The sequence below is a fragment of the Molothrus aeneus genome, chromosome Z, assembly GCF_037042795.1.
Source record: "Molothrus aeneus isolate 106 chromosome Z, BPBGC_Maene_1.0, whole genome shotgun sequence".
Taxonomy (NCBI): Eukaryota; Metazoa; Chordata; class Aves; order Passeriformes; family Icteridae; genus Molothrus; species Molothrus aeneus.
This window is the reverse complement of record NC_089680.1, coordinates 51142451-51430808: the sequence shown is the minus strand read 5'-3', so window position 1 is coordinate 51430808 and position 288358 is coordinate 51142451. Positions and strand designations below refer to the sequence as shown.

Sequence of the window (288358 nt, the reverse complement as noted above, 5' to 3'; positions counted from 1 at the left end):
TGTTATTTATAACCTTCCATCATCCTGAGTAGTCATTTTTCATGTGAGACCATTCCCTCTCCAGTCAAACCCAGGCATCTATTTATTTAAGCTGCTTTCATGGGGATTGCATGCAGCAGCTGGAAAAGTCTTTGCTGAAGGCTTTCATTGTTTCAGAGAGCTTCTTTCTGCCTAAGCTGGGTGTTGAAATTAGAAGAGAGAACCTTTCTTAAACAGCAAATAATTTTAAACACACTCAGCAAAGTGTGCTCCTCACTAGAAACTGATGCCTTTCTGGTCTGTAATTTCCTTTCCCAGCAGTACTGGGAAATATGGAATTTTTCAGTGGAATTATATGCTTATTAGTTATTGCATGAGTTTGCATATCTGGAAGCAACTTAAAAATGTTCCAGCAGCTGAGCAAATTTGAAAGTGGACCTTTTAATGTTTTGCAGATGGAACACCACAATTTATCAAGAACATAGCAAATAGACAAGTACAAGAAGCCCCAAAGATGTGGTTATTACTCACCGCCCAGATCAAAAGTTACAGAAATTGTCCATTTATTGTTACTTTTCATATTCCATTGTCAGTAACAATAGGTCATAATGACAGCAAAAGAAAGTGCTGATTAGAGAAACATTGTTCATTTATTTGTTTAAAGTACAGCCCAACACATGATTTAGACAATCCCTATATTATCTCCTCCCCATAAGAAAATGTCAAGTTAAACCTAAGTTTTTTATTATTCCCCAAATACAAATTTGATCACCCTCACAATCCTAACCCAAACCAATTCTTTGTCAATTCTCCTGGAATAAAGGTCCTGGAATAAAAGTCCAGAATTGTGCAAAGTGCATTCAAGAATTTAAATTGAATGAAGTAATGCCTGCAGTGAGGCACAGAACTTTGCTATCAGTGCTACAGTCCACAAATCTCTGCTTTTTCTACTCTGGATAAAAGAAGTCAAGAATCTGAGAATGCATATACTTGGGGCTGATCTCCCCCTGAATCTTTGCTGGACACCCTCTCTAAAGATTTCCACCCTTGACAAAACAGTCCTCTATCACCTGAGCAAGCAGAGCTGAGGAAACTTCTAGAAAGTCAGTGATATATATAAAGAGGTACAGAGGTAAGTAGCTGTACAACAGAGACTTCAAAGCAATTGCTCAAATATCGAATATGTTGTTTTATAGCTTCAGTTGGTGAAATAAATCCCCACCTCTTTTGTCTTACAATAGTATTTGTAGGTACTACTTTCCTGCTATGACTAATACATATAGTGAAATACAGTTTGAAGACTATAACTAGTACAGATCAGCCTAATTTTTTTACCTTAACCCCATTGCTGAATTTGATAATATATTTTTGACTTATTTACACTGTTGTTTTTTCTTTTTTCCTTTTCTCTTTGTGGAGCTTCAGAGTTTTTTGCAATTATTTACTTCTTTTGGAGTATAAGATGTCCCAATAATTTGTTGTCCTAAAACTATGTATTCCAAAAGAATTTATATGAAAATAAAGTATTAAATGATCATATTGATAATATGTCATTGTACCATAGGTTTAATTGCTCATGGTTTCTGGGTTTGAATTTTTTTTAATACTGATTATACTCCTGGCTTAAATAAGGAGGTAGATTGTAGTTGCAGACATCCCTAATGTAATGTAAGGTGTTTGGAAAGGTTTCCTGATATTGTCAAGATTTATTTCCTTTGTCTATTTCTGTAGTTGCTAGTCAGACATGTTCTTACCTATCTATGCTTATTGCTTATATAATAATTCCAATCTTGCCTTTCATTTCCTATAAAATCCCATTCTCTTCTCTTTACCATAGGATTATCAAAAATATCATAGCCTTGGCATTGGACTCACATAACTTCAATCAGCTCAACTGATTAAGGAAGAGAAGGCCTACCAGGTTTTAATAGTTTAAAAAATCCCCTGTAAATCTTTAAACTTGAATTCTGATAAAGATTTAGAGTTTACCAGACTCATTAAAGGCTGAAACATGCACCATTCCTTTTATAATTTACAAGGACCTGAAAATATGTTTGTAAATGTCCAGATAAATGAAATATAGTTTTTGTAATGAAAATAAATAAACAAGGGAAAGGAGGATATGGGTTGAAATTGGTTTGTTTGGAGATCCATGGTCAAACTGTTAAAGCTGTACTAAGACCTCTTAAGAATGGAAGAGTGATTTTATCTGCTCAATAAGAATTATGGTGTTTATCTTAGCTGCCAATATAATAAAAATCTGCTGATTTTCTTTAGTACTATATGATAATTCTGTATGTAAGTCAATATTTAAATGAAACAGTACTTTTGAACAATTTTCCAATCATTTTAGATTTTGACAAGTTTTTTCTTTTGCTTCTTTCAAAATCACCGGCAGTTACTTAAATTCTTGCTGTTTAACATCACTCAGTCATCCTCTTCTCTTCTCTCTTCAGCTTGATTGTGTTGAAAGCTTCCAATTCATTACCTTTTCATGAAGTTTGCTTTCTAAAATAATTTCAAATGCATCAATTGCCTGTAAAATGGCTTTGTAAACACTAGAAAATCAATAATCTATAGAAGCTGGAAAATGTTATGTCATCCTAGATTGGTTCAGGGAAGCTAGAAATGAGCAGTGTTGCTGTACCATGTTACATTCCCTCTTAGTGGCAAATCATCTACCTTACGTATATCTGCTACGCTGCTGCTCGTGGAGTACATAAGATAGACTACCCAGTACACATCCCACTCAGAAATTTAGATGCTCATGGGATGTGCCTATATTGTCTTCTCCAGCCAGCACTCACAGCCCTGTGATTGAAGTATCTGCAAGCCAAATTTTATTCTGAAATTAGTACATAACCAAATTTCACAAGAGTGTGGCTCAAGATGAAATGTTCAACATTAACATTACCAAACAATTTTTATGTCCAGATATTGCTAAAAAGTGGTGCAGAGAAAAATGTGTTTCTGACTATTTTCTTCAACTAATAAAAACTTATAGTTCTTACATCTCCTTTTAAACCCCATATAGAGATTGATGCCTTAATTTTTTATTAAAAGGATTAACAAAATTATAAAAGACTTACTTCCATGTGCACAATTGTAAAATATATTAGTAACACTGTTTCTCACTACACTTTTTCCAAAATAATTCTTTCAAGTGCTATGTATTTCTTTTGAAATATTGCAGTGCAGAATATTTTGCCTGAATGCAAGTTAATCTGAAAGATAATAAACCTTTTCAGAATGCCAAAGTGGTTCCTTAAGTATGAAATCCCATAATAAACTAATATAAGAAAAGGAAGACATATTTTGTTCTATTTATCAGGCAAAAATTTTGTGAGGAATGTCTGATACCTTGCTAGATGTTCTGCTGGTTATTTCTGACAGCAATTACTGCAAAGCAATCACAGCAGAGCAGATGTGTAGTCAACAAAAATCACTGTTCATTGGTGATTTGCTGTTTGGGCTAAATTCATCAGATACAGTGCTTCACTAGAGTACTGAAAGAGCCAAAGATACTAGGCTCTAGACTAGGAGCTCAAAAGCAGAAAGAAAGGCAACAAGATACATTAAGTGCACGTCAAAGTTCAAAACACATGGCTATGGTCATAGTTCAAAAAGTAAGATACAGAAGGAGTTTCAGCTTTTGAAAGAACATGTTGCTGTTTTGACTGTGTACACCAACACTTGAAGAATATTGGGAAGGGATAAACAACAGACGTGAGATTATCTTGCAAAAACAGGTTAAATGAATTTGAAGATTTCAGTAAGAAAGACCCCCAGGGAGTTCAGACTTGAGCACATGATACTGCAAGAAAGTTATTGGTGGTGTTATCCTAAAAAATAATCAATATTGTACTTTTCTATGTTACAGTTCTGGTGAAAGTCTGACATCTGTACTCTTGAATAGTGGAAAATGGAGGGAGGTGGTCTGTAGTTACAGAGGTGAAGAGCTTTGTTTGATTGCTTTCTTTTTTGCTTTTGCACACAAGAAGACAAGATTAGCCAAAACGAACATCTATCTTCAATGCTAAGCAACACCAAAATAATGTTCCCAAATCCAAAAATAAGGTGGGTAAAAATATCAGAATTACAAACTGTTAACACTTCAAGGAAATTTTTATTGTATTTGATAAACTCTTAAGGAAAGAGGAGAAAGTTCCTGAATTTTCACAAGAACAAGCAGAAGAGTACATAGGCAAAAAGCCTGTGAATCATCAAGGGATATCAGGGATATTGCTAAAGATTAGCCTTATTAAAAGTCACTGGAATTCAGTATGTGACAAACAGCATATGCCCACATTCTACAATCAGTTAAGAGTGGGTGCTCTCAACCATGAGGACATCCTGAAAGATGTTAGCATGGCAATTCCTCAGCTTGACATGTAAGGAACATTTTCTAATGCACATGAAAATAATCTGTGGTCCAAAAAGTTAATAACTAATTTTTTTCCCTAGGTTCAAATGAATAGAGGCACTGCAAAATGCATACAGTCAAAAATAAGCCAGGCAAGTAAAAGAGATTATATTACCAACACTGTTAAAAATAGCCCTTGAAAGAGGAAGCAGTTTATTGTTGCCAGAAAAAAAAATCTTTTAACTCTCTGAGAGAGTCTTACCAAAGAGAAGTAAATAGGAGATTATGTTATCCAGTGTTTCATTTTTAGATGGAGTACCTGTTATGAAATTACCTTGAAGACATATTTCACAAGAAAATACAGGTGAAATCCTACTTCCCATTATTGCCATGCAAAATGTGTTAGTGGAAAATAGCAGGAAAATAATAAAATACCTCCTACCAAAATGATGAAGACAGGCTTTGATGCTTATTCAGTTATGTTAAAAAGCAGAATAGCACTGGTGAAATACAGTTTAGCAACACTGACTTTTTAAGACCTGCATTAGAAATTAACATCAGGATATATACTAACCTGCTGGTGTGTATTGACAAAGAAAGCAAAAACAATATAGTCAAAATATGAAGTTCCAGGAATTACTAATATTTTTTGAAAACCAGATTGTATCCACCTCTGCCTCTGGCACCACTAACAGCAGAGGCAGGCAGTAGTCAGACATAAATGGGCACCTACAGCACCTAAGTGGTGTCTGCAGATCCCAGCAGACAGAGAGTTTAGCTGTTGAGGTGTTTGCTCAAGAAATCCTCATGGACACAATTGTTACATTAGGCTGTAGTAAAGAAGTTCCAGAGCATACCACAGCTAAAAGTGATAGATTAAACAAAGCTGAACAATCTGCTGAGATCCAGAGCACTTCATATAAAAGCACTTCAGGCTTGCTTACTGGCTATTTATCAAATTTATTATACAGCATTGATGTTTATTAGCTGTTCGTTACATTTGGCTGGGAAGAAGGTGACAAACAACAGTAGTTTTTAAGAGCATGCAGCCCAAGCCATACTGATTAGCAAACCCTCTTGATCAGCAAGATAACTAGTGATCCAAGTGTGTTTTGAATTCCCAGATTTAGAATGGCTTTTCATGCTGAGACAACCTTAACACTGTAAAGAGATGACTTTCCCAAACTGATTTTTTTCTTCCAGAAAAGTGCACAAATATTAGTGGGTTTGGTACCACTACTGGGAAATCAGAAGGTCTGTATCTTCTCAACTTCTCTGCTTTCCAAGTTTAATAAACTGTTGAAGAGATGGAGGAGAAGAACGCAATAAAGTGGGGAAAGGTGTATCTCACTGTCTTGAGTCCAATGCCAGTGCATGTTCATCAAAAGGCGCCTACCAGAAGATTCCTTGGTTGTACTCATAACCTACTTTACAAATTACATATAGGTTTCATGCCATTTATGCCATATTTATATTTTAACACTAGGCTTCAGCCAGAGTCCTCTGAGAATAGGAATATTTTATTATCAGCCCACAACATAATTGTGTGAGTTTCATGGCTTTTCTTTAACACAGTAATACAAGACTCATCAGATTTGGTGAAGGATTGGACCAACAGTTCCCATAACTCTGCTCTGTGTTCATGGAGTAAGATTATTCTCTGGTTTTGCGTTTTTCCCTGCCAGAGCCCTTCATTACTCTGGCAGCAACTTGCCTGTGCCAGAATAAGTGGAGACAACTGACACCAAAGTTAATTATCACAACAGATTCCTCACAATGCTGTTTTCTACTGCACTTCACAAGCTCCACTATGGACAAAGTAACAAGGGCAATAAAGGCAGGACCTAGAATGCCACAGCATTCAGGGTTTTCTGTGGTGAAACTAATTGCTAATATATTTCCCATTGCCAAAAGAAAATAGAAAAAAGAAAGAAAAATGAAAAAGAAAAAAGAAAAAAGAAAAAAGAAAAAAGAAAAAAGAAAAAAGAAAAAAGAAAAAAGAAAAAAAGAAAAAAGAAAAGGATTGTGACCTATGAGCTTTCCATGTATCTGCAGTAGCATTTCATACACCATGATACAGTATACTTCTTCTTTCATTATTGGAAGTTTAATAAAGCCATAGAGCATCTGAAGGGCTCTCACAAAAGTTTTTGCACTGCACACTCACCTTCCTGTCTTGTCTTTTACATGGTATTCTGATTCCCTGTCATGTTAGAAATATTGTTGTACAAAGGTGTGATAATTGATTTAAGATGATTGATTATTAGATTGGATATGAGGGAAAAATACCAAACATCAGAATAGCCAGTCTGACAAGTGATCTAGATGAGTCACCATCCCTGGGGGCATTTAAAAGACCTGTAGATATGGTGCTTAAGGATGCCATAATGATGGATTCAAGTCCATTAGTGATGGACTTGAAACTGCTCCATGCTGGTAAGCTCTTGACCTTTCAGAGCACAACCACATTGAATTCATCTTCTACTGACCTTTTTTTTTGACTGGAAAAACTTCCTTTTAAATCACTTCTGCAGAATAATCTGGTAGAGGATCATGCATTTTTTATTTAGAATTCTAAGATCGTTGTGAGATATGGCAAGGAAGAAAAAATTCTGTTGTAGAATAATAATTTGAAGTATCATATTGACAAAAAGCTCCTCACGCTCCTGCACCATCTCTTTTCAAGGACTTCAAGGACTAAATCTGATGTCATCCTCTTGCTTTGCTTTTAGGCTTACGGACTCAACTGCATATTTGAGGAAGAAAAGAAGAAAATCTCCCTCTCCATCTTCTTGAGAACATATTTTAGCTACAAATGCTGTAGAAGTTGTTTTCTTCCTTTTCTTCCTTTCTTCCTTTCTTCCTTTCTTCCTTTCTTTCTTTCTTTCTTTCTTTCTTTCTTTCTTTCTTTCTTTCTTTCTTTCTTTCTTTCTTTCTTTCTTTCTTTCTTTCTTTCTTTCTTTCTTTCTTTCTTTCTTTCTTTCTTTCTTTCTTTCTTTCTTTCTTTCTTTCTTTCTTTCTTTCTTTCTTTCTTTCTTTCTTTCTTTCTTTCTTTCTTTTCTTCTCCACTCCCACTGTAATGGGCTTCCTGTATAGTGAGGGCTGACAAAAGGAGCATATTCTTTCTGAAGGGAAAGAAGAACAGACCAAGCAGAAGTAAGGCACTGCAGATCGTGCCAACCTCCTCAATCCAGGTTTTCCCTTTCCTTAGATGATCTGCACCATGTTGTGCGTATCTCACTTTGAAACTTCTCACAGTCCTACCCTTGAAACAGCTCAGTTTTCCAATGAAACAAACTCAGCTGTTTTCTGTATGTCTCATTGAAAAATCTGTGGCCAGAGAGATTACTAAGGCACATAAAAATAAAAGGATTGAAGCAGCAAAGCTATCTGAGTAGTTGTCCATGGAACAGACAGTAAGTAGTCCAGTAGTAAGTGTTGTCCCACTAAAATCAAAATCCACTCTGGAAGCACTTAAAAATCCAATTCACATGCCACCCAGCAACAGACCTTAATGGTGCTGACCAGCCCCCACTTTGGGACCTCCACCCCACCCCAGTGTATGACCATTATAAGCTCAAACTGTTTTTTTCTGGGTGGATGTTGAATCTATGCTGTGGGATGCTGATCCTCAAACCTATCTCTTGGTGGACTTCTCAGACCCCCATCTCAGGCCCAACTTCTCTTTTGCCATTGCCTAACAAAACTGTGAATGCCCCAGCTCTGACCCCTGCTAAGACCCATAAGGGTAGACATGACCTGTGTGGGGCAGCTGAAGTCTCACCCCCTTATGGGGGCTCTCGATGCTCCCTAATGCTGACTTTCCATGCCAGGATTCCTGGCATTAATACCAGGGATTCAGTTATAAGGATGGCTTGGGATTCATAGAAACATTTTAAATTTTTAGCCAGTACTACAAATTTGGAATTATCATATGTCCAACAGCAATAATTAAACTACCTTTTTGTAAAGGCATAATTAATGTTAGCCTCTAGGTGGTTCTTCATTGCCTCAAGCCTTTTATGCTTCCCTAACTCTACAGTAGTTCCAAAAACCTTTCCTAGTTGATGATAATGTGATTATTATGAACATTGTAATACTTCTTTAAAATATCTTTTTAACTAAAAAATATCTTAGCACTGATATATTTCTTTACATCCTCACAGATATGAAAGGTTCCCTTTAATAATTTTGCTTGTCTCAAAAATTGAGAGAATCTTTAGTAATAACCTTTAGTACTTTGATTGCTCAACAAGAGATATATTTAGATCTAGTGAGCACTGTACATAGCCAACCCAGTTAGAAAAAAAGTGTTGGCAATATGAAATGGTTATTTCCTCCCTGTGGGTGCAAAAGTAATAAACATACAGCTGTAATCAATATCAACACTGAGACTTCATTGACAAGGGCAAAAACTCAGGAAAAGAAATTACAATGAGCCAATATATTTATATTGAAAACTGTGATATCCCAAACCTGTATTCAGGAAATCCATAATGAAATCATTAAATTCAAATAAATGTATTTATGGCAAAGAAATTTATGCTTAAATGATTGCATGACTTTTCAGTCTCATCTAAGATTTCTAATGATATGTGAGAAAGCCATTTTATGTTGACACCTCTTTTGTACAAAGACTAGATTATGCTCTTCGAGTTAATTTTAAGTTGACCCACCAATAGACGAAAAAAGCCTACACAGAACTCCTGAGTTCCCAGCTGTAGTCTGCCTTTAGGTAAGCTGCTCCTGGCACATGTGATCTAGATGTCAAATCAGAGGTCGACAAGATGCCCGAGAAATCATTGGGCTATCTTTTGAGATAGGGAAAGATCTTTCATTGTGTCAGTAGAGAGAAGTGTCAGAGGAGGCCACTATAAATAGTTGATTTGAATTTACTGGCTTCATAGACTCATTCTTTTAAAATTTCTGCTTGACATTTTCAGGCAGTTTATGTTTCTGCTTTCTTCCTATGGTTATACTTACTTTTGCACCATTTACAAGTATTTCTGCTCCACAAATCTCTGTGTCTGCATAGGTTCTCACTTACTACAGACAGTTCACCTATCTGAGATACTGACATGTGTAAACACATTGGTTTTCTGCACAATTTAATTGTTTAAATTATACATTCTGACACATAGTAATTTTATGCAACAAAGTCCCAAAGAGAATAATTAATATTAAAACATGAAAATAATGTATTTTCAACAAAACATTCCCATTTGACTTTACAATGCATATCCAACACTGCTTTCTAGTAAGGGAAAAATGTTTCCTTATGAACTATGCAAATCTTAGTCTGTCTTTCTTTCAAGAAGAAGAGTACAGCTTTCTATTTCTATGACTAAATCATCTTTTTCTGTTTTGTGATTAAGGTTATTGCTCATATGAATGGCTATGATAGAAAAGCATCACTACAGTACATTTTTCTGAATAGGTACAGTGTAAGTGTTTGTTATCACATTTTTGTACCCATGTTTCTCAGACAGAATGATATTGTAGGACATTGAGTCCTTATGAGACAGTAAGTAAGTAGTGGCAATAGAAAATAGCTATTAGGTAAGTTATATGCTATTAAAAATATCTGTAGTTAAGCTGGAGTTCTGCTTGTTGGCAAGTACCCAATGCCAATCTTCTGATCCTCTACCTTAATCCTCTATTCCACTGTAGGGTGACAGCAGGGGGACCCTTGTCTGCAGAGATAACCATGCTGACTTCTGGCAAGCTGGCATGACCAGCTGGAAAAAAGGCTGTGCAGAGCCAAACAGCCTGGAGACTCCACCTTTACCTCTACAACTGGATCCTGGTCCAGTTTGGCCTGAGCCCAGCACCAGCAGCTACTGCAATGCCAACACCAGCCTAGACCACCACCCCTACGCAAACGCCATGTATGAGACCAACCCAACCCTGTCCATTTCCATCTGAGAAGTTGATGCAATTCTTTAGTCTGCTGCAAGAGCTCTTGCAGTTCCTAAGGGGAAAAATGTCTTGAGCAGCACGATGGATCGGCTCTGGTTCAAGCTGCAGTGTGGACTACAACTCTCTCCTTCTGGGACAATACATGTTGATCCAAAAGTAGCCTCAGTGCCAAAACCTGCTCTCTCCTGCCTACGTCCCTCTTTGCATCCATGTAAATGCTGATATTGAATTAGTTGTTGAAACAAAGTTGCCTGTTTTCTCAGCTAACCATGTTTGCAATCCTACTCAGTCTCCTGACAGTGTCTAAGAGTCATGTTGCATTGTAAATCTGCATGTAACCATGCATTATATATTTTAGCAAATAATTCCTTTGAAAAGATATGAGTTTTCATGTTTCACATGAGATAGATCATGAATGGATGGGAGAAAAAACAAAAACCTTTTTAGCTTTACCATTACAACATGTCTGTATATGAATTATTCAACATGCTTTTAAGAAAATAATAACATTCTTCTTTTTCTGCACTACACCACCATCTTTATTATTTCATGGTCAGCACTACAATAACTTTTTGAGAAACTGAGAAGTAAAATCATAGGCCATAAAGCTGCTTTTGGATAGGATAGCCTGAAAAACAAACCGTTCCAGATATTACTGTCAGAGTTTATCACTGGGAGACATATATCCATGTATTCATCATGCAGCAGTGGTGACAGCTGATATTCTTCTAAGACAAGAAATTCTTCAGAGTGTGTCTCCACTCCCTGACAGTACACAGAGGTTTTTGTAAACAGGACATACCGCAGAATCCCTCCTCCACACTACACAGACAAATTGTACTATTCATCCAAGCCAAACAGGACAAATGTTTTTTTTTTTTTCCATGAATAGAGTCCGTATTCAAAAATCTTTCTGGATAAATTCACCTAGTTTTGAAAATTCACCTAGTTATTGCAGTCTAGCAAACACCTCTTTCATAAAGTCTCTTTATAAGTCTTGGCTAAAATTATGTAATAATGAGTTTAGGTCCAGCAGCTAAAAGGACTAACTTTAACAATGAGGTCAGTAAGAGGGAGAAAATGATGACGTATGGTTTGGTGGCTCAAATCCAGTCCAAATAGTCAGTAAAGCAAAGTAAATAGTTGTAGTCTGGCTTTGGTCTGCTCTTCCTTTGGTCTGCACCTGTTGAAAGACTTATTGATGTACAGTATATGAAATTATTACATCCTGTGTGCATTATTAAAATGCTCAGCACTCACAAGAAGTCACAAGATTGCAACATTTTAATCTGTTTATTAAGAAACTAACCACCTATTCTTGTCACAGGAGATATTTAGGATTTGTTTTGACTGTGCAGGTTGCGCAACAATACTGTCTTAAATAATAAAAAGCAAGAAGTATATCTCTAAATATTATGACAGAATAATACAGAAAAAAACCCCAAAATTTACATGTATTGAACTATAGCCCTATTGTACTTCAAGTTCCTAAAGAGAGAAAGAGAGGTTATGGAAAGAGAACTAATGCTCCTATTGAGTTTTGCTGAATTTCATATCTCTTAACTGCTATAGCCAAATCATTCAGTTCAAAGTCCTTAAGAAAACTTATGGAAGCTGCTATTTTGAAGCAGTCTTTCCTGAAAATATAATAAATAATCTGAACAAATATACAGTTGGTATTAAAACTTCAAGTCTCATTTTTTAAGTACTTAGAGCATTGCCGTTTCCATTGAGTAGTTAAGAACTACTCTATTCAGTAACTAGTCCATTCAGTAATTCAGAACTTTCCTTTCCTAAACACAATGATGCTCACTGGCAGGTAACATCATCAGGGCACCATGGAAGAAAAAGGAATTAATTTCAAGTAGGGCTAAAATTCCAGATAGGTAGCCATAGTCAGAGATTAATTTGCATCCTAAAAATAAATTAGAAGAGTTGATTTCCTTCTGAAATATCTCTTGGAACACTCCAATAAAGCTGTGGATACACCTTTGGCTATACCTAAATACGCTCTATCATGCAGTGAAATAAAGATACGCCAGAAGTACTGCTCTTGCAGTAGTCTGTACTGAAAGAGCATTATCGTTTCCTGCACAGCTCTTCTTCCGCTAACATCATAATTTGGGTGTATCTCTCTGATTATGCAAAGTGATTGCAAGGCTTCAGACATAGAGAAGAATGTAGGTATTTCTCCAAGTCTATTGAAAAGTCCAATTTTACAAAGAAATGCTGAAAGGTCACTATCTTTGTCTTCTCCGTGTGTTCTGATTGATGCCTGCCATGACAGGACTACTAACTTCACATCACCAGACATTCATTTTTAAGTGAGAAAGTGTGGAGAGTACACTTTGAAATGTTTCATAAACAGTGAAAAAAGTGATTTTTAACGAAAACAACAAGTTTAAGGTTCTATTTGAAGTTATTGCCTACATTTAAAGACTGTGGTCCTTCCCACTAAATTCAGTGCTGGGAGCTAGTTGCTGCCTGTGTGTTCCTGTGATTAATGTCTCATAACTAATAAAATGGGCCTTGAGGGGCCCCCTTGAGGGGCCCCCTTGAGGAGCCCCCTTGAGGGGCCACTGAAATTTTCAGCAACTAAGATGACCTGGATACTGAAGAAATGTCAAGATATTTGCAATGCAATTCCCTGTATCGATAACTGTATTACACATAAGGTTAGGCAGGAACTATTCTCCTTAAGAGTCTGTTATAAAAGAGAAAAACTCTTCAATATCTCTCAGTAAATCATTCCCTGTAGGCTACAACTGTAACTTTAATGTATAGCAGAGTTGCTGGGCTGTTTCCCTTCGCATTACAATTGACTGAACACTGCATAATTCCTGCGTAAAAGGTGACCCATCTCTTGCCTTCCATGCTGTACCAAAGAGATGGCTAAGTTATATTTAGGTATTATGAAGCAGGGACCACAGATGCAGTACCAGCTCACTACTTAGTTTGACATTTATTAACAAGAAAATGCACTTCATGTCTTCAATCTCTAGCTACAGACATGTTTATCTTGAATACAATTTCATAAGACATTGTTGTGAATTATCAGTGTTTTTCAAGACTACTGTATTCCTTAAGGGAGTTGCTTTTTTACTCACTAAACAATTTTTTCCTTGTCAGTATTAAATGCAAAAGTAACTGAAGATTTCAGTTGTTCCAAAATGCATGAAATGGAGCCATTACATGATTCTCTACCTGACCAGACAAGAGAGAACAAGGAGAAAACACAGTTATTGGTAGTTTATATTTAATCTTAAAATCTTTAGGTTCAGCTCTTTCTATTCACAGTTTGCTACACTACCTGGCACCACAGACATGGTTGAAACAAAGATTTCTAGGTATAGTGAATTTTAGTATTGAGTAGGTCCTTTTTCCAAGTATGGTTTGCCTCCAATACCTCACTGAATAGGAAGTTTTCAGAGGTAGCAATACAAAAAAAACCCAAAAAACTTTTGTCCAAGTTTTGTTGAGATTCGTAATAAATTACAAAATAAGTCATGTCTAAGTGGAACCGGTCCTTACATTACATTCTGTGGGTCATCCCTATGTCACCTAAATAGCTTTTCAGGATCCAGAAAATTCTTGGTTGCAAAACTTTGCATGTTGTGAAATAAAGCCCACTATTGGGACAATTCCAATAGAAAGATAAGAATGAAATTGGCTACACAGTATTTAACCTCTAAGTGAGACTGATCATCACAAAGAGTTTTGAATCAGTGTTGATTCTGACAAACAATATATGACCCCAGCAAAAAAAATTCCTGTGATAGAAGAGCAGAACAAGCCCATTCAGACACTTCATGACCAAAGTAAATCAATCAAAAGTTGAACAACTGAAAAATTCAGAAGCTACAAATGGATCTGCAGCCATGCAGCAGTCGCAAAAGTATCAGTCCTCCTGATACAAAGGAATTATATTTACTCCTGATACAAAGGAATTATATTTACATCTAATTCTTACAACCAAACACTCTATCAGCATCCAGAGACAAACATTACCACTGAGGTGATATGGGTCTTGGAAGATCATTTTTGATTCATAAAGCCATCACTCTCTGAGTACAAAGATCTCCAAAATGAACTGTCACTGCACTAAATCTCATTAGTTCACTACATGAGAATGGAAAACAGACCCCTCTGAACAACTCACAGAGTAAGTCTTATAAATTTAAAGCTATCTGATCTGGCAAGATATCTTACACTAGCTTTTTAGCTTTGAATCTCTTTCATTTGCACTGGTGGGCTGAAAATGACTAGGAAGAATGCGTGGATGAGGCCTCACACAGATGTGGCCCACAGGCCCTGAGGGACTTCAGCTATCCTAATGCATACTAAAAAGAAAATACAAGCAGTACTTAAGCAATCCACATGGTCCATGAAGGACATTAATGTCCAATTCCTGAGCCATCTGTAAAGAAACAATCCATGACTGGTGCAGGACTGGATCTCATATTCAGAATCAGGGAGGATCTCATTGGGAATGGGGAGGCTGAAGGCAGCCTTGGCTGCAGAGACCTTGACATGGTGGGGTTCGGAACCAGGAGACGAGAGAAGGAACTATACAAAAAGTAAATCACAGCCCTGAACTGCAGAAGAGCAGAATTTGACCTCTTAAAAAATATCCTTGGAAGGGTGAAACAGGGTGGCACCATGGAGGCAATAGAAGTCCAGGAAATCTGGTCAATATTCAAGGATCATAATGTCCAAGCTCAAGAGTAAGCTCTCCCAAAGAGGAAGTGTCCAGGCAGAAATGTCAGAAACTCTATGTGATATGCTCCAGACAGAAGTGTCAGAAACCCTGTATGATATTCTCCAGGTCCATGAAGAAAGAGAAGGTGATAAGGAGTAGTCAGCATGGATTTACCAAGGAGGAATCTTGCTTGACCAACCTATAAACCTTCTATGATCCCTCCATCTTATGAGGAAGGCCTGGAGCAGCCAGGGCTTGGGGAAGTCTTTTATCAATGTGTTTATACACCCAGACAGGATACAAAGAGGATGGGCTCTAGCCGGTGGCGCCCCAAGACAGGACAAAGGCGATGGGCACAAACTGAAAGACAAGTTCTGTAGAACAATTGAGAAACCCATTTCTACTGAGAGGTGACTGAGCACTGAGACAGGTTGCCTGGGGACACGATGGAGAGTTCTTCCTTCTTGGAGAGTTTCAAAAGTCATCTGGTCATGATCCTGAGTGAGCAATTCTAGGTCCATCTGAGTCAACAGTCCTGCTCAGCTCAAGCAAGTTGGACCAGATGAGCTCCAAAATTGTCCTTTAATCTTAGCCCTTCTAAGTTTATGCACATATGTGAGTCTAAGAAAGGGGCTTCTGCAGATGTTACAATAAAGATAATAGGTAGGAATATATTGGATTCTGATGAAATTACTTTATTTTTTTGCAGGTTGGGTGTTCCAATTGAGGGTGTGCAGATGTCCATTGATACTTTTCCTAAGTACATTACTATCTTCATGCTCTTGTGTTCTTGCATATTAATCCTCTACATGGCTTTTGCTGGCTAACTCCGTGCTCAAGGGTAAATATGTAGCGAGATGGGGTGAACACAAATTAGGTGTGTAGAACATGTGAGCATCAGGACACTCTTCTACTGTAAGCACAAAAAAGCAATGACACTTCCACAAGTAAAGAATATTTGAAAATTATTGTATCCCTACAAGGTAATTTTAAAATTGGTTTCTGTTTACAGTGGATAAATGCATCACCCATAAAGCAAAGAAGCAGACAATTTAAAACAGGATGCAAAAAAAATCTTTTAAAGTTTTATGTGACTGGAAGTAAAATTTAAAACCTTTCAGGTGACAACTCTCAGCTGGAGAAAAGCACACATCTCTTCTGTTTTCAAGATCATATATATTTATAAGCAAAACAGAAGAAGTATTATTAGACTGTCTGATGATGTAGGAGATTGACCATCATGGAGGCAGCAGAGCATTCTTTTGGTGACTTTTTGCTGTGCTAGTGAAAAATACCTTTGCCTAAGGCTGGAAATTAAGCCACCCAAACACAGAAAAGGGGTAGAAAAGGGGAGAGGGACCTTTTGTCCTTTGTGTGATACAGATTCTCTTACCTCACTTCCTATGAATACTGGAAGTGCTGGTTCAGAATGGCACCTCTTTCCTTTATCATTCTCATATTTATAAGTAGCTTTTGGAACTCCTTTGCTGTAGCTTTCAATGCTATTAAACAAAATTTTTATTGTTATTTTCTTATAATAGTCTGTCTGGAAAAGTGACTTGCATTTCAGTTTTTTGGGTATCGATTATGTTATAGGATATTCTGTTCAAATTATAGTGGGCAACACAAGACATCTAGATCCTTCTTTAAAATAACCTCAATTAATAATCATTTCACTATTTTTTCATCAGCTTCACATCCAGCCCAGCTAAACCAGTGACTTGAATATGGAATAACAAGTACCTAGAAGAAACTTTATTGAGAAATTAATTTGCAAATAATAATTTGCAAATTAAGATCCATCTATAAAAATTTTCTTCAGGAAATAGTTCTAATAATGACATGTATTATAAAAGTTATAAACAATCCCTGGGAAATAAGAAATAGAGGCTGAATGTCACAGTAGAAGTTATTTTCTGGAAATATGTGATACTCAGTAAGTACAGTACAACTGCAGGAATAATATTAAAATCAAATATATGTTCATCAGCCCTCACTAATATTTAATGTGCAGACATATTCACCTAATCCAGAACCACACAGTGCTAGTGTTAAAATGACAGGCAAAATCTCTTTTCTTCCATTTCTTTTGAACTATAGGACTTCACTGGTAAATGTTTGGGTGAGCAATTTGTGGAGTTTACAGTGTGAGTCCTTATAATTAAAATGATTTTGTGATACTGCTGACAGCATCATATCTGTTCTTTGTCAAAGAGATTCCCTTAATTTCTGAAATAAATAGATTAATAAAGTTGTTAGATTCAAGTGCATGTCAGAGAAGTTATTTATCTGTCCTGAAATGCATGACTATATATTCTAGTAATTTAATTCCACAGCCGCATTAATTTTATTGCAGCCAATTATATATTGTACCTCATGGAGGTGGGTTCCTTCAGATAACCCTTTATGACCATAATGGACTAACTCTTCCCTGAGAGTTAATTTCCAAAATTAAGTTGATGCAGAAAAAGAGTCCTCTCTGCTATAATGGGGGGAAAGTAGTCAAATCATGCAGGCTGAAGCCTAAATTATGTAGGGAAAGAAGAATTAAAGCTGTTTTGCTTGGGGTTTTTTTCAGATTTTTTAAAATGTTCTATATTTCTGAATTACTGACTAATGTAAACCAGCAAGTGATTTAGCAATCTACAATGATTGATGATTTTTTAACAGATCTTCTTGATAACAGACAGAAATAATTTTTAATAGGTTACAGATTATTAAGAATGGAGCTTAAAAATATTGACATCAATTTTATTGTTAAAGTTCTGAAGAACTATACACCTACATAAAAAAATATTCATCCACATTTCTTTTCCATTCATCTGGTATAATTTAGTACTAAAAAAAATCTCAGGAAAATGTATTAAATTATTTCCTGCGCATGTACAACAACAAGAATTTATGAATCCTTCAACTCAGGTCATACCTATTATTTTCAATGTAAGACTGCAGAAGTAATTAGCATTTATTATGATCAATTCAGATGAATTCTTTTGAAACTTTTAAGATAATTCATCCACATTTCAGTATATATGTAAATAAAAGTCAGATGAATCAACAAATCAAATGAGTAAGCTATGAGTGACAGCAATTCTGGCAAATTTCAATCAGTTCTTGATTTCAGTCAAGAGCTGATTGAAATCAAGTAATCTCTCTGCCTCTGTCGCCATCATGTTCATTACAGTATTTAGTTATTTGGATTTTTTTCTGCTACGCTTTATAATATAGCATTTAAATATTTTCTGTGACACAGAGTCATCACATTTTCTTTGGGAGATTTTATTCTACTCTTAATTGAATTTAAGTAGGTGTATTTGAGATAAGCAATGGTACTTTTGGAGAGCTGCAGATGTGGTGGCTTGGATCCAGCATCCTTTGAAGTCAATGGAAACACTTCAACTCTGATTTAATGGGTCTTGGATTTAATCCAAAGTGCACTTTAACTTAATTGGACTATTCCTGGGAGTAAGTGCAGTGTCTGCTTGAGAACTCATATACAATAAAAGTTTGTGAGATCTAATCCTTAGAAGTGAGCATCTGAGAGGCAAGAAGAGTCACTGTCATGGTAAAAATTGTTAAAAACCAAAAGAAATAAGAACTGTGAAAATTTTGCAAAAGTGAAAATAACTTTGTATAAATGTAGCAGAACAACACAGAAAGAATGCGCTTTTTCACAAGCTAGTACAAGCTGAACTCCCAAGGGATTGAGAAAATAGATGAAGAACTTGGTTGTATGACATTGTAGGTAATGACAGTAATTGATCTTATCATCAGGGTACATGAAATACTGAAAACATGCCTTCATATAATCTCAATCATAGTATGTTAGATACTATTAACCTGAAGGTGTCTCTACAAAACTATGGCACGATGCTTTTCCCATTTCCCTAGCCACTGCAAATGAAATACCCTCAAAGGGATTCATTATGAGCCATCTCCATTAAGTCTTGAAACAAAAGACTTTTAGATAGTTTGGCAATCCCTGTACTAATTTCATCTCTCATCTATCTATCTATCTATCTATCTGTCTATCTATCTATCTATCTATCTATCTATCTATCTATCTATCTATCTATCATCTATCTATGTATGTATATTCATTTTTTTAGTTTTGAAACAAGGGTTTTCTGCCCTCAAATCTTGATTTCACAAAAAACACCCCGAACCAAAGCAAAAAACAACAGCAAATCAAAACAACCAACCAAACAGACCAAGAAAACCCCCAAAAAACCAACCCCCAAAAAAAACCCACCACCAAAAATCCCCCCAAAATTACAAAACCACAAAAATAACCAAAAAACACCAAAGCAACCAACCAAAATCCCCCAAAAAGACTCTAAGGTGTTGATAATTAGTAAGATAATCAGAGTGTACTATTTTCTCCTTCAGGGTATCACATGTATGAATCAGTGTTTCTAAACAAGGAAGTTCAGTTTCCATCTTCAGTTGTTGAGAGCTAGTACTGAAGACAGTGCACACTTCATTGCAACAAGAGCTTGGCCTGGCTGAGAGCTGGTGCCAGATAGCTCTGTTCCCTGGTGTGACCCTCATGTGCAGTGGTGTGCTGTCCAGCTGTTCTGCCCAAGTGACTCAGTCACTTCTGCTCAACTCTGTGCTGCTGCTGGCTCACCATGAGAGGGGTTGCTGTCACACACCAGCCATACAGATGTGGAAATTGCAGCCAATCATGAACCTTCAAAAACTACTGCATAACAAAACCTTGATGTATTGGGTTTGCATGGCAAGGTTTTGGTGGCAGGGGGGCTTACAGTGCTGCTTCTGTGAGAAGCTGGTAGGAACTTCCCCCATGTCTGACACAGCCAATCCCTGTCACCTCCAAGACTGACCCGATACCATCCAAGGCTGAGGTCACAGTGGTAGCACCTCCAGAATAACATATTCAAGAAGGAAAACAGGTACTACACAGAAGTATTTGCAGCCAGGGAACAGAGGAGTGAGAATATGTGAAAGTAGGAGCCCTGCAAACACCAAGAGCAGTGAAGAACAGGCAGGAGGTCCTCCAGGTGCTGGACCAGATGTTCCCCTGCAGACTATGTTGAAGATCATGGCATCATCTAGGCAGCTGTGCACTTGCAGCCTATGGTGGTGCAAAGTGGAGGAGAGATCCATCTGCAGCCCTCAGATGACCCCATCTGCTGGAGAAGGTGTACATCTGAAGGAGGTTTTGAGCCTGCAGGCAGTTTATGGGGAAGCAGGCTTCTGTCAGGATCTGTGAAACTGTGGAGAGGAGCTTGCACTGGTGCAGGTTTAGTGGCAGGACTTGTGACTTCACAGGGTCAAATGCTAGAACAGTCTGTTTCTGAAGGACTGCGTCTAATGGGAGGGACCCACACTGGAGCAGTTCATGAAGCACTGCAGCAGCCCAAGGGAACAACGAAAAGTTTGGAAAAGTTCATGTAGGACTGCACTCTCTCTTACAGCATGGGCAGGACTCCATGCTGGAACAGAGTAGGGGTTGAAGACTACCGCCTCTGAGGAGGAAGAAGCAGAGACCATGTGTTATAGAGTGATAGCAGTCTCCATTCCCTATGTCCCCTCCTGTCCTAATCTCAGCTCTGGAGCCTTTCATTATATTTTTTCTCCCCTGCACAGTCAAAGAGATGAGTAGCTTTGGTGGCCACTTGGCTTTCGAACAGGGTCAACTCACCAAATTTGTACAACCCAGAGGTCTCTAGAAAGCCACCATTTAAAAGCCACCCTCTTCTGTGATGAACTTATAACACGACTGTACCAGGTTGGTATGTAAAAATCCGCTGCATGAGACACAGAGATGTCTTGGCTCCAGATATATTCAGCCAACGTCCCAGTAACTTACATGTAAACACATGAATTGCAACAAAACAGCAGAATTAGCAATGCAAATGTGTGTGTTTGAGTGAAATGTGAGGTGGGCTGGGCTGGGGGGGAGGTTTCAGAAAGAGAAATTTCATCTGCTTGAATTGTAAAGAAAGAAATTCAGTTCAGAGCAAAATTACTCCTAACACAAGGTTTAAATTTTTTTCTATTTTTCTTCTTTTCCCCTGCCCAATTCCTTCTTCTATATAGTCTTTCTTTCCTTCAGTCTTTTAATGTTTCCAAATTTGAGAGGATCTCCCTATTCTCTTTACTAATGCTACTTTATATAAGTATTTTTCACAGTCTGTTTGTGGCTTTCATTTATTTTACCTTGTCTATTCACCAGTTTGGACTTTGGAAGAATTATGATAAAATAAATCACTGAAGAGGCATGTTAAGTTGTTGTTATCAAGTAACTGAGCTCTGTGCAGCTTTGAACCAAAGTAGTTAGGAGAAATCTGCATGTGTTACCTACACAGCCAATCATTCCTGCAGCAGCCCCTGGCTCCAAATCTGATATACAAGCTGATAGTATTTGGTATGTTATGGGTACATTTCCTCCCATGTATGCAAATTCAGAAGGAAAACTTTTCTGACCAAAATGGAATTTACAGTATAACCTAACAATGTTTTTCCATCCCTTTTCAAGACATGCTGTTTTCTACAAGTCATGTAATTAAAAATTAATTTGTGTCTAGCCATCCTCTGCCAAAGATACCATTTATGTGTATTTCCAAGCAGTTACTATTTAGACATCTTAGCAAACAAAGGAATTAATGCTTATTGTCTCCACAGTTCTCTTATTCTTACAATTAAATAATTCCCTCTCTTAATAATTAGTGCATATGCCCAGTCTTTCAGTTGATGGGTTTGTTGAGTCAGTGGTTGAGAGTCCATGGTCATGATCTCCCCTTGACAGAATTAACTTTTACCTTGTTGGAGCTGATTTCAGCACACTTGCTGAGGTGGCTTCCCTTGTGGTGTGTAAGTTCTGCATTCTTTTGCATCTATTATCAGTGATCCATTCTTCCCTCCAAGCTTTGTTAATCTCCCCCTAAGTCTGGGATAACACCTGGACAATAGTGCCACCTTTATCTTATCTCAAATTCCAGGTGTGGTGGCTTATTTTACAGTCCAAGTTCCAGGAAGCATGGTACATGGAAGCATATTTGGGGGGAGGGGGCGAGGGCTGCTTTTCTGGTCATTGGTGGTCACAAAGGGCATCTGCCCCATAAGTTGGGGTGATCTATGTTTGACCAGTGGTAGGTCTGTATGTGAGCAGCTGCTTCTTTACACAGTTTACAAAGTGGGAATTTTTGTCTAGATGAATTACCCAGGAGGTACTGACCAGATCTTGCCTCCACCAGGCCTGGAGATAGCATCATCCTGACACTCCCTCTGTGCTTACCGCATGGCAAAGTCCTTCTGTGGCCTTAACAGTGTTTGAGAGAAGCAGCTGTACTCTTTACATCCTTACAAGGCCCTGATACACAAAATAGGAGGTAATATGACAAGGGTTAAATGTAGGACAAAATCGCTGAGCTCCTTAATACATATCTTTTAATGCAATACAATTATATGCATAACAGGCTGAGTGCTAGTACTGTTATCTCTATAGTTCTTTATGTGGCTAAAGAGTAGAATATTCTGTTAGATGGTTGCATAGCAACAACCAGCCATTTCAGTTCTCTACCCATAATTTACATGTTGACCTCACGCACATTAAGAATGTTGCTATTAAAAATATCCCTTGGACAAGATTGTTTAATGCCTCTGGAAACATTGCTTCCACTCTTATTATTCTTGCTATAGAAAGAGACGTATGAAATTGATGAAATTTTAACTTTGGGAATGTATAACATCCACATTCTCTTCTTTGCTTTAAAAGTATCACACGAAAAGTGAATACTATAGCTGTGGCCATAAAGCATACAGACAAAAAGTCTGATGAGGTCACCAGGCTCAAGCTCCTGGATATATCAGGCCAATAAACCCATCCAGACAGAGTACTTCAGTTATGGTACAGCACTGTGCTGTAGCATAGCAAGTGGTATATGCACATATATGCATGTACATATCTCAAGTGATTTGGTGACTTAAAAATGCAAGTTGGAAGGAGATAACAGGCAATATCAAGTGTCACAAATGCACGGCTGTGAGGGAGCCTATTGACAATGTCTGTCCCTACATAACCAGCAGCTAAGCTTCACTCAGAGTTGTAAAGGGAGCAAAACTCCTTAAGAGCTGTCACACTACACAGAAAGAAAGTCATTCCACAACTAGAGTACCTCCACTCAAACAAGGCACACAGCCATGTAGCTATAAAAGCAAGGTGCCTGCAGTGTCATGAACTTCTTCTTTTAGTTCTGTAGCAGACATATGTCATTAATTTGCTATATGCAAATCTTCAAGTAGGCAGCCTACAGAATTTATTTAAGTATGAAAATTTAGTAAGAAAAGCACATGCAGGTTCTGCTTCTCTGGAGCAAGATTACTGTTTCTTTTTGGACCCTGATAAATATATTGCAGGGCCCATGCATAATCTAGAAAAAGAGAGATCTGGAGCATAGCCAGGTTCACCACAAAGGCACAAAAGAACACAGGTTTAATTCCACCACTTCCCCAGGGGCCATGATTTCTCTGTGGACATAGAGTAAACTAGCTCTTAAAATGCTAAATTGAGTGACTCAAAGGAATTCAATTATCAATTGAATTAAAATACAATTCAAGTATCTTGTCTTCTAATTAAACTTGTCTAATTTCTCTGTTTAATTTGACTAAGCTCTAGAATTCTGAGTTGTCACATGAAAGAGGACAGAAATAGCCCTCACAAGTATTTTCTGGACCCAAGCATATTTGGCTGTAATAAACATTTGTACCAGTTTGTAATAAAATACTGTAATTTGATACAGTATGTCCATATATCATCAGCATCTAGTAATTCCTGATACTTAAGCTCTGATTTGCAAATAGTTATGTCTATTAAGATAGTGCTGTAAATTTAGAAACACCAAGCTTATTTAATTAAATTATACTATCCACATGACTGATTACAGAATTGGCATGTAAGCAACAGAAAGCCAATACAGGAAAACTGCACTAAGGAAAATGCATAATCCCTAAGTCTCTGTTAGAACAATCTGTCTTTAACAAACAAGATCTTCCTTTTATATTCCTTGGAGTTTACATGGGCAACTTTAAGTAGATGATCACCTTATCTTCTGAAGTACTATGTTGGCAGTGATATTTTTTCACACATATTTTTGTGATGAAAATGCAATCTTGAGTGTGTTATAAGAACAGTTAACTAAGTTAGCTTGCAAAGATATACAGCATTTTCCTTGTAAAGTTGTAAAATACTAATTTATGAGAAAAACATTTTCTATTCCAACAGTTGGACAGTCTGATTAAAGGCTCACTTGTACTTTGTTCTTGATATGAAAAAAGTGCAATCATTTTTTTATTTTTAAGTACTGGAAAAAGGTAAATAAATTCTTTCATGCAAGATGATTAATCACTAAAAACACTAGGGAAAAAGTATCATTATCAGATAAGACTGGATAGTCCACTATTAAGAAAATAGTACTTAGAAAAATTAATTAAAGCAATCCAAAGACAATGTAGTCCATTAAACTTGCATTCTGGGCTACATCAACAAGGTGTGGACCCCGTAGGTTTAGGGAACTGATTCTCCTCCTCTAGTCTGCCCTCATGGATTCCACCTGGAGTATTCCTCACAGCTCTGGAGTCTTGGCACGAGAAAAGCTTGCACCTACCTGGGTGAGTCCAAAAGAGGCCATGAAGGCAATCCAAGGGCTGGAGCTCCTCTGCTGTGATGGCAGGCTGAGACATTTTGGGTTCTTCAGCCTGGGGAATGAAGGCTCAAGGGAGACCTTAGCACAGCCCTGTGTCTGAGCAAAGCTTACAGAAAAGATCAAGAGCAAATTTTTTCAAGGAAACTCATAAGCTTGAGGAGAACATTTTAAACTAAAAGAGGAGAGATTTAGAATAGATCTTAGGACGAAATTCTTTCCTCGAGGCATGGTGACGCACTGGAACAGGTTGCCAGAGAAGCTGTGGATCCCTCATCCCTGGAAGTGTTCAAGGCCAGGTTGGATGGGTGCTCTAAGCAACCTGGTCTACTGAGAGGTGTCCCTGCCATGAAGAGGGTGATCTTTAAAGCCCCTTCTAACTCAAAGCTGAATATTCAAGAAAGAAGCAATATCAACATCTTAAAACATGCACATTCTGAGAATCAAATTAGTCTGAGCTAATAAAATCTGAAGTCAACACTGAACTCTGGTTTGGGTTTTTTTTTTCCTGTTTGTTTCTTTTTTTTCCCCTTAGGTGGCAATTTGTATTTTCTACAAAAAGCTTTGTAAGAGCTTCTCACTGTTAATAGTTTCTGCACTTGTCAAGAGATTTGCTGAAATGAAAGCAGAACATGGTGTTCTGCTTTCATTTCAGCTATTTCTTTATTATTTGTATCTGTCCCGCTCTATTTGATAACAACAACAGTCTTATGGTTCTCCTGTGGTTAAAGACACAGCATTCACACTAAATCTCTTAACTATTTTGAGAAAGAGCATTTTATTTGGCAATTTACACATTAATTTTTCCCTAACTTATGAAGGCAGTCCACAATCTTACAGTTTACTAGATGCAGTAAGATATGGCTTAAGTTTGTATGAATAAAGTGGTCGCTGCTACATATAGAGGTCAAACGTGCACTTAATCTTTTTTAGCCTTTTTACAATAGAAGGCTTGTCTTAGCATTTTATTCTTGAGTTAAGAATACTTAAATGACTGAAACATGAGAAAGGCTAATTTAATGCAATTTCTTAAGTGGAGTTCTAACCTTGATAATATATTTCATTCTTTGTGCTTCAAATCCTTAGAGGTGAATTATGTCAAACTTACTGGAATAGCTTGTTTTACCCTGCCATTCAGCTGCTGTCACTTTCAACAATGGACTTGAAATTTATCAAGTCCTATAAAGGCTGCAAAGATTCAACATTCATTTAAAGACAAACAACCAACCAAGAATCCCCTCCAAAACCCACTAAAGCACACAACAAAAAACCTCAAACCCAACTGCACCTTTGTTCCTTACCACAGGCAGTAGTTGAATTTATTTCTGCAACCCTTTTGCATTTACCACACTTCAGCAATTACTTCTACTAAGTTTCTTTTTTTTTTTTTTTTCTGGCAGGAAGCCATGATGTCACTACTTTATATTTCTAGTCAATGTTAACTCGACTGTAAAATAAATTATGTGACCTATTTTAGAAACACTGAAGTGGCAAAATGTTACAGCAGAAAATGTAGTAAAATATCCCCTTTTTAATCATCCAGATCAGCCTTGCCAGAAAATGTAGCTGGAGTAAAATTACTGCTGCATATAGAAGCCTTTTTCAGGAACAGAAGACACAATATTTGCATTCGGAAGTGCTAAATAAGCTATAAAACTTTATTACTCTTTATTTAAACTTTTTATTCTCTCTAAGCAAATGTACTTGCTCTCTGAAAGAACAGAAAGACCTCCAAGAGGAACAAGTTTCTGTAAGAGAAGCAATTACAGTTCACCAAAACTTTTCAGAACACTAAAGGTAATGTTCCTTTTTCTGCTCTCCCCCCCTACTCTGTGTTTCCAGGACAGAAAAATACTGCCTCTGAAATAAACCAAGGAACTTCCCTATAATAGATTTCAACTCTCAAACCTCCATTTTGCAATCAAGTAACATACAGCCTAGAATAATGGAAAAATTGTTTTCTTTCTGGAGTTTCCAATCCATTTACAGCATGCAGCAAGCCCTGTAAAAAGACAGTAAGATAGAAAAGAGCTTTATTGCCATTGCCATGGTGAATTCAAAGCTATTACTTTCCAGCCATCTGAACCACATATCACAGATAAAGTGAAATAGAAAAAAACAACAAAAGTCATTAATTCATTCATTGTCCCTATGTGTGTTAATTTTAAAGTTATATATGAGCAGAATTCACTCTGTAAGCATAAAGCTCAGCACAGACAATGACAATTTCAAGTATAACTCTAAAGTACTAAATTCAAAGTAGTCATGTAAATCACCTTACTTATGTTCTGTGGAAAATTGACAGAATAAGAAAGCCTTTCTCCCCAGATGATGGAAATTTTTATAGTGGCCAAGAAAATAAAAAATTTCAGATATCCCATTCCATTTTAATAATAAGTGAGAATTTCACAGCTTAAAAAATATCTAGTCGTGTATCCTCAGATTTGTTACCTGTTGAAACATTCCTTTTGTTCTGAAAAGAGTCTAATTGAACCTACACCAAACAAGCATTTTAACAATTCTCTTTAAAATTTGGTATTATATTTCATAAGTTAATGATTTTGCTCCATCTTTATCAGAGGGTGAAGACATTTAAGAAAAGAACACTGAAAAACAAAGGAGCAGATTGTTCATTTGACACAAAGGAATGCTTTGATAGCTGATTTATCATCTAGCAGTGTGCATTAAGTATCACACTGCACCACTGTTTACAAGAGATCAAGGCAAGTAGACATCTCCTGCTTTTCTATCAGCTAAAAAAAAAAAAGGGCAGAGAAAGTAAAGCACACTTTGATTTTATGCCTGGTAACAGAACAACAATAGATACCTAACACTCCTTTTCCTAGGGAAAATTCTTTCATTTCTACTAGTTGCCAGCAAGAAACATATCACAGGTGCCTGCTCTCTTTACATATGCTGTTATCTCTGGTTGTTTGCATATTCACTAGGATGAATGGCCCACCTGAACATCCTCATGAGCACATTCAGAGAGTTAGTGCCATCAGCCTGCAGAAGTCATAGATCTGGCTAGAAAAGAAACGTACAAAATCCATTGCACTGATTGGATATCCTATGCTTCTATTCATGGTACGCTCATCTGTGTGCTGAGCAATTTATGTTTTTATAACTGGTGTGACATTACAGCTGACTCAAAAATCTGAACTTATTACTTCACTAGGTTACCAAGCTTCAAGAACCAATAAATTTGAAACAATTTTCATTTATTTAGCTATTCCATAAAGGACAGTACTGCAGGTTAAAAACTTATTTTCTAGGGAAAGCAGATAGAAACATACCACTATTTTGAGTCCAAGTGCCTCAAGGTAATTTAGAAAACACATTGCAACATTATGTTGAAGAAGCATAAAAATTCCACAGGGAGGCATTGTATAGTTTAAAACCCTTTTCAGTCTAAGACAAAATATTATGCAGGAACAACAGATTTGCAGGTCTATGTAACTAGAAACAAAATAATCTAGAAACTGAAACAAAATTATTTTTGTTTTTAAGTCTTGTGAAAGGAAACAACTAAGGTCATGTTCTTCATACAGAAGCTTTTGTTATTTGTAGCTTTGAATAAGGGGTGAAGCACAGCTCTGCCTTTCCTTGGTTTGATCTTTGTTTTGCAATGAGGATTACAATTTTAATGTTGTAGTAGTAATCTGCTGGAATGGAGAGGAAGAAATTCTCTTTAACATGGAGTAACCTAATTCCTAGGGTACGTTTTTTAAAACATACTGAAGGAACAACTTAAACTACCTTGGGGAGACTGCATCCACTCACAGAAGCACAACAGAACACAAGAAAAACTCTGAGATTAAATTTCTGGTAAAGAACCTCTGGTGTTTTAAATGGAAAATAAAATCTCAAACCTAAATGAGGAACTTGATTGGCCTGTCATGCTGCAGACCTGTTTACAGGTTTCCAGCTCTGCCAGAACATTTGAGTGAGCTGTATTACTCGTTCAGACATAAGCAGTGTAGGCTGCTTTGTAACACTTCTATCCCACATTGGGAAGCTCTTGGGAACCAAGCCTACAATGCAGTTGATCAACAGTCTAGTTCTTTCAAAATGAGAAGTGTCTGATAGTCCAGCTTCAGATGGAGTAAAGTCTTATCCCACAGCCATCTTTGCAGAACTAAAATTCTGGATTCTAGATTATTTACCTCTATGAAGTAGAACATAATCTCAGGATTTGCCAGCAGCCCCTCCTGACTTTGACTTAAATTTAGCTGCAACAATATTTGCACATTTCAGGATTAGCTTTGCTATTCTTTCCAAACCATATCTTATATTTATTTACTCACATTTATTGACTGATTGTCAATAAATACCACAAGATGCTTCAATCATCATTATAGAGGGTACACATAGAGAATGCAGATTCTGTCCAGAGGCATTTCTACAAACTGCTTAATCTAAAGCCAGTATCGTCTGTTGATCTGAACCCTAACTCCATCATAAATTTTACTATTAATTGCAAACAGATGGCCTAGTGTCATGGTTTGACACTGGCACAATGCCAGTACCCCCATGAAGATACATTTTCCCTGGTAGCTGCTGTGAGATGTGACCAGGAATAAGCAAAGCAGGCTCCTACTTAGGAAAGAAAAGAAAACAGAACTTTATTAGCTACTCTACAACTACAAATAAAAAGGAACACACACACAGAAGGAAAATGAAAACCTCACAAATGCATTTCCTCCTCCCCCCACCAAATTTCCAACCCAATATATTTATTCCTCAAATCACCAACTCTCGGTCCAGCAGCACCTTTTAGACAATCAATCCTCAGTTCATCAAGAGGAGAGGAGTCCTTCTTGTACCATGGGCTTCCCCTGGAAACACAGTCGAAGCCTCGTGTGTTTCTGTGAGAGGAGACTGCATTCTGTCTCTCAGGGGGGGCTGCCCAATGGCTCCCGGTGTCTCTCCCTCTCTCTCTTCCACCCTTCCACCCCCGGGCTCAGCCCTACCTCTCCCGGCCACATGGCTTTTCCCCTCCCCCTGCCCAGCCAGCAGCTGGGCCGGGGGAGAGACCCGAACTCTTTCCCGCCGGAAACCCAAAAGGGCCCTCCCAGGGGAGAGCTCTGCTTTTAACCCCGTGTTCTCAGAGGCGTATCCATGTCCCAATGGCCAGGTTAAATGCCAATATTAAAGTCTGAATATCCATTGGCCAAAAACACAGCATCCCAAAAAACACATTTCCTGTCAAACCACCACACCTAGATATATTACAAGGCTTGTGTTGAAGCTTTACTTGAACTAGCAGCTCCTTCAGAATACGGCTGTCCTATAACTAATAGAAGATCCTAAACCAAAGCCATCACCTCAGCATCAGGCCAGGCATCTCTATGGTACTAGTGAGATATTTATATTTCAAAGACATGTAAATAAGATTATCTTATAAATAAGATAATCTTTGTAGCATTATCTGTAAAAACAAGCCTTACTTACGTTTAGTTAGAGCTTAACCTAGAGCCAGATTTAACCTGTCTCACTGACTCCTTTCTGGACTATAGACAGTCATTTACACCTGTGCCTCCTTTTTTAAATTTGGTATCAATAGAAATATGCTGTTGTAGATGAGGTGTAGATCCAGCTTGTTAACTATGCAACTCATTTGCTGTAAGCATTGTGGAATAAAAAGAAGCTTTAAAGAAAATATGGGAAAATAATTCCTTTTATTATAGGATGCCTGGGTCTGTTGCATTTGTTGTTGTGATGCAGTGCCTAGAAGAAAGGAACATGAACTGAAATAGTCTTAAATAAAACTAGAGGGGGTGCTTCCTGTAAAACTTTCTCTTTTTGACTGCATATGTGTAGTTCTCTCCTTGGGATGCTAGCTACCCTACTAAGGACTCAACTGCCCCAGTTGTTTAATACCAGAAGCTTATCTATAGTACATAAGGATTTGGATATGACCACATTAGATGTCACACCCTTTTGCTTTTTCACATGGTAAGATTTTAATTCCTTTATGCCCAGAACTTAAAGATGAGCTGTGTTTTGCATAATGACAAACTATACCATGTACGGCTGATATGTCTGTAAGAGACTATGATCAAATATTCTAATGGTTGTGGAGGACTGTGGTGGGTTGACCTTGGCTGGATTTCAGGTGCCCACCAAGCCTCTTTATCACTTTCCTGTCTCAGCTGGACAGGACTGAAAAAATAAGATAGAAAACAAGGCATAAGTTGAGATATTGCAATTTACAAAAGCAAAAGGTTACATGTGCACAAGGAAAGGCAAAATAAACTGTTCTCGACTTCTCACAATCATGCAATGTCCAGCCACTTCCTGAAGAGCAGGGCTTCAACATGGGTAGTTGCTCCAAAATGAATGCCACTCCTTCTTTCTTCTTTTCTTAGCCTTTATATCCAAGCCAACACCATCTGTTATGGAGCACCCCATTGTCAGTTTGGGTCAGCTGTCCTGGTTGCTTCCCCCCCCAAGATCTTGGTGAACTCCAAACTATTTATTGAGGTAGAATGTTTGAGAGACAGCACTTAAGCTGTGCCAGCAGTTTTCAGCCATGGTGAAAGCACTGGTGCATTATCAATACCCTTCTAGCTACCAGTGCAAAGCGCAGCACTGTGAGGATGCCCATGAGAAAAATTAACACGATCCCAGCTAGGCTCGGTACAATGACTACAGAAATATTTCCCTGGACTGAACGTATAAAAGGATATTTGTGCAGTGAAATGTGTTTATTGAATTTGCTGGATTTCTGAGACAATTCAGAAAGTGAAAATTGGAATGCAGTATCTCAGCAGCTGTTGCAGTGGAGACATTATGAAGTGATAAATGCAGTATTGCTTCAGGTCTTTTATTATCTGTCACTTGCATAAGCATCTCATTTTGGTCCTCTGTTCATTAGTGCCATAGTGCTCATCCTGTCAGGCTCAGCTTCCTACTCTCCATAGAAAACCAGGGGAAGGAAAGGCCTTATTCTGAGCAATGAATTAGCACATCGTGACATTTGGCTTCTCCACTGCTGCCCTTGAAGTACAGTTTCTCAGAGAGCCAGCAAGAAAATAATAGCATTTGGGCATATGAAATAAGATAAGAACTATGCTTTAATTAGGTGAGATGTAATGAATTTAACTCTTTCATGAATGACTCACTGCAGTTTATTCAATGTGGCTCTGATTCTTTAGTTATTTCTCTCAGGCAAAGGATTTTCATAGCCGCAAACCTTATCAGAACTGGCTCTGATAGTTCTTGGGAAGCTCACCCTCTGTATGGATGATGCCCATGCAGGGGCAGTACAAGTCACTTGCAGTACCAGGCACATGGAACCCTTGTTTTCCAAAAGTGAGGAAAGCATCTATTTCTTAAAAAATGCTTCCTTTTGTACTTTTAACTAGTTTTTAGAGAGACTGGATCACCACTGCTTGTGGCAATATTGCCAGAACCAGAACATCACATTCCTTCTGCTTACTTGTGGATGTGGCTGGAAAATTCTTCCCACACAGCATTTCTGTCTCTGAAAAGAAAACTTCCTTTTCAGCCCCTAGGATACATCATTCCCTCTATTGCATCTTAGGGAGGGAAGATAAATAATTTCATCTAGATGTGGAAGAGAGCACAGTTTAGAAACACACCTTGACTGCCCTTTCTACCACACACAGGATGCTGGAGACTAGGGGTGGCCACAGGCATGTTCATACTAAGGTAAACCACTAAAGAGGTCAATAGCTGTGCTCTTGACAGTGTAAAAACACTGTCTCATCTTATTACCAAGGACTCAGTGATCATATTGTAATGAAAACCAAAAAGGAATGGTGCATGAAAAGCATGGGCTTTTTTCTCATACCTAGTGGTATGGCTCAGAAAAATGCAGATAAACAGAAAAGCCACCACAAACATTCCTTACAGATTTCATTCACCTCACCTATACACACATAGGTGGCCCTTTTTTCTGACCTAATTTACCATATGCCACTGACTACTTTTTTTTCTGAATTTGTGAGTCCTGTGCTTTTGTGTTTTTCTCTCCTGAATATTGTCAGGTCAGGATAATTGAAGAATCACAAATCTCAGCCATCCACAGTGTTAGACTGCTCTCTAACAAAGAAAAGCAGAAATTAGTAAGTTATGCCAACTCCCATACAGATATGGAGATCTATTATAGCAAACCCCACCTAGTGTGGTACTACACAGTTAGAGGCTGGTATACTCTTTTAAAAATGCTTCTTATTAGGCACTGCTGATACTTTCAGGCCCATCAAATTCCAGTAAAAGCTTACTTGCGCACTATAGGAACCTGGATGACACATTGTCCTTAGCTTGAGAAGAATAACAGGTTCAAGAACAATACATCCCCATGAGAAAGAAAACAGGCAAAGGGAGCAAGAGACCTGCATGGATGAAAAAAACCCTATCAATATGCTAGCATCAGCATAATCGTCTCTTGTATATCTACACAAGAGATGAAAGCAGGGCCAGGCCACTTGGAATGGGTATGGAGAGGTTTTCAGACTAAGTAGAAATGAGGCAAGGAAGGCCAAGGCCCATCTTGAATTAAATCTGTCCAAGGATGTCAAGGACAAAGATAAAAGCTTCTTCAAATACATCAATAACAAAAGGAAAATAAAAGATAATATGAAACCATTACTAAATGGAGGGGGAACCCTGGTAACAGGATTCAGAGAAGGCAAAGTTACTGAATGTCTTCTTGTTCAACAAGGACAAGAGGAAGAACCCAGGGAGATACCAGCCATTCAGCCTTACCTCAATCCCTGGAAAGGATAGAGAGCCTCTGTCTATTGATAGAGGTCATCCACATGGATGACAAGAAGGTGACCAGGAGCAGTCAGCATGGATTCATCAAAAGTAAATTTTGCTTCACCAGCGTGGTTGGCTTCTAAATGGAACAACTTCCTGGGGGAACAAGGGGAGAGAAGTGGATATTGTCTACCTTGACTTCAGCAAGGCTTTCAACACTGTTTTACCAAACATCCTCACAGGCAAACTTGGGAAGTTTGGACTGAATGAGTGGACAGTGAGGTGAATGAAGACCTGGCTGAACAGCTGCTCCCAGAGGGTCATAGTCAGTAGCACAGAGTCAAGCTGAAGGCCTGTCACTAGTGGTGTACCCTAGGGTTCCACACTGGGCCCAGTGTGGAATAGACAGATGCCTCCTCAACAAGTGTCAGCAGTGCCCATGTGGCCAAGAGAGCCAAAGGTTTCCTGGGGTGCATTAGGAAGAGCTTTGCCAACAGGTCAAGGGAGGTGGTCCTGCCCTTCTACTCAGCCCTTGTGAGGCCACATCGGGAGTACTTTGTCCACTTCTATACTCCTCAGTGCAAGAAAGACATGGAGCTCTGGAGCAGGTCTAGTGGGGAGCAACAAAGATGATGAGGGGACTTATGAGTTAACATTGAGGGAGCTGGGCTTGTTCAGCTTTGAGAAGGGATAACTGAGAGAGGGCCTCGCCAATGTCTGTCAGTATCTGAAGGGAGGGTTTCAGATGATAAGAGCCAGGCTCTTCTCGGTGGTGCCCAGTCACAGGACAAGAGGCAATGGGCAGGAACAGATCCACAGGAAGTTCCACTTCAACATGCAGAAGTTCTTTACTGTGTGGGTTACCAAACACTGGAACAGATTGCCCAGAGATTGTGTGTAGTCTCCCTCACTGGAGATATTAAAGAGCTATCCAGACAAAATCCTGCACTGCATACTCTAGGATGGCCCTGCTTGAGTAGAGATGTTGGACCAGATGATGCACTGTGGTGCCTTAGAGCCTGATCTGTTCTGTGATTCTGTGCAAATGTGGCTTGGAGATAGCTAGAACGATGCCCTTGCTCCAGCTCCCAGAGTACCAATCATTGTAACATCTAAGTACTAGTATTAAAAAGGCACAAAGAGATAAATCTCTTATTTATCTGACATATGTAATTTGTTACTCTGATAGAACAATAACTATATAGAAATTTATTGTAGCTTTTTTAAAAATCTTAACTCACCTGCCAATCAGGTTTGCACTTTGACTGTTGTTTGTTTTATTAAAATAAAGTTGGGTTGCTATGATTCAGTTTTTGCAGTACTTAAAAGACAGTTCCTAGGAAACAGTGAAAACGAAATGCTGCATGTGCTAGAAAAAAAATACAGCAATTGTATCTGACAAAACTCTGTCTAGATAAGAAAGTAAATGTAGTGTAAATGGGACTGAAGACTTTGTTACTTAGTTACAATTATCTCACCAAAACCTACATGGCTTTAATTTATAAAAGGAATTTTCTGCCAAGTTCAGAAGGAGAATAGTGAACATTTGGATGTTTCAAACTACAACCACTACACTCTTGGATATATTATTGAGTGCTATATAGTTGTATAGGGCTCAACAATATACCCAAGAGTTAATTGGTTCCTCTCCTACAAAATATTTGTAATACTAATGCATTTAATGAATACACAGATGCTTGAACCATTTTTACAATGCCAAGAATAATTGATTTTGGACATATTTATAAATAGAGCATTCCAATGTTAACTTCCTTCCTGATTTCATTTACCCAGTTCTACAGTACAGACTTCTAACTTGGAGCATCCATTAACATCTGCAAATTTCTTCTGAACTCTAGCTATGGGTTTGCTTGTTATTCTATTAATACTGCTCTCCTTAAAAAGTCACTTCATTAATTAAATATATTGCAACATTTTTAGCTGCAGAGATGTCAGGATAGTGACAGTCTGATTTTCTTAAGCAACACTGATGTGGTGATTCATTCAGTGACAGGAATAAATGAACAAGGTGAACAAATGTCACACAAAAGTTAGGAGGAACATTCCTGTATGCAAAACCAGAAATTTCAGTTTATAATTATGCTGTTTTATTTTATCAATTACTGGCATTTTCAAGCTCATCTCTTTTAATGTGGTCTCCTTTTTTGAAGGGTTTTTGAAGGGCACTGCAGTAGACATGACATTTGATTTAAAATTCATTTTCTGTATGTGACTCAAAAACTGCAGGGGTTTCAGATGAATCTGCGAACAAAGATTGTTGCTGGATTTTATCATAATGATAATGACACTGACAGGAGGTAAATATTTGCTAGGTAATGAAAAAATTGAGCTTATAAGAATTTATAGCTTGCCTCCTGAGGAAGAATGCACATTGCCTCTGAACAGATTCATATCTGTTCATGGCTACTCTGGAAAAAGGACCACAGAAAAGACCTTTAGCCTATGAAAAGAGTAAAGGCCTACTATTAGAACAAGAAATGGAAAAAATAATTGGAAAGACACCAAAGCAACATCAGAGAAAAAGAGCCTGGAAAAGGGATGGAAATATAAATATAGACACACCACAAATAGTGATGCAGCTTTGGGAAGAGGACATTGACACAGTGGGAAGTGAGCAGATGCGAAAGCAAGGATTAAAATCAGGGTATGTAAGGAAATAAAGAATGATGATGAAGAATATAAAGAGAACAATAGACAAAGTGAGGAAAATACGCCCAGTAGTAAACAATTCTATCTTAGAAGCATACCAGTTAGGCCATGGCAAGTAGTTAACAATTTTCTAGGGTTATTTTACTTACCTATTGAAAGAGTGTGAAGTACAGGCAGGCAAAGGAAAAAAGACTTGAAAGAACCAACTTAATATCAAAGTTAAATTGATTATTGTCTCACATAAAATGCAAACCTGAAACTCAATGCAAGTACATCTTCTTGGAAACTTGAATCAGAAAGAACATCTTTCTACTTGCTAATAAAATACTATTTTTTATTGCTATGTAAGAATTGCATCAGTTTACACCCCAGAATCTTCCTAGAATATTTAGATTCCATAGAGTTCCTCTGAGTGGAGGTGGTCTGTGCTTCATAAATTTTTGAATTATCAGACCTAGGAACGGAATGGAGACATACTTGAACTTCTATTTCTTCCATTTCCAAGGGAAGAAAGGGATAAGGCAGTTATCAATACTTAAAAAATTTAGGCAAACTACCAACATCCAACAGATTAAGTTTAAAAAACCACAGCCTGGAACCCAGCTTTTTTCCTAGAATAAAACTAAATGCCATATTCATAAGATGATGCTTGTAGCCTTCCAGCATATAGGTAGAAACTGGCCAGTAGTTTTCTATTGTAGCAGCAGGTCCCACCAGGGTAATAATGAGCATTTACTCCATGATTACAGAAGGCTGATCAAATGCTTTATTGTTACTATACTATGCTATACTACACTGTACTATTTGAAAAACCCTTTGCCCTTGCCAGATAGTCCGACACACACACGTGGATCCAATTGGTCAATGAATCAAAACACTATTATCAGTGTCCAATCAAGAAACTACCTCTTGGTAAGCAATCTCCATAATACATTCCACATGTGCAAAGCAACAGGTGCAGAGATTAAGATAAGAATTGTTTTTCTCTGAGCTTTCTCACAGCTTCCCAGGAAAATCATGGGAGGGAATTAAGTCTCTCTGTTCAGACGATATGTGGTTACCACAGTTTCCCTGCAAGACATTGGCTGAATTACTCCAACTGGATTTATTTTTTCATTCATTCCTTCATTTATTCAGTAAGTCAGTTATTAGTTAGAGCTCCTATTTTCTGGTGATTACTTCTCTACTATCTGTCTGTGTTTCCTAAACATTTCTTTATTAAGACAGGAAAAGAGGCATTCATTCCTTTTGAGTGCACTGCCCTGCCATAAGACTATAAAAAGTGTATGAAAAAAGCCATAGCAAATGCAATGCTTTTGTGCGTGGCTCAAAATGGATTCTATTAATCTCAAAAACAAGCAGTTGCCTAAAGAAGGTCAGAAGCTAATTTTTTACCTGATTGTACATTGAAGAAATTAGAAGAGCCAAAGGAAAAATAATACTACATAATCACTTTCATAATCCATAATAAGATCACAAGAGGATAATAAAGGACTTAAAACTGTTGGTCATATTTGTAGGAATTTTATATAGTCTTCTAAGGGAATAAAAAAAGGCTCTTAATGATAAACACAGAAATTATTTGAAGTAACCAAACTCCTACTAAATAAATTTTCAAAATCACCAATAAACCACCTAAATTTCAATTGTCACAGATTATTTTTGGAAGTGAGCTCTGCTCCAGGGTGCCTCAAAATTTTGGGCACCAAAAATCAGACATTCAAAACATTTTTTTCCTTTAAATATGGACGTCAACCACACTTCTTATGTAAGAGATAGAACTTTTAAAATCATTAATCTTCTTTGAAAATTATGGTTTATACAAAATTAATATTGGATATGTCTAAGAATGATTTAAATGTACCCCCATACAATAAATTTGTAATAACATAGAAGGCAGCTTTCTGTGTTGAAAAAGTGTGAAGGAAACCATAAAAGTAAATGGTTATTCCTAAACTAAGACTTGTGACTTCCGGAAATTATGAATTTGGATAATAATGTAAAAGGGTTTTAATATGTTGCACAACAAAGAGCGAAGTGAAGAAGGCTCTCACTTCTTTTTCAAAGTAGTTCTATATCATCACATAAATCTACAGATAAAAAACCCAAGATGACCATATGATCTAAAAGATTCAGTTTGCTTCTTTGAAAAAACAATTGGTTTCTCTATAATTTCTATTTTTCTGATCCTGTTTATAAAAAGACTGCAAGTGAACAGCTCATTCTAGAAGGGAAGGAGGGGAAAACCTTATTTAGCTACTTATTATAAGTAGCTAAAACCTTTGAAAGACAATCAATCACACACAATCATTATACCTGGGCGCAATTTGATTGACTAACCACTGAATCAGTTACGTAGACTCAGCAATGAAATAAATTCTTATCAATGAAACATGCCTGTATTCACAGTCTGAAAAGCAGGAAGTCTAATAATCATTCTAACTGGACCCAATCTTGATGCACAGTGTGACTCATTGCTGTGATAGGGGAGCTCCGGCTGTGCAGCAGAGCTGCAAAACCTGATAACAGAAAGCCAACATATACCTTTGTTCTCCAAAATATCTCTAACATTCATTGATTGAGGAGATCTCAACAGAAAATTTTATAGTACATGTGTCTCTGTGTTCACATGTATGAATAATTATTAAATATTTTATGAAGCAAAAATAGCTTAGGCTGTTCATTTTTAAGATAGCGAGGTGAGAAATATTAGTTGTCATATGTAGGCAAGTAAACACTTCCTTTGCCTTACAAAGATCTTTGGAGATGTCTTGTCTACATATTTTGTCATGTCAGCCCCTACTGTTATGTATCCAGAGACCTGAGCATGGGAATAGCCAGCAATTCCCAGGTAGAGGGCTATTATGCAGGGACAAAATAACCCTGGAGACAATAATATTAACATGAATGCTACTTAGAAAAATTACCAATGAACACCTGTCTACTTCCATATGGAGGCCCTCACCTAAAATATTGTAATTTCATCAGAATTCACTTCATAATATATTACTATCTATTATCTTTGTCTTAATATCTACAGAACATCTTATCTACATCTTATCAGTCAAAGATTGGACTCATTCATCTTGGAGGTCTTTTCCAACATAAATGACTCTGTGATTCTGTGAACCTAATACTTAAATTCACACATTTGCATAAACTCAGAAGGGCTAAGATTAAAGGACAATTTTGGAGCTCATCTGGTCCAACTTGCTTGAGCTGAGCAGGACTGTTGACCCAGATGGACCTAGAATTGCTCACTCAGGATCATGACCAGAAGGCTTTTGAAACTCTCCAAGAAGGAAGAACTCTCCGTCGTGTCCCCAGGCAACCTGTCTCAGTGCTCAGTCACCTCTCAGTAGAAATGGGTTTCTCAATTGTTCTACAGAACTTCTTGTCTTTCAGTTTGTGCCCATCGCCTTTGTCCTGTCTTGGGGCGCCACCGGCTAGAGCCCATCCTCTTTGTATCCTGTCTGGGTGTATAAACACATTGATAAAAGACTTCCCCAAGCCCTGGCTGCTCCAGGCCTTCCTCATAAGATGGAGGGGTCATAGAAGGTTTATAGGTTGGTCAAGCAAGATTCCTCCTTGGTAAATCCATGCTGACAACTCCTTATCACCTTCTCTTTCTTCATGGATCTGGAAACAGGCACTCTTCCAAGGACTGAAAAGTCCTTTTTCTGAAAAGGTCAAATTCTGCTCTTCTGCAGTTCAGGGCTGTGATCTTACTTTTTGTACCATTCCTTCTCTTGTCTCCTGGTTCTGAACCCCACCATGTCAAGGTCTCTGCAGCCAAGGCTGCCTTCAGCCTCCACATTCCCAATGAGACCCTCCTAGTTTCTGAGTATGAAATCCAGCCCTGCACCTGTCATGGATTGTTTCTCTCCAGGCAGAAATTGTCATGAAAGCCTTCCATTGCAATCCTCTTTGTTTGTTTTTGTCCACCTAGTTTTTCTTTCTTGTAGATATAAAGGTATTTGAAGGATCCTCCTCCAATTAGTATCAGATCCTGAGAACATGACTCTTTTCTGACTGCACAGGCTTCTTTTTCTTCCTCAGCAGATGGCCTACAGCAGAGACACTCTACAATGTCACTCTTATGTGCCTTGTCTTTAACCTTCATCCATAAATTCTGCTGGCTCTCTGTTGAGCTTCAGGGAGTGTCCAATCACCCCAGATGTTTTCTCACATAAAGGGTAACTTCCTCTCCTTTTCCTGCTGGTCTGTCTTTCCTGTTGGTCTGTCTTTCCTGTAAAGCATGTAGCCCTCCAATGAAACATTTCACTCAAGGAAGTCATCCCATCTCTGTCATCCCAGCAAGATCAAAGCCCTGCAAATGTCCACAGGTCTACAGCTCATTTGTTTATTACCATTGCTCCATGCTTGAGTATACAGGTACTTCAGGGATGCACCCCAGCATACTGATTTACAAGAAATTTTTAAGATTTCTCCATAATGGTATGTTGTAGGCTTACTTGCTTTTTTTCCTTGCTTACTAGCAAAGTGGTGGAGGCGACTCTGCTTAACTCCCATTTCATTGATTTTGTGATCCTTTCCTATCACATCACTCTGCGATCCTTACCCATTAAGCCTGTCCATTATTCCTTCTCAGGGTTGTAAGTAACTCTTTTGTATCACTATCATTCATAGCTTTAAGCCCTCCTTGCCAGCTCAGACATTATGCTGGCAAAGATAATTCTGATCTTAGTGAAATGAAGTCCACTTCTCTCAAAAAAAGTGATGGTCTGCATAAAGTGCCCAGTGCTTGTAGGACCTAAATCCCAGTCACTAGCAACAGATCCACAGTCAGTTATCAAATTTAGTTATCAATACCCTTCTTCTCACTATTTTACCTTCACTGTCAGGGTTGAGAACAACACCTCTTGGGCCCCATGCCCTTAACCACCACCTCCTGAATTCTGAAATAACTTTTCATACTGTCCAGGTTCTTCCTACCAGCATCAATGGTACTCACATTGAAGAAATCAGGGGATAATATTTTGAGGGTCAGGAAATATTGGTCAGTCCCTCCAGAACATCTCAGATCTGGGCTCCCAGCAGGGACCAAACCTGTAGATGATAGGCTGGTTTGTCAGATTGGTGGCTTTGTCCCCTGCAGCATGAAATCTGCCATTTCAATGACTTGCTACTTTTTCTTGATGGACACGAATGGTTTAGTGTCAGGAAGTTCCGTTCACGAGCATATTTGGATCCTCTTCAACTCCAAAGTCAGTGAACCTATTCTGTAGTTGTAAGCCCTTAGGTAGGGCAGGAGGCTTCCTATTTGTGCTTGAAGTCACCAGCTTCATCCTTCACCTTCTCCCAAAGTTTGCACTTATGCTAGAGATGGACATTGCCTGTACCTCAACAGCAGTTAGGGCCTAGTTATTCTTGTAAAAGATCCTTGTCTATCTCCCTTTCACCTTCTGTGATGCTGTGCAGACTGCTCACTGTCCCCTACATCTTCTCCAGTTGGATGCACAGTTCCTTCAAGATGGCACATTTCCCACAGGACAAGAGCCATCTTTTCTGGTGTCAGAGAGAGGCTCCAGGTATCCCATGGGTCATGAGGCTTGAAGGAATGCTTCTACCATATGAAGATCTGCCTGCACCTAAGCCTCTGCCCTGACAGGGTCAGCTTCTCCAACAGTTGCAGGGAAACTGCCCTGTACCATGTAAACTCAGTACCTGACAGCTTACACAGGTACAAATTGAAATGCTTGGATACTCATAAATCTATGGGACCAGACGGAATCCACCCCAGGGTGATGAGAGAGCTGGCAAATGAGCTTGCAAAGCCACTCTCCATCATTTACCATCAGTCCTGGCTCACTGGCGAGGTTCCGGATGACTGGAAGCTGGCCAATGTGATACCCATTCACAAAAAGGGTGCAAAGGAAGATCCTGGTAATTATAGACCAGTCAGTCTGACCTCAGTACCTGGTAAAATAATGGAACAGTTTATATTAAGTGCCATCACGCAAAATTTACAGGATGGCCAGGGTATCAGACCCAGCCAGCATGGGTTTAGGAGGGGTAGGTCATGTTTAACCAACCTGGTCACCTTTTATGACCTGGTAACCCGCCTAGTCGATGCAGGTAAGGCTGTAGATGTTGTTTACTTGGATTTCAGCAAGGCCTTTGACACTGTCTCCCACAGCATACTCCTAGACAAGCTGGCAGCCCGTGGCTTGGACAGGAGCGCTCTGTGCTGGGTCAGGAACTGGCTGCATGGCCGGGCCCAGAGAGTGTTGGTGAATGGTGCTGCATCCAGCTGGCAGCCAGTCACCAGTGGTGTTCCTCAGGGTTCTGTGCTGGGGCCAGTTCTGTTTAATGTTTTTATTGATGACATGGATGAGGGTTTAGAGTCCTTTATTAGCAAATTTGCAGACGACACTAAGCTGGGAGCGTGTGTGGATCTGTTAGAAGGACGTAGGGCTTTGCAGAGGGACTTGGAACGGTTGGATGGATGGGCAGAATCCAATGGGATGAAGTTCAATAAGTCCAAGTGCCGAGTCCTGCACTTTGGCCACAATAACCCCCTGCAACGATATAAGCTGGGGACAGTGTGGCTGGACAGTGCTCAGGAGGAAAGGGACCTGGGGGTGCTGGTTGACAGTCGGCTGAACATGAGCCAGCAGTGTGCCCAGGTGGCCAAGAAGGCCAATGGCATCCTGGCCAGTATCATGAACGGTGTGGCCAGCAGGAGCAGGGAGGTCATTCTTCCCCTGTACTCAGCACTGGTGAGGCCACACCTTGAATATTGCGTCCAATTCTGGGCCCCTCACTTTAGGAGGGACGTTGAGATGCTTGAGCGTGTCCAAAGGAGAGCAACGAGGCTGGTGAGGGGCTTAGAACACAAGCCATATGAAGAGCGACTGAGGGAGCTGGGGTTGTTCAGCCTGGAGAAAAGGAGACTCAGGGGTGACCTTATCACCCTCTTCAACTTCCTGAAGGGTAGCTGTGGTGAGCTGGGGGTCGGTCTCTTTCTCCGGGCAACAACCGACAGAACAAGAGGACACAGTCTCAAGCTGCGCCAAGGGAGATGCAAGCTAGAAATAAGGAGGAAGTATTTTACAGAAAGAGTAGTCAAATACTGGAATCATCTACCCAGGGAGGTCGTGGAGTCACCATCCCTCGAAGAGTTTAAAAAAAGACTGGATGTGGCACTTGGTGCCATGATCTAGTTGAGGTATTAGAACATGGGTTGGACTCGATGATCTTAAAGGTCTCTTCCAACCTAGAATTTCTGTGATTCTGTGATTCTGTGAAATTCAGCTGAGGTTCCCTTCTTTATGCCTCTCTGCACAAACTACTGTATCAGTTGGCTGTCTTCATCTTCCATGCTCTAGGCATGATTCCAATATAGGCTTCTCCTCAGCTTTGGCTAAAAGTTTTTTGACCTTCCCTGATCAGGGTCACAAGTAGCAAAAGCTTTAGGGAGCCTGGCTCAAAGGCAGCTGACTGCACTCAGTAAAATCTGCTAGATCTGCTTCAGTCCCCCACTTAACTATTTGATGTGATTTTGGGGGACAAAATTACGGGCCTGATGAAGAGTGAGATTCCCATTAACTTCCCAGAGATCAAAAACTTAAATCTTGGTAACATTCTTCATAGGGTCATGGGAAAGCGAGTATTGTATAACTTCTCTTTTATGGGAACTGGTGCTCCTGCGGCACCTTGGTTTGAAGCAATAAATAGGGACATAAATACTTGAGGAATGGCAAGACAATCCATGCTGTCCCTTTGCTAAGAATTCTCAGCACATTTATCAGATTTCCTAGCAAGGATTACAAAAGTAAAAGAACACACTGAACTAGCCACAGCTATATATTTTAAATGGTAATTTTTTGGTCCAATTACCTAAGAAATCAAGAGCATTTGAGTCAGTGGCAGAGATTGTGACAGGAAGAAGTACACGGGAGATGCGGAAAAGTGATGTACATCCAGATGAGTGATTTCTAAATTTTCCAGTAGCAGAGCAAACCCAGACCCAGATGAAGACATACCAGTCACGGTTGCCTGGAGTTAATGGCAAATACAGTAAAAATATGTCTAACTGTAGATCCTTAGGTCTATGAACCATACATAAATAAAATAACTCCTGCTTGCAGAGGAGAAAATTTAATGGTAGGGAGAAACCTCTAAATATATGTTTGAAGAAATATCTTATCTCCATTCTGTAGAACTCTCTATTTAGCTGGTTCTGTATTTATTTATAACATCCAAACGTAGGCAGTCCCAGTGGAAGGGCGGAATAAAAGTCTCTTTATAGAAAAGCAGACACTTTTCCATTTATAGGGCAGCTGCAGAAATTCGTCACACTAGTTTTTCTATATAAAATGGAGTGAAAATATTGAAGGAAAAGTCTGTACCATGAGGAGCATTAATAAAGCTAGAACATCCATGATAATTTTAGGCAGACTAAGGAATACTTATATCCCATGAAGATCATTGATTTCCATTTTTGCTGTGCATTATTTTAGTTATAGATTCATCAGCTTCAAGCTGATGTAAAATAAAAGAAAACATTCTTTAAGAAATCAAAAAATCTGTAGGATGTGAGGTATTTTAAGAATAGGATACACAAGACATTGGAGTATATAAATTTGAATGATAAAATCATGCAGAATTATATGCTGTGCTAACAGCCTTTAAATGGTGCAAATTATCTTGTTACTATACAGAAAAAAATTTGATTAGCTTACAGAGTATTCACTAATTTGGCCTGATTAGGAGGCTTTGCACTCTGCTGAATGCAAGGCAATTAGTAAAAACATTCCATATACTGCTTGTTTTCTGCAACCAACAAGGAAATAGATGTTATTAATCCTTTCAAATATAGCTATATTTATTATAAACAAATTCTAGCTTTTAAAGGAATCTACTACATTTTCATGCATAGTCATCATATATCTTGCATACTACAATCTATAGGACATACCTAGATATTTTTGACAGCTAATGTTTTTTTGAATTGGAGTTCTGTAATGTATTGCATGTCTTCATAGAGAAATTCTTAACAGGTATCAAATACTGCCTTCAGTTCAGAAAAAAAAGCAGAAGTTCATCTTTTATGCTTGCTTTATTTCTTGTGCTCAAGTGCAAGAAACAAAACACCGGAGTAAAATACAGCAAAAACATCTGTATATTTTAAGGAATATCTCCTTACAAAGGATGTCCACCTCAAAAGGATTAGTTAAGATATCTCACTACATTATAGAACAAGTTCATTGGAAGGATTATTTTGGCTGGTGTTTAATCTAAGATTGACCGTGAATGCTAGCATCAACACTGTCTTGTGCTATGCTAATTTAAAGTTTCATCAGCTTTAAAACAAGATGCACATTTTGGTTTTTAAGCTTGATATTTAATATTAATTCATACAATCCAAAATTTTTCTATGGCACGTATTATGTAGGTTTTAGAATTAAGCAGTTTTGTTAAATATGCTAGAATTCTTGGAAAATATAGTTTTGATTCCCACATGCAGTACAGGAGAATGTAGATCAGCAGTAAAGCAATGAGGTAAGCAGTGAAACTCTGATGTGTTATAAAATATGTGTAAATAACTGGAAACTAAGAGGTAAATAAGAGGTAAATAGCTGAGACTAAGCTAAGTGCTCATTTTAGACTTGCTATTTGAACCCCAGATTACACAGGTAATCCTTCCTTCCCCACAGGATTCTCTTCTTTTAAGCCCTCCCTCCTGGGAAACATTGCAATTACAACAAAGTTTTTGCTGTCTGCATTTCATTCCAGATTTTCTTTCTGAGAGATGTAAAAAATATATTTAATTTAATGAGATCAAATTATCAAATCATGCAAATTGGTGCAATTCCTATCTTTAACAATAGAGAAAGTAGGGGAATTTACACAACTCAAGAATCTTTTCTTTCCACTGAGCTGTAAGACTATCTCAAGTGCTTTAATTCACCATATCTCTAAAGCATATTTCAGGCATACACAATATATATTCCCAAACCCCAGATTTGCTAGTCTGCTAAATTAAATTCAAAAGCCTGGATAAAATGTTTCACTGAATAATAAAAAAAAAGCAAATTAAGCAAATTTTTGGATTGTCAATGAAGCTTTTATTAATATTACTGAAGAAACTTTCATGTAAGAAGTAGAAACATAGCTTGAAGTCATACTCAGATGTTCAAAATTGCTACCTACTATTCAAGGAAAAAGTTAATTATGGACTGTGTCTCCAAGTAGAGACTCCGGTTTAACACTGAATTTTTTATTCAGTTGTGGTGTTAAATTTTAATTGTGTTTACCTTACTCTTATTGCTGCCCACTTGCTAAAACTTCACCACAAAATAATAACAAAATGTGGTCAGTTTATCTACAATATTTTCCCATTTCTTAGTCTTTCATTTTAGCTCTAACAAGGTTAGATTGTCTCCCCCAGCTAGATAGTTGATACCTACAGTCATCAGGAAACTTCATTGAATCAATCTTCCCCCTCCAAGACAGCACCATTTCATCTCCCATAGGTGAATTTCCTCCCAGTCTTGTGAACTGAGAAGGTTTCTAAAAGGTTGGTGAGAGGAAAACATTATTAAGTGGAAGATGGGAGTTTACAATTCTATAATCTCAGTAGAATGATTTAGTAAAATCTATTGACCTAATCTCTGGAAGGAAGAACAGCTTCTTTGAAAGAGAACTATAAACACACACACATATATATTTATTGGGAAGTCTATCTACCACCTTGCATTTTGACAAATAACAGAATTGCCCACTGACAGGGAAATATCTGCTTGTTTCATGTACATTTTGAAAATTATTTTGCTGCATGAAACATTATTTCAACATTATATACCACCTTTCTTTTAAGCACAAACTTATCTTTCATTTCTTCAATATGAGAAGGCTCTTTAAGATAAGGAAGTTTGGGGATTTCAGTATTAGACATTCTTAAAATGACAGATATGGATTTCTGCACTTGTAGTCCAGTATATTAGAGAAATTGTCTCAAACATTTTTTATGACAGGAAAGCACACCTATATCATCAATGTTATTTCTTGATCTTCTTTTGGTCAATATATGTTGCAATATCAGATAATCATTCATGTTGATCCGTACTTGCAGAAGTAATTAGGTAGTGTGAAATTTTATTTTCATATGGTTAGCAGTATAACCTAATAATGCATCTGAAATAGAACACATTGGAAAATAGGGTGCAAACATTCAAGGTAATTTGCTGAAGGTATTGTGAAGTTTCTAGATACTTCCATTGCTTTTATAATCTTTTTTTCATTAGCATCCCTTTCAAAAAAAAAGCTATTCCAACCATAAATATGTAACAATTGCTTCTAAACTATCTATTATTACTCTATGAATCAAAAAATATCTGGACCTAGAGGACTCTGAAAATATCTACTTATTTCATTAGCCAAAGACAAATGGCAAGAACTGTAAGGAAAAGACCAGAGAGCAAATTAATTATAATACTGCACACTTTCCCCTTACACTTATGTTTAAAATTCTGCATGGAGATCTGACTATTTGGTGTCAAAAGGATACAAATACAATAAAATGAAAAGTACAAAGAATTATAAGAGTCGTAGAAAAATTTCCACATAACTGAACAGACAAAGGTTTCTTATCATAAGAAGCAGCAGCTGGGGAAGATTTTGACAGACATGTACAAATTTCTGAAGGTGAGAAAAAAGAATGATTGAAGTGCTTCTTCAGAAACTGCATATTGTAATCTTGTGAACTCACTGTTGCAAGATGCTTAAAATACCAAAATAGAAGAAGGCTAATCATCAATTAGATGAGTGAATGGTAGAAAAACACAGAGATATTGAATTATTTGAGCATTGCTGCAACTCCCAGTTCACAGAGAGCTAAAAAACTGCTGGGAACTAGAATTTATTTCTAGAAATACAGTAATGCCTCTCATTTTGCAGGTTTTTTGTCTGTGACCAGTGAGAAGCTAGCTTTCAGGTACTGATGCTCCTTAGGATTGACCTCACATATTCTTAGTTTGGATTTTTTACTGACAAACAACAAAACTCCTTTGATAAACCTGCTCCTCACAGTATATAATCTGGACTGCTATGCCATGTGTTTATAATAAAAATATAGGATCATCTTATGTTAGAGGGTAGTTTTGTTCAGCAGTGCTTCAATCACTTTATTAGTATTCTAAGCCTTGCTTCTTAATTTTTTTCATAGTGAAACCAAAGTAAAAAAGAAAATAAATTACTGGAGTTGATCAGTCTGCATGAGGCCAAATCACAGAAACAGTCTTGGGTCCCAAATAGAAAAATATTATCTGTTCTGGTCAGCAATTTAGAAAATTACCTAGAAAATAAATATTGTCAGTTTATGCTAGTTGCTCAAAATTCAAGGAAAAAAAAAGAATTAAATTTGTAGATAAGGTACTAATATCTTCATGAGTAATCAAAACCTGTTACAGGGTCCAATGGAAATCTCAAGTGCTACTTGAGTAAGAATGATATGCATCATGATACAGCATCATGTAAGACTCAGAATCTTGTTTTTCAGGTCACCCATATAACTGCCAGTCTCATAATGACAAGAAGTTACAAAATTATGTATCATAGAACAGAATCATAGTGTATCCTGAGCTGGAAGGCACCCACTATGATCATCAAGTCCAATTTTTGGCCCTCCACAGGACAAACCCAAGAATCACACCATGTGCGTGAGAGAATTGACCAAACTCTTCTTGAACTCTGTCTGGCTGGTGCTGTGATCCCTTCCATGGGGAACCTGGTCCCATGCCCAGCTACTCTCTGGGTGAAGAACTTTTTTCTAATATCCAGCCTAAATCTCCCTTCACTCAGCTTCATGCAGTTTCCTTGAATCTTCCTCCAGATGAAAGAGACCAAGTAACCTCAGCCATTCTTAATAAAATTTCCCCTTCCAGACCTTGTAGGCTTCCTTTGGACACTTACTAAGAACCTATCATCTATTTTATGTTGTGGTGCTCAAAAATGCACACATTACTCAAGTTGAGGCCCCACCAGGGCAAAGCAGAGCAGAGCAGGACAATCCCTTCCTTTGATCATTTGGTGATGCTATGAAATCATTATCTAGGAAACTGCAGATTTTTATTTTACCTCCTTGTTGAAACCAGCACTTAGAATTGAATTTTTTCTTATGTATTCATAGCTGTCCAAAAGTATAGAGAGAAGAAAACAGGAAGACTCTTGAATTTTTTTTTCCTCTGTAGGACAAATGACAATGTTCTTCAGTGACAAATGACATGTCAGATGAGATTGGTAGAAATATCATTTTTGCAGTGATTGCTTCAATCCTCTGAGAGTCCAAAGTTCTTATTAACAAACTGACTACATCCTGGAAATTAATAAGAGGTTGCAAAGCAGTGAGATAATTATAGCTATTTTAGCTCTCTGACTCACAGAAAGATCAAGTAACAAACTGGCACTTCTTACATTATGCCTTTACATAAGGGGAGGTAGACTGGATAATAAGTAACAGGCAGGAACTGTAGAGTTGTCCCTTTTTTTCATGTCATTTGAAAATCAGAATGAAAAGTATGACTTTAGAGAAGCTGTTTCTGTTCCACAAAAGTGAAAATAAAATTTTAAAAGACTGGCCAGCAGAAACAAAACAAAACCCAAATAGAAGGAAAAAAATACTCAAAAGAAAGAAACAGTAAGGCAGGCCTGTATGCCCATGTGCCCTGTTTTTACTGATGGAAAACTTTTGTAACTTGTTCTGCTTGGTTCCATACCCCCAGCCTCTGCAGTTTTCTTATGTTCTTTCAGATTCATCTTGACCATCACTCCTTTGTGTATTATTTGAAATCAAATCAAGATCTACAATCTCTAGCTCCAAAGCCACTAAGTGTCTCTGCAAAACTCCTGCTACACTTTGGCACTCTATAAAACACTACTTTTCCTAGCCAAAAAAAAAATAAAATCCAAAGCCAAAAATGCTTAGATCAGAGTAACAACTGTATTTATTGCAATGATCACAAATATCAAGCAACTGCAGAAATTTTGATCTCTTTTAGTTGACTGGAAAGAAAGGCAGTTACTCTGCAATATGAGAAACCTCATAGACTTCAGCAATGTCTGTGACTAAGTGACAATGAGTTATTTAAGAGTATTTTTTAGAACTACAGTTCTGAACTATTTTAGCAACTAGGAACTGGACCTATAAATCTCATATTCTTCTGTTACTTTTTTTTTGGTTGCTACTAAAGATACAGCAAAAAGTCATTAAAAACTGGAGAAGCAAGTAATGGAATGATTTAACAACAAACTGATTGTTACTGTGCTGCATTTGGAAGCTGTCAATAAGAGGCTGATTTCTTTTGAAAACCATACCTTTTATTGCAGCATTACAGCTTTGAGGATTTTTGAAGATTATGCTTGTCAGTCCCCTTTCCACACATGAAGAATTGTACATCAAAACAGATTATTTTTGTATCAGAAGTGACTTTTGCAGCACAGTTTTATACTCTGTGTTAGTTCTCTTTCTCATGCCGAAGAAGAAGAAGCACAATTCCTAGAGGTCTTGAGTTTTGAGAGAGTTTGACCATTTACGCAGGGATAATGAAATAATCCTTACTGTAATTCACATGAAGGGGAGGAATCATGATGTCTCTGGTGCAACAGAAAAATGTCTCTTGTATCTTTCTTTAGAAATGTTGCTGTTTTAGAAGGAAGAGAAGGAAAAAACTTTGCTGGTGACTTAAGGGTGTTTTTAGGTGATAATTTTAAAGCCATGTTAATGGCTCTCTGACTTCTTCAGCAGTGTGCTTTCTAAAGGTGCTCGACCAAGAAAACTATTTGATTGCTATGTTTTCCTAATCTTGAAAATCCTCTCAAGAGCTTATGGAAAGTTTTTATGAATTATTCTAGCCTTTTCTTTGAAGCCTCTGTGTCCTCCCTACAAAAGCTGTGCAAACTGTTAACCAAACTTCTGAACATGAAAACACTGAACAACTCCCTGTGTCAGTAAGTCTCTCCTCTTCAAGGCTTGCTCTTTCCTGGAAAGGAGAGGCCAACCAGCCTGTTTACAGTACTCTTAGCAGAAAAAAGGCTTATTCCTTATCACAGCAAATACCTTTTAGAGAAAGTGCACACACAATTCACCATCCACTCCAAACATACTGGTATTATGCATCATTTGGGCATAACTAATTCATTTCTGTGCTGTGCCTCTCTGCCTGGATTACTTTTAATCTCCCAAGCATTTATAATTTGTTTGATTTCACACTTTAAAAAAAATGAAATCCTGTGACAGTTTAGATCTTATGATTTGAGATAAATGTCTTAATGTTCTTACATCCAGAGAAGTTGGACAGGATTTTGCTGGCAAAGCCCAGCAGAAAAATTCACATACTCATAGTATTGGCATCTGGTAGGTAAAACATTTATGTATCAGCTCTCCTGCTCTAACCTGCCTAGGTCAGAGACAGTTTGCCACACTCACTTGAAAAATAAAGTGTTTCAGTATTTGATAACACCCCACTTGCTAAATCTTTCCTGGTTTCCAAAGCAATCTGTGTTTTTAGCCTTCAGATATACAAAACACTTTGTATGACAAGAAAACAATGGTAAGGCTGAAGGGGCCTTCCAACAACTTAGTGCTGTCAGATTCATTAAGGATTTTGAATGAGAATCTTGATTCTCTAATTTTCTGTTATGTAGACATCATGGCAGTTGAAGACTTAAATAACAAGTAACAGCGAAGAAGTAATTTACTGTTCCATATTCAATGAATTATTAGATAAAACACCCTAAGATTTTATCTTTTCTAAAATTTTTCTGAACATCTTAAGGAAATCCACTTTGTCCTGTGGTTTATCTAAGAAGTGTTATCTTTTGGTATTCCTATTTTGTCTGAACATGTGAAATAATACATACAGGATGCAGTCTCACAGCCCCTTCTTTGGGACTATACTGGATTGATAGTTAATAGGTGAAGATACAAAGCATGTGAGTTGACTAAATTTTCTGAATATATTTCCACTTTTTCATCCTTTAAATTTTGTTTGAGGCTAAAAATGGGCAATAGCTGTTTCAAATGAATACCTTGATGGGAAGCTGAGATGAAAATAGAAAGTCCATTAGTGTCAGTTGTTTCATTTTTCCTCAAATATGATCAGACAAGGACTTAGAAATCCAAGATGCAGATGTATTTTCTTTCTTTGTAAAGAAAAGAGCAAGAATGTAATGTCCAAGATGACCGTTTAAGTGAAGCAAATGGAAGACTTTCAGAGGTTATTTCAGTTTCTGATCTTTAACCAGATATTGACATTTCACGTGATCTGAGCATTCATTCGAAATTGAGAGTAATTTAAGTTTGGTTTTAGTTTTCTTTAATTTCTGGTTTGCTCTATTTGTTTGCTGGGTTTTCTGGTGGAAAGCAATTTTTACTTACCTTTGCAGAGCAAAGGTCAACCTTGCAACCAAGGTTGCAATCACTTCCAATAGACTTGGACTTCTACAAGAATATTGAGAAAGATATGTTCTTTCAAGCCCTAGATCTGCCTTCTCCTGCTGCTCAAATTCCACACAAAAGGAGAAGTTTAAAAAAAATTTTTTTTTCTATCTGGAATGTGAATTCACTTCTGTATGTATCACCAATAACATTCTGTGTAAGCCTCTACATTCTGTTTCAGCTCATTAAAATATGAGAGGCTCAGAATAACTTTTTTTAATTTGATCTTTTACTTTCAATTTTTCAATGTACTTCAATTTTTAAATTTCAATTTCATTATATTCACATTGCAGATGAAGAAATGATAGTAATCTCTGCAACTTGAGCTTTGCAGCGTTTACTATTTTTTCTTGTATACGTATTTATTTTGTTACTGACAGTTTGCTTATGTTAGTCTTGATTCTGTTTGAGCATTTCTTTATCATAATTTTTAAATTCAATTTAAGAAAAAATGCTTCTTAAATGTACATAAGAGATGAAAGCATTTTTTGAAAGTATTACACTTAGCTTTAAAAAGACATCAAAAATATTTTAATATCTAGGTTACATAACCCAATGCAGGGGAAATTTTTATTCTGATCCCAAACAAACCTAACTGCTGACAAGCTCAGAGGAAGCATTACTTTCATATATACATTAATGAAAGTAAAAGTAATTTATGAACTGCTCACTGTTTCATTAATATTCCATTCTGCATCTTATCTATTGCAATTGTTTTACACATACAAATAGATGGATGGAAAGATTGCTATTGAAACATAAGATCTTTAAATAAGCTCAGAAAGAGTTAAAAGTACATCTATTTTAGGAATAAATTCAATAGTTAGATCAAGCAACACCAAATTTAATTACTTTTAGTAAAATTGTTGGAAAAACATAACAAATCAAAAACTAACAAACCATAGCTATTATAATTATCTCCAAGTGAATTGCAATCATTTGGAGATTAGATGTTTTTATGATTCATATCATTTGCACTGCCTGTTTTTCCAAGTACTTTGTCTGTAAAAATGACCACAGCAATGACCTCTCCCAGTAATTTAATGAGGAAAAGGAGGTTCTCATGCAAATTACTACCGCATATATAAAATTATGAAGTCTCCTGTCTTGAGACATATGGTTGTCTGCCTATCTAAAACAATAATAACAATCATCTGTTTATAACAAGCAGCATCTGTTGCTACTTATATAGCATTGAGTGGTAATCAAAATTATCCTACTGCTCTATCAATGTTAACTAATTAAATGCCAGGCTCCCTTCTGAGGAAGTACTGCTTGATATACTGTGGTAGCAGGCCTGCTGAGAAAACAGTTTAAAGGTACTAAACAAATACAACTTCTGGTACGTGCAAAAAAAAACCCTCAGGTACATCCTGATTAGGCTTCAGCCTTTAGCTGGGATAGCAGATAAACCATTAGGACTTGATGAACCTCACAAAAATGGCTAAAACGTCCGAATATTAAACAGATCATTATAGTTATTTTGGTGAGTGTAGGTTATCCCTTCTTATCTAGAAACCGTGATTATTCAAAGGAAGGGTGAAAACTTCCCTAGCATACTAGGAGAACAAGAGCTTTGAGAAGAAAACCAAAAGAATCTGTAAGGACCAGAATCTCTAGGGTGAAGAACCTATTTCTTTTAAGAGGCTCAGGGATCAGATCCCCTGCATCACTCCTTCCTGCTGTTTCAAATAAGATAGCAAAAAAATATATATTCAACTATATATATTTATTACTGTAATGTTAATTGTTGACTTTATGATGTTTGTAGAGGAAACTGTAAAATGTTTCTTTGACATCATATTCAAGTAGCACTGTCCCACAGAAATGCAGGTTAATTAGCTGTATGGAACTCTCACCTAAGCATCTGAAGGAGAAATCAATTTTGCATAAATATGAAAGAGGTGGGTTAAATCAGAAACCTTTAAACAGGTATTACTAAAACCAAATTTAGGACTCTGAGAACAATTCCCCCCCTTTGCATGCAATAGCAGTTCAGCAATGCAGAATGAAAATGCAGAGGAGTACATATCACAAAGAGATCAATCCAACAAAAAGTGGTTATGTTTTTATATCTGATTTTCCAGGGTTTAGTTGAAATACCAATAAATAGTTAAGTGTTGAGAATTTCCAAGCGTATTCATGCAGGTAAATTATTAAAGCTAAAATAAAACTAAATGTTAATTCCAACTGGGCCATTAGGCTGCTTTGCTGAAGATTAAACTTCATTAAACATACTGAAAATTAATTACTTTCATGTATCAGTTACTGTCTTTAACATATCATACAAATTTGGGGATAAAGCACTGAAAAAGCTGACCCCAACACAGGACCCACAACCAGGACATGGTTGTGGCCACAAGTTTCTCTGTGCTCAAGAAACATTTGTACATGGACTTAGGTGAGAAGTCTAACTTGTAGATTGCCTTGTGTAGAGTCAAGAGCTGGACTCAATGATCCTCACAAGTCTGTTCCATTTCAGGATATTCTGTCATTCTAAGTGGAAATTTTCTGCTTTTCAGCATAGAACACAACTGTTTATAATCAAGTTTTATTTCATATTAAAATGTAAATAACACTTTTTTCACTCTCTGTGACTCCTAAATTTTATTAATCACAATAGATGATACTTGAATGTATCCTTTAAAGTGCTTTGTGAACTTGTGCTTAATGTCTTGAGATAAATTTAAAAAATAAAGATGATCATAAATAAAATACTGTGATATTTAAGAGCAAACTATCCTAGAAGACAGACTTGCCCAGTAATTCTCTGCACTTATTTCCCAGAAGTATTTCATATCAAAGTAGATACACAATGCCTCCTTTGGTACTTTTTAATATATATCATAAGAAAACAACTAAGCTTTCACTTTAAAAGCTGTAGTAAATTGATGTTTATAGAAACAGAGAAGTTATACCTTGGGAATACAGTTTTCTTGAATTTCTTCTGACCTCAATAACAACTAATTGGTATTTTATATTATTTCTCTAGTCATCAGCAAGCGCCTGACAAGTGCTAGCAAATCAGATGCTGACAACAAAAGAAGCAGTAGGAATGGATCTCTTCTTTTATTGGATTATTCATATCTCAGTTAAGCTTCCTGTAATTAAACAGTAAAGCATTCATCTAGAGGATAAATCATTCCTGCAAAATAGCAAGAGGAGAACAGAAGGAGAGAAAGAAGGGGGAGAAAGCTAGATAAATAGTTTGAATTTTTTTTATTATGCATTAGGTGTTAAAAAGGATTATGGAAATGAGATGGAATAGAGATGAATGCTCTCTTCCTGTGTTGATGACTTTCAGGACAGGAATTTCAGCAGTTAATGGAGCTGTTTATCACATTGGAAGGTCACATGAAACATGGCTTTCAGAAGACTTCAGAATAAAGTCTTATATCCTCTATATCCACTCTATATCCTAAAAATAAAAATGAACCCTCAGTTTCATTTATGTTTTTTTAAATTCTAATATTGTCATTTAATGTCAAAGGAGAAATAATCATCATGATCATGGCAGCACTACTGAAATCAGAAAGTCATTCAATATCTGCTAGATTTCTCTACAACCTAATGAGATTTTTATATAAAATAGTCTTGGGGTAAAAATTAGATCAAGTGATTTTTGGGAGGGAGAAGAACATATGTCAAAATAACAGTATATTTCAAATAAGTTTTAAAGATTACTTTTACCCCGTGACAATTAATATCAGTATTATTCCAAAGCATTCACCATAACACTTGTACACACACAAAGATGGACTACTGGGTAACATGTGAGACAGATCCAAGTGGAATTCCGCTGCTGTTGCCATGAGCAGGCACCACACACCTTTGGTAGCGTCTCTATACTGCACAACTACAATTTCCCTGCTGAGAGAAATCTAAAGGTTAGATCTTGTGCCTATTCTGATTTCAGTACTGAAGCTTCCAACAGGGACAGCCCTGAAGCAGGCAGGCTCTTATTGATAGGGTCACCTGGTCAGGAGTAACAGAAAAAAACCCCATTTCACGCATCACCAAAAGTAACTTTGTGCTGTGAGAATCACCCTATGTCAATACAACAGAGCTCCTAGAAACTTCATGGAGTGCTCAAGAGAGATAATAGGGTCTTGCACCAAGTGTACTGAGCTGATTGCCAGCTCCCAAGGTGGAAGACTGTCAATAAAGGAAGTATACCCTTTTATGTTCTCAGCATTTTCTTAATGCTCTGCCAATGCCAATGTCATGGCAAATACCTTGCAGGCAGGACATGCCGATTAAAAACAAGAAATAATTGCCTTAGGGTTTTGCCTTTCCTTCATCTTACTGATTTATAACTGCAGTGTCTGCAGGGAAATTAAGATTTTCTGCAGTTTTCTCTGGGACTAACAATACCGAGAGAAACTTAGAGTGGGATTTATTGGAAAGAAAATATTTTGACAAACATCCCAGGCTGAACAGTTTCTCTTGGGAAGAAAAAATGTTGCCAGTGAATATCAAACTGTGAGTGCTTGTTCTCTTTCACCGAATCATTCAGTCAGTCTTCTGTCAGAGAATCAAAACTATCCTTTTTTTTACTTACTTTTACAGGCATAAACAGTTTTGTTGACAACAAATAGTGCATTTCTAAAATAAGGTTTTTTTGCAGTTAAGGTGGTTTTATTTCTAACAAAATCAACTCAGTTTTGACATGCATTTAAACCTAAGACTTCTTTCCTAAGAATATTTCAATTTGTACTTAAAAAACACCAAAAAATAACTGATTGCTTTGATCTTTTCCTAGAGTGCTTTCTGCTGAATGTACATGAAATTCTGCAGCTCTGTATTTGAAGACCGAAACTTGTGGAACTAAAGGATGATAACATTCTGTTGTACCTGAACTAATCCTTTTAACAGGAAGTTACATTTCACGAGTTTGTCCTTGGAGTCTATCCCCTAGGGAATGCTTTTTTAAGTATGTTAAGTAGCACTTGAGATTATCTTCATTTTTGTAACATAACAATGTTTAGCTACCTTCTCCATTCTGCAGGGGTTTTTCAAATAGCAGGCAATATCATGGGCTGAGGAGTCAGCACACTGTTTGACGAGTGTTCATGAATTTAGGGACAATATTTGCCCCAGTGTTACCCTGGCATCAAGCTAGCAAACTACAAATCAGAATCACATGATTCTGGTTGTGTCCACAAGCCTCAGCAAATAACCCTTTTGCCTGCTATAGACAAGTACTGTCATGTTTCAAATGCAGTTCCCTGTTAAAGACCTGATTAACAAAAAAAAAAAAAAAAAAGAAAAAAAAGAAAGAAAAAAAAAGAGAAGCAGGCAAAAAGAGAACCATTAATCCCCTGAGCCTTTACTAACTTTTTCACCTCATTTTTTTAGCTGAAATTTTATCACTTTCTGAGTCCTTTAATGATGGGCACTTCTGATGCTGCCTGTGATACTGCTCCACCACTGCCTTGGTGAAAGGTTAAGAGAATGAGACACAGTTAGTCCCACAGGTCAAGAGAGAAGACTTTCACCTTCAAAGCCAGCACACAACATTTACCACTTCCTTTTTGGGCTGATCAGCAATAAAATTTAGTTCTGTTGTCCAGCTGCAAGCTCAAATATATTTTCATAAAGTGTCTTTTCAAAGAAAGATATTTTAATCTTTTTGCTGTAAACAGTCACCGGTCCTCTTTCTGTGTATTCAGCTGTCTTAGTAACGCTCAAGATGGCCTCCATCACATATAATTTCTTTTAATTAATGTTTCTTTATAATATAGCCAACACTTTAAATCTAGCCAACACAGGGAAAAGTAACTTCTCTTGGTTGAAGACATTAGTTTTAGTATTATATTTAAAAGATCATAGAACATCCCAGGAAGTTAGTGGTTTTAACTATTTTTATGTGCTGATTAGAAGTAAAAATTCATCTGCTCTGAAAGCAATCCATTCCTATTTTAATAACATCAGCTTTGTGTGTATCTGCCACATTTTGAAGTAAATATTTTCTAGGGAATTCTGCAATATTTCTAAGTGTAAGATAACAAGTGCAAATCATGTTACACTGCCAGAGAGCTCAGGTGAGTTATTTCAAGACTACATTCCCACCTATGAAAACTGGCCTTTGAACACCAGACTGCTCTGCTGGGGCTATGTCAGTATTGTTGAGACACTTAAATTTTAGCAAAGAAAACACTAGGTAGATGTTACTATGCCTCCTTTGAGGCATAGTAACATCTATCTCCTTTTCCAAAAGGCCCTGTGCCCATGCAAAAAACCAGATACAACATGTGGAATTTTCACAGTGAAAGGACATGAGACATCCACATTTTCACAGGATTTCCTGTTTTGAGAAGGCTCTATCCCAGAGGAACACCTTCGGAAATTCCATACAAAGTATAGGGGACATGAAGTATCATCTAACATTGAATGACTTGAACACTGTCAAGAAAACATATTAATATATTTCATAATGAAATTCATAAAATTATATAATGATTTGTGTTGAAAGGGGTCCTAAAAATCATCTAGCTCAAATACTCCTGTGATGGGCAGGGATGTGACCCATTAGATCGTGTTGCTCATAGCCCCATCCAGCTTGGCCGTGAACAGTTCCAGGAAGAGGGCACCCACAGCTCCTCTGGGAAACTTCTTCGCATGTCTCACCACCTCACACTAAAGAATTGCCTCCAAAGATCTAATCTAAATCTCTGCTCTTTCAGTTTAAAACCTTCACTCTGCTGTTGTATCACTCCTTTTTTTTTAAAAAAAAAATCCTTTTTGGTACTGGAAAGCCTCAGTGAGGTCTCCCTAGAGCCCTCTTTTCTTCAGGCTGAACAATCCCAAATGTCTCAACCTGTTTTTATAGGAGAGGTGCTCCAACCCTTGGATTATCTTTGTGGCCTTCCTCTGAACTCCTTCCAACAGATACATATCCTTCTTGTGTTTGGGATCCCAAAGATGGACATATTACTAGAGAGGCAGAAATTACTCTCTTACCCTGCTGGTCACATTGCTTTTGATGCAGCTCAGGATATGGTTGGTTTTCAGGGGTGTGAGTACAGACTGCTACTGAATTCCCACTGCTTTTAAGAAAACAATATTTCTTTCCTATCAGTTCTATCTCCCTGCTTATATTTTGCACAATAAAACTTTATTTCCTTTTTCATTTTTGATTGGTACTACTTTATGAAGAATTTAAAGGGGAATTCTTTTTCCTTTATTGCACAAGAATGGGTTTCTATGGTGTTACTATATTCTATTGATTGAGCAATTATGTCTTAATCACAGAAAAATTAGGGGAAATCAAAACCAGTGGATTAAATCATACAAGAAATTATAGATATGGCAATGTTTTAGGGCCAAGTACTGTGCTCCGACTCAACACCTCTGGAAGCCTTCCCAGTCCTTGTTGACCTCAGTTTGATTCACAGCATAACCGTCTCAGGGTGCATGTCTGACAGCTTTGTGTCTGACACTGAGCCAGATACAAGAACCCTCAGTGCTACAAGAACCCTCAGTGCCTCACAAGAACCCAGAGGTTTTGGGTTCTGATCCTGCGAAAATGCCTTCAGCATTTCCTCTCCATAGTGAAAAATCCAGGGCAGCTGCAGTGACCCGATTCTGCAACCTCTGACTGAAATGAAAGCATAATATGCTGAACTAGACAGGGAGCAATCAGTATTCAGAGGCTTTGTTGTGCCTGAACTGCTGCTGCATCAGGGCCATGACAGATTGGCTTTGCTAACAATGTTTCTTCTCTGTAAATACGTAAAATTTATAAGTCTATTCCACCTCAACAGAGCCCAATTTCTGTCAGAATTATGAGTGTCTCATGAAAACCTAGCACCTTCAGGCTATAATAGCTGGCTGGAAATGACATGATCTGTAGTAGTGTCCACATTTCTCACAGAGAGGCTGAGCAGGGCCAGACTTCCATCTGAAACTCCATTATGTGCACAGTTTAATTTAACAAGTAGCAGTATTTCTGCTGCATGTTTTCTGACCCTCACTGCTATGTTTCCAGGCTGAATTTTTGTTTGTTTCCAAGCTGAATTATTTTATTGATTTTATGTCATTTTGTCTAATGAATTTTCTTTTAAACCCCACTGAATATGATTTATGATCCTTATTCCTCTGCCATAAATTCAGTTGCAAGATGCTTACTCTACCAGTAGATCAATTATTTTAAACATCAGGTGAAGGGGTATTCTAAACAAATTTCTTCATCACACCTTAGAAGTGTCCTCTGCCTTTTCTCCCTCCTGTTGCTGTCTATTCAATACCATTATGTCTTGTTGCACACACACTCCCCTTTGGATCATACTTTTTAGAAATGGATTTTGAGGATAAGATATCTGGGGGACTCCACTAGGCTACTTCTTTTAGCATTTATGCATAGTTGACATAATTTGCTTATATATAGCCCTGATGGTTATAAAAGCCATCTGTGGATGGTTCAAGGCATTAAACTTCAGAAAGAGTTGTCAATCTGGTTTGATTTACCATCAACACACCTAGAAACAAAGGAACAATCAAAACCCTGGCAAAGATATGGTTAGAACTCTCATCTCCCTCATAAACCCATTAAATTCAGGCTACAATGCAGTTTAAATTGTTTCTCTCATCTTAAACTACTGAGACTTTAAATTGTCTTAAAATCAGCGATCAAGTAATTCATCCTTTCATCTTCTCTTCACAATTTTTAGAGCTAAAATGTCAAAACAGTAATCTGTATTGAAGGCAAAAATATTTTTGTGACTTTAGTCCAGGGAAGCTCTCATTTGTGACTTACGTGTTAAAAGCTACAGCTACGAAAATAATCCTGATGTTTCCTGGTGATGACATATGACAACATAAAACAACAAACCTTATGACACACTTAAATTTTATGACACACTAAAACCTTATGACACACTAAGAATCATTTTTCCTCCCCTTTTTATATTATCAATCCCTAAAAGAAAATATAACAAAAGGCAGAAAAAACTGATACTTTTTCCTTTAGTTTGATCACCAAGTCTAGGCTGATTTTTTGTTCTAAAACCTCTGCTAAGAATAAAATTTTGCATTTAAGTCAGATTACACAATAGAATTAAATAGGTATTTTTGTTATTCAACTTCAATGAGTGTGCATTAAAAGCTTACAGTCAGTAAAAACATTAACCACAAGATTTAATCAATACTTACTTATTTTAATAGTTTAAGTCATAGTGGAGGTAAAAGAGATTTTCAGAATGTATCAGAGCAAAGACAGGTAAATTTTGTTTCCCATTAGTTTGATGAAGCAGCGATGTTTAAGGAATATTAGATTAAAAAAGTATGATATTAAATACTTTGCCTGACTTGACAAGACTTGCCTGCAAGATGCTGTCATTATGACTGTCCATTTTCTGTAAATCTTTAACACTGACAATTGCCTCAGTTTATCACTGTTTATACCTGACAACCAAATAAAGATGATGGACTTAGAAGCATGTAAGCAGTAATTTCCATATAACTGCATCCAGCTGGCACAATTTCTGGTTACAAAATTTATATTGTCAATCAGTTTTATATGCTGCATGGCATATGTTCCTGAAGCAGATGCAGATACAGTCATGAATTTGTTTTATTTCTTCAGCTTGTATGTGGATGGATTTCTTGTCCTCTGTTCAATAGCTTTGTTCCAAGTGGTGGTGCAGAGCACAGTGGCTGGAATGTGCCCGTGCACTGGGTACTTGGGTATCTTTCTTTCTGTAACAGGAACAACATAATGCTGCCCTGGGACTCCACAGGAAGGACAACATGATAGGCAACACCAAGGAGCCCACTGGACCCCAGCTTGATATGTCATTTATAAATAATTGAAAACTTTGCTTCCACTTAGCTCTAGAAGAATAAAATATTTTGCATCTGGGTGTAAGTGGTTACTTAGTTCAGATACCTATTTTAGCTGGGTTTTCTGCTTTATGTTGACACACTCTGACAAGCTGAAGAACACACATACCATAGAACACACATACCATATGGTTCATTTTCACAGAAACAGTTTTGCTATTCCTCATATTTTTTCAGGTCTTAACTCTAAAAAAGTTATTTGATTTTGTTTTACTCTATCTGCTGATAGATAACCTCACACTGTTCCCACAAGAAAAAAAAAAAGGAAAAAAAAGAACAAAGAGAAAATTCTGGTGTTTAACTCCAGCATACCTTATAAAGTGAATGATCCATTCACAAGAAGTACCAGTTGTTCACCACCTCCTATGTGCAGTCATGTGTATAGGATAGCTTCACAGCCATCTTGTCAAAAGAAAATTTTCGCTGATACAAAATGATTTCATGGGAGAAGAGATGAAGAAGAAATAAAAATAATTTAAAAAGTACATTCAAGATCCTCCATTCATTGCATTTAGGCAAAATAGCAGGTGGTTCTGATCAGTACATGATCTAATCCTCGTCTCAACATTGTTATATCAAACCATAGTCTACAGAGAAAGGAATAAGCTTCACAGACTGTCAATGTAATCTGTGTTTGCTGTGTCCTTAAGGAAAAGAGGGCTTAATGCTAATGTATAACTCAATTAACCCTAGTAGGTGTTAGTAAAACTTTATCTGTGTAATTTTACTGAATTATTTTAGATCTCAAATCCAATAGATTGGATAAACTTCTCATAATCTCCCTGAACTAATTGAAGAGTCTTATGTCTCATTCAAAATCTAGGTACAGAGGACTTGGATTTTGCTCATATCATGTTCCTTTCTGCAATCCACAAAGATAATAGTTAAAAAAATACAATAGCATTGGTTTCATTACATGAGTAATATCTCTAGATGATTAATTATTCTTGAATAATTTATCCATCATTTGCGTCAAATAAAGACATGTCTTCAAAAGTAGGGAAGCAAAGGTCTTTCCCCACATATACCCTTGCCTGCTTTGCATACTTTTTCTTTCTCTGTGCATGGCAGACAGAGGAGTGTGTTTGGTTCTTTTGAAGAACTGATGCACCATTTTTTAAGACAGCTTCCCCTAGAAGCTGTCCAGCCACATTTCACAGAGTAGACAAGAGTGTCTGTCTACTGGGGTGTCTCTTACTCCTACCTCCCCTCACAATTTATATCAGGCTTTACCAAAAGATTTTACCAAAAGATTATACAGAGAAATTTGACTGGGGAGATGCTTGCATGTAACAGCAGAAGTCACTAAAGCTGTGTCCCCAGGAGAGCAAGTCCTACAGACACCACCACTATAGACATCTGTAAAAGATGTACCCTGAAAAGTGCATTAGCCTATCCCTAATTCTGGCCACACACCTGTACCGCCAGGCTCACAAAATGGCTCCAGGAGGATGCCATTCAGCCATGCAACCCTCTCCACAGGCAGATGTCACATTTCTGGCAGGCTGCAGCCTGAGAATCCCAGAAACTCCAACACTAAAATTTGGTATCTCATTTGCACAGAGATGCAAGAGCCATTAGAAAGTTATCCATCAATACCTGATATATCAAGAAGAAGTATGAATTGAGTAATCTTACTACATGAGGTAGATCTTCAGCATGATAGGAGGCTGATAGAAGAAGCAAATGCAAAAAAAGAAGCCTGTTATGAGGGCCAAGTATTTTATTTCCAAAATGATAGGGCTGTGAAATCTCTGAGCATTAACAACTACTAAGAGGAAATCCTTTCTCTTCAGAGACGATGTCTTTCTAACCCACAGTAACACAAAAATAAATAAACACTACTCAGCTGATATTTTATAACAGAAGAATTATCACCTCACCTGCAACTACGATTCCCTATAGTATTCCAGTACAATCGTTATTACAGATTTGCTACGTGATACATCAGTTTTAAACATTAGTCTGAAAATACCCTTGAAGCAGCCCAATTATATATATCTCTGCTGAGTATAGTATGACCAGATCTGGAGAGACAGCATGCATCATTGCAACACTACGAGCACTTTTAATTCTGTCATGCTGACTTTCCAGCAATGTGTTTAAAAACAGCTGAAAAATTAACTTTTCAGTGACTAAATTGATTGAAATAGAAATTTAATTGTCCCTGGTATTTGTGTGACTAAGAACCTAACCTTGTCAATGGGCTGGTTTTGGTAGCACCAACAAACAAAATACTTTTTCAGCTTTGACAGTTACACCTGAGAGAAAGTATTGAAAACAAACTAGTTAAAAGAACCAAATATATTAGCTTCTGTTTTGAAAAAAGGAAGTATTTGACATTTCTTACACATATGTATTTTCCAGGATGTGCAGTTTATTTGTTTCCAATACTTTTAGGATATTGAAAATACAGTAACTAATTCAGGAATCAAACTAGCATTAAATTTGAATTAAACACACCTGTGCCAACCCCCTGTTGCCTTGTTCCCCACAAAACAATAACTGTTGGTGAACAGCTTTCTGCCCTGACACACATTGCTTAGTTCTGCAGTCCAAGACATATTGGCACTTCAAAAATCTGATTAAGTTAAATTATCAAATTATTAATTCAATTAATTCCATGAAAAAAATTGAAGTCAGTAACAGACTCTTTAAGAATAAAGCTGGAAATGCAACCGGGAGCATCTGTAAAAAGTACTTCAGGAAGATGAACTACACATGTTATGTTCTTTTGCTTTTTCATATTAAAGCAAAAATTCTGTCTTAAAATGTGCTTAATAGTTCATTTAAATTTCAGTTAATAACTTAAGGCCAAGATTATAAAATATAACTTCATTTCTTCCTGACAACAACATGGAGGAAAAGAGGAGTAGGAAGTTTTAGAAAACTTAATAAAATGAGTTAAAGGCATGGCATTTTATGATCATTGTGTCACACATGACCTGCACAAAGAACAAATGCCAAGCTAGAGACTGTCAATTTAATAAGATTCAAGTATGGTCAATCTCTCTTGTGATTTATAAAATGTTGGAACAGGCCTGAAAGTATTGAAAATACTTCCACAGCAGAAAGTATCTTTAAGCTAGAAGTAACTTGCTGACTAATGCTCACAGAAAATGAAGCTGAACTCCTAAAGCCCATGGAAGCAGGGCCCTAAAAGAGGGCCTACGTCCTGCTAGATTCACTTCGTCTAGCAGAAAAATGAGTAGAATTTTAATTGAAGGAGATGTGAGGGAGAAGATATTCTTTCCACAGAAGGAATTTAAGAAGACTGGTTTTCATCACAATTTCTGTTCCCACACCCTCCTAGACTGTTTGTGTCCTATTCCAGCTAAATGAGGAATCTCACTGTTAAGGATATCATTGCTTGTTTTTAAAATGAGACAGTTTCAAAATTTATAAGCAAGATTTTAAGGGGTTTTTTTTGTGGGTTTTTTTTTTTTGTTTGGTTTGGTTTGGTTTTTTTTTTTTGTTTGGTTGGTTTTTTTTTTATTGCTAGACTAGGCACACAGCAACAATTAACTTGTTTGGACCTCAGAAAAATATAATAAGTATTGCTGTGATTCTTCATAGTGTTGCAGATAATCCCTTTGTCCCTACATGCAAAAGCAATTTTGAGAAGTCTGGAAAGCTGAGTTTGTTTCCTACTACTGCAGGTCAGTTTGGAGATTAGTAGAAATGCAATAAATAACGGATACAACAGGAAAACACCTGAACTTATGTGTCCTTATCACACAAATATCCTGAATTAATAGTTATTTACTGACTTCTATCTAATTTCAATGGAAGAGACTACCTATAATTTAAAAAGAAGACAAATCTCACTGATTGATTTCTTATACTGCCACTCCTTAAGCAAACTGAGAAAGAAAGCAATCCATATTTTCACAAAATCCAACTAACATCTCCAAAACTATCAGTGAAGTATAGACGAATGCACTATTGAAGTTAAACCATATATCCTTTCTAACATATATATCTAAAGCTGAGAGGAAAATGCGAGAGCTAGAAAGGCAGTCTTGACTTACCTTTAGGAATCTACCAGAAGAAGCTCCAAACAGGCAGAAGGCTTATACAGAATGAAAGAGAAATTAAAACCAGTAAAGACCCGATAAGGAATGTTTTGAGTTTCACCAGCATTCTGGTGAAAGCATTCCTGTGAAACATCCCTCTTTCTGTTCCCAGCCTTGGTAGATGATTTTATAGAGGTATCAAAGTGCTGGTGCCTGAACAACTTGAAAGTATCTTTAAGAATTGAATTCACTGGTTTTTTGGGGTTTTTTTCCCTTAAAAATAAAAAAGAAGGTCAAGTTATACTGCTGCCATCACAGTTGTCACGTGAGGTTCAGATCTTGTAACAAGAGCTCTTGACCTCTGTAGTTTTTTGGCTCCCCATCAATTACAACATGGTGCAAAATGGAGAGTGAAGACAGGACCCCAGAGAGAATGGTTTTCTCTTCTTTCATTAAGGTCCTAAAAATAGTCTGTGGAGACTTTGCTTTATGCCCCTCAGGTGTCTGTTAAGTAGACTCAAAGTTCCCTGGAGTAATAAACTTTCTAAGACATCATCTCATTTATGTAATAGAAACTTTTAACCTACATTTTCAGCAGTGCTTGTCTAATGGAGAAAAGCACCCAGAGCCATTGCTATTTTAGGTGACATCACCTGAATAAGCTAAGTTAGAAATCCCCAACTCTAGCAGAAAAACAGCAGAGAGTAACAGGAAAACTTTTTAAATCACTGACAGACACACACATGAATTATTTTCAGACAAACACATGAATTATTTTCCCAATGTAAGAAGTGTCTCTACAAAATTTTGCATTCATAATTGCATTTCCTTAGGAGGATAGCTTTAGCCTGGAAAAAAAATTACCTTCTGATCTATAGTATTGATCTAGTATTAAGGATCATGGGACAACATAAACTAAAGCAATGTGAAATGGGGATTATGCATATATACAAAGATGTTTATAGTTTCACTGAGATAAAAAATAAATTAATCAGTGTCTAAAATATATTTATATTTTTGCCAGAGTTATACCATATTTGACACTTAAATTATAAAATCATAACAATTTATTTTTAAAAACTCAAACATGAAACAAAGACCTTAAGTCACAAAACTGCTAATGCTTTATGTCTTTTCATATTCCAAACTTAATCCAAACCTTCCAATGTTATTATTATATAAACCAATCTGCAGAGGGGCTTACTTATCTAGTAAACCCATGAGTGTGGAGTATAAGATAACAATTGATAAAAGGTCAGAATAGCAGTTTGTCCATCCTTCTCCATATAAGAACACTGACTCAAGATCACATGTTATTAGTAAAAATTCCAGATTTGGGCCCCAGTTAGTAGTTCTATTTGTAAAGTAATTGCCATTATTTTGCAGTCAGTCACCAAAACCTGTGTTTGTACTATGTTTGGGCAGGCAGTGTCCACCTCCACCAGCAGCACAGCAGCTGCCATGCTGCAAGCACTCCCAGAGGCCAGGTTCCATCACCCAAGGACCTCTATCCACCTCAAATCACAAAATATGCATGCTGGGCTATCGTGATTGGCTTTCCATGCATTGAAAGCTACCTCTTGCTGCCCCTTGGCATTTCAGCCATGCCTCTGACAGATTGCCAATAGTTTTCATGAGAGCACACAGTCATCCAGATCAGTAAAGAGATTACTAATCCTTAAAAGAAAGGAAAAAAACCCAACATGTGGCTTTTCATATTATCAGTTTTCTCTATTTTAATTGAACCATCTCCTCATACACATTTCTAACTATAAATGGAGGTAAGACAAAACCAAAAAAATTCCTTGTAATGGCTCCTGAGTCTCAGTTGGATCTTAATTTTCAACACACTGCTTTTATACAATCACAAAACAACACATGTAACAATAGTATGAATTCTAATTAAACCAAATACCCTTTATGCTGTAATGCATGAAGTGAGATTGTTTGGGATTAAAGCAACTTTACTTATAGAATATTAGAACTTAATTGTGTAGGTTTAAGTTTAATTGAAAACTTAGCCTTGGCTTAAAGCTTGGCACAGGTAAACTTCAAATGAACTTTGTCAATATGAATGGCTGGCCAGGGGAGTAAAACAGAGGTTTACATTTCAGATAAGGCTTGAGACCCTGGAGGGCCCAAAGCCTGTCCCAAACTGAAAGATAAGAACAATTAATGGCCTGCCCATGTGAACATGGAGGAGTTAGAGAGGTGAAAACAGCAAGGGGTTAGAAAAACCCTGACCCTTAATCTGTCCCATTGGACCAAGAGGCGTGTGCAGGGTGTGTGTGGAGCACGTGAGAACCAACTGCAGAGACTGCAGGGGTGGAAAGGCCCAGGGATTTCCTTGTTCAGGGTCCTTCTCAGGAGTGACCCACATCAAGCTGAAATAAAGTTGTCTCAGCCTCAAAATTTAGGGCCTGGAACCTTCTTTAACAAATTGCAGTAATTAAGAACAATTGTCCCTATTTGGAATACACAGACAATCCTTTAATACACGGAGAATCATTTGTCAGCATATCTTATATTTGAAAAACCAAAAGAACTAAAGAATACCATTAAAAATTATGAGAAATTTTTAATTTTTCCTAAATGCAAAACTAATTCTGTCTAAAATCAGAAATATATACAAAACAATGAGTATCTATAATGATGTATCTTTTACTGCATATTGTGCCAAGAAAATTATAACATAGACAGAATCAGAGGAATAATCCTCACACATTTTCCACATATAAACATTGACATGCAGATGTACAATGAACTTTTAAAGTGCTTACTTAAGAAAACAAACTGAAGAAGATGAAGACAAATTCCTCCCTTTGCTCTACTGCTCTGAATGTGGACAGAAATTTTGCTGTCAGTGTAGGTGTGTCAGGTCTCTGATCTACAGTGCATTATATTCCACTTTGTTTTAAGGAAAATATCTCTTTTCCACTTCCATAAGAAAATGTTAAATCAATTTATCTTATTTTCATTATATTTTGTATAGTTGGCCCAAATCAGAATTTTTTTCTTGCTGATGTTTACTTTTTATCAAATTGTATTTGTTTTTCATCAAAATAGCCAAAGGATAATTTTAAATCTGTTACCTAGGGACCCCAGATAAAATAGATTGAGTGGTAAAAAAATGATGTTTTGCATAAAATTAATCATCTTTAAATTAAAACTAAGCTGTGCCCTATTTATTATCTATGAGGACAGTTCAGGGACACCATTAAAATAACTTTTATATCTAGGACTATGATCATTTAACTATCTGTTCTCTTATTTTTCATATCTAATAAATGCATAGAGTTGGTAGTAAAGAAGTTAGAAAAACATCCCTGCTTTTCTTTCATATATATATAAAAACATATGCACATCAATATCAGCTGGCAGAAAAATTTACATCTCTTAATCTCCAAATTCATCTTGGTTTAAATATGATTACTGTTGAAGGCAGTAGAAGACAAAAGAAAGAAAAAGACAAAGATAAGAAGAAAAAGACAAAGAAAAGACGAAACCCAAACAAAAGATACCAAAGCAAAATCCATGAAAAAAGTTATGATCATGTCTGTCATAATTGACAGTGTTATTTGGGGGAATTTTGCCTTATTGTGACTATTTCCTACTCACCTCCATATGCAGATATGTACAACAACACCCATTATGTAAATTAAATAATACTTGATGCTGAATTTTATTTCTTACTGAGAATATAAAAGAATTTTTATCTCCATACAGTCATCAGCTTGATCTAAATTTACATATTGTTTTCATTTCAAATGGCTTTTCTTTTCTTTTCTTTTCTTTTCTTTTCTTTTCTTTTCTTTTCTTTTCTTTTCTTTTCTTTTCTTTTCTTTTCTTTTCTTTTCTTTTCTTTTCTTTTCTTTTCTTTTCTTTTCTTTTCTTTTCTTTTCTTTTCTTTTCTTTTCTTTTCTTTTCTTTTCTTTTTTCTCTCCTCTCCTCTCCCTTTATTTTTGTCCTGGTTTCTTTTTCAGTTTCAAGAGGTGTGGTCTACTCTTATGTACAAATATATTGGGTGAGTTTGCAAAATTTGGATGCACATAGTTTTTAACTTTAGAGCTTGGTCCTTGCTGCTGTTACTCACCTCAGAAATGAGGATTTTCATAATTAATTTTGTTAGGCCAAAGATTCTTGTCTCACTTTCTCACAAGCAGCCACAAGTGCAAAAAACCCACACACTATGTTTTGTGGTTGTACATTTTGTGTGATGCAGGAGAAAATGAAACTTGTTCCTTGCTGCTCTCCCATATCACTGCAACAGAGTGGTCAGATTTTGCCCATGCTGTGCAGAAAACACCCACAATATAATTTATTATATCATCTAGATGTCTGGAGCTAGCCATGTGAAGATTTGGTATAATTCTCACACCTAATACCCTGTTTTTCAAAGAGTAACAGATGTACAGGTGTAAAAACAAGAATATCATTGCTTATTCTATTTGAGAGTTTCTTTATTCCAAATGAGGCCTTCTGACTATTTTCTGGCCTTCTGTTCTCTTGCTATTTCATTGGAAAAAGAACTGTTTTCACTGTAAAAATACACATTATTGAAATTGGAAAAATACAAAGGATTGGTAATACTCTAATTTTCCTTAAAATCCAAGGTGTCTTAACACACAGGATATTTTGTTGCTACTAAGCTGTTAGATTTAGGTCAATGTGCTATTCCTTTTGAGATTATATAATCATTCTGACCTGGATTTTGATAATACAGGGATTTTCTAGAGCAGTTCCTGTAGCTTGCAAGCTGCAATGTGTTAGCATGAACACGTCTCAAAGCTTTGCTTTTAGGTATTAGATGGAGAGCCTGGGGAAGTTATGAGGAAATTATTCGCGACATACTTTCAAACATTATACTGTCATCCTCAACATACATAGCAGTTTAGCCTAGCTGCTTCCAGTAGGACTGGGAAGACAAAATGTCTCCAGCAATTACCTATTTGAGTATCTTTTACTATATGCATATACAAATAAGAAGAAACTTAATATAGTAGTAAGGAGAAAATAAGTGTTGTATTATTTTAGATTAGATGCTTAACTGGTGAGGACACCAGTACTATAATACACAGCAGCTATTCTTTTATTTCATAGAGACCTCAAACTGTGTGAAAGTTCCTTCTTAAATAGAACAAATGGTCTTGGGTTTTGACTAGCTCCAATGAGCCAGGAGAGAATCTGCTTTCCTATATTATGGTGTGGAAGTTATAATACACAAAGATTTATGAGCCAAAAAATGAGAATAAGAAGGAAAGGACAAAGTTATAAAGGTTATTTGCTAGATAAGGAAGACTGCATCTGTTTATGCGCCTATGTTTACCAAATGTGAGCTGAATATTAGAGTAAGATCTTGCTCTAATAACATGTTTTTAACAGAACATTGAACACACAACTTAGGAAGAAGGAGAAAAAAAATGGTGCAACATCATGCACTAAGGAAGACAAGAAAAGAAAAACCCCCTTCACATATGTTCACTTTTCTCATTTCACCAGGAGTGGGAAAATGTCACTGAAAATTGATGTTTGATACAGAAAAATATCTGACCCAGCATTAGAAGGCAGGAATGTCAAACCCAGTATTAGAAGGCAGGATTGTCAAACCCAGAATTTCACATATATTTGTGGTTCTTTTTGTTAGCTGCAAACCTAAGCTCTTATTAATTCATTGACAAGACTCTTGTCTTCATGAATCCACGAATGGCAGCTGAAAGAAGAAAACCCATCAAATGCCATGAAACTCACAATGAATTTTCCCAGGCTAGCATTACCCTAGGAAGTTCAAAAAAATAGCTGGAAGATTTTACATACTTCAAAGGCTGAAGACTTCCACTAGGATGCCAGGCAAGGGCTAAACGCTGCATTTGTATATATTTCACATACATTTGGTGAAATTATAAAAAGGCACAGCTATTGTTCCTAAGTAGCTGTTGTTCCTAAGTAGCTACTGTTCCTAAGTATTTATGAAACTGTACATAACCAATCTGTGCAATTTTGTTGTCTAAATCAATGTTAAAATTAGATCTCAAGAATCTGTTCCATTTTTAAAACTAAAGACTTTTTCCACTGTAAAGATGGCATCTGCCTAAAACTTCTTCATAGCTAAATTTTCTTTATTCATATTTAACACTAACCACAGCACTTCAGCACTTATTTCCAGTTTGAGAGATGCCAGTATCCCTGCTATCAGACTGTTAGCACAGACAAGTCTAACTGCAGGTATGGAAAATGACCTGATTTCATGCACAGAAAGCAATCTCTATTTTAACAGTGTGAAATTGTCCTTCTTACATTAGATGCTAAGATTCTTAAAGTGAGTGCAGTGTCTGCTGGGGTATGTTAATGTCCTGTTGCAAAACCCCAGTGACAGCAGGGAGAAAACTGCTTGTTTCAGAGCATTATTGCCAAATGGGCACCAAGCTGTTATATATGGGAGGCAGCTCATAACAGGACAGGACATAGGATATAAGCTGGATTTCTAAAGGGTTAGAGGCTCAAAAATGTGTATTAAATGTACCCTCAACATATCTTTTTTTTACTTGGCACTGCCTTTAAAATGCTCAGGGTGTACTCATGTTGAATCTCCTGGTGCAGATGCCCCAAATACTTGGACAATGTAAAGGAGTAATATATATGTTAACTTAATGCGACGTTCCTTTGCAGAGAAGAATGACAGTTGCCTGGGGACACAATTTTACTCTAAGTGGTATCCATATGCAGTGCATGACTTTGGAGTAAAAAGAGTAGCAGTGAAACAGAAATTGGGTATTTTGTCAAAGAAATACTTTTTAAAATAATTCAGAATATAAAGGGTTTCGATAGCAGTGTTTGGAGGTTTTATCAAATTTTTTTGGAGTTATGGCAAAGGCTATTTATTATAAATTTGTTTGTCATTTTCTTGGACTGTTTGTTGCAAAATAGGAATGAAATACCAAAAAGTCAGGGTATCCCACAGACATAGAGAAGAGCGATCCTTTTATTTATTTTCAATATACTCTTGCTCTAGTTATATCCTTCTGAATATAATACAATCAGTCTTACAGTTTAAAGAGTTCTAAAAAATCATTCCCCCTATAACTGCTGCATTTGAAAAGCCATTTCACCATTTCCTTTGCAGAACAAACACTTAGGCAGTGTATTAAGGACTCTAATGTGGTTACAAAGCTTTTTTTTTTTTTTTTTTCCCCAGGGGATCAGGTCAGAAAAATTGTCCTTTAATCAGAGTTTTAAAATCTGCACTGCAGTGGATCATGTCTTCATTTGCTGTATGGCACTCAATTTTAATTCAAATCCATATTGCAGAATATTGCAGGCATGGAATTATATTCAAAACACCGATAACTTCCATAGACATCATTAGCAGTCAAACATGCTTAGAAAGGTTCCTTTTTTTTATTCAATTCCATGGTTTTACTCTGTGACTAATAAAATTATGCAAAATCACAGTACATCAAAAGATGCAATTACCTTAAATGCAGTATTCTACCATAATACAGAAAAAAACCAACCAGACAATGTTTCACATCAAAGCCACTTAGAAATAAATGTGACATTTTAGGAAAGGAATTTGTAAACTAACAGCTTGGAAGTCACAGAGGAAAATAGCCTTCCCAAATAAAAATCTTTGAAATCTCATATTTTTGGCATCCTAAGAACCTACTACAGCGATAAAAGACATTCTCCTCATACACTTTCCATTTTATATATATATTTTATAGGCTGGTTCATGTGTTGCTGTACTTTCTACATTTACTGCTTTTGCTTTTTCTTTTGCAGAAAAAATGAGGTATTCACAGGTATAATTCTAGTCTCTCACCTCATTTTTGACAAAATAAAGAGGGCAAGTAGGGCTCTCCCTGTAGACCTTTATTCTCGACAGAAGGGAAAATTTGAGCTGATGATATGGCACCTTTTCTTCTCTTGATTGAGTAGATAATACTCAATCTCTCATTTCAGTATGTGATGTAAAATAGTTGTGGAGATACTGTGAATAGAAATACATGAAATGTTTTGTGGGCCTGTGCTGCTGACAACCATGACTTTAAGAAAAAAGCCTAAAAGAATATGGTTTAATGGGGATTAACATCTCTAACATCTAGAAAATTACAGATACACCCAGACACTTGATGTTTATCATAGCTGTCTTCATTACTTTGCCTAAGTGCTATTCCAAACACTCCTGTACTCTCTCTCCACAGCCTGATGATTAAAGATTTTGCCCTAGGCTTACAGGACCCATAGGTATGTACACACTGAATTATTCTTCACTTAATTTTTCTCTTCTTCTTTCCCAGGGAAGCTCTTCACTCTCTTTGTCCTTTTAACCAACTCTGCAACTGGTCCTAAGAGAACAGTTTTTAATGGACCCATGTTCTTTTTTTTTTCTTAAAGGTAACAAGTAACTAAAATACCTTATGAAGTGAAGATAATGTTAGTTTTTCTTGAGTGCATTTCTTTGCATTTATGGATCCTGAATGAAATTTGTCCTCTCATTTGCTGTCATGCAGCATAAACCAAATTTTCTTTAGCTCTTCCTGGGAGCCTTAAATGCAGTTATTTAGATAATTTTGTACTATGTCCAAAGAACTGGTGCAGAAGGTGTCTAGTTGTGTTTCCATAATCTCAGGTTTCTCTACACAGGCAAAAACCTAGGCCCTGTAAGATATTGAATTTGATTGAGAAACCACATTATCTTATAAGGGCATGAAAGACCTGAAAATGATATCTCTTAGGAATCTGTAAATCTATGTCTATTCTGTTCTTACTTAACTGAAATTGTGGTGGTTTTGTCTCTTAATTCACATTTTCATTTCAAAGGCATATCTTGTGCCTTTTGTATCATACAACTTATTCTTATATTTTAAATTTTCTTTAAAGTGTTATTCATAGTAAATTCCAGTTAGATACATAAAAATTTATAACCATTTGTTAAAAAATATGTTTTGTATTTGTGAGTTGTTACCTTTAGCTTCCAATTGTCTGGATAAAAAGAATTTATAGATGAAGGATTTTCATAAATCTCAAGGAACTTCTATGGAAGTCACTGAAAAATCACTCTTTGTTTCAATTTTACTGCCCAGGCTTTTTCATGTCTTTATTATTCTTCAGCAAATCATGGTATATTTTCCCTTTCTGCAACAAGGAAGAACATTACTCACAAAAAATCAGAGACACAAGCCAAATAAATCAGCAGTCTGGCTGATGTTTCAGGTAAATCACTTCACATGAAGATACTGTTCCTGTTTCTATTAATGTCTTAATAATTTTTCTCCCTAATGTTGCTAGCAGCTTTTCTGTAGAATAAGAATTTTAGTCATAATATCTTCAAGTGTTTTCATACCCAGCTACTTTTCTTCTCCAATTTAGGTGCATTATCGATGCAGTTTTGTCAGAAGCTAGAAGATACATAAACGCTTCAATGCAGCTCTCAGTTCCCATGATTAGGGGGAGGATTGGAGCAAATGATGTCCAGAGATTCCTTCCAACCTCAAACACTCTGTGATTCAAACACATGCATGCGTGTTTTAAGGGGGAAACAAAAAAAACATAGATATAAACCACTTAAGTTTTATTTAATATCTTCTACACAGACATGAAAAAGATTAACTAATTTACATGAAGCAACTTACAGAACTTTCAAAGCATCCTTCGGAATAATGTCAATAAGTGAAATCCAAGAGAGTTGTCCTAGACAAAATGAAAAACAAACCCATTTTTAATTTTTTTTTCACTACTTTTTCAGTAATTAGGGAGCATTTTGTGGGAAGCTCTAACAATTTATCTGAGAAATGATCCTGGCCTCTCTGCAGTGCCTGCATGTTAATGCAGGCAGAATGAGGAACAGCAGAGGCAATTGGAGATCTGTGTCCCACAGCAGGGCTACAGTCTTGATTGGATCACAGAAACTCTGTGGGAAAACTCACACGGCTGGAGTGCTGTGATGGATTCACACAGGCCCTCTGCAAAGGACAGGCTGGCACTGAGAGAAGGAACTCCCTTGAATGGGAAAGAGCAGCAGGAACACACAGAGCTCTGCCTAGGACGGGTGGTCAGCTGTCTGGGAGTTTAGGGGTCAGAATTGGAGGGCAAACTAGTGTGGGCAGCATTGTGGTGAATGTCTGCTACAAACCCTCTTATCAGCAAGAAGTAGATAAGGCTTCTTCAGCCAGCTGAAGAAGGCTCACATTTGGAGGCCCTGGTGCTCATGGGGGGCTGGCAACACCCAGATGATCTGGTGCAGGAACAACACAGCAGAACACAAGCAGTCATAGAGATATCTGAAGTTAATGGACTTCCTAAGACAGGTGACTGAGGAGTGGAGGATGAGGTAAGGTGCTCTGTTGGATCTGGTTCTTACAAACAAGGACAATGGGGACATAAGGACGGTATGGACTGGAGCAGCCAAGACAGCCTGGAGTTCAGGACACCTCAGAGGAGGAAACATTGCAAATATCAAGATCACTACAAAAGAACAATTTTGGACCTGTTCAGGGACTGGCTTGGAAGAATCCCATGGGAGCTGGTCATAGAAAACAGAGGAGTCAGAAGAACTAGTTGACTTTCAAGGACATTATCCAGGCTCAAGAAATCAGTCAAGAGTGACAAAATGGATGAATTTCTGACTGGAATCAAACAAAACAGGGAAGAATATTGGGGCTAGAAGCAGGGACAGGTGACTCAGAAGATTTATCTAGACATTCTCTAAGAGTATAGGGATAGTGCCAGAAAAAACAGAACTAAAGCCACTTGCACTGATTCTACTTAAAGCAGAGAGTTAGACTAAATGATCTCCAAAGATTCCCTCCGACTTCAACCACACTGTTACTTCAATGATGGCTGTTTTCAAGCAGTCACCTTTAAATCGTCATTTTCACTTCATTTGAGTATTTTGAATAAGAGCAATGTCAAGAGCTATTCCTCAAGTACAGCATATAATGCAAGAAATTTTAATAAAGAGAAAGACAATACACAAAGCAGCCCCTTGACAGAAGAAGAAAACACATATGTCAGAACGCATTATAGTCTTATAACAAAGACTGAACAACAGAACATAACTTTATGCAATATTAAACATAAACTGAAAAGAAACAGGTCATTAGAGACAGTTTTCTATATTTTAAGTAAATCACAATGCATGTCTTCAGTCCTGGGGGTCTGATGCTGTTCCAGTTTTTGCTTGTTATAGGTGTAAACACCACTGTGACATCATGATTAAGACCATAATTACATTGGTCCTGTTCATCTTTTACACTATGTATGATTCTGTGACAGTAGCAGTTATTGCTCTTTGTTACACTGTAAAATGCATTGACATAAGGCCAATACCCTGCTGAAGAGTAGCTCTTCTAAAAATAAATGAAAAATATGCATTTATTGTTCTTTTGGGCAGATCATTATATTGCACTAAAGAGATCACAGCAACCAAGACTTGAGTTATAATTTCATTCTAGTTCTGCGTTTTCATTTATTTTCTCGTGTCTAAATGCCTTCATGAATACTTGTCTTTGGTACCAACATTTCCTATACTTCCATGTCTGTTTAAAACATGAATGTTCTTCTACAGTATGAGCAAACATAGTTGCTTTCTAAGTATATAACAGTGAAAATATTTCTCTCCTGTATATTCCAAACAGAAATGCCATGTTCAGACAAACCCATAACTCAGAATCTAAAAAACACCACGAAAATGAAAGTTACTTATTTCACAGAGACAACTCACTAAGGATATAGTACTTTCAGAGCAATAATTGTTTAAATTACCTACTTCACCATTGACAAAATTTTTTCTTCTGTGATTCAAGCCATTTTCAGGTCCAATGCTTAGTGTTTGGGGAAGCAGGATGTGATCAGCCTCATGGAGCAAAGCAAACCTAGCAAAATACATGTGAAAATCTATAGTTTTATTGGAAGTGGAAAGACGTAAGTCTACCAAGGCCTGGGAGTCTCTAGCTTTTATAAATTCTTCCAGTAGAACTATGAAATCAACAAGCCATCGGCAAACAGGAGGATTATTGAAAAAAAGCCCCACAAATTAATTTCAAAAAGGGCCATAGCAAAATAACTTTCTCACAAATTGTTTTTATCCCTCTCTGCTTAATTTTAAAACCCTCAGAAATGCAGAGCCAAAGAGAAAGGATTCAAACATTGCTAGTCTGCAGCAATGCAAATCAGTAGCTTCCACTACAGTTTTCAGGAAAGTTGTTTTGGACAAGTAGAGTGATGAGGTAGGTAAAACAAATTAATTACTATGAGGTCAGGTATTGGCTTCCAAAGCATTGTAGGGAAAGAAAATCCTCCACAGCCCCAATGCAAAACAATGGAATAATATCCAGGGAAGGAACAGTAAGACCAGTAATTTGTAGCTGTCTTCTATAGCCTCAGAACTAAGCTGGGTGAGCTACAGAGGAGGGACATTTGTAGATATCATTTTCTGAGCAGGTGTAATCCAAAAGTTTGAAATTGTTTTAAGTTCTAAAAGGAAAGAGAGAGGTGGGTATTTTCTTCCTCTCTTGAGCTAGATGTGTTCAGCCAAGACTTTCATATGCAGTAGGACTCTTCCCTTATATAGTGTCTGGTGAATGTACAAGACTGTTCTGAAGAAATGTCAAAATGGGATTTATGATTTTTAATGATTCAACTTCCTTGCTTGGCCTTCCTTGCTGATTTTTAGTTTATTTTTAATAGTTCAGTTCATACCTCCCAGGTACATGAGATGTTCTCAGATATGCTTTCTGACACACATATGGGAAACCTGTGTAATTATCTGTCATGCAGAATTAGCAACCACAATCTGAAAGGTTAGGTTTGTTTCTTAAGAGTTTGTTTATAGCAAAATACCAATGTGACATCAAGGGAAGGAAATTACTGGCTACAAAGAAAAACAAGGCCAAACAATTGATTATCCAACTCACTGGGTTTTAGGGGAGTCTGTGGAATTTCTGAAAATATTTTGTTAGTAAAGAAAAAGAAATTAAATGCCTTTTTTAAACATTTTGGAAGTGATTTTGATTAAGAGTACACCACATAATGCTTGGCTCTTTGCACTAACAGTTTTTCAGCCAGCCTCTCTTGTTTGATGAAGGACTTCAAAATCTGGCTGAGAGCAATTCAAAGGAATAATTATCTAACTTCATCAGTTAAATCTCACCACTGCTATTCTCAGCAAATTTGACAAGCAGAGAAAGCAAGGGGTGCTGCACCGAATTTCCAGTGAAAGCCTATGTTTACTTTTGGAGCAGATATTTTCAGCACATTTGGTTTAACTCATTGTCCCAGACCCAAAACACAGGCGGACAACAATAAGTGGACTAAAAGCTAACAAAAAGAAATACCAAGATGATGTAAGACATTTTTCAAAGCAAACATAAGTATTCAATCATTATGCAGGGTTCAGTTTTGTATTTTAAGCCTTCTGCCATATATGAGGTTGTAAAACCAAAACTCGTTCAGATTCTAATTTACATATTTCAGAATATTTTAAGGCAATAATCCAAGGAGAGTCATGCTGAACTCAAATATGTCAGTGTGCAAACCTTAAGGCAAATTTCATATCTACAGCTGAGTCACTAAGGCAGTTCAGCCACTCAGTGAAGCTAAATATAATAACTTACAGGTACATGTAATTGGCTGTCTGTATTTATCACTCTTTTGCTTGTCACTGCATTTGAATATGCTCAGGGTTGATTTAATAAAATCTCCTTTGGCAGAATTTCACTTGTCTCTTTGTTTTGCTTTCCTGTAAAAAGGATCTTCGTAAACATGAAAAACTCAGATTACAACTAGTATTAAATGAAGTATAGACACAAAATGGTTGTTTGGGGATTTTCAAGTCTCTGCACTATTTGTTTGCTTTATTCTACAGGGGTCTCAGAGGATAAGAAACTGATCATTATGACCTGAACTGAGTTTCTGTATGCCTTCTCATACATTTGAAGCACTAACTTTCTAGTTTGTTTTTTTACTGCCTTGGTAGAAGTTGGCAATGAAAACAAATATGTACCATTTAAGGCTGTCTTTCCCATAAATAGACAGTTTTGATGTCAATAACCTGCTAAAATCTGCCATCAGTGCCATAATTACAATGGCATTAAAAGTGCTGCTCTTCAATGTACTCCTGTCTGACACATCTGTTACCAGTACTACCAGTGCTCCCTTCCACTGCCCAGTTATCTCCTAAGTGGCAAGGTAAATCTTGCCATATTAACTGGTTGTTGATGCAGAGCCCAGGAAAAAGAGGTACTCTTTTTCACCATTAGAATGTTCACAAGTGTGGAGATTTAGTGCAACTACAGCCAGCCTGCCATCACAGGAATGGCTATGCTGCATTGCTCCACTCCATCCTCTCTTTCTCAGCCAACAGCCATTCAGAAGCAAACTCAGATACAAATTAAAGTCTTCCAAATGACCAATTCCAGAGATGTCCCCCATCACTTGTGCTGTTCTGGCAGTGCTCTGTTGGTTTGAAAAATGGGGCAGACAAAGGAATGGCAATGAAATATTGGTCTACTATGACAGGTTTACTGCAGGGAGGAAAGCTTCCTTTAGAATTTGGGTTTGCAAGGAGCTGTTTTGAATTGCCATGGACACCAAATATCAGACCTGTATGCAGTCAAGTGGTCTGAAGGTGAACTCCTTCCCAGCAGGTCAGCTACTTCCTCAGTTGTAAGAGATGGCGAAGGGAAAGTAATGAGGCCCTAAGAGCACTTCACGTCATGATGAGCATGTCTCAGAAAGCAGACACAGCTGTAACACGGTGGTGTAAATACAAAAAAACCCCCAAACCTCCCAGCAAAAATGAAATAAATAATCAAAAATGAATTCCCTCCCACTCCTTTTTTTGTACCTGCATTCTCCTAGGCTTCAGGTTGTTCTGTGGCAACTTCCAAAGAAACTCAAAACACAAGGACTAAAAAAGTGGTTTGTTTACTCCTATGCTGTATAGCAGGGAGGTGGATGCTTCAGTTCCTCGATGAAAAAGCATTTGTTAAACCCAAGAAAAAATAATGCAGTGATATATCCAAAAAATCACATGAGTCTGTCAACTGCAACATGGCCTGAGGGGGAGTATATCCTGGACTTCATCAGTCAGCTTTATAAGGGCAAGGCAGGACATCAAAACTTTCACTACATGGAAGTTAAGGGACAACAGCACCATATCCTCATCTCTGCACATCCTTGGTTGTGAACAAGAAATACAGAGTCTTTTCTTTCTCACCAGTTTTTAGTAGGAAGGCTAAAATACATTTGTTGTTCCATTTTACCCTGCTGGATGCCCCAAAAGGCATAACCTCCCTGCTGCAAAGCTCACGACTTTATATGGCCAGCTGTGAATACAAAATCTACCATCCTCCTTCTTGCTAATGTTGCTCAGCACTGCAGTAGTTCTTTCCATTTCAAGGAGAAGAGAAGACTTTACCTCATTAACATTGGGCTAATTACTCCAAACAACCTTAGCAGTCTTCACAAAGAAAGGAAGCTCTTGCCATTTATAAAATAGATAGATTGAACTGATACCAAAGTGAATCAATCAACACATGAAAAGCATGCAGAAGTAAAAGGCACACATCTAACAGATTTAAAAGCCCCTTTATAAACAAGAAGGACCTTAATTATCTTCAGCTTACTGGAATACCAATTGTTACTAAAACCACATTTTTTCTGAAAGATTCATATTATTTCTCCAGTATGTGGAGAAGTAGCTATTTGAAAAGCAATTAACTAATATAATTTTTTAAAATATGCAATTCAAAGCAATTAAGACCCTATCTTCTTTTATATCAGGTGGGGAAAACAGGATAAGTACTTTTGCTGCCTATTCAAACTGAACTGCAGATGTGTCAAAAATTTCTGAGAACGATGGTACATTGCAGCAGAGCTGAAACTTCTTACAAAAAACCAGGAAAATGAAAAATTTTAAAGGAAATAATATAATTTTATATGTCAGAAAAGTGTTACTAGGTTATTCTTTACCCCACAGTCCAGCAACATCTTTAAAGTGGTAACTTAACATAGATTGGCCTAACGTGCTCTCTAACTCAGCTGGTACTGAGTGCCTAAAGCAGCTGGTGCAAGAGGTTAAGTGCTGAGGCTTTCACTGAAAGTTATCTCAGCCTAACAGCACTGGATTTGCCCATGGGAAAATAAGGGAAACACAGCACAGAACCTTCTAAGAATCAGGGTGCCCACCCATCCAAGTACTGGAGTTGTAAACCTGGAGTAATCAGTTTTCTTTTCAGAACAGATGAACCCACCAAAGGGGGGAAACAGGTTTCTAGGACAGCAATAGGTGGCTCACTCCAACACTTGCATTCCAGCTTGCTAAATATTTTGCTTATATTTATTGTATAAATTTTTCGAATTTTTGCCTTTTTCTATTTTTGCACATGCAGATTTCTCCTATCATCTACTGCTTTTTTAAGTGGAAAAGGTGAAAGGATATGCTGTAAGAATTACTGAAAATGCATGGAGAAATGTAGTGGAAAAGGTCACGTAACAATGGCAGAAAGATAGCATTTCAAAGTGTCATGGTTTGATGCTGGCGCAGTGCCAGTGCCCCCATGAGAATACATTCTCCATGGTGTCTGCTGTGAGATGTGGCCAGGAATAGAGCAAAGCAGGGTCCCACTTGGAAATAAAGAAGAGAAAACTTTATTAACCTACAACTACATGTAAAAAGAAACACACAGAAAGAATGAAAACCTTCCAAAAACATTTCCTCCTCCCCCCACCAAATTTCCAATACATCCATCCCTCAGATCACCAACTCTCAGTCCATCACCACTGTTTAGATAATCAATTCTCAGTTCGTCAAGGAGTGAGGAGTCCCTCTTGTGCCATAGGCTTCCCCTGGAAACACAGTTGAGACCTCATGTGTTTCCATGTCACACGTGGCACCGCTCAGAAATCATTTGCTTTCGTGACATCTTCCTTCCATGCTCAGTGCTCTCACCACTGTGCATGGACCAGAGCTGTTTCTAGGGTTTTCCTTTTAAGGGTGCTTTTTCCAGTTCCAAAAAGAGCACAGTCTCTCACTTTCGGGACACCGGTCCCCTCCAAATTCACCCCCTGGGGCTGAGGGGTCTCAGGAACAGAGATCTCCTCCACTGAAGATCGAGGGCACCAACCACCCTCTGCACCCAGCCATCTCTGTTCACACACTCCTTCACATAACATCACTGCACTCTCTTGGCTCCAAGCCATTGCCTCCCCCTAAATGCAGTCTCTGTGTCACAGGAAAAATGGTTCTGTGGCTATAAACCATGGCTATACAAGAAAAGCCCAGCAAAAGGCCACTCCATCACCTCCGCCCATCTAAGATTCTTCTCCACTTCTCCCGCAGCCCATTTCCTCTTATCTCTATCTCTCTTCTCATTCAGCTCCAGGAGGATCAGCATTTGTAAGGTTCCGTCATCCAAGAAAAGGGTTAAAAGTCTCAAGCTCTGCCTGTCCAGAACTCTCACGGCTGCTCTGCTGGGCACCTTCTCGCCGCACTCCCACCCAGCCACCAGCAGCTGGGCAGGGGAGGTCTGAAACTTTCTCTGAACAGAACCAAGAGAAAGTTTTCCTGGGAGGTCTCTGCTTTTAACCCCCTGTGTTCTCAGCGGCGTATCCATGTCCTCAGTGGCCACACCAGGTGCCAATATTCAAATCTGAGCACCTACTGGTTTGACCACAGCATCCCAAAAAGCTCACTTCCTCTCAAACCACAACACTAAGTAAGGCAGAATTGCTGAATCAATTGTGTTGCCAGCTTCAATTCTCATGGTTCATAATTTCCAAGAGATTGATTTAGCAGCCTTTCCAGTATTTGGAAATATAATGACTCAATGTTACATTTCTTATGTTGCCCTTAGGCCACTGAACAGCATGCAAAATGCTCCCTGGGTACTCCTGGCTGACCATCAGATTGAGGTCCTGCACAAATGTGTCCTGATGTGTTTCTCTTGGAAGGATAACCATGTAGCTTCAGGCACCAGAGCTGCCAGAGAGACTGAGACCTTGAATTATCAGTGACTTTCCTCTCTCTCTTTCCCCTCCTCGGTTGTCCATTCTTCAGGAGCTGCTCAGCTGACCTGACAAGGTATTTCCCTTAATTCCTAGGGAAAGAGGATCTGTTTTATTTTCGTATGAATCTGCCAGTCTCAATTCATCTGCTTAGTATAGCGCAAGTAAACTGGTGCACTTGCTTCAAAGAAAGACATTAAGCTCCCTTAAGTAACACATTTCTCCAGAAGGGGACAAAAGTGAAGTAGAGAAAAAGCCCTCTACCCTGTCCTTCTCTGGCAGAAGGCTTGGCTGGAGACATGGAGGGATCATGTTAGGTTTGAGGCAGGGGCTAGATCTGCATAAACACTTTTCTGATTCATTTGATCCTGAGCTGGGCCAAAGCACTCAAGTCTCCTCTTCACATGGGACTACACCTAGACCTGAAGAGGATGGTTCCAGATCTACTGGCAGATAAAAGTTATCTCAACACATCAAAGGTATTGAAAAGTTACTGAAAAGAACCACTTCTCATAAACCAGATGTTATGACCTGTAAACATATTAAAGAAATTTTTTTGAAGTTTTCTACCTTCTTCACTGCCTCATTCAGGGCCAACATGCAATAAATATTGTCCGTATGGATTCCAGACTTGTATGTCAGACATTAAAAACTTGTATTTCAGATGTGGAATTTACATATATAATACATAATATTATATGTAATATAATACATAAATAGAATATATTTATTCTTACTTTCAAATATGTGGGGAGGGTATAGAAGGAAAATGTAGAAAATGGTGGGGAACACAGATTTGGAGAAAGATAGATTGCAATGGGGATTATTTTAGGGAAAATCTTATACTAGAAAACCTTTATTTCAGTTGATGCGTATACTATGAACCATACAATCAGTAATTTTGAGGAAAATTACTCTGGCAAAAATAGCCATCATGCCTTTGAAACATGAAGAGTTTTGGATAAGCTGACATCTGCTGTAATTAAAAATAAAAAAGTGAGGTTAGCTGACAGGGATGGAAGAGAATGAGTATTTGGAATGAGCAAAGAGAAATACTTTTTTTCCTTTTTTTTTTTTTTTTAATACAAACACTCTCAGTATTTACCTACTGTAAATAGTTATTCCTTATTTCAGGAGATTATGATATCACCACTCTTTCAGAATAATTTACCAAATGTTCTTACTAAAAAAGTCAAAAAGCCATGGAAATTGCTTTTTAGAATATCCAAAGACACTAAAACAACATATGAAAAATAACATTTTGTCAATTGGTGGTGAGGACTGACCTGTTAACATGAATAATAAGGGATAATTCTGACACATATGTTGTAACCCCACTTTTGTTCCACAGTCTCCATAAGTATTCTCATCAGGTTTGGTTTTTCATATGGACACAGTTTTTTTTGAAACGCCACCAGACTTTCAGATGTTGCTATTTAAGGATCTTTTTCTCCAAGTTCAAAAATGGTCCATCACATCAAATAGGAAATTAAGCAAAGGTGGCAAGAGGTCTACATGGATGAGTGAAGAGCTTGTGATTGAACTTGGACATAAAAATATTGTACAATAGGTGGAAGCACCAACAGGAGGAGTATAGAGCTGCTGTCATGTCTGGTAGAGATGAGGGTAGGGAAGTCAAGGTCAAGATGAAAGAAGCATAGGATGCAAAGGGAAAGAAAATGTTATTCACAAGTACATAAACAGCAAAAGGAAGACTAGGGAAAACATGGACCTGCTGCTGAATGGGGCAGGGGAGCTGGTGATGAAGAACACAAAATAGGCCAGCATATTCATCTTCTCTCACTTGGTCTTTATCAGTAAGAAAAACCTTCAGTAATTCCAGGCCCCTCAGATCACAGGCAAAGTCTGAAGCAAGGAAAACTTATCCTTTGCAAAAGAAGACTAAATTGGAGAGAGCTTAAAAAACACTGGGCATATGTATGTCCATGGGGCCTGAGGAAGCTTTCTGATTTCAGTGCAAGACCATTCTTGATAGTATTTAAATAATCATGGTGACTGATTTTAAGCAGGTGGTTGGGGTGCAGCTGCAATGGGAGATGCAGGTTAAACTCTGGGTGGGAGCCTGAGGCAAAAGGTCAGAAACTGTTGACCCTTGGCACAGCAAAGGGCACAAGGACTGGACACAGGCACTGCAGGAGCCCAGGAATCCCAGACATTCATATTTTCAGACTATAAGGATATAAAAGCTCAGGATTTCTTTGTTCAGGATCCCTCCTCAGAGGGCAGCTCAAGCTGCTATTCTGTTATTTAGTTACTGCACCAATTTAATTTTTTTAAGAACTGGGACATCAGAGATTCTGCCGTGGGAAACATGGGGTCAAGCCAGTAAGGAAACCCGATCTGTGTGAGTGTGGGGTGTGTGCAAAGAGGCTTCAGCATAGCTCAGGTGGTGCAAGTATGGAAGTGGCTCCTGGCTGGTTGAACAGGGAAGTTTCCTTAACACTGGTATTGGTCATCAAGGCTGGATGAAGCAAATGTCACATTAATCTTAAAAAATATTACATTTTATCTCCATTCAATAATATTAACTATCAACATCACTTGTACCAACCAAACAAAATAAATTTGAGATCTTAAATCATTAATAAAGGAAGCTCCAGTTTATTTATTCTTCAATTATAACAAAAAATTGAAATAAACTGTGATAAAAGATATATCAAATTAAGTCAGGAATATATTTTTCTCCATAAAATGAATATGAGTTTGGGTTTTTATTTCAACACCAAACATATGTGTATAGTCATAGTGAATAATGTCAAACTGCAAGAATCTTCATGGAAGATTTCATGTATTTTCATTTTCATGGAAAATAAAAATGTGCTTCTTCAAGATAGGCTGGCATCCTTTCTGTGAATTTGATTTATTGCCTTTATAAAATTGAAGTGCTAATCTGCTTGGGGGTTGTTGCAATTTTCTGTTTGTTTGTTTAGTTTATATATAAATGCTTTAGCAGCGGTAGCTCTAATTGTAGCAGTTAGCAAGGTCATATTTTTCCTCTTTAAAGAAAATTCCATCTGAAAGTAAAGAAATGTTTAAAAAATTAAATTAAGGTGCTGAAGACTTCCCATCATAGTATATTCCATTTACGTTCTCACTGAATAAGAGAGACCAGGATGACATTCATTTTTGAGCTTAGCCTGCAATTTTGAGAAAAAAATACCATGGCCACATGAAGGAACCATACAGATCACAAAGTATTTTTTCTTGCCCTGGAGGTCACTTGATGTATACCAGAACCTTGGTTTTCCATTTCATAGTTGCCTTTATCCTGATATGCTGCTTACCCAGAAGCAGGTGAGTAACAGCAAAAGCTTAAAGTTTAGGCAACTAAATGACTTCCCAACACCTGTGCTACATTTTGCATCCTTTCTGTTCTTGTGCCCTTACTCAAGATTGGTAAAGTAACTGGGGAAAGAAATAAAAAGTAATATATATTTTAAAAAGGTGTCCTGAAATTTTTCTAGGAATATGTTACATGCCCAGCCTGTCCCAGTTTTGCAAGGTAAATTACATCATCAACTGCTTCATCCTCTGAGGAGGCAGGTAATGACAGAGGAAGTCTATGAATCCTTCTCTTGAACCATCCTCCACCTCTATAAAACAATCACTAGCAGTGACCTGTAAGGCCAGCCTGGATGGTGACACTCCACCTCCTCTACCTCAGTGAAATGCCATGGAGAGACAGTATATCACTTCCACAAGAACATCATTGTTCAGAGGCAGAGCATAGTGGCCATGGACATTACCATGTTTCTTGCAAACCCAGTTCAAAATATTCCTGACCAATTACAGGAGCATTTTCCACTGATTCTAGGCATGCAACTGAAACTAAGTCATGCCAGCTGTATCAACTAAATTAAAGAGGAATATATTTTTAAAGAAAGGATAAAGACCCTAGGCATCTGGGTGGCCTTTAGAGGAATTGATACGGTAGTCCTAATACCATTCAAAGGCTCAGGATCAGATTTATTAATATTTTAACCAGCTGCATATTTAACCTCTTCCGCTAGCCATACAAGCTACAACCTCTCTGGTCTCTGGTCTAAGTGCAATTTCTTCTTTTCAGCCATGTAACATATTTAATAGTCTATCATACATCATGAGGTAGACTAAAGTTACATACAGCATTATTTGTGAAATCCTGATTTGCAGCTCAGTATTGCTTTCTTGCACATCACATGTTAACACAAGACAGCTGTTGACTGCATGTCTTTTGAGAAGAATATTGCCAAAAGACAGAAGTATGTAACTACTTGAGTTTACTGCCTTAGAATGTAGAGAGTTTCACTACATTTCTTTTTCCCTTTATGTTTCAGCAAGAGGGACACAAAAAGTGAAATTAATTCTGAGTAGCTTTTTAAGTACTTGTGGCAACACTTTGCAGAAGGAAAGAAAGGAATAGTGAAGAAATTAAGCCTCACTGTTACAAGTAGATAGAAATATTTTCTTTGCAATAAAACAGAAAGTCAGTGGCTGAAGGCCAAATCATTGTCTGGAGAAAAGGAGGAAGGAAAGATGCAGGGAAAACAATAAGAAATAGGACATTGGTATATAGTTGACAGAATTGTTGATCAGGGAAAAGAACTAATAAAATATGTATCTTTAAAAGAAAAACATGAATGAAAATAAGAAAAGTTTGAATATGTATCTGCTGGATATCACCTTTGAGGGTTTTATGTTTTGCTCCCCCTAGTATCATTGAGCTTTCACATGAGAATGCAAATTAATGGATGTGGACTAGTGGATGTAAATTAAATCCAGTGATAAACTAGAACCTAGAAAAACTTCTGCTGAAATTGAGTTTTGGCTGTGAAATGCATACAGGATCATGATGTGATTCAGTTAGCAGAATTTTTTCTTTACCATCTGTTCCATGCCTTGGATTAATATTAGAGTCTTCCCCGGAGATGGCTTTGGATTCTTACATGTTTCTGCTTCAAGGAAACAGCCAGTTAGGATTGTCCCTGATAAACATCAGTGATGTCCAAAAACCTTTACTACAGGGAGAAGCAGTAGAAGGCCCCAAGAATATGCCTCTTCTCCAAAGACAGTGCAGATCAGGTTGTGTAGATGCCAGGCTTGTAAAGAGAAGTAAAAAAGGTTATCATTGCCTTCTGATACCACAGCAAATATAAACAAAGGAGCAGGGGAGCAGGGATGGATAGAGAAACACATTCATTTTAATGGCATTTTCTAGTAAAGAAGTTGTTACTATTATTGTTATAGAAAAAATTCAGCTGGATGACAAAATGTAATCTATTCTTTGCAACTTTTTATTTTAGGATCTTTCCAAAGAGAATAATTTTCATCAGGATAACTTGGCTCGGAGTCTCCTTCTGGAGACATTCAAAATCCGCCTGGTCACAAACCCTGATCACCCTCCTCTATGCAAACCTTGTTTATCAGAGGGTTTGGATTAGATGATCTCCACAGGCCCCTTCCAATCCCAATTATCCTGTGATTCTGTGAATCCAGTTGAAATAAAATATCTAGCAGCTGAGTTCAGTTTCCTTTTTATGTCATTATGGTAATTAAAGATTAAAGGGCAAGATACCTAATACATTTGTGCTATCAAAATATGCCTTGATTCCAGTCAGGTCTGGGTTCATTTTCGCAGTAATCAGGAGAAGGCACATCTAGGACCCAGAGGTTATTATATACCACCTCACCTCACTGCTGAGGGCAAGAGGAAAGAAGTCTCTTCTGGAGAGAGGAGAGTCCTGCTGGTTAACTGAACGTGATGGAGGGAGTATTTGGGTGATGCTGGTTCTCAGCTATCACATATTGGAACAAGCTGATTCCCCTCTGTCATGGTTTGACACTGGCACAATGCCAGTGCCCCCATGAAGATACCTTCTCCCTGGTTTCTGCTGTGAGATGTGACCAGGAATAAGCAAAGCAGGCTCCTACTTAGGGAAAAAAGAACCAGAACTTTATTAACTACTCTACAACTACAGATAAAAAGGAACACACACACAGGGAAAATGAAAACCTCACAAATGCATTTCCTCCTCCCCCCACCAAATTTCCAACCCAATACATTTATTCCTCAAATCACCAACTCTCGGTCCAGCAGCACCTTTTAGACAATCAATCCTCAGTCCATCAAGAGGAGAGGAGTCCTTCTTGTACCATGGGCTTCCCCTGGAAACACAGTCGAAGCCTCGTGTGTTTCTGTGTCACTCGTGGCACCGCCCGGAGTACATCTGCCGTCGTGACTTCTTCCTTTTCATGTCCAGTGCTCTCACCACTGAACACGGACCAGAGCTGCTTCTAGGGTTGTCTTTTAAGGATGCTCTGTTCCGATCCAAAAAAAGCACAGTCTCTCCTTTGGGACACCTGTCCCCACAATCTCTCCTTTGGGACACCTGTCCCCACACTCTCTCCTTTGGGACACCTGTCCCCCCCATATTTTCTCACCCCCTGGGGCCGAGGGGCATCAACACTGAACCCTCTTGGTTCTGAGGCCATTGCCTCCCCCTAGAATGCAGTCTCTGTGTCACAAGGAACATGGGTCTGTCCATGGCTGTACAAAAAGAGTCCAGCAAAAGCCACTCCATCATCTCTTCCCACTAGGATTCTTCTCTACCCTTCTACTATCTCTCGCTCACCCAGACCTCTCTCACACTTGCACATTTCCTTCCTCATCTTCCACTCTATCTTCCAGGAGAGGTCAATGATCTGTAAAGTTCTCATTCTCCAAAAAGGGGTTAAAAGCTCCTACAAGGGGCTGAACCCCCCCTTCTTCTCCGTCCCAGCCGTGCTGCCGGCACAGGCCCATGTTTATCAAGCTTCAAGGTTACAGTCCCAGGCAGCGGCTCTCTTTCTCTCTCTCTCTCTCTCTCTCTCTCTCTGTGTCTCTCAGGGGGGGCTGCCCGATGGCTCCCGGTGTCTCTCTCTCTCTCTCTCTCTTCCACCCTTCCACCCCCGGGCTCAGGCCTACCTCTCCCGGCCACATGGCTTTTCCCCTCCCCCTGCCCAGCCAGCAGCTGGGCCGGGGCAGAGACCCGAACTCTTTCCCGCCGGAAACCCAAGAGACCCTCCCAGGGGAGAGCTCTGCTTTTAACCCCGTGTTCTCAGAGGCGTATCTATGTCCCAATGGCCAGGTTAAATGCCAATATTAAAGTCTGAATATCCATTGGCCCAAAACACAGCATCCCAAAAAACACATTTCCTGTCAAACCACCACACCCTCTCTTGTGCTTTTATTATTAATATTGTTGCTGTCACTGTTCACTTTCTTATCTCATTGCTGTTTCCAACAAATTGTTATTTTCTCAACCCATGATTTTCACTTTTGGTACCTCTCCAGCCATCTTCAGGAGTAGAAGGGAGGAAGATGGGGAGGGAGGGGAGCAAGCAAGTGGTACACAGTTTTGAGAATCTCAATGGGTGCAGTAAACTAGGGAGTACCTTTTCTGAACCATGAGATACTAGTACAAGTTCAGATTTTCAATAACAATTCTGTGTCATACATTAACTTGTAAAAGATCAGCCATTCACCTCTGTGCGTAACATCCCCTAGAGAGCTCCTCCTTGCTATGACCTTCTGTTATGCTCCAAGAGGCCTCAGTCATTAGTTAAGCCCTGGCCACTGCATCCTTAATGGAAACCAAAGAAGCACAGCCTGGGATACACCTCAGCTATGAATTTCAGCATAGTGAAACTCAGTGCCAACTTCAGGAATACTGTAGAGGTTGACAACCATTACCCCCTTGTGGCGCTAACTGTGGATTTTCCCTTCATTAGAGAAGAGATGTTATATTAGTGACGGCTACACAGTGACATTTTCGTTGCCCATGGGAGTTTCAGTCTGCCCTAAATGTTGTGAAAGTTCCTGAAGGTCTGAAGAATGATATGAAGACTATGGCATTGTTTCTGTATTTCTTCTTAAGGTTTTTCATCATATCATGGCATTTCATTAAATGTTGGGCGAATGGCACAACCTGGCATGCTGTCCTTTTATACTTAATGAGCAACTGTAACACCTTTCCTCTGCTACACTTTATCTTAACAGTGAGTTTGCCTCTGTAAGCTCATTCCTTTTATATTTAATTTTCTGAATTGTTTCTTGAGGTCATTCTTGCCTAACAGAGAGCATTAGGAACTATTCATGGCTTAAAAGTCAGGCCTTTGAATGTTCACAGGATGCTGACTTCAGTTGGATGTTAGCTCTTTTGCAACCCAAGAATCTCAACAAAATGAGACTACAGTGGTAATGAGGATGTGCTGGACTTAGGCACTGAACTGGTGTGAAATCACCAAGAGTTGAGGCTGATTTGTCTTATTTCCATTTTTCGATATTGTACATAGTGCATTTTGCTGCTTCTTAAAAGGTATAATTGACGCTTTAACCTAGGACATTTAAGTAAGTTTTGGATTCTTTGTATATCTTTCAGTTGGTCTAAACTTTGATATTAGACTGATTTACCTTACTGTAGCCCTACAGGAGAGAGCATTAGAAGCAAAGAGTTCCTTGACACCCAGGCTAAAATTTTGGTACAATATGAATCTCTTCAGTAATTTTTATTCTCTCTCTTCCTTATTATTACACATTAAATGAAATGAAGACTGTGGAAATAATTAATTTACCTACAAATCCTGTTGCAGATCTCTGGCAAGAGCAGCTGCAAAACTTAAAATTTATTTGTCTCAGCTTGGAATCAATTTAAATAGATTTTGAGAGCTTGTGAATATATCATCAATTATATCATCATGAGAATATCATGTTCTATTATCAGTGATGCTTACAAACAATGTCTTATTTGTACTCAGAAAAATATGTGACTGAATTTGCTGAGATGCTGTATTCAGAAGTATGGAATACTTCTCCTCCAGTATTTGCTGCTCATCCTCATGGGACTTTTTGATTGGATTAAGAAATCCTAAAGTGCATCGGGGGCACAAGGACTCAAGCCACTTGTGATCCCAAGGAATATTCCTGAAGAGTAACTGGAAACACCACTTTGCATAGATCTGGCAGATATCTGAATAATCACTTTTCTGGCACACTTCTCACACTGAGGAGCTAACACTAAGGGATATTACAGAATTCTTATCATCCTATTTTCATGTGCATTCAGTGAATTTCCTAAGCTTATCTTTATAAACCAGCAAATTATTCAGTTCCTTTGTCATTTTACTGAATTATTTAAACTGAGGGAGAAAAAAAGGCTTGAAAGCATGACAAATTTAAATTAAAAAAAAGTCACATAAAAAGTCACATAATCTTTTTCATTATTCAAAGGAAGTACAGGATCCGAACTAAGCCACTTGTCAACAATTCAGCCTAAATACTTCATGATGAAGATTCTCCTGGAATTCTGAATGAATACTCTTCCTCCTCACATTCACATTGGTCATTTCAGAGCTATTGAACTACAGAAGACCTGATACCAGTCAGCGAGTGCTGACTGTGATGGAGTGGTTTGTGGCAGTGAAATCTAGAGACTGCACAAATTTATCTCACTGAACATTGTTTGTGAATGGAAATTTAGGATCTTGTAAGGGAATAATAAATATTTCAGAGTTTTCTTAACAAATTGACAGGGCTAACAAACATGAATATAATATTTTGGATTAGAAGGTCTCATGTATTGCAGAGCAGGGAATTATGATTATTGAAAGCTGTAGAAAGTACTTCTGATACACAGAATTAGACCTCTGAGAAAACAGTATAATTATTTTTCTCCTGCTCTCTTACTTAAAAAGTGACATGTGGTGATGAATTCTTTAAGACAAAGTATTAATAGGCTGTATCCAAAGGGCCTGGCATTTGCCAGTATGCTAACAGATTCCCCACCAGAAAAAATTCTTTAAAAATAGATATTTTTGTTGTTGTTGCAATATTCAAATGACACTTCTTCTAGCACAAATGTTAGGATGAATGGGTGATTTCTCAGCGTCACATCTTGAAGAAAAATCAGTAATCAGGCAATGCATTTCTGGGCGAATATAACAAGCCTGCAATGGCAGTGAAAGGCAGAGGAGCATAAGACAAATGGCTCAGAAATGTGCTGCTGCAGAGCCTCAGGAAATGACCTTGTACATACAAAGATGTGCAGCAGTCAGATTTGCCTGTGAGCCCAGGAGATCTTGTAGGTGTAATTAAGAGATCATCATCAGACAATGCAAAATCTTCATGCCTATCACACACCTCATGCCTATCACTCATGCCTATACTTTACTGTGTTTCCCTATACAGAAAGCAATTTTCACTAAGCAATGTAAAGAATTGAGAGAAAGGAAAGCAAAGACCACTTCTACAAAAGAGTGTCAAAGAGTTTTGTCATGAGAAAAAGCACAGATTAGTGCCATCTTGGTGTTGGAACCCCAACTACTCCCACAGAAAAAAATTTGGGTGCTGAAAATATTCCAGATTTGGGTGTTGAAAAACCCAAATCTGGTGAATCCCATACTTCATCTGTGGCTGGTGAGAGTTTGTATACAAATATCCACCATGAAAATATACTCTTAGACTTCAAATAAATTTCATAAACACAGGTTTTTACAGTTTGGCCCAGAGCAGTTAAAGTTAAGATTTCTCCTTGCTAATTTCTACATATTCAGGGAAATCAGGATCTGTTAGTGGCCAAACATCAATTTTAGTACCTTCCTACTTGGAACATTGTATGAAAGTTATTTGTCAGCATAAGTATGAAAGCCTTAGGGCTTCCACTTCTTTTCATTTGATATAACTGGTGTGATGCTTGAGAAGGATCACACATTTTTTTTCTCAATGCAAAAGAATGAGCGTGCATTTCTCCTGAGTAATCTGAGTTCACTGAGAAAGAAATGGGTGTTCATCTGTCATTTCTACAGTCATGTTCAATTTTCCTTGAATCTGCAACAGGCGTGTAAGTACTTTCAAACAACACAAACACATCTGGAAAATTACTTCCATTTTTTAGTCACCTTTTTATCAGTCTAGTGGTGAATATTAGTGATGAATGTAATTTAAAATCTTCTCAGCTGGTGATATAGGATGTAGTTACAGGATGTTCTGAGTGCAGATGATTTTTGTAATGAATTATCTTCATTTTCTGGTGGTGATTCAAAATAATTTCCTTCAGTCTATGGGAATTATATCAATTTTCACATATATGATTTCAGAGAAATTAAGATAATTAAATATAGCATCACACCATGCTGCCATAATTCCTGCCCAGAAATTTTAAGTGTTTTGGGATAAACTTGGTTTCTGGGAAGATTTTTTGACCAATTTCCCAACCAAACAGCCTCAATAAGTATCTGAAATTCACGGCATTTCACATAAACTAGTTATGCTTTTGAAGTCAGTCCTTCAGTAATTTTTCTAAGTTATTCTCACATATAATTTGGGCTGGGGTTTTTGGCTTTTGGTGGTTGGGGTTTTGATTTTATTTTTATTTTTTTGATTTAGTTTGGTTTGGTGGTTTTTGGTGGTTTTTTTTTTTGTTGTTGTTGTTTGGTGGTTTTTGGTTTTGTTTTTTCAAATGAATTTCAAAAAAATACAGCAAACATAGCAAATATAGCAAATGTATTGTGCTGATTTATCCAATTTTAAAGTCTGTTTATTTTTCCAGAATTATTCAAGCTGGGGTTTCAAATATTAAAATAATGTATTAATTTTGACTCACATTATCTAGATATTTTAATATCACGAAAATTACGCCAATGTTGTTCAGAATTGTGACCCCCACTTAATTCACTAAGATTGTGCTGCATGTAGGCCAGAACAAATGTATTTTTTGTTGTATTTTATCTCCAGGAAATCTAGCATCCTGGCAGTGCAATATAGTGAAAAGTGAGAGAACTGAGCCATGAACATTACTCTAGTCACAATCAGAAATGTCCTGATGAGAGGCTAAAACTCTTCAAGCTATTGTTCTTAAAATGGAGATAGAGTGTGGTTCCTAATAACATGGGCAACTCTGGAAGCACATGCTTCTGTCATCCTTTGTACTCCCCACTTTAAGCCTTATGATTTTATCCTTTGTGTGGAAATGCTGCATTTTTGCCCGACTCTCTTGTGTGTGTTGACTGTTGAACGCATTGCTCCACGACAAAACAGTTGCCCAGGCTTCTTAACAGCATTCCATCAAAGAAGAGGAAACCAGGGATATATCAATCTGGTTTGCAAATTAATGCTCTTGACACATGTTGTTGTCTTCTTATTAAGTAGAAAATTGCATATGGAAAGGCTCTAAAATAGCTACATTTAGATGTCTAAAATGGAAAAAAAGGTAACTTTTAATTTGTTAAACTGTAAGGAATTGTCAGGTCTTCCTGAAATTCAAGAAGACAATTATGTCTCTATTTTTTTCCTTAGTTCCCATTTCAAGGACTTCTGAACCCTCTCATCAAGCAGGTTAATCAAGGTGCCCTACTGGAAATGCTACATGCCTCAGCAGAGAAATTTCTGTTCACTTTGTAAGCAAAATATGTCACAGCATTACCACCTAGAACCAGGACCAGCACAAGCACAAATAAGTTCAGAATTAGCTACAAAGGAGTCCCAGTCTGTTAAAGATTTGCCCTGCTCCCCTGCCCTTTAAAGGGCCTGTCTTGCAAGTGTACCTAATTCTATCAGGCACAGCCAGCCAGCTGATAATGATGTTTTAACTACTTTTCTTTTCAGAGCTCACTTCTTGTATATACAGAGGCTGTCATATTGAAGGGGAATATGCAAAGGCTAAAATGTCAGCACTAACTACTATGGCATCTCTGAAAATTCTGATGTTAAAATTAAATGCTTTTGTTTACTTTTGCCCTTTTTTCCAAATGGAAAAAAAAACCCAACATCACTTGTTACTCTAATTTATAGAGAAAATACTGAAATATAGGTACATTTTTTTCCATAGAAAACCTTTACATCCAAATAGGAATCACAAAAAACCCTGACTGTCATCTGAACTCTGTGAAAGACTGTAAATATGAAGTGAAAATATTGCACATATAAGTTTTGTAGGTAGAACTTAACAATGTGGTTTGGAAAGTAGATAGAAATTGCCTTCTACACCTGCTTATCTCAGCAGTTATTAAAATGCTTTATTTCCAAAGTAGCAACTAGCAATGATCTATGTGGAGAAGTAAAAGCTTGTAAAATATCACCCATTGAAACAATCAAAGAATGTCAATGGTCCACTTGAGAGGCACAGAACATGTTCTTTGATGGCTTAGAAATGAAAAAAAAAAAATTAAGACAGATTTATCTTGGGAAGGGGGGAATAAAAATTTATAATAAAACCAAAGAACGTACACTGATATTCCCACCTTGCTATCAAGACTCTAGCTGAATTTAGCATGGTTTCAGCTAAAACCTGAGTTATTCTAGTATGTAAGAGAGAATTTTAAAATAAAATTAGAGAAACTTACAGATTTTCATTTCTACACACTTTGAGTAGCCTTTCCTACTGCTTTAAATTAATGTGGAAATGAAGGCTGTACAGCGGCAAGTCATGCAGGATCAAGCAAAGGATACCAACTATGCTCCCAGCTCAGTGGAAAGGGCAGCCCTGCAGTGTTTTCTGCTTTTCACACACATTACAGTCTGAGCTGGTCACCACAAGAACCCTCTAAGACTGACCCATGGCTCCCTTCAGTCACTAGTAGGTGAGAGTGGAAGGAGAATGACTGCATCCATAAAACTTGTTTGCACTGAGTTCTTGGAGAGGGCTTGAAATTCTTCCAAGAGCCTAGAGATGCACCAAAGCCCCAGGGTGTAAGCTGTATGAGATAACAGATCTAAAATAAATATTGAAGACCACTGACTTCATCAGAAATTAGCTGGTCTAGATACCCGATTCAAGTCTCAAAACAATAGGTTTAGCTTTGAGACATAATCCCCCCATTATAAATATCTCTTTAATAGGGCCATAGTATACACATCTCTCAACAGAGACAGAGAAAATAAATGATTTACAAGAAAAAAGTTTTCTCATTTTTATGTAGTCAGGTACTGCTCAATGAACAGTTAAATACAGTGCTAAAATGGTGAGAGAATTTTTATTTTCTTTGTTCTGTTGAAAGTGACAGCAGTAAGCAAATACATTTTTACTGGCTTCAGAAGCCCCTGCAAAAGCAGTGAGAAATCTAGGGGAAAGCTACTGGTTCATGGGATGGAAGAAAGACACTGTATCCATCACTTTTCATAATGGAAATCCATCAGTGTTTGTGATTGCTTACAGGCTCAGAACTACAAAACAAAAGTGCTGCGGTATGTTACCTTATAGGTGCAGTATCTTCACTTCACAGCACATGGAAGATGTGTGGGAGGTAAGACAAAGTTGGGACCTTCAACAGAGCAGGGAGCTGTGCTCCTTAACAGGCTTGCCTTCCCTCTCTCACTTGGTCACAGCTGTCAGCTCATGTCAAATTATGGAAATGCTTTCAATATGCGTTTCTGCATTAGCTTGTCATTAGTTTTACACTTGGTTATTTCGTGAGTGGCTCTTAATTACTCCGATTTTATTCTGTGGTCTTTGATAAACACACACAGACTCCCTTTTTCACTCTTTCATCCTATTGAATTGAAGGCAATGACTCCAGCAGTTGCAAATGAAGTTAATACAGGACAAAAATAACCCACCACACAGATGATTAGGTAGCCATCACAGATCCCACTTTTGTTATTTCATGAGACATGGCTTTGATATGAGTTAAATAAAGGTAAATGTCTAGCACAGGATCACAGAATATGCTGATCAGGAAGGGACCCACAAGGATTATCACATTCAACTCTTAGCCTTGTATAGGACACATCAAGAATCAACATGTGTGGAGGGAAAGGAGAAAAAAACCCAGATTTCACTGCATTTTATTTGGAGTGAGTTGTGGTTTCAGTCCAGTTTCCTGGACAGTTCTCTGCTGCCTGAGTAGGTTACCAGATGCCTGAGTCTGCCTTCCAGCATGAGTGGCCTGCAGGAATAGCTGTAGCTGTGGAGGCAAACAAGGGGTGATACATTTCACTAATTCCCAATGGACAAAAACGGTTGCTGAACAGTTACGAACACCAATATTGTTCTGAGGATAACTTCCATTTCACTGTTTCAGAACAAGTTTAAAGGCAGAGTGACCCTAACTAAAGAAGATCCCGAAAGCACAAGTGAATTTCTAGGTTGTTTTTTTTTCCTTTGGGGTTTTTTGTTTGTGTTTTTGTTGTTGTGTTTTGTTGGGTTTTTTTTAAATTGATCCATGAAGATAAATTCCCTCTGCTGGCATGGTTTCTCTCCCTTTTATTTCAGGCAGAAGTCATGAAAGTCAAAAGCATGCAAAGATTTTATATGACCAAATTAATTGTCCTCTTAAGCTTGTCAGAGGGACATTTAAAATGTGAGATCCACACAGTGGTATGGGTAAGCCTCTGTATACATGGTTGTGCAACCATTTCCTTTTTGGTTTTTAGTATTCCCACTTACTGAAGTATTTTTATGTAAATTGAAACAATTAAAAGTTTCTATAACAGAAATTTTGCTTATGTTCATATTCCTATTATTAAGGTTTACATAACTTGCAAGAGATTGGATGCTATGATCTACAAATAAAAGCATTATCTCTGCAAACCTGGCCTCCTGAGATCCTGAATTAGTATTTAATCCTATTGGAGGGTGAAACACAAACACAACATAAGACAAAAATCACGCTAGGCTTTTTTTTTTTCTAGGATTCATAAAAACCCATGAACAGACTTGTCAGCCTATTGCACATGATGTAAATACAGGCTGAGAAATAGAATGGATTTCAGAGACCTACTACTCATGTGCCAACTAAGAGAAATGAATAAAAGGAAGATGAAATAGACAGCAATAGCAAGCAGAATCCACTCATAATGGTGTAAGATTATTATTTAAAAATGTAATCATAGAGTTTTGTAGTAGTATCTTATGTTGATGACAAAAGAGGTGTGATGTGTATGGGGGTGAGGTCAGCTCCAGAAGAGCAGAGAAGCAGTATTCACAACAGGAAAGATGGCTAGCATGGTGCTGAGTTCCTAACTTCTGTTTACTGAAAGTACCTAACTAAAACAAAAAAAAAGTAAACTCTGCTTTGGATTTGCCTAGGTTTCTAATGGCTGTCTTCTTAACTCTGACTTCCACTGAAGCTTTTCAAGTAAAAAGTAAGGACATTCCCAAATTTTACCTCACACATTAGATATAATTGCCTTTGTCAAAAATGTGCACTCCATATCCACTCTTTGATAAAACTTTAGGAAGCTGCACTATCCAAATTGGAGCACATGCCTCAATCAGTCAAAGATTACTCAAGATAGACAGGTACCTTCCATAAACTATTACTGCTAATTGAAACTGATATTGCTGAAACTGGGAGGATTTCTGAAGGGTCAATGAATAGTAATGGTGATGATGATATTTAATGGCATCCTGTTTCCAGGAAAGGCATCTTGATCTCATAGTTTTTAGCAGTTGTCAAATTGAATTGCTTTGATTAAACTTTGAGTTGTAAACCAATTGTCCCCATGATCAAAAATATATTAGTTGACAAAGCAAACCATGTTTTATTCCTTTGACATTTGTTCAAAAACAAATCCTGTGACTGGAAACATTTTGCACGAGCTTCAGCCAGCAAGGTGCCCTGAACCATTTTGAGTCTGATAGCATGGGCTTCCTCAAATAGTTCCATAGCTTCAGTGACATTTTTATCCACACCTTTTCTCATTAACAAGTTTATAATCTATTTTCCAGGGTAAGCAGTAATTTTTTTCCTGATTTTTAATACTTAGCTGCATAGCCATGGCATGCAGTGGGTCTGGGTATGAACCCCACAGAAGTAGTCACCTGGGCACGCTATCATTATGCTTCTCCACTCTTTCTTTGTGTGACATTTGGCCATATCAAATGATCTTCTTCTTCTCTAGGTGAAGGAAGATGCACAAAATCTTCACAGCAGTTATTTCTCTCTATCACCCTCTGTTTCCTCCAGATCCCCTGTATTTCTTGATAGGTTAGGAAGCACAACTTGCCTATTTGCAAATGTAGTGCCACAGCTGCCTGAGGGGTATCAACAGCACAAGAAGTGACTGTCATGTAATCTCCTGTGACCCAAGTGCTGGCATAAATTAGAGCAGCTATAGGATAACTGCCATGTGTACTCACCAGCTGTGTGAGACTAGCATAGCAATTCCCTTGTCAGTGTCTCCATAGGGATTTGCTAGCTCCATGCCCTTCAGAAGAAGTGAAGATATTCCCTAACAACCTCCACAGACCTGTTAGCAACCATTGCTCCTCTTCTCTTGCTCTACAGGCACTGTAGAGGCAAGGCACTGTCAATCTCGCTGCCTTCTCTGAGCCTTTTAGATGTAGATTGTAGTCCCAGTAACAAAGCTTACCTAAATGGATAGCTCACAGTTCTCCTCTTACAACAGCTGCAGAAATCTTGCTGCCTGTACCAGGGCTGAAGTTTTATAAAGAGCTCATAAAAGCATGTAAGAAAATTAGCTTTTAATTTTTTTAAGTTTTCAGTGTAATTATGTCCAGTAAGCCAAATACTTTGCATTCATAATCTGCTTTCTCCTAGATGATGATTTTTACACCACTTATCCAAAAGTGGTCTTACCCATGCCACAACAGCAACAATGCTGCATTCTCCTCTTACAACAGCTGCAGAAATCTTGCTGCCTGTACCAGGGCTGAAGTTTTATAAAGAGCTCATAAAAGCATGTAAGAAAATTAGCTTTTAATTTTTTTAAGTTTTCAGTGTAATTATGTCCAGTAAGCCAAATACTTTGCATTCATAATCTGCTTTCTCCTAGATGATGATTTTTACACCACTTATCCAAAAGTGGTCTTACCCATGCCACAACAGCAACGATGCTGCAAAGCTTTTGAGAAAATTTAAGTGCTTCAAATGATCTCTAGTGTACCTTTAAGCATCCAAATAATGTCATCCAAATGACATTCATCCCTTGCTCTATCCCACTTTCTTGCAGATTTCCATTTTAATAAAAAATTCCCTACAGAAAATCTTAAAAATCCTCCATTAAAGCCTTCTGTAAAGATGAGTTTATCTATAAATGGCCCATGAAATGATACAAATTCCTTCAATCTTACTCTCAAAATGAGGGCAGATGAAGAGGCAACTGTGATTCACTTATATGGCTGACAGTGGTACAGATTTCAAAAATCCTTTCTAAAAGTTGAGTTTTGTTTTTTTTTAAAAAAAAACATATCACAAAGGTATGGTTTATGTAGAGTACGGCCTACTGCAGACTATCTTATCAGTCTGATTTATGAATCCTGTCTTATAGCAATTAGCACTTTCTGAATCACTTAATTTTAAAAGAGACCCTCTTCAACATAGAAGTGAGCTTGTGTATCAAAATAATACAAACATATCCTGCTTTGAAGGACTGCTTTTTTCAGTTTCTCAGAAACTGATTGAAATTTTAGGAAAGCAAGTGGTTCCAGAATTTTTTATCTTTTTGTGCCTAACAAATCTCATCCATTCAAGGTGTGTGAGAAAGAACAGGAAACTGGTTCCCATCAAATTTTGTTGGAGGACAAGATGGACAATACTAAATAATCATAAGGTAACCACTGCTATTGTGATACCACTTAGGCTCCTATGTCAAACAGCAGAAACTTTATACCACAAGGATGCTGCAATTTGGGCAGGAATCTTATTAGCATTGTGCTCCTCCTTTAGTCCTGAAGTGCTCTCAAAGACTATTTGGAAATTAGGTTATGGCTTTATGTGGTCTGACTCAGGTAAAAATTTGGTAAGTGAACACAGTAAGATGGTGTGAATATTCCACTGTGGTGATAGGTAAATGCTCTCTAATTCCAGAAACATGTACAACACAATCGCAATTACTGATACTACTTTATGAACTCTGAAATTGGAGTAATCTGGAGTGTGAAGCTTGCCATTATAAACTAGCTTGGTTTTTAGATATAGGAAACATTAGAAAATTTTTAATATTGAGTTCTAGCAAGTGCTTCAGTCTTATAGGTATTCCTTAACAGCTTCATAAAACTGTCATTTTTTTCCCCGTCAAATGCCACCAGCAATAATTTAATTAGTCACTTGCTGCTTTCCAGAGATTTTATCTTTACTGATCTGGTTTGACAGCCTTATAATGACAAAAAAATTGGCATATATTTGTTGCCACTACTATCAACTGACCACCCTATTCAACCAGTTTAAGTGACCCTTAGACAAAAAAGAAAGATTATATAGAGCAGTAACAGAAGGAGCCATTTGCTGCCTTTCTTTGAAAGGCAACAAATGGCTCCTTCTGTCTAAGAAACCCCTCAAGAACTGACAAAACACAGATTCTCTTGTTTCTATAATCCTAATAGATAGCAACACATACAGAATGTTTTCTATCAGTCAGTGAGGTTTGCCTTAGCATATTTTCTTTTGCCATCAGGAAATTATAATTGCTCTTTAGTGCTTTAGATCAGGTTTGCAGGAACTGAAGCTCAGCCAAAATTTTATCTATAATTACCTGGTATTATTAAAAAAGCACATGAAAGGGGAAAATAAATTCACTATTCAATAGCAGTTAGATCACAATCCCAGGTTTTTAAACACCAAATATGCAATAGCTTAGTTTATCAATATAAGTATCCCTTCTGTTAAGTTAGCACCTAACAGAAAGCTCTGGGCACACTGGTGGTTAACTTACTGTCTCAGTTCAGTCCTCAGCAGTAGCTGACTTCTTAACAACAGCAGCACAGTGGTTTACCTTAGAAATATCAATTTAAAAGCTTCCAGAGAAGATGGTCTGTACCTCTTCTGCCTGCTCATTGTTGGGTCTTGCCCCTGTGGCATATTTATATCATTGAGTATCCTAGTGACTGCTGCAGGACAAGGCAGATCCTGGACAGAAGATTTTTTTACACCTGTATTTGCTCCATTGATGATTTTCAATCCAGCAGTTTTTAGCTGTACAAATTATCTATGGAAACAAATTCAGACTACTAAGTGAAAGAGAAATCAGTGGATTCTACCCATCTTTGAGCAGGATTTGGGGAAGGAGATAATTCAAGAGAGCCAGCACGGCTTCACTTCCTGCCTGACCAATCCACTGGCCTTCTACAGTGGAGTGACTCACTGGAAAGGGAAGAGCTATGGATATAATCTACCTGGACTTCCATAAAGACTTTTATATGGTCCACAAGAACGTTCTTTGTTCTAAACTGGATTTGATGGGTGGACTGTTCAGTGGATGAGAAGTTGGTTGGAGGGTGGCATCCAGAGGGTGATGGTCAATGGCTGTGTCCTGATGGAGATCAGTGACAAGTAGTGCACCTCAGGGGTCCATACTGGGACCAATGCTATTTAATATCTTCATTAACATGACACAAATGAATGGATCAAGTCCACAGATGACACCAGGCTGAGTGTGGGGTTGACACACCTGAAGGATAGGATTCCATCCCGAGCAACTGGGACAAGCTCAAGAAGTGGGCCCACGAGAATCTCATGAGTTTCAACAAGACCAAGTGCAAGGTGCTGCAACTGGGTTGGGGCCACCCCCGCTGTCAGCACAGGCAAGACTGTCAACAAGAGCAGCCCTGTGAGAAGGACTTGGGGGTGCTGGTGGGTGAGAGGCTGGACATGACCCAGCCATGGGCACTCCCAGCCCAGAGAGCCAAACGTGTCCTGGGCTGCATCCAGAGCAGCGTGGGCAGCAGGGGAGGGAGGGGATTCTGCCCCTCTGCTCTGCTCTGGTGAGAGCCCACCTGGAACCCTGCATCCAGCTCTAGGGTCCCAGCACAGGAAGGACATGGAATATGGAACTGTTGGAGTGGGAGTAGGTCCAGACATGTTCAAAGCGTTGGAGCACCTCCTGTATGAAGACAGCCTGAGAGAGCTGGGGTTGTTCATCCTGTAGGAGAAGGCCCCATGGAGACCATACAGAAACATTTCAGTACCTCAACAGCGGCTAAAAGAGAAGTGGGGACAGCCCTTTTTGTCACTTCTGTTGCAACAGGATGAAGGGTAATGGTTTTAAATGATAAGAGAGTTGACTTCCATTAGACATAAGAAAGAAGGTTTTGTTTCAATGAGATTAGTAAATTACTGAAACAGATTGCCCAGGGAAGTGGGAGATGCCCCATCCCTGAGAACATTCAAGGTCTGCTTCTTCAATGTTTTCTATCTCAGCTTCCAAGGTTTTTGCCTTCTTGTGTCACTGAGCCCTTTAATATCTGCTGAATCAGTGACTCCCATATACTTCAGACCCAATTTTGGAGATGCATCTTAAATCTGGGAAGATTTAAACAGAGCTGGGAGCTAATGGAACAAAACGTTGTAATTCAGCAATTTTACACATCAGTGACATCATTACAGTGTCTAACTTCATATTTGTATGAATAAAATAGAAAAACTCTGAAACATAATTTTATCTGGGATGTATGATTTTGGTTTAAATACATAATTTTGTAACAAAGTTTGTGTGAAAAATTAAATTCATTGGTATGATGCTATTAAAAGGAGATAAATTTCCTTAGTTTCCTTTAGTTTTTCCATAGTCTAAATTTGTCATCAGTACCTAAATGCAACAGAAGCTAGACATTGAAAGTGTGAAGGAACAAAAGGTGGGGCAAGACTGCAAAAGTTCCTGCTGAATGCCAACTTTTTGAAATTGCAGGACATTTTAACCACAAAAAGATAAATTCAGATGTGTGATAGCATTGGTACTGCCATTTTGCTTATTAAAGATATCTCTCATATGTTTTACTGAGTTCAAAACCACAAAATTCCAGTAACATAGTAGCTGACTAGATATTTACCATGCAGGGTAGGGGCAAACGGAGAGGAAAAAAATGGAGGTATTTTGGGCTCCGATAAAAATCAAGCAAAAGAAAAAATATTTTAGTATTACCTTGGCATTTGGTCCCTCAGCAGCACCCAGGTAAAGCAGTGGGATGCAGTGCTACAGAAATGTTTTTTCAAAACATGTTTCCATTGCTTCTTGAATGGCACTATGAAGTATTCTGTATCCAAATAAATTATGCCCTATGATAGTCCTTCAGTTACTTTTTATTAAATATTTTTCAATTCTTCCTTTCTTCCTGCGATTTCTTTCTTTATTTCTTGTGCTATTTTTTCACATATACTTTAATGGCTACTGTAATTAAATTTTGTGTTTAGCCACATACTCTGTTTCCTGCACTGTGTCTTCTCCTTCCTTTCAAATCTATGTCCTTTAATTATTCACTTTTTCCCCTACATATCAGGGCTAGTAACATAGCTTAAACACACACACTATCTATCTTTCTATTTTACATGCAAAAAAAAAAAAATTTTCTTGACACCTTATATGTTTTCCCATGCATTTTCTTTCCTATCACCTACCAGTATCTAGTCCTGTCATATACACAACATTTATGCTTTATTTTTAGTGCTTCTTTTGCCTGGTGCCAAGCTCAATCCAGGAAGACCTGGTAGCTCCCTGATGAGCACAGCACCATGTCAAGCCTAAAAGAAAAAGAGAATCTTCTCTGTGGTTTCTTGCATGCGCCCTTTGTCCACATCCATGTTTCTTTCAGAGTGGACTCTCTTCTAAGGGTTCCATGTTAAATCTTGATCTCTCTTTCACACGAGTGCAAGATCAAGGGATCTGCCCTTGTTTCTGTCCCTTAAACATCGGCTGACTGTGGCAGAAGTCATGACCGATATATTTTTACAGGCAAGCTAGATCTTCTGTTACCAGCTGTTCTGAAGTGCGAAACAGTGTTTCCCATTCAGTTTTACTAGAACATTTCCCTATAACCTTTTTGGTTAAAAACACCTTAGTTTCTGGATGTCCTCCAGTAACAGCACATGTCGGAGGAATGGCTCAATGCTCGGTCCCAGTTAAACAGATTTGCTCAACTCTGTCACCAAAAAATCTTCAATTGTGACTCACATTCAATTTTTTACCAAATAAAACCATTGCATGAATGTAACAAATAAATTACCATAATGTGAATGTACTTTGTTTCAGCCATGCAGATGTGGTTGCAAGGTTACATCAGATGAAAACTACTGAAGCCTTTGTTTAAAGGAACAACATAATTTAAAATGTGATGATGTGCCATGTAACAGTTCAATATATGAAGATACAATGGAAAACTTAAGCATCTTTAGGCACAAAGCACTAAAGCATCTGTGACACAAAGCTGCAAAAGATCCCATGTTGTTAAATATTAATAAAGTGCATCATATCTAAAAAGAGTAAAAGAGGGACTAAAAATTGCCAGCTCAGCTATCACTTCCAAAACATGGGCTTGCTGGTCAGAACAAATCAGGTGTGGAAAGTATATAAGAAAGTTTTGATATTGCTCCAGACTGTCCCAGCATTTCTCTCTCTGCATGTACAAGTGGAACGTACAAGGGGAAAAGCTTTCAGGAAGAAGTAAAGCAGAGCTCTTTAAAAGATGTTTTATCTTCACTCTCCTAAAATAAGAAAAGATACACAGCTCTCTGGATCTACATCCTTACTATCTATCCTGTCACCCGTGAAACACATTTTACTGCATTGCTCACTTTTTTCTTCAAGTGCTGGTAGCACTGTATCCAGACTGCACAGTGCCTGCTCCTGGCAATCACTCACTAAGCATTAAGGTGGGGATCCCCAGATACCACGATACCTCGCACAAACTCAGGCTGCTACTTCTTATGCTGAAATTGTCCTTACCTGGTAGCAGGTCTCAGTTTTGGTTTCAAAGTTGAACTACACCAAGCAGTTCTCCCTCTGGTCACTCACAGTTAAACCACCATCTCCAAAGCAGTTAGTTTGCTTTTCTTTCCTTTAGCCAACAGTGTATGATTGAACAGATGTGAATGGATGATTGGATAGATGTGAAAAACAAGCATAATTTATTGCTCCATATTACCCTAATCAAGAATGAGAGCAAGTCATAAAGGCTTCCCAAATAACCAGTAATAACAATGTTATTAATCTCAAGCACAAGCATTTTTAAGTTTTTAATTTCTTTTTTTTTTCTTTTTTTACAGAAATCACTTAAAGGTAATTTACCTGCTCTAAGTTAAACTGTTTGGCACCAATGTGAGCTAGAATACATGTCTTTTGGAATATCTTCATTGAATCAGCAGCCTGCAGTATAGATTACATCTTTGGATGTATGCCTACATGGTTAAGCTCTCCACTAAGACTAGGTTAATACTGAACCAGCAAGGATGCTTTTAATTTATCTTTAAAGTCCCTATAAATAGAAGACATCTGTTGAATAATAAAGTGAATGGAAAATAAAGATTTAAAATGACAGTTTGTAGGGTGAAGCTAATATATGTGCTGCCTTACATCTTAATAACCATTATTTCTTTTATTAAATTATAGAACTGCTAAGTAAGGTTCTGAAATTTGATATAAAAGACTTGAAAACAAAACAAAAAAAAAGGAAAAGAAAAGGGAAAAAAAAGGGATCACACAAATCCCCTGGTTATGTTAATTTTCCTAGATGTAAGCATTACAAAGCCTTTGCTTTTCCTTGCTTTAGTGTAATTCTGGTATGAAGGAGACCAGAGGAAGAAATGAAGTAATAATACTTAGAACACTTTTAACTTACAGTGACAGGCAAATGGAAACAATTTGAAGTAGGCCTGGAAACTTACTCACTAAAATATTCTAGTTCAGCAGTTTTGTGTGGCAGTGAAATCATAAAACTGTAATAGAAATATCATATATTAGCTCAAAAAGTTTAAATTCTGTAGTAACACATACTGCAAATGGGGAGACCCAAGAAAAAAGAAAAATAGGAAATTGAGAGTGAGTCATGACAAGTAATCTTATTAATCAAGTGAATATATGCTGATGGAAGAAAATTTAAATTATTCTAAGAAATTAATGAATTAAAAATGGATTACACATTACTTACAGATGTACAACAGATATTCAGTGATATTCAGTCATTTTAAGAAGTTAGACTTAGTGAAACATCTCATTTTGCTGCATTTTAGGACCATAATTATCACTACTTAACATCATGGCTAATTTTTGTGTGTATCTAACATAGTAATTTTTTCTCCTGATTCAATTATCTTTTAAAAATACAGCAGAAACCTAAACCTTTTCCTCTGTCAGTGACTCATCAATTTCTAACCCCTGTTTTTTCCCACAAATTTTAACTGATTTCAAGCTGCAGGAAAATACGATATAGACTACACATATGGGGGGGGGGTTTGTGCCCTAAAGCTGGCATCATTTTTTGGAGCAAAACGTTTGATGTAGGAAACTACATCTTAAGTAATTGTAGTGACTAGTTAAGACATCAAAAGAAGTTTAAATTGTTTATTTCCCTCTGATTATAAAATGGTTTTTAACTCATGCTGCTTGCAACTCTCCAGTTACTGAGAATGTGCAATACAGTCTTAGGAGTAATTTTATCAGCACAGTAATTTTTGGTAGAATCTTGAACTATTATCAAGCACACCATAGAGCAAAGGCTCCAGAAGGCAGTTTTGTGCACAGCTGGCATTTGCTGAGTGCAGAAGGTGCCTCTCTCTGTACTGCTCTTTGGGAAGACCATCTGGCACCTTTTCCATCCACATGTCCCATGATATGGTAGGGCCCAAGTACATGATGCAGGTCCATGAGCCCCATGAAGTTTTGCCCCTTCCTTCAAAGCCCTTGGAGTGCAAATAGAGGGAAGCCATGTTGGACCAGGGTCTTTTCACCTGGGGACAGTGAGAAACATGATCTGCACAAGACAACCTGCCACCCCCCTCAATGAATCCCCAGTTTGAGACCCTCCTTTCATTCCTCCCTGATAAAAATGGCCCTTTTGCTTCTTAAGAGCAGCTGGTGGCAGCAAGCACAGCTCTTCTGTGCTTGTTTGAGCTGCCAAGTCATAGTTCCATGGCAGGCCGTGGGCCACACAGGTGGCAGCACAGGGGTGACTTGGGCACAAAGTGCCAACTCCCATGGCTGAGCCTCACACCTCCCCCTGGCCTTCTGCCCTTCTTCAGCTTGAGAGCCAGTACCCTGATGCAGAGTACACTCATCAAGTCCCAGAGAGCCCAGCATGATGTTTTTCCTTAATCCAGGAGATGCAAATGCTCTGTTAAATTAAACACTGCAACTGGGAAAACATGCCGTGATGCAGTGGTTTGGGGATTTCTGAGGTTTCTGAGTAGCAAATGCTGAGATTTTTTTTTTAAGAATGGCTGTGTCTAAAAAGCCAAAGTATGAGCTGTTCACAACCCACTTCCCAACAATGAAGCCAGGAAAATTATTCCCAGGGGAAGGAGGTTTGGGGAAGAATCGATTGTTATGTTCTATTGCAAATTCACTTGTCATGCATTTACAAAGGGACATTATACACATAGAAATTTCATTTTACAATCAAGATTATGATTCAGATTAGAACAGCAAACAGTTGATTAACACAGATATTCCCATCCTAATCTATACATACATAACATTAACACTTTTGTGCTTTTTTTTTTCTTTTAATGTGATCTCCTTAGAAGGCATATTATTCCTTAGACAAACTAACACAAGTTCTCAAGTTATCTCAGGATAGTTATTTCAAAAGAAAATGCAGTATTTCATAATAAACATTTATAATCAGGTTTTTAACAAAGTAATTCATCATATAAACAAATGAATCAGTCAAGACACTAAATAAATATTTGTACTGGTAAATGCTAGCATTTTGCTTATATCATGTAGGACCTGATCCTGCAAGCCCTCTGTATACATCTTTATCCCCACTGAATGATTGGTTTCATTGCTTGTTGTAATCTACTATTTTACTTTGAGTTGAGCAAATACTTTCTGGCCACTAAGTTAAGTAATTGAAATAAACACTGGAATACATCCCCGCAGACAATGATTTCCTTAGATATCTTTCTAAGTCATTAGGTTTTTTCTTGTTTATGAAATCATCACAAATATTTATCAACAGGCAATCAGTTTTTGATATTTACAATCTGAGTTGCATTGGTTAATTGAGATTTTTAAAATGTATCAGGTTCCTTGTTCTTGGTTTTTTTAAGGAAAAAAGTGTGACTTTTGCACTCAGTTTGAAGAGCAATTTCCAAGAATTATAATATAAATTGAAAGTGAATTTTTCTTTTGTCATACATTTGAGCTAACAATACTAGGCTAGGAAGGCAAGAGCCTCCAGGAAAATAACAGCCTAGGAGTTCTGCTTGAGGAGGGCTGGTACAAACATGAATTACAGTCTCTGTTCTCACCTACAACAATTACTATCTTCTCCAGGGCAAGGAAATGGCCTTTCTTAGAGCACACTATGGCCAGCCTTTTAATTCTGAATTTACTCAGTTCTTGTCAAGGTTCCCTTTTTCTTTGCATGGTAAATCCAGAACAGAGAACCACAGATAACAGACATTAACTGACCTGCATGCCCTCTTCAAACCTCAGGAAATAACCTGGATTCCTCCCACAAACAGATGTGCCAGTGAATTCCAATCACTTAGTTGTTTTGGGGGGTTTGGGGGGGTTTTTTGGTTGGCTTTCTTTTTTAAGGAAACACAGAAGCAGTCAGTTACAGCTAAAAATCTCACCACTTTTTCTTGCCCAGCTCGGTTTGAAATATAGTTTGAAATCCAGGGTACTGAGGTTATTGATGTACCCACTGTAATAACTTAAGTTTAGTTAAATTCTGATGGTTTCCTGAATGTCTCTAAGCTCTTACCACAGTATAACATGAAATGCTCCAAGCATCTGGCAAAAAAAACAAGATTGTAGCAAATCACTGCCTGAACTGAAAAGTGGAACATTGAAATTACTCTCTCTATATATCTATATATATATAGGGATATACACACACGCACACACACACATATATATCCCTATATAAACATTTCTTTAAAATACAGAAATTAATTTTATTATTTCTCCTGTTGGTATTAAATACTTTACTTCATGAATCCACAATATGGCAACTTCAGGCGGTTTGGAGAAATAAATCTGAAAACAGTCTTATAACCTCCACTAATATAAATATATTGGCAAGGAACTTTGACCTGCAATAGTAAATTTTGAAACTTAAATAACTATTCTACAGTTACCTTAATTTTAACAACAAGTTGCTACTGAGTACCAATATTCATGAAAAATGTAAAACAAAAACTAGAGCTTTAACTTTTAACACTGAAGTTCAGCCTTATGAAAGGAATGTAAAAGTAAATTATGTATTAGAGACTCATTCTAAAAAGAGAAAGAACAACTTATCCTATGTGTTTCAAAGTAAGAACACTGTATGCTTGCACTTTATCATAAATCACCATGTTGAGTCATAGTTTCTTCTTGCCTGCAAATGAAGGATGGTGGCTCAAATAATCTTCAAAGTGTAGATGAGCACTTGATTAAATCCTGTTTGTTGTGAAAAAAAAGTTCATTTACACTTTGACTGAATAACAATGAGGAGTTTGTTTTAATAACAAGACATTTAAGGACCTTGGTAGCCAGTACCAGTTGTATTTGCAAGTAGCTCCTCAGCTTTACTCTTTTTTTTAAAAAATAAACATACAGTTATAGTTATTCATTTACTTTAAAAATTCTAAAGATGAAGAAAAGTAGCATTTATACATATAAGTCCTCATATAAATTATAAAACTTAAGTTTATCTTAGAGAGTTCCATCCCCAGAAGAAGCATAAAGCACTTTTGTGGTACCTTCACCAGTAAATATTAGTATCACATCAAATCTGAGAAATGCAACAAAGATGATACTGAATCCAAAAACTGAAGGACAACATTCTTCTAATACAGTCTCTTGTGATGAATGTGCTCCATGGGCTTGTGATTTCTATGACAAGACTGAATTTCAAATAAAGGAAATATGAAGGAATTCACCTCACCAGTTCAGTAGGTATAAGAAACGACAGTGAACAGCAGAGTCAGCCCGTTTGAGGTCAACAGTCTTTGGAAGACTACAAGGAGGGAGTTTAAAACTACAACAGCAAAATCAAATAACAGCAATGAGGTAAACTCCCCTAAAAAGGCCAAATAGGCTGAGTTGTCAGGAGAGAGTCCAATTGTACCTGACACCCACATGTTTCTGTAGCCAGAGTCCAGCGAGCTGCATGGTAGAGGCAAATGTACTTGCTTTGGACCCTAAGCACATTTTATATTGTTTCGGATCTAAGTTGGGGTCACACTGAACAGGATGAAAAATATGGACAACTCCTACTTCCTGACTTCTGAAGGCCTTCAAGCCAGACGTTATCACTTTAGTAAAGAGATCTACATCCTCAAGTCCCCAGCCTTGAATCGAGGTATCAAATCCACCAGCAGTAAGTAGGTCACTTTTGTAAATACAGGTAATTCCAAATCCATACTCCCTCCAAAATCCAGTTCTTTTTGTGAAAACAAAACTACTGTCAGCTGGAGGGTTGCCTCCATATATTACTTTTGGATCGTATTGGCTGAAGATGATAGGGTAGTAAACCTGTTCTCCCTGAATAGTGTTATCTCTGCATCGCTGGAGGAAGTCTGATGTGAATACTAGGTCAACATCACAGAACAGCAGCAAAGTGTCATTGTCAAAATGAGACGAGGCCATCTCAAGAGCCAGACCTCTAGAAAACTTTCCTGACATTGGAATCAGGGTTATATCTGCCTTGGGATACTTAATGCTGTATTCTTTCATTAGCTCTATGTGTTTGCTAGAGTCTGGGTCCGAATCAGAACTGAAGAGAATTATTGCCAACTTTACATTCTGCTTGGGAATCAGACAAGTCTTCTCAAAATTAACCATAAATCTTGAGAAAGTATCAAATCTCCCCATGATAGGGACAAGAATATGTATTTTCTTGTCACTCTGTCCCCCAGTGTCTTTGGTGCCTTGGAATGACGAGGAAAAAATCTTTAAAGAATTTGAAAGGAAAGAGAAAGATTGAGTGTCACTGTTGGCGTCCTCCAGCAAGCTTTTTACATCCAGCTCCTCCGCTTCTTTGAAGAAAGGTTTGCTAAACAATTGCTGAAGGTAAGCATGGCGTCTCACTGGAACTGTAACTTTCCTTCCTTTATGCCTTTTGTACAAAAGCAGTAAATCCAGAATGTACTCTACTCCATGCAGAGGGTCTACCCTGCGGTACCCATACTGTATTTCCTTGAAATCAATGAGTCTTCCTCTAGATCTGGAGTTCTCATTTATCATTTCCATGACCTGCATCACAGTATCATCCAGTGCAGCCCGCAGGACACTGCTCAGGCTCTGCCGGGGTGGCTGGTTCTCCACCATTGAGTAAAGAAACTTTCCTGTCAGGAACTCCCACTCAATGACTTCATCCCTTTCACGTGGCTGGAAGTTATTGAAAGATGGCACCACTCCCAGTTGCTGATCTTCCTTATTTATTTCAGTGTTACTGAGCTTGCTCATCAGGACACTTTCTCGATGGAGCTGGATGGTCCGATGGCGCAGTTCGGAAATTTTGCGACTCAGTATGTAACTGTGCAGCCTATACTGGTAGGCAGGTCTTTTGTTTGGATGAAGTGTTATGGCTGTGTGGATCTTGCTGTTGTGAAGATCTTGAATGTAACCCTTGCGGTTGTGTTCATAGTTTTCGTGGAACAATTGCTGCATCTACAAAGAGAGAGAGAGGGGTGTAGGGGGAAAGAGACATTAAGTTTAATGTCTTCTACCCAGAAAAAGGACTCACATTGGTACTAGTATCATTACCTATTCTTATAGACAATGGTTATTTTTAGGCACAGAGTTTTAAAGCAGTCAGTAGAAAATAGTTACATTGTTTTGGTTTGAGTTTCAGTAGTGTCCACAGTAAGCAATCATTGTCCTCTGTCTAAAGAAAAGGTCAGTTATATTGGGTTTATCTTCATTTTGTTCAGCTGCAGAACTAAGGGAAATGCATAGGCATAGGTCTGTGGCTAATAGGAGTTCATAGGTGCTATGCATGAACCACTGACTTCACTTCCATCTAAACCCCAGTTAGCACAGATCCTTAATGGAAGGTTAGCAACATTCACAATTTTTTAAAGAGCACCCTGTATTTGTGCCTATGGAGCAAAAAGCTGACTGTACTGATATATGCAAATATTTAATGCTGCTTAACATTCAAAAACTGAATGGCCTTAACAAAAAAAAATTTTTCATGTTGACAGAGAATTCAATAATTGAAATAAAACCATCTTAATATACATTTTGTAAGGTACACATATAATAGAGTATGCCAATTAAGCAATTGATTGTGATAGTGATTCCCAATTTATTTCTGTACCAAGAAAAGACATTCTACTTCTGTCAAATTAGTAATTGTGATGGAGTGAAGAGATACGTTTTGTGGCTGACAAGTCCAAAATATCTGGCCTTTATACTTTCTGTGCTGACTAAACATATCATGAAACTATCTTTGACTCAGTTTCCTCCCTAGAAGACAACTTAGCTCATTATTAATGTGATGAGTATTTATTATTAAATGGGAAATCATATGGACTAGTAAAATACTGATATGATAAATATATTTAAAACCTGCTGCTCTTTGCTCTAGAGAATTATTTCCCATGACTGGCAGACAAAGAAGAAAAGGCTCATTTTGTTTTAAATCTGCAAACAGATTGGTCTGTAATAAATACATGAGGAAAATGTTCTAATTAGATAGAAAATGTTGTTCAAGAATGTGTTTTAAACTTGAGCTGCAATCACATTCTGACATGGGTATTGCAGTTTGTCTTTTATACACTGAAGATATCAGGAGAGGTAAGTCCTGATTGCACAGTATATCTGACTCAAATCATTTAGCTCATTTTACTTCAATTCTTTCAAGAACATAAGTTTTGACACTGGAAGTAATATTAAGAATAGGGCAATGAATGTAAAATAACTCCATAACTCCTAACTAACTCCTAATAACTCCTAAGATAAGAATCACGAAAGCTATGTAATATTCATTAGCATGTACAAGACATAAACATTGTCACATTTAGAAAAACAGAACTTTAATATAGAACTTCTGGACTGCCCCTCCCATTTCATTCAGACCTCAAATGCCTCTGCTTGAGCAAACATGGCTGCTACTATTACTCAGTTTAAAATTTTTAAAGTTAGTCATATAACATGTAGAAAAGCATCAGACACATTCTGATAAATACCTTAAGCTATGTTAAATTTGCCTCTAATAAAACAGGTACCTCTGTTATATTGAAGTGAAAATGAACGTGAAAAAAACCATACAATGTTACAACATTACTCATATATCCCCTATTCATAGAACCTACCTAAAGCTCTCTAAAAAATTTGTTCTGTCCTGAAATGTGGGTGGTTTGCTTGTTATATGAGATGAGATGAGAGTTTGGCTGATTTCCTTGTAATCACATAGAACAGGAACCAACATAATCAGGCCTGTTAGTGTTTTAACTAGCAGTGCTGAAAAAACTGAAATATGGCTTTCTTGAGAGTTAGAGATGGTCACAGGCAGGACAGATGGATTAGAGAGTGAAAGGGAAAACAGTCTTTAGGAAAGAGCTGGGTGATGGCATTTGCTCTTTGGAAAAACTATTTTCTCTTCTCACTCTATAATTTACATTTTGAATAAAGAAAAAAGAAGAGCTGATCTGGCTAGATTTCCAGCTCTCCAGTTATAAGTTACACTTCCTTCCTGGTCTGTTTTACTTAAAATTGTATGCTGTGAGCTCTGCAAGGTGACATGCTATGCTTTTGCATTGTCCACTTTTCCTGCAAAAAGCTGAAGGCATGATTTTTACATCTAGAATTTCACAGTAAAGTCCCCTTAAAGGAAAATTAAGAAAATGTGTGGTGTTGAAAACAAAAGAAAGAAGGGCAGGTGGTTTGCGTGACTTTCTTTTCTAAGTTGTCTAATGAAGAATGTTATTTGAGTATAAATGAAACAACCATTAACTTTATCCATTTACAACCATTAACATTTAAAGAACGTGATTTTTCATAGGTAAGTACATGAAAGTTTTATGTAAAGTAGTAAAATGGAATTTATCCAAAAGATTTTCAACAGATGACATATTGCTGCAAAGCTAAATGCTGTCCTCCAATTGTGCAAATTCTTCTGTAACCCTTGACTTATTACAAAATCGGCTTTACAGAAGATTCATTAGCATCACTTATTTAACACAAATAAATTTATGTTGACATAAATACTGCATTTTTTGCACATCCCAATTTCAGATGCCTGGGTTTATTTGATATGCTCCACTGAAACAATGGAGAGAAGATATACTCCATTATAATAATGATTTTGGTTTTGATAATCAACAACAGATTAAAAGTAGCAATGAAAAAAAATTCAATCAACTCAGTAATGCAGTACTATCACACATATGCAAAACTGTACTAATCCATTTTTAGTTATGTTACTGAAAACTCTTAATAGATCCTGATTTGGAGAAAACAGAACAAACATGACACTGAAAGCATCAACACTTCCTGAAGATAGCCTGCTTTAATCTTGGTGCAGAAATTTGTTCTTAATGTTGCAAGAAAAAACATCTTATTACACTTCAACTTATTAACATCTAAATGAAAGCAATTCAAGATCCTAACTTTGCTTTGAAATTTCTAGGCAAGATGGTCAAGCCCAGAAGGCAAAGGGAAGGATGATTAAATTTCCCGGAAAATGGATTTGTGTGAGAGTCTGAATTGAAAAATGTAGTTATAAATTATCGCACAAAGGAGGCGGGTTTAGGAAGTGGCAAGATTTATTGACTATAAATTAAAATTATTCAGCATGGTAATAGTAAACCTTCCTGCAAAAGTTTTCATGATTTTGAATAGCAAGATTAAATTCTATATAGATAAATGCAAAGAACATGAGAGGAACACAATCCTAACTCTGCCTGAGGAATGCAAAACTGTGTAAGCTGTTAGGACTCTGTCCTAACAGTACCAGTCCACACAGTATGCAATTCTGTGTAGGTGTCACACAGAGGTTCAGCAATGATGAAAAGAAAAGCAAATAGCATGAGGACAAGTCTAGTATCTAGAATCAGAAGCTTCATTACATGGTTGTGTCCATAGTACACCAGCATCTTGAAGACTGGCCAGGCACCTTATCAGTATTGACCCATCCGAAACTAACACAGAATTATAGAATGTTAAGGGTTGGTAGGGACCTTAAATATCATCTAGTTCCAACACCTCTACCATGGGCAGAGATACCTTCCACTAAACCAGGTTCCTCAAAGTATTATCCAACCCGGCCTTTAACAGTGTCCGGCTTAGGATATCCACAATCTCCCTTGGACAACCTGTTTGTGCCTCACCACCCTCACAGGAAAGTATTTCTTCCTAACCTGTAAGCCTAAGTTTTTCCTCTTTCAGTTTGTACCTATTACTCTTTGTTCTTTCAATACAATCCCTGAAGAGTTGCTCTCTGGCTTTCCTGTAGTTCTCCAGACAGTGGAAGGCTGCTGCGAGGTCTCCGTGCAACTTTCTCTTCTCTAGAGTGAGCAGCCCCAACTTTCTCAGCCTTTGTACCTCTTATCAACTTCATGTCCTCCTCTGCACTTGCTCCAAGAGTCCCACATCCTTTGTGCGTTGGGGGCACCAGAACTGGAACTCCAGGTTGGGTCTCACTAGGGCAGAGCAGAGGGGAGGAATTCCCTCCCTCACACTGCTGCCCACACTGCTTTGGACGCAGCCCAGGATCCCACTGGCTTTCTGGGCTGGGAGTGATGATGGCCAGGTCATATTGAGTTTGTCATTAACCATCATGTAAGTACAAAGGTACCAACCAAGGCTACCCAACGATTATACATCTGGATCTTTAAATAAACAGATAACTAGGGCAAAAGAGAGAACTCCAAAGAGGGCCAACTCTGAGATCAATGGAGTCAGAGTAAATGAGCACCATAAGAAAAATTGATAGGAATGGTACCACCTCTTCTCACATAAAGAACTATGACACTTACAAGGATGCACTCAAGACTCAGAAACAGACCTTAATGGCACAGCAAGCTGCTGATGGTAAAATTTTGGATCACTTTAAAGAGTGAAGCAACAGCTTAGTGGGAATCTACAATCATTGCTATCCAGAACTCATGTAGCTCCAGTTGAAGACGTATCACAATATTTCCTTATTGTCCTGTACCCTGCCTCAGTTTCTTCTACCAATTACCCCAGAGAGAGAATATTTTGCCAAATGAACTTTCACTTTGAGATGATACAACCAATTTATGTTCACTGAAAGCAGTGAATGGGAGCAGTGAATTTGTCATCAATTCAATATAATACCTGGAGGTCCAACATTTTATCTGTTCTCATTGCATGACTTTGTGACTTTTCTGAATAGTTTGCTGTCTTCTGAATGGTTCTTGAGGCACAACTAATGCAAGAGTTGGCATGGACTTCTGCTTGCCTTTTCCATGCCAACTGAAACTAAAAGTTGGCAAGAAACACTTAAGATCTAATCATGCTCTGAGGAACTCTGAACTGCAAGCAGGAATTAAAAAAAAAAATATAAGAAAGAAATCAGAATAAAGGCAACGTTTTATTATTGTGGCAGAAAAATACAATAGCTAACACACAAGTGCAAAGTAATTTGCATCGCAAGCTCTGAAATCATTGTAACCACTGTGATTTACTGATGTAATAAAAAGGGAAGGTTCTTACTGCATATACACAAAAGCCCAAACCTACCAACTTTATTATTGCAAGACTATCACATATTAAAAGAGTGAATGCAAATGGTGCTTTTTAAATTAACACAATTTTTTTTGAGCATTAACAACACTTAACAGAGAAGAAATAAAAATCTTCCATTCACTCGAGCTGTTCTTAAATCCATGGGAGTGCTAAACTGTTGATCATTTTATCTAAACTGGACTTTTAATAAATGTAGAAATAAGATGAACAGGAATTACTCCTGGTCTTTCTTCCCTCTGCTCTTTAAAGTTTAGCTCTGCTAAAAATGAAGATTTATTCACTGCTGCCATTGAATTCAAGGGACATTTCATCTGTATGAAGTACAAATGTAAATCTACTGCGTTTGAGATGATACTGTTTTGCTGAACAACAGGAAGTTGAGTGCTTAAAAAAAATTCAGATTACTATAGGTACATTAGGATGGCCTCAATAATACGTACTATAACAAAATGTAACACTAAATTACAGTTAATCTAAGTTTCTGGACAAAAGACAGATACAAGCAGGTCAGTTTTGATGCTCTGAGAAATACTATGAGCCTGCAGAAGATAAGGATTAAGACTGGAATTATGAAATGCATATGAACTAGATAACAGAGAAGCAATAACAAGCTATGTACAAGTGGGCAATTATCAGTTTGGAGGGAAGTTATTACAGAAACTTCTAAGGAACAATATCATTCCTAGTGATGCTGGTACAAAATCTTAGACACTGCTCATGACACATAGTCAAGGACATTATGACTAAATGAGAAGAGAATACAACCCATAAGAGCCAGAGAACTTGGAAATTAAGAAATTGTGGAAATTAAGTCGTTATAATAAAACAACACATAAAATGCTCTACCCATGGCTGTAAGAGGTATGTGACAAAGTATCTTAGGAAAACTGACATTTTAAACTGGAAATAATTGGCATACAAAGAAAAACCATGAGAATATCATCAGACAATAAGGTGACATGAAGACATTATTAAAATTCAGTGTGAATCCTCTACAGAAAAGGGACACAAAACTTAGTTTTGCATCAGTCAGAATATTTCGGAAAGATGCAACAAACAATTTCACACAATTCTAGGCCTGCATTTTTATCAAATGCATGGGACAAATCAATGCAAAAGAAGCTTGTGAGGACTTTTCTGATTTAGCTTGTAAATAGACAAATTAAACAGCAATGGTATACGAGCACAGCAGCATGCATGGAAGGAAACAGAGAAATGTCTTAAATTACCCTGGGCATTATCTAAGTGAAACGGTTGTGGAAAAGGCTGCATTTTAGTAGTCAGCAGATTTAAGGAAGGTAGGCTGACAGTCTTCCAGCCTTCTCAGGTTTGGACTGCCTGGTGTCACTAAGCCCCTTCTTTGGAACAAACCAGCCTTCAGAAGAGAAGCACCAGGTTAATGTGGAAGGGATGATAGGTTAAGCTGGTAATAACAGTTCCAGTTACAATGAACAACAGCCCTCAACTCACTGCCAATCTTTCCACTAGGATGTGAAATGGCTGACTCAGCAGTTTTGATGATCCCAAAGATCTGACTCATTTCCTGTTCTGGATGATAAAGGATCACAGAAAAGATATAACTAATTTTTCTGTCATAGCTTAAGCTTTGTGTAACTCAGTGATGTTCAGATTTGTGTTTGCTCCTACATACTTGGTCACTGAGAGAGCTCAGCAGAGAAAAGCAAGTTCTACTATCAAGGGGTTACACAGTGAGACACCAACAAATGCACTGGGACCAGCTACATGTTTACACCATGAGTCTTGGGAGCTGAACATGCCCTCCATGGCATTAAACTAATACCCCTGCAGTCCAGCAGGTAGAGCCATCTGCAGTTTTGCCATCGTTTCCTTCATTACAGAAGGTGGTTTACCACAGTAGCGTTGCCATCCAGGTGACAATCCTCAGCATGTACATACTTTTGAACATCCTGGCAGTGCATGTGTGCTTCCTTAGGTAACAGCTTGATGCTAAAAACTTTTCCAAGTGCTAAAATTGTTCTCTGGCTTCCACACGTTAAGTAAAGAAGCAATCCACCCTCCTTGAAGCCCAGTCTCCCACAACATCAGGGATATATTCCAAACTGGATCTTGCCAAGGTTCTTACCCTGCCTCAAAGGGTGCTTCAGCTCCCTTACAACCAAATACCCTTCCCTGCCATGTCTCATACAGTATGAAACAAAGAATTTATTATTAAGTGGTATTTCACAAATTTAAAGAACATTAATCAATAATTAATTCTTTCTTCATTTGTATCAAGCCACTAAAATACTCCATTGTTAAAATAACACACATTATTGTCTATTAGTTAGCTATAACATGCATTAAGTACACTCTGTAAGAAACCCTAGCTTTTTATGTACATGCTTTGTTATTTACAGAATTCATACTATATTTTAAAAACATTGTAAAATTTGACCACAAAAGTAATACATAATCTTCTATACCAACACATCTTCAGTGCAAGACCCTTAAATCTTCCTGAAGGCTCATACACAGCAATGCACCCGCGCATTTACCAATATTTCTTCCTACAAAACGCACACTTTTTAAATATGGAGTTAAGAAAAATGCTTAATCATTAACTTTAAGGAGCAAAAGAAGGAAGTTATTTTGCCAACCTCTTACCCTTAAGCATAGTCCTGAAGGTAGTTTACAATAATTATTGAACCATAAGACTAAAAAACAAATTTTTGTGTTAGCAAAATAAGAATTATTAAAGTCTTAGTGTGCCTATGGAATTATTTCTTAAACTAAGTGAAAGTTACAATTAACTCTATTACATAACACATGTATGCAAAGTGTGTAAGTACTTTTATTTTATAGTCTGTCCCTTTCTCACTATGTGACACATTTGGCCACATAGAGGCAGAAATATTAAATCTGTCCAATATTAGCATTCAATGTACGTAACAGAAAAACAGGAAGAAGTCTTTAAGGTTATATATTTAGACAGAAAATTAAGTTCTAACCTCTGTGTTAAGGAAAAAAAGATGAAAAAGTTATTTGATGACTAATCATAATTTCTGAATTGTTTCTATCTGTTGTGACCTAAAAGTATTTATATTTGTTTGATGATAAACTTTTCTAAAGCATGGACTCATGCATTTGTGTATCTGACCAAAGATTTGAATACTGTAATTATTCTCTGAAGTACATGAATGCCACAAATGCTGATTCCACATATACAAATTCTATAGAAACTGGAAATTTTGCTTTTTTTGGGTACTTTGTGGGTAGTATCACAGTTGAACTAGCAACAAACCCTACTTTACAGGATTACCTCAGAAGGAATTTTTATGGAGAAACTTCCCTTTTGTTACACCAACAATCATGTCCTTTTCACTCCTACTCAATAGTGCTCAGATGTTTACATAAACCTTATCCCCAAAGCTTTCCCTCCTACAAAAAACCCCACACTTCTAAAGAAAGCATCCAAATACTGACAGCTAGTGTGGTGAACACTTTTTAGCATGGATATACTCAGCACTCTTCAAATACATTACAGAAGAGAGTAGTTTGGTTTATGATAGTATGATAGTATGAAGATGCCTGGGAGTATTTCATTCACACTTGGCTAGAGCCATTCCTAAAAAAAACCAATGGTAATGTATCCTTTCTGGTTTTCCCTTGTTGAGACCGATCTCCTTGTACATGTTTGAGAATCTTTGTCCATCCAGACCCATTTCACGCTAACCAAACAAAGTTGAAGCCACAAAACTAACACCCTGTAATGGCCTGAGGCTGTGCTGCCTGCTTCATGTGATGACTTCACTCCTATCATACCAGCTGAGACCAGTTCAGATGCCCAGTACACCATGTGCACTCCTGTCACATGGCCTGACATGGGGAAGTAACCTGCTCCATTCAGAAACCTGCCACATTCAATGCAGGAAACCTCTTCCGCTGAACGAAGAACTGGGGAGATTTGCAGATTTTCTTCTGCCGTGCAATATAACAAAATTAATGTCTCTAGAACCTTTATGCTTCAAGTACCCTGAATGTGTAATCTTGAAACACTGGGAGAGGACAATTTCATAGAGCGAGAGAAAGCAGCCCTCCGCATGGCTCTGCCCCAGTAACAACAGTAGCTATAAAAAGTAGGAGGCTCCTGTCTCATGAAAAATCCTTATACTGCAGTGATATTTTACAAGTTATAATTCTTCCTGCTGGGAGATGAGCATCCTGTAAACTACAGCAGTCTGACACAAAGGGTTCCCTGGTATTTATGACTTCCCTTAGAAAAATCAATCTTCCTGAAGAATCTGCATGCCTCTGCCTTACTAAACCTGTCACCAACTACAGAAAATGTACATCTTACTTTGCTCCTCAGGAGCTTAGAAAGACTTTCTAAACAGAGTCCTAAGCATCCTTACTTTTGAAGTAACTAACCACTTCAAATGTTGAAATTCAAGAAAAAGCCATTTTAAATTCTAATTATTCTCAAAAAAAAAAACAAAACCAAAACCCCAAACTATTAAAAATCAAGCTTTAGGGCTACAAATACTGACATCTAAGTGCTGAGTTAAACTGAAGTGTTTCCTGCTTTCACAAGTTGGTCACATTTCTCTCTAAATGAAAAATTCTAAGTGAAAACAATCATTTGAGTTTACTATTCCCAGTATATTTATCATTATAGTCTACAGAAAGCAAATGCTGTGACCTACTATCCATCAGTGAAGTCAATTATTGGGACACAGAAAGCTTTTCCTATTGTTTTAGGAGTCTTTAATAGTACTGTTATTTGAGACCAGAATTTGAGACTAAAATGAAAGTAATAAATACTCTTCTCAAGCTGTTTTTATTGTTTTTTACCCTCAGTTTTACCTAAGTTTCCATACAATCCATTTTGACACAAGACAGCAAAACCAAACAGCCTTATCCTTCCAAAAGTCCACAGTTATCTGGAAACAGAACTTCGCTTTCGGTAAATACTAAAAGAAAAAATAGAATCATCTTCAAGTAGAGGATTTATCTATGCAAGCCATATACCAAAAATGTTCTCCCTTTAAGTTTATGTCTCAATTATTTATAAAGAACTACTTAATATAAACTACTTTTGCACAGTGATAGGCATTCTATCACATCTGTCTGTCACCCTCTAACACTTCTGTTTGCAAAAACATGAGGCTTTGGAGCTTATTAAGTAATGTTAATCCAGTGCAACCTGATGGAATTTTGATTTCCAGTCTTGAACAGATCCTGCTTGAAGACCAAGGGACTGGACTAGATGATCTCTGTGACCTGTTAAACTTATATTACCTCACAGCCTTACTCCATATTAATAAGTAAACTTATATTACAGAACATAATTTACAAGGAACAGAGTGAAAGCAATGCCTACTGTAGAATCAATATTAGAGAATCTGCACTTGACCTCCTCCACAAGTATTTCAAAAATACAAACTTTGGGAGACTGGAAACACTGACAATTCAGTATAATTTTTAATTTGTATAATATGATCTATATTATACAGCACGTGTGCAGTGGCAAACACATAGCATGATTCCAAATTATTTTGAGTAACTCAGCCTTAAAGAGATGCTACTTTTTCTGTTCATTTATCCTTTTTTACCATTATTTTACAGTTAAGTTTTCCACTTAACCTCTTTTCTTGGGGGTGTCTTACTCTTCTGCAAATTTGTGGAAAGTACACAGTACAGTAAAAAAATAATAATTCTCCTATGTTTAAGTAATACCCTTCCATTTATTCACATATCTTTTTTTTTCCCCACATGTTCTACATATGCCCAAAATTATGCACTGGGAGTCCTACAAGATGAGTACAACATACCTGAAGATGAAACACATGGTCTCAATGACTGCACTTTACAAATCCAGTTAAACAAAATTACACCAATGGCAGTTTCTTTAGCTGAACTTTGATGCAATTAAAAAAGCTGACTGATTTGTTAGTATCACACAGGTATTGCCATAAACAGTGCAGTATATCATCCTGTGGAGAATACAGTATCTCTTTTTAGCTAACAAGTCTGGATGCACACCTACCAGACAAATGACAAACAAGAATAGTCAATGCTTATTTCTTGGGCAAAGTAGAGTTGTTAAAGTACTGCCTGAGGAGAAACATCAGTTTGCTAACATTGTCTGAAAAGCCCATGAAGGTGGAGAATAGAAGTTAGTAAGAAAGTAAGAAATTTCAAAAAGTCAAAATAGAAAGCATGACAAGAGGGAAGAGATGGGATGCTAACCTGTCCGGGGGAGTGGTGAGGATCAATTAAATCACATAAACATGCAGAAGTTAGAAAGGTCAGATAAACTGGAAGGAACTTCTTGATCAGGAAATATATCTTGCCACACACAGAAGAACACAGTGCATCAGCACATCTCTTCTTTGATACCAAAATACTTCTGAACAGTAAAGACAACAAGGCAGGGTAGTGCTGCATATAGGCCTTGCTTTGTCAGAAACTGTATTTATGCAGGCAAATGAATACTGATGGCTCTTACCACTACTACAACATAAGTCTTACTTACACCTACCTCTTCCCACTGGGAAATTAAGTCATATCAGGAATGTTACCATAGCCAGAATAGGGGGATTTAACTTCAGGGGACCATAATGAAAAAACACTAGGTTAATGAAAAAGGACAATTTTCTAAAAACAAACAGAAGATCAGCCCAAAAGTGGCCAAGGACTGCTAGACAGAGCAGCAGTGATCCCAGGCAGAAATACCAGAGGACTGAAGTTTGCCATCCCCCACAGACTGGAACCAAAGTCTGGTGAGTTTCTCAATGTAGAGTTTGTTCAGATCTCTCATCTGAACAGATCTGCAGAGCAGAAACAGCAGAATGTTGCACTTGCCTTCACTGTGACTTGTTGGATATTTCTAGGGATATTTTCTTCCCAGTACAGGCAGATCTGAAAGGAAGTCTTTCCATGTCTGAAATAATTGTAACTTCTAACAGTAAATCATATTACTAATTAAAATTACCTCAAGCACTGAAATGAGAAAAACTGTTTAAAATGCCTAGAAGTGAAGAAAAAATGAGACTGGTTGGGAAAAAAAATCCTGTAACTCCCTATATATTTCAACACAACATATAATTATGCATGTAAAATTTTATTTCTTTTCAGGCACAGGGATGCAGCTTATTTTCCCCGCTACTGTTTACCAGCTACAATTTTCTCTTTTCTTTTAATCTCAAGAAGTTATCATTCCATGGCAAATACACTTCAGAAAACTGCTGGGTCTACCCTTTAAAGAAGCTTTTGAATCCTTTAATTATTCAAAGAAAAATTCAATAAATGCTTGTTTAGTCAATTGACTACAGATTTATATTCCAGCACTATCAGATAATGCTGAAATAATGCATAAAAATGACATCCATAACTTCCATTAAGTAATACCATGAATTCTGTTTAAGTACTTCATCAATCAAACAAATTAACTGTCTGCATACATTACACATTTTGTTTACATTAAATGCGTAAACATCTGCAACAAAAACAGTGTAGGAAAACACCTGGCCATGGATGACTTTGTTTATTTATAATTAGCAATATTTCAATATTAGTTTATGTATTTTCCTTAGTCCATTGGCCTTGCTTGGATAGATTTTTCCATGCAAAATAAAGACCAGATAAGCATTATCAAAATATATACATAACAGGAAAACATAGCAGCTTAGCACAGGAGTGATACTTGATTGTACGTTCCTACGGAGAATAGGAATTCAATCTGCAGCATCCATTTTAAATTACATTCATCCAGGCAACATCAGATAAAAACTCAGTGCCACCTTTTAGCAGTGCTGGTCTAAGGATGAAGCCAAGAATGCGAGACAGAGGTAATATATGTTTCTAAAACAATCTAGCAAAATGGACATATAAACATGTTTATAGGGGAAGCAAAGTTTTGAAGACCTAAAGCTACCTGGAAGCCTTTTGGATACCTTAAATAGCTGACTAATCTCCTTGCTTTAAGCTCAGGCCAAGTTGTTTCACTTCCTGTTTTCTGGTAATAAATCCAACATACTGACAAAATCTGAGGTATCAAAAGAGATAAATGGTAATGGAAATTGGCAGACAAAAAAGAGAAAAAAGATCAGGACTAGTGCCTCTAGTGCCTATCTAGGACTTACAAGGAAGAACATTTTAAGATAAAAACAGGCAATCTCATAAGATCAACACTTGTAGCAGAGCACTGACTTTTTGTTTAGAACTCTAAGAGCCTTGAAGTTATTTGATTTGCTTTGAAGTCTGCATATTTATTCAAACTGTCATCAAAATCTGGCTTTTTATAAAAGCTGTTGGGTAGATTAGGTGTTAAGATACGGACGTGCTGGAGCACAGAACTCCTGAAAGACAGCATCCAAGGGGGAAAACCAGTGTGATTTCATATTAGCTAGGATAGACAGACAAATGGGGTAACGAGGCTGGTGAAGGAAGAGCCTAGAACACAAGTCCTGTGAGGATTGGCCGAGGGATCTGAGGGTGTTTAGCCTGGAGAAAAGGAGGCTCAGGGATGACCTTATCACTCTCTACAACTCTCTGAAAGGAGGCTGTAGGCAGGTGGGAGTCAGCCTCTTTTCCCAGGCAACCAGCAACAGGAAAAGGGGACACAGTCTTAATCTGCACCAGGGGAGGCTTAGGCTGGTCATCAGGAAGAAGATCTTCATAGAAAGGGTGATTAGCCAGTGTTACGGGCTGCCCAGGGAAGTAGTGTCCCTGGAGGTGTTTAAAGAAAGGATGTGGCACTGGCTGCCATGGTCTGGTTGACAAGGTGTTGTTAGGTCTCAAGTTGGACTCAATGATCTCAAAGATCTTTTCCAACCTGATTGATTCTGTGTGATTCTTTGAAATAGATTATGCAAGCACACTGAAGCGTGTTTAAACACTCAGCCATGACTTAATATATTTATATTTATATGGAAGTGGTCTGGGAGACTTAAGAGCTATGGCAAGCAGTTGCCAACAGCAGGAAATACTGACGAGTGGTAATCTTGGATCATTAAAGCAACGATCCAGTGAGAAATGCTCCTCTCTGGGTGCCATATATATATTCCAGGAGGCAAGAGGGAATGACCAGGGATATCTTCAAGTAGAACAGGTTGCACAGAGCCTTGTCTACACTGATATTGAATATTAACAGGGATGGAGAATCTCCTCACACCCTGAGCAATCTATTGCAGTGCTCCATCACCCTCATTGTAAAAATTGCTTTCTTATATCTAATCTAAATCGATTATCCTTCAGTTTTTAAGCTATTCCCTCTTCCACTCCATGGAAAAATTATCTCTCTAGCTTTCTTGTAGGCTCCTTTCAGGTACTGGGAAGCTGCTCCAAAGTCTCCCCAGAGTCTTTTCTTCTCCAGGCTGAACAACCCTAACTTTCTCAGTCTCATTAGGAGACATGCTCCATCACTCCGCATCATCTTCATGGCTCTCCTCTGGACTTGATCCAAAAGGTCCATGCTGTCTTTTTGGGAACCCCAGAGCTGGATGCAGGGTTCCAGGTGGGCTCTCACCAGAGCAGAGCAGAGGGGCAGGATCCCCTCCCTGGCCCTGCTGCCCACACTGCTTTGGATGCAGCTCAGGACACGCTTGGCTTTCTGAGTTGGGAGTGCCCATGTCCAGCCTCTCACCCACCAGCAGTCCCAACCTGATTGATTGTCCTTCTCCCCAGGGCTGCTCTTCATCTGTTCATCCCCCAGCCTGGGTTGGTACTGGGGTTTGCCCCAACACAGTTGCAGGACTACAACTGAGTTGCAGGCCATTTTAACTTGGCCTTGTTAAAACTCATGAGATTCCCATGGAGCCGTCTTGGGCTTTTCCAGGTCCCTTGGATTGAATCCCATCTTTGGGTATGTCAATCACACCACTCAGCTTGGTGTCATCTGCAGATTTGCTGAGGGTTCACTTGATCCTAATGTCACTGTCATTGATGAAGACAATAAATAGCACAGGCCCCAGTACAAACACCTGAGGGACACTGCTTGCCACTGATGTCCCTCCATCAGGACCCTGAGCTGTTGACCACCACACTCTGGATTTCACCACTCAACCAGTTCCTTACCCATTGATCTGTCTACCCATCTAATCCATCTCTCTCCAGTTTAGAGATGGCATCTGACTGCCATGACTTTTCAAAAATCATGGAGATTAGCTTGGCAGCTTATCAGCCAATTCCCTCTATGTTGGCCTCTTTGCCCACTCATACAGTGGTGAGGCTTTGTATTCCACAGCTGTTGCCTGCCTGGGTGGAGGTCTATCCCTCCCAGCCAGTAGCAGATGACTAAGTTGAGTACTGGAAGCAAAGCCTCCAGTGGGTTATTTTAGTGCTAGGAATATTAACTTTATGGAAGAAACAAACAGTCATGCAGTAACAATAAAACATGAATAATTTATAAATAATAATTAACGTAAATCAGACATATATGTTTTACTAGGACAAGGAATAGAAAGCAGATGCAAAATGGAAAAATACAAAATGTGTGCAAAAAAATACTTAAGGGAGATCAAAGCTATTGAATTTTAAAATTATCAAAGCTCATATCTTAGCATGAAGCTAAAAGAATTAAACATACAGATAATAAGAACATCCAAGATGATATTATAAGGAATAAGAGCATTGAGAATCCTTACTGATTCAGGGTAAAAGCAATTAGGTAGCTCATAATAGCCCATTGGAAGGCTTCAGCACAAGCTCACCACAAAGATCAAGCCTACAGAATGCAATGTTAGTAACTTCACCAAGGGAAATATATTTAGTAAAAAAATGTATTACATCACATTAACATTCTTAACACAGGATTTTCAACATCTTTGGGCAACAAAACAATAAACATAGACTGATGAAAAATGAACTCTTCTCTTCTTTGGTAAACATATCTTGAGAACTCTTAAATGCATTGCCAAATCACATTTTAAGCTCTCATATTAAGTAAGGAAGCAGAAGTGCCAGCAGATCTACCTAATATGGACCAAGGCTCCCTAATCTATCCCCACTAATGAAATACGCCCTCATTTTTACAGAAAAGTTAACCATAAAATTTGTGACAACTTCAAAATTTGGGAATGACTGCAACCTAGTTCTGGTGGCTGATAGACCTAAAAGTAGTTTCTCAATGACTGAACTAGAGGATCCAAGATCTGAGTTCTTCCAAAGAAGGAAAAAGCAAAATCAGTACAGTAAGATTTCCTGTAATACTTCATCATCCCCTTAACATAAAAGCTTTTCATCAGTCTGCACACTGGCCAGATTTCTGCATGACAGGCCAGATTTAATCCAGTTTTTTATTTATTTTTTCTTACACTTGTACTGCATCAAGTCCTTACGCAGCTGAGACACTGAACAGCATGACCTCCTTGTCAACCAAGTCTTCCTTTCTTGCCATGTCAGTAAAAGAATATTAAAACAAGGCTGCTCAAATTAGGATTTCATTTCTTATGGTGTAATCAAGGAGGTAAGTATGGCTTCCTTCCAGCTGATTGTATTACCATTAAAGTTTATGATAAATTATGAATGCCCTTGAGCTAAACATCCAATTAAAATAACATAAGCATGGCAGGATGTCTGTTACAATGTTTTCCATAGAAGAAATCCTAATTATATCACTGTTATACTTTTTCACAGGCTTTCCACTGTGCTTTCTGACTGGATAGTATGAAAATATAACATTAATTAATATGACTGTGTTCTTATAGCATCACTGAGAATTGCTCTTACATTAAAATAAAAAAAAATCCAAGCCTACTGAGTTATATGCTCCATGGTGACAGGAGATCTAAGACTGAACAGTGATTCTTCATCCTCCCATTATCATAAAATATCCTCAACAAGATCCTTCATTGTTGCACTTCTGAATTGGAAAGTGTGGTTGATTAGTAAATAGAAAAAGTCTTTCAGATAGACAGTGATAATTTGAAACCCATTTTATACTGCCTCATGTCTTGTCATTGCTGAAAATATTAATGGTTTTAATGGAGATTTGAAGGCTTACATTACAAAAAAAGTGGCATTACCCTCCTATTTAAGTCATAGATTTGAAACTAATTTTTTTTCCAGGCAGTAAAAGACCTGCACATTTACTGATTGTTTATAATGTAATAATGATATTCTTAAAAATCACTGTATCTTGGTCATTTAACTCATTAAGGAATTAATAATTTATATGTCTCCTTTTACATTATGTCACTGTTTTCACACCGAGTATTGAAAATAGATGTGATTTATATATTTGGAAAATTCTCAGTGAAAACAATTCAGAAGAAATATTAAAGACCTCAGATTTTACCAATCCAAATGACCTAATAATTCAGAAATTATTTCTTTTGTTTTTATTAAATTGTTGATTGGCTTGAGTTGTGCTTTGAATGGAGTACATGAGAATAAGAGAATAGGCAAAGAAGAGTAAAAATTTAAACAAAGGGCAATAATCCATTTTACTGTTCTCTTGTCTCTTACTGCAAAAGGTAATAATACCCTGAAGGAATGAAAACAGAACTATACATAGCTGAGGCTATTTCTGTAGGATAACATTACAATTTTTTTAATAGGATGAATATTAAGCAAATAACTACTCTGTCAAGGTGGCCAATAGTTCTATTGCTTAACAATGGTGACAACATATATTAAGAGAAACTCTTTCTTACACAATTTTGGTTTATGATCAGATTGAAATAACTTGAAAGAGAGAGCTGCTTGAAACCCACCCAATGTGTTTATTACATGTACCTGCTTGGATGTGTCCCTAGAGAGAGCTGCTACTACTGTTACAACTAAATCCTCTAAAAAGTAAAATTAGGCAGTCATAGAATCATACAATAGTTTGGGTTGGAAGGGACCTTAAAGACCTTCTAGTTCTAAATTTCTGCCATGGGTAAGGACACTTTTCAATAGACTAGGTTGCTCAAAGGCTCATCCAATCTGGCTCGGAACACTTCCAGGGATGATGCATGCACAGCCGCTCTGGACAACCTGTTCTAGTGCCTCACCAACTTCTGAGTGAAGCACTTCTGTCTAATATCAAATCTAAATCTCTCCTCTTTTTTAGTTAAAATCCCTTCCCCCTTATCATATCATTATCTGTCCATATCATTATCTGCCCGTACCATTATCTGCCCATTGTTCACCCCCCTTTTGTAAGTCCCCTTTATGTACTGGAAAGTGAAATCAGGTCTCCCTGGAGATTTCTCTTCCCCAGACTGAACAACCCCAACTCCTTCATCCTGTAGTCATAAAATAGGAGCTCCAGTCATTGGATCAATTTTGTGATCAGGACTGCTGAAGACTCCAGAGCTGGATGCAGTCACCCAATGAGACACACAATGACAGAGTAGGGGGAGAATCACCTCCCTCAACCTGCTGTTGAGGTTGACAACACTTGTTTAGAATACTGAACAAAATAGGGAAAGCTGCAAAGAACTTTTCAGAGAGACGACAACAGAAATAAATTCATTTAAATATGTGGCAACGAAATTAATTTTCCCTTAGAGTGACTGAAGACATGTAGAATGAGGGAATATAAGCAGTAGTTAAGTCACAAAGATATTGACACAAGTTTTAGGAAGATGGGTTAAAGTATCAAGTGTATCTGCCTCAAAACCAGTAGCCTTTGCCTTCTGAGAGCTGTATACTAAAATGTGCAAATGTCCTCACTCATTTATGAGGTTCATTAATCTTATCAAAAAGGAAGAAAGACTAATGTATTGGGACTTCCTCCTAGTAAGTAAAAATGCACTAGAACTAGAAATTACAGATGTAATCATTAGTGTTCCTACCACTGCTGTGAATATGCTGATCTGATCAGTTGTTTCCTGAATTTCAGCAAATAACAAGAAGAATCAGCTATCTTTTATTTGGAAATTAAATTTGGTCTTTTTCACTTTAGTGTCAGCTGGGTTCTTTCATGTTTAAAGCATCTATCAATGGTGGCATTCAGAGGTTGATGCTCCATGTTGTGATGGAGATCAGTGACAAGTAGTGTCCCTCACTAGGAACAGTGTTGTTTAATGTCTTCATCAATGGCACAGACATCAGGATCAAGAGAACCCTCAGCAAGTCTGCAAGTGACACCAAGTTGAGTGGTGTAGTTGAGTTGACTCAGCTGATGGACAGGATGTCATCCAGAGGGACTACGACAAGCTTGAGACTTGGGCCCATGGGAACCTCATGAGGTTTAGCAAAGGTCAAATGCAAGTCTGAAAATTAAGATTCAAAAGTTAGGAAACACAGAGTCCTTTAAAAAAATATTACATTATTGTATTTTACAAGTATAAAATATTATTCAATTTTCATTCTCCATAAACAAGATGACCACCCATAGCATAACATCCCTTTGGAATAAATGACTCTATCACATTTTCAATCCTGTCAACACTCCCTCTCACTCACTGAAGTTTTTTCCTCAGATATTCTACATTATTTTATGTAATGAAAGTGCCAAATAATTATCTTAAGATTAATTTCCAATTAAATACAATGTTAATTTTCATTAATTAAATGATTAATTAATTCAAGTCTGTACCACAGACTTGAAGGGGGCTTCTATGACCAAATTTTCTCACCTATATTGAGTAGGTCAAACAAAAGAATTATGTCTCTCTTCATAAACACTTATTCTCTTATAAAAAGTCAAAAACATTGATATAGTGAAAGAATTAAGCCTGACAATCTGCAGTTTCTAAGGGTAGGAAATTTCAATGCTTCTATTCTTCACTAAATTCTGCATGTAATCTTCTGTTCCTTGCCAAAAACCCAAAAATTAAAAGCAAGTACCCATTACTACATCCATCTTACAGAAAGAATTGCTCTTATCCAAATTTGCACTTTACAATAAAGTTAAGGATCAAAGTTACGGGACATGGCAACCTAGGACTGGAAGATTAGAAGTTCAAAGCACAGGGCCCCGAGCCTGGGTCAGACATAGTCAGGTAGGGCCATTTTGACTCCTGCTGCTACTATTAATTAAATTAAATACTAAATCCTCTGCATGTCCTTAATTTTTGAATTAATGAAGGCAAATTAGAATAAACCCTTTCAGTTTGGTTTGAGTTGTGGATGATCAGAAAGGAGTGTAGGAATGAAAATTACAATTGTGGGCTCCAGAAGTTGAATGCTCTAAATCCTGCATATCTTCCATCCCTGTTCCTGTTGGATCTTGTGATCACTCCTACTGTATTTTCTGCTTGATGCCCTGGCCAATGCTCATCTGCAGTTGCAATGACCACTTTGTCATTCTCTTCCGATCTGCAATCTCATGTGATTTTTCTTCCCCTCCCCAGTCCCTTCCATTTCACACCCTCAAGTCACTGCACTTACGTAATGAGTAAAGTTACCCCAAGGATAAAGGTGAAACATTTCTGTTTTCAGATCAGCAATAAATTCCCCTAATCTTGTTCCTCAAAGGACAATGATATTTTTTACAAAATTTAAACAAATCTGTTCATGGCATAGAAAATTTTAGATCTAATGGTTCAAATCTAGCAGAAATATAAGCAAAGAAAATAAAGCCTTTTCATAGGAAGATTTATGCACACATAATTAACAGCAACACAATTAGTTCAGGCTATACTATAATTGCATATGTCTGTGAAACAGCAGAGTAACCTTGGGCTCCTTATACAGAATTAAGTTTTCTTTCTGCTCACTAAAGGAAAAGACAAATAAATCTCTGATCAGAAGTATAAGCATGATGACAAAGGCATTCTGTTTACCAAAATTTCCCAGCAATTTTGTCACGATAGACTCCTCAGAGTTTCTTACTAGTTTAGCAGCTGTTCTAGTACTAATTAAATTGTGTAAAGATTTTTAAATATGTTACTTAACTTAAAAAAAATGCTTAAGATTTAAAATACAGAATTTTTTCATATATTTTCATCATTTTACTCATATATGCTCCTCCCTTTTTACCTAATTTTCTATTACCTTTAAACTGCAGTCATAAGATGTTTTTTACCCCATTAAGAGAAAAAATATTCCCTGACATCATCCAAAATTTGGATCAATCTAATGTTCATTTCACATCAGAGAGTTACATAGTTTAGATAGGAAAACACATAATTTATTTCTATTAGAAATTTCTAATTTCTCTATTAGAAAAGTAGGACAATAAGACATTTTTTCCTGCAGATAACAGTTAACTTAAAAATTTAGTTGTCCTCAGACATATTCTAAGAGGAACCTTCTGGGTACCAGCTGTGTTCCTAAGTATCCAAAAATGCATTGGGGACTTCAGGCACTACAAGCACGAGATACAAAAGTTCATGGATTTTTCTTGCAACGTATAATCACAGATTTGAACTATGATGAAAATGTAGAAGAAAACCCCGTAATCTGACAATTGAGGAAAACAAAATGGAAAACAGCTTCTCTGGATTATGGACTTATTCTCTCTGGATAAGTTCAAGTCCTGAAGGGCAAAAAAACTCCAAGAAAGGGTGAAGGCTTGGTCAATATACTGTTGCTGTGCAAATATATGCAAAATTTGTAAGGAAAAGAAATGCAATAAAAAAATTCTTTCACAAAATTAATTCCTACATACTATTTTCTTCAGAAGGCATGCTTATGCAGATGATGACTGTTTCTTTGACCTTCAGGCATGATGTGACATGGAGACAGGGGCTTGAACAGTAGCACCCCAGTAACAAACTTTCTATGGAAGGAATCCAAGTTAGACTTGCAGGCTCAGCAGTGTTTGCATTGCATTTATAGCCTTCTACTCCTGTAAATGAAATCTTTGCTGATAAAAGTAAACCCATCATTACTTACACTAGTAAAAGTGCTTTGCACAGATGTTCAAGAGCTATGAAAAAAATTATGAGTCAAGTTGATTTTATAATTGGTTGTATTTTTTTTAAAACAGATGGGTTTCTTTTTATGGCTTGTAAAGCCAATTTTTATATATATTTTAATTATCTCTATCCCATATGTGCAGTTTAATTACTGATTTATTTCCCTTTTTAGTAAGATATCCATCCATACATATTTAATTCCTGTCTATATTGAGGAATGCAAATACCTTTGTTCTCCTCATAAAACTGGTGATTCATCTTTTAAAGACAGCAGAGCTAGGACTTGTCACAAATAACTAAACAGACTGAAGAGAGTGAGAACTGTAACTGCAATTCCCTTTACTAGCCTCTATATTTTATCAGCTAATTGTAAAACTCAGTTTTGTTGATGAGATAAAATAGTATATATACACATTAATATTTAGACAATAAATCAATATCTGATTCAACCTCACTTTGCATAAAACTTGCCAAGAAATGCATTACAATTGTCTTTGCATATTTACAAATTCTATCTCAGGGTCTTTGAAAAAAATTTTCACTTTTTAATATAAACACTAGAATATTAGTAAAATTCCCAGTTCCAACATAGACAGACTCATTCTGATTTTTATGTAATTCTGCAGATACAGAGAAAGTGACAGCACTTTCCCTTGAGAATGCCATAAATCCTAAAGTGGGTCCTGCTATGAACATTCCAAGATTTTAACAACCCTGTCTAAATTACACAGGTACTTTAACAGTCATCAATAGAAACAGCAATAGTAAAGAAATATTACAATGGATTCAGTTCACAATTCACAATTGGAAAGTTACCTATGTGAATATATATAAAATTTAGGAAAATCATATAGTTAGCTCCTTAGAGAGTTAAGTGCTCACCAAGATTAGTAAAACTGCTTAATCAGATGAATTTTTTAATTTTTTAATCCTATCTTTTCTACATAAGTAAGCTGTTTCCAACTAAATGGAGTATAAAATGTCATAAGCACTTATTACTGTGCTCACAAATAATATCTTTCTCCAAGAACAATTGTTGAGAAATAACTACAATCAAATATTGACATTCCTAATATAAGTATATCAATGTACAAAGCTGCAGCCAAGCATTAATATTGCCAAAAACTAATGTGTGTATCAATCCAGGTTCTGAAAGGCCTTCAAGAATGTGTGTACCTTTTTAACTGGCTGATACAAAAGGAACTGAATTGTACTCAGAAGAGGGCATTTTTACAATTGACCAAGCAAAATCCAAAAGAAAGCAAAAACCATGCTACCATTCTTTGTAAACAGCAGCTGTATTTAATTCATATCAGAGCTGTTGTGAAAGATAAGAACTCATAAGCCACCTTATGACAGCTGAAGTGTTTAGTGACAGAAACAACTTGAGAAGATCCTTCTGGAGGAACTGACAGATTCACAGGCTGAACTGCAACACTGACCAAGAATACAGGGTTTATTGTAATTAAATTATTATTGTAATTAAATTATCTTTTCCACTGTGATTATCACCAAGGAAAAACTGCAAGCACGTAGATTGTTGTACTGCATTGGTTTTATGTGGCACAATTTTGGTAGTGGAGGGACTACATGGGTGATTTTTTGTGAGAGGATGCCAGAAGCTTCCCACCATGTCAGACAGAGCTGGTGTCAACCAGCTGCAAGACAAGGCTGAGCCCATCAACATTGGTTGCAATGCCTCTGGGATAAAATCTAAGAACTGCAGCCAGAGGAGAGGAATGAGAACATGTGAGAGAAACAGCCGTACAGACACCAAGGTGAGTGAAGAAGGAGGAGAAGAAGGGGATCCAGATGCTGGAGATGAGCACTTCCCTGGCAGGCTGTGGGGAAGACCATGATGAGCCAGGCTGTGCTCCTGCAGCCCATGGAGGACCCCAAGTCACGGACATGCCCAAAAGAGACTGTGACCCCATGAGAAGCCCATACTGGAACAGGCTCCTGGGAGGGCATGTGGACCCAGGGAGAGAAGAACCCACACACAAGTAGGCTTGCTGGCAAGACTTGTGACCCTATGGGGGACCCACACCAGAGCAGCCTGTATCTGAAGGGGTGCAGCCCCTGGGAGGGGCCATGCTGGAGCAGTTAGTCAAGAACTGCAACCTGTGGGAAGTTCTTGTCGTGGAGAAATTAATGGAGAGTTGTCTCCTGTAGGAGGAGACAACCCCACACTGGAGTAGGGAAGAGTGTGAGGAGTGCTTCCCCTGAGAAGGAAAGAGAGACAGAGTCAACATGTGATGAATTGACCACAATCCCCATTGTCTGTCCTGCTGCATCACAGTGAGGCAAGATGTAGGGAATTTGGGAGTGAAGTTGAACCTGCAAAGAATGGAGGGACTGGGGGCAAGATTTTAAAAAGAATTTTGGATTTATATTTCTCATTATTCTGACCAGGTTTGATTGGTAAGAAATTAAACTAATGTTCCTGTATGGACACTTTTGTCCATGACACTTTTGTAATCATGTCAGTGATCCCTCCCTGCATCTCTGCTGATCCAGGAACCTTTAGTCATATTTTCTCTATCTGAGAAGAGAAAGTGTCAGTGTCTAGCTGAGGGGAGGGATAGAGAAGCTTTGGTGGGCACCTGGCATCCAGCCAGGGTCAACCTACCACCTGTGCTTGATCCTTATTTTAGATAAAGAACACACTTCCACACCAGTTATCATACAGCATTACAAAGACTTCCAAAAATAAAAAGATTTACCAAGCAAGTTTACCTAATTTGGTCCTGCTAGTCATTTTAAGACTACTGGAGCAGCTAGCTCAGGTTGCTATACCTCAATTACTCTCCTTACTTTAGCCCAAGTGAAAACAGTTATGAATCAATACTGAAGCAAGCATGATTGATTGAGACCTCAAGCACCTCTGTAGCTCCTGGTCCCACAACTCCCTTCAATTACTGTTATGCTGTCAGCATCCTGTGGTTTTTAGGGCTCCCTTTCACATTGACCTGAGCTGCCTGACACTAGTTTAACTGATCACTTAACTTGAATAAAGCATTTTGTACATAAAATCTGTAAAAGGCAAGACCAATTAGAGTCCTCTTTCATTACCCAGAGTAATGGGATGAAAGAGGATTCCTGCAACAAAAGGATAAAGCAGATCACACAGGTTTAGACAGCAGTGGGAATGGGTGTGTGTGCATATGCAGTGGTGTTGTGCAGGTGTGCTTCTGCATGGGCCTGTGCGCTGATGGCTGACGCAAGCACCACATTTCCTTGAAGCAGCTGTTCCACTTCACCTGGAAGCCACAGGGATAGATCTGTGAAGGCACTGGAGCAAGTACATGTTTCCTGCCCTGAGCCAGCTTGGCAGAGGATCAGCTCTGCCCTACTCTGTGCCCTACTGAGTTTGCAGCTGAGTAATTCAGTCTTGATTAACTAAAGTGAGAACCCTGCCAAAGGGCTGGGGCACTGAGAAGACTCTAAACCACTTCTAAACCTGCACCACCTATCACTGTTGTGTCTTCTGTTGTTTGCAAAATCACCATTCATTGCATTGACCATTTCAAATCTGGTTTCCAAAGGACTTATTTTTTCTAAAAAGTTCTTATTCCACTTATTTTAGTTGCTAAAGCCATATGTTTTGTTTTTCCTTCCGAGACATTTTAGCTATTTAAAGCAATATGGTTGGGTTTCCTGTGTTACCTAATGTAAAAGGATACTAAAGTTCTTATTTCCCTAGACAAGTTCTTCTTTTCCTAGGTCTTCTAGGCCTAAACAAAAGATCACAGCTCTCCTTACTTAAATAGCAATAAAACATGATCCTCTTCGGTGAGATACATTAGAAACCTCGATATTGAAATTTAAAAAAAAAAATAATAGAAAGCAAGACACCAAGCAAAGACAAATACATAACTGATGAAGTATAGCACTTTGCAGAAAACAAACCCTTTCAAAGACACTCAACAAGACAGCTCTCACTGACAAACAGACAAACAGATATATAGTAAATTCCAGCATGAAAGACACAAATGAGAGCATTTAGAAAACCAGTATTTTTAACTTAATAATTTCTCAAAATAAGAAACTGAATTATTTAGGCGACCACCCTGGTTTCAGGTGATACAATTTAAGAAACATCCAGATATAGCAACATTGCCTACGGCCATTGCTGCAGAGTTGTGATGTCTCACTGCAGACAGGGCAAAGTACAATGTACAATGGTAAGCTACTTACAAGAGCAAGTTCCGGAAAAACAGGAGTTCCACAAGGTGACTGAATAAAATTGTTCCAGATTTGAGACTGTTTCAGTAACTAGTCACAAAGAAACACTGGTTCTACAATGATATTCTGATAAACCAAATATTCAACACCTTTTTCAACACCTAAATCAGAAAATCAAATATGCCCTATATAGCCCACACAGAGAGTAACCTGGACTTACTTTCAGCTAAAGGTGGGATTTTCAAATGATGCACATGAAGCTAAAATATATTACAAAGACACACATTAAGTTTATAGTAGGAGCTAATTTTTTAAGATAATGTCAAGCAGCCTGAAGCTAATCTGACACCTTCACGGACTATTACATAGAAACAGGGACTTCTCGCATTCTTTCCCTACATATCTCAAGTCAGAACTTTACATAATTTCATGAATTCTCCAACTACTGTAGCTAGACCAAAGATAAAACTTTCAAGAGAGAAAATTAGAAACCAGGAGGAGCATTCAAGTATGCATAAAATGATGAAATTAAATAATAAATAAGGAAAGAGGAAGTAAATGTTTGGGAATTTTTTTATTTTTTGGTGCCAGAAAATAAACCTATTCAAAAAATTTGAAAGTGCTCCAGTCAGACTAGAAGATAAATATGACAAGATCTAATTAAGATAAAACTTTAACATAACATCTGGAAATGTGATGTTAAAGCTAGCTATGACTCTCATCATAGGTCATCACTTCCCTTGACCACTACTTCCCCCTTAGCCTTTCTTGGGGTGGCTACAGTAACTGAGCTGCCTTTTAGACACCCATTCCTTCTTTCATCTGTTCAAAAACATGTTAAAAGAAAATTTAATACATTATTAAATTGAAGAGGGATTGTTCTTGTGTGCAAGACCAGAATTATTTTGATTTGCTTTGTAGACTCTGATAACCTTAAGGAGCGACACCAGAGCTGGCAATCTGCTGAAATGGTTGTCCAACATACAATATAAACAACTGTCAATGCTGTAACATACGGTTAAGCCCATGCTCACACACATCAGTCCATGTTTACAAATCTCTCCTTAAACTACTGATTCCTTGAAAGATAAATAATGCGGGAAGTGTAAGTTACTGATTACTTTTATTATGAAGTTTGATGGATAAACTTATAAAACTAAGCACTCCAGCACTTTAAAGGAAATACGCTTATCATGATCACAGATCATGCTAACTTGAACACAACCACACACACACACAAAAGCTCAAGAAGACTGACTGATAAAAAGAGCTAAATTTTAAGCAAAACAAAGCCAGCCATTTCAGTCAGACATCTTCAGACAGTATTAGATTATTATATATTATGGTTAAAACATGGTGTTGTATTTCACTTAGTGAATGCAACTAACAATGTTACTGATAAACCAGGTTTATTATGAAACTATTTTGCAATAACTTTGTGGCAGCTGTTATCTCTAATCTGATCAAAGCATGATTTTATCATCCTATTTTTTCACCTCCCTTTCCCCAGCTTTTGCTTCTCAGATGCAAAACACTGTAAGAAACAAAACCCCAAACCACTAAACTCTTTTGTGCAAACTGAATTTTCTTTTCAGCTAAAAGATGGCAGAGAGCAACTAATAGTCCTCTAACAATATAGCAATCATTATTATTGTATTGCAAATGTAAATTGAAATACAGCAATCTTGTACATCGTATTCACTATTGTTCTTTAATATCATTATCTACAAGCCAAATAATGCAATGTGTTTTGCAAAACTGTTTTCCTTGTGTTCTGCAGTCTTGTCCCCCACAAAAAGCTTTTTTTAAAAAGCAAAAATTGAAATGCATTTGCATTTTAACGACATTTCCAACTATTTGCATTGTTAATAAAAAAAAATTTAATGGTGACACAAGACTGGATTTCATGTGGTATATTGAAAAACTGATGTAAGGAATTATGCTGAAAATGAATATTAGTTATATCTGCATTAAGTGTCAGAGTTTCCTATCTTCACTAAAGGATAAGGATTATGTTCAAAAGGGATAAGGATCTTCACTAAAGGATAGGAAGAAATTTCTGGTTTCAGATTTGAAGATCCTATGTCACATGGCCAGATTCATACAGAAAAGTACCTCATGCTATGTTTCAATATTGAGATATACCTAATGGAGTTACTTAATCTAACATAAATTATACTTCAAGCCCTAAAGAAAACAAAAACAAAACACAGCACAATAAACATCTGGTTTTAATCCAGCCAAGGAGAGTGGGTTGTGGATATTCACAAAATCTCATAAGGAAACATGAGGGGGGGGCTTGGCTCTCTCAAATCATAAAATCATTCAAGAATGACCTAAGTAAACTCCCATGTTGGTTTTACGTCTTCACAGCCAGACACTGTATTTTCCTCTGTTAAATAGGTAGAATTTATGCAGCAGAAGCATCAGGGATGAAAGCATAGACCACTCTACTTAAATGATTTTGCAGAGAGTCTGTGCCATTTATGCAGCAAAAGGGTCCCACTTATATGTGAGCAACCACAGGCACACAGAAAACTGTGTTCTATTACCTTCTATCTTATAATTTGCTTCTATTATGAAACTGTAATAGTAGAGTTACTGTGCTTCAATTAGTCACCTCCACATATGTGGTGAAAGGGAAGAAAAGGAGAGGTAATACTTTTTGTTCTTTTTCTGATTACAACAATATTTCTTGTGCCATCTGACTAAAAGAAAGGTATCAAAAGTTATCGGTCTTTTCTCTTGAATCTCAAACTCCACTTTTCAGACAAAACAATTTCTAAATGGAACATGGGTAGTTAAAGGACAATCCAATTAAAAGGAAAAGGGAATAAGGGGAAAAATCATACGTATGGACTCCTTATGTCCACTAACAAGTCACAGTTATATTCATGCTGGAGAGGGAGCTTGTTCAGCTTTTCTGGTTAGTTTACTGTACTATCTTGGCTCTCTCGTGCCATCAAAATGTGTCACTGATGTAACCTAACAATGGGCAAATATATTTTTCAGTATATTTCAAAATCATTTCCAGAGTTCACAGTGCAGAAATACTGTTTGGAACAGTTCCCATTATCACTCATGTCTCCAACTGTGTTAAAAAAAGCCACCCTGTAAATACTAGCTCACCCCACCAGCAAGTATCACTTACTGGACTGCCATCCTTAGGCAAGGTAAGGGGCTAATGGCTCTCCACTACAGCTTCTGTAATGAAAACAGCTCTTTTACAACTAAAAATGCAGAATGCATAAAACTGAACCCATCATGAGCATATCTATTTTAGGTGTCACATTCTATTAGAGATCACAAGGGTTTTTTTCCACACAGAGTACAATAAAAAGTATTTTCCCCAGAAAATGAGAATATCTGTGGAATTTATGTGAAAATTTATTTCCATTACATACAGGCACATACTGTTTTACTGTTTCAGTACTGTAAATAACATTATTTTTTTCCAACAACATTTCCAGCAGGAAAAGATACATAAACAATCTGTATCTCCCAAAAGGTTTATAGTCATCTACCTCCTGTTTTTTTCAGCCTACAGGATTCTGACATTGAGAGTCAGAAAGGAAATTCTGAAAAAACATAAATTTAATTGTGTAACACTAACTTCTACTCTAATATGCCAAAGACATATAAAGAAAAAACATCTTTAATGATTCTGCAAGCGGAAAAGAAAAACCAAAAAAAATCATCACATTGCATTTACAAATTTTTCAGTGGAAGGAGAACACTTCAGGTTTTCTTTTGAACCTCCTAACACAAATCATCAACTTTGAGTTAACTTTCTCTGCAGTCACTCTCCAGCATGTCAGACTTGTCTGACAACCATTGTTAAGAATTAATAACCTCAAGTTTCCTTAGGGAGCACCTCACATGTACAGAATGCTAACCAAAATATGAAACCTCACTGCTACACTAACACATTTTATCACACTCCCTACTGGTCCCTTGCTTCTTTCATAGAGATCAGTTATGTCTTTAATTTGCTTTAGGCAGAGATCTGATGGTAAAACCTTTCTGGCTTCACAGAAATGTATTACTGCAAAATCTGTTGTTAGAAATTATTTAATGGATGTCTTGGGGGCATGGGGTTATGAGTGTGTGCTTGTCTGTTTTAGAACAGAAAAAAGTGTCTTCACATTTTTGAAAACTAAATATATTTGCGCCAGAAATGGACTGACACAAGGCTTGCAAAAATACTGATTTTCTCCATGGTAGCTGAAATACTCATTAAGCAGAGAGTAAGAGCAGATAACCAAAAATGAAAGAAACCTCTGTTCCATGATTCACTGCAGTTTGAGGAACACCTATAAATTTCCTTACATCACCACAAATCTACTGGCAACACTCAACACTGGTCATTTTCTGTTATGATGACAAAACTGAAGGACAAAGCAAAAAGGCACTGAAAACAGATTTAGGTCTCCAAAGTATCCCTGAAATTGGTTTCAAAGCTTATGCTAATGATTGCATATAAGGCAATATTAGCAGGCACTCATCCAAGCCTTGTTATGTTTGCATAAAGCAGTGCCATCTGCAACAAGATATTTAAAAATAACATCAGCAGCAACAGGCATTGTGTGCAAACACCTCTAGATGCATCATGATACTGTTTGGCCATCACTGCACTGGCTCCTAAAGATCTGAAAAGCTCAAGCTCATGTAAGGGTTTCTCCTAAATTCAAACTACCTCCAGGAATGTGAGATGACTGGGTTTGTTTCCTTTCCCTGTCTTTCCCTGCTCCTCTCTTCCCCTTGTGCAGTCGGTCTTTTTCTTTCTTGCTTCTTGTCTGGAAGTGAGAGGAAAGTGTTATTCACAGAAGTAAGATTAAAGCACAGCTCAGGTCAACAAAGTTCCTCCCTCAATGTCCAAGATTTTCCAAAAGAACGCTAAGAGCAGTCTTTCTCATTAAAAACAAAACAAAAAAGCTCTTTGAAGTTAAGAAAAAAATACAGAAGGCAGTAAAAATTTCAAATCTTCCTTTAAAATTTTTGTTTCAAATACTTTAGCAGTTATTCTCATTTCTGTATTTTAATGAAGTAATGGAAAGGTTTAAGAAGCAATTATTTGACAGATGCAAGTATCTGAAAATCCAAACTGTATGACTGCTTAGTACTTTTCAGCGAGAGGCTGACACTTACACAATTGAGTTTCTGAGCTCATTTAGTTTACCAGAATTAAGGCACTTTGAAAAAATAATTAGACATTTGTAGTGTATTAAGAAAAGTATTGTTTAAATCCACAAGAAATCTGTCAGTAACCACCAGAAATTAATTGTACTGTTCTAAAATAGCAGAAAGTTCTACAGTGGTTTGTAACAACAACAATCAGTGAACCTGGAAATATGTTTCAAGGCATTCAGAAGAATCCCTTAACTCCTTCCCAGAAAACAGAATAAGAGATAAAGAAATGCAGACTCTCCTTGACTTTGTGAGATAAGGTGACACGTGTTTTGTTTTTAGAATATAGCTGGGCCTGTTATCTCTTCCTTTTTTAACCTTTGCATCTGCCTTTAAACTATGAAATGCAAATTTTTTGGATTTTCTCAGTGTGTAGACAATATAGACATTCTAAACAGAGGAGCAACAAAATCTCTGTATATAAAACAGTATATTTAATCTGTTAGTACCTACACATTTCTCTCTTAAAATTTTGACACATTGTTAGTTGTATCTAAATAGCTTTAACATGTACTCTCTTCATTGCATACAATGCAATTAAGAAAAATTATACCAAGCAATATTAAGCAGCTAATAAAACTTAGTTCTACACAATTTACCTTTATTAATCAAATCTGAATCTCATCAAGGGATGCAAAAGAATCTGGCTGACAGTTTTTATTTTCCATGTCACAGTTCTGATTAATTTTAACTACATTCTTCACTTTAAACTCCAATGAGTTTTTCTTCCAAAAATTAAAACTCATATTGGACTGTTGAACAGAAAGATGCTAACATGGTTCCCAATAGGACAAATTTACAGAATCAAGTTATTGAAGAAGTGTAAGCCATGACAAAGGAGTAAACAGGGACTGAGAGCTGCCAATGTGTGAACTTGCAAAGTCCCTCAGAAAGAGCCCACAAAACAAGCTATGCTCAAGACATTTTGTTGATGTTATCAAACTTTGAAATGAATTAGAAATAAGGAAGTTGCAGGCAACATTATTGCCTACTGTCATTCCAAAACAAAAGAACAAAACGTGACAATCTTTCCATGGGCATGCAAGAGGAAATGACCAGCAATATATGAGAAAGATACCTGACAACTGCAAAACAGCTGCCTGAGCCTACAATGAACATGATAGAATCTAATATAGAAAATACTTCATAAGGTTACTGATTTAAAAAAATAAGGTCTTATCAAACTACTAATGGAAGTCCTTAAAAATTCAAATGAAAATCTTTTCTTGTTGCCTGAGCAAAAACTTCTCCCTCTCTGTAGCCCCCTTAAGGATCAACTTTCAGGGTTACTGAAATGCTGAGAACATTGAGCTACTCTCAAACACAGTAATCTCTCACTTTTTGCTGCAGACCCATCATAAAATATCTAGGCTATAATGACAAGAATATATGGAATGGCCACAACCGGTGAGAAGATCAAATGCAGACGAACTGCAACCATGAAACTTCCAAGGTGAACAAAGTTTCTTCTGTTTGGATGTAACTGACTGAAGCCAGCAGCCAAAATAAGGAAATAGTCTATGCTTTTACAGTAAATTACGTAATCTCGCATTTGTAGATTCTATTACCAGATGACATCATATTTTTGAGTTAATGCTTGAAAATTCTGGCTGAAATCTGCTATTGTGAGCTTACTGTCAAAAAGTCTAGCTAGCTGTCCTGAAGTCTAGCTGTCCTGAAATCTTACACTGTGTTTTTACAATGTATCAGAAAATGCACAGGCCACTATAAAATGGTAAATAGAGTCATATAAAGGCTCATTTTACTCAGAAAGTTAAGTACTAGACTCAGGTATATGCTACCTAGGAAATAAAAGTAAATAAACCACCATAAACACAGTGCTTGCTGCGTATGTTAGTTGGGAGATGACAGAAAAAAACCCTGCTTCCTAAAAAATAAACAGCAGTAAAATTACAAAAAAATGGGACTATACTAATGAAATGCATGGAATATATTCATCAGATAATATCTCACTAGGAAAGTGTGGATCAAAAGATATCCTTCAGTCATCATATAAGCAGACTACCAGGAGTCACACAAAGTGATCACAAGAACAAACTCTAACAAGAACAGGAGCTAAAACGTTCCCTTTAAAAGAGGATTTTTTAGTTAAGTGCTTGTGCAAATCATGTGATACCAGAGGAATAATTTCTGTTCCTAAGTGCACTACATACAATATTCACTGGGAGTCACAGAAATTAAACATAACATAAACTCTCACCAGTGGCTGTAAAGCAGGGATTATAACTGACTGAATTCAGAAAATAGCATAATATGGGACTATTTGCGTCTCCTAGTTTAGGAAGATACAATTCACTCATTTAAAAAGTATATTTTATAAGCTTTTGCTTTTGACTTGACTTAAAAATGGAGGTGGAGAACACTAAAACTTCTGAGAGCTTAAAATGAGAAAAGATTGGAAGAATTGAACAAATAATGATTACAAAACATAATGAGACAAAGACAAAGAAATAAAGCATTAAGGAAAAGGTAGTAAGAGCATATGATACTACTTAGCCAGATTAATTTTTATTGCAGGTTGTGCAAACATCTTTGAAAAATATAAACCCAGACATATTACAGTAAAGAAGATATTAAGGTCTTAAGCTCATATACAAGAAAGTCTCCACAAAAAATCCAAGGACAGCAAAATAAACAGGCTCATTAAAGACATTCTGGAAAGGGGTGACAGCACTGGAAAATTATTCAGCTTATTTCAATTGCTAAGGCAGTTTGCAAGATTGAAGACAAATCTGTCATTCTTCATTACACTGTTTATAAACAGAACAAGAGTACTTAGGACAACATCTGCCTGAATTTACCACCAAATGTTCTTTCTAGCCCCAGTTTGTAAATAAATCTCCTTAGGTTTAAAAATTAAGATAATTGACCTCTTCCGGATCTAACTTTCAATGGTGTCAGTATCCAACAAGTACAAAAGCGTAAATGTATTTTGGCACAAGCTTCAAAGTATTTTGTTTCTTTTTCAGAATCTGTGTCAATCAATAAACAAATATTGCATTCGGTCTCCTCAATTCTTACTTTATTTTTCCGCACTGATTACTTTTCAGTCCTATTAAAAACCATCACCAGCAGTTTGACCAGTTTGACTCTTTCATCCAGACTTGCTTCAATGCAATCTAATTTTTGTGTAATCTTTCCCTGTGTTGGTTAGATTTCAGACTCTAAAAGACTAGGCTATATTCTAGCATTTTATCTTCCTAACCTTTAGACCTTACCACACTGTTTCAGTCTACCAAAAGTGCTTGACTATAACAATACAGCTAGTGTACTAAGAAGGCACAGAGAAAGAGCTGCAGATTTTATGGTAGTATCATTAGACACCAGAGTTTCAATTCTCAAAGGAGGAAAAAAATACACATTACCACTCTTTTACATTACTCCTTCTCCAGAAACAAGAGCTCCCAGAATACTAAATACATAAATATACATTACAGCCTTTTGCAATTATAGCACTTTAGCCATAAGATTACAATACAATTACAATTTTGTGTATGTATACATACATGTATAAATATATATGTATACACACATACATACATATTATATATAGCACTACTGAAAGAGGAACCAGATTCATTCTGCTGTTCTTTTTTTGTCAAATCTATGGATAATCACATCTGCTTTGCTATCAAATGCACATGATGAACACAGTAACAACAAAATACAAAAATCACTTACTTTACAAGTAGATGATCTAGGCAAACAGCAGTTTCATAAAAAAAGAAAGCACTCAACATCTGAGGCATATTCAGTTCCCCTGCTAATTCCCTATGCAACAGATAACCAGCAGCTTGTCCCAGGTGTTTTTAGATTCTCCACTCTGAGGTACATTGTAGTTGGTTTCAGAGCTTGGAGCAGAAATCCACACGGATCACTGAAGTGATTTTAAGAGCATGTAACATCCTCTGACCCTACACACTCTGTATCTATGAGATTAAATACATCTGCCAACTGTATATCTCAGGATAGGACCTGCTCAGTTAGACTCCCATAATCCCACTGTTACTCTACTTTTTCAAGCATCTGCCACTCACCATTTTAGTCATCCTGGCAGGCAGCTCTGCAGGAATGACCAGCAGCTGCTGTTTGCAGATCCTGACAGTAGATGACAACATACTCAAACAATACATACAATACATGCTGGAAATGTGAGTGCTGCCTATTTCAGTATGCTTTTTACAGGATTCTAAGCAAAAAAACAAGGAAGTTTCAATTACTGAATGGAGCTAAAATAACAAACTAGAGAAATGAAGTCCCACTTTGCCTTCTAGAAGAGACAAAGACCTTCCAGTGCAAAGCAAAGTTCTAGATCTTTAAGAGCAGAGAGCTTGATAAATCAGGTTGCACTTATCAGCAAATAACTGGAGATATTAAAAACAGTCTACAAATCATAAACATAGGCTTACAGAGGGCCTTACAGATGGTGATGAGCTCTGACAGGATTATTAGCAATGATATTGGTGGAGAAAATCATAATAATACCCATCACAAAGCCAGTAGTATGGTGATAACAACAAATGTATTTATTTGAAGAAAGGATGAAGCCCTCTAAGTCAACTTACAATCTGTGTGTTGTGAAAAATAAGTTGATTAGTTTTGAAGAATAGAATAAAACATATCTTCATGAACAGAAAAGGATTTCCTTTATCCCCCATAAAAGCTGCACAAACTTGCATTGCACTGTAAAAAAACAAAAAAAAACCAAAAACCAAAAAACCCAACAAAACCAAAAAACACCTAAAAGGAAATTCCACACAGCTTGCAGTCTTTCCACCATAAAATTATAGTGTGTTGGCTCCATAGCTGGGACCTTACACAACACAGTAGAGTCTGTGTTCTGCCATTATGTGATGTCTGTGTCTCAGGGCTGGTGGCAGAAGGCTGTGCTGCGCCGTGTGCCGGGGGTGGCCTGTACTGGCAGCTCCAACCACTTCCAGCAGATCCACAGCTGGTGGTGAAAGCACGTTTAAGGACAGGCAAAATCACTGGACAGGAAGGGAAAGAGGTAAACCAAAAGAGTTAGAAGCAGCAGGGAGAGCAGGAAGGTCAGAGAAGGAGGTGCCTTTTTAATTGGCAGTAAATGAAATTAATTTCACCCAAGCTGAGTTTACATTGTTGATGATGACAACTGGTAAGTGATCTCACACTCTGGATCTTTATTCCCTCCAGTCACCAAGGGAGCAGCGTGAGCAAGCAGCTGGGTACTGAGGATTTTGGTCCTCAGCCAAGGCTAACCCACCACACTTTGTCACATGCTAACAAATGTGGTTCTGGTTTTACAAAAGCAACTACCAGAACAATTGTGTCCAAACACTTTTTTGGCATGAAAATCTTCTATGTTCCAGACACAACAACATAATTAATCACAAAGCCTGTTCATGACCTAATTTTCTAATTTTGTCTGTAGAGAGCTGCCAGGATATGTATCCCCAAGAACACTGGGCCAGTTAGCTAAGGGTAAGCTTGACTCTCAAACTGCATATTGCACAAGCATAATACTCATTGTGAACATACTGGGTTTACTAAGCTACTGTAGACTGTAGTCACTAGGTATATCTGAACAAAGATTTAAAATTCTCCTGGTGTAATTAAACCAAAGTGCAATCCACTGAGTTCATGGTTGAAACAGTAGGATTGGTGAACAAATTATGATGAGACTCATTTTGGATGCAAGAATAAATTCAATCTAAGTTAGTAAAAAAATTTAACTGATATATGCAGTCTGTACCTTTTACAATATACCTTGAGTGATGGCTGACTTCCTCATCTCGAAAATATAGAAAGCTATAGAGTATTCAGACAAAGAATTCAGCAACAAAAAAGGAATAGATAAAAAAAACAGTTGTTCCTTAATTCTTTAAAAAACAGATTTTCACTCAGCCACTCTGCTTTGGAAGTATTGGTATTTTAACATGCCAAAACCAGATGAAAGCAAAAATCCTTTAATAGTTATTTGCATTTAGTGCTCTAGACCCAGTAAAGCAACTGTTGCATAATGGCGATCAATGGTCTTAAACTCAAAAAACCAAAACCAAACCACACTTAAAATACAACCTATTCTTTCGCTTCCTACACAGGGTAGCTGTATGTTATCTGGAGCTAATCTGACTATAGAGTATGTGAGGATATCAAGAAGAAATGTAAATTTTGGGAGCAATGAGGTGTACACAGATTTAATACTTTTTTTTTTCAATATGAGCTTAAAACAGAGAGCAGCTATGTCCAAAAATCAGTTTTCACCTTTATTCTCAAGATGTTGTAGTTAATGCACATCAGAAAGCATTAACAGTTACTTAGGCCAGTGGGAACAGAATGGCAACAGCCTTTGTATTTGTTGAAAACTGAAAGCTCTAACAAGAATGCAAATGGGAAGAATAGTAGACATGGACCAGAGCAGAAGATGGAGAAACAGAGCAGGTTACATAGACATGGCATCAAAAGGAGAAAAAATGCCAATATATAAAATGGCCTCTATACAACATCATGAATCTTTCTCACTACTAAAACTCAGTGTCTAATCTTTTCATAGAGTGGTAAGGGAAGAAGAAATCAACAAGCAATTTGGTGATCAAGGTGTAATCAATTACTCTGCATAATACTGATCATACTGTTTTCCAACAAATCTTTCAAAAGTCTAAATGAGAGTGAGTCAAAAATAATTTCTACAGAAACCACCATCAGAAATCCTAGTTGAGATGCAATAGTTAAATCTAATCCTTTTCACTACTTGAGAAAAGACCGAGGAGAAACATGCTGATGGATGCAAAGCAACATTCCTTGTCTCCACAGTGGATTGGGTATTAATATTAAACTGTAGCATGAGAGAGGTAAGGAGAAAAAAGACAGGAAAAGGAACTTGGGTTAATACTGAAATAGACTTCCTAATGAGGTTATGGGATGTCCCCCACAGGAGGTTTCAAAAAACAGCTTAAGGAAAAATTTATCTGGAATAACATAGGAATTGATCCTGAAAGCATGAGCTAAGTGATCTTTTCAGGTTTGTACAGGCCTGATTTTCCCAAGCATTACTGTTGAGAGCTTCCACTATGAAGGCCAATAGCAGTCAATATAGCTGATCATCTTCCTCATGGATGGGATAATACAAATATAGAATACTTGTTATTTATATAAGAAATAGATAAAAGTTGTTTTGTTGTTTTGTTTTTTTTAAACATAGCTGATTCATAGCCTAAACTGCTGTTGTTTTTACATACACAGCTTTCAAAAGACAGATCATATGTGATATGCTGACCATCATGTTTAGATTTAGGTAAAGGGATCAAAGGATTTTAAAAAAACATTTTGAAACACACTCTGTTTGGTGAATTTGAATGTTATCTTCAGGTATGAAGATAACATTGAATGTTATCTTCAGGTTATCTTTTCAACTATCTACAGATGTTGGGGAAAGCAGAAACCCAGCTCATGCTGGAAACACAATTTAGCTGAAGAAAACAGAAACTATGAAGAGAAGAATGAGTGAAAAATAAGAAGCAACCTTCCAGCATTCAAAGAAAACCACTATGAGGAATGTGGCTATGAGCTTTTCCTCATATTTACTGGGCCTCCAGGGAAGGACTATGAGCAATGGGATTTAATCTGCAGCAAGGTAATTTTGCTTGCACATTAGAAATGGGCTTTTCAACTATACATACATACATAGAGGAAAAATCATATGATGTCATTAATTAGGATACACTAAGACTATTTTAACCAAGAGACTTTTTTCATGTGTTCTTAAATTTACAGAAGATGTGATCAATGCAGACTTTAGGCCTCAATGAACTGAATCCCTTAAGATCAGATGACCTTCATACAGTTGTATTTCTGTGTCTTAGATTCAGCCATTTAAAATTTATTGAGACATATTAAAAGGAAAAAACCAGAAAATAAATTTTAACAGTGAACTAGGTTAATATCATCCTTTTAAAAATGTCTGAGGGCTCATCATACAATAATTTGTATAAAGAAATGTCTACTTTTATACAGATACAGTTTAATAAACACTTCTGAACTTTACATAGTATCAACAACAAACAAATCAAAACAAAACAATTATCAAACCAAACCAAACCCCCTCAAATGTATGAATAAGTGGTATAAAACCGTTAGTATCTGGATAAACACCATATTCCTTCTGGAGGACTTCCAATAACCTTGGAGTTTTTAAACTGCTCAAACCCAAAAGTCAGCAATAAAAAACTGGTTCTAACTCAAAGGCTGTATTTGACTCTAAAACACAAAGACAGGTCAAAAAATTCATGGTTTCCCAGAGGAATGCATTTCATGTATTAAAAAGTTCATCTACTCTTGAAGTAATCAAAGCTTTTACACATCAGCCAGAATAAAGTCTCCTTCTCCCTCTCTCTTAAATTTGTCCTCCTGAAGACCACTACAAAACCCTTGCTCAGAGGCACAAAACTTTGTTTTCTAATTCCCATTGCTTTTTTGGTCCTGTTTACCGATTCTTTTGTAAAGGGGAGAAATCCAGAGTTTCCTCTTAAAAACAATCCCAAGGACAGACAACATGTGGCCGCTCATTCACAACCAAAAGGTAGAAGGTCTGTAAGACTACATCACCCACAAGAGCACCAGCTCTCCAGCATAGGGACAGCAGACATATGATCCAGCATATTCAGCAAGACATGAGAGGTCTAAGCTGAACCAATAGGATATCAAGGGGAAGCAACAGACTTCTAGGTGTCAAGATAACACCCATCAGAGCTCTTCTTGCTGCTCATGTTCAGAGAGGGACTATTAAATTCAACTTAAGGGAACATAAAGGGGTGGGAAGCGTCCACTTCAGCAGGGATACTTGGAAATTGCACTTATGAACTCATCACTATAATCTCCCCATTTCACCAATTTTTCCACTCTTCTCAGGTGTTAATGCCACTCTCACTCAGGGTTCATAATGCCACACTATTCTGAGTTTCTTCCATTCAGTTCTTCTGTAAACAGACTGGCAGTGAATAAGAGTCTCAGCCATTTTATCCATATTTTCAGGGTGATGTAAAAATGTCACAATGTTACTGTCATCATGGAACACAGAGCACTCAAATCATACAGAAAAGAGCCTTCATGCACTTTGGCATGTTCAAAATCAATGACCAACAATTGCGGATAAGGTCTGGACATTTTTATAGGTAATCTATTAAAACATTCAGCTCAGGTGGGTAGAATCTAGATTTATATCTAACTAACAAGTTTATTTTGCTGGCATGGTTATTGTTGGAGGACACCTTTCTTAGCTCATTCATCTGACACAGAAATGAATTCAGGCACATTATACACATTCCATTTTATTAAAAAAAGCAATGCTTTCTGTAAAAGTCAATTTTAACAGTTTGGTGAAAGTGCTAAAAATACTAGCAGGAATTCAGCCTATCCAAACACATTTCTTATTAACAGAGTCTGTTGAAACTGAACTTCACTACAACCAAAATAAATATTCAGAAACTTCCACAGGCTTAACTCAGTTTAAACCACTTTAATTACGAGCACCAATAGGCATCAGATTTCTTACCCTCTCATCATTTCGGCACATTCTGAATATATACAAACACTGACAGCAAATCAGGTCTGCACTGTTCAAGTAGAAGTCACAGGTATAGAAAAGGGCCACATTCTAGAAAGAAATGAGATCTTGCCTTTCTTTAGGTCTAAGAGAACCTTTGTGAAATAGCATTAATAGATTTTGCAGTATTGCCATATTTTTCTAACATAGTATGGTTTGAACAGCAATTAAATGGAATTTTGCCACCTCTGTACTGTGAATTTAGACCAAGTTATAAAAGTCTGTATAGACCCCACTCATGGGTACAATTCTTTACATAGGCATTCACCAAATATTTTCAGAAAACATGACTCCTTCAAATTAGATGACATTTCAATCATCTGTTACAAACTTGTCCATGGAACAATGTAATGCAAGGGCCTTAAGAGGTCCCACAGGAGTGGGATGTTGGTACAGAAAGCCTGTCTTTGGGAAGGCCCCGCTCCAGCAATCCCCAGGCTGAAATGGGATGTGGCAGAATCAAAGGCAATTACAAAAAGGAGTTTGTGCCTGTAACACCACCAGCATCTAATTCCTTATCATCCTTGACCAAACAGATCTTAAGGCAGATTATACTTGTACTACCCACTTGTACTTGATTCTACCCACTTGTACTGTGGGTAGAATGGGAGTAGAAGGAAGTAGAAAAGCATCTCTTAAAGACAAACGTTTGAATTGTCTAAGCCAAGACCTTTATTTATCCTCCTTCCCTGAATCACCTTCGAAAGTATGGAGGCCTCTTTTTCCCCTTAGTATAATATGAGTCCAAGAAGATGAGCTGATGAGGCTGATGCACAGCAAGCCAATATGAAGATTCACAAGTATGTGACCACAAAATTTCCACCTGTACCTTTCCATCTTTGAAGATGTCCTCCTTTTCTCATTAAGCCTATTCCTCTGCACTGTTGTAAGAAAAAGAGGAACACAAGCCATTGTTCAAAAGTGTTCACCTAAAAGATCACACTACTTAAAAACTTGCACTACACCATTAATCATCCTGATTTATTTGGCCCTCCAGTATTGTCTCACTTTTAAACTTTCCTGATAAGATACATAAGCAGACAAATATTTGAATACTAATAGGTAACTTGCATGTAATAGTTAAAGATACCATATTTAAATGTCATCCCTTGAAAGAAAAAAGCTACCATGAAGACCTCAAATATTGAAAGCAATTAAATATTGATACAAAAATTAGTTGAAAGGGAAAGCTATTAATAAAGATTAGAATCTCAAGGTCACATGGGAAGACACAAAATTATTCTGGAACTGTTCACAGGCAAATATCATGGTCTGACTGAGGTACTTCCACAGTGAAAGAGATTAGGAAGATGGTGCAGGAAAAGATATTGTGAAGAGCAGTTGAGACACCACATTTTGTATGCCCTAGGAACATCTTTTTGGCTTACAGAGAACAGGAAATTACACACCCATGAATCAGATAAAACTGAGAACCACTGGGATAAAATAAGTATCACTATAAAAGAGGATTTTATATGCTGTGTTCTATTTTGCATAACTAATAGAAAGAATTATTACTGTTCTCTGCGGATCTTGACACGGAAAATACAAAAGATTCACTTTTTTTTTAAAATTAAATATTTTAATATGAGAGACAGTATTCAAGGAAGGGCTACTATAAACCAGTCTGACTCTAGGACATTCTGCTGAAGAAAAGAAGAAATAGACTATGCACTGTGTATTGCAACAATTTATAGTTTTTAAAGTAATTTGAAACTCTTCCCAGCACACATTTTCAAGCTTCCTCCCAGCCTTCTCCTCCTGACCCACTGCCATTATAGCAAAACACTGAAAACTATTAATAATAAAGTAGCAGTTAATCTTTAGGAGTTCCACACAAACTCACTAAGCCTGAAGTGTAGCTTTTACTTAGGGCAATTTAGGTAAGTCTGTAAGTACAGTGTTGTCTTAGAATCATTTTGCAAGCAATTGCGTCCTGAACTTTGAGAGGAATTAATTTAAAAAGATTTTTAATCCTTTGAACTTCATTTGGTAGCTCTGTTTTTCTTCATATGTTACTATGAGCTGCACAAAGAGTGAAGTTGCTAGACCTGAGTGCAAAAATAGCATAAAAAAAAGCAGCTTCCACATTTAGGATCAAACAAAGCTAAAATGAAATCAAGGAATTAATCAATATCACTCTGATGTCACCACTCACTTCACACAAGATGAGAATTTGTTTTAAGGATGAAGAACTCCCATTAGGGTCAATGAATAAAAGAGCTACTTAGCAAATGATATTAGGAAAAGTGTTCAGCTTAGTTTGAACACTTAAGTTAGTGTTCAACCTCTGGATAGGCTGTTTGGTCATAAAAATCTGTTCCTAAATCTTCATTACCTACAAGAGGATTGCTTGCTCCTCTGAGAACATCAGTCCTCCAAGTGCATTAATAGAGAAGGCTGAGGGTATTATTCCTTCTTTTTCATTCTGTTCAGCATACAAATCTCTCTAATCCAGCATGAAAGATATCTGCAACAGTATCTCTTGCAAGAACTTGCCAAAGGAGATCTCCTCACACAGTGAACATACAGAATATAACCCGTTTACTGTTTCCTGCCATGCTGAATATTGTACTGCAGAGAAGCTTTGCATTAGGCAGAAAACAGGCAGGTGGAGGTGAACAACTTGTGTCTCTCTCTCCTGCTGATAAACTTCAGGGGTTTTTTGCTCTTTGTTCATTTTCTCCCTGCTGAGTGTCTTGCAGAGAAGTGCTTCCATGGCTTTGGTACTTGAGTTCAAAACTTTTTCATGTCTTCCTTCTGGAGGACAACGAGTTTATTGGGGTTTTTTTTTGTTTTGTTTTGTTACAAAAGAACATTTGTAGTGAACCACTGGGACCTTGCAGCTAAATTTTACCTTAAACAAGCTGGTTTTGAGCTAAAGCAGAAGCTGCCATCAAGCAAGAAATCCTGCAGAAGCAGGTTCAGTGTTCCAATGCTGGTCTCTTTTCCATACTGTGAGCCACCACTGTGCAGCCACAAAATTCAGAGTTTACTCCAAAAGTCTGTCAAAGCACATCCAGACAAACAGAGAGACATACACATCCCCTCCTCTCAACACCACCAGACTTCCAGAATCTTCTCCTATCTTTTTCTCTGTTTCTCTCCTGCCAATTATCTTCTCATAGGGTGATCATACACTGCAGAACATCTATATGCATCCTTTTCCAGATCATTGTGGTTTTTCCCCAGTTACATTTTCAAAGCATTTTTTCTAATGAAGTTTGTTGCTCTATTGGTTATTTAGCATCAATTTCCTTCAATCCGCCCCAAAGGATCTGTGAAAAATGAAATTGCCTGAGAGGCAGGTCACAACATCTAACTTACATGTAACTTACTTCTTTGAAATAAATGGAGCACATGATATCACTTTGTTGATATGTCACCAGAATTCCAGAATGTGGCATCACAAAATATGATTGTGAGAAAAAAACCTCTACACAATCCCAAAAAATTAACTGACTAAAGAAAAAAAAGCAAGCTTCTATGTCAAGAACACAAAGTGCCCAGGCATTCTATGTATAGTCACCTTCTAAAATACAACAGTATATTTGTGGAATTAGAAATATTTTTTGTGGATGAAGAGTGACGGCAATATTTATAACTGTGGAGTAATGTTTTGTGCTGAAATTTTGACTAGATATTTTAGTTACTCATTTTTTCCCCAGTAAAAATTAACTCTAAATACCTAAACCTACAGATTGCTGCACTTATTGACTTATTGCACAGATTAACAGGACTTGTTTGTGAGAACGACAATAAAAAATAAAACTATTTTCATTTCCAATCCACAGTCCTGTTAGTCAAAGAGCTGCACTCTTATATCTCTAGATGCTGAGGCAGGCACAGAGAAAGTCACGCTTCTCTGGCCTGCTCCTATTTGGCTTCTGCATAGCTGAAGGAGGAGGCTCAGTGCTGTGCTCAAGACACTGAAGCAATTCTGCTGACAACTCTCTGGTTCTGCACCACAGTTACACCTGCCTGCTGTTCATGTACTTTGCTTCTGGCCACGTCATTAAACGAGCTAAAATCCATACAGGTGTCTTAGCATGCAAACTCTCACTATGGAGCCACTAAGCATAACTCCTTTTTTTAATGCTTTCAGTCCTCTGCAGGAAAAGCCTGCGGCACTGGCACAGAGCTATCCAGCTGAAAATTACTCAACATAAAGCTCTGTATTTGCAGTGTGTGTATACTGGTTAGTGTATTTTATTAGAGTTAAAGCTTTTCAGATCTAAAAAATAATATGTCATGCTTTGGTATGGTAATTATAATATATTAAATCAGGGAGGCAATGATGCAATAGGTAGCTGTGACTGGAGGACTCACTTTAAAAGTACACTCTTTCCACAATTAAAAGTGCTGACTGGAGGGGAATGGGGGTATGTTTTTAAATGCTAAATATCAGTGGCTTGTTGTTAATTATAGACATGTAATCAAGACTTTGACCACAGAAAGGGTTTTCCTGTTGAGGAAACTTCCCATTCTCACCACTGATGAGACTCTGGCAGTTGCAGTCCCAGTGTCAGAGACTGTCACTGTTGGGACCTCAGCCCCTTTGCAAGCAGGGGCTGCACTGAGCTCTTGGCAGCTCCACTTGAGTCACCCCACTCGAGTCACCCCACTCTCAGTCAGAGGAGACTTCCCAGGGCAGAGTCTCAGAACAGAACAGTTTATTCACAGTGCAGTAACACAGAAACAGCCTGAGCTGGTGCCTCCGAGGAGGATCCTGAGCAGAGGAACCCCTGGGCTTTTACACCCTCGCAGTCCAAGCCGTGTGCAACTCTCAAGCCTCCCAAAGCTCACCCTTCCTCCCAGCCCTCGGCTCCTGCTGTGTGTCCCAGTGTCCCTTTCCCTGGCCGGTGCCACCGCTCTTTGTGCACTTTGCTGTGCAAGGGTAAGCAGCCCATGGCCTCTGTGGGCTCTCAGCCAGAACTCAACCTGCATCTCAACCTGCATCCTCAACTGCAGCTTGCAGAGCCAGTTACCTGTACCAGGTATTCTTCAACATTTCCCACAGTTTTAGGCTTGATGTAGGTCTTCCAGGCTTCCAGGTTTCACAGACCGAACACATGAATTAAAATCACAGTGACTCCTTATAACTATTGCAGATATTAAATAAATCTAGATCTATTTAACTAAAACCTCATTATTATGTAGTAATATTTCCATTACACCAAACACAAAATATGATAAGAAAATCAAAATAAGTTGTGTATGCTTTTTGAAAGCTTGCAGGAATTACTTTTAATCTCCAAATACAATAAAGACAATTCCCTCAAAGGGTAAAAATTTTTCTTTTTATTTTTAATCAGTTATTTTTGCTTACTTTTTTACAGAGCTGATATTACTGCCTTATATAGAATTAATAACCGGAAAATATGGGTTACATATTGAATTTTAAAAATCCCATGGTTTTCAGTGGAAATGACAATAAACTTCCCTGGTAATTATTTAATTTATTTCTTAAATAAGTATCTCACTGCCAAGTCCCCAAGACAGTAATCTAGAGACAGGAGGAGCCTCTCAATAGTATGCCAACCCCATGGATATCCTGAATTATGGGCTGCAACAAACAGTGAAGAACATAATGAGGGGAAAACTGGGCCTTTGCTTCCATGCACAGAAAGCTGATTTGGTCCTATGGTGGCTTCTAGAGATGTAGAGCTCAGCTGAAAGTTCAGTGGCTAGTACAGGGGTGGATGCCTGTCCACATGCACAGGCATACTCTGGCAGCAGAAGAGAGCGCTACTGCCCAAGAACAGTACAGGTCAATTGTTATCAAGAGTATGCTGTGGGGTGAATGAATTTTAAAACCCAGGTAACATTGGCCAGCTCCATAGGCCAGGCCATGTTTTCACAGCAAACAGCACTCCACCTCAGGTCTCAGGAATAACTTTGTCAATCCCAAGCTTGCAGAGATGGGCTGTCAGCTCAGGCTGAACCCCAAGAGCTGTGGAGAAGAGCCACAACATGCTTCACAAGGAATCTTATCAGTTTACTGTGTAATATAAGTCAGTAATGACTCCATTAGAATCTATCCATTTTTATTTTCTAAAACATGTAACAGCTATTTCCATCTGGTTAGTGGTTTTTGACACTGAATAAGTCACATCATTCCTGTTTTGTGCAAGAGCACTCCCTCAAACCTCCCCTGTACCGTGCTGTCACTTGATGTCACTATCAAGGCAGAATAAAAATTAATGATTTTAACAAGCTGTATATAAGTTCCTGCTGTGGATGGGCTCCCCTACATATAATGTCAGAGCTTTGCACTGCTATAGTTAAAGCACACTTCCAGTGCCTTGTGAGGCAGCAGTGAGCATATGCCACCAATTATTTTTTTTATCAAATCAAACCAAATTTAATGCCAAACTAGCCACATAAAACCTAACAATATTCCAACCAATTATCTCCAGACCAGGTATCCTCCCCCTATAATCATCCACAGACATAATGCAGCTCTGTGATGGTCATTTGGGCTGATGCTGCATGAAAGTGCTAGTTTAAAAACAAAATTGGCTGTCAAACAAATTTTCCATATGAAGACACTGAAGAGCTTTTAAAAGCCTTCTGGGTAATGTAAAGATGCAATGTCATTTAAAAGAAAAAAATACTTAATTCCATTCAGAAAATATGTATTACACTGATTTTTTTAAAACCCAGAAGTTTTTTTTCACAAAATGTAAACCTGCAATCTGGAGAGTTTGACTACTGTTTGAGCTAAAGCATCAGTAAAATATTACAGTATTCAGTTTACAATAGCTGTAAAATCATCTTACAGGAAAATGAAATTACAAATGATATAAATAGGAATGTCTTGATTTGATAATGAGCATGGACTACTGGACTGGCATATTTATGCTGACAGACAAGGTAGATGTCAGCAGCAGACATGTATTTATGCACCACCAAATGTTTACATATAGGAATGTAACTGTATTTCACCCTAATTAATTCAATTTAAATACATCTAAAGATAGTAACTTCAGCAATTAATTGTAGTTTCATCTTGCACTAGTTCCTGTTATATTCATTAAATGTGCTCTCACTTAATTGGATTCTCTCTACGCCTACCAGTTGTCTTTCCTGTCCTGAGGCTACTCTCTCAGTTCCAAATTTTTGCTTCAGATTTCTGCCTTTCTCTGCACCCTTGACTATTTTCACTGTTATTTCTACCTGGTCAGATTCAATTGCTGATATTTAACTTTACCAGATTTTACTCTATGAAGACAGACACCTGACAAACCATTTGTTCTTCCGTTTATTTCTACCCACTCAGATTTTTGATTCTTTATATGCATACTCCTTTTTTCCTTTTCTGTTAATAGTACAGATATAATTAAAACTGAAATATCGGGGCAAAAAAATGATAAAAAATGAAAAAATAAAGAGAGAATTTAATAATGTTGCTGAAAACACCAGTCATGTCCCTGCCCAAAACCCACCAGTCACAGGCAAGTCACCCACATGGAATTGTGAGAGAACATTGTTTGGCATCGGTGTTATAATGAATAAATTGTATGTTAGATGGACCATATCACATCAATTCCCATCAAAAGTCTGAAAATCTGCAAGTGCAGCTACTGCATGCAGCACTGTCTTCACTCACTCCTAAAACAAAAAAACTATTTCTTGTTTGTTTATTCTCCAGTTTTTTTATGGTGTGGTGAGACAGTGTGTATTTTGGCCAGCAGAATGGCTTCAAGCATCACTACAGCTGCTGCAAATCCCCTAAAATTTTTGCACTAAATTGGAATATAAAAATCTATAAATTATATAAAATCTAGTTCTTAGATAGTCATAGTCATGTGAAGTCAACATGAAAACTACTGGATCTTGACTAACCTTGGAAAGTGGTTTCTCTTTCACATCTTGCAGCAAGGTTCTGCACAGTACAACACAAGGAAACAGACCTTGTCTGTAGACATTTAATTTAGCTTTATTAATATATGTAATAAGGCTTTACAGTTAGTTAAATTAAGATATTAGTAGACACTTACTACTATATAACTTGAAAGCTTTATGGGGAAGTTCCTACTTGTGAAGTAGGCTAAGATATGAGATACTGAATAAATACTGTATTTTCAACCCCAGCTTTAGTCATTCCCAGTGTTCTGTTGATTCTTACTGACAAAAATGTTCAAGATAACATAATTCACAGATTACAGCAAAATTAATAACATAATCTTTATAAAAAGAGAAGTATTAAAATATGAGATTAACACCAGTAGCTGAAGATAGGAGGATGTTGCGGTGTGAAGCAATATCCTGTTTCACCTTTCCCAGTAGGAGAGCAAAGAGAATCCACAGGGAAGTAACTGAAGAGGTTACAGATTATGGTAACACAAAATACCATAAAAAACAACTGTTTAATTCCACAACATCAATGGAAAGCAGCAAGAGAGTGACACTGATCTGAGTTTCCAGAAGGCTAGGAAAGTAAGCTTACAGGTAAACAATTACACAGAATGATTGATAGTAAAGTTAGAGATCATCTGGTCTGCAGATCATCTAGTCCAACACAACTGCCAAGGCAGGGTCCCCCAGAACATGTGACACAGGTGCATGTCCAGATGGGTTTTGAATGTCTCCAGAGAGGGAGACTCCATGACCTCCCCAGGCAGCTGTTCCAGTGCCTTGACACTCTCAGTGCAATGAAGTTGAGGTTGAACTTCTTGTTGTTTGGTTAATGGCCATTGCTCCTCATCCTGTCACTGGGCACCACAGAAAAGAGTCTGGCACTATCCTCTTGGCACCCACCTTTGAGATATTTGCTCTCACTAATGAGATCCCTGCTCAGTCTTCTCTCCCCTGGACTAAACAACCCAAAGCCAACTCACACATCCACCAAACCTGTCCCACAAGCAAATAAACAACGACCAAAACAAAACAAACCCCCACCACTGTTAATCTTTCATGCTCCTGTTCATGTTCTTAACTCATTATAATTTGTCTTCTGGTAAAACATTGATTTCAAGTAGTAAGACTGCCAACTGCAGTGATAACCTAGAAACTAGGGTTGTCATTCTTTAAAATATATCAGTAACGTTCACACGTTACATTCTGAGGGACACCTTACCTTTGTAAGATGAATACTGGTTGAGTACTCACAGTTACTTCAGGGTCTACTTATGCTACTGTACACCTTGCAAATGAAATTCAAATCATATTTCACACATGCCAAATAATAGTGAGGTTTTGAAGAAAAATTGATAAAATCAGATTAAAAGAGCCACAAACCAAAAAACCAACAATTGAGGGTAAAGTCCTCAGTGTAGGTTATACAAGAGGCCTGAGATATTGTCAAGCCATAGTTCACCCTGTGAGCAAATCTGTGATAAATATTCTGCCCTTCTCACAGTTGTCTGGGAATATGCAGAAACAGCTTTATTTTCTGTATGTAGTTCATGCATGTAGTTCATGCTATGTAGTTCATGCAGCTCCTTCATGGAGGGTTCTTATCTTCACAACCTGCTCCAGCTCCCAAATTTTTTTTTCTCTGAATTCACTCATCTGTTTCCTCTGAGGCACTACAGGCTTGTTGCCTGGCTTGAATTATCAAGTAATCTACTATTAGTAAAACAAAGGGAAGAGAGGGGGATGTACTGCAGGAAGAAGTATGATACGTATCTTTATGTACAGAGACATCTGGAGATAGAGATCTAGACCCTTTGCAAGACACCACCACTGTTGAAGGGATTCAGCCTGTGAGTGATAAGAGTCAGAGGACAGAAATTGATATTGTTTATCAACATGGGAATGGACTCTTGATATTTATAATCATATTCAGTAGATGATTCAAAATTATTTTTAAACACCACATTTATTAATCTACACCCCATTATTCACAGCAAGTACAATAGAGAAATTCACAATTTTTTAGTACCCCTTATGAGAATAAGTTGATATCTCTTTTATAAGGAAAGAACTATAGCACAGAATTTAACATTAAGTTTCACATTGCAAACACTTAGATCGCTCTGGTGGTTTCAGTGGCTGGGGTTGAACCACAGCAATCACTCATTATGTTCTATCCTTTTTCCCATCAAAGCATTTCTAAGTATTATACATTTCATTTATCCAGGTAAAAAAAGAACTTGGATATAACACTGGAATCTGTGTGCACAGGGCTGAGGCAATCAAATGAAAATAGGTATGGTCAATCTTCACACTGACCCAATTTAAAACATGAGTATACTTCACTGCATTGCCAACAAATATTATCATTTGGCCCTGCCTTTAAAACCATAGTTTTTTCTTGTTGCAATAATAAGAACAAAACCATTGAGCAATTAAAAACTTAAAATAGCTTTCTGATTTGCAGTATGTCTTGGAGATGATCATCTTCACTTATATTTAACAACTTGGAAAAATGGGGAGATGGCTCTTTCACTAAGTCCTACAAAATCTTTACTAACTGGAGCTCATAGTTGTTAATCTGCTTGATATTTCATTTATTCTTGGTAGATAATGACAAACATGCACAAATATATGTGTATGTGCCACTTAAAACCATAGAGCATTCAGCTCAGGGAAGAAAAACCTAGTTGCATTTGTTATTTTCCTGCTCATTCTGCATTCTCTTCATAAGAATGAAAACCACTATTAAATTTAGGTTTAAAGTGAAAAGGAGTCATCATTTTCTGTTACAAAACTGCACTGTTTCTAGACTCAAGCCTACTTGTACAGTATCTCTGTACTACTGGTTAATATGATCTGAAGTTAATATGATTATTTCAGATGACACTAGAATGTCATTATATGATAATTAGTGATGAATGCCTTCTCTTCTTGCTGTTTATATTTAAAAGAAAAATAAATAGATAAGGAAACACTTTCTACTAACAAAGATTCCACTTGACTCCTGCTGATTAATGTTGAAGCCAGCAGAACAAATCTTCTGCAGCTTTACCTAATGAAAACATTCCTCTTGCTGTTTTTTTGACACAGGATAAGGCATTAATTTAAAGATTAAGATTACAGGAGTTACAACAATATTCAATGACCAGTGGTGAAAGTTAAGGCCAAAATTTGAAAGAGCATCTGTAACTTTCTAAATGATTTTCTTTAAATTCTTAGGCTATTGTAGCAGCATCATTAGATCACTTTCTCCAAAAGTGCTAATATTGGCAGGTTGTGAATAACTAATTTGAAATGGAAGGAAGTGGAAAAGCTAAAATTCTATTCTAGTAATTGGGAGGACATTAGAACTGAGATTCCTTTCACATTTGCTAAGGATATATTTGCAACAAATATGACTATGCTGTGAAGTGGATATGCAACTGATAGCTAACGTAGATTTTCTGGGGAGTTTGTTTATTTTAAGGCTGTTAGAATTCATGCAAAACAGCAGGCTTTTGCAGGCATACAGTTCAATAAATCTTAAAACATATTAAAGGATTTTTTTTCTATTTGTTAACAATAAAAAAATATGCTAGAGGGAAGACTTACTTGAAAGAATATAGTATTCTAAAGAAACAAATACTTTTAATAATTAATCATCACAATTTAAGAACTAATATCATGGCTTCCTTATTGTCACATCTACATGATCCACTCCATGGATGACAAGCTTAACACTACATTGATAAAACCCTATATTTAGAGTAGGAAAAAAAGGAAGTATTAGTCAACCTCATATTTTGTACAGATCTCCATATTTACTTTATCCAGTCTGAAATTTAAATAAAATTATTCAGAATAAAACTAGCAAATAATTGAGCAATTAAGTTATGTCTTCTTGTGAAGAGAGAAAAATAGTTATTCTATAAAGCAAGAATTTATGTTGTTTTAGTACAGCATGCTTTAAATAAAGTTATTTCATAATTCCAAATGATGAAAGAACAGAATTATTTAAGCAAATTTAACCATAGACTCTCCCCGAAGGAGGAAAAGAAGATAAACTGTTTCACACGAGGTTTCACTAATCATGTATTTTAACAGATGAAACAAGGAATTTTAGCAGGTACCATTGAAAAAAAATCTGTTCAATAGTCTCCTGCTGAATTCATGAAAGGTGACTAACACTAGGTATCATACATTTGATATCTTTAGTGTTTTGACAAACAAAGGTATTTTATCTGCACTTCTATCCACTTTTCCATGTGATTCTCACACAGTACTGGAAGAATTAGGAAAGATTCATAGTGTATGCAAAAATAGAGCTGTCTAGATAACTGTTTTTCCATCTTCAGAGTAGTAAACAATCCCAGGTTTTTAGGTAACAGGAGTGAAAATTATCAATACATTTATATTTATTCTTAATGCTGAAGCAACTTCTCTAATTGAACTTAAGATGCCAGGAGGTTACACATGGAAATGTGTACACATGCCAGGAGGTTACACCTACTACAAGGCTGATTCCAGAAGCATGACCTGTAAGGTAAGCAATGTTCCTTGAACATCAGATGCAACAGAGGTACATTTTAGATGAGGCTTTGGAAAAGCCTGCAATCCATCAATGGCACATTGAGCCCAGTACCCAAGCAATAGGATTTGCCAAACCTCCTGTCTGTGGTCTTAAGCACAGATTGCATTGTAAATTTCAGTGTCCCTTTAAAGGCAAGCCGGAAAAACTCTTCAGCTCAAAATATAAGACCAGTATTTTCTCGACTTCGTTTACTTAAAATTGATTTTTGCACCTCAAACAGCTTTAAGTGGGATGCATATTATAACCACGGTATAGGAAAGATGCAGCAGGAGTACTAACAAGTTTAAAAGATTTTGAAAATTTCCAGTAACAGTTTGAAGTGCATTACATCATTTAAAGAACTTTATTAGAGTCAACTCAACTGTGTTGTTTTTATTCTTCCAACTTTCACTGTCAATTTCTACAGCCTTTTAATCTGGCACAATTATTCTCTGCACAATAGAGGCCTCTACAGTAATGCTGAAAGCATACAAATGGATGACTTTGAGAACAAATCAGGCTGTACTATCCACACAAATACAGTATTACTGCAGCAAATTGCATTTAACAAGTCTACTTTCTAAAATATTATACATTTACATTGCTTGTAGATGAAAAATCCTGACAATGCAATTCTACAGTAACACAATCTCCTGCTGACCATTTTCTTTATAGATGTAATAAAGAAGAAGGGCTAGCTGAGATTTGTAACAGTGCTCTGAAATATGCTAAAGGACTTTCTTCTGTTAGGTGTATTTGCATAGATTGATCTGGAATGTAAAAGCCCTAAGGATCACTTCACCTTGTTCTTTTCATAAAAACCTTTAACAAATATCTCTGAAACCCAGCTACCAAAGGTACACTAAACATACTACCTGACATTGAGTAAATTAACAGGCACATTTCTACTATTCAAAGTACTACATGTTAGAGTACAGTCAAGGACAATTGCCAATTTTAAAAAGCAGTGAGGTTACACAGAGGATCAACACAATCCCTTTCTAAAATTAATTCTAAGATTTTCTTCTGCCTTGTATTGGCAAGTTTAAGAACCTGTTGACATCGAATTTTAACATTTTCAGAATGCTCCTGAAAGGAGTGGCAAATAAAAACACATCTGGTATTTCCCATAAATACAAACCAAATAAACTCTCCCTACTACAATCATCTCTCTCTACACAGACATGAAAACAACTTAAGTACTTTTAAATTAACATTTCAGATTTCTTAACCATCACTAACACTGGAAAAAAAAAGTAGTGCCATACTTCTTCCACAAGGTACTTCTAATATTGAAAACTCTAGGTATCAAGTTTTTTTATGAACAGCCAGTTTACTGAAGAAATGATCTCATTCCAACAGCTTTAAAGAAAATCAACTCAAAATCATACAAAATGTGGACATCCTACAGATAAATTTTTATTTCACATCCATAACACAAAATAATAGGAATCATGTTTCTCTGCTTTTCTTCTATAAGGTGTCTTAGGATCAAATATTGACAGGCTTGCACAGAAAACCAGTGGCAAAATTTTTACAGCAAGACTGGAAATGGTCAGGGTTCCATGTATTTCTTTGCCATGAAGTCTGAAAGGCTACACATAAGTTATTAAAGTAACAAATGATGCAGTACAACCTTGCATCTGATTTTAAGAAAGAATTTTTAATTTTTTTTTTCTACCACAATGCAGATTCTGAAAGCTGGCAAGATATTTGATATCTAGGCTGACTTGAATGAAGTGATGCTTTCAAGTTAATACATAGCAGCATGAATGCACTTAAATTTAAGGGCTTATAGGGTGAGCTTTGAGGGCTAATAATAAAAGCATATGTCCAATTTTAAACAATATAGGCAACATTATGCCTTTCTGATTTGCAAAAGTTACAATTTCACCTTAAAACATTTTAAATTAAAATGCCATCTGTTTCAAAGCTTTAACAGTGACCAAATTATTTACTTTCACTTCTGCTGGGTAATTCAGTGTCTGTGTTCTCTCACTGAACTAACATTGTCAGTGGGATGGGATAAACTGGCATTTATTGATGGAAGGAGCCAACAACAGGAAATACTCTGTGCTACAGAACAGCCTAACATCCCAACACCCACACCTTCTGAGTATAGAGGTGCACTGGACTGCCACCAACCTTAAAGTGGGGAAAACATGTGCCTGCACTGAATGACACTGCTTTGTAACAGACATGCAATAAGCCCTCACATTTGTTTTCCAAAACCAAGTTGCAGTTTATTTTTTGTAGCAGTTATCACTGTTCATTACTTCTCCCTACTACCAAGTAAGAATTTAAATTAGAATTCTTATAAACAAAATTTAGAGTTTTCATTTTAAAAAGCTACAAGAACAATTACATTCTTTAGAGAGTATGTTCTTCTAAAATGGGAATATATTAAGGATAATTTGTACTGCATTAAGTGCTATGGGTTTAAACTATTTACCAGTAATCCTCAAAATCTTCTGTTCAGTGAAATATGATGTTTTCTCTGTCTGATGGCAACTTACTTTTACCATTGTCTTAAGAACAAGAAGCTCCCAGTGCCTTCCCACAAGAAACAGTCATCATTCAAAGCTGCAAAGAGCACAGGCATGGAGGGCTAAATTTGCTGCTAAAATGTGACAGCTGCTAGAGTACTATGACTATATAAATCTGTATATACCATAAAGCAGACTCTATCCAAACTCCATTTCAGTAGAAACAGCTAATCCATAGGAATTGAAATGTCCCTTAATCTTTGTTACAAGTGTCATCATCTCTAAAAAAGGCCATCTTAAAAGTTCCTCCTCTAACACTCCAGACACAAGGTTTCTTACAGTTTCTACCCACCCAAGACTCTTTCCAGGGACGTAGGACAGAAGCTTCATCATGACTATTGAAACCTTTATGGCTCTCAAGTTTCTGCTCTAATCTGCTGTTGGCTTTGGAAGAATCTTATCCTTACTCTTCCCAGATGTGACTTTCTGTCACTGTTTTGCCCTTAGAAATTTTAAGCCATACTTTGTCTCTCCTTAGCCTACATGAATTTTGGTCAAAAATACGGTTGTTCATAGTGACACTGATGTATTTAAGAAGTAACAGTGACACAAGTATTCTACAGGTCTTCACTACTGAGAACTGCTGCTATAACATAAAGATTTTATTGCCTTTAAGGTTGGTGAGCAGGAAGATGGAGAAGATACAATATTACCGTAACAATTTTGGCAAAGAATTTTAAGTTACTCAATAGCCAAACTTTATAATATTCATTTCCAGAAGTTAAAATTTAGTCAGCTCTTCCATGGAGTAACAATACAATGAAAATTATAAAAACATCGATAATATTAGCATCCCTTATTAAGCAGCAATGTAAATGAGATAGTCTTTACTCATCTCTTTATAAACAATAATATCTTATGCAAATGAATTCTGCAATAAAAAAGGGCAAGTAATTAAGAAAGGAATAATTCTTATGTGAAGGCTAAATGCCAAGATACCTAAATTTGATATCTGAAGCAATATTATCCCACGTGTGGTGGTATAGCATGGCTGGGATGTAAAATTTAGGCAATGTACATTATGTTATAAGCCTAAAGACAAAATGGTCGAGGAAGTAATGACTGGAATGAATGGCTCTGCAACTGACAAGTATAAATAACCTTCCTTACATAGTCTAGCGCAGAAAACAGGTGGAAGACTTATCTCATTTTGGAATTAAGTAAAGTATTTTTCCACTAACTTTCACTATATACATACCAATGTGAGAGAAAAAAAAAGGCATGCATGCAAGATTTTTTTTCTTCCTCAATTTTTCCAAAGAGTTGACTTGGCAATTTTCAATTTGAATCATAAGAATCTTTAAAGAAAAAAAAAAAAGAAAGTAAACAAACATCAACAATTGCAGTTCTGCTCTTGTTACAGCCTCTTTCACCCTAACAGTACAGAAGAAAGAATAAGCTGCTATGTGTCTGACCCTCATCTTTTCACTCTCCTTTTTTTTGTCTACTGAAACTAGCTCAAAACTACCCATAATGCTTGAAGAATAAGTAACACCACTCTTACAACATCATATTGTTATCATTATTACTATAAAGATAGGGAAAACATGACAGGTTTTAGTTGATAAAACTTGCTATTTCTTAATACTTTCTACTAAAAAAAGAAGAAAATATTAAATCCATTAAATCCAGATTTTTATTTTATCTGTAGTTGATTATTACTATTGCTTACAGACTTTGAGAAAGAAGTTCTAGGTAAAAAAATTTCCCAAATTTCCCTATCTGGTCTCACAGGAAAAGTACTTGATTTAGCAATTCTTCTCAACAGAGTATAAAAATACAACCTTAATTTAACGCTATAAGATTACCAGGGCCACGGTGATGAACTGTGTATCCAAAATAGAAATTAATTATGCTAGGAAGTTCTAAAAATATTCTAAGATTAATCATCCTCTTCATTCACCCAGAGAGGTCAGTCTACTCAGCTTTTGCTCTTTATGTTCTAAAAGTGTGGTTTACACATCAAGAGGATAAACCAGCTGTTAGAGTTGAGATGGTAAGAAACTGATTTATTTCAGACTTTTTGTCAACTGTGTTATTTAAAAAGTTTAAAGAACAGCAAGGATATCATATTCCGCAGACAGCAAAAAGCAAGCAGTTTATGAAGATATTTCTTGCAATTTATTTTTGCTGTTTCTTTAAATGCTTTCCTATTTTTAAAAGGATGTTTTGTTATATAACTTATGTACTGAAGCCTTTATAATACCACTGTTAAATATACACAGCCTTCCTCTAATTGTTGATATAAAGATTATATCAACTTCTTTATCCTATAATTCATGGCAACTATGAAAACATTAATGAAAATAAAGTCATTTCCTAAGAGTGAACCATCTCATCAGAGCACTGTCTGTTAGAGTAAGTACAGCGTCTCTGCTGAAGTAGCCACACATTTTTAATAAATTAGGCTATTGATAAGACTAAAAATGCAGAAATAAAACATCCTTGAGAAGGATCTCACCATTCTTTATAAAACTACAGAGGAAGTCAACAGAAAATACTATCTTTTGAGATCTACCTTTTACATAACTGCAGTTTTACAAACCGCATTCAAAACTTGCTCCAGGGTTGCTGCTTTTTGGAGATAAAAGTGATATATCCTGTACTCAACAAAGCAGAAGAGGAATAACACAAAACACAAAAATATTTTTGTACTTCTTATAAATGCCACAATGTTAAGGCAAATCGTTAATAAAAATGGGATATTGCTAAGACTGACCAGACCCTCCTAAACAAAGAATTAATTCTCCATTTATGACACTGTATTGAAGTCTGCCTATACGAGTCTACTAAATAAACTAGTATTTAAAAAACATTGTTCTAATTTAATTTTTGTGCAAAGTGTAAAAATGCACACATACACACACACGCACATAAATACATAAATACATTCCTTCTACAGGAAACAGTTCGGAACTAGATTAAAATAAATAGACACACACAAACAGCAGGAGTTAATTAAGAGATTTCCCCACTACAGATAAGCTCTTAAAGAATATTTAACATTCATATATCAGAATCCAGACATTCATGATCAAAATAACCATTCAAAATAGTTGTCAAATGAAGAGATTTTGTAATTATAAACAACATTTTTAGCATAAGTAATGTGTTGAATTTACATCCAATTGGTAAATAGCTAAGAGTTGTTAATCATTAAATTACATAGAGATTTTAAATCAATTATTTGAGAACTAAATAAGAAGATGCTTAAGTGCTTTCTTAATATCAACAAATAAATATTAATCTATACCTATGGCAAAAATAACCATATGTGTACCTAGTACCCACAAAAAACTTGCTTCATTGAATGTAAGGACCTAACTTATCAAATGTTCTCCTGTTATTTTTAACTTTCCATGAGTATTTTTCAGCTGCCTCACAGCTCCTAGCTGGAGAAGAACAATACAGTTGCTTCTACATTGAAGATATTTATCTAGATAGCCCCAAAAGCCAAGCTTTCCTAGAGACCTGTTTCTAAACAAGACATGTAAGTTTTGTTCCCTGTAATGTCTCTCTACATGTATATCCATAAACTTTACAGGCTGATGAGCTGCTCTAACCTGAAGAAATCAGCAGCTACAATATTACTAGCTTCTAGGAAGTACAAACTTTAATATTTATATACCAACTAATAAAAGGAAAATCACTGTCTGCTAAGCAGCTTCATCCTGTAAGGCAAATAATCAAATGTATCAATTTCTCATGCTAGGTATATCAAATAGGACTGACAAAGCTAACAGCCATCTTAGGGCTGGACCTCCCTTTAGGGCTAGCTAATCCAGCTGACACGACTGCAATATCACTTCAATGTGTGCATCACTGCCAGAGACTTCTAGCCCCTTGAAGTAGAAGGCTATACTTAAGTGTACCCAGTTAATTTTCATTAAAACAGGATAGGGTACAATTCCAGTGAAAGCAGTCCCACATAGAGAAGCAATCTTATCTGAAATTACAACAGCAATAGGAACTGATGGCCCTCAGCCTGCACATTTATAAAATTCTCAACTTTTCAGCAGAATTGAATCTCAAAGGCGCTGCACAAGTAGAACATGGAAATGTGTAAGAACCACAAAAGTACTCTACCATGCAGGCAAGGGGTGAAGGTGTGGGACAGCACTGTAAAGCCTCTGCGACATCGTAATTTTTATTTTTATTTCAAACAATTGTGGGTACTTAATTCATGACTAAAAATGTAAGTATAGTAAGTAAGATAAGAAGACATTAATAAGCTGAAATAAAAGAAAAAAATGGAAGTGCATTCCACAAACTTGTGCTTAGTTCAGATGAACTTATTGGAGAGAATGCTTTTCCATGGAGTGCACATCGTGCAATCAAGCACTGGATAGTAAATAATTAGTATACAGTATAATAAATGACAGGAGCTCAAGTGTCTGAAAGATGGGGTTTCCACAAAAGGGTAGCTCAGGCTTCTAATCCTAATACAGTAAAATTAATTTCCATGTGGAAGCAAAAAGATAGCAAATACACTTTTCTGCGATGTGTATTATGTTGCTGCATGGTTATTTAATGATTTAGAAAGCTATTAAGTGCAGATACCTATCAGTCTGTGTGGCTTTAAAAGCGCCAATGTCTACTGTCAAAACATTCACATTCATCAAGTGGTTCCTTAGAAGAGCACTTGTTTTTATTATGCTAATATCCAAACACATAAGTAAAAACAGCTGCAGAAAAAGAGGCAGGAAAGAAACCTTTGGCACAGAAAGCAACACACTACCATCTTTTATCCTTTATCTTTGCATGAACAACATACTGTCATCTTTTTCTCCCTCATCTTTCATGGGGCACAGCTTTAATTGGTGGAAGTTTGCTTCAAGTACCCAGTAGCTGCCATCAAAGGCTTTCTGGGTCAATGAACTGTATTCACTGCTGTGAATATAGGATGTGCTCAGAAATGAAACAAAAGCACATGATTTTCAAAACATCTTGGCACAAAGATCTTGATCAGTAATGTCTTGAAAAGCCTGAAGAAAAGTTATCAGAAGAAAACTTTTGGCCTGTTGCAAGATAACTCGGAACTAAATTACTATTTGGGTCTTCTAGACTTAGAGTAGAACAAAATAACTTCAATCCAGCTGCAGCCCAGACATAACGCAGTTCACCTCTTTTGATGGCTCATGAATAAAGGAACAGCTACCCTACGGCACTTATCTAAATACCATAGCCTCCTCATCTCAAAATATCCCATGCTCCAGTCTTAACCTCAAAAAACAAAGTGTAGTTTTAACTGGATAATTCCAACTGCTAATACTCTAGACTGCAAAACTGCCAAGCCACTTGGGCAAAGTTCCTTTCATAAACTGATTAACATGTCAAGAAACACACTTAATGAAGAGATACTATACTGAGGAATACTGACTCTCAAAAACCCTCTATTAATCAGAGACTGATTAATTAGGCTGAAAAGCAACAACTGAAAAAATAAAATGGAACAGTTTCGTATGGCTTCTATCATATTCAAGTAGGGTAGCCTACACTACCCTGATTCTATTTCACTGCCTTTTGCACTTCCACACTGATATTTCTTAGCATAAATCATATTTTTTTTTTCTGGGTAGGAAGCAAAGATTAATTATAATGAGAGCTTTTAGCTTAATTCACTGGATGTTTAGACTAGTTCTCAGTTAAGAAGAGGTGGGGAATGGAGTAATATGGTAAGGCCAGCTTTGGTGTAAGTTTTCTCCAAGGGCCTGTCTTCTCTTCTTTATTAGTCTGACCACAGCAATGGTACTCCACAAATATGTGACAATGGTTAAGTTTTAAGGGAAAATAATTAAATTTTTTGGTGTGTTTCGATGAAGAAAAATTTTACATACACTAACTAACTCAAGGAAAAAAAACTACAAAAATAATAGAAAACATTTCAATCTATACAGTACATAATATCTGTGATTGCTATTGGATACACAATAGCAGTTGACACCAAAATACTTTTAAAACGTTAAGCCTCCATAACCTTCTTTCTGTCTTTCTAAAAAAATCAAAGCCTCCAAATAATTAAAATGTCTAGACCTGCCAGCACTGTTCATATGGTCCTGCCCAAGAGCATTTTAAAAGCCTGAGGAGTGCATGTCTTTGGCATTTACAATTAAAGTCTGCATTTGAAGGAGCTGAGTCTTGCTCCCAGCTCCACAGCTTGACCAGAATTCCATTCCTCCAATTCTAGATAGGAATTTTAGGCATGTGCTCTGATTAAATAAAAAAAAAAACAACCAAAACCAAAAAAACCAACAACAATAACAAAAAAATCACCCAAAAAACAACAACAAAAAACCTCAAACCAACAAACTACATTCTACATTAAAACAATGAAGTGTGAAGTGTTAAGTATGATGGGAAGATGTGAAGATAATTATTCAAACTGTGATTGCCAGTACACATTTGCCTCTAGGATGTTGAATTCTATTTGTTATCTATAATAGAAAAGCTTCCAACTGCACATATTCTTAACTAGAATACTGTTTGTCTGTATATTTCCTAAAGTATCCAGACTCATATTCCCTTTCTCGTTTTTCCATGTAGTACACAGAATTATTATTTAGGTATGTATTTAGATAGTATAACTGGTTTTACAAGAGTTATAAACACTCAAAAAATGCATTGCCATGTTGCATATTATCTTTTTCTATGAACATTTCTTTTTCATCTAGAATTTCCATGGACAATATGCAATATTCCAAAAAAACCCCCAAACAAACAAACAAACAAACAAAAAAACAAAAACAACCAACAAAAAAAATATCTAGACACTGTAGGGAGAAACAATTACAGGAACACCAGTGTCATGGTTTGACACTGGCACAATGCCAGTGCCCCCATGAAGATACCTTCTCCCTGGTTTCTGCTGTGAGATGTGACCAGGAATAAGTAAAGCAGGCTCCTACTTAGGGAAAAAAGAACCAGAACTTTATTAACTACTCTACAACTACAGATAAAAAGGAACACACACACAGGGAAAATGAAAACCTCACAAATGCATTTCCTCCTCCCCCCACCAAATTTCCAACACAATACATTTATTCCTCAAATCACCAACTCTCGGTCCAGCACCACCTTTTAGACAATCAATCCTCAGTTCATCAAGAGGAGAGGAGTCCTTCTTGTACCATGGGCTTCCCCTGGAAACACAGCTGAAGCCTCGTGTGTTTCTGTGTCACTCGTGGCACCGCCCCGAGTACATCTGCCATCGTGACCTCTTCCTTTCATGTCCAGTGCTCTCACCACTGAACACGGACCAGAGCTGCTTCTAGGGTTGTCTTTTAAGGATGCTCTGTTCCGATCCAAAAAAGGCACAGTCTCTCCTTTGGGACACCTGTCCCCACAATCTCTCCTTTGGGACACCTGTCCCCCCCATATTTTTTCACCCCCTGGGGCCGAGGGGCACCAACACTGAACCCTCTTGGTTCTGAGGCCATTGCCTCCCCCTCTCTGTGTCACAAGGAACATGGGTCTGTCCATGTCTATACAAAAAGAGTCCAGCAAAAGCCACTCCATCATCTCTTCCCACTAGGATTCTTCTCTACTCTTCTACTATCTCTCGCTCACCCAGACCTCTCTCACACTTGCACATTTCCTTCCTCATCTTCCACTCTATCTTCCAGGAGAGGTCAATGATCTGTAAAGTTCTCATTCTCCAAAAAGGGGTTAAAAGCTCCTACAAGTGGCCGGCTGAACCCCCCCTTCTTCTCCGTCCCAGCCCTGCTGCCGGCACAGGCCCATGTTTATCAAGCTTCAAGGTTACAGTCCCAGGCAGCGGCTCTCTCTCTCTCTCTCTCTCTCTGTGTCTCTCAGGGGGGGCTCTCACCGGGCCCGATGGCTCCCGGTGTCTCTCTCTCTCTCTTCCACCCTTCCACCCCCGGGCTCAGGCCTACCTCTCCCGGCCTCATGGCTTTCCCCTCCCCCTGCCCAGCCAGCAGCTGGGCCGGGGGAGAGACCCGAACTCTTTCCCGCCGGAAACCCAAGAGACCCTCCCAGGGGAGAGCTCTGCTTTTAACCCCGTGTTCTCAGAGGCGGATCCATGTCCCAATGGCCAGGTTAAATGCCAATATTAAAGTCTGAATATCCATTGGCCAAAAACACAGCATCCCAAAAAACACATTTCCTGTCAAACCACCACAACCAGTTAATTAGTTTTGATCTGTCACTGAATATTGGTAAAGCAAACTAATGAAAGAGAGAAATATTCCCTACAAAGAAATAAATATCACACAGGAGTTGAAATACTACACAAGTTTCATTAAATGCATTAACTATATTATATATAGTGTAGCAAGTATATTTTTAGTTTCTGTTACACTTTCCTAAAATTATGAAATTGTAGCATCTTCTCATAGCTAATTCTTAAAGTCAAACTGAATGCAATTCTGTGAGACTACTTTTTTGGCACATTCATTTAAAAAGCAAGAATCTATCCAATTGAAGAAAAGTTGCAAAAGCAATTATCCTGATATCTCTTGAATTTATTGCAAGGACTTCCAATAACCTGACAACAAATGCAATTGGGCTTGAGAAAACACACATTCACAATTTTATTTTTTTAAACTGTTCTGTAACAGCATGCAGAAAAAATGTTCCTATTTGTGGAGCATTTAAGGAGTTTTACACAGTTCTGTGATTGCAAATACCAAAATACAATTTTAATGCAGCACGTTAAGATGGAGCTCACCAATCATTTTACTAGGGAATGAAATTATGTCACAACATAGTAGACACTGCATGCAGTTCAGCCATATTTAAAGAAAAACTCTTTTCAGCTTGCCATGAAAAAAAATGCTGTTACTTAAACATCATCAAAATTCTTTATAGAGAGCAGCATTTTAACTGAGTGGGGCAGGAGCCCCTGATCTAACTGAGATGCAGACTTAAAAGGCAGAAATAAAATGGGAAGAAGTTATACTTTTCATTTATTCTCAGTTCAGTCTGTGCCTGTCAGAATTGTATAAGCTTGAATAAATGAAAAGAATATGAACCTGACCTTCTATAATTCTACAATTACTGGCCAAGACTTCATGCAAGGCAGCATTCCTAATTTCATTTTATGAGAAGGATTTTGTAGATGACTAGAGAAACATGAAGACTTAGCAAACCCCTGGATACTTTAATTCTTTCATTTTAAATTCACTCTGCTTGGAACTTCCATCAATTTACTTTCATTCTTTTTAAGATATCCTACAAGATCCTTGACTAAATTCAGATAAAAGGCCAATGCTTTGTTTTTTGTTAGAGACACATGCAGTAGTTTGAGAAAGGTGCTGTGATACTCTTATGATTCAGTATGTGAACAGGCATTATAGTACCTAAGTTACCATAGGTTCAGACAAAGGTTACAGTCCCTTCCAACCGGAAAGAGTGAAAAGGTTATAAATAATCCTTGTTTCATGAATAAGAAACTGCATTTAAAATATTCAAACGTCTGACGGTTCAGGAAGTTCTATTAAAGAAAGTCAGAAATTCAGCTAATCAGTATAGCTTAAGACAAACCTGTTTCATGTGGAAATTTAAATTTGTATTTCAAAGGCCTGAGGATGTAACACCAACTGAATCAGAGTCTGGCTGAATCAACAGGACATGGCCTGAATAAATGATCTTTACTTAGGTCTAACTGAACAATAAAACCTGTACTGTCTGTATCAAAACAAAACCAACAAACTCCCCTAAGCATTTTGACCTATTCACAGCTAATTTAGCTATAGTGACAACTCCATATGATAACTACAAACTGAAAAGTGAAAACTCTCAAGAGTGATAAAATTGGTGAAAGACTCAAGGAGTCTATGTAAATGCATTACCCACGGGGAACACTCTGCAGGTTGCAGTGACATTGCATTTTAGGCTGACTTAAGTCCAGGCTGTTTTAGCCTATCCACTGTGTCAAATACCCCTTCCATCAGCAGCTGAGCAAGTTTCCCCCCCTTGGGCCAGTCCAACATCAGAGGTTTCCCTTACTCTGAGATGAATGTATATACTTCCTTTTGAACCAGGGTACAGTAAAAGCTACTTGCAGAACTACGTTGCTTTTAAACATCCAAATTAGGTAAACTGAATTAGATGAGAGACAACTTCTAATCTCTTGAATACCACCTGAGATGCTAAATAAAATAATTTTCTCTCTTTTTGTTTGGTTTTCCTGCAGATATGAAATACTATGATATGTGATATTTCAATTCTGTTTAACAAAACAGTGCCAACTTTTAAAATCACAAATATGTTTCTTGATGCTATAAGAAACATTGTAGGCAATGTGGCAGAAGGAGATCAAGTAAAGTGGAGGAGGTTTTTATGCATGTATTAATATTTAAACATAAATTTAAAACATAATGGTACAATAATAATACAATTGAAAAAATGACTACATTAAGAATCCAAAGGCAGAATTAATACCACAAAATTCATATGTTGCCTAGCTCAAATGAAGTCACAGTTAATAGAGATCTTATATTCCCTCTCTTCTACTCTTTTGTGTACATACTCATGGGCAGGGAAAACCCCAAACCCCAAAAACCCCAAAGTTTAATCACACATCCACAGACAGTAATAGTGGAAAAAATGCCAGGTACTGGGCAGTAAAATAGGCACTACTTACTTGATGCAATACAGATACAGTCAAATCTCTAAGCAATTTTTACTGAAACATTCTTTTGATGTTAAGAGTATTCTACCTGTATTTGCAGAACAAAATCAAATTTCAAAGGCTTAACATTCACCATGAAATGAATTCTAATCCTCCTGATATATCAACAAATACCTTCACCTTTGCTGAGAATATGCAGGCTATTTCAAAGATAAAAATAAATGTAATTCAGAAGTCAGAGCCATGCAATCTCATAAAGTGCACTCATAAAAAGTGATTCAGAAAAAATAATGAACTAAAATCTAAATGAGCTAAATTTCAGTTTAGCTCAGTCACAAAGTGTGGACTTAACACTGACTTTGGAATTGATCCTTGACCAAGATTTGACTAGATTTAAAGAGTGGTTTCTTTAGTCTTGAAACACAGACACACTCTATCATTTCACAGCTCTCTATGCAGAAAATACTCAGGAATTTTTTTATCACTTCTCTCTGAAATCCATTAGTAATCTCCGAAATCCATTAGATCTGTTAGGACCACAGACACTCCACATTTCAGCATTTCAAGCGTGACCTGCAGAATCAGCAACCCCCCCATGACAGCTATTGCAACATGATGCCTGGGATAGCAGACAGGTGTTTTCAGTCATCTCTGGGGCAATGCACTCAGCCCAAAACAACAAAGCATCAAAGGGGCATAGGCTGCATGATTGCAGAAATGGGTCCTATTCAATAAAAAAATGTAGGATTCAGCTGACAGAAGAGATGCTACCACTTATCTGAAGTAGGTGGTTTTGGGTTTATCTCGGTGCCATTACTTGAAGCTAGAGGCAGAGTAGTCTCCTGCCAGGGCTGGAGCCTTAGTTCTTGTGGCAGAGTTTCTGTAACTCCCTTGTAACTGCTGAGGGACCAGCAGCCCCAACCCAGATCTGCATCTCATGGGGAGCAACTTATAGGGCATTAACCACAGTGAAGGACACAGACAGGCACTTATTTTTCTGGAGAAAGAGCAGAGACCAATCACAGTTCTTCAGAAGGCCAGAAAAGCAGCAACCACTTTAGTATTTTACAGCAGATTCATAGGTACTTTTATCACAAGCTAACATAACCAGTGCTGATTTGACACACTCACAGCCCTGTGCACTGGCCCCCAAAGGAAAGATCTGGCAGGTTTTTCTCTGTGATGCACAGTCAACTTCACCCTAGATTTTATGCAAACTGCTTTTCCTTACAAAATATTCATATTTAATTAAATAGGAAACTGCAGGGTTTCCATACAGTTCTGTAAATACCAATGAAATTTGATGGAAGTTTCTATACTTTGAATTTCTACAAAATGGCTCAAAAGAAACTATGAAAAAGAATGCTACTATTGTCTTCCTTGAACCTTTGAACTTCATGGAAATTGCTCACTACCCTGTACACCAGACTTACAATTATCAGTTTCACAGTCACCTCTGTGTTGGGGCTGTGTAACAGGGCTGCCTGCAAGAATGCCCCACCTACTCCTACAGACAACAACCTAACAGCTGAATTCTCTGTTCTATTGCTCCTTTATTATTGACACACGTTAGGTACAAGTTTAACAGAGAAGCAATTACATCAGTTTTTCCTTTCAGAAATGGTGAAGCCTGAGATTTAGCTTCATTGAACACAGGCTCTTGCATCCCTAATGAGTTGCTCCTTATGCTCTTTCCATACCAGCAAATGCTTGTCATTTCAGTGATAAATATATCATATCTAAGCATCATATCTTTATGTAGAAACAATATGAAAAGGTAATAACTGCATATTTGATTTATTGAAGCAAATATGCAACAAGGAATCAAAGAGTCAGTTTTAAGATGCATGATTTGTCTTGGACATGGTATAAAAGTTGTTTATTTTAATTAGTAGTATGTATACCTATATACACAGAGATACACATACAGTATTTGCAATAGTTCTTTAGGGAAGCCCACTTTTCTACATTTCTTACTGCTCTTCTCTTACTTATTAGCCCTGAACCTGAATCTGAATATTAAAAATCTTCTTTTCAAAGCATTTTTAGTGAGATGATAAGTACAAAGATATATCCACAGTGTAACAATTTCTTCTCATCCTTAAATCCTATTCAGCCAATGCTCACGTAGCAAAAAATGGCTGCAGGAGGAAAATGCTGAAAAATTATACATCTTCTGAAACAGTTGTTCAAAGTCAGGAATTAAGGATCAAGTATGCCACTAAAGCCTGGCTAAGCTGTACCAGCAGTAAGCATCATTGGAGATTATGTTTAGATTGAATTCCAACCTTCACTTTCCACATTGGTATCTGTGCATTTGCAGTGCATCTAATCCAGCTACAAAGCAGATTTAATTAAAAGGCAGATTCATTCCTTTCATGCACTCTCCCTTTTATATCTAGCAAAATCAGTACCCCTATCCCAACTCCAAGCCAAATCAACACGTGCTGTAGCATAAAACAGCCTTTCCCTTTTAAGTGTAAAGTTGTTTTTCCATTTTCTGTACTAAATTGCTGTGTGGCACACCAGTAACCAGCTTCATTCTAGAAACTGGCAAACTAGTACACTTATATACACACACATACATGCACAGTATGTATGTACAGACCTTGCAAGTTGTTTACTCAATCAGCTTATTGCTAAAAAATAAAACTAAAACTTCTACCACAAATAAGAAAATAAAGATTTTTTAAATGTTAATTAACAATACCATTCCTAAAAAGCAGGAGGAAACAAATACTAGCTTCAGGGGATTAAATTGAGAGAGTTTAAAGGATAGTAAAATCTTTACCTGCTGATAATATGAATGGCTGAGGTCAATACAATGCACATGGACACTCATGAAAAAAATGTTAGGATTGAAAAAATTTTATGCTGAAATTGGTAGTCTGTTGAATGAACACTAACAATACAACACAGCATAAACAAAACTTTCAGGTTTGACTGTTAGTTTCTGCAAGTTTATTATTCTGACTTAGTGTCACATCTAAATATGGATTCTGCCCTTGCCTGACAGACTGCTCTTCTTGAACTTTAAGATGCCCCTTGGCTTCCTGAACATCTGATCCTAATAATTCTCATACCAAGACTCTTAGCATCTTACTTTGATCAATCCCACAACAAAGAATACAAATGAAAGCTCTATTTCCTGGCCTGGCTGTTGACAGTTAAGACACAGGAGTTTTGCTCATTTTGCAGCTAACCAGAATTTCCAAAATAAGGTTATAAAATCTCTGTTCCTTGGATTTTCTTATCCCTACTGAAGGACTGCACTTTTGAAAATGTATGCTGGCTAACAGATGCTGTTCTGCAGCCACTGGCAGTCAGCAATTCTACAAAGCAGCCCCATATCCTCTGAAACTAGACTTGTGACTGCATAATTTTGGTAACATCTAGAGATCTTCAAGTTTGGAACTGCAGAGAACTGGGCACTGTCCAAACACACTGGATGTCATGATTTATTTTTTTTCCATAGCTATTGTTACATCTTTTTAAAAAACACACCCCTATTTGCAAGTATTCAGCAAGATTCCTCAAAAGCAAGAAAAAAAGTAAATAAAAGAAGCATGTATACAAAACAAGACATTATCTAATCTTACACCTTTTCATTACTATAAGCAGTCATCATATAAAAATTAGGTACTTCTTCCCAAGCTTGCTTCAAAATAATTTAGACTACTACAGAAGAAGATAATCTAGGAACTGAAAAAAACTCCTAGAACTGTCATCAAAGGGCATTTAAAATACAAATACATATAAAGTCAGGGAAAAAAGTCAGTGTTTCTGAGTTTGAAAATAAAAGGAGGAATCTGTCAAAAATGCACAAGCTAGCTGATCTCCAAATCAAATTTGGGAAGAGAAGTAGATTAAAATGTAAAGTTATTGAGTGTGGAGACACTTTTACTGTATTTTTGTACTTGATTTTCCTGTGACTCTTCATTTTTATAACACCTTTCTTGCAGGATTGATTGTCATTGGCCATAAGAAAACTCAAAATCTGATTCTTTATTTCAGCATTAAACCAGAAATATCTGCTAAGAGTCTTTAAAAATCTACGATTACAAATAGTATTTATAAAAACACTCCCTTGATTTGAATTTTATAACTGAGTTTTTAAAGGTTCTGCAGAATAAATCATGATTAAATTAAATTTTTCTAGGAGGTCTCAACATAGGGATGGGAAATTACCATCAGTACTTGGAGAAATAAAAGAAGTGCAGATTTTCTGTTATCCTGAGGTACCTAGGTTATTGAAGTCAATCAAACTGAAAAGAAAAATCCTAATAAGGAAAGTATTATTTGCCTTTACACCTAAGAAAAAATAATTATATTTGTTTCTGTCAGAGCTACTATGAAAAAATCATCTCTTGCTACTATTTTTAGTAGAAACTCAAGTTACTACAATTCTCTTTAGCAGAATACGGGCTTTTGGCCTTTTTTTTTTAATGTTTATTTTTCCTGTCATATCCTAATGTTTTGGTTCCTTTTATTTTTCTGAAATTTTCTTTGACTCCTCAATTCACTTCCACAGAGCTATGAATATTTTTTCATGATACTCTATTCAGACTCCACATTTAGCTAGTCATGAGAGAGAAAAGTGTGATCAGACAAGATTAAATTGAAAAATTGCATTCTTAAAAATAAAGTTAGTTTTAAATAAAAATGACTGCTATTAACATTAAAACACCTTTAATTAAAACTGCTGAAAAAAAGAAAATGCTTAGAACCCAACAGCTTATCCCTTAAAAAAGCACATACTCCAGACATTGCTAAAACTGTGAGCCAATGTACCTGAATGTCCCCTGAGCATCTACAAGGGCATCCTGGAATTATTTAATATAGGGAACTTTTTTGTCTCTCATTTGCCTTATGGGACAAATAACTTACCTTCTTAATGTTATTTTGTGTATGGAGTGCAACTGTATAAATGAATCTGTGTACTTCAAAAGAGCTAAGAGTAATAAATTATTTTATTATAGAATATTTGCTCACCATTTCTTTTCCTTATCTCACTGCAAGAATGAATGTTTTCTGGGGAATAAGCATTAACATCAATTACTCAGGACTTTTCTTTCTAAAAAAGGAGTTATACTCCTTTAAGATTTAAAAAAAATCCAGGAGAAAAGTTGTGAGTTGCTGATATCCTGAGTTGTTCTGTAAGGCAATTGAGGCAGTAAAACAGTGCCCAGACCAGTCAGGACATCCACTGGTGGTTCATTTCTCCTTCTGCTCACTTTGTTGGGGCTTTGGTCTGCCACAGCAAGAAGCTGTGGTGTGTACAGGAGGTTTAAACTGCTTAAACAGTTCCAGAGATAATGCGCTACTTACAGTCTCAATAGTCAGAAATTCCATGCGTATCAAGACAAGAAAGAAAAAAAAAATAGACATTGACCACTGTGTCCCCTCTGCTCAGAGCAACCTGCCATGTACATGGATATTGTATATCCATGTTCTTTTCCCAAAGACAACTTGATACAATCAACATCACCCGACACACCACTCTTGCACACACGTTTTTGACTTGCAGGATGAAGTCAAGCTCTGACATTTTGAAAAAGGTTAAAAATACATAAGAAGACCTGGGTTTTAGTTTCAGAAATATGAGTCAGAGAAGAGGAGCTTCTACTGCTAAAAGAAAAAACATCAGTTTGCATTTACTTCAAACTCTGTCAAATCCAAGTTAGAATTAAAGAAATTAACGCTTACTATCTGTTAGCCTGATGGCCAAGACTAATGGGTTGCATTAAAAATAGTTACAGAAATCTTAATGCATATTTTAAAATTAATTTCACACAATGATATGAAGAAAGGGTTTCAAGTTTCACCTCTGCCAAAACCAGCAGAAGCCACAGTGGAAACTGGAAGGAAATTGCCTGTACTAAAACTAAACAGTCTAATAATAGTGAGAATGGGAAAATATTTTGTTGTCTGGATAGTTATTAACTTGGGGGAAATGATAAATTCATATTAATTCAAGTTATTTTAAAAACAAAGAATTTTTTTCTTTTTCCTTTTTTTATAAAGTCCATTGGAATTTTCAGAACTATTTCACACCATGAAACAACAAACAACAGACTTCCTCTTGTGCACAATCAAATTCATGTACTTGTGCCTATTTTTCTTTAGAAGACCCAAACCAAGCAATAGTAGAGACATGAGTGCTTTATAAATTGTTTTCTATTTAACATACCAAACTAACAGACACTATTGAAAAAAAAGTATTATAAAGGTATTTCATTTTTTTTCCTAATATTGCTAATTTTATTTGGAACTTTCTGATATTTTATTCAAATTATTGAATTTTCCACCTGTTTCTAAATATTTTGTCCTTAAACCAATTTTGTGCATATGTGCTGCTTTATACTGCCTGTATGGAAATAAGGACTAGTGGAAACCCTAAATAGCTATGCAGCTTATCATAGTTAACCAATGGCCCATGTGCACTGTACAGAGAAAACCAAAACTACAATGGTAGAAGAATTTAATACCTTAAATGAATGCAGACACAAAAGAGGACAGTTTTTTAATAGCATCAATAGTCATCCAACTGCTAAAAAAATTTGATTTCCAGGAAAGTAGTTTATTGTCCATAGTATTATAAATTAGATATATGTCCTTTAGAAACATTAATATAAAGCAGAAATACTTCTATCACTAACCATCAACAAGTAAAGCAATGTTGTACTATGTAGTGGAAGGCTATGAAATGCAAATTGCTTATGAATCTATTCAGGGTACAGCTCACTAACCAAGAACAATGAAATAAATTATTTGGCAAAATGCATCTTCTTCTAAAATCTCTGTGAACATAACCTTCTGTATACCAAATATCTGATTCAAATATTTTATTGTTGTTTTCATAGCTTAAGTATGTATAAGCTAGTTTTTGGCTCATTTTGTTTTTGCAGGATTGCACAGAACAGGGTTGGATGTTAGAAACTGATTGATATTAGCATTGGTTTGGTGCTAGTAATATTGCTAGAATCTGGATCATAAAGAATGATAAAAATAACAAACTCAATTTGCCAGCATACAGTACAGTGAACACTTCTACTTAACACCACTTGCCAGCAACAACACTGGCTATAGCTTCAAAGCTCTTTTATCAAAGAGTTTAGCTGCATAACTATATTCTTACACAAATTTTACCATCATCCTTTTAAGTAGTCTCACTTAGCCCAATCGGCATTTTCTGTCACTATAGGAAAATTGGGCACGTGTGTAGTACCACACATTAGGGTAGAATATTACATTCCAAATGTCAGTATTTCTTATGGTTGACATTAAACACATTCCCAGAAACTGTGAACTAAAAATACACTCTTCCCGAAAAACTACATTGTCAACCCCTATTTTTGAAACTTAAACATAATCATAAGAAGAAAATGAAATTTAAATTTTTATATACCAAAAAATTTCAATGAAAATTTAAAGACCAAGAAGAATGCCCCAAGGAGATAAAGTACACAGTACACAGTTCATACATCATGTTTTGTTTTGATACAGACACTTTTGTATCCACACTAATATAAAATCACTCTTCAAGTAGGGATATTTGAATAAAATAGTAAAATTACTCTTCTAAAGTGAAGAGTAATAAAATTTTAATATATAATAGTTCTGTCTTACCATAAATGAAGGACAATAGCACTCTTTCTAACACGTAATTACACAGAAAAGTAATAAAAAATGCTTTTCTGAATGAATGATTTTCTGAAATTTTACAGCCACAACACCCAGAAAAACTAATTATCAAGCAAAATTTAAAAATATTCAATTTCAGGTAATAAATAAAAAATAACCTTTTTTTCCAGTTTTTCAGAGTCAATGTTTATGAGTGTGGGATTTTTTTTTTCTTCAATATTAGGAGAGAAAAAAACAACTAAAAAAACCTCTAGATTGAGGGAAAGAAAATAAAGAGAGAAGAAGGAAGAACTACAAGGACAGAAATTTAGAAAACATGAAGCCAGCCTGAAAAAGTCTCAAAAAGGAAATTCTTCTTAATTCTTCTTTTATTTTGTTTTAAAATTCAATCCAAGAGTCAGATGAATGAATTATTCTCCTTCTACAGTCAGCTCATTTAACTCTGCTGCTTTTATATTTTTTTTATCAGGAGAATGTTATTGTAATATAGCTTCCATAAAATCTTGGGTGTGTCTTCTGTGTGCTAATACAGTCTTAAAAAAGACTGTAAAAATCTCAAGTGTATTATTTTTCAAGATATTAATCAAACATCAAAGCAGCCACATGAAGTTTTCCTCTACATTTGATTTAAGAAACAACTCAACCTACAGACTGCCTTTAAGAATAAATAAATAATTAATGAAATCCCATGACACTTAGTTTCAGGTTCAAAAATAGAAATAATTTGAGAATCCAAAAACAGAGAGCTGTAAAACAAAGTTGTTGTATCCTGTAGCAAACCTAGTAGTGAGGAGAAAATGGACTGATAAACCTCCTCTCTGCAAAAAAACCAAAGAGGGCAGAAAGAGTAAAAATAACTTAGTAATGAAATAGTAAATAATAAAATATTCATAATTAAATGCTTTACCTAAAGAGAAAATCTGAAACACTATGCAATGAAAGAGAATCCTCTAGGGAGGAAATACTTAAATTAGAAGAACTGACATGTTCTGACTAAAGCAGTAGGCTACACAAAAGGAGGTATGCAATACATTCTAGACATCAACCTTGTAAAATTTTGAGCAGGCATCTACTTTGACAGTGTTTACGTACCTGAACAATGTGGTGGTTGTTTCAGTACTGACCCTCATGCCTGCCATTTCACACCTCACAGCCGCCAACTAAGCTATTTCACAATAATCATACAAAATACCCTACCAAATATGGGAGAAGAAAAAATAAATCTAGCTGCATCTTAACATTCAGCTAAGAAAATGAAGCAAAAGCTTGACCTCACTCGACAGAGAATTCAAAGTTAACATCTGGATAAAAAATGTGAACAAAATAAGCTTTAGAAAAAAATTCCCTTAAACACATTCTATGAGAATTTTCTACATTCAATAAAAGCCTAGTATAAAGAACTTTACTACTAAAACATGAGGATAAGAGCGTTTGGGAAAAAAAACTTCTAAAAAGTTAAAAAACCTTTAAAAAACTGTTAAATCCCCATGTAATTATAGAGCTTTCCCTAAATTCTGTCAAGTCAAATTCAAAACATTTCAGTGGAATATACACAATTTTATACATTAATTTCTAATTAAAGAGATTTCAAGTACATCTTTCAAATTCCAATATTTTTTTTTCTAAATAGTATCTGAGCAATGTAATATTGTATTGCCCTTTAAGTATCAAAATATTTCAGCAATCCAAATGTCCTAGAGAGAACAGGAGACGAAATAGTAGGGGATTATTACTTTCTGCTTACATCCACAAAATTTTAAGCATTTCTGATTTGCTACAGTTCTCAATAAACCACACATCATTACCAATATATTCAGTTTATATACTTCTATAGTTTTTATTTTTCTCTGGCTTAGTCACAGATTCTGTTATCTTGCACAGGATAATAAACTAGATCAGGTATGACAGAAGACTGTGCTGAGACATTGCCTGTAGAGTCAATCACAAACTTCTTCAGTGCTCCTTTAAAATCCTCAGGAATGGTCCCTTTCAGTTAGCATCTGGAAAACCAGCTTTGAGTCTGATCCTTATTATTTCTTGACTTGTTTCTAGTTGGAAAGAACATGTCCCAGATTAAGCCATTGGAAGAAAAAACGCCAATATTTTTGTGCTTCTGTTCCAATAAGTAGTAGTGTGCTAGAGCTAATTAAAGGGACAACTCAGAAGAAGGGATGGAATGAAATGCTTAATGAGGCATCCAAAAAACAAATCCCTCTCCATCTCTCACATAAGCACAGCACTGTTAATAATCTCATAACTACATTTTCAGAGAAACAACCAGCCAGAAAATATTTTTGATGAGTCAGAGCTAGGATTAAAAAAAAGAAAATAACACTAACCCAAACTACCTGAATAGCTACTAGTGTGAACTGTAGGATTTTTTTTCTAAATCAAAATATATTGTAATGGTAGAAGTACCATTTCACTGTAATTTACACTTTACAACAAATAAAAATTTTAGAGATTATAATACAGTATTTGCAACCTACACTGATAATCACTACAAGGGAGGCAGCACAAATGAAAACATTTAACACTTGTTCCAAATGTATTATTGTGTATGTGAGCAGTCAAAAAAATAAATTAACCCCCCAAAGAAGCAGCCCTGCAACAATCTGCGCCAAGGGAGATGCAAGCTAGAAATAAGGAGGAAGTATTTTACAGAAAGAGTAATCAAATACTGGAATTATCTACCCAGGGAGGTCGTGGAGTCACCATCCCCCGAAGAGTTTAAAAAAAGACTGGATGTGGCACTTGGTGCCATGATCTAGTTGAGGTATTAGAACATGGGTTGGACTCGATGATCTTAAAGGTCTCTTCCAACCTAGAATTTCTGTGATTCTGTGAATCTACTATAGACCCTTGCTGAAATTCCTGTTGAAACAAGCAGATGAATAAGCAACCAGTGACTAGAATATAGGTTCAACACATTATCAAACCTCAGTGTTACATAACACATAAAATGTCAGAGATGCACAAAAGATGTGCAAAATCTACAATCACTTCCTGATTTGAGCAGTATTAGTAGAGTGGAAAAACCATAGAAGTAGATTTAGCTATAATGTTATTCTCCCAGGAAACAAGAGCAAAAAACCCAACAAAATCCCCCAAAAAATAACAAAAACAACAAAACAGACATTAAAAAAAGTCTTTTGTCTTCCTAAAGGTAGTAACTCAGAAAAACACTTAGGTACACTTACTAAAAAACAGTTCTCAAAGGAAATTAATACTTTTCAGGACATTACAGAGGGAAGCCCAGATATTCCTGATTCCAGAAAAGCCTTCAATGTCTTCATTATCTTCAATGAGAGGAAATGTAGATAGAAATAAAGAATTTGATAAAGGGACAAAAAGCCACAATTAGAAGAGACCTTGACAAATAATACTAAATTAAATGAAAGGAGATTGTTAAGTACATAGAATTTAGGTAAACATGGAACAAAAACCAGCCTAGGAATATAGCTGAAGTCAATAAAGAGAATGAGAAACTGTTTAATAGCTACAGAAAAACTTCCTCCCCCTACATGAAATGGGAGGAAAAGAAGACTCAAAGAAGATGATCAATGGAAAGATCTTTTTTTTTTTTTTTGCTATGCAGTTCAGAATTGTTGGTGTACATATGAACAGCATCAGAGAAAACTGACACATTGAAAATAATGTAAGTTGATGCGGATCACCAGAAACACTAACATAATATAAACCGGCTATATTTTTAAAAAAGCTAAAAAGAAAATATGCCAAACCACAAGATGTAGAGGAGAGGAGAAATCAGAAGATACTGAATACTGACAAGGTTCTAAAGACTGGCAGAAATATGCAAGAACAAGTAAAACAAAATCACAGAAAAGACAATAGTGAAAGATCAGAATAAACACAGAGTAATAGGGGAAGTAATACCCACTTTAAATATGAAAATGAATACAAAAAGGGAACTTGAAAACATACTTTATAAAGCACTTCCCAGACATCAGTCTCTCACAAAAGAAATACAGTGTGACAATCCTAACACCAAATGCACTTGAAGTACTTCACACTGCAATAATCATCTTCAAAAGAACAAGGTTCAGGATAAAAAAAAGGTGTTCTTTTTACATAGGGGAAAGCAGAGACAAATATAAACAGCTAAGTCCCAAAAAACCAATAAAGTATACAATCATCATAATTTAGAGATGGATACGAAGTATGACTTGATTGACCAGAGTGAGAGTGAAAACAGGGAGGGATATGAAGTCCCAGAGCAGCCCACAGAATTAGAAAATAAAGGACTTGGAGGACTTAAAGACTTTCAAATATGTTAAACTAAAGAACAGTATTGGAAGTCAGTGTAGATGTACTGATTATACTGCAGCAGAACACAGACAAAAAAAAGGAAAGGATTTGAAAATGCCATTAGGTATGAGAAATGTCCTGCACTTATAGGAGAGAATGGATAAAGAGACCACATATTCTATAGAAACAAGAGTTGAGCAGAAATGTAATAAATTAGCAGATAGAAATAAACAGCATGCAAAAACGAAGAGCATTAGCATGGCTTAAAAAGAGAAAGCATTATCAGTGGAATCAGATCACCTACCATTTTTAATACATCTGATCACCTTCCACCTATAACATCAGAATTATGAGACTGCAAACCTACCCCACCTCTATTCTTGAAAATATGGTTTTATATTATTCTTAAAAATATGATTATTTTTAAGAATAATATAAAATGAGACTGCAAACCTACCCCACCTCTATTCTTAAAAATATGATTATTCTTAAGTACCACTTATAAGAAAAAACACAATAGAAATTACTTAAATTAAAAGATTTCCTTTTTTTTCCCTTGTGGAAATGTCATCCCATGGTGATGAAATCTTAGGCATAATATATACTTCTAGAGATGGTATGAAAAACAGCATTACCAAGAAACTTGATACTGAATATGAACTTCAATATAATTGCCATAATTATTTAATAAACAAATGCATTTTTCTCCAAAGGAAGGAATAGTATCTTATTTTCAAAATAAAATGCTGCTTCTGGGAATAAAGCCATATTTTCATTTGTGATATCATGGAGAAAGAGCTCCCTGTGTTAGTGATTACTGTACTTGAGACTAAAGTGTTTCACAAATTCCTTTCTAATGGAACAGCTGGAAGCATGGATCAAGCAAGTCACCGTAATCTGATGTTAAAAACTCCCAATGGTTTTGGTTCAGAGAAACAGGGGAAAAAAAAGCACACCATTGTTTTAATAATTTTAGTTGTTCTGTTTATTTCCTTATCTACTGCCAGATCCTTTTGACAATACACACAAAAGAATCCAAGTGTACTTAGTATAATCATAGCATTAAAATTATTTATAAATAAAATGTTACTGAATAACACACGATTAGGAAGTAAATGTACTTGCTTAGATAACCTAAAAGACTGGAAGATAAGATTCATTTAAATTAATGTTCATTCACACTGACTTCTATATATTCAACCAATGCTTGCACTTACTTTACTAATACAAAGTTCTGGTTTTGCTACTCATTAAAATAAAATTTCACTATGTAATAAAGCAATATTAAAATGCTATGTTGCATTAAAATTGCCAAACTTCAAGTTTCACAGTAGATTTAGCTACCAATCTCACTGATTTACAAAGTCCTCCCCAGCACCTCTACAAAACATGAAAGTATGAAATCTACACAACTACCAACGAATACAATTATTTCGGATTGATAGAACCAAGAATTCCTGGGGTTTTATAGGTGCTCTGTGAGATCCAAAACTTGCCTGAAATATTGTCTGAAGTGACAGTGTTTGGATAGAAATAACCACTCCTCTTCAAAACAGAGTTGCACAGGTGTGGTGAAATGGAGAAGCCATTTCTTAAACATTACCTGTATCTAAGTAAGTAGCCAAAGAAAACCTTCTGTATAAATACAGTCTATTTTGCTGTGAAGCAGACAAAGGAAAACAGGCATGCTGGCAGCAGTTAGTGATAATCAATTTGAAAGCACATTTGTTTTGCAGTATTCAAGTGCTTCTGTTCTTCAAAAGGAGAACTGGAACTCATCAGGATTTTCTTGGCAGGCAAGAAACTAAACTGCTGAATGAACAAAGTATGGCTCTGTAGAACTGAATTACAACGAAATGAGCCAAGGCCTCATTACAAATCAGAATACTTGCAAGAGAGCCACTACTTCTGATGTAAATCTAGTTCTGATGTAAATCTAAGAACAGCCATGAAGATTTGCCCATCCAGAATGTGTCAAAAGTTTACATTGCACTGTACATTGCACTGTGGTCAACAAGCTGCTTTAAAGCCATAATCCTAAAAAATGGCTTAATGTTAAATAAAAAAAAGGTAATTTAATTTTCATTCAGTTGCAAATTATGCTGTTGTAATATATCTCAGTAATATTGAAACACTGTTAAAATTACAAACTTACCAGCAAAACTAAGTGCAATGTACCTGAAACTGTAACTGCATTTAAACTCACACACATGCCCTATATTTTATTACAACAAAAATCACAAGATATCCAATTAACTGACACTCTAATTAGCTTCCTCATTTTAAAACTTGTGTTTCTTCTCTAATCAATACATACTCTTCATACTCTACTTCTTCCTAAATTTAACAGTTTTGATTCTGCCACTCTTAAGAATCATTTATTAGAGAGTAATTTTTCTGTCCTGCTTAACTGAATTAATAGTTTTCTACCTTCAAAGATAAAGGCTCTTTTTGGCTCTTTCTTTCCTTTCCCCTCCACAATTCACTCACCTCTGACTGTGCACCCACTGCTTACTTTCACCTAATTCTGATGTCTTTCCAAGCAGAAGGTAAGCCAACCAAACTCCATTAAGCCATTTCATAATATTAATGTTTCAATGTCATTACTCTGATGTTTCCAGGGAGCAGATCTAGATTCTGACTCAGAAGAACCTAAGCTGGACTGGGATGGGATGGGACTGCTGTCCTACTACAGTACCTTTGGTTGAGTACTCAACTCAAACTATGTAAATGTGCAACTACATTATGTAATGGCATAAAGCCATTTTTAATGTAAATACCTGAAGAGATGATAGTGGTGAAAGGGTAATAAAATGAAACAAAGGGGTAATGAAATGAACCTGAAATGAAGGGATATAAAAAATATGACCATGTCTTTTCACTGGTGCCCAGTCACAGGATCAAAGTGGGTCCAAACTGAAATACAGAAGATGATGTATGAACTTTGGAAAACACTCTTTGCTATGAGAGTGACTGAGCACCTGAGCAATCTCATTGTGGTCTCAGGAAAACAGATCCCCTATTTAAACAGCATGGTTGCATCAGATGCATCGACCTTTCTGGGATTCTGAGTCTAGCTCATTCCTCTGTGCTGTCTGGCTGAGAAACAAGTCACTCATAAAGCACAATAACAATCTTAGAGGCAATTCTTCTTGAAGTTTCTCTTAAGTAGTTATTCAATCTTCACTCTTAAGTATTTATTCAATCTTCACTCACTTCTCTCAAGTATTTATTCAATCTTCACTGATTTGTTCCTTTTTACCAGACTGAGCTTCTGACATTCCACTTTTTATTTCCCAGGAAAAAAAAGCCTATCTGGTAGCTATAGTCTACCAGTTCTCTAAACAGCCACCCATGACAGTGACTCTTATACTCTATCATTTCTTACTTTGCATTATTTTCAAAAAATACTGACAGAAGTTCTTCTGTTACAAACTTCATCTTCAGACAGGAAGCAGCTACCCCTGATAGTGCCAGACAACAGAAGAGTAATTGATATTGTCTATCTTGACCTTAGAAAAGCTTCTGACACTGTCTCATAAAGAATCCTCAGAAAAAAGCTGATGGGCTGCATTAGCAGATAGTGAGGCAGATGAAGGAGAGGCTGAATGGCCAGGTTTCTTGCAACAGGCTTTGTTAAATCTCTTAAATACTTCTACATCATTTACCATTAATATGGTGGTTGCTTTGATCCTATACACTTAAGCAATCCAACTAAGAACTGAGGTAAAAGAAGCAGCTTGAAAACACACCAAACCCTGACAGGAAAACTGCTAATTACAGATTATGTTTAAAATTTTAATATTTTAAGGAAGCATACTAATTTAAATACTTACAGTATAATTCACTGTAAAACTATTTATTAAAATTCTAGAATTTTACTGTTATTTCTTCAATATAAAATGTAAAGAGAAACATCATATCAATAGCAATGTGCAGGAAACCAAAGTCAAGTGAAAAGTAAGATATCTCAGGTACTAAATATGTCACTTACATGTGCTCTACTCATAAGAAGAAAATATAAACCAGCTACTTTATAGATGACATTATGTTTATCATCTTAAATATTATATGCTGATATACTATCTTCCTCTGCTCTTTACTTATTAAAAGAGTGCCTAATCCTGAGTAAAGAATCACACAAATCAACTTGATTTTATCTTGTATACTGACCACTTCTGTTTCCAACATCTTATTAACAGGATAGAAAAGCCTAGAAAGAAAAGTGTACAAAAATATGTGCTGTGGATGTTGTCTACATCCTCAGGCCACACAATACTTCAGAAATCCATCTGTGATTTGCACATTGGGATTGATGCTGTTTTGCTGTGGATAAAAGGCCAATACAGCCACCTGGCTGCTGTCATGCCACTTGCACAGTGGTGTGTATTATCATAAAACACTAATAAGGAACCCTTAGCTCACCCCTTCCTCCCTTGGAATGTAACTTTAGCAAACTCTTAATCCCTAAGTTTCAGCATGGAAATTTTGTTAATGTCTACCACAGAATAAATGTCATTTTCTGTAGAAGGAGGGAAGCCAGACAAGGGAAAGGTCATGACAACTAAACAAACCACCGTTTGATCATATCAAAATGCTTGAGAACTGTTTTAGCAAAGCTGAAAGCAGAAAACAGACACTTTAATGGAGGCATAAAATGTAGTGCGGTTGCTGGAAAAATATGATGAAATATACTCACTAACTTTTTTTAATCCATATGTTTTACTGTGCACCCCATAAGTTATGATCTGAACTAACAATGATTAGTTTTTCCTGTGCTCTTCTGCAATGACTATAGCTAAAAGAACATCTCACACACATTAATACCTTTCTCCCTCTCACAGCAGACTCATAAATTTTTCCACTTTAACAAGTGAAGGAATAAAAACAGATTAAGATCCTAAGGATGCACTAGCTCTGAATGTCTAGTTTGAGAAATGTAGACAATTTAGAAATTATTAAATATAGAAATCATTGTGTTAATGCTAAAGCAATGTTACATTCAGCAGTCGCAATGAACATATTAGAGTTTGGTTGATTTTGCACTTCAGCATATTTTTGGTTCAGATAAATAGACTGTGTAGTTAGACATAATGTTGAAAGACAGGCTGGTCTTTTCACACCAAGAAAATCCCATTTTGCCTAAAATACTAAAAAATGACTGAGTATTTGTAACGGCAGAATCTGTGAGATGAGAGTATGTATATTTACAGCAACCAATTATACACAAGATGCTAGGTTTAGACAATACTGAGGCATGAGAAATACTCAATTTTTTGATCAAATTAAATTTATGCACAAACCTAGATTTAAAAAAATTACAGAGAACTATTTCATTCAAATAATTTTAATGAAATTTATTTTTATGATTTTTTCCTTTACCTCAGTTATGGAGCAATCTCTTTCTAAGTTTTACAAAGAACTAAATATCAAATTTAGAAATTACACCCTGAAACATGAGCACCTAGCAGAAATCCTAGCTTTTAATTTTCACTTTTCTTCACTTCTTCATACATGATGAGCTCATTAGAGGGCTTAAGGCTGAAGCAGCCTGTAGCAGTCTGTAGTGACCACACCCTTGTTGAGCTCATGATCCTGAGGAACATAGGCCCAGCAAAAATCAAAGAGCAAAGTCAAGACCCTGAATTTTGGAAGAGTAAAATTCCAGCTGCTCAAAGAATTAGTGGGCGAGATCCCCTGACAAATTATCCTTAGGGACAAAGCAGCTGATAAGAGCTGGCAACTCTTTAAGGACAATTTTCTTAGAGCACAAGAACCCTCCATCCTTATTTAGGAAATCAAGCAAGGCAAACTGTAAACCTGTAAGTTCTGAAGAGCAAGGTCTGCTCCTCAAACTGAGGAATAAGAAAGAAATGCACAGCCAGTAGAAGCAGGTACACGTGGCCTGGAAAGGTAGAGGGATATGGTTCAGATGTGTAGGGATGGGATAACAAAAGATAAGGCACAGATATAAAGGGACTTGGCAAGAGACGTGAAGAACACTAAGTGGGGATCTGTAAGTGTATCGGTCATAAAAGAAAGCCCAAGGAGAATATGCAATCTCAGTAAATGTGAAGGTAGAACTAGTGAATGGATATGGAGAAGGCTGGGTTTGCCTCAGCCTTCACTGGCTTCACTTACAGTACTTTGGGCTTCTCACTTCTCTCCAATCCATGAACCTCTTAAGTTGGGGAAATGAAATCTCTCTCACTGTAAACAAAGAGCAGGTTTGGGGCCATGTGATGAAACTGAACAGCCACAATCTATGAGGCCTGATGAGATGCATCCTAGGGTTCTGGCTAAGGTCGTTGCCAAGCCTACAACAACTCTCAATCACATCTGAATGGTCATAGCAGTCAGACAAAATCCACTATGGCAGGAAAAAGGGGAGCATCATTTCTACTTTTAAAAAACATAAAGGGAGATCCAGGGACTACAAACTGGTGAGCCTTATGGCTGAGCCTGGGAAGATCACAGGGTAGATTCTCACAGAAGCCTGCTAAGGTACATATGAGATAAGAAGGTGATCTGAGACAGCCAAAAAGGTTTTACTAAGTCCGAATTTTGCCTGACCAACCTCTGATGTGGGGGCCTTCAGTGACTGAGGGACTGCAACAGTCCACAAAGGGAAGACTGACTAACATAATCTACCTAGATTTCTTTAAATCTTTTGACATACATTTGAGGGGTAGACATTTGGGGAATAAGGAACTGGCTGGATGGACACAGACAGTTGGTATAAGGTTCTATGTCCAGATGCAGGCCAGTGGAAGTGATGCTCCTAAGGGCTCTCTCTTGGGACAGGTGCCCTTCAATACCTTCATCAATGAAACAGACAGTGGGATGGAGTGCACACTCAGCAGGTTTGCAGATGACACGAAGATGAGTCATGCTGTTGACAGAATGATGAAATGTCATCCAGAGGGATCTGGAAAAGCTTGAGAAACGGGCCCATGACAACCTCATGAAATTCAACAAATACAAGTTCAAGGCTCTCCACCTGGCTCAGGGCAATCAGAGACATGAGTACAGACTGGAAGTAGAACTGAGAGCAGTCCTATGGAGAAGGTCTTGAGGTTATTCTGGATGAAAACCTGGAGATAAGTGTCTGCACTTCCAGCCTAGCAAGGTGATCCTTCCCCTCTGCTCTGCCCTTGTGGACCTCATCTGGAGTCCTGTCTTTAGTACAGGGGCCTCCAGCACAAGAAAGACATGGACCTCTTAGAGGGGGTCCAGAGGAGATGACACAGAGCAGCTGGAGCACCTCTCCTACAAACACAGGCTGAGACAGATGTGGTGGTTCAGCGTGGTGAAGAGAAGGCTCAAGGGAGATGTTACTGCAAGGTCCTTCCAGTATTTAAAATATCCCCCTTTCTTTATAAAGAAAAAAGAGAGAGCAACTTTTTACACAGGCAAAGAGTGATAGGATAAGAGGAAATGGTTTTAAACTAAAGGGGGAGAGATTTCGATTAAATATTAGGAAGATATTCCTTACTCTGGGGGTAGTGAGGCTCTGGAACACCTTGCCCAGAGAAGTTGGGGATGCCACATCCCTGGAAGTGTTCTAGGCTAGATTGCATGTGGCTCTGAGCAACCTGATCCAGTGAATGGCATCCCTGCCCATGATAGGGGGGGTGGAACTAGAAAATCTTTAACATCCTTTCCATCACTGTGATCATTCTCTGATTCTGTACTGGGTGACTAGATGCCATGGCAATAGTAATATGAAGATTTTACATCATGCCACAGGTACCCAGATGTATTTTACCCTTAACTTTGCCAACAGTTTCTCTAGAATGAAATTATTACTTTTTAGTAATGTACATTAATAAAGAAAAAATAAAATTAATGGCTCTTTACCTTTTCAGTAAGAGCAGATATGAAGATACATTTATCTTCCAATTCTTTTCCACAAAAGTTTGTGCCACAAAGAGGTACACTAAAAACACTAACAATGTCATTAATGCCAAACATCCCTGTTAAACATGAGAATACTGTGAAGTACTGCACGTTTACAACTGTGAAACGGTCCCCTTCAAATGCTTCTACAAACTGGTTTTCCTTCCCTTGACCACTAAAGAGTCTGTAGGAGATTGCTAAAAAGAGCCCCTGCACACAGCTGTAATGAACTACATTTCATAGTAAGCCTGCAGACGCACGATCAATTTACTGGCTCCAAAAGCTGTATGTTAAAAAAAGCACCTACACAGACAAACAATTTTAAAGTAATTGAACAATAAAATTTGCATCAAGGTAATGTACCAAACAGAGCAAAATTCCCTAGATTTGTCATATTAAAAACCCCCAAAATTTTGACCTCAGGGGAAAAATTATGACTCTCACTACCTCTGCTCTCAAACAGTAAATTAGCATCTTACAGACTACATTACATCTCATGAAGGATATCAAAAAGATATCAAATCTAATTGAAGAATACAACATCAGCATATACTTCACATTTGCCTTGTACATGAATGTATACACACATATATTTTTTCACATAGTGAATTAGAGAAAGAACAAAACAAGAAACTATTTAATTTACTTTGAAGTACATTCAACCTCCAAAGACCACGAATTTATATGACCAAGTAGAAATACATTAAAAAACTTGCTTGAAAAGGCTGTACAATATTGTTCAGTTTTATGCTTCACTGAAAGACTTTTCTGGTCTTGGTTTTCATGTTACATGTTACCTAGCTGCCATCTCGTTTCCTATCAATTTCTTTCTCCTCAAATACACTTTCAAAGCCAGAAATCTTATTTTTTTCTCTTCAGACCTGGATCTCAGCTCATTTCAGGAGCCTGGTTTTGCACGTGTTGTTCCCAGGACTCGTAACTGACTCTTGACAGCACAGTGTAACTTCTTGAGTAAGTCAAATGTGTCATTGTGTAGTCATTACAGTAGATGGGTGCCGGTAGCAGCAGATCTCCTTCTACTACCACAGAACTGCTACTGCTGATAGAGACATATTTGTCATAAGAACACAGCCCAAAACCACTGTTACTTGAAAAGGCACATGATTCCCAATCTAAACATGCCTATGAACAGATTGTGTGGTTGCAGGGAAAACTTAACAATGTGGGTGATTGGATGGAAAACGAGACTGACTACCATAAAATAACAGTAAAGGTAACAGCAATAAAAGTTAGGATGTTTTCAGAAAGTTTATATTTATCCTCAAAGAAGATACTCCTTATTTCCTTTATACTGTGACTTGGACCCAAAAGGGGGCAAAGTAATGCTACTAAATGTTTTTCTCTTCTGAGTGCCAACATATGTGGAATAAATACAGACATCTTAGATGATCAGCAGAGAAATGTAACATAGAAAAATTGATCCTCTGTGATACCATTATGAAACTTCCAGTTAGATATGTTTAATATGATATTGTTTATACAACCATGACTAAAGCTTCAAGAGCCAATCGTAACAGAATCTAAGCAGAAAATACTGTTGGGCTGTACTGATAGTACATACTTAAAGTAACTAAATTCCAGGCAGTCAGTAAAATGCATTGAATAAGACACTCGTAGCCTGCAGTTTTAAACTTCACCTTTTCAGCAATTACAGAACTGATGTATCTAATAATCAGTTTCACATGTAGAAGCTCCAGTGTCTCATATGCATTTTTTTAGAGGAAGAAGAAACAGATCAGACTGTCAGTTAGTAACAGTAAGGTATCTCTGAAGTCTTCTGCCTCTAAAAACATTACATTGAACTGAGGCTTTAGGAAATGACTAAAGAGTTCATTGAGGTAAAAACCTTTTTAAAATTGCAAAAGGAAAAAGGAAACGTAAAGTGCTACTAAAACATGCCTCACTTTGGCCAATCTTAAAGGAAAAGAAAACGCTTGAATGATGCAATACCCCTTTTCCAACATGATAATTTTGAGAAAAAAGTTTAGCCTAGTTTACAGGCCACCAGTATCAGCATCATCTAGACAACAAAAGGACTTAAGTGATTGAAGACAAACTTAAACATTATGCTTGTATTCTGAACAATAAAATTAAACCTTAGGAACTTGTTATCAAGATTAAAACTTCTTGTTCCTTGTAGTAAGCTAATGAACTCTCACCTTGCCCTGGAACTAACGCAGTTGTGGAGACATGGCTGTGGATGTCTCTGCAACTGCAGCTACATGCCCTGAAGCAAAAGGAAGATTTGAGGGGAATATTTGATAGTTCATAGGATTTACCAGGACTGTTATTAAGCCAGATCTGAACACATTGATTTTCATGCCTTCATTATAGATGGACCAGCATAATTACAGGTACAACTGTTTGTAAAGAAGTCTCCTACAGCTTTCAACAAAGCGGAACTGCCAACAAAGGGGAAAGAAGAAGGATCTCAGATCCTTCTCCCTGTGCTGAAATCAACTGTGAAAGAAGATGACAGGAGTTAATTACTATACATCACAGAAATAAAGAATATAAAGGATTATTCTATTTTTTTCTCAACTGCTCAGGTTCTTGCCCTGCTTCACTATAATTCTGGTTTTATATTGCACCAGCCGGAAACATAGCTGGATATTTTTGGCTTACAATTACAGTGTACTACATGATACCATCCAATAATTTACCAAAACTCATGTGATGCAGGCTACATTACTGCACATAAACTCACCTCACACACTCCTGCACCTCTGTTATCCTAGCTTCTTCATGGAGCGCTCTACTATCCTGAAGTCTCCAGTACATAAGAACTCATATACCAAGGTATTTTAATGGAATTGGAAGTCATTATAGTTTCGACACACATATTTTATTGCTCTGCAAGAAACACAGTTTTCCACTGATTGAAATCCTCAGAAGGATTGCTCAAAAAATAGCAATTATACAATTGTGTCAGAAGGGAACACTACCACACAGTTAAGCTGCAGCAAGATTAGATAAGAGGATTACTGAGTTATACTTAACAATGTTTTCACATATTTTTCTGCAAAATCTTCTCCTTACTGAGGAGTTAGCCAAATAGAAATTAAGCCACTGATATTCAAGAAACAGTATTTGAAAATTATAAAACATCATTAAGATTAAATTATTGTCTAATTCAGCTAAAATAATCAGATACTTTAATGCAGTAAGGGACCATTCAAAAGAAATTTTAAAAAATGAAAAAGGGAAAACTCCAACTGAGAAACAACATATAATAGCTACTATACTAAATATACAACATCTATATCCTTAGTTATCTAGAAAACACATGAGACACCAGGTTACTTTGAAATCATTTAAAGTAGAAAAACTCTGAAGACAGAAGCACTGCACTTCACAAACACAGAAGGATTACAGGGAAAGGAAAATACCGTTCTTGCAGCAGCAAAAGATGCTCATATCTCAGATGAATGACAGCAGATGTGTGTAAGATTCCTGAAAATGAAACTGTCAGAGTTTGCAAAGCCCAAGTATCTATACTAAATATACACAATAGAGCCACAAAAGAAACATCATGTATGCATCTAATTAAGTAAGCGTGAATACTATTCACATAGCACCCTCTCACACTCCCCGTCCCAGAATACATTTCACCTAATTTCAGAGAGTCAAATCAGGCACTCCAGGTGCTGGGTCACTCCCTGGGATAAAAAAGGAAAAGGCTGACAAATGAGACACATTTTAAAAGGAATGGAAAAAAGTCCTACTGCTCTTTAAGAAAAGACTGCTCTACTGCAGAAGCATTTAATCCACGAGACAACTGAAAATCAAAATCCAGTGGCCAATTCTTTTCCTTCTGGAAAGGAATTAATTTTGATTAGTCTTCAGTCCCATCAATTTCCATTTTTCCTTTTCAATTGCAGAAATTCTACATAAGCTTATATCTAAAAAAAAAAAATCAACACTGTAAAGATATTATTAATATAAATCAATTAAATCAAATAATGGAGCCTATTAGTAACATGGTTTATAAATTATAAAATGATGCAATTTTCCACTTTTATAATGAACAAATCATTCCCAAATAATTCCCAAAACTTCTAGTAATAAAAACTTCTAGTAATAAAATTTGTTACAAATGCTACTTAAACTTGTTATAATTCAAAGCAATCCCTCAATGAATGTAATGACTAATTACAATAAAAGGGAAATTCTTCCAAGCAGGAAAACGCCTAATAAAAATCAACATCTTTATATCTTGAGTAGTATCTCTATAAGAATGAAGTAAGGACAATTTGTCATTGGATAGAAGTCACTGACAGAGTGCTCCATGAAAAATGCCATAGGCGTAGCTGTAGCATAATTTTTGATACAACAGCAGCAGCAGGCAAGATTATAATTAAGGTTTAACTTTTTATTTTATTCAGTTGCATGAAAGATTAATTTTCCATCTCCTTTTACAATATAGTAATTTGCCAATGTCCTCAGCTGGCTTTAAAATTTGTGTGCTCTAATATCTCACTCGCTAGCATGTACTAAAATTAAAATAATAGAAAAAGCCACATTTCTAAATTCCATTCCATGGTGAAACAAAAAAAACCTGATCATATTAAATTAATAGTAGTAGCTATGCATTGTGATTCCACTTACTGTGATTATAAAATCACACTGGAAATATTTGTACTTTAAAATCAAGGCAAATGTTACTCAGGAAAAGACAAAATACACTATTTTCCAATTTGAAGTGCCTCTTCCATTTAAAACTGCCTTCATTTTCAAGATCAGAACAATTTTGGCCTATGCGAATTTCCTGGTTTTTATGCAAAAATATCACAGACTGTTGAAAAACAGCCTGCTTTGGATCTGTTTTTTGGACAAACTTCATGGTCTTTTTCTGAGAGAAGCTCTGGACTATTTAGGGGTATCCAATGTCATCCAGTAAATGAAAGTGCAAGACATGTTAACAAGAGATTTATCCTCCACAAGCATGATGTTTCAAGGTCAAAAAATCCCACAGCAGTTCAAAACTTATTTGAGTTAAAAGGGTTTTTTTCTCATTTACTAAAATATTTTTTAGTATCTCAGAGTAAAATCAAGAAATCACATCCAGGAAATTGCTATTTACCTAGAGAAAACTGCTTCTATTTGATCCTCCTTTTCCCCAAGTTAGTGTTTTTACACTTACAATTTCAGAAAAACTCCAATTTGCTACTTTTCACTCACTGTTACTCAATAATTGCCTTCATGCATAATGAATGAAATTCAGTGTTCTTTCTCTTTTTTTTCACCAGCTCTTCCTGCACTTCTGGCATACACATACCACTTTTCTAGTATAACCAAAGCAATTAACAGACACATGTGTTAAGGCTGCCACTTAAAAAGTCATTGATTTATAGTCTGCTTATCTAAAAAGCTGTAACTGCTTGATAGAGCCAGTTATTAAGAACTTCATAAAATGCACCATGGAAGAGATTCAAGTGAGAAATGTAAGTCTTCCCAACAAAACACAGGAGTAATTGCTTAAAAAGCAGCAGGAGTAGCTGTAAATATAGAAAACATAAGACGTGTGTTTCACACTCTTGAGAGAAGTTTCAGATTCAAAGTTTTTAAAATAATAATAAATATAACCTAACTAATAAGCAACAGAGAAACACACTGGTAGAAGAGCAACAAAATTGAGTTTTGCAAGAAAAACAAGTACATTATAAAAAAAAGTCACTTCTGCAGCACTTGATGACAGCAATCAAAGGCCAGGTTTAAAAGTCCATATATCATGCTGAACTTGCACAGTCATCCTGTTATTTTGAATACTTTCTTCTCTACCTTACCCTATTTGAAAAACTTCTCAAAAGTCTTCCGCCTCATACCTGGCAGAAGACTGTTACTCTGTTTCCTACCTTCCTTCTTCCTCTGTTCTGTACTTTAGGACCTGCATTCCAATGCCAAAAGCTGCCACCTTTGATCTCAGTGACTACTTACCCTTGGACACCATAACTGTTTAGAGGTCCATGCTAGCTAATAACATACTCAAGAAAGATGAGGGCTATACTCAAAGTTATTGTTTTCACATCAGGTTTTAGTCCCAAGGTTTCCAGAAAGACACTTTCAGAATCTCATTTAAAAAAATAGCAATGATACTGACTGTAGAAATTACTGTCTTGGGCTTCTACCATCATAAAGCATAAGTTTTTCCAAATTACACTGTTAATTTCACTGCACAATTCATCAAAAGGACAAAGAGCTTAAAAATAAAATAAAAACTGCAACACTGAACATTTTCTTGCTTTCTCCCTGCCTCAGTTAGCTAAGTCAGATAAAATACTTACGAGACTAACATCCTGAAATCTTACTGTGACAGGTTTGCCATTAGAAGTAATGAAAATTTTGCAACACTAAAACACACCATTAAATCTAAACAGCCTCAAAAAATGAATGACAGCTCCTAAGGTCTGCCAATGTAAATGCCTTCAGACATGAACAGTAATAAAGCAAGCACTTGACATCAGGTGATTAGGGTATTTTGCTGACCTAGAAGCATAGGTGAGAATTCACATCTCAGCCTTCAGCATTTAAGTTCATCCCACAAAGGATCTGGACCTTACTTTTATGTGCTTATCATCAGAGAGTTGATGTGTAGCATTGAGATGACCGAGAAAGACACCAACAGCTGTGAAGTATCTGAAGTATCTGTTGTCAGACAAGCCTTGAGTAACTCTAGGAGGCCCCAGATTTAAAAATAAAAACACTGGCTTTTTTTCTCCTGGGCAGAGATCACCAGAAAAAAGTCCCTACAATACGTGTAGAGATTCTGGATGTTTCTATAAAAAGCTGTATTGTAACAAAGAAGAACATACCACAGTTTCATGCTGCATATACACAAGTAAAGCATAAAATTCAAAAATAAGAAATAAATAAAAAAATACAAATATTCTGAAATTATACTTGAGGAGCTATTGTGGTTTGACAAGATACCAAGAATCACATGACCACCTGACTAGCTTTTTCCCCATACTTTAGCTCACAGGTTTGCTTTAATCAGGTCTTAAGTGTTTCAAAATACTGACCTCTTATTAACCCATGTCACGATGTCAAAGCTAAATATCGCAGTTAAAATATTCAAGTTGTGTTCTGATTGCTATACTCTATGTTCTTTTTTTCATTACACAGTGACCTGTGACATGGCTTGAACAGGAAGGAAGAGCATATGCTAACTCAAACTTTTGGAATAAAGTAGAGTGACTTCCAATTTTCCTTATAATTTGGCCAACCTTATGTTTTAAGGTGCGTATTGTCAGGAAACTACAGAATAACTTCACAAAAGCCCACAGAAAATAGTAGGATGTGGTTCCCAAAAGACTGATGGTGAAGCAATAATTTTTAAAGTTATCTTTGTGTAGCCAATTCTGATAGTACATCTGCATTTAAAGGTGCTCTATGGATGATTCACACAATTAAGGCTGCATTGCTCCTTGATGCCTTTCGTGAATATATCCAAATTGCTTAAGTGATAAAATAATTCTACTTCCCAGATTACAAAGGATGATCAATTGATTTAGGGACCAGTGAGCACAGATCATTCCAGATAAGAGCAGGAGAGGCTGTGGCTAACTGGGGAAAGCCCACAGGTTTTAAGAGCTGAAAGGAAACTCAAAATCTAATTGTACTACAATAAAGCTAAAAATTCTACAACGTACCTGCTTCCATCTCTATCTGTATAATCCTGAGGTTTTACTAATCCTATCTGTGGCAATTGCTCTTTCTCTTCCTGCCAAAGCATAGCCAGTTATCAGAATGTGGAATTGCTTCATAGAAGTAACCATAAAACCCAATTCTCAAGTGCACAGAAGCAAACCACTATCATTGAGTAAGAGTAAAGTTAAGCACTGCAAACACAGTTGCTCAGTTTTCCAATAATTACTATTATCACCTCAAGGCTGTCAGAACAGAATTCTAGTATCACAAACACTTGCACTGTTTCAAAGTATGTTACAGTAGCTGGATTTTTAAATATCCAATTACCACTGCTTCCATAATGTATGTCTCCTCATCAAAGTGTGTAGACTAGAGATTAAAGACAATTTACAAAACTTTACACATAAATGGCTACATAAAATTATAATAGTTCTTCAAAACATTATAAATGTAACTGTTTTAATCTGACTATCTTATTTTCATGCACAAAACCAGAATAATTTCCTGCCAATAATCAGATCCTCTGGCATCCAACACTGCTACATCCTCTTGAAAGATGTCATAATATTGGACTAAGCTTCAACCTTTGAAGGACGCCACTAGTGACATGCCTTCAACTAGACTCTGTGCACTGATCATTACTTTCTGAGCTCTGCCATTCAGTGATTTATCAACCCACTGTCCACTGGTCCAGCTGGCACTTCTGAGTTTGCTTATGAGGATATCATGGGAGACAATGCCAAAAACCTTGCTGAAGTCTAGGTAGGCAGCAACCATTGCTCTCTCCCCTATCTATCAGCCTTCCTACCACGGAAGGCGACCAGGTTGCTTTAACAATTCCATGCTGACTACTCCTGATCACCGTTTTGTCTTCCACATGCTCAGAGATGGCCTCCAGGATGAGCCATCCACAGTGAAAGCCATTCCATCAATTTTCCAGGGTCTGAGGTGATGGCTTTCTTTTCATTTTCCCCACAGGAAAAAGTCAAATGCAGACCATGGCCATATTTAGTTTCAGACTGAATGATATACCTTGTTTGACTGAAAGCTTTTTTTGGCACACTGCATATTTTTACGTAAAACTGAAATTAAGTTTCCAAATGCCAATTCATTCGGGCACTCAAGAAACAGAAATGTCACAACTTTCTGATTCTGGAGCAAAAGATGCCTCTACCACTAGCTCAATTAACTTACTGAAAATGATGTGAACTCACCTAAAAAAGAAAACCACACACTATATACCGGAGTCTGAATACCTGTGGCTAAGCTACTTGACTGGAATAAAAACAACACATGCCCTATTCTGGCCCACTAAATATATTTAAGTACTTTTCAGTTCTTCAGAGTAGGCTGTGCACTCCTTTTAAACACAGTAGGAAAGACCTGCTGAAGTTTCTATATCATAATGATCCAAGTTGATCAGTTCCTGCAATTTGATTTTTCTTCATGAGTCTAAAACACAAACCTCCCAAAAACTCACTACTGTACTGAAAACATGACTTTGCTTTAAATCCCATCACTATGATTTAATATAAAATATGAAAACTCTCCCTACCAAGTGCTAAGTAAATACCAGTTGATCAAAACTGCTGGAAAAAGCACTGTCTAGTCAGCCAAAAATCACTGTGACTCTAGCCGATAGAAGTATGGTACTCTCGATTTCCCACACACACTTCCAGTCAACCAAATTGAGACTTGCTTAAAATAGACACATATTGGATCAAAATATTACAATTGCAGAATTGTACTTGGTGGAAAACAAAAAAAAAAAAGCTCTCCCAACACTATATGCTACTTCACGGTGAGGGGGCAGGGTGATTTTTCTGGGAATTTTTTTCTGTTAAGAAACTTCATCGATTCAAGAGTCACAACTTCCAAAACTCAAAGAGAGGGAAAATCCTGGGAGGAGTACAAGGCTGGAAAATGACAATGTCTACTTAAGTATTATACGCCTCTCTGTGGCCTACAATTCAGCTGCAAGTGGTTAAAATGCTTTGGGTTTCCTCATTCTAAGCATGACATTAGAACTTGTTTTGAATCTGAGTTCATACAGCTGTTTTCAGATTGTATCTGTGATTCAACGCTGTGTTTCATTGTTTTATACTCCCCATGTAGGTATTCATTCCTCAGTTGTAAAGAGATCACTTCATTTTTTTTCCTTTCTATCCACGGGTATGAATGAGCTACACACAAGAACTGAATCCTCAAACACTACAAAATTTAGCTCACTGAAACAATTTTTGTAGTATTTCAGATGTAATCCCTTAAACCTAGTATTGAATTTTCCAACTGAAGACCATGGGGATCAGGATTATAATGATTATATGAAGGAATGACTTTAACTCACAATCCTTTAGAGACACATGCCTCAGAAAAAAAATACCATTAAGTGTGACTCAAAAGCATTTGGAGCTTTGATTTGGTCCTTGAGTGCTGTGACTCAGAAAAAGCGTTTGGATGTTCACTATATCTTTTCTCACAGATTCCACGCAAAAGCTGCCCAGGTGGTAGACCAAAAGCTTTCCTAGCTGAAAGTATTGCAAATTTAGTCTAGGCTGAGAGCCAAGATAGGCACTATCCATCTCAGGAATTATCATGAAAAATAAAATTGTCTTCACTCAGCAGCATTTATTAAATTCTCTCAAATCTGTTGCGTCAAAAATTTATTTCTTCCAGCAAAGGCCCTTAAAATCAGGTTGCCATTTTTCAATCCTGATATTGCTTTCAGAGTTTTCCACTAGGTTTCCAGGCCATATTCTTCATCCTTTCAGGCAAACACTTTCTCCATTACTGAGAGTGTTGGTGCTGGTGAATTTAGTTCCCAAGCTGTACTCCATCACCTCTGTGTCCTGATTCAAAGCAAAAACCCAGTGATCCTAGAGGAGTCATGTGCAAACCAAAAGTAACATATGGTCACAACAGTATTCATCAGAAATGTAATTGGGAAGTAATTAAAACTCCAAGTTTTGAGTGATATTTGTTCTGCGGAACTTTAGGATAACTGCCAAATAGCAACAACATGTCCGTACACAAAGAGCTATGATGCTACGTAGATTAAAATAAAAAAAGATTTTTTTAAGAGAACTTTACTTAAGGGTATCATCAATAATTCCTTTCTTCCAACACACTATTTCTTCTTTTTTTTAGGCAATATAAATTATTATGTTATTATTACTGGTTTACAAATATTACTGATTTACAATGTGGAAATGAAGATAGATGAAGGGTTCTTCTAGCCACCCTACATTTCATTTTAAAAAATGAAGGAAGGAGAGGAAGTAGCATCCTATCTTTTAATAACATTTTTTGTTCTTTACTTTTCCCTTTTTTCCCCCTAATGCAAGAGCAGATTTAAAGAAAACATTAGCAAATGTTGTTTCAAGTTCAAAGGCACCACATTACCCCCATTTTAGTGAGTTCCCAAACTTCTGTTATAACATAATACAATCTAATTCACAAGGATTGTATTTGTCCAGCAGACCACACTGCTGTTTCATTTGTCTTTGCAACATAACTAGTTTGCCTAAAATTTAAAGTAATTAATTCATAACTCCACAGCCTACTGAGTATCATATCTATAGTATTTCATAGAATCATAGAATTTAGGTGGAAAAGGCATTTCAGATCATGAAGTTAAACTGTTACCTCGCACATGGCCAAGCCCACTCAAACACATTAAGTGGTATAGAATGATCATATCAAGACCTTAATAAGTATATATTTTAGGGCTTCCAACCAGTTACAAGCAATCTTTGCCTCTGCTTTAAACTTTCCAACAACTCTCCTTATGCTGTGCCACCTAAAGTCTTGAACCTTCCAAGAGATTTGCAGAGTGCGATGATCCAATCAGTCAGTACATCCTCATGCAAAGAAAACACTACCTTTAATATCTTGCTCCTCGAAATTTCAGATGAATAACACTTAATTTAGTTTTTAAATTATTTATCCTTTAAAAAAGGATAAATTAAAAATCATTGAAATTATTTGCATTCATTAAAAATATACCCATTTCCTTCTAAAACCATGCAGCATACCAAGTTTAAATATATAGCGATGGCAAGTACAAAATAGAAAATTTCTCACAAATGATGTGGCTAACCAGGCACAGCACTCTCATTGACAGATCTTCATAAAATGTGTAATTATATCCTGAACTGCATACCTTTAAAACACAGTAAAATGTGACAGTATAACTCACAGTGGCAATTTTTTACAGCCTTTCAGCATCACTTACAGCTTGGTCAGGATTTCATACTAAGAGGCATCTCTCTTTTTGTCAGGTTTTATTCATCTTGAACTCTCTATTTGCTGCTTTTCATCTATCAGAAGCCTATAACAAATATTTTGAGATAAATTACTTCACTATAGACTAAATTAAAAGGATTCCAAATAGAAATTATAGTTTTGGCTGTGACCCTTCAGGTCTTTATCATAGCAAAATCTAAACTTTCTGCTTAATTAAGACCTGTCAGTGAAAAGGTGCAATGCTTAAGGACAAAAACAGCTGTCTAGACAGTGTGTCTTTGTATTATCCTTTATACATTCACGCAGTGTCTAGTGTATGGTTAATAGCCACTCCACAAAAATCACTAGCCTGTTACAGACATGCAGATAAAGGCTTAAAGCTACTGTAATCCTGTCTTTTTGACACTTTTTGGGACACCTCTCCTAGAACATCACTTCCATGGTACAAAACCAACATACATCCTTTTGGTAAGGAACTCCTGACATATTTGGCTTGTCCTAATAAATAGAAGGATTTTACATCAGCTGAAAAGTGGTATCAAGTGGCAGAAAGTAAGCATCATAAAATGACGTAAGTTTATAAATTCCAGACAAAATCTTTCAAGAGTGAGTTTGTATCTTATTTAGTTATTATCAGCAGCATTGAAGAAATTATGGATATACTTACAGCATTAAGACTGGCTTTGAAAATATAAAGGACTGTAGTAACACAAACAATACTGATACACTGCAGAAAATATTCCACTGTGAATCACAGAAATGAATGAGTCGAAAACTGGGAGGGGGCAAAATTTATTTTTTAAATTCTAATGCACTAAGAACTTCTATCTCCAATCCATTACTGAATATCACATCAAAAAGGTGTTATGGTTAACATCTTTGTAACATTTTTGCAACATTCCACCAAACCAGACTTCAAAAGCTGGCAGCACTGCTGCAGACAAAGACTGTGCATCAGTGAGGTGTTCAGCAGCATGATGTAATTTTAGTTAAATCCAGGATTTATTTATCCCAAATCCAGGATTAAAAGCAGTTTGTAACCAAGCAGATCTGAAAAACAGTTAAAGGATAAGTCTAGCTCATAAAATTTAATAGGGAGCAAGGGAAGTAGTGGAATGGAGAGAGCCAGAAAAAAAAAAATTAAAAGGATTTGTGTCCTGAATCAATCCAGATTATCAGATGCTAACCAAGCAGGGTAGGGAGGAGGAAGAAGGGGAAAGAGAAAACAGGATGCTGCAAATACAGAGCAAGAGCCTCCATTTTCTTTGGCAGGTACTCTTCCCACATTCTCAAGTGCCTGAAAGTTAAGGCAGGGACTGGGGGAGTTAATTCCTTTCGGATTGTAAGATCATTGGAGGAACTCAAACGTATAGAAAACTACAGAATCCAAAAGGATGCACCTCAGGTTCTTAAATGAAATGGCTGATGCCATTGCCTAGCCATTCTCAAGCGTATCTGAGCAGCCCTGGCAGCCCTGTGACTGAAAAACAGAGAAACATTGGACTCATTTTTAAAAGGGGTAAAATGGAAGTCCTCAGAAACATCCTAAACCCAGTAAGATCAGGGAACACATCCTCTTGGAAGCTGTCCCAAGGCATATGGTAGACAGGGAGTTGATAGGAGTCAGCCAACTTGGCTTCACCAGCGGAAAACTGCGCCAAACTAATCTGGTCGCCATCTGCAACAGGGTAACTGTGTTGCTGGATAAGGCAAGAGCAACAGTATCTCCCCAGACTTCTGCAGACCTTTGATTTAGTTACACAAACATCCTTGCCAATAAACTGGAGAGAAATGGATTTTCTGTATGAACTAACTATTCCATGGACAAGGAATTGGCTGGACAGCAGCAGCCAAAGAGAAAATACTGCAGTCAATGGCTCAATATCAAAATGGAGATAAGTAACAGGTGGTGCCCCAGTAGCCAAAGCCTCTGCCCAATGCAATTTGCTCATGGTTCCATCACATGCAGGTTCCGAGAGGACCTTTGGCTTGCTCTACAGAGTCTGTCATGGGGGGAGAAAAGCAAGTCTGGAAAAGTGCTTCCTGGTAGACAACTACAGCAAGCACAGTCAAGTGCCCAGATGGTACTGCTGCTGCTCCAACATTTCCTGCCTACACTCTTTCTGCTACTGGTAAAGAGAGGATCAGGTAACCTGAGCACTAATCCCTTTCAATCATCCTTTTGCCCAGAACTTTGCCATCTTGTTTGATTCTGCCCAAGTTCTGGTTTGCTGTGTCATTCATGCCTAGATGAGAGAACAATAATCCCTGTTTCTCGTTGGTTGTACATAGGGTTGTATCCTAAGTGGTATCTGTGACATCCCAGGCCATAGCACCTGGAAAGAACCAAACTTCAGGTGAATTCCTGTCAGGCTGACAAATGGGTCAGTACTCCTTCGCAGAGAGATACCCACAATGAGCACTCGTATTTTCTTCTTGTGGTTTCTAATGTGTGCTGTGAGTATGGTTTCTCCCTCCAGAGCTTGCCCATTGGTGTCTTCAAGTGTTAAGTTATCCTAGAATCAAAGAATGTTTTGGATTGGAAGGTACCTTGAAGACCATCTAGTTCCAATCCCCCTGTCATGGTCTGGAACACCTTCCACTAGACCAGGTTGCTCAAAGCCCCATCCAACCCAGTTTTGAGTATTGCCAGGGATGGGACTTCGACTTCTCTGGGGAACCTGGGCCAGTGCCTCACCTCCGCCACAGTAAAGAATTCTTAATATCTAATGTTGACCTCTCTTTCACTCTAAAACTGTTCCCCTTTGTCCTGTTGCTACTACATGCCCTTGCAAATCTTTCCATCTTTCTTGTAGACTCCCTGATGTACTCAAAGTCTATGCCCTTAAACCTTCTCTTCTCCAGGCTGAACAACCCCAATTCCTACAGCTTTTCTTTGTAGTAAAGGTGCTCGGTCCTTCTAATCATCTTGCTGGCCTCCTCTGGACTCACTTCAACAGGTCCATGTCCTTTCTGTGCTGGGACACCAGAGCTGGATGCAGGGCTCCAGCTGGGGTCTTGCCAGAGAGAAGCACCTCCCTTGACCTGCTGGCCACACTGCTTTTATTCTCATCTCATCCTGGTTTCTATGCAGGAGAGGGGAGAGTGCACCAGAGCTCTGCTCTCATGGGTCACCAGGATCTATGGTGCTTTACTCAGAGTAGCATTAACCATGAGGGACTGGTTACAAAAGCCTTCCTCTGTTTCTTTTTCAGCCTGTCCAGTACCATACAGGCTCCTGTAACTCAGCCCCCTGGTGCGCCTGGCCTCAGCCTGCACCTTTCACAGATACTTGCTTGTGCCTCAGGAACAAGGCCTGGACACTCACCACAACATCAGTGCCATACTGCACTCCTCTGCTAGCATTTCTGCCTGGGAGACAGGCCCCTAAACATCTTGGGGCTTCTCCCAGTTCTTCTTGGAGATGAACATCCACCCCCGCGCTCTGCCTGCAGCATGTTTGTAATTAATTACAAATACATGAGTCGGACTTATTTAGAACTTGCCATAGAAATCAATTCTTAAAAGGTGAGGAGAAAGGGGAAAGTGATGGCAGTGTTTCCACGTATAACCAGTTTTTGCCCTCTGTGCCTGTCACACCTATCTTCAAATGTAGTGACGAGTTATCAGCTACTTGTATTGGCTGAAATACCAATATGTTTCACACTTCCCACAACAAAAATGGAAGCCTGATTTGATTAAGGAGGAAAACAGTGAAAAAAACCCTGCTGTTATAAATACCAATTTTCACTGTTTGGGAAATTGTCTGTCCTCCTAGGGAAGTCTACTTCTCAACATAGATGTCTCACCAAAATTGTCACCATGTTTGCCTTGGGTGAGCACAAAAAAAAGCTGAAGCATGATCTTTGCTGATGATGAATAACTTCAGGATTCCCAGCATAGAAGCCAACAGAAATACAGTTCTGAGAACACTGTTGTATTGTTGCCACATAATTCTTAAAATCACTGACGGCAATTATGTACACACAATAAATGGTTTTTTGCATCATAAAAGCCCTAAGACTATGCTGAGATTGTTTAAACTAGATACTACAGACAGTTTAGTTATCTCCACAGTCCAGGAAATAATTGCCAAATTAGCTGAACTGTTCAGGCATCATCCAAAATAAACTGGTTGGGACACTCTTTTCAGCTCAAGAAATATCCAGATGTGAAGGTTTTTGCCCTCTATTAATAATGAAGTGTATCTGAACACACTTTTCAACGGACAGTATAAAATGCCAGCATGTTACTAATTTGCCCTGCATTTGACATGAATATTCATCTTCCATAATTCTTCTAAAAATATTGTTTAAAACAATGAGATACCCAGAAAATTTCAATGCAAGCACAGTTTGTGGAAGAATAGAAAGAATTCTGCAGTGCTCATACCAAGACATAACATTTTCAAACAGGACAGATATGCAAGAGGTTTTACAAATGGGACATCAGGTATCATTCTTCCAATTTAACATAATGATATTTGTCTTGCCAAAAATGTAGCTGAGTCAGAATGTGCCAGCAGAAGAACCCAATCATTGTAATGCATTGTTGTCAGCTTCCTGAAATAACAAGGTGACACTAAGAAACCTTAGAGGAGATTTACCTCAGAGAAAAAGAATCTCATCTTTTCTGCAGACCAGCTCGTCAAACTAAAGGGCACAAAACAAATGCAGACATGGTGAAAGCAGGAACAGGTTTTCAAGGAAGAGCATAAGGAGGGTGTCCTATGTAAGGTTGCTGGACTCTGCAGTGCTGGGTTTATGATTGGACTCGATGACCTTACAGATCTTTTCCAACGTAAACAACTCTATGATTCCTGACAGTTGCCAAGCCCCTCTCCATGGGGCTTTATTTCTGACATATTTCAGATATCGTATCTCCATGATATCTGAAAAGCCATGGAAGTCAGCTGAAGACTCTGGTGAACAAAACCAGAAAAAAACTGCACCCATTTTTAGAAAAGGCAGCAAGGAGGATCCTGGGAACCACCAACCTGTCAGCCTCCTCTCTGTGCCCAGGATGATCTTTATAGAAGCTATGTTAAGGCACATAGAGGACAGGAAGGTGATTTGAGCCAGCCAGCATGCCTTTGCCAAGGGCAAGTCCTACCTGACCAACTGGTGGGTGAGAGGCTGGACATGACCCAGCCATGGGCACTCCCAGCCCAGAGAGCCAAACGTGTCCTGGGCTGCATCCAGAGCAGCGTGGGCAGCAGGGGAGGGAGGGGATTCTGCCCCTCTGCTCTGCTCTGGTGAGAGCCCACCTGGAACCCTGCATCCAGCTCTGGGGTCCCAGCACAGGGAGGACATGGATATGTTGGAGTCCAGAGAAGAGACAAAGAAACAACCAGAGGGAACACCTTTCCAGTAACTAAAGGCTGAGAAAGTTGGGATTGTTCAGCCTGGAGAAGAGAGGGCACTGGGACGACCTCACTGTGGCCTTCCAATACCTAAAAGGGGTTTACAAGAAAGATGGGCACAGACATTTTAAGCAGGGATTGTTGAGATAGGACAAAGAGTAATGGTTTTAAACTAAAAGGTAAATTTAGCCTACACATAGGGAAGATGTTTGTCACAATAAGGGTGGTCAAATACTGGAGGATGTTGTCCAGAGAGGTGGAAGATGCCCCCTCCCTGGAAACATTCCAGGTCAGTCTGGATCGGCCTCCACCCCTAATTGAAGACAATCCTTGACATTGCAGGGCAGTTAGAGTAGATGGCCTTTAAAGATCCTTTTCAATACAAAGTATTCTGTGATTTTATAATAAAGTAGCTTGCACCTGTGCATGACTTAGAAAAATTAAATTCCTAACTGTAGCCAAAATAATTCTTTAAAAAGCTGCATCACTGTGACATCATGCAGGAAAATGAGTAGGTGAAGTAATAAAACAGACACACAACCTTCTCATAAGAACATGGAAGTATTCCCAAGGTGATTACTGCTTACAGGTTTAGCAAGCAAAAGATCAGGGGACTGAAATACTGAATCTTGATGCTTAGACACAGAGATGAATGTCTTAAATACTGTACTGCTAAAACAAACAGCTTTAAAATGCATTGATTCCAGTTCAGTATACAGATTTTGTTTAAAAGGTGTAAGTTATACATTGAAAACTATAAAACTATAAAAAATATACATGCCTTTTCACTTGTTCAGCAGTAGTATGTCTGTAATACCTTCTTAACTCATTTTTGCTAATGCAGACAAAAGCAAGCAATTCAGCTATACTGAACATGGCACCTACTGACATGAAACATCCATACCTAAACTTTAATCCAGTAACACAGAAATTGTTAACTCCTCAAAAACATCTTATTCACTGGCTCTCTGTTCTAAATTGTTCTAACAGTGCAACAACACACATCACATCATCCAGCTGGAAAAGCTATTGCACGGTCCTCCACAGAACAGCGTGAAAAAGAATTTTCTCCTTTAGATTGCATGTTTTTAAAGATTGCTGGGATTATTTCTTAAAAGTAGGACAAAAGGAAACCTCTAATTTGGCCAACTATTTTTAAATTTACCTTCCATGCAAAGAAACAGAAAAATGTATTTTCAACCCATTGAACACTTCTCTTATAACAACACCCCAAAAATTTATTGTTTTACACTTTAGGTTGGACAGAGACAAAGCAATTTATAAAATAAATTTGTATATGTCTGAAGATACTATTTTATGAAGGAATATTTCCAGCCATTTGAGAATACTCTACTGTTATAACCAATACTCAATTTCCTCTAATTTGTAAAGCATTATCTGAAGGGCAACTCAGTAAAATTGAAAGCAAACAGAAGTGACAAAGCAGATTGTAGTCAGTTATCTTTGAGATACAGAGACCTGCAGTACTTCAGTTTTACACTGTCAACAAAGAGTGCCTGTTATACTTCTGTAGAAGTAATTTTACATTTATGAGCTGTCAAAGCTAAATTGTGTTCAAAAGTTCAAAGCCAAGAAATATGTAATGATTCACCACATGATACATGAAGTGAAGAGGCAATTAAGAGAACAACTTTAGATGATGCTACACAAATTCTCTGTTTTATTCAAAGATGCAGCTGACTACAAAATAACCAATGGTCCACAAACCACGGCTGATAGGTCTAAATTTCTTCATTTCAAACATCATTAAATGCTAGACAATTAGTGAATTAATTTTTAAGTTACCTAAACCTATTTGAAGGCATGTTATTAAAGCCTGGTTTTATAATCTACATAACACATTATTAAGGAATTGAAATATGCTTTAGATAGAAGAATTCATTATTCATTATATTACCCCATTTACAAGATTGTTGCCATTTTGGATGAAATGTCTAACAGAGGCAAAAGAAATCATGATCTGCTGCCTTACCAAGGTCACTATATGTTACTGTTTAGCAATGAATGCTCCACCAGCTTTTGATGATTTTATGAATATCCTTTAAAGCCAAATTTTTCATTTTCCACTGAAATAACACCTACATGCAAGTCTTTAATTAGAAATTCTATTTTAACACATGCAATATGCATTGAAATTACATCCTGGTACTTCAGTTTTTAAGTGTGTGACAAAGCAACCTTAATTGTTTTTAATAGATAGGTTTCATTTGCTTTGTATATATGCTTTTAATTCACTGCCAAATGAAGAATCATTTTAGAAAGCAAACTAATTCATGAGCTTCCAGAATCAAGTTTCAAAGAGCAGTTTGGGAAGGATTTCTAATTAAGTACACTAAGTTGCTTCCTTTTGCCCTACTGACAATAATTTAGTAACACACCATGATAACTGAATCTAGTGCAGGGCTTAAAAATGTCCAGAGCACAACATGAAGCCTTGTCACACTAATTTGTCACAGAATTTGGTAGACACCAAAGATTGCCACTAGGGAGCAACACCCCATATTGGCAGTAATCTCTAGACTGAGCAGCAGGTGATGTAAATATCTAGCCTTGAGCAGGATATGGTGGTAAGACATATCACAAATTTAATTATGAATTCCTACAACAACATATTGCACAGTCTCTTCATGACTTTTCCAGTTACATCACTCTATTACTCTTCCAGGCCTATAAAAGTATATAGGCTGGTTAATAGCAAATGGCAGTTTTTTAAACAAGCATACTTGAGGACACAGCTTTCCTAAAAAGGTTCCAGATTTTATTATATAATACACAAAAGCAATAATCAGCTCCATAGAGTTTTGAAACATTTTTGCATTTCTTTTATGTTTTCACATCAGACATTTATTATAAGCCGTATTACCTGACTACATTTAATTAAATGGTCTTTTTATGCTGCAGGATTATTTTAACTAAGTTATATACAAGGAGAAGAAATCCATAAAAAGGGAGATAAATCTCCTAAGTTTTATATTGATCTCAGAAGTGTATTGTTGCACAGCAGTGTCTCCATTTCATTCTTCTGTCTCAACACACTCTAGAGGGAGACTGGTGCTACAGCTACAGTAATTCATACAGCTATTGTAGCTTCTGCTTTGCTTCAAGAGATGACCTATATCCCTGTTGTACAGCAGATCTAACAATAATGGAATTAACCCAAGTAATCCTCAGTAACTAGGCTATATTCAGTCACTAGGGGCTTTGCAACAGAACACTTCATTCTTTTTGAAACAACTTAAAATACTATTCCTTTTAATATATTTTCTATTTTATTATCAGAAAGTGATATAATGGATAGAACACCTTTCAATAACTTTCAAATAACTTCCAATTTGCAAAAAGCATTAAAAAAGCATATTAAGTAAACTGCTTCAGTAGAGTCGGGTCTTAAAACATTCATATGTTCAACATTTGTGTGATTTAAAATGTAAGTCTGAAATACTTGGTACAAGTATATGGCAGCACTCTGGTACAAGAATCACATTCCTGCTTCTGGGTATGTATACAGTTAAGCAAGATTACCTATTGTAAGTTTCATACAGACAGTAATTTATAATTAATACAAATACAGACATTTGCTGTCTCTAACAGCTAACCAGTCACCAAAAGACAACAGAGGACAATGTGGAAAAAATGTGGAAAAAAACAACTAGAGAAATTATCACTCAAAGTATTCAATAATGATGAAGTTGGATCAGCCATCTGTATTTAAAAATGCAACAGTTGGCATTTACCATATCCACCTGGGACATAGGTTGATATCCACAACAGATAAGCCCTTTTGAACAATTTAAGAAGGGTTCAGCTCTGAAAAAGAGAAATCTCACTTGATTTGCTCACTGGAAGAGCTTCAAACATAAGCTTTTGCAGTAACTTGATTTCAACTAATTAATACTTTCTAGAAACATATTAAATGCACAAAACTCATATTTTGAGCAAAATTGCTGTTTTCTGTATTTAAAGCCCTTCTTAGTCTTCACTTCCTCAGACTAATTTGTAAAACACATACATAAATTTAAGTAACACAAAAATTTCCATAAAGAGGCAATCTGACTCATCTACAGAGTCAGCTTTCTTGCTCATTCACTCCTCCCCAGGCTTGTAAGCCTCTGAAATCAAGCTGTAACAGATTTCAGCCTGTGCCGCACGTTAGTTGTTAAATTATGCCTCAAAATTTGTTTCCTGGTAGTGTAGTAGGTTTTTTCCTTCTCCTTCAGAGAGGAAAAACAACTACCTTTAGAGCACCACACTAATCAAGTGAGGTTTTTCTGCATATATCATAAATCAAAGTACACACATTATTTGAGTCTTGGAGATTTTGCTCCTGTAACAAGAAAAATGTTGTTCTTATGAACTGTCCAGTTCACACATATTTTTTCATTGTGCTCATTAGATATGATTATAAATATGCAGGCATCTTTCTTAAATCTCTTATCATTTCTATAAACAACACTATTATTTCTGAGTAAGAAGGCATGAAGCTTTGACAGAGGCACATGACATAGACACTTCCCTTGGGACTCAAAGAAATATTCATACAGAAATTATGGGATGCTGTCAATAGGACTCAAGAATGCAATTGGGGTGCTGGAGGATGTCAGGGACAGGGGACCCGAAACAGGGGCCCCTTCCTTTGACTAACCACAACTGCAGTGTAACCAGCAGGCAAGCAAAGCTCGCTTGTCTACAAAACAGAAAGAACAGTCACAGATTTGATTTCTGATTATCAATGCTGCATAACCATACTGTAAGACCATTAACTGTCAATATATGTTACTGACAGAAAGCATATCGATCTGACAGGAAGTCTTTCATTCTGATGACAACTGTGCATTGTCATATTTTAAAACATTTGAGTTTGCTGCATATAGTGACAATGATTTTTGCTAGCTGTACATGCTAATAGTGTCATGAATTAAGTGTTTTCTCTACGGTGGGAAATAGAAAAGACTACAAAAGGGAAAGAAAAGTAGCCCTGAGTCAATGATTTAGGTTCAATCTGACAAAGAGAAGTCTGACCAACTTCTTAAAGACAAAATGTTGCTGCAATCTGATATCATTAAAAGGTGCCAAGTCAAAGAGTTTATACAACAGACACTTTTTTACTTAGAGAACATTAGCAATATTTGAGATAAAAATATGAAGCAGCGAGTCTGTCAGCCATAAGAGCAATGGAAAAATATTATAATCCTGTCTTATGCTTGAATGAAATTTATGAAAACTATAATGAAATAGCCAATTAATACAACCAAATAATGTATGCCATTTAAAATCATTACAGAAAATTAGACATTTTCGTGTGTTTTTACAAGACTCGACACTGATTAAAAACAGTATTAAAGCTACTGATTTTTATCATTCCACCTTTTTCAAGCTTAAGTCACATTTCTTTTCTCTCTGCTTATGGTTTAAGACTGCTGAAACTTCAATTTTATAACACATCTTGGGAAATTCTAATGCCATAACATTAGTGCTATGAATATTTGAAATTATGAAGATAACCCATTTTTTTCCTACTTTTTGTTCTTCAAATTAATTCCTGTGCTGGTCCATAGCTATCTTTAGCAAGGGTAAATGTACTTCAAAAAATGCCTATTAATGTACAAATATTTGTATACTAATGGCACATTTTACAGCAGTCATCTAAACTTGAAAAGATAGAACTGGTGTCATGATATTTCATTCAAACAAGGCGTAACTTGTACAAATCTCCTTAGCATCAGGCTAAGGAGATTTGTACATCATCATTGATTAGTCACTGACAGTTCAGCACCTTAGTGTCTTTTGTGCACAAATCAAAATTACTTCTTACGTACTACCTACTAAACAGTCACCATAACCCAACAAATTTTAAAACTGAAAACTAACATGACATCAAATTTTTACAGTGTGCATTTTGTGATATACTTCTTACTAAAGAATTTACACTACTTAATAGGATTAATATCGAATTGCTACAACTAAAAGTATAAAATATTTTCATTCCCTTTTCTTGTTAAACAGTAAAAACAGGCCTGCATTTGTAACTGGCAAAATAAAGCTCTACTGATTACTATGTATTTTCTGATAAGGGAAAAAAAGTGCCTCTTTTTTATCCACTTTTTCCACATGTTCCTTAACCCTACGTATTCCACAGGCAGATGAAGAAAGCCAGCTGTCAGGTACAGGTAAAACCACTTTTAACCAGATTAATTTACTCCCCACAGCCATATCACTACTTATGATACGAGACGATAAGCATAACACTTATTTTTCCCTTTTCAACATTTTACCTCTGTCGACCAACCAGACCTGCAGAGCTCTCATCAAGCGATGGTCCTCTGACTAACCGCAGCAGTATTTTACTGCGACTTTGTGGTCAAGGAAATTAACAGAGAGTGCATTGGACTAATTGCCTTCTGCATACAAACTTGAACTGAAACCCACTGGACAAATAAATTCATCTTCCTTTAGGTATTTGTTGGAAACTGGAAATTTCCTTTATAATATCAAACCAATTTTTAAAAGAGATGCCAGAAGAAATATGCTTCCTGGAAATGTAAAAAAAAAAAGGCACTGAATTATCTTTATCAAATACAAACATTACAATTCTTATTCCAGGACTATAAACTATCAATTATCATCATGCCTCCATGAGAACTATATAATCGGCCATAGCATGACAGCTAATGAAGTACAAATCCAGCATAATAATAACACAAAAAGATATTCAAAAAATACTCACAATTAATTAGGTAGTTGAGACCTTGGAGAAAATATCAAATGTGTAAATTTTGTCAAGCACTGAAAAGAGTAATTTTTGAAGTAAGCTTGAATAATAACAAAAAAAAAATTAGAAATTTCTTAGATAAAAATTATCATTACCAGTTTACATTCTGTTGTCATATTTCCACATCTATTATGAGCCTGAAGATTAATTTCAAACTGATATCAACAAATAGTATTTCAATACTGAGAGAAATGCAGAATTAAGAAGGGGTTTATTCAAAAACTTTGTTAGCACAAATAAATGCTGACACAATACTGAGAAAAATAAATTTGAAAATGGAAAAAATTAATAAAATTACAGAAAAAAAATTTTAAATGCCTTTTTTCAAAACTCAACACTGAAAAGCCGCTTTTGCAATTAGAATTGCCTGAAACTATTTAATCACTGAGAGAAAACATAATAAACAGATTATCCTTGCTATTGTTTCTGTCATGTAGCTTTACTGTATTTCCTGCAATAAATAAGAACTGTCTCACTTGAAACTAAATATCTGAAGTGCTTTTTTTTCCAATATATCCTACCCTTATGCCATACTAATGGATTGAAATAAAACTCACTTGTGTATGCAAATTAAAGCAACAAAAACATAACCATTATAGCCAAGAAGACACTGTAAACAACATGCCTCAAAACCAATTTAAACAGTAACTGCTTTTTGGGAAGAAAAAGGGCATCTCTCAAACTTTGATCTTCCCTTTTTTCCCACATAGAGAAAACAAATTATTTGCACTTGTAATTAATTTCTGAACACAAAGAATATTGACATAAAGATCACCTTTAGTCTTTACAGGAAAAATTTCTGATTTTTTTAAACACTTTTGAAATTGCTATAAAGTATTTCCATCTTCTCCAGCAACAATGTAAACAAACCAAGTAGTCAGATTTATGTATTCTTCTACTTTAAAAACATTAAAAAGCAAGTTTCTTTACACACTGAAACTAACATAACTAACATAACATAACTAAGAAGAAGCAGCAGAGCTCTTACAATGTAGGAACATAAGCATGGACACAGAAAGCAAACTTCAAAATATAAGTAAGCAAAGTATTAGAATGTGAAAAGCTGAGAACAGATAGAATGATATAGAAAGTGTTTCTTAAATAGGTTTTTACTTTCAGTAAGTCTTTTTAAATTCAGTTGCATTTGATTCTGTAAGTCAAAGTAGTATGAGAATAGCCATTTTAGCAACCTTCTTAGAGAACACCATCATAATGCTTCTTTTCTTGTGCCGACTCTTTCAGAGATGGCACAAGAAAAGAAGCACACGATACTTACTAATTATGAACTGAGTCGACCAAAACCAAACTAATCTAATTATAATAGTTAAACCATTGCCAGTGAATTAATCTGATCATTTATGGAAGTCTATTAGAAACTAAAAGATAGCATCACTGAAGATGTATCATGAAAGAAAATGTCTATCCACCTCTGCTAACTGTTCAACAGAGTTTACTATTTCTCTATCTCTTACATACTGGCCAAAAGAGAAGGTTTATTAAGAGACAAGATGAAAACTTAAAACTATATAGGCTCTTTCCAACAAAGCTAAATTGAAGCAATGTATCCTTCCAATCTGTAATACCTAAATACTGCTTTTAGCCAAACAATCTGTATTTTCATTTTAATCATAAACTTAACACATAACTTTTGACCAAATTAAAAAAAAAACAAACCAACATCTGAAAAAAATAACATAAATCCTCAGAATACCTAGCAAAAAGGGAAACCTGATAAATTGTACAGAGAAGCCTTATTCATTCCTGTTTAATTCTTGTTACAATAACAGATTCTGTATCAAAAATTTAAAGGTCCTGGGAAATTGCTGGATAACTACGAAAAGTGCTAGGGTGGAAGAACATTTAGAATTTAAGAACCAAAAGAAACACAGCAAGAGATGGGAAAAATTTCAACACTTTATCCCAGGGATCAGAAGAAATAATAAAAAAGAGCATGCAAATCATAAGCTAAGTTGTCATTCCACAGTAACACAGCTCATGAATGCTACAGGTCTGAGCTGCTTATCTTTGAATAAAGATAAACACGCTGGTTATCTTTGAATAAAGTATATTATGGTTTAGCTTTTAATAAAAAAGGATTCCTCATTGCAAAAGTAGCACATAGCCACATAGTAAAGCTTAGTCTATCAGCAAAGCTGCTGAAATCAAGACACTACTCACGTGGTAACAAAGTCTTCAGTGCTGTTTGTCATCCATACAGGTTTTTATACAGGGTCTCACTATCTCAGGGAGTAAGTGTTGGACTACAACTTTTTCAGCAATAATAAAATTTCATGACAAATATAAAATCTATGGAAAAGAATTTTGGAATAAAAAGTTGGATGAAGAAATGACAGAATAAGTATTTACACACAGTCACAGAAGTTCATTATATATGCATACATGTTCCTTTTGCACCTGGACAGAATAAAATAGCTGTTACTGCATGACAGAGAAATCCTGCACCTTTTAAATTACATCAGCTTGCATGTCAGAGGAAGTATGCTGATAACATGGGGTTACCATTAGTATAGACTATAAATACAAGGTGGAAGTAAAACCTTGAATTAATCAGTTTTGATAAAGTAATCATGAAGCAGAAAAGTTCTCAGAGTACTAAATGTGCAATCACAATTTACAATTGACCAAATAATTGTGAGGGCTTTTTTCTTCCTATGCCTCTCAAGCAGATTTACACAAAACAACCCCAAGAAAGGGAAATATGTATGCTCTGCCCTTAAATAATATCCTGATTCTCCTACACTTTGTGTGACAAAATGGCACAATGAATGTCTGTAAAAATATTCTATTGAAAGTCAGCCAGGGACAGAAATGCCACTTTGTGTCATATGTTCCCTAGATACTTTAAAATATTCAGATATTATAATTTTGAACCAAAAAATAAAACCCTAATACTTATGGAGCTGACAATTTGTATGGCAAATCATATCTGGTTTTTTTTGGTTGGTTGGTTGGTTGGTTTGGTTTGGGTTTTTTGTTTGTTTGTTTGTTTGTTATTGGGTTTTGGTTTTTTTTTTTATGGGACAAATCCTGGGAGTTGCAATGTCAGAGGATTAAGGAAAACGCATTTAGAAAAGCCTCTGTTTCATGGTCATCCCCAATTTTTTCACAAACAAATACATGATTTTCCTTCTGTGTTACAATAAGTGAAGGACTGCTCAGATTGTGAGGACTCTCCTGTGACTAAGGAGGGTCTTGGAGGACGCCAACATAGGGGCTGAAGTGAGGAAAAAACTACCATATACCAGTCCATGGCTGGTTGCGCCTAGCAAAGCAAAACACCTTCTGGTCCCTCTCTGGCTGCCAAAAGGAAGGCTCCTGCCTTTTCCTTTGCATTCCTCAGCCAGCTGATGATGTATCCTAACACTTCCTAAAACTAACACATGCTGATGGAGAGTTTCCTCACAGTGCTTCCTCCCAAAGAGCTTTTCATGGTAGATGACAGGCATAATTGAAGAGTTGTGGACTATGACAGTAAGGAAAAATCAGAACATTCACAACTCATATATCTCCACTTGGCTTTATAGGCTTTTTTTTAATGAGACAATCATTTGCTTTCATGTTGGATTGCTATCTCCATTATAATGCTCTTGAAATTTTGGGACAGAAAACAGACAAACGAACATCATCTGTCTAGCAAACATTTAAAAGAAATTACATTTTATTAACTGTAAGCAAAGAAGAATAACTAAAATTGATTATGATAAATCACCACACAATTGTCATATTATTTAAAGCTACCATCTTTAGGTGAACTACTAAGAACCCTGTAACTGTGTAAACTACAGGCTTCTAAGCAACAGATGCTCAGAAGTCACTTTGTGTGGGAGCCTGTCCTGGAGAGGACAGGCCAGAGACTGGGCACACTGCCACACCACAGACAACCAACATCATGCCTAAAGAAATTAAAAGCCACAACTAATGACATCTGAGAAGCTTATGGTGAGGAGCAAGGGACACAGAAAGGAGTCTGGGACCAACTGGGAGTGGCCATGCAGATCAACAGCCTGTGATCGGCCAGAGGCTTCTAGAACATTCTATGAGAGACTATATGTAGGTGTGTCAGCCACACTTTGGAGTCTTCTGAAGCAGCCTCTTTATGTTTTGTTTTGCAGCCTTGTTTGTGACCTTTTCTTTATTTAATAAATATCTACAATTTTGGCACTTCAACTGTACCCGTTGTTTCCTTGTTGCTGTGCCATGTGACCACACCATCCTCAAGCTCCCGAGACCAGAGGCTTTCCCATGATCTCTGCAGATCCCTCAGGGTGTTGTTGCCGGCCCGTCTCCAGCCGCTCTGCTGCTAGCTGGGTCAGAGAGATCACCGGCGGCCAAATGCGCACCGCAACAGGTTTGCTTTTCCTTTGTTTTGTTCAGACACAACAGTCTGCAAAAACCACATCTGCCAAGCACCAGAATTTTACCTTTAGCTCACACTTGCAGAACTTTTTCTAGAATGTAGCATATTAAGAACTGAGCTGCTTTCTAGTAAGTTTACTGAAGATAACTGTTGATAGAAATGAAGAACAGTTTGCAGCTGAAAGTCTGTAGGAAAGAACAGTATGCAGCGTAACATATACACTTTGGTTTAAAAATGAGATCTGTCAAAAAAATCACCAAGTAGAATCAAAAGGTGACTGAAATTTGATGTGAGACTGCCAAGGGGGCAAAACAGTAAATCTACAAAATAAACAGGAACATATTTTCCAGTCCTTTTATTACTTTTTCTATTGACATTCTTCATAGGAAGAGAATAGACTGACCAAAACAAAAAAATATTTCATGCAAGATGGGAAGCATTCAATAGATAGAGAGGAAAAAAAATCCCATGAATTTGAAAATCCCGCCCTCAAACACAATATTGCTCCCCATGATCTAAAAGGCCTGTTTCAAATGGTAGGTACCAGAGCCTCCGCAAAGAGGTGCTCTTGACTTGGACTATGCATTTGGACATTGGAAGAAGACATCCAGTTTTATCCAGTGCCTGAAAAGCAACACCTGAAGGAAAACATGAGCCTAACAGGTATTTAACATGGGCTAACTTCCACTTATAAATGATTACTGTAAGTTGATAAGGAGTCACAAAAGCTGCAACTTTATATGGTTTTTCTCCCCTGCTGCCCACTTAGACTGGACCCATACCAAAACTTTTACAGAAAATTAACCTAACTAGGCTGTAGACCTAGCAGACCTAGACCTAGCTGTCTGACTTAGATCATGAGGTAACCAGGTGTTAAAATTGGGGTTTTCAGTCCAGCATTCAACTAGGAAGAAAGATACATGTGCACATTGTGAAAGTGAAGGTGATAAACAACATCATCAGCCTACTGCACAGACTCTGATGTGACTTGTTGGTAGTGTAGATAACAGTGAAAGGCTACAGATTTATTGTTCCAAGAAACTGGAACAGACCAAGGATGCCTGAGTGCCAGCACTAAACCATTAAACTGGGGAGGGAAAAAGTAACACAAAACAACTCCAATAAAAGGAAACAAAAAACCAACCAAACAAAAAAAAGCCCCAGCAAAACCAACAACAAAAACCAAAACAGCAATAGTGCCAAATTGCTATAAAATATAACTTCATACATTTAAACTTACTCTCACTCTTGCATGTATGAATCATTGGTTTTTTTGTAAATTTTTATTAATTTTGTGTTGATCTGGATGCCTGTGACATAAGTTATAAAAATAAAAAATAATTCTAAAATTAATAAAGAAAACTAAACCAGGAGAGCCATTAAAAAAAAAATCTAGTTTTCTAAGGCTGCTCAAGAAGAGGATTTTTTGTTATAAAAACTGCAGTTGATTCAAGTGTCTTTTACGTTAAGTGTGAACCCTTAATGAATTGATTCTTTTAAGGAGTGAGAGCACATTGGCTTCTTCCATCAAATATATATCATGTCTTAACTAGTGCAATTTTAATTTTGCCCAGAACATCACATCATCACTACCACTATATTTTGATATTATTAGTATTTAGTAGTTCTTCCGGTTTATCCTTTCTTCATTCACCTACAAGAGCCCCAAACGTATCTCCTTAGATGGAAACAAATCATTCATGACCTCAGAAAGCCTCCCTCTGCTCTCAGCTCTAACAGCACTTGGTTCAAAGTCCTCAACTTCAAGGCCCTATCACAAGGCTATACATGTTATCCCAGACTGGAGATATTTGGTTCTATCCCTTCCTAGATGAGCATATTTTTTCCTTTCTCTCCACTTTCCTCTTTCACTCTCTCATTTGTCACATCCATCCCTCCTTACACAGGGCACAATGGTGAGACTGTGGCATGTTGTTCTCTTTTTTGTCTCTTCAAAACTCATAGAAAACTTTTCAGCTGAGGATCTGTTCAGGTATCCTCATTTTGCCCAATAAACACATCTCTTAATCTTGCCTTCCATCTTCAGTGATGATTGTGCAGATGTCCAAGCCATGCATGTGATACTCCCACCCTCCAACTCTTCAGGACTGCAGGGCTTTGCTTGCACCTGGCCTTGAGAGCATATACCCTCTTAAAGAACGTATTTTTTTCAGTACCTACATTTCAGAAACACTTCACAATCCTGTTACAGAAACTCTGCAGCCAAGCCAACAGTATGCACTCACAGTTCACAATCCAAACAACCAATTTGGCTTTGCATACCGCCAATTACTTACAATGCACACACATTGTAAAAAAGTCACCTTGATGAAATTATAAACCATTTGAACACTGGAATATTTTCTAATCACTTGTGCAGAAGTCCAAACAGTTCAGCTCTCGAACAGGGCAAGAATCCATCCAGCTAAAGAAATTAACATTGTTGAGCTGGTTAATAATGTGTGGCAATACTGTAACGATTTTCAAAGAGATTTATGTAGGCTGACCATAAAACAAAAAAAGTGAGATGAAGATTTTCAAGCAGATTAATATGGGATTTCTTTGGGTCACTAGCTGCCAGAACCACTATTGGTATCTCTTCTAGAGGAAGTACTTCAGCAAGCATACCGTAGAGCTCCATTCTTCACTCTGGTCTGCAGGCATTCCCCAAGTGTGGATTAAGGAAAGTGAGAAATGCACCAGGTACTGCCAAGATCATTTCTTTCAATTATCTAATGTCTTCCAAAGGTCTCCCATCCAACTGATTTTGAGAACTAACCACATTTAACTGATTACATCTGAAAGATTTAGAACAGAGAACATGGCTGCAGGCATTCAGGGAGACACACACATTACCAGGGTGAAAGCATTTTTATTGCTTAGTGATTTCACCATCTGGAGAACATTATGGTATTAACGTGTATGAAATTATTAAACATTAAAAATGCTTTCTAAAAGCTATTAATGCCTCTTATTATGGAAAACCTTGAAGATGTGTCCCATGAAAATTACATTGTTCAGGTTTTGAAAATTTGTAACAAAGAATACTACATGTCATTAATATTTAAGAGCTGTAGAACTATGGTTTTTGAGTGAACAAAGAGGGTATATATAAAAAATGTTGTCTTATGAATTCCACAGCAGTTTATATGACCTTTAGCTACTGAAAAAGGTACTGAAGATAAATAATAATAAAAACAATAAAAAATACTCAAGACACAGAGGTGTACAGGAAACCCCAAGAAAACTGAATTTATCTTAAAATCTGTCTGGCGTCAAAGCAACACTTCAGGCAACAGCATTCAGCTGCTCAGCATTACGGGGTAACACAGAAGGAAGAAGGTAGAGCACATCTTCAGTGCCATCGTCACTGTGAGGAAAAACAACCTGGTGTCTCACATCCTTTCATTTCAGGATAGAGTGCACTACCGGTTGACACAGCAGTAACTTACACTCCATCCAACCTCAGAGAATTACCTTCAACTTGTTGCCTTCCTACAAAGCTAAAAAACCTTTTAAAAATTGTAAGACTTTCTCTGGAAACATAAGACTATGAAGAAGAGGTAGTAGTCTCAACAAAATACATTAAAAAATCTGAAGATCTGAGGAAGATAATACAGCTTAGAAGTGTCTGTGGACATATTTCTTGACTGAAGCAAGCAACTTACTTAAAAGCTACTTTTTTGGGACCTTGGTGGGGGAAAAAAAGCTCAAAAACTACAGAAAAAAACATGCTTCTTCCTTAATAACCTTTGAAAGTGATTAATGTTTCATGCACTGAAAATGACATCTCTCCTTTCTGTGTTCAAACCACTGAAGGAAACATTAACAGCACACATCATTCATTTAATACGTTTGCCTTGCACATCTATTTCATTAGCAAGATTTTTTTTCTTTTCATAGACAGATCACAGCTTATACTGAAACAGTTTCATTTCCACAGTAACACGGAGTAATTTTGTATGGTTTTATAGGCTTTCACATCACTTCAAAAGCAGAAGCAATAGTGAGAGCAAGAATTTTATTGCAAATGAGACCAAGTGGCAACAGAATACAAAGGGCAAAGCTGCAGAAAGAGACGGAGGATGAAGGGAATGTAAGCTCTGAGCAAGGAGGCAATTTTATGGCAGAAAATAAGTCACTATATTCAGTATGTGACATACATTTAATTAAACTTTAAATTGAAGAGACTTCCCACAAAGTAGGCTAAAGAGATGTATACAAAGAGCAAGTGCAGCAAGGTAGGAGACAAACTTTCCTTAGGGGAGAAATGACTCCTCTTAAACCAAACACTTTGGTGAGTTTCCTGCTCCCACATGGTTTTGTGTCACCCAAAAGCAGAACACCAAAAAGCTGCTGCAGACTATGACAAATCCAAGGGCTGCATCTCTCCTACAAGCCACAAGTTCCCTGCTACAGCTGTAAGTGGAGGACATAAAAAGACAGTGATTTTTATCAGAGCAAAGAGAGAAGGTGGACTGATTTCATCTCAGCTCAGAACCCCTCTATGGGCAGTAGCTTTAACACCTGCACATACTAAGGGCCCTCAGAGCTTGCTCAAGAGTTTTACGACTCTTCTCATTCTTTGAATGCCAAAAAGGCACACAACATATCTTCTCATACTAAAGGATATATCAGCATGGAACAAAGATCACTGCAAGCAGACTCCAAAGGCAGTTTTAGGTCTACAACTTGCATTAATTTATTCACTTAGGAAAAGCTAAGTTCTGCACAAGTTGACATCTCTCTTCCAAGAAAGCTGCCAGAGCTGGCAGGAGCAGACTGCTTCTAAACTGCAATGACTGAGCCATTTGTTTGGTATCAGTTGCAGGACTGGTGCCAACCTGAACACACAGACATGAACTAAACTGCCCAAGGAATATAGGCACACATAAGATTTAACTCACATATATTTACTACTTAATACTGAAGTTTAAAAGCTCTGAAGAAGCATCAGGACTGGAAAAAATCCATGCATTTATGCAAGTCTTGTTTTCACAAGAACATTATTGCCAACCTAGCCAAAAACCTCTTTTAAAATTTTGTATATTATTTTAGGTATTTCAAGGAAATTGCCTCAAGCTGTGACATTGAAAAGCAATGGCACACTCTTCTAGCGTTCGTCACATATATATACATACCTACATACACACACACACACACGCGTGTGTGCACACGTATACATACACACTTCTTCAACCTTTATTTCCTTAAAACAATTAATTGGAATCTTCCACTTCAATTCTTCATGAATTAAAACATTGAGGAACAGTACACAGAGGATTTTTTTTTCTAAATTGGGTACGGATTTGTAGCACAAAAGGACCTGTATTACACAGTCCATATGCTTTAACCAGAAACATCAGCTCTGCCAGCAGACTCCAGTATTTGTTTGTTATTTGTCCTTGCTATGAAGGGTGCAGAGTAAAATGGGAAACCACTGTATGTTTGTCTTCCATAGATGTTCAGTTTTAGATTCACATAACAGATTTGAAAAACAAGTCCAGTCTTCAAAGATAAACCTTTGGGGGTTTATCATCTCCATGTTTATTTGGAGTTATTTAACTAACATGAACAGCAGAAAAGAAAATGGCAAATGATAGAGCATAAAGTTGAAAAACCAAACTTCCTTTTAAGATGCACCAAATTGCTTCCTTTAGTGGGAATCAAAGCCCTCAATAAGTACTATAGAGTGACTTAGGTCTTTGTGAAATGAAACCCTTCTTATTCACTAACCATTTGCCTGCCAGGAGGTACAAGCAGACTGGACACAAGGGCTGCGTTTTCCACATGGAACATGATCACACAATAATATACATTTACTCTCATCCTATCACAGCATCTGCCTTTGCTGTGGAGGCCACAGTGGGAGCCAGGAACATTCCCTTCACACAAGAAAAGGCCATTTTTTGGCTGATATTGCAACATAATGTTTAGGATGGCACAGTTTTCCAGTAGCAACAGGATTAAACAATGCAACTACTATACTAGCAAATTTTAGCACAACTAGAATGTTCTGCCAGTCAGAAGTTCAGTAGGTGAAAACAGCCAAAGATGACACTGACCTGGCAGTAATTACCAACTGAAAAGTGGTGATGAATTTACATAGTGACAAAGCCTTAAAAATGATAAATGGAATCCAGAGCCACAGGAGCAAGGCTGAACATTGAGCACCACAGTAAAAATTACACACAAGTTCCCACACATACATAATCCTGATCATACATTTAAGAAATAAATAAATAAAAAGAGAGACTGAGGCAAATGAAATGAAGGGTGATTAAGGGAAGAAGAGGATCATGAATCCTTATACCTCAGCAAATAAAAGCCAAATAGTACCTTATCAATATAGATACAAGGGAAAAGAACAAGAGCTTTTTAAAGTAATAACAGCTTACAGAAGAAAAAAGGCTGCATATTTGCCTCAAATAAGTTTAAAGTGCTACTTATTGAGGAAACTGCATTTATACAACAACATTCTAGTGGAACAGGACAAGTAAAATGGAAAATCCTATTATTTTAGACAGAGCTCAATGTGTTTATAATAAACTAATGGTGGGATGTGTGGAAGGTATACTTCCTCAGAGTCTGTGAATGAATGGAAATTTCAATTTGCTAAATACAAGAGCATTGCCAGTTTATTTTCTGTATTGATTAATGGATGCCAAAACCTCTATTTAACATCTCTCATTATTACGTATTTTTCCCCAGTGCAAAAAAAGTAATAATTATACCACAAAATATGAAAAAAATCTTTGAACTGCTTATGAAAACAGAGTAACTCTTTACAATTCCATTTTATAGTGCTCACTACAGCTTATTTTCCCATATAACTGAAATACTTAACCAAGGCAACTATTTTTGTTATCTATCTACATGGTCGTTATGGATATGACAAGGGCAAAAAGTTACTTCACTTGTATAGGCTAGTATCTACTCTGCAGAGAAGGTTGGACCAAACTGACTAATATAATTAAAGTCAAACAGAAATAAATAAATAAAACTCAACAAGGAAAGAACAAATCCCTTCCTCCCCCCAACTCAGGGCATCACTTTTTTTCTTTATTTCAAGTTAGAAAGAATACAGAGTGTACCTACACTGAAGGTAACATGGCTATTAAAACTAGTAAAAACATAATCTCGTTTGTTTTTGTTGTCCACATCACGGATTTATGATAGTACCCTCAAAAAAATCGTTTTGGAGGCCATTTCCAAGGTAAGCATTAGGTCCCCAAACGATGTTTAGCAATGAAAAATTAACAACAAAGTTTTTTACTAAAGTTATGAGTTTAGTACTAAACTAAACATTCCAATAAGCAACAGCAAAGTTCTTTTAAATTGAGATGAGCAGGAAGTTCCTCCAGTTCTGGACTTACCCTGCAGGAATGCTGCTTCTGAAGCATATTTTCGTATAAAAAAGAAGGTACCACCAGCATTGAGAGATATGAAAAATTTGACTGTTCCTACATTCAGGAACATATTTTGACCTGATTGTTCTGAGGTCCTCAGTTAGATTTTTTGCCTTCTGAACTCAAGAAATTTTATCAGCGTTTTATCAACACTATACATAGCTAATGGAAATCCCATTCTGATCAATGTGGATGATTAAGTGCTTTCACATCACTAAGTACACTAGCAATACACAAATAGTGAGTGAATACTATAGAGTGAATACTATAGAAAATCACTGGCATATTTAACAGAAACAAAATAACATTCTAATGCTGGATTCTCACATGGGGACAAGGGGCCAACATTATCAGCCGCAACAATTGCTATAGTAACAAACAGTCTCCAGAAAAAGTTAGTAACAAACTGACAAGTATTTAATGGTCTTTATATCATTATTCACTCCCCAAAGTGGAGTAAAAAGGCAAATGCCAACTTAACTGCAACTTACCTTAGCTGCGTTATACTTAAAAATATAATTAAATACCTCTACACACACATATGTATATACACACATCTACAGACACAGAGAGAACTTCAACATCACGTCCTATTTGCCTATTTCATGAGGCAAAAACTCATGAAAGATGTCCTACTTGTGTGGATGAAACCCAGTCACAAGCAGCTGATTCGTAATAGCTGTTTTCTAACTTGCCAAGTCAAAGGCAAGTCAGTCTGTTACTCTAACTTACCTCCTTCCAGTATTTCCCTCTCCTGCTTTAAGCATTCACACAGTCATAGAATTTTCAAGGTTGGAAGAGACCTTCAAGATCAAGTCCAACCATCCATCCAGCACTACCACTATAACCCATAAACCACATCACTTAGCATCAGATCCAGATGCCTCTTAAACACCTCCAGGGACAGCAACTGCACCACTTCCCAGGACAATCTATTTCAATGCCTGAACACCCTAGGAGTGATAACTTTTTTCTAATATCTAATCTGATTCTCCTGTCTCAGTTGAAGGCCTTTTCCTCTGGTCCTATCACTGCAGGGACAGTAGAAGTGACCAACTCCCACCTCACTACATCTTCCTTTCAGGGAGATGCAGAGAATGACACAGTCCCCCCTGAGCCTGCTCTTCTCGTGACCAAACAAACCCACCTACCTCAGCCATTCCTCATAAGACATGTTTGATAGTCCCTCCATGAGCCTTGTTGACTTTCACTGGACAAGCTCCAGCACCTCAATGTCCTGGAGGTGTCAGAGGGGCCAAAACTGGACTCGAGGTGCAGCCTCAGCCACACCAAGTACAGGAGGATGATCATACCCTTGTCCTGCTGGCCACACTGCTCTGGTTCAGGCCAAGATGCCACTGGCCTTCTTGGCCACCTGGGCACACTGAGCTGGCTCTCAACAAGCACCCCCAGGTCCCTTTTTGCCCAGCAGCTCTTAAGCCAATTCTCCCCCAGCCTGTAGCGCAGCAGGGGTTTGCTGAGACTAAAGGGCAGCACTTTGCCTTATTGAGCCTCATGGAGTGGTCCTTGGCCCACTGACTGAGTCTGCCCAGGTCTCTGTAGAGCCTTCCTACCTACAAAAGGATCAACACACTCACCCAGGAAATTCACTGTCTACAAATTTACTGAGGATGCCCTCAATCCCATGTCCAGACCATCAATAAAGATGTTAAATAGGACTGGCATCAAAATCAGGCCCAGGCAAGCAGAGCTAGCAGCCACCAAATGGATTTACCTCCATTCACAACGGTCTGGGCCCAGCCATCCAGTGTTTTACCCATTAAGCAGTCCACCCATCCAAGACATGAGTAGTCAGTTTTTCTAGGAGCAGTACAACTAAAGTAATAAAGTCACTGCTGTCCAAAACATTTTTCCAGCCATGAGTTAGGAAGTCAGACTGGGCAAGTTGTTAAGCATACTGCAAAAAGAATCTTAGCACACTCAAGGCTCTCTGCCCCACAAAGTCTTGTATATCTCACTCCCATGATAGAGTTGCTACCTTCAAGTATATATGTCAACACCACAGCATGGCTAAGAATTTAAGAACAGAAAGGTGTTTATTCTTGGACTTAAGAGACTAAAAACTAAGGGTAAAAGATTTGGAAGAGGGGACATGAGCACCAGCTTCCTATGGCAAGGATGGAGCAATGCCCAATGCATAGGTTTGGTACAGAATTCTTTCTTGAAAGTAAAAACAACAATCATTTTTTGCAAGGATGTAACAGACACACTCCATAATTCTAAGCAAGCCTCAAGTATTAAATCCCACAAAAGAAATGCATATACATTTACATGTCCCTATTAGACCCTTCAGTACTATATTTTTAAAAACTATTTTGTACTGTTTGACCATATTTTCTATGGTAGTCAACTATGCTCAGTTAGGTGCAGTTTTTCCCCCTACCAAATGAAGAAAAAAGAAATCACAAAAATATAGCACAGAAGAAAAGGATGCAGAATACTAGCCTCCACTTTCATTCCATCTTGCAGGCCAGATTCATACCCAACATATTATTATTTAAAAACAACAAATATATCAAAAGCACATAACAAAACTGTTTCATTTGATGAGTTAGGCACTTTCCTAAAAGCTCAGTCATCACATACATTTTTGTAGCTAAATCCCCTGACTTCTAGAACTCAACTGCACTTCAGTTGCAGCTGATAAAAATGGCATAAAAAGTCATTGTGTTTTGTCATGATCCACAATAGGAACTTGTGCAATTCTAGTAGGATAAGAGCTGGTCCATAAGATGGGCCTTTTCATGATGAAAAGTCATTATGATAATAGGTGTATTACAGTCTACAGCAGTAAAGAAAAAGCTTTCAAGAAAGGCTGAAAAAAGCTATGTTAAATTGAAGGCAAATATATATATATATATATACACAGAACAGAAGGACACAGATCTAACCAGAAAGATAAATTTAAATCAAACTGAAAGCTAAATTCTTTAGCTTTACAGTAGAGAGTCTGCAGCAACTACTTGGAAGCACAGCTTATTCTCCAAAGGACTTTGATGCTCTCAGAAGCTTGGTTATCACCTAGGCACAAGCTTTAAACATGTGTATGTACACATGCACATTTCTGTGCGTGCAGAGTTACAGTGTATGCCTCATGTAGCAGCAAAGCCCACATATATTTCCACTGCCTTGCAGCCACATATACTGCTAAAGAAATGCTGCATTTCTTCAATGCATTTGTTTGTACACCCTGAGGAGCTCGTTCACAGATGCTGCACTGAGAAAGGACCCCATGGACAAGCACTTCTCTTATAACAGCAAACGCAGAGTCGAAAGAAGCAGTGTCCCCGGTGATCAGATTTTTGTCCTTCAGATGTTAACTTGTCCCTGAAATGTTTGTAAAAAATAATAATAATTAAAGAAGAAAAAAACCAAAGGCAAAACAGTTTAGGGACTCAAGTGTTCTAAATGCATAGCAGAGCACTTGAAAGCACCCCTGAAAGCATAAAGGCCTTCAAAGTAACAAGCACATACACACAAGAAAAACCCCAAACCAACCAACAAGAAGCCTACCATCCTATTTTAAACTTATTAAAATGAACAGTTTCAAGTTTCTAAATAAAATAGCACAAACCAAAAATTAAAACCAAACAGACAACCTGTCCAGTCAGAACTTCAGGTTTCAGCTTTCAGTATTCAACTGTATGGTTAAACCAACATACTACAGAAGACTTATTTTAAGCCTCTATTAAAATATTTTTAAATGTTCATCTTTCTAAAGGTAAAACTTCAACAATGTGTTGAAAGCGTATCTCAAGAGTACTACATAAAAGATAATGGAAATGTAACTCAACACCACTACATTTCAAAAAAAAAAAAAGCTAACTCCTTTCCTAGGTTCATTTTAAGACTAAATCATACATAAAACAGCATTCAAGAAGCCTGTATCAGCTACCAGGCTGCTTATCCTCCTCCAGAATGTCCTAAAATTATACCTCTAGCTCAAGATGTTCTTTATTTTTGAAAGTATATGAGGGCTTTAAAAGATTTCTTACAGGCATGCCAAAAATCTTTGCTTAGAGTAATACCCAGAAGCTAAAAATATTGCAGCAAGGGTGGAACTACACATTTATTTGCTCCCCAGCTCCAAATATGTACTAAAAAGTGACCAACCTGGCACTCATCTTGAGCTTAAATCAGTACCCGACACTGGTCTGATGGAATAAACTCCTCAAAGCTGGCAATTCTTGCTACAATTTTAATACATGAGGTACTTCAAGTATTTTGTGTTATTCCATGCAATGAAGTAACTAAATAAAAACATATTGCAGAGAATATGGTACAGCAGCATATGCTGATGATGAGTTAATATATGCCTTCTCACATAAGAACTGAAAAGAGCTGAAAGCGCTTTCGTAATGAGAAACATAAAATAAAGCAAGAAGACTTCAAATGATCCAGCTACATTTTATGCCTCCTTGTCTACCTGAAGAAAACTCCCAAGGAAAATACAAACTGGAAGAGTAGCTAGGAAGCTTATTCTTCTAAAAAAAGACATATCCTACTGTAGTATTCCACTAGGTTTCAAGAGTACATTTAATAAGCTTTTATTTCAAATAATTTTTGTAACTCCCTCAGTTTACAACTTCCAGCCTCTCTCTTTTGTAAGCATTTTCTGTTTAAGTAGAAATATGTCTTTTGATCTCAAAAGATGTGAAGCTGGAAAGTCAAAGTCAGGAAAAAGTTATCTCTGTGAGATTTTTCTGAGTTGGGTTGAGTCGAGACACAAAGAATAGTCCAGAACAAGTAACAAAACACATCTACACTGGGGGTCAGGAGGGAGCAGGAGGAAACAACTTGTGGACTGTCTGTGTCTGAGAAAACTAAACACACTTTCAGTAACTCTCTACTATTCCATTTCAACTAACATTAATCTTCAGAAAGGCTATAGTAGGACAGTTTAACAAAACTATTAGCCAAAGCATGACCAATTACCACAATCAGATCTGTACATGTAAAATACAGTTATTTTAGAACTTGTAGGAAAGAGAAAACTTTGAAAGCATAGGTAGTTCTGGAAATATCTATAGAAACAAATGCTTCCTGTGTGATTAGGTTTACTTGATTTTAAGATAAAGTAGAAAACTTCAAAAAAATAAAAGTAAACATAAGTGTTTCATCTTGCTTTGCTTCACAAATTCACTTAAAGTTGGCACTAATGCAGTTATTCATCTGTTATTCTCATTCTAAAAATCAAGCTTATTCCTTGTACAGTAATAGAGCACTGTAAAGACTGATGATCTGATGAGTTTAAACGAGATATGTCTACAACAGTTGTGCCACAATTGCAGTTGTGCCACTCTTTGAGTTAAACACTTGAACACCTAGACTTCTGCAGTAGACATCTGTAGAAATACCACCTAGATATATACAATATCACAAAAGTCTTGAGAAAATACTTCCAACAAAATTACAGCAAACTTGAGGGAAAAAATCCAACATGGTTAGCTTTAAACATTCAGAGACACTGAGACATGGGTCAGGATACCCATATGCAGAACTAAATACACATTTCTAATAGTTTAGGAACTTTTTTTCTTCTTGTCTGTGGGATCCTTTAGTAAGTCAAACAAGAACTTACTCTTAGAGGAAAAACTTTTAAATACTTGCTTTAAGAATATTCAAACATTTGCAACTGACTCAAAAACGGTTAGCTAGCCATTCAGTCCTCCAAACAAAGGGCTGCTGTTAGATAAAAACACATCGGAAGGAAGGTGTAGCCATGCATTTTTCATACCAGGGACATGAAAATATGTCCCAGAGTCTTTCAGCAACTTGGTAACTGAGCACAAAGTGTCACAATTACACAGCTGTAAAACTCCAAAATGGCACAAATAATATTTCCTCTTGGGGCAGGGCAGAAAACACAGGACACTAAACCTGAAACTAAGACAGGAATGTAAGAGACCTTAGCACTCAACCAAGTGAGAAACAGCCCTCCTAACTGGGAACCACGTATCAGATGCCCTCATACAGTGGACTACAGCCATAGGTTTGTGTGTTCTTCTGCACATCTCCATGGTAGCTATGGGAATGCTATCCATCACAACAAGGATGCCAGAAAAGGTATCTCCAGCTCTTGCTGTTGTGCTGAGCCACACGAGAAAACACCTATGACTCAGAAACATGCAACTATCAGGAATGATTCTACTTTCTCACCATGATTTTCCTCAACTTCCCAGCCAAGCTGATCATGACAGGATCAAGAAGAGCTTAGAAGACAAGGAATCCCCAGGAATCATGAAGACGAGAGGCAGGGCCCTCAGGCCCTCCCCAAATTCCCCACATAAAAGAGCAAATTAATGACAGGAGGTTATGTAGAAAGCCATAGGGAAAAAAAAAAGCAGGAAATCTGCACAGCACAGTCGCGCTGGCAGCTCAAGTGAGGACCAGGCAGAGGCACACAGGGCAAGAGTAACGACCCAACTTGGAACCATGGTTAAAGCAACAGGATATGCATTTAAGGATTTACAGTTATTTGTATCATGGACACACAGAAACACTATACTACAATAGTATGATTTTTCTAAATGGGTGAGAATCACATAAAGTAAAGAAATTCGATATGTACAGTTAACATCACTAATCAGGTAGATGTTGGTAACAAAGAGTTAAGGCAGCACACAAGCAATCCTGTATCAGAAAATGTCCATTTATGCAAGAAGTTCTAAGGCCTCTGGGATCATCTGATTTCTCTTCATATACACTTAGAGACCCCTACTGCAGGGGTCCACTCTTATATGCATTTTTATCCTAGGATCACTGATGTTTTCTTAAAGTATTGGCTGCATTTATGTAACTACCTAATGTCCCTGTCTGAATTCAACAACTTAACTGGGGGTGGAGCACTGCTGCTTCAAGACTGATCATTTCAGTACCCAATATGAGCAAAATACCATCCTATCATCAAAGGCACCCACGCCTCTAATGCTTCTGTTTGGTGCTGGGTTGAACTCAAAGCTTAGTACTGATCTTCACCAAAGAGAGAGATAAAGCCTCAAATGACAGATTAAAATACAACAGGAAGGAAGTCTTAGACTAAAACAGAAAATATAAAGTATTTTTAGAAGAAGATACATAAAATGGTTTACAATGTTCTAGTACCACCGCAGACAATCAAAATACCAATGTACTGTAAAGGAAAAGTTTCTGAGTACACAGCTTGATCCAAAGAGGCATTTTCCCATGACATTTACTGCAATATTTACTGTAACTACTGGGAATCAACAACAAATAGGATAATAGAGAGCTTTTTACTAAAAGAATGTTGCAGTAATGAGACTGTATTCTATGGTTGTCCTTGAATTTTGGAAACGAAGCAGAAAAAAACAATGGGAAAAACAGATATATCATTTATGTGGACTACTTATATGTACAAAGTATCATATTTTCTTTCAACATCAACCTACACAATACCAAAGGAACACTACTGTATTGGATGCTTTGGAGGAATGTAGTTTTTAACTCTAAAGTGAACACAGCAAGATAATCCTTATGAGTCTCTTCTGCCTTAAGATACTACATGATTTTCATCCAGAGAAAGGGAGAAAAGGCTACAAAAAGAAAAGCTTTGCTAGCATTTGAATATATGGTACAAATACATCAATGAATTGTCTTTAGACAATTTTTATGCTGCATTTGACATTTTTTATTTTCTAAAAAACCACATTCTCTGATAGTATTTACACCCTGACAAAGTCTTCTTCAATTGTTATAGCTACTTATTTCATACACAGCATTTCTTTTAGTCATTTTATGGAACTACACTATTTGATCTGTTCAAATCTCAGGTTATAAATTACAAAATGGTCTTCTAAAACCCAAAATATATTTTTTAAAGCCGAGGGGGGGGGGGAGGCGGGGGGAAGAAAGGGGGAAGGGAAGAGAGATAAAGCAATCCGACCTTTATTTCAAATCATCCTCTATACTCAAATCCCAAAACAAGGAAGTACACAGCATCTTAGCTTTTTAGCTATATTTTTGTTTTAAAATAATAGAAAACATATGACTCACTAAAATCAAGCTTATTTCTTCATTCCTTTAAAATAAAAACCTTTGAAAGCTTCAAAATTAGTGGAAGAGAATGATAGCTTGAAATATAGATTCTGAAAACCAAAAAGCCTGATTTGGGGGAGCAGAAGATGCTATGACCTTACACAAATGAACAGACTTTTTACAGAGATACTTTGGACAAATTTGTCGGGTTTATTATACCTCAATCATTACAGCATCATCAAAACTAAGGGTAAATTAAAACATAATTGAAAAAATATACCAGAACAAGGGTGGATCTTCTGTAGAAAGAAAATGATCCATCCAAAATACACTTCTAGCAGATACCTTCTCATGAAGCAAGGAAATGGACTAGATTTAGACTACAGTTCAGCTGTTGCTTTCAGACAATTTGAATCTAAGCTGCTGTCAAGATAGCAGTTCAACACTTTGCTAGTCCTTTATTCCTGTCTACGACCACCTCTTTTTCTCCTGATGCTTATGCTCAGCAAAGTGGATTCTCCCCTGTTCCAGCCCGACACAGGGCTGCCCAAGTCCAGCAGAACAGGACAGTAACCAAAAACAGACACTAACTCGAGTGTCCTCCTCCTTCTGTCCTCCATTTTTCACAAGGACCCTAAAAACACTGTCATTAGATTCCCACTCTTAGCAATCTAATGACTAATTCTTTATTTGGAGTGTAGGAGCCCCATCAGCAGACACAGAGAGAGGCTCATCACCTCAGTCATGAGTCACTTAGTACATGGGAGTCCCAATCTTCAGACCTGGCTTCAAATCTGGCAGAACTAGAATTTAACTCTAGAAAGCTGAAAAAATAAGAGTGGCTCACTGCAGGCCTACAAATATCCTCTTATCTTATTCATTCTTGCAACAAAAAGTAAAATAAAATTTAAAAAAAACCAAAATTAAAAAAAACACAAAAAAAACAAACAAAAAAAACCAAAAACAAAAACGAAGTTGTTACCCTCTTCTTGTCAGCAAGCATATTATGCATATAAGATACCATATGCTTCTGGCTAGCCCTAAGTAGCACCAGAACAAACTCTGACAGGCAGCCAGTCAACTACACCAGCTAAGCCACACAGCAAAGATCAAGCATTTCAGGTTTTGTCAGCAACTCTTTGACTTTCCGATCCAGTTCTTATAAAAGAAATCTAGTAAAAAATGAGGCAACAGTGATTCAACTCTTCCGGAGCTAAAAGGTTCCCATGAATTTTAATGTAACTGTTTCCAGCTTGCATTGGTCTTCACAAATACATACAAAATACAAATTATTTATCTTACTAAAATCAACTAAGATCATAATAATCTTGCAGCTCAACAGGACTCAGTTTATTACTTACATAGAACAAGAGGACAAAAGTGCAACTGGCTATACAGGAAGTCCTGGTCCCAATTGTAGATTTTGTGCACATGTATCTGAAGGAATATTCCCCTTCTAGCACATAGAGAGCATTTCTGATCTAACACAGGAATGAAAAAGCACACAGAAACAGTTTCAGTGCCCCAGGGAAAAATATCACTCTTTTCACCAAATAATCTAGCAATCTGCAATACACAGATCTGCTCGGGTGGAGTATCATACTGTTGTACAGCACAAACTATGCCAAAGCACAAATGCAGCTTCTCTTTCCAGACACCTCATTTCACTCCTTCCCATCTAAATAGGTTTAATGCTGGGATAACATCCTAAGCAGCTTTGTCTTAATCATCTGCATTTTCTCAAACAGCTTCTGCACTGGCAACAAAGATTCTTCAGAATCAGACAGAAATACTGGTCAGAAAGTAGTGGGGATTATTGCAATGCCCAACACATTTTTTCTTTTATTCTCTATTACACAGACCTAGGTCCTTCAAGAGCAACTGACAACGAAGACTGGTGTCACTCTATTCCAGATCTCATACAAGCATGAGTTTTTTTCAAAAAGTTTGTTTTCAGGTCTCAATCCTACCATGAAAAGCTGAGCTTCTGGGCAGTCATATAAACCAGTCTCCACAACTGTTTTTTTTTGTTCCATCCCCCTTAAGATCAGTGCTTGGAGCCAACATTTCCTGACATTGAACATCAAAATACATTATAACCATGGTGACAATATTATCAGTTTTCTTCCACAGATTTGTCCCCAAGTCAAGCCGTAAAAACAAAACCAAAACCCCTTCCATGATACAACTGTCAAGGCAGAATCTTAATGCTGCCACCTGATACAGATCAGCAAGCACCACATGCCCATAAGGGCTGGAAAATAGCTTTGTACAGACACAGCCCAAACACATCAGAGTGTACGATTAGGCTGCAGATGTACCATGCAATTTGGATGTCAGATCAGGAACCACCGGTCCTATATAGTTCTACATGGATTTCCATCAACACCAAAAATGCCTTCCCTTCCCTGCCAGAGCCACAGGTATATTATCTCACAGTAGCATTTACAACACATAATGAAATAGGCTTGAAAAGCATCTTTCTATTATGAAGTAGATTTGCCCCTCTAAGATTTCTACCTAATTAGTACTCAGCATGCCGCATTTTCTTTTGTTCACCTGTTTACATACACTGAAACCTACAAAAGCATTTATAAATGCTCACCTTTTCCTGGGCCATTCAGAAAAACACTGTTACACAATTTTTTTTTCTGACTTTTTGACACTAAATACCACATAGCCTCTTTCTGTGGCCCATTTAAATGGATTTTTCCTGATTAATGGAGGGAGTGCCACAAGAGCAAGCACATATTAATATTAAATAACTGGTAAAAATAAGTGAAATAATATTTATCATATTAGGTTTCACCCTTTACCCTTTCTTGTAGTTGTATGCTCAGCCTATTTTTATCTATGAAGATAGTCTTGCAAATAAAAGTACAAAAAAAAAACAAACCCAGCCAAACAATACCTATTTCTGCTTTTGTAAATAACAAACTTGAGTAAGATACATCTGAGTAATTAAGAAAATACAGACCATTCTTCAAATGCTACAATGTATTCTAAGAGACTGAGATGCAAAGCAAACAGATATGCTTATCTAAACTTGAAAAGATCTGCTTAAAACAATCTTTCATGAACAATATATATATCAAATGCAACAGCTTCCTGTCAAGGATTGTTCCGAAACCCTCTAGGTAATACTCTAGCAACTTACAGCATAGCAACACTTACAACATGGCCGCAGTAAATTGTCACGAATGAAAACTGTAAGACACAAGTAGAAATAAATATGGTAACAGCAATATGCTGCGAATGTTTTCCTCCCTTTTTTCCTTACAGTCTGTAGTTCACATCCTGATGCAAGCACTGCAAGATAATTATGGTGGAAAGAGATTGCAGATACAGGTACTTACCGTGCAAGATGAAAAACTCTGTAAACAAATAGCACACTGCTAATTTATACTGTCACTTACCTCATAGGACCAAACGCACTGAGTTCCTCCAAACCTCCGGACACACCTGCCCACTTCCACATCCTCATGAGTGGTGTACATTTCTCGAAGGCATTCACCTATATGTGGCACCATCCTCCGGAGAACTTCCCGGCTGAAGATCATTCCTGGCCCTCCCATGCAGAAATTTTCTCCAGGCTCCAGCCCGAGTTTTCCGAGTTCTTCAATATTACCCAGACCAGTCTGCCCCAAATACAGAGGTTTACTGCTGTTCAGTGAGCGAAGAAACTCCTCCAATTTTTCACCTGAAAAAAAAAGGACAAGATTTACTGTTATTTGTCTGACTACTCTGCCAGCCATCTCTTTTCCTGTACTTCAAAGTTTTATAAAAATGTAACAGGTATCTGACTCAGAGGAAATGACTTCCAAAGCAATATCCCAGACCTCACAGAAAACATCCTTGGACAAGTTAACAGGGTTTTTTTAATTAACATTACAATGACATTTTCTTTCCAGCCACAAGCTGGAATATGGTCAGAACTTAATTTTTGACAGTGAACTTGTTCTGTTCAAACAATACTGATGGAAAGCACTTGCTAGTAAAGAAGTCCCTAAAGTTGGACAATTTGGACACTATAGTTCCAGGCTGGGAAGGAAAAGGAATCGATGGGAAATGCCAGATAAGATTTAATACATTAATTTTAGAAAATATCAGAGCCAATCTAAATTAACTAGGAAACACAGGTTTGATTACAGACTAATTCTTGGAAAGAAAATAAAACTCTTGTTAGTTTCAAATAGTTCCAGTGCTACAGTGTTTATCATCACTTAGCTAGTTATTTTTAGGAAACTTTAATATTTACTTGAAATTAAAAGTTTCTGGATTGATTTAATTTGGTACCATGTAATCAATTAAAGACAGGTTCAGTACTCCCATCGAAATGAGCTCAAAGAAAACACAACTTTAGCCTGCAACTGAATGCATACACATATATACATGTGTAAGTCTGTAAATATTTGACAGGTGAATGACAGCTGATGAGCAGGAAGCCTATTAAACGATTGGAAATTAAGTGACAAACAGGGAAGGGTACAGCTACCGTTAATGAACTTACAATAGTGTAAGCAACCAATCTCACAACCTGGGCTTACGCTTTCAACTTCAGCTTCCCTTTCGTAAGCGCAGGACACGGCACAAACAATGCTAGCCTCAAGCGCAGACCAAAAGGAAGAAGGCTGCAGAACATCACGTCCTAACGGTGCTGTGAAACTCGCACGGGAGCAGGGCTGGTGCTTCCCGGTGCCGCTCGCTGCACTCAACAGCAGCTTCACTTGGAGCCCGCGGCGGCTGCGCTCGCCCAGCCCAGGGTCGAGGCAGGCGGGGAGCTGGTACCGGTGACAGCAGCGCTTCCCAGGAGTCCCGCACCGACTCCACCGGGGGGCCGGGGCAAGGCACGACCGCCAGACACCCCGCGGTCGGGTCGTGAGTCCTGCAGTGCCCCGCAGCCCGCCGCGCCCGGTCAGACCAGACCCTCTCCGCCGGACCACGGCGGAGGCTCGTCCGCAGGATCGCCACGGAAGCGAGGGCGGGGACGGCACAACCGGGACCACACGCCCATCCAAAGGACCGCTCACCGAGCCCGGCGCGGTCCAACCCGCAGTTTTGGCTCTCCAGTGAGTCGCGGCCTCCGCAGAGACGGCCCGGCCCGGGCACGCCGGGGTTCCCTCAGGGATGGGGCGGCTCCCTGTACCCCGCAACCTGGGGCTGGAAGCAAACGCCGGCGGGGCGGTGGCAGGTCGAGGCGCCCCATGCTCTCCCCGCCCCAGGCGGGAACCGACCACGGGGGGACTCCAACGGGCTCCCAGACACCGCTCCCCTTCCTCCCTGCCTCCCGCCGGCGGGATGCGCCCCGGTCACCTTTTATGTAGACGTCGTCGTCCGCCCGCATGAACCACTCGTACTTGTCCAGGTAGTGGTCGTGCATGTACTTGATCATCATGAAGGACTTCTTTTGAGGCGGGTAAGAGTCGTCCACTCCCGGCAGGGCAACGACGGGCAGCGGGGGCATCCCGGGGGGCGCGGCGGAGCCCTGGCTGGAGAAGAACTCCACGCGGCCCGGCACCGAGGGCGCCCACGTCCGCTGCGCCGCCACCGCCCGACTGCCCAGGTACTTCTGGGCCGTCATCACCCCCACGTAGAGAAAGTTGCGGGGCTTGGTGCAGCCCTGCGCGCCCCCCCAGTCCCCGCTCCCGTTGTGGCTGCCGCCAGGCCGGCCGCTCCGCTTCTCGCCTCCTTCGTCCTCCTCCTCCGGCTCCCCTTCCCCGCCGGCAGCGGGGCTGGAGACCGTGCCCTCCGCCGCCGCCGGCGGCAGCTCCCAGGGGCTGCTCCTGAAACTCGTGCCGCCCAGTACCGCCGCTGCCCCCGGCGGCGCCTGCTGCCCGCCCGCCGCCGCCGCGCCTCGGGCCGCCCCCGGCCCCGCCGCGCGGCCGTAGTAGGAGCAGAGGCTGGCGCCGCGCCGCTTCTTCTCGCTGAGCTCGGCCACTCTAGGGGCGATGAGCCAGGAGGCGGCAGTGAAACCCAGCACCAGCCCCAGCACCACGCTCAGCCAGGGTCTCCGGGATCGCGCTGCCATGTCGCGGGAGGGGCGGCTCCCGGAGCAGCGCTACCGCCCCCGGCGTCCCGCCGGAGGCGACCCCCGTCCCGCGGCGGCCTCAAGCGCGGCGTCTCCCGCCGCGGGTCTCTGCCCCGCCGCGGCGGCCCCGGGCGGCTGCGCTGCTCCCGAGTCAAACTTCTGCAGGCGGCAGGGCGGCGGAGCAAGAGCGGCGGCGCCTCCGCTCCGCTGGCACCTTGTCCCCGCCGCGGCTGGTCCCTCCCTGCCCCGCCCACCGCTCAGCCTCCTCCGCCCCGGCCGCCGCGCTGCGCCCACCGTCTTCCTCCGTGGCTGCCGAGCGCCTCACCCCGGAGAGCTCCGCTGGCGCCCCAGCTGCGGCGGGGAAGCGGCGGCCGCCGCCGCCGCTCCGGAAGGAAACGATTTTTTTAGATGCCTCTCGCGGATCACCCGCGCCGCGGCCTCGACACCCGAACCGGCCCCGCCGCCCGCTGGCGACCCTCCTGCCCGCTGGGGCGGGGGCAGGGCCGGGGCCGCCCGCCGGGCGGTGCGGAAGGCTGGGGCGCGGTGGGGCTGCCCCCGGCAGCCTCGCTTAGCTCTGGATGCCCGGTGCGTCCCGGACCCGCTGTAGTAGCGGGCGAGGCCGGGGTCTCAAAAGCGGCCGCGGCCCGGCACCATCCGAGGGCGGCCACGGGGCGTTCCGCCCGGTCGTCTCCTCCAGAGATTGTGGAGAGCAGATTGTGGAAGGCACCCGGTCCGGGGTGTTGTGTCGGTAGGAGAGATGCCCTCTCCGCTGCCTCCGCTCTAGCCTCTGCCTTCTGCCCTCGACAGTTAACAACTCCCCTGCTACAAGTGCCTTTTACTGTGGCGTGGATTCCCACGGCCTGAGTATATAATTATTTTAGTAGTATTAGTATTATTGGTATTGTTAATATTGCTTTGGTTCTCATGAACTGCAAGATCCTGGAGCATTGATTCCTCATCCTCCTGACCTCTGGGTAACCTCGGTGTAACAGCGATGTCCACAGTCCAGCATGACTGGCAGCAGCAATTAAACGTTAAGGACACTGTGGATACAGGGACAGTTTTAATTCTGAAGTTTAAGGTTGCCTGCATATCCTCCATATTTGTATGCATCCTTTATTTAATTGTGCAACATGTCTATCTCCAGCAAAAGGCATAAATTGCTCTTCACATCCATACATCTTTTCACTGAAATACATCAATACAACAGATCCAGTAACATATATTTAATAGTTTTCAGCAAAACCACCCATTTTGTGGCTTATCTGTGACATTGTCTATCACTTCTTGTGACTTTATCAATTGTTAGACATATGTCAAGGTGGGAGGAGGAGTATGGAGGCTGGTGGTCTGTGATGTTAGTAAAAGTATGCAAATAGTGAGAGAAAAATGTCAAGCCTTTTGGGAAAATGATACCGCTTTACCCACCTAACAAAATAAGTCTACTCTCCATAGTCTTTAGCTGTGAAGAGGTCACTTATTGAAGTAATTTGCAGTTTTTCCATGTGACTGCCCACATGCAGTGAGCAGGCTGCATGCTCTTCGTGGTTTTGAGATGTGGAAGCATCAGGCTCAGGACGCATACTCTATGGCTTCCCCAGAACTGAATGTCCTTTCCAAACAGACCGTGGTTAATTTCCTCCCCATGTGCACACAGGCTGGCACGTTTGTAGCACCAGTCAGTAAGGCACTAGGCATTCACTCCCCCTGTCACCACTAAAAACAACAGCCCAAGTGTTGTGTCTGGACTAAGGATCACTACCCGAGATGTTGTGTGAGCAACAAGGTAGCAGATCCTGAGTCTGTCTTCCCCAAGCTATTAACAGACAAGCTATGTGGAAAGGATGTCCTCCAGAAAGGCTTTAAATGGCATTGGAAATTACCAGTGTTATGAGAATCTCAGTTTTCTGTATGAGCCTTGCATTTTAAAATACAATTTCCCATCCCTCCCCCCCGGCTCCTTGCAAACAGTTGGGAGTTACTGAGACATGGTGAGTCATGTGCAGTACAACGTCCTTGAGACCTTCACAGCCCCATCATAATGGTGTCCTAAATTTTCAGACAGCTTACTGCTCTGGGGTTGCAGAGGTACATTGTATGACACTTAGCCACTTCCCTTGCTTATGCATATACTGAAATCACTCCAGTCAGTGTCAGCTGCATCAGCTCCTCAGATCTGGCACTCTTATTTTTGTCACAAAAAGAGCAGGTAAACCCATGAGAGGTGATTATAAAGCCCTTTACACACTTCTGAGTTGAAAATGGACCCCAAGTTGTTGTGTATTATCAAAATAATTTATAAATAAATAGAATATAAGGTGTCTATCTACCTGCATTTGTATTTTTAGTTCAATATTATTCCACTGTTTTGATACACTGCAGAGAAATCTCTTGAAGGTGTGTGGGATTTAATGGACACAGACGTAGATTGGACAACTTTTATAGGAGCAATGGTGGCATCTAGTGGTTAAGAAAAACAGTCCTGCACCTGTGTTCAGAATGCCTTTAAAAATAATGTAAAGGGCATCTAAAACACCATATGTATTCATAGCAGCCATAGATGGAAAGCATTGACTAAATCTGGCTGTCCTTTAGATGTTCCATTAGAAAGTTAAGAATAATGGCTGAATGCCATTTTCAAAACAACAACAAGAAAAAAAGCCTCAAAAAAGTGGTCAGAAGTAGATATACTTGATGCAAAAAAGGGGAAATTTAGGACTGTTGTATATTAATTATTGAAAGGACTGGAGCTATTTCTATCACTAGTCAGACAAATCTGAAAAATTTGCAATAGGGTGGCAGTGTTCCAATCCAAAATAAACCTTTTTCACTACTTTTTCACTTTCGTTCTTTAAAGTATCACCACAAATCAGCAAATAACTCCCTTTTAGGTGTGTGAGATTAAAAACTAATTAGAGCATTTGGCTCTAAGTGATGGAAAATTATGTGCCCAGCCCACAAAAATAGCTCATATCAGAGCTAGCACAGCCACCTGCAAAAGATAAAGAAATATCAATTGTCTTTGTAGAGCAAACTTACAGGAACTCTAAGCTTTAAATTCCCCTTGGGCATTTGGTTTCATTAGGGAGGCATACAGACATCATTTACAGAGCAGTAGTTGTAATTGCCAAACATCCTATAACATTTTTGTAGGCATATATTTATTCATTGATACACCTGGGTAATCATATGCATTAATCGTATCTTAACAAATAAATAGTCTTTAGTCTTTATTATAATATTCCAAAACTCCTCAGGGTTTATGGCTGTTTTTGGTATTTTTACATTGTGTTTGCATTATTGCAACATCTGGCTCTATAACCATTTGTATTTTTATGCACTGTTTTATTTTGGAAGGTGATTATATGTCCAATCTATTAACCTTCACAGGCATCTGACTGAATGTGGTTAAAGCCTTTTCAATTGATTTTACTGGGCACTGGACACAGCCACATCTCAGATGAATATGTCCCTTTCTTTCAAGAGAGATCAGCTACTTAAATCTTTAAGATCTGTCTTGGTTTGAAAAAGAGGTGTCTGCCATGGAAGGTGGGAACCTCCCTTGGAACAGAAAAAAAAATTACCCCCTTCCCTCTGAATTACTATAACTTAGAAATAAAGGGGTCTTCAGACAGATATGGGAAAAGGAACAACAGTTCTTTACTAGTATATATATGTGTAACAAGGCAAAAAAGCAACAATGACAGAGACAACAAAAAGAACCAGAAGAACAAAGCACCTCTGAGGAAATTGGTTGACTTTTTCCTCCCTTCTTGGCAGTCTACCTGAGAGGAGGTGAGTTTTGGTGGGACCAGGGAAAGTGACATCCCAGTTGGCAGCACCCTCCCTGTACCTGTGGAAACCCTTGATCAGCATAGCTCACTACCTCTGTCTATACAAGGCAGTGCAATTTATTTGAAGAATATCAGACTTCCTGGGTTTTCAAACTGAAGTTGGTAGGGTTCAGTTAAGGCTAAATATCTCATGCAATTCCTTTTCATGTGTCCTGTGAAGCAGTGCTTGGGAAGTGATTCCCACCTGCCAGTGCTACAGGAGGCATCCCTCTGAGGGGGAAGAGGCTCAGGGATTCCAACCCAGGTACAGGGACTAGCAAGCTGCACCCTTCCCCTTCCTTCTCCTCACAGCAACATCTTTTTTTCTTTTAAGTATCAGTAGTAATAGTTTCTTAGAAACAGATGGGACAAAATTACATGAGAGAAAGAAACAAAAGGAATAATCTTAATCCCCAACACAATTTTACCAGAATTTCCTTGCAGAGAAATTAGACATAGTGCAGCAGGAGGCCAACTGCAATATCTTGCTCCTCCACTACTGTCCACAGGGCCAATTCTGATGCTCATATATTCAGTCCTGTTCCAGACCGAGATCAGTAAAGTGAAAGAGTTATTACTAAAAACAAAACCTTTGTATCTTCTAGAATTATTTGTAGCTCTAAAAATCCATCAGGAATTAAAATTTTAGATTCAAGATGATTTAGTAAACCCATATTTTATTCTGGGAAAACAAACAAACTACATGATCTGCAATTTAATTAAAGTGTGGAGCTTCGTATTCAAATTTAAATAAAAACAGAAATTATATGATAGACTATGCTGGGAAATCTGTACTTCTGAAAATCCGTTTAGATTTAACATTTATCTCCATTATTTATAAAAAAAATTATTACACCAAAGTTTACATGGGCTATTTATGTGTAAATTTGTTTAACCTGCTTTATTTTACTCTTATTTCAAACTATTTGTCTTGTCTGTACTTTGTAGTTGTTTTCCTCTCTTCTTAGAAGAGAAATAAATTAGGCAAAATCACTGTCTTTTATGAATAGAAGACCTCCATACATAGCTCCCATCTCTACGTGGGATACACTAAAATGTTCTAAGTGGTGGACAGCAGTGTTTACTCTCTTCCTTCTCAGGTACCCCATGGTACATAGCCGTGGATGGGAATGGAAGACATAGTCTCAAGTGGTTTAAACAGATTTGTCTTAACACTTTTGTCACACATTATTGCCTACTACTCTAATAAGAGATGAAAGAATTAAAATAAAGTCAGCAAAGTTGCCATTTGAAAGAAAGTCAGCAAAGCTGTGTTTCCAAATGCTTAGGGTAGACAGAAATCCACTGTACTTCAATCCTGGTAAAGAGATGACTACAGCTGTAAGGAGCACAACAGAAAATTTCTCTTTTAAAGACCTTAGCAAACACATTCTCCATTCTTCATCTGAGAATAGACTGTATGGAGGAAAATCAAGATTGAAACTAAAAACCTTTCTTGCTTTACATAACTTCCCTACAATTTCTGGATTAGGAAAATAAACTGTGTAGTGTTTTCTTTCAAAATTGTAAAATATGTTCATAAGACTGAAAAAGTTTTAGTTCTAATAGCTTTTAGTAATTGTTTTACTACCAAAGGTAAGAGCACCATTTGATTAACCTGGCCACAAGAAACCTTTTTTCTTTTTCCACCTTGAAAAGAAGAGAAGATAAAATGGAGGAGTAATTTCTAATAGCAATAGCAGTATCCTACATACACAAATACCTTACTGGTAATCTGCAGACTGCAGTAATGCATGCAGTGTGAGATACTTTGCTGTATGGTTTGGGAAAGATAGAGGTCACTGCTTTAAGGCTGCTCAAGCAATCTGAAAAGAAAAATCTGGCAAAGTAAATAAAAATCTAAACTGAATTAAAAAAAAATTCCACTCAGAAGAGAACTCTGGAAAGATAATAGCAGGGTGTCTACAGAGACGAACAGCTATTGCTCCCAGAGGAAGAACTGAATAGTTATTTTTCATTATAAACCAACCAAAACAGTAGTGACAATAAACAACATACACATCCCCTCTTCCAACATCTAGTGTCATTGAACTATGTGACACCTTAAAAGAAAAAACTAGGAGGGGAGAACTGTATGGTCAGAAGCCTGATTCTGGGTGTATTGGTTTCATCCATTTACATAATCCTTTTTTAGGAACTATTGAAAAGGTTATAAACCAGATGATGACAAACAACTTTTTTTCTAAGTTTGTTAGGAGTTTTAACAAACTCAAATATGACTTTTACTCAGATTTGACATCAAAGTCACCTGATGGATATCCTTCTAGTCTGCAACTTGAAATGTCTGGATGAAGGACAAATACTGATATCACTATCTTCATCAAACATTGCAATAACATTATTTTGCAATTATTACATAAAGCCAGGAAAAAAATTTTTTTTGTATATTATGTCACTTTTCCACTTGATCCTAGAGAAAAATTTCCAAAGTCTGAATTAAGGATATAAATCATTATACTTAACATTAAGAGAGAAAAATATAAAGAATTTTGATTAGAATCCACTCTTTCAGTCTATCAGTATTCTGAATTTATGTAGAAGCTGTCCCATTGAATTTGGTAGGATTATGGATGTGTCAGCTTCTTGTTCTTATTACTGGATTAGTGTATTAGTAATCATACTAAGATTTCTAAAAAGCCAGATGAGAGCTAAGCATTATGAGATTATTTTTCCTGAGAAGTTTAATATGTTGTCTGCTGTAGCTAATCACACATGGGATTAGAAAGCCTGACAGGAGAGTTTAAACATGCCATGGATAAACTATTAAATTCCTGTCGAAGACATTGGAAAGATGCTTATTGATTTCAACTAGCCTTGTAATGTGCCTGATTTCTTGTTTATGCCTGAGACCTTTCTTATGCTTTCTTGATTTGAATACAGGTAGGTTCTTTACCAGCTACACTGGGAGCCTAATTAGATGTTGGATGAGGAAAATATACATGCACAATAGGAAGAGTAGTTGTGCCACCTTGTGAAACAACATCATGGTTGCAGTCAGATGGTTTCTGGCAGCATTTCATTACAATTCAAACCCTCACATAATGTCTTCTGGACCAAGTTATTATTACACTGTTTTGTTTTATACCTTTTATCAGAAAAATACTTTGAAAGAAACAACTTTTCTAGCTTTCTGATTTATTTGCTGAAAATGCTATCACAGTTTTGAAAAAAATTATCTTTTACCTGCTCATTTCTGCCCTGAGTAAAAATGAGTGCTTGAAATATCAACCATGAAGTCCATTCAACAAATTTCTACAAGAACACAGTTGCTCTGTTTTAAAAATACATCATATAAAATATATACATCATAATTTTTACTAGCATTTTTTACTTTTAAAACAAATAGGAGATTTGATTAGTAATGTTGTAAACCTACACTTCACTGAAGAGAACCCCAGAGCTGAAGAAGGAATTATCCCTGATTTCCATTCTATCATTTGACTTATTCAAAGAGCAGTTTGTGGCGTATTTTCTCTGCTCAGTTACCCAGTACATGGTGGCCCAAATTCACCAGAATATATTCTTTTTAGCATGGAAGCTATCCTAATGGAACTAGGACAGTTAAACTAGAAGTTTCAAACCAGAAATTATAAAAGGTTAACTTTTTGCATAAAATAAAGACAACACCACAATATATTACTTTAGAATGGATATATTTTAAGAGATGCTACAAGTAAAATTCAGGTTTGCATTTAAATGCACTGTCCCCAAATCACTAATATGAGAATTAAGCTTGTTATGATTAGAGAAATGGCATGCTTGAAATTAAGTCCATTTCAATTTTAAGCATTCTATAAATAGAGTGTTTGTAATTAAGTCCATTTTAACTTTTTTTTAAAAATGTATTTTTACTCTTAAAGTTGCTGTAGTGAAGAGAGAAACTATGAAATTCAATTTGTGAGTCATATGCATTTAGAACTTAACATTCTCAGGGCAATGGCATCAAGCGTGAAGTCTGGCAAATTTGCTTTGCAACATCCCACTGCTTACATAGCTACTTGTATTTCATGCAAGGTTTGCAAAGGAAAAGTTTGCTTGCTGGAGAGCTGGCATTAACAACACTGATGAGCATCAGCATGTAACAAATTGCAGAACTTATCCAGGGCTCAGGATTGTTTATCAATTTAGATTGTGGCCTTGAGGTAAGAATGAAGAAAATTTACAATTTTACAGTCTCATGCCACGACTTTCTAAGAAAAATATTCTCATGGGTGAGCTTCTGAAATTTCAGATGACCATAAGAAAAATATTGATTAATTTCTCTGATGATAAAATAAGCATATGTGTCTTACTCTCTTTTGTATTATCCTGACTATGGTTGTCTCCAAGAGCTGTGTCTATGCAAAATCTAGCTAAAGTAAAAAAGGCTTTGGATTTTAAAGGTAGGCTAGTTAGTCAGGCTCCTGTCCCATGTGGGCACCCATCCTTCCAGGCTGGAAGATGCAAGGTTGATGACAGCAGGCTGATTCCCATGAATTCTCATTTCATTCATATTATGTAACAATTCTAGATGCCTTGTGCCTCCAAGCTGCTATGGCATATGTGGCAGCCACAGAAGAATGGGCTGTTAAGATCTTCTGAGCGCTCTCTGGACAAAGATGTGAAAGTTCCCCTGGGGCAAGGAGGATAAATTGCTAATTGTTCTTAATTAATAAACATAGGACCTAGGAATTCCTCCAGTAGTATATTCCAATACTTCCATTTTGTATAGTTCTTTCCACATGGCTGAGACAAGCAGGACTGTGGCTGTTTCCTGTGATATCTCTCCAGATCACCCAAAGGAAACAGCCACAAAGAGTTTAGTAAGAAGGCATGCACTGCGCTTTTTGGCTGGACTGGTAAGACTGATTGCTGTAGCCATCAAAACTTACCCTCCGTCATTTTTCTCACTATAATCCTTTGTAAAACAGGAAGGAAGGAAAGGAGAAGCTAGCAACCAACTAAACCAAACTTTGAAAAGCTGAAGATAGATGTGAAGGCATAGCTGTGCAGCACAATACAAAAACATTTGAGGAGGTAAGACAACCCCAATCCTCCCTATTCCTAGGACATGGACAGTAAACAACATTTGATGTCATTACCTAAAGATATTTTTATATTAAATTGGTGGTTCAAGTCTATTATTAGCTATATTTGTCTTTATTTCACCAGTAGGTGTAAATGAGAAAGCAAGGAATTGGCATTTCTTAGTCCTTGCTGTGTGTATGTGGCTAATCCTTGTCTCCGGCTCCTTTTATTCAAGTAATCACCACTAGGAGCTTTAACACTAGAACTTATATTTTTCAGCTAACTAATTATTTTCTCTCAATAATATTTTAAACAGATTTCAGCTGTTCAGCAGCTAGTGCAATATAAGATCAAATTCAATAAAACCATGCCCTATCATTTGCAGCATTTCTCTCCTCCCATGGTACAAAAGGTGATTAATATGCTAAACCAGTGTTATTTGGTAAATACAGCTTATAAGTATTTTTTCTGTCAAGCACACATGAAGATCCCTGCTACTACCCTCAAAGTAGCATTTCCCCAGCAGCATAAGGCTGCAGACTTTATTTGCTGGAGAACATTTTCTACAGATTGACCTCCCTGTTTTGATGGAAAGGTTCAGACCTCAACTCTTCTCATATCTTTGCCTTTTCCCAAAGTGTGATTTCCTGAGCAGAGGGGAGTCAGAACATTCCTTATCTGTCTCTTGCAGTGTCAGGCAGGAAATTATAGATTTTACTGAAGATCTAAAATTTGCCATTCTCTTCCATTTATTTAGCTTCACTCTTTTAAACCAGGGACATGGGAAATAAGTCTTCTGTTCACCTTCAATACACTCAATGATTCATCTCTTCTGTTTTCAGAGTTGTATTTGAAAGCCTTTTCACACTGAAGAGTGCTCAGCATGCTGCTTTATGTTTAAACAGTAGCTGACAGATCCTGCACAAGAAAAGAGTTTCCTTTTCAATGCCTCATTTTCAATGAAGCTGAGGCTAGCATGGGGGCATATTCTTAGAAGAAAACTCACCACTGACGCCAGTTTTCAGCAGAATGATACATTACAGAATGGGCAGGCATGAGTAAGTTTAAAGCACTGCCATGCAAAAATCCCTTGGGTTTTAAAGGAAGCAAAAAATTGGTTTCTCAAAGAAACAGTGCCAGCACTAAGAGAAATTCCCATTGTGTGCATTTACAGTGCACACATTAAGTGCAACAACTGAACCCACCTGACTTAATTTTATATTTTTTAGTGCCTTAAATAAAAGAAAATGGTATGCAGAATGTGAAAAATAAGTACTGAAAACAAGGCTGAACATTTAATAAAGTATCCAGGGACTAAAATTATGCAGGATAACAGTAGGTATCAGAGGTAACAAGAACTCCTTGTGTAGTTACAGAAAAAGCAGTGATGCTGAGCAGGCCAGAGGGCAGATATGTCAGCACTCATTATTTCTTTCTTTCCTTTAAAATTCCATAATACTTACATTTTTCATTAATTTTAACCGAGGAGGCTATTTTTGAACTGGTTGATAACACAGTCAGCACAAAAGACGTAAGAATTCAGTATAGGATAGGGCAGGAAGACACCAGTGAGAACCCTTAGAGAAATTAGATATTGCAAACATGAATTCTGGGATGCTTTGAGAACTGGGTTGCTGCTGTAAAACCAGAAGTTGCGTCTCATAATAGTGAATTTGGTGAGGTGATACACAAACAAAACAGTACCAGTGTTAAACTGATTTAAAGTTCAAACTTCAGTGTTTAAAATCTCATAATTTGCCTAACTATGGCTTCCAGAGCGAATAACCTGAAGCAAATCCAGCAACTTCCTACTATGTAAAAGCCTAACAAGCGCTGAGAGTAGAAAGTTCTCATGAACTTGGGGCTTTTCTGACACAGGGAGCTGTGCTCAGCCAATTTTCCAGATTTCCAATTTCCAATTTTGAGAACAAAAACATATCCTGAGGCTTCAACATGATCTACAGAATCAAATCAGCATTACTTGAAGATGACTTAGGTTCAGTCACTCAAAAATTCTAGATTTTTGAGCATCTTACTCAAAATTAGAGCAGGAAAAATTGGTATATTATTCTTAGTACCAATTCTTTAACTCTTTACAGATATTACAGGTCCACTGCTAGACTGACTTTGAAAACTAGGAATCTGTACTGATGCCTGTACTTTAAAAGCCTTCTACCATTGTTCTGATCAGGAGCTCCCATCTGTCCTCTGTTTAAGTTCAAGTGACTTCAATTCCTCCTTCTAGACCCCTCCACAGTGGTTCTAAACTCTCCTGATCTTGGGTGAATTTTTCCAAATATTTCTGCTGAGGTTTGCATATGGAGGCTCTGTTGCCCTGACAGACCATGGGATCTTCTGCCATGTCAATGCTGTACACATCACTCTCCAAGTCTGTGCAATAAAATGTCCTAGTTGTGGTTTCTTGGCAAGCATTTGCTGGTACATTTACAGCAATGAATTCTTTCTAAAAAGTTATCTTCCTTGTCTGCCATTTGTCTATCTGCAATAATGCATTCTATGCATGATGGCTGCAATAATGCATTTGAACAATCAGCAATATCCCAAAGGAAAGCCACCAAAAAACTTAGGTTTTTTAGAAAAAATTTATATCAGGAGTGCAATGTTATGATGTCTTAGGAGAAAAGCATTGGGTTTATATCTGTAGCTTGTATTAGCAGTAAGTTTTGCCAGGGTGTATTTCATAACAAAATATAGTTCAATTCACAATAACATAGTTAATTATTTTGTTGATGGGTTTTTGGTGCTTTTTCAATAAAAATAATAGAAAGATAATATCAAAGTTCAACCTCCAAAATTAAAGATAAGCATTTTTCTTCCTGGTTCTTCATTTATTTCTACTTCCAAAAAAGCATCAAATTAAACTTTGAAGGAAAACATAAGTTTTTAAACATAATTTAATAAATTTTAAGGCATTTTTCAATACAACAGTAATCACACTTTTGTTCCCTGGTTTGATGCCAATATTTTCATCAATGGAATAGATGTTTGCTGAAGACCTCTTTTTTTTTTTTTTTTTATGCAAGTTGTCATCTGAGCATTCTAGCTGCCAATGGAGAGGTTACACTAAATGGAAAACAAATTTATATTACATAGTAAAAAATGTACTTTCATAACAGAGCTTATTGACTGCATTAATGTGTTAATATTCTCTGGAAGAAAAGAAGTGTTCATAAACTAGACCCCAACCCTGCCATTATATTGCTTAGTAGTTATGGCAATTTACCTTATAAAACAAACTTGTTTAGGGTTTTTTTTGTTGTTTTTCTTTCTTTCTTTCTTTTAATTTCATTTGAAACTGCAAAACAGTAGTACTTAGAAGACAAAACCAGGTTAAAAGTCAAAGTTGTCTGCTTTACTTCCTGAGGGGAAAAAAAAGAGAAATATCTAGGTTTTGGGCAAATTCTGCCAGCATAATTAAAATAGAACAAAATCCTTGTTTATGAGCAACATTTACTGAGAACATTATTCATTTCTTTTTCTGGAATAGATAGTAACTCATTTTGTGTCTTAACATTGCCACATTGAAGAAATGATGTGCAAGATGAGCCAAAATTATTCACCTCCTTACAAAGAGCAAGGATTTTTTTTTTTTTTATGAAAACCAGTTACTGCTATTTTGTCAGAAGCAGCATGGTGATAATTTAGGCAGTGTCTCTGTGCCAGGCAGCTCTCAGCTCCTGCTATGTTCCTTAGGAGTAGGATCTGTGCACCCCAGAACTGGGTGATGGTTTAGTGACAGCCACCAACTCCCCGGGAGTTCTCAGCTTCCCACTTCTTAAAGCAGCCCAGGATTTAACAGCACCTGGTCATCTGCATCCTGCCTCTGAGAACATCATATTTCAGAGTCTACCAGTTTTCATCAGTCTTTACCCATGCATTTTGAAGTCTGCTTATTTAAATGTGTAATGGCCACCTTTTGAGGTCGCTGGCCCTAGTGCAAAGCATTACTCTGCTGTAGGTGGTGGTGCTGCTTTCCTGCAGGTGGTATGACACTGGCTGAGATAGCTCAGTGTGGCAAGCCAGTCTCCAGAGAATATTGCATCACCTGTGGTGTAAATATGGTGCACTTAAGAATATGCCAGAGGGAGCCACAAATATATACTGATTTATTTTGAACCTTAAATGTGCTTGCCAAACTTGCATACTGTCAATGTGTAGCATGAATAGAAACTGGCTAGAAGCAAGCAGTGGATGTAGCTGGCTCCATAAACTTGAACCATGTCAGATAACCAAATATGATGTTGGTATATACAGATATACCCAGGATGGATAAGCAGGAGCTAAGTTTGTGTCAGAAAAGAAACTTGAGAAGAATCTCATAACTGTACTGTAAAAGGAGGATTTGTCTAACAACACTGCTGATGTTACAAAGAATAACAACCAAGGGATCCTGACATCCTCTCTGAATGTCATGTAAGAAAGGAAGAATTTACAAAATCTTAAGCCATTGAACTTTTTTTTGAGGAGGATATTATTAACATTCCTTAGAATGAATTGTCAAGACATGCCACTTATTGTTATCAAGTTTTAAAGGTATACCTGGAAGCACATGTCCAACAGAGAGCAGGCAGGGAAAGCTTCCTGGACTTTAGTACCTGTCAGTCAAGTATACCACTGTGCTACTAGTGACAGAATTTAGTCTTTAGTTTGCAGAACTTTATTATGGATGTCTTCTTCATCATCTCATTGATCAACAGGTTTCTCCAATTTATTCTGCTGAAATAATCAGTAACAGCTTATTCCTTAACATTTCATAAGCATGCAGCAGCAGTTTCTTAATTACTAGGTTTGAAACTTATTTTGGACACTAAACAACTCCTGCTAATTCACATAAATATATATAATTTTGGTTTTGGTGACCTGTCACTGTATCTCACATTTATGGTCCACATCACCATGCTGAATAATGAAGTTAAAATAGATTAAGAAAACAACAACAAAAAGAAGTTTTATTTTCAGCAAGCTTTCAGCCGCCAGTCATAACATGTTAAAACATTTGCAGTGGAGAAAGTGGGGAGGTACTTTTTCATTAAAGGACAGGGTCATCTCTCTGGAGTGAACTGATGCCACAAAAAGTTTCAGTGGGAGCCAGCAGAGATGACCAATTCTGCCTGCCTGGTTTGCCCCAATTGCAGGGCTGCCTCACTCCCCAGGTAGCCAGTACAGCCTGCTGAGCTGCTTCAGTGTCCAGCTCCTTGTCTGAACTGCCTGTCTGACAGGGAGGGTGCCCAAAGCCCTGTGTCCCCTCAACAGCCTCAGCTCACAGTTGTGTGAGAAATGCAGCTTTACAGGCCTCTGCATAATTCAGGTATTAATTTAGGCATAATTCAGAATGAAAATACACTGATGAGCATGCCTGGAGCAAGAAGTGTACAACTGAAGATCCAGCAAACAGGTGTCAAACAAATGGAAAGGTCAATGGTAGCTGCCTGCTGCCAGGATACAGAGGGAGGAAGGCCAGGTACTTTGGCAGCATCTGACTGAGCCATCATCACAATTGTTGTGTCCAAACTCAGGGGTGCAGGGAATAATCTACCATAATGGAAGGAAGGAGATCTCACTTGGAATTGAAGCAGATTTCCTGATGGTAGAATTGCCTTCTGAAAACAAGGCCACTCGCTCTCCTCTTGTGATGGGGGTATGGACACAGCACTAGGGAAAGTATCTGACCAAGGCACATACTCTTAAATGTAGCCACTATGGTAAAATTAAATAGATTTCACTATAGAGATCCTACCTTTATTTTTGTCAAAAAACACTCAGAGAAACTGATTTCTCACTTCAAGGTCAGACATGCACTCAAGCCCTAAGTGAATTCTTCTCTCCCTCAGCAGCTTGCAGGGTATTGCAACATTCATTTCCACACAACATTACTGCTATAAACATTTTTACTCACTTGTTTTCTACTGCCTCAGGACTTGACAACTTGCCAATTTAACACACTGCCTTCCAGGTTGCAAACAATATCTCTATTCCATTTTTCTCTACCTTTGAGCTTTGCATAAACTTACACTTCCATCTTAATTACTTCAAATATTTCGTATTTTAACCCATATGTAAAAAGTCAGAAATACTGTTGTATCAGCTCATTCAATTCTAAATGCCTTGCCCAGGATTTATTCTTGTCCTAAGTATACTTTCTATGTCACATTTCAATCAGGGACAAAGCCTGATTTAATGACATAGCTTTCTCTTTATCCTCAGCTTAATCTTAACAAATTAGGAGATTTTCCATTCAATTTCTTGTTATTTTATTTTTAAACATCTCTATAAACTGTGCTCTCTGGTAACTTAATATTGCAGGCATTTCAGAAGTGTTTATGGGGTGCAATAACTTGTCAAACCTTTAGTGCAATACAGACCATTTCAGACAAAACAGAGCTTTCAGATTCCTTACTTGAATTTTTTTCCCCACAAATTATTCTGAAACTTGATGCTTAATTAATATGAGTCAGTTATTATTAGATGCTTAGTTAATATTAAGAAACAGACATTTAAAAATGAAGGTAAAAATAAACATTTAGGCCCTCAACTACACAAATTACCAACATGCCAGTTTACTAACACTTAGTTCAGCTCTCAATGAGCTGAGACAATATTTATGGCATTGCTCATTTAAAAAGCCAGAGAACTAATGCAGATTTAAAGATTGAGTACCCTGTGCTCATTTTAGCCTAAGAACTACTTTTATGAGGCACACAGTCTCTCCTTTAGCAATTCACCAGCACACAGAACATTATTTACTAATGGCTTCTGTATACAGATTATTTTATGTCCCAAGCAGTTTCAAAACATTATCGTTCTCACAGTTCAGAAAATAAAAAATGCATATGTGGGTATGGAAAAGAGGACTCAAACTTCAAACAAAAGCAGGCACCTCCCACAACAAAATCATCCCCTGTTATTTCCATTATCTTTATCACTTCCCTCTAAGAAAGGATCAAGATTTTTAGAAGAGAGGCCCAAATAGCTGAACAACACCACCACCAACAACAAAAAATACTGCTTTAGAATGCATGCTTATGTCTGTGTTTTCAATACTGAGTTGTGCCTAGAGAAAAGCAGCTTTAAAGGCTGAACAGGCACACACACCCACAGGTATTAAAAACAGCAGTCTGCCAAATTTGAAGCAAATAAGCCCAACACTCAGTAGATTTGTGCTGTGTGTTGAACAATAACTGTGCTGCCATAAAACTTTCTGCCTTCTGCCTAAACTCCACAATGCTTCCCAAGAAGACTGACCTTAACACAGGCAAGAAGAATTCCCACAGATGAACCCACTTACAGCTACAAGAGTTTCAATTTACTACAGCAGCTGCAGCAAATTGATTTCTGAGCTGAGAGTGGCTTATTGGAGAATTTCCAAAAAGAGCACAATCAGCACAGACAAAACCCCAGAGAGAAACAAGCCCTCTTCAGGAAGGCTGGTTCATATACTGGGTTGTCTGTGAAGCTAAATACATGGATGGAAAAAATAATGCACACCAACTCAGGATTTGTGTGTTTTCATCAAAGTGACATAGCTAGTCATGCTGCTATGAATTAACCATTCTTCTCTCTCAGCCTAAAAATTGCTGGCCAACTGGTTACCATAATGCATTGAAAATATAATTGTGTACAGGATTTTTGTTGCTGGGTTGCCTTAATAGAATGTAATATATCAGAGGAGAGAGTGTCCAGCATTTTTTCCACAACTAGATGACTCTGGTGAAGGAAAAGAACCCTTAACAATATGTAATTGGTAACAGAATATTCTGACTCTTGGATTCAATGTCTCGTGATCAGCATTTCGCCATATCAGGATCACTGCAACAAGTTTCCTGTTGCAAAGATACACAGCCAGCTTCCATGATTAGAAAATCCTGGCAAGTACCTCTGTCAGGAGGAGAGTTGCCTGTCAGGATGCGCTGCCACCACTGACCAGACCGGCTGCTCCCAGGGAGAAGCTCACTAAGAGACAGCTACAAAAGGAAGAAATCAAGAGGGATGGACTGATCTGTTCAAAAGCTGCTTACCTAAAGCACATGTTCATTCAAACTCCACCTCAGCTCAAGGTTGAACTACATCTGTTCTTCAGCAGAAATCTGCAAAGAATGTGGGTTTTTTTGGAGAGGAGGGGAGGGGGCAATGCTCCCACAAATCCCAAATCTTGCAAGTCAAATCTTATACAGATTTAGATTCATGGACTTAGAGATGAATATCACATGAAGAAATTTATTGTTCTCTACCATTGTTCTGTTGTACTCCTTTCAGATCATGGGCACAGGCCTATCAAACTTGACTTACAACTCTGAGTTTGCAGTGCCACCAGGTTGCTGAGGAATTAGTTGAACTATGGCACATGTCATGTTCCTACGAATATATGTAGGTACCTCATGCACCTGAATGGGGCTGTAGCAGTGCCTTGAGTCCAAACCAATACCATGGGAAATAAGAGTTGGAACAGAGAAAGCTTTTCAATATAAGCAGGATCTCACAGACAGAAGAGTCTTTCCTGCATTCAGTAATGGATTTCTCCAGAATGCAAATAATCATGTTCGCAAATAAGCACGTTATGGACATGCAGACCCAAGCAGAACTATCAATTCACAGAAATTTGTGTGCTTCTTCATCCACAAAGACTAATTAGGAAAATAATAATATCTATTTTTTTAAAAAGTAGATAATTCTAAAGGCACTTTTCACGAAGGAAGCTATATAGGAAGAAGTGGTGTTGTTAAATCAAAAAGTGTAATCCTCTTAAAATACTAGGTGCTAAAAACTTTTGAAATTTATCTTGTGCAACAAAGAGATTATACACTTTATCTTACACCTGTTACTTGTTACAGAAGTCTAACTGCTACTCTAACCTTTCAAATATAGGTGCATATTCTAACCAGTAAAACCACAAGAGAAAATAGTTGACAGAAGTATTGCATTTGTTGTGCTGGATGTCTGTCTGATGGCTGACTAGATCCCTCATAAATTTGTATTTCAGTGAATGACTCAAATTACAGGAGCATAACCACATGGAATAGGTCCTTAGAGTGTATTCAGCAGTCTGATCTGCTTCAAAATCTCTCTGAACTAATCATTGGGACCTGGGTAGGGAAGTTTGTGGTAGACCTTTCTGATCTTTCAGTGATAGATAGAAGAGATGCACAGCATCTACACAGATTCTGCTGTTATTCATTTACCATTCACACACCAAAATACCGTAATTAAAGGAATAACTTCTGCCCTACCCAGAGATATTTATAGTATATTGTAACTCTCAACTTATATTGCTTCTTTCTTTTTCAAATCCTGATGTGACCAGCTAATTTTACTCATGGCAAACTCAAAAATGTCTCCTTCTCTCCCCTTTTTTTTTTGTTATAGACCTTGCCTTCTGTAATAGGTGCATTGAAAGGAAAAAAACTTAGGCTGGAAGATGAAAACATGTACCCTGCTAAAGCAACAAGCCCTGTGAGATCTTTTCATGGACCAGGTCTGTGCTTTACTGAAGGGGAGTGGTAGCTGTAATTTTCCTAAATTGTGCCTGTTGAACTGCCAGAACCATGCAGAACTCTGTTTTCAGCAACTTCACAGGCCAAAACCAAATAAAATGAGAACATAGTTGCATATTTCTGGACACTTTCGGGATGAGAAGAATGAAGCAAGGGAAGAGAAAGGCTAAGAATTTCCTCAGCAGAGTCTTCCAATATGTTCTAGTGATTTGGGAGAGTAGTTGTACTGAAAGCCATATAAAAATTTCATTCAATTAGGTAGTTTAAAAAGCTAATCCTTATTTACTGGAGAATAGGCAATTTCTCTAAAATCACTTGTGAAATATAGTAATTGCCAGTTCAATTATAAGTGGGCACAATCTGCAGAATTCTCATTTGCTTCCAGGTTGCTGCTGTGCAGTTTATAAGAGCAAAGTCTTGCAGTTACTACATGTTATTCTACCACATAGTTATATCACTAGTAGTATTCTACCACAGTTATATCATTGTCCTACATCTTTTTAGAGGTGCTGGTAAGATATTGATGTATCAACTTGTATGTTAAGAAGTTTCACTGACTACATAGGAGTCTTTGCTGCTATTTTAGTTGATTACTACTGGAATAAAAAATTAAAAATCAGGCCAAGATTGTTTATGTTCTGATGAAAACTTGACTTCTTTCCTACTTTTAAGCACCTGTTTAAAGTCTTATTGAAGTTAAGTTTTCTGGAGGGCTGCAGAAAAGGGACCCTGAGGTCCTTGTTAAGGGCAAGTTGATCATGAGCCAGCAGTGCCCTGGCAACCAGGAGGGCCAGCTCTGTCCTGGGGTGCATCAGGCACAGCAGGGCAAGGAAGGGGATTGTCCCACTCTGCTCTGCACTGAGGCAGCCTCACCTTGAGTGCTGGGGGCTGTTCTGGATGCCACAATATAAAAAAGATATTGAGCTATTGGAGAGCATCTGAAGGAGGGCTGTGAGGATGGTGAAGGGTCTGGAGGGGAAGCAGTATGAGGAGTGGCTGAGGTCATTTTGTTTGTTCAGCCTGGAGGAGACCAGGCTGAACTGAGGGGAGACCTCACTGAGGTCTTCAACATCCAACAGGGCAAAACAGAGGAACAGGTACCAATCCCTTCACTCCTTTGACCAGTGACAGGACTTGAAGAAATGGAATGAAGCTGAGTGAGGGGAGGTTTAGGTCGGATGCCAGGAAAAGGTTTTTCACCCAGGGGGTGGTCATGCCCTGGAATAGTCTCCCAGGGAATGGGTCACAGCACCAAGCCTGACAGAGTTCATGAAACATTTAGACAATGCTCTTAGGCACATGGTGGGATTCTTGGGGTGTCCTGTGCAGGGCCAGGAGTTGGACTTGATGATCCTGATGGGCCCCTTCCAATTCAGCATATTCTATGATTCTGTGAAGTATGAAATTATGTGTGTAAGCATGCTTTCAGGGTAGGAAGAGACCAATGAATGTAGATCACAGAGAATACTTACTGGAAACTTACCTAGTAGTAAGTTTCCAGTAAGAGTTGTTTCATTCATGGAATCATATAATGATTGAGGTTGGAAAACATCTCTAATAGATATCAGTGCCAACTCTTAAACCAGCACCACCATAATGACCACAAAACCATGTCCATATGTTTCTTTCACCTTTCCATAGATGGTGACTCCATCACTTCTCTGGGCAACCTGTTCCAGTGTATGACAACCATTTCAGTGAAGAATTTTTTTATAATATCCATTCCCAACCTTCCCTGGCACAACCTGAGGCCATTTCCTCTTCCTAGCTGGGAAAACAGGCTGACACCTACATGTCTACGACCTCTTTTCATGTAGTTGTAGACAGCAACAAGGTCCTGCTGAGCATCATTTTCTTATAGTGTTTTAAGCACTTTTGGAATATACTAAACATTCTGTTCTCTAACCACCAATACCTTCATTATGAATGTTGTGTGATGACGTGTCTTTTTCAGTCTCTGTCATTAATGAATTAAAAGAACCCTAAACCACCCAAACCAACAAAAGCAAAAAATTCACATGACAAAAGAAACAATACACAGCAATGCCTATCAACCTTTTTTTTTTTCTACAGGAAATGTAACACTGCATCAAATGGTTAAAGGAGGGGTGTCTAATTTACTGTTTTTAGAGTTAGCACATGGTACAAAGGATCCTGAGGCTCCGCACTCTCTCCGGATGAAAAGTCTTTGTCTCTCAGCCTGTTGAGCTGGTTGGTTCCTCTCAAAGTATTCGAGTGTTGTTTATTTTCCCATTACCAGCAGCACAGCTCGCGTTTATGCAGACAATGGGCTCTTCCCATGCCAGTGCTCCCCGAGGGGGCGCAGCAGCAAGCCCCTTCCTTCACGGCCGGGCAGACGCTCCCGCAGGGCACGAAGGAGCCGTCCCTTCCCTTCCCTGCCGGCACTCCGCGCGTCCCGCACCTTCCCGGGAGCAGCTGGATGCGCGGAGTCCCTCCGCCCGCCGCGCTCCGCCGCGAGGGGTCACCAAAGGAGCCCGCATCCCAGGCCGTGCCTGGGAACCGCAAAAAATCGAGCAGCCCTTCCCCCACATCCAAGAGAAACATGACACATGACATTATTTAAAAAAAAAAAAAAAAAAAAAAAAAAAATTGTTCCAGGCGGCACCTTCGCGCCTGACATGTTTTTCCTCTTTGCTGGCTCTCCGCTAGGTGACAGCAGTGAAATCGGACTAAAACAGCCCGTAGTCGACTTGTGGAGAAAACGGCATTATCCTTTCAGCTAAGCCCTCACAGAGTAATGTAGTTGAGAAACTCGCATTATTGGCGGTTTTCCTGGAAATTACAGAGCTCTTCGCTTTTAGGTTTCCAGCCTGCAGGCCTCAATAATTTACAGAAGTATGTCTCTGCATTATATGCAATGTACTTAAAGAAAATGTACTTGGGCTGGAAAAAAGTCAAGTATTGTTGGTTTAATGTTAGTAGTTACTTCATAATGTCAGCTATTAGTCTTGTAAAATATTCCCAAGTTCTTACTTTTGTAAACTGAACGGGCCTGATCTTTCAGACAAAAACCCCCATCTGCACTGAAACTGCAGCAAGGCAGGAGGCTGAGTTCCCTTGCATATTTACAGCAATGTCCAATTTTGTAACAGGGATACTAATTTTATGCACGTGCATTTAAATGCTACTACTCTTTTACTGTTGTCTGCACACCAGATTAAAGCACTAAGCTTTTTTAGCTTGAATTTTTTTTTAGGTTGAATCTTCAAACTGGTTATAGTACAAGCTAGAGCAGGGTCCAAGAAGTTACAGCACACAGAAGAATCAATCATGAACTAGATGAGAAGGAAGGAATGAAATACACTTGTCTGAAGATGAATTCATCTTGACATGACTTAAAGCACTGTAAACCTGCTGTAGGTAGGGCACATTCTAGAATTCAGAAGACACAGTAGAAACCATCTACCTTAGTTCTATTCCTGACTAATCCAAAGCATTTTTTGTGGCATAAGAAACAGACCTGGTATAACCTCAACTTTCCAGATTATGTGTACCTGTGAGATTCTCTTCCAAAAGGGAAATATCTCAACAGTATTCATAGCTCCTAAAATAACAAATACAGGGGTATAAAGGTTTTGCAGCACCCAGAATATCTTTTCAGAAAGGAAATAATTACTTGAAGTTCTTGTCTCCCTATTCACTCACTTTTTATTTTGTAATTTTATCTCATGTTTTGATTCCTCTGAATTGTTCTGAGGTGTATTAACAATCTATGTGCTCTAAACATTTCATTTTGTTCCTTTAATTTACAGATATTCTTTTTCACAGCCTGGTTACATAACTTTAAATTTTAAGGTGTATTAATTCCAGTTTATACTTGTACTCCACAGATTTTATTGAAAATAAATATTGTCTGTCCATGTTTTGGGATGACAGAAATATGTTGAAAGAATATGACCTAGTGATGGAAGAACTTTGTCACAGGTTATGGAATTTTTTGATAGAAACACAGTGATCTATTTTCTGTTTTTCTTCTCTGAAAAAGTGTAAGAAAATATTTATGTGTTTAGGTTGACATTTACTATGTGCTGCATCATTGCAGCAATGCACTCAGTGACTAAGTAATGTGTTAATGTTTGTTTTATAATTCTTTGGGATATCTTGAATGATGCTTTATAATGTTTTTCTATATTCTAAAAATATGTATCATAAAAAGACAAATGGTGTAGTAGGTGTTTATTAGGACAAATAGTCAGCTGGTTCTCTATATGTAACATACCACACATACTGATTTAAATCACTAGACTAAATAAGGCACTAAAAAAGATAGAATATAGTTTTCTTTTTAAATTATACCTGTAAGGAGACATTCAGGCATGCACAGAATATTTGTCTCTTTTCAGGGTCAATTCTCTGTGTTGTACAGGAATATTTTGAAGAAGTGATGTCAAATGAATTGTGTTTGTGACCAAAAAAAATGGAATTCAAATAAAACCAGAGAAGGAAATAATTTAATAAAAATATTTATTTAAAAAATCATCATTATTTGGCTGAGCTAAGTAAGTAAAATACTAAGTGTGATTACAGTAATTAGAATGCAAATGGCTAGTATCATGAGCAGAATGATTCGGCAATATTTTGAATGTTTTTTTTCTCGCTCCTTCTTTTTTAACAAGGTATCATACCCAGGAGTATAAATATCCCCCATCCAGAACTTTAGATCATTAGGATTTTCCTAGAAGAAAGATCAGAAAATGAAATCAGTTTCTCTCTTTTACACACAAAGTCATTAGAACATACGCAGAAATATTTTGGCTATCATCAGACACTGATTAATGAATTTAAGATATCACAACACGTATGCAAGACACTTTCACTTGAATGTAGGTTGTGCTACTTTCCAGATGCTGCAAATGTTCCACTGGGGAAAATTAAAACCATACTTTTCATCCAGGAACCAAAAGTAGGACACCAGCCATTGAAATGTGTTTAAAAACCCAGAACAAACCATGTTGTCTTCTCAAGAAAAGATGCCATGCTGTATAAACAGAGTTCTGACTCCTTTTTCAAAAAAATGGAACAACAAAAAAACCCCAAACCAAAACAAAACAAAAACTAAAGTAATCCTAGAAGTGATTTGTGCCAACCCACAGGGAGGCAGGAGCCTGTATAGTGTGGATGAGGCTGAGAAAAACAGATGTAATTTGATAACAGAATTTTGCTATGAACAGTTATAAAGTGACTATATAGTATTTAAGTGCCGCATTTGTAGCTCTTCCCTATGTAAACAGGGAGGCTGAGTTGTACAGCATTGTGGTTTAAGAGTTTCTCTCATCAGATGTCATGTACTGTAAAATTGAAATTCCTGGAATCTCACTAGATATGTAGACTTCTTTCCTGATCACACTCATGTTAGTGTCATGTCTGTACCAGAAAATACCTCCATATTTACTTCTGTAATCCCACCTAAAGATCAAGAGGGCTGCACAGTGGTTTATGCACGCACCATACAGATCACACCAATTCACTAGCTCAAACTCAGCACAGCAGCCAATTACCTTTATGTGGCTGGCCAAGTTAGAGTGCAGTGACTGTCTGTCATAGTCTTGCACAGTCCAGGAAGGGGTCTTTTTCTTCTCCTCCCAGTCATCATCCACATGGATATCACTGTACAGTGGGTTGCTCTTGATTGTGGATTTCAGGGTGATGGGAGTAATGTGTTTCCCCAGTGATTTGTCTATTATTTCTTGACTGACTATGTTCAAGTCTAAGCCTGGCAGCTCAGTGACAGTTCTCTTTTCTCTCTGTAAGACACAAGTTAGATCAGAACCTGGCTTTCATTTGCATTACATACAATATAGGCCCCTTTCCAGAATTATTACTTATAATATAACAGAATCATTTTAAAACTGAACATGCAACCATTTTTCTCCTTCTGACAAACTTCTACAGCAAGGGAGCCTGACTGCTCGCTCTGGACAGATTTCTTCCTTCTGGGGAAAGCAGGTGGATACAATCTGAACATTAAATTCTTTTGCAAATGTGAACTGACATTACAATGCATGCTGGAAGAAGACCTCTGCTTTGGTGAAACAGTGCTATGCAGAGCTGCAGTAGAACATTATAGTTCTGGTGGAAGCCATGGATGTGTGATGCAAGAGCAAAGATGAAAGGGCAAAGCAGAATGATCGCAAGGGCAATGGTGTGTAAGTGAAAACCTCAACTGGAAATGCATCTCTGATAGCAGGGGTGTGACACAGTTACACAGTTCTGTTCACACTCTTGAATGCTAGATCAAGAGTGTCAGGATGTTGAAGAGGCTCTTCATTCAACTGAGGTAATTAAATTTCTGAGCATTCTCCCAATAACAAAAGCTGTTAAATAAGACCTTTTAGAACATGTGAGTGTCAAGGGAGGAAGAAGAATAAAAGCCCTGGTGGGATAATATTTTTTGAGAAATCACAAGCTGCCTCTTAAAACAGCACTAAGGGCCTCTTTAGGGTTCTGTAAAATAGTAGTTACGATACTTTTCAATCTGTAATTGCCTGGAGGAATGCAATCAGACTCTCTAGTCCAAGCTATTCAAGATTTGTCCCAACCTTCTGTCCCCAAGACTTTCAATTAACCTGGTACTGATCTGTGGTACCACAGTGTGTCAGCTACCTAAGAGACCTGCTTTTTGCAAAGCCTTTGTCTTATACTAACACCTCTCCCATTTCTTAGGATTTTAGAACCAACACAGAGCATATTCATCCCTCCTCACAAGTACTTTTATCCTTAGGAACTTTATGTTGAGTCAAGGGGAGCCTTGGCCTGACCCAGTGGTCCTGTGTCAGGTATGCTGGGAGGGGGCAATCCCCACCTCTCTCCTGCTCTCAGAAATCACAAAGATATGGGCAGCACCTGCTGCACAATGCCCATAACGTAAAGTGCGCATAGTAAACAGCCAATGAAGAAGACAGGTCCTGAGAAACTTACTTCCATGTAAGGATGACTTTCCCTGAATTTTTACTTTTACTGAGATCTCCAAACATTAAAGTACCCCAGGCTGGATGGACTTCAACTGCAAAAGTGCTGGGCATGTCCTGCTTCTCCTTCCACCTTTCTGGTGGGAGCTCAGGGCATCTGACCTCCTGCACACTGGCTTTGGGAACTTCTTGGACACCTCCTCAAGTCAGTGAAGGTCCCTAAGATGATAGCAAACTGTTGGCTTCTTCTGCTTGAGTAATTTTCTGCTCGCTTTGTGGGCTGGTGGACCCATTTTCAGTGGAAATCAGCTCCTGTGTGCCATCACCTACTTAATGACTGCAGTGTCATGTGTGCATGTATAGATTCATATACATTATTCTGAGGCAGGCAAGTGTGGAAGGAAGCATCAGGACTGATTTCCCTCAGAAAGTGAAGGTGCAGAAGAGAAAACAACAGACTTTGTCTAAGAAACTCTAGGAGGAAGGATTATGCTGGCATTCCTATCACTCAATCCTGCAGAAGTGACTAAGCATGTTTCCCATCAATAATTGCCATTAGTAGGCGGGTGGATCCTCAGCGACCTCCCATCCTTCTGTTAGTTCATAATTTCCACATGTTGTTCCTTAGCCTCCACACATCCCCTGATAATATTACTCTTTGCATTGCAGTTACAGCTGGCACTGAAGCCCTCTGGGCTGTACTGGCCAGATTTCAGCTGAGCTGGTGTTTTGAACTGCCTTTTCTTTCTGACTGCATTTTATTTTATTTACTTTATTTCTTATTTAAGATTTGTCATTGACCTTAATGACTCTTCCCTCAGGCTTGCTAAATAGTTGAACTTGGAGAACATTTTGTTGAAGAACGCGAACTGTCTCACCAGGGGTTGATTGGTCTCCCTAGGCTAAAATGTTGTGAAAAGAATGTGACTTGACAGTAATTTTCAAAGCTGTTTTCCATAAAATCCTCCAAAACTTGGAATAGATGGCACAATGCAAAAATTTGTTCATAAAAACTGTGCTTTGTAGCAAAATTTTTTTCCCCTACTGTCTGGAGTACCTTTCTTTTCATGGGCATGAGGAGAGTGTGGTGGCTTGGAGCAGACATAAGAGAGGGAACAGTTTGGGAGGGGCAACCAGGTTTTATCATGAGAGCTGGATCAGAATTTGGGGTAAGATATAGTTGGCAGAAATTTTAGAGAACAGATATTGAAATGACAAGCTAACTGGGAGAATGTACTTGTGTACAGCAGATGTTTGATTGTAAAATTTCTGTGATAGATATGTTCTACAGACTAGTTAGGGAAAAGTAAGGACAGAAGCTGGAATCACATGCAAACCCCAAAAGTTTTAAGACTAAGATATCATACAAAGAAATATGAAAAATATTGCATTAAACATATGCATTTCTAGAAGCAGAGAAACATAAGATTAGATAACCAAAATATGCTTGCTAGTATTAATTGTTGCAAAAGCTACCTTTTTACATTTTCTTTTAAGATTCAAAACACTTCCCAACTTTTGTCACAAACTCTGACTCATGCAGCAAATGTTCAAAGAAAAAGTATTGTAAATTTAGGTATCAATATCCATTAGAGAATTCATACTATATACACTGAATATAGGAAGACAGTGTGAATGAGCTGGAACAGAACAAATCAAAGGCGATTTATGTTATTATTCACTGAATGGAAGAAATGGATAGTGAATACTCAAAGAAGCAGTAGTTATGGAGAACACTAAAAATTGTAGATGAAATACGTTTGTGAAATACTTATTTAACAAGATGAAAAGTGCTCAACTCTGCAAACACATAACTGTGTTTGATCTACATATAGCTCATGAGCAAGAACACTGTTATAACTGGTTAATAACTCATTTTTCACTGAGAAGAGTATGTTCTTCTTTGACAGACTCAGAGAGCTGTCACATGCAAGTGCTAGTACTCTGTGAAAAGCCCAGAGATCTATAGAGGGTTGATGTTAGTTCCATTACTGAATCAACATGTGCCTGTTCCATGTTTTTTTCTTGCTGATTATTTTATAATGCAAGTTATGCATACCTTACAATACACATAACTAAAATAATAATTTAGTCTTTATTACTAGGAAACATTTTTATCTCATTTTTATCTTGACTGCATCCTTCTGTTCCCACTTCTATTGTTGTTAAGAGCACTGAACAACCCAAGAGCCAAACCATTATTTTCTCAGGCTGTGATATGAGGTATCACCCACAAAACCCAGGACATCAACAGTTAAGGCTAGATCTTGGTTTCAAGCCCATCCACCTGAAAGAAGACAACAAAGAGACAGATAAAAAATTAAGGAAATATACTTCATGGAACTCAAGCCTTTCTTTCCTTTCCCTCCAGACAGAACCAGTTTCTCTTCCCATGGCCAGCCCCAGTTTCCACTTGATGTTGGCAATGATGCTCAGGGGAAGTAAGAAATGCTGTTGATGGGCTACTACAACTAGAAGTTTTAACCAAGGCAGTCCTACAGAAACTTACAGCCACCAAATACTACAGGATTTGTTTCATAACAGCCTTCTCAATCCTAATGACAGGTACTAGAAGGGTGGTCATTATATTTGACAGTGGTTTGTTTAATAATATGGCCCTCTGTTGTGCAAAAGCCTTGTAAGAGGTTGTGGAGGACCCTCCCTACACTCATAAGGACGTTTTTCTGATATAGAGAAATATTTTGAAGGCAAACAACTTATAGGGTGTAGCTAAGAATCCCTGTGTATCAACTGTATAGGTATTGCTAGACATTTGGAAAATTAAAAGCTCTTTTGTTATGAAGAATATTAGCACTTGAGAGCTTCGTTCAACAAATCACATCTCGTAGAAAATGCAATGGAAAAGCAGTTGGGAAGGTAAGGATTAACTGAAGGGGCATAAGGAGATAGGAAAGACAGTAGGGCAGACAGCTCACATCAAGGGTTCCTGAGAAGCCTGAGCAGGTTCAGACGAGGCTGCAATGATCAGAGGGTTGAAACACCTCTCCTATTTGTGGGAGCTGGGGTTGTTCAGCCTGGGGAAGAGAAGGCTACAGACAGACCATGTAGCACCCTTCTAGTACATACAGATGCCTGACAAGAAAGCTGGAGAGAGAATTTTTATAGAAATAGGACAAGGGAAATGGCTTTAAACTGTAAGAGGACCGGTTTAGATTAGCTATAAGGATGGCATTCTTTGTGAGGATGGTGAGATACTTGAACAGGTTGCTCAGAGAAGTTGTGAATGCCCTATCCCTGAGAGTGTTCAAAGCCAGCCTGAAGACACCTGCTCAAGGGGAAGACATCTCTGCATAATGCAGTGGAGTTGGCACCAGATGATCTGTGATGTCCCTTCCCACTCAAACCTTTCTATGATTCCAGACATGAAACTTTTCTCAAAGAAGGAAATCAAGGGGATCTGGATTCCTTGTCAGAGACATTAAGGCAGCCTCAGGTACTGCAAAACTGAAAAGCCACCAGACATGGGCAGGAAAGAGAGCAGTAGATGGTTACAAACACTTCAGCCAAAGTGACAGGAATATTTAGACAAAAGTGAATATTCATATGGACTATTTAAATTGTGCATTATTGAGACTATTTCTTCTAATGAATTGTTTAGTTTAAAAAGCTGTTTTATCTGTCATTGGCAATGCAGCTCTGCAGGGCTGTGAGAGCATTATATAAAAACTTTTGTACAGTCTCAGACCAAAGCTCCTGCAAACCTTGCAGCTGGCTCTTATTGTGGCCAGTTGCAGATGTCTAGGGAAGAGTAAGGGAGAGAGTGGAAATATGTAATGCACGTATGAGCCAGGGGACAAAGAAGTGATTCTAAACCGGCACCTAACTTACAGATTTTTAAAAACCCTCTTGTCCTGGTATACTGAGAAACAAGCAAGGACAGGACACAGGCATTAACTCATATGTAAGGCCAAAAAAACACCATGCCAAGAAGTAGCATGCTGCTGAGACTGAATGCTCTCTGCTGTCTTCCAAAAATAGGGGGGAGAAATGGGAAATATAAACAAGAAAGAGAAGTCTGAGAATTGCAGAAAACTACCAGGCTGACTACAGGGAAGACATGCATGAGAAACAGATATGGAAGATTAATCGTCTGGTGTGTGCTGGACATTAAAACACATTGTGGGGCAGAGAGTCCAGCAGAACTGGAAATTGTCAGGGTGAGCAGAATGCGGTCAGCAATGATACATTTGCTGGAGAAAGTCTGTGCTTTTTATGCTGCTTTTCACAAGGAAGGGCCAAAATTCCTGGACTGCTTTATGGTTTGTTTTAGTCAAAGTAGATGATGAAAGTACATGCTAAACGGAGAAGCTGTTCAGTTTGCCTGATACCAAAGAGGAAAGTGAGGAGAAAGACCAGGAGTTTTCTGTCATTACATGAAGCTGCTTTTTATAATGGAAACAAATTTTAAAACCTAAAGGTGGAGAAAACACATAAGCACTTCACTGCTTTTGAATTTAAGTGATCTCATAATAAAAGTTTGGAGAGACCACAAACATACCACTGTGCAGTCACTTTGCGTAGGGAGACCAGAGTAGCATTAGTTTCTTTAGAGAATATTAACTTCTAAAGAGGGAATTTAGGCTACTCTCAAGGTTTAATGATTTTAGGAATATTTAGATCATGCACATATTCTGAAATTAATTCTCTCTCTCCTCCTCCCATCCCCCCTTTTTCCATTTCTGAATTATCTAACCCTTAACCCCATTATCTCTCTCATCTTAAACTGAAATATGTTATTCCTGCACCATTAGTTCTCCACTGTGCCATCGTGTTTCTTGTAATGTCTGGAACTCATCAGTACTTTTCCCTTTATTTGATTGTCAGCAAAAGGAGAAAAAGAAGGCAAGCTCGTAAGGGAGTGAGAATGGCACAGTGAATTTTATCTGAACAGTTTGAATTCTCTAATGACTACACTAAAAAGTTTAGATTGTATCCTAGGTTTAACACTTATAAAATAATACCACTTTGCAAACTCCATTTTTGGAGTCATGGTGAGTACAGACATTTCCTTTGTAACAGCCATCCCGGGCTGGGACACAGAGTTCCAGGAAAACCTTCTCGCTGGTGGCAAAAAAGCAGAGCGCAAGTCAAAAAGCACGGGGCTCCCTACACATTTTTAATCCTCCCGCAGCTCTGCAGCCCTGGCTCGGTGACAGCGCGTCCTGATTGACAACAATGGGGAGAAGGATCCCTGCTGCTGCGGAGGCTCTGTGTGTGGCTGCCTCCCTCCTGCATAAAAGAGGGGCTTGGATGGGGGGGAGGGGGTGAGGCCAGCATTGCGCCATCCCCTATGGTTTGGGATCCTTCAGGCTCCGTCCCTTGGTTAGGGTTGTTTGCGTGGGACACTACGGGCGACCGCGTGTTCCCCGCCCCAGCTCTCCTTGGGGAGCCGCCAGCAAAGATTATACAACACGAACAGAGTAGCTGGAGGCGGTGGAGTAGGCAGAGGGAAGGGTGTCTGAGGCAGGGAAGAAGCTAAGTGAAGTAAGGGGGGATCATGAAAGTGGATATAATGGGGGGGAGGATGGAAGCAGGTATCACGGGGGGAGGACTTTTGCAGTTGGAAGAGGATTGGAATGGACTCTGAGAGGGAGCAAAGGGGTTTAGAGAGCTGATGGGGAGACATGTCTGAAAAGGGAGAAGTGCAACAAGAAGTAGCTATGGGAGACTTTCAGCATCACTCTTCTCCCTTCCCCCAGGTTCAAGCTTTTTTGGCTCTTAGTCCTCATTTCCCTGGGGAATCAGATTCCCATACTAAGGATCCTGAGAATGTAGACCCTTCTCCATCACTCCCCTCACCCCCAACCACTTACGTATGTCTCCATCCCTTGACAAGAACCAGACCTTAGAGCTTTTGCTCATGCGAGGGGTGGGGAAAGGCGAGGGGCTCCCTGGGCAGCAGGGAAGGAGCACTGTGGAGCAGCAAGTGGGGCCCAGAGGGGTGCGAGCTGATGCAGCTGTACTGCTGCGGATCCAGACATGAACTTCTCCTCCGCCAGCTCCAGGGCCTCTGCTAGGCAGTGCACATTTACATTTTTACCAAGAAACTGCTGCTACCACTATATAATAACCTGGATTAATGCAGTCAGCATGTTTCCCACTTTCAACAGTTGTCTTTCAGTATACGGGAAGGCCAAAGTTGAATGAGGGGAAAAAAAAAATAAGGAAAATAAAAAGGAAGTTATGGTGAGCTATGTAGATATATACATTTGTAGCAAGTATTTCTAATGTCCCTCTCATGTGCCTTTTCATCAAGTTTAAGGGATATCACTTCACTTTCAGTTTTAAATCTGGGGCTTTTCTCACTTCAGAGAGCATATTTCACACACAGCTTCAATACAATTAAGTGGTATTTGACTTCAGTAGACTTTCTGGAAAATGCAATGAAAATGTTACAAAGAGCAGTAGAAATCCTAATACACTGAAAAATGTCTGCGGACCCCCCCTGAAGAAAGTTACTATTCTTATGGAGCCTGATCCTTGCTGATGTCCATGGGAAAATTCACAGTAATATTAACGATCCCGATTAAGAGATGCAGGAAGCTGAACTACTGCTGAACTGTCACCATCATGTAATTTTTCTCCTGATCTTTAAAACAAGGTAGAAAAATCAGGAACATGTCAGCCTCCTTTAGACCTTACCTGTAAATAGATCCTGTTGTGCCACCGCTGCACTCCAGGTAAAGCTGCTTCTGGGAATTTTGCCCAGTTGGCTGGTAAAAAGGCAGAGTTTTTCACTAAAGATTTAACCTCCAGTTGCAGGAATTTATCAGGATGGTTGTTGTTTGGCAAAACGGAGAGGTCCATGTTTCTGTGCTGTAGAGTAATAATGAAAACAGCCCCAGCTTCTGCTTCCTGGCTGTGCATGCTCTTTCTATTATTAATGATGTGAAGAAGGATACGACAGTTTCCTGAAACTGTATCTGACCCCTGTTTGGTATCAGGCTCACTTATATCATCTACCAATGATAAAAGATTGTTTAGAAGTGGCAGAGCAGACAGGACAAGTTTCTCTAAGTGCCTGGCTTAAGTTTTCAGGTTCAAGGTCTATTTTGATAGATACATATGTGCTCATTAAAACTGAGTACCAGTGAGTAGATGCATAAGACACTTAAATGCATACCAGCACTTCCTCAAGTTATCTGCCAAAAATGTCAAGCCTACAATACTTCAAAGTAACTTTTTTTTCCCCCGAGAAAATTAAAAGCAGCTTCCCGTCAAAGCGAGTCTTCCTTTTCTGCAGCAGTACCAAGAGGCTCCATTGTGGTGTGTGGGTTGGTACCATTTACCACAACAGCTATAACATGCACTTTTTTTTAGGGTCAAGGATTTCTTTCACAGTAAATTCTTCTTGACCCTGGGAAATATTAGATTGTTTCAAGTAATTGATAACAGAAGTTTTCAGGGAATTGATTCTGCTCCCATTCAAATGCGTGGAAAAATTCACTGTAACTGACTTGAATGGAATGGTCTCAGTCCCATCACTTTTATTATTTTATTCTGAGATTTGATATTTTCATCATCATTTTATGCGTCTTAAGTCCTTTTGACTTTCAGCTAATGAAATTCCCCTTCTCATTATGGCCTCTATGTATGACTAGCAAAAGTAACCTCCTCATTCTTATTTTAACCTTTTCTTAAAATATGTATGTTTTTCTAGGATATGTTTCATTTTGATGAAATTGCTACAGAGGATAAGCTTTTGAAAGGTCATTGCTTGAAATCCAGGAAAACCTTTTTTGAATCAGATATGTGCTGAGAATTAGGGCATCACAAAAAATTTAGCTCTGTACTTTGACCACAGAATCAAAAAAATCTATTTACCACACAAAAAATAGCTGAAACAAAATAGCTGAAATATAGAAACAAAATAATAGGAAAACATTTTTTAAATACGAAAGTAAAAATTAATAGTTGGATATACATGTAGGTAAAACCTATTACTTTAAAAGCTCATGATGTTTCCTTGCATGTAATTATTGGAGATTATTTTAAAGCATATCTGTTTAAAATTATTAATATGGCACCTTTCAAGTAGATGCTCATATAAGTATCTGTGAGCAGCCACAAAAGAGACAGTAGTGACTCTTTTGTCATGCTTTTGGGGAACCTGGTGCTACCTTTACAACTCTATCTCCCCACTTTAATAAAGCCCTGAAACACTAATACACCTTTCCAGTGTACCATAGGTATTACTATGAAGCTGCTGTTTTGGACTTACCATGGCACATAGTTCTCACTTTTTCCCTGTGCAGTAATAACAAAGAGAGTAATAATTTGTGTTCTAAAATACATGGGTATATGCAACCATGACTTTTAAAACATAGACTTTCCAACATCTCTAGAAACACAGGGCTTGTCTGTGCTACTGTTGCATAAGATGTTGTGTGTGTCTGTGTGAGTTTACATACCAACAGTAATGCATTGGACATAAGAACATAAAAGGTATCTTATTAAGTCAGACCTCTCCAATCCCAGGATCTATCACTTTTTTTGAAAAGGACAAGAACAAGATGCTGTTTAGGGAGTCAGTGTACACCCTGCTACTTTCTGCAGTTCATTCATTTACTCTCTCAGAAGCCACACTTTTTTTTTTTTTTTTGTGCTGAAGTATCTTTTCCAGGCCTTTTATTATCTATTTATAAATTGTCAATAAAACTGTCTGTTTTTCAATTCTTCTGAGAGTACCTCCACCAAAAGCAAGATTCAGAACTTCATGACCATCTGCCTAAACTGCTTACTTTTATGTCTTTTAAATTAATTTCCATATTAACCATATTAAGGATGCCCTTTTTGTAGTACTGCAGAGTTTTAAGAGCTCCCTATACAGTTTATCCATCACGTTCAGGATTGTTTAAACTATAGTTATTTCAGTCTCTTTCTTTTCAATCTGAATTATCAACATTTTAAATCTCATCTTGTAAGCCACCTAGTCTATCTCCTTGCTAATTTATTTTCAATGTGTTGCATTGTAATTCCACTACATTGTTCATTAAAATACAGCAACCATAAATGAATACAATGCTCATGTTCTGGTTACACCAGTTCCAAAAATGAGAAAAATTATATCTTTCCTTCTGAAAACATCCATCAGTTTCTGGTGCTTTTTTTCCCTGCTATTCTCATAGCAGTAGTAACTCTCACAGGGCTAGTAACTTCACTTCTGAGAGTGCCAGTTGCAAATTCAGTGTCTCATAGGAATGGTTCAGGCTATTTTTATAGGCATAATACTTGACACATACCTACATCAAAATTTTTCAGTTAATGTCTTGTCCAATCACTCAGTTTTTTGTTTCTTGACAATTGAGGCAGGAGTTAACCAGAAGAGCTTTATGGCACCTGCCTAGACAGAGAACTCAATTTTTACTCTTCCTCATGCCACTGATGAAAATGCCAAAAACCCTAACTCCTTAGGGAACCATACCGCTGACTTCTCTCCATCCTGAAAGATGATCATTTTTCTTCCAATCCTTTAATCACCTTTCAAACCATAAAGATTGCTCCTGTAGTCCTGTGTGAATGAAGTTTCTTGAACATCCTGTAATGCTGAACTTTGTCAGAGATTTCTGTGTCCAGCAGATCCTTTTTGTCCCATTCACAATTGAAGCCATGCTGACTCTCACCCAAGAGCACACACTTATCCAGGTGCTCTGGGATCTTATTTTTTTCATTGGCTATTATGGCAATCTGCAGCTCAAGGGGTTGCCTTTTCCACAGGCAGGAATTACACAGCAGTCTGCCAGGCTGGCAGACTGACTCTTAGCAATAGCAGCTTGGGCACTATGGCAAGTGGCTCTGACACCAATTTCCTAGTTGTGTTCTTCCAATAGTCTCAGGTGACTGCAACCCTAGATACTGTTTGCATTGAACATATTTATTTAGTCTTACTTTCCTGCACATTTCCTTCACCTCAATCCAATTTCTCTGACATCTCTGCTATAAGGAACCCTGCAACATTTCACCTGGAAAAGCCAACAAAAGTAATTCACTGAATTTCTCTTTCACCACTTTATCACTCCTCAGTGTCCCTTTCACAGTTGTGTTATCAGATGGCCCCAACGTCTCCCTTTTCAGCTTCCTGCTTTGGATGTATTTCAAGTTCCCTTTCTAATAGTTTGCACATCTTTTTTTACAAACATCTTTAAATTCTTTCGGAGTGCTTTTAATTTTCTTTTTATAATTGGTCTGTTAGGTTTTAGGGTCTCTATTGGTCTCATGATGCAGGCAAGCTTTCTATTTTTAGTGTATTTTTTGAATATGCAAATGGCTGATTTTCTGTCACTAAAGATAATGAAAACTGAATGGAAAAAACCTGAAACAACCCAAAATGTAACCCGCTTCCTCCAGAACAAAGCAGCAATTTCCTTCAGAATAAATGACAATGCTATTAAAATTCAGGTATTTCTTTAAGAGAGTTATGAGAAGTGGTAGCTCTTGTAACTTTTGGTCACTACTCTAGCTGACCAGCGAGAGGAGGAAGTAAACCTGCTGTGCACCAGACTAGCACAATCCCTATGTACCACTTAAGTCCCACTTAATCCGACAAAGTAGGGTCTAAGTGGTATTTAATTAGCAGAGAGGCCTACTGTAGCCCTTAGGAGCCAAGAGTGAATTTCACCTTTACATGCCAGCTGAACTTGATTGATTTGACACTCATTTGTTGAAATGTTACATATTCATCAGGCTGGAAGGAAAACATATTAATGCAGAGGGATTGTCCTTGAAGAAGAAAGAACAAATTAAAAAAAAAAAAAAACCCAAACAAAAAAAAACCCAGTAAACTCTGAACTGTCTATGCCTGCATAAGTCTAGAAGGCTATGGTTTGCCTGAACACAGCTGGAAAGGGCTGCCTGCTCCCACTCAGGTCTATGGAAAATTGGAACATGCCTGCCCTCCCCATGGCATGCTGTGGCTCAAACCATAGCCTGGGTACATTTTCAGAATGTTCTTATAATTTTCTGACCAAAAGGGTATTTCAGTCTGTACTGCTCCTCTGAATGATGACAGGATCTAAAGCAATAAAATGGACTTGCAGTAAAATGAACTTGCTTTCAAATTCAGAGGTATATTTGCTATTTAGACACAAAACTGCTTCAAAATGATTCACACACATTTTAGTTGTAGTTTTGTACAAAACTAGCAGTTTTGTACTACAGTTGCTAAAGGAATCAGAACCAGACTTATCAACCCTATAACATCCTGATTTCACTATAACATCCTGATCAAAATATAACATCTAATAACATCTAATCTTGATTTCACTCATTACATTTTTTTAAAAAGTCATTTTAAACCACAACTTTCCATCCCTGCCTCTCAATGAAAAGTACTTCCTTTTTATGATCTTCTTATAGAGGTGATGGGAGGATGATTTCAGCAGCAGTCACTGATTTGTTTTTGACAGATAGAGCCAGAGTTAAAACACACTTCTTAAATTTGGTGATTAAGATGACATTCTTGTTAATGAAATATTCAAAATCAGCAGAGGATAAACATATAGAACTGTGAAGATGATATCACTGGCTGATAAAAATTTTCCTCTGGCCCCTAGTCTGGAGGCATCTTTTCTTTTGCTTGATTTTCAATTGTGATTCAAGTGAGTGCAGGAGTATTACCAAGATCTGTGGCTAAGTATGAAGAAAACTTAAAATAAAAATTCCTTCTTTTGCCTGCCAACTACAATAATTCTATTAGACTTTCAAATGTGCTTCTGTGACTTCAAGGAATTATGCCCCAAAGCAACTGAATTTTCTATTCATTGAAACTTTTTTGTTATACAAAATATAACATTCCATGATGTCAACATTATTTTTCTTTCTTTTTTTACTTTTCAAAACCAGAAGGTATTTTATTTAAAATCATACACTAGCACCTCATTAGAGTTGCAGTTTTCAAATGCAGAGCAGTAAGATGCCAAACTAAAGATTTTGATAGTACAGCTATTTGAAACACAGATGTTGATTTCAATGGTAGTTAAGATTGCGTCTAAGTATTCTTCCTGGACAGAATCACAGCCCTGACTGGGGGCCTCAGTTTATTGTCTGTGGGCATCTATGGTTATCCATCTGTGGAAACTGTGCATCACATCTACACACTAGACTCTTTGCAGAGAAGGAA

The 288358-nt window shown here is 37.5% G+C and overlaps 2 protein-coding genes across 2 annotated transcripts; both read right to left on the bottom strand.

Annotated features, from left to right (window-relative positions):
* Positions 1-110571: 110571 nt before the first annotated feature.
* On the bottom strand, positions 110572-250920 carry CHSY3 (chondroitin sulfate synthase 3). The gene is made up of 3 exons (XM_066568979.1): positions 250206-250920; positions 248309-248592; positions 110572-114884 (listed from the first exon to the last, which is right to left on the bottom strand). Exons 1-3 carry the CDS (start codon positions 250918-250920, stop codon positions 113319-113321), a joined length of 2565 nt encoding a protein of 854 aa, XP_066425076.1. The 3' UTR covers positions 110572-113318.
* A 22886-nt stretch (positions 250921-273806) lies between these two features.
* Positions 273807-283062, bottom strand: MINAR2 (membrane integral NOTCH2 associated receptor 2). Its single transcript, XM_066569812.1, has 3 exons — positions 282883-283062; positions 274810-275055; positions 273807-273986 (listed from the first exon to the last, which is right to left on the bottom strand). Exons 1-3 carry the CDS (start codon positions 283045-283047, stop codon positions 273807-273809), a joined length of 591 nt encoding a protein of 196 aa, XP_066425909.1. The 5' UTR covers positions 283048-283062.
* Positions 283063-288358: the final 5296 nt, after the last annotated feature.

Excerpts from the sequence above, each read along its gene's own strand:
- CHSY3 (XM_066568979.1), bottom strand. The coding sequence starts at position 250,920 with ATGGCAGCGCGATCCCGGAGACCCTGGCTGAGCGTGGTGCTGGGGCTG. Across the intron at positions 248,593-250,205 it reads CGACGACGTCTACATAAAAG|GTGAAAAATTGGAGGAGTTT; the intron begins GTGACCGGGGCG and ends TTTTTTTTTCAG. Across the intron at positions 114,885-248,308 it reads AGTGCGTTTGGTCCTATGAG|ATGCAGCAATTGTTCCACGA; the intron begins GTAAGTGACAGT and ends CTCTCTTTGTAG.
- MINAR2 (XM_066569812.1), bottom strand. The coding sequence starts at position 283,047 with ATGGACCTCTCCGTTTTGCCAAACAACAACCATCCTGATAAATTCCTG. Across the intron at positions 275,056-282,882 it reads ACAACAGGATCTATTTACAG|AGAGAAAAGAGAACTGTCAC; the intron begins GTAAGGTCTAAA and ends TGTGTCTTACAG. Across the intron at positions 273,987-274,809 it reads ACTTGGCCAGCCACATAAAG|GAAAATCCTAATGATCTAAA; the intron begins GTAATTGGCTGC and ends TCTTTCTTCTAG.